The 288,358-nt window shown below is 39.9% G+C and overlaps 1 protein-coding gene across 1 annotated transcript; it reads right to left on the minus strand.

The window, feature by feature from the left end:
* Positions 1–6,033: 6,033 nt before the first annotated feature.
* Positions 6,034–174,114, minus strand: HERC1 (HECT and RLD domain containing E3 ubiquitin protein ligase family member 1; the record flags this gene model as incomplete). The annotated part of the gene is made up of 77 exons (XM_079700457.1): positions 6,034–6,674; positions 9,843–10,148; positions 12,749–12,901; positions 13,395–13,647; positions 14,435–14,511; positions 15,725–15,890; positions 16,175–16,344; positions 17,412–17,581; positions 19,565–19,703; positions 21,336–21,505; positions 23,068–23,170; positions 24,493–24,615; positions 25,302–25,457; positions 26,262–26,443; positions 27,480–27,618; positions 28,490–28,615; positions 28,790–28,855; positions 37,495–37,788; positions 39,231–39,404; positions 40,407–40,508; positions 48,148–48,294; positions 49,892–49,997; positions 50,400–50,599; positions 51,427–51,557; positions 53,304–53,504; positions 54,336–54,463; positions 55,175–55,302; positions 56,087–56,292; positions 57,465–57,678; positions 57,818–58,088; positions 60,959–61,133; positions 61,857–62,057; positions 62,745–62,797; positions 63,562–63,830; positions 64,831–65,051; positions 66,288–66,412; positions 67,435–67,666; positions 70,002–70,118; positions 77,182–77,342; positions 79,465–79,663; positions 81,467–82,242; positions 84,769–85,289; positions 87,326–87,409; positions 87,803–88,042; positions 92,640–92,816; positions 95,556–95,666; positions 96,207–96,313; positions 98,185–98,340; positions 102,296–102,480; positions 102,654–102,891; positions 103,128–103,248; positions 103,891–104,106; positions 106,009–106,277; positions 113,232–113,283; positions 118,632–118,752; positions 119,200–119,512; positions 122,069–122,240; positions 124,047–124,167; positions 124,257–124,371; positions 128,072–128,245; positions 130,729–130,950; positions 133,185–133,376; positions 134,729–134,861; positions 134,987–135,139; positions 138,076–138,297; positions 139,282–139,407; positions 145,111–145,276; positions 145,605–145,739; positions 147,273–147,444; positions 149,223–149,367; positions 150,599–150,726; positions 152,058–152,201; positions 152,783–152,879; positions 155,246–155,557; positions 156,377–156,571; positions 167,116–167,211; positions 173,185–174,114. 77 exons carry the CDS (start codon positions 174,112–174,114, stop codon positions 6,489–6,491), a joined length of 14,577 nt encoding a protein of 4,858 aa, XP_079556583.1. The 3' UTR covers positions 6,034–6,488.
* Positions 174,115–288,358: the final 114,244 nt, after the last annotated feature.

The following is a 288,358-nucleotide window of genomic DNA, read 5'->3' on the forward strand; positions in this document are numbered from 1 at the left end:
GTCTCCGTGCTGCACCAGCGGGAGGAGGGGAGGCACCCCGGGCGCCGGGCGCTAGAGAGCCATCGAACGGGTTTACCTAGAGGCTTTGCTCCGCGCCCACCCCAGCCCGCCAGCCTTTCATCTGGCAGACGCATTCCTAGCAGTGACTGCAGACGCGATTTTAGAAAATTCGCTTGTTGCTGTGATTCTTTCATAAACTGGATTGTTATCCTTATTTTCTACCGTTCTCCCATCATAAAGGGAAACAATCATTGGAAAAACCCCAAGTAAAGACATAAAAACAAAAGCACCAGACCTGGTTAAATCCTTGGTTAACGAAGCCTTTAAAAGGCAATGCAAAGTTAAATTTTTACCTGCTATATTTGCTGAACGTGGGCGCACGCCTGGAGTTCAACTTCAGGGCTTTAGTCACTGGTGCCCCACGTTTAGCCACCAAAGGAAGGGCTCTCAGCCATCCTGCAGCCTCCTGGTTCTAGGTACACGGGGAAAACTTTGGGGAAATGGGGAAAGGAGGGAGAATGCTGGAGTAGTGGGTGATACTCACACCCTGGCTCCTCCCATCACCAGCTGAGATCAAGGCCCTTTAACCACCTGAGGCCAGGTGTTTCTTCTTTGTGAAAGGGGCTCTTGATGCCTACTCACGTTGTTGGGCTGCACGCCACAGGCCTACAAGGCCTGCGCTTGTCCAGCTTTAAGACTGAAGAAAGAGCCCAGAGTCAGCAGCAGAGACATCAATGGTTTAATGGATGGAGGAATCTTACATGTCTGAAGCAAGGTCCTGGAGTGACGCCCCACTGTGTGCAGCTGATGGTGGGCAGGACATGGTGGCAGTCTTCACTTGGCTGGGGGGGGAGGGGAGATTACCAGTTATAGGGGAATTGATGTCAGGTGAGCTCATTAGTTACGAGGGAAACCAATGGAATGGCACATCCCTCCCCACCCCTTTGATAAGAACAGCTTCAGCTGGGGCCTGGGACAAGAACAAAGGAAGATCAGTCATGTGTGTAAGGTGAAACAGGCACTGGTCAGGCAGGGGATGTACAGAGAGCAAGAGAACAGCCACCTTGAGAGGCCTGACCATACACATGGGTTCCTTAATTCGTTGCTCCAATATTGGGGAAACAGCAAGGAAAAAAAGACATTCTCATGGAGCTTATGTTTTAGTGGGGGAAGAGACAGTAAGTAATTGGTGTATAAGAAGATAAGTACTGGGGAAGAGGGAAAATACAGGATAAGAGGATATTTGGGAATTGCTGGAAAGGAAAAAGCAACTTAAAAGGTTGACCAATGTAAGCCCCATTGAGAAGGAGGCATTTGAGAAAGGAAGTGGGGGAGAGAACGGTGCAGCGTCTGGAGGAAAATATTCCAGACAAGAGGGAACAGCCTCCAGCGCAAAGGCCCCAGATTAGGAGCATGGCTGGTGTGTTATGGCTGGAACAGAGTGAGTGAGAAGGAAAGGTAAGCAGGAGAGGTGATGAGAAAAATAAGGGATAAGAGGGGCCTCACCCAGGCCTCAGAGGTTATGAGGATAAAACGAGAGCTGGAGATTGCCCACTCAGGCCACCTCCAGCAGGTCCCAGGGCCCCAGGAAGATGATGGTGAAGGCTCAGAGGGGCTGAAATTTCTCTAGGCAGAGCCTGTGGGCAGGCAAACAGCACCCTACCTCGCCCAAACCCCTCAAGGGACTGCCGAAGGCCTCAGTTGCTGCCCCTGGGCCCCTGGTTAGACCATCCCTTAGCCCAGAAACCGGTAACCACACTGTCCCTGGACTGGCATAATACTTCCTCATCCCTGTGTGGGGAAAGCCAGCCCTGCCAGGCCACCAGCTGCAGTGGAATGCGAGGACCTACTACTAGCCTGTGAGACCTAGGTGTCCTCTGGGTGATTTTCTAGTTTACCCACCCTTGCTCTTAACTCCGGAGAGAGGCTTTGCAGGAAATTAATTTTTCAGCCACTACTGAAAACAATGTTGAAAGAAAGCTCAGGCTTCCAGGGACTTAAATGTTTGTTTAAAACAGAGCCACTTAAACCCCATGGCTTTGCCTTCATCATCTCTGAAAAGCCCCAGTTCCCAGAGGTCTTGTTTGCCCTAAGTTGGTGCTTTAGTCTGGGGAAAAACAGGACCCTGGTTTCTAGCTCTCTTCTAACCAAGGGCAGGTCAGCCCTCTTCACACCTCAGCTTTCTTACCTGTATATTGGGATAGCTAGAGAATCTTGCTTGCAAAGTTCTCTTAAGGGTTATGAGACTGTGTTTGTAAAGCAACCAAAGGTTACTGTATATTCAGCTGGAAAGCGGGTAACCTACATTCCCCTGAGGTTCCTTTTCCCACAGAAGCTCTTTTATAAATGAGGGTCAAGTTCCCCTTGATGCCTAGTAAACCCTCACGTACCAAGACTAGTGATCACAGAACGAAAGCTGTGCTGACAGTTGTGTCCGGTGTTGTTTCGAGGGCTCCAATTAGGCCCTGCCCCCTGCACAGGACCTTTGGGTCCCTGAGCCCAGGCCCATCTGAGGTACTCCTGGAAGGCAGGCACTACTCTCCACCCTGCCTTCTAACAGTCCCTGTTCATTCACATCACCAGGCCCTGAGCAAAGGCACTGGACAGAACACAGTGCCCTGACTTAATCTAAAAACAGCTTTCAAGGTCTTCTCTCAGATTTGCATAGAACGAGGGGCACTGCATGCTTAATTAATCCACCAACTCATTCATCTCACAAACATTTACTGGGTATTGGGCATGGGCTGGGCCAGGCCCTACCTTAAGGGAGTCACTCTAGTCAGAAGACATGCAACTGGCGTTGAGGGGGGTTTTGAGTGCTCTCCCAGCTCTGCCAGCCGTAACTTCTGACAAGTTATGACTTCTCGGAGCCTCCATTTCTCTATTTGTAAAATAGGACCCGTACACTCTCTGTGACACTGCTGAGTTTTTGCCTAATTGTGTACTGCCTGGAAGGCAGAGGGTAGGGAAAGGCATCCTCACATCCACAGGGCTAGAAAAGCCAAGTGCCCAGCAGAACCCACAAGAAGCAACACTTGATGGAGGACACAGCCTTTGAGCCGAGACTGGAGGACTGACCCCAGCTCCCATAAAGTTGGTATCAGCAGCAGGCACAGCTCAGGAAGACAGGAAGCCCAATGCATGTCCAGAGAAGGGCGAGCTGGGGGAGATGGGAGCCTGACCCAGAGCCACTTGGAAATGGCTTTGGGGATTATCTGTGCCCTCACAGCCTCCATTAGAACACACCACAGACTTTGCCCCGCTCCTGAATGCTAACTCTTTTCACTCTCAGTTTTGGCCAAGGCAGCCAAAGTGAAAGCTAGTGGGAGGGTGCAGAACCTCAGCACTGGGGCAGGACAGTGCCCCCTAGTGGGGGGCTGGCCCCAGTCACCACATCATACTGGCTAGTCGGCTGACCCTCAGCGCCAGCAGAGGCTGGGGCCACATGCTCTGAAGTCAGGGGCTCCAGATTGCTCCCTAGGAAGCAGAGCCTGCTGGGGGGTAAATTGTGCTCTGAGGCTTGTCTTAACAGGGACACACTGGCCTGTTTTGGCACAGGCTGAATGTTTGCAGGGGGCTGACTGAGCCCCCTTAACTCCACTACTGGCATGCTGACAGGAAGCCAGGACTCGCACCTCTCGTCTGCAAGTACCTGTGATCCAGGACTTCCCCTCTCCTGACCTCGAATTCTTGGTCTGTAAAGGGAGAGATCATCTGATGCCTTAGTTCTAGGATTCCTCCAGCTCTGGGATTCAATGCCCAAGACTTGCTTTTTGCTAAAAAAACCGAGCTCACTACATATAGGTTTCATCTCGCTGGCAGTGCTGGGCAAAGGCCACGAAGCTGAGAGGCCCAGAAAAAAAGCTGTACCTTGAAAGGGCCTTTAAGGAAATCTAAAGGCTAGGGGGTCAAAGTTTCTTGAGACTTTTTAAAGGTGATAAAAACTGCAAGGATTTGTTAACTGAATGAGTCTAGCAAAGAAAAAAAAAGGCCTAAGCCTCTATGGGGATTGAAAGTGAACTATGCGGGGGGTGGGGGGTGAAAATAGCTGCACTAGGCTCATTTCAGCTCCTCACATCAGGGACTCACACCTCCTCCTCTCTCCCAGAGCTTCAAAAGTTCAGAGAACGAAGAAAAATGACAGGTTTCCAGCAAAGAAATGGCATCTGTTATAAAACCAAGGTGTCTGTGCAGGTCTTCCTCGCAGAGTTAGGCCTCCTGAGAAGCCACCCGTTAGGCCTGACAGGTGGGGCCTGAGCATCAGCCTGCTGCGGGTGCCCTTTCCCCTGAGTCCAGAGGGAACTGGGGCAGCAGAGCCCAGAGCCTCATGAAGGTCAAGGCCTTCTTGTGATTTAAAACAGTCTGAGACTGCAGACGTAGCCTTCAGCTCGGCACACCCTCAGCCCAGCCCACCAAAGAGGGAAGAGCTACTTGTCACGGGGAGCCAGCCCAGAAGGCCCGAAGAGACTCCTTTTGGCACTGTCCAGGATCTCAGCAGCACACAGAGGCCGTTCTTCGCTGAGAGAAGTTCCCTCCTGGCCCTGAGGCCCGGACAGTGCCTTCCCACCCCCCAAGTGAGTGCTTCAAGCACAAAGACCTTCACCACTGCTTCTGACTGAGCTCTCAGATCAAGTATTAAAGGCTCAGAACCCCCTGGGGGTCCCCAGAAGCTGTGGTCTCCTTCTGAGACAAAATGCCAATTGAAGCCTCTTTTTTTTTTTTAAATCACTACCGGGTTTTTTTTAGTTTTATTTTATTTTATTTTATTTATTTATTTTTTGCGGTACGCGGGCCTCTCACTGTTGTGGCCTCTCCCTCTGCGGAGCACAGGCTCCGGACATGCAGCCTCAGCGGCCACGGCTCACGGGCCCAGACGCTCCACGGCATGTGGGATCTTCCCAGACTGGGGCACGAACCCGTGTCCCCTGCACTGGCAGGCGGACTCTCAACCACTGCACCACCAGGGAAGCCCGTAGCCTCTTTTCCATAAAACTGAAATGTCTTCACTCTAAATATTATTAGATATACTCACTGGGAAATATCCATGCACCACATCATCTTAGCCAACAAAACCACATCTTCCTTCCAATTTCTCTTCACAAACACACACCTTTTACCTTCCTGGTGGAAAACAAGTGCCTGTAAGGCTCTCTGTCTGGCACCTCATTTGAGCAGGCTGTCAGCCTTGACCTTGTCCATGAAGTACACTGGAAGTAGCATGTGGCATGAACTTGTAGTGGATGAAAGAGAAGCCACCGAAAGGCTGTGCCCTCTCCCTGTTCCCACTCGCAGAGCCTTCACAGCTGCTCTCCAGATAGCCCTTTCTCCCAGGACCACATGCTCATTCTGACATGCCTGAGCAAATGAACACATTGCCCAGGGCCTTCAAGGTCTGGGTTTAAGCACCAAGGGTGTAACCCCTTCCCCAGTCCCCTGCACAATTCCCCACCATCATTCAAGGACATAAAAGCCACGCATTAGTTCTCAAATTAATCCACACATTCACATGGTCACTCATTCATGTATGCTAAGTGCCCACTTGGCTGCCCTTCCAGGGTAGATGACATGTTATTGTAAACGGCCCCGCTCTTTAATTCCATCACTGGATCCGCTGGCTCCTCAAAGGGCGGTGGGGGTGGGCAGTCAGAACTATATCACTTTAGTTAGTTTCCTCCTTGCCTAGTAGAGCTGCATCCCGTACCAGGTATCCTGGGGCTGTTCAAGAAAGGCTCCTATTAGCATATTACACTTTAAGCCAGCTACGGAGAAGGAGGAAGCATAGTGCTAAAGGATGGACACAGGGACCCTGTAGTGAGGGAACACAGTGAGAGACCAAGGATGACAGAACCAATGAAAACAAGAGCTTTCACCTCAGGGGGCTGCTATACCCATGTGGTCCTCTGCTCTGTCATTTCCAAGCAAAGCCCAGTGTGAAGGAATGTTTCTGATGAGTCAAAAAGCTGTCAGAGTGAAAGTAGTCTGAAAGCTCATTCTCTCTTCATCAAAGCTCCAATAACAAAAGCAGCCCATGCACTGATTCCTGAATTGGCTTTATTTCTCTGCATAAGGAACCCTGCACAGGCAATTCAAATTAAAACAAAATAAATATATGAATATTCATGTAAAACTGTCCTTTCTAATGAACAATTATACACAATGTACAATTTCATGTTCACTGGGTGGGTTTACAAAAATGTACCATTCCCAACTAAAAATGCACCGAAATGGTTCCATGCAAACTTATCAAAAGTGACCACAAATATGGAGGGAAAAACCTGACTTAGAGCACTTTGTCTTTTTTTTGTACAATCACAGAAAAATAAAAACATCTAATTTCTTTGTTACATTTAGAGTAACTAAATGTGGCCACTGTTTATAATGTCGGTTTATGTTCCTAAAACATCTATTAGTTACCATAAAAGTGTATCAGCATTAAGTTGGAAGTGAGCATTATTGAGAAGATGGAGGGGCGACGGCACCCTGGGTGGTCAGTAGTCAGTGTCGGAGCCCTCAGCGTTGTCCACGTTTCGCGAGAGCATGTAGTTGTCCATGTCGATTGAGCGGCAGTTGTTGATGGCGTAGCGCAGGCGCTCAGCCATGACCAGCTGGCTGGAGTAGGGCGGCAGTCTCAGCTGGAAGAAGCAGGTCTGTGAGGTAGGCAGACTGTCGTAAGGCTGTGGAGAGAGAGACCCAGAGCCGTGACTGCAGCACTGGGGTATCATGGGGGGAGCAGGGCTGCTCATCACCACCACCCCCAAAGTCAGGAAAGCACTTCTCCCTGCCTTCAGGTGGGCTCCACGGACATGACTGACTGCACGGCCGCCTGGAGAGCAAGCAGAGACTTGGCAGTGGCAGGAAGAGTGCAGGCTCTGGTGTCCTGTGGCCATCTAGCTTTTGGCGAAGATGCTTCTTTCCTCTCCTCACTCCTCCAAAGCCCTCACGTGTGAAATGAGAATGAGCCCTGACTGGCAAGGGTTACCTGGTAGAACACACTTCGCACAGTGCCTGCCACGGAGTAGGAGTGCAACAGAGTTTGTTCCCTTTCACCAAGAGGCTGCAAACTTGAAGCTGCTGCAGGGATTTCCCCAACAGAGCCAGTGAAATGGAAGGAACAACTGTAAGGGAGTCACCACACTCCTCCTCCCCTCACCATCCTCCTAGTGAGCACTCTGCCATCCTTCACCTGCCATGGCCACCAGCACACCGCTCAGATAAGGAGCACTTACTGAAATCCCAGCCCAGCCCTTTAACCGATGGTGATGCAGTCGTTTAAAATGATAATTATGAAGATTAGCAGCAAAACAGAAAAGTGCTGGAGATAGACTGTGAGGTGGAAAAAGCAGAATACAAAATTCTAAATGCGTCATGCAAAAATGTATATGCTTGAGGAATTACACAAAGGTGAAAGGTGAAAATGGCTACCACTAGGAGGGACAGGATTCCTGTCCCTCCCTGCAAACACAACTATTTTCCAAACTATCTGTAATGATAATGATATACATTGTTTTTATAATTGTTTTAAAAAGTAGTTTTAAAAAAAGAACCTGCCCTCTCTTTCTCGTTGAACTCCTTGAAACCAGCCCTCCTCCTCCTCGGAACTCGACATCAGGTGAGTGCATTTCTAAGAGGTGGGAGATGGAGGGCCCAGAAGCTCAGCTGTGCCAGAGCCAGTGATGAATGCAGAAAAACCTCAACTCACAAAGACATTAAAGGGGAATGTCAACAGGTGGCTCTGATTTGGAAACTAGAGAAATGGTTTAAAAGTCACAAAGGAGAGACCCATAGTGGTCAGTTTTCTGAGGCTAAAACCCCCCAGGCAGGGGATTAATAGTGGATTAACTCCTGGGATGGCAGGGTAGCCCAGGACAGATACAAGGCAAGGCTTTTTTCCAGAGCTGAATAGAAGCAAACCATTTCCTCCTCCCCATCTTTCTCTGAAGCAACAAAACAGATTTACAACTTATAGTTTCTGGCAAGTCACATCGAAAATTTACAGAAAGGCTCTTTTCATAGCCTTTCCTGTGCATGGCCTCTCCAGCAAGCCCAGGAGTGGAGCCCAGGTAGGCAGCCATAGGAGGCAGCAGGGGAGGGATGGCTTTGACTACAGCAACTTTCAAGGGGGTAGTTATAGGAAAAACACCAGAAAGGCAGATACTGAAACCTGATGAAACTGGTAGGATGGGCCCTTGAGTGAGGAGGTCCTACCTTCCTTACTGTTTCCGGAATAAACACCATGGGCCCTGCTCAGGGGACTGCCCAGCTCACGGCGGGTGGAGGAGGAGAAAGAGGGAACACAGACACGTCTAACTTAATGTTGGGTTCGAGGAGTGTACCAACTGTCCAGGAGATGGATATAAGAAGATCTAAGTCTGCCTGGAGGAATAGTCAGGAGGCATAGGAAAGCATTCAGGAGGGCTTTCTGGAGGAGATGACATTGGTATTGGGCTTAAACGGTGAGTAATTGCTTGCCAGGCATAGATGGAAAAAGATGGGAGGAGAACTTACTAAAGCAGCGGGAACAGCCTGCACAAAGGCACAGACATTTAAAAACAGTGTGACCTTGGGAGTTCCCTGGTGGCTTAGTGATTAAGATCCCAGGCTTTCACTGCCATGGCCTGGGTTCAATCCCTGGTTGGGGAACTGAGATCCCGCAAGCCATGTGGTGCGGCCAAAAAAACCCTCCCAAAACAAAAAAACAAAAAAAAACCCAAAATAAAAAACAGTGTGGTCTGTCAGGAGAAAGGCAAGCAGCCCATGATGGCCAGAACATAACAAGCATCAAGAGGTGATATCAGAAGGCGGGGCAGAGGCCAGACTGTGGAGGTGTTGAACACTGCTAAGGTGGCTGGCGTTTATCCTGGAGTCAACACAAGGGGCCGTTGAACGGTGTGAAAGGAAAACAGTGACGTGGATAGAGGGTTGCTTGAGAAAGATGACTCTGGCAGCAGTGTGCATTTAAGCCTCTAAGCCCTTTTATTCCTAAGCCATCTGTCAAAACAGCAGCTGGGCTGGAGCTCTGCAGCAGGGACCTTTCATCAGGCTGCGGGGAAGCTGCACTGCCTGCTCCGTAATGCACACCACGCACGTAGCCACAGAGCACGTTATTGCTGCTCCCTGTGTCTTCACGTTCCTTCTGGAGCATGTGCACCAGTTAATGGTTAGTATCTTCATGAAAACAAATAAACAAGACTGTGTCCCAGTGCAGAAGTCACACAATGAAAAAAGCATAGGAAATATGAGGCAGAGGCAACATGATGACCCTTCTGCCAATCTTAGCTTTCATTCAGGAAGCTACTGGAAGATTCAGTGAAGGTTGTTGGTTGTAGTGTGCTTCCTACATCCATTTAGGACTTTTTTAAAAAAATTAATTTATTTATTTTTAATTTAATTAATTAATTTATTTATGGCTGTGTTGGGTCTTCGTTTCTGTGCAAGGGCTTTCTCTAGCTGTGGCAAGCGGGGGCCACTCTTCATCGCGGTGCACGGGCCTCTCACTATTGCGGCCTCTCTTGTTGTGGAGCACAGGCTCCAGACGCGCAGGCTCAGTAATTGTGGCTCACGGGCCCAGTTGCTCTGTGGCATGTGGGATCTTCCCAGACCAGGGCTCGAACCCCTGTCCCCTGCATCAACCACTGTGCCACCAGGGAAGCCCCATTTAGGGCTTCTTAAAATTGAAGTTCTGTGATGTTTCTAAACAAGTTTTTTGTGCTTGATTTTTTAAAAAAATCTGGAAATTCCAAGCATTAAGCCTGAATTGGCAGGCCTACTTGAAGCCCAACATGCAAGCATCAGGGAAGCAATAAAGGCACACATTACCAAGGAAGAAAAAATATCTTACTTACTCTATCAACCTTCATGATCTGAAATCTCTGAGAAATATCAGCAGTGTTGGCTGGTAGTCGAGATCTTCCAGACACAAACCTCATGAAAAGCACCCGCTCCTCGTTGGAGAACTCCTCCAGCGTGTGCCAGAACCACTGCACCAGCTGATGCTGCTCATCCACCTCCCGGTACCGCACCACTTTCTTCAAGACTTCTACAGAGATCTCGGGCATCCCGCACACCATCTGCTCCAGCTGCTTTGCTGTGAGGAGGGACAGCAGCGGCACGGGGACGATCCAGGACATCCCTTCTCGGACCGCAGCTACCTGCTCCCAGGAGAGGTTGTTCATTCAACGTGTGCGCATAGACTGAGCACCCATGGTGGACCCAATTGGGCCGGGCACCTCGTGCGTGCTCATCTGCTCCCAGGCCTTCTACTTGTCCCTCAGAACTGGCATGACTGCACACGGCCCAACCTCCTTGCCTCTGACCCTATGTTAGAACTTCTCCCTGCCTGTAGGACTCATACACTCCTTCCTGACCCAGTTCAAGTCAATCCAGGAGCCCACCTTCCCTGCCCCACAAAATCCCACCCCACTGGGGCCTTCCCTAATGCCAACCACACTCCTAATCACACACGGCCATGGGCTGTTAAACTGTGCTATGTGGGATATTTCGTCTTCTCATGAGGGTAAGAAGCTCTTGGAGGGTGTGTCTAGAGCTTCTACTGTTTTTGTAATTTATATTTTCTTTTGAAAACAGTTATATCCTTCCTGTAAAAATCATTTGTGCTGATTGTAAAAGACAAAGAAAAGTACAAAGAAGAAAGTAAAACTGCGAAATCCTTTTGTAGGAAGGCTGCAAAAAGGACAGAAAATTTGATCAGGAGATGGGTTCTGTATCCCAGCTCCACCACTTCTTTTACATTAATTTTCTGATCTGAAAAATAAGGTAAATAATTGCTGCTCCCGTGATTATGACAGGTATTTTAAATGAGTCTGTGTGACTGGGCAGTTAGCCCATGTTAGCACAGTGCAGAAAACAGGTCAGTCAGGGAATGCCGAAGGGGTGCTGCCAGAGGCTGCCACACAGTCTGTTTGGCAAAACCCCTCCAAGGCTGTGCAGTATTGTGTACTCTACACACAGACCCATCACTGTTCCAGGTTTGTTTCATAAATAACTTCTCCACTCTTGGCCAATTCAAAACCATCTACCGCAAACAAGACCAAACCAGAGAACCTGAACAGGAGCCACAACTTGAGGAAGGCCCTGGAGTTATGATTGCACAAGGTTGTCATGCCCAGGGCTAAGGAACGGAGTGGCAGTGAGGGCATTCTCTACTGACAGTAAAGGGAATACCCCAGCCAAAGTCTGCCAAAAAACAAGCTGTTTACCTGGTAGGATACAAACCAAAAGCTGTCTGGAAAAAAAAAGGCTGAGGTACAGGGATGGCTGCTTGGGTCGGGGACAACTGGGGAGAGCTATGGGAAGAATACGGGGTTCTAAGAGACAAGGAGGAAGTGAAAGAGGAAGATGGCCTTGTTACCAAGAAAGCAACAAAGCCAGGGCAGAGCACAGCTGATGGAGAGCAGGTCAATCTGACCTTCATAGGAAAGGCCAGCACAAGAGCCTGGACACCACAGTTAAACCTGGTCTGCGATCCTGGCTTTGCCTTGGGCACATCACTTCACTTCTCTGAACTCCATGCATTCATTTGTGAAATGATAGTAATTTCTATCTCTCAGAGTAACTATGTGAAAAACCGCACATGCGGGTACCTGGTACCATATCTGGCATGCAGAAAGTGATCAGGAAACTTTGGGTCAGTTATTCAGTCTGTAAGGAGTAAACATATTCAAGAACTAGAGAAAACCCTAAGCCCTGGCTGTGTGTAAACAACACTGCTGACAGGATCCACCCTTACTAAGCTAAAGGGTATAGTTTTCTGACTAGACTTGGCCCAAAGTCAGAGTCAAAGAAGGAATCAGGAGTGAAGGGTGTAGAATATATACACTTCAAATTACTACACAGCCTCAGAGCCTGCATCCAGCTCCTGAGAAGAACCCAACATATTCTGCAAATAAGGTATTACTGAAGTGGCTATGAAGGATTGTATAACCAAAACCACCACTTTTGGACACAATATTCATTTCTATGGTCACTCACCATACTCCCATCATTTATTAAATGCTTACTACATATCAGCATAGAACAAGACTATATAAGTTACATATATGAAATACATTTTTCATTTTTCATTCAATGTCTCACACACTAATTGAAGAAAAAAGACCCAAACTCTGCAGCCTAATTCTTAGACCACAACACAGAAGTATGTGATATCTTGAGGAATTTCTAGGTAACAAAAAAGATATGTACAGACCTGGAGGAAAGTTTGTCCAGAGAGGAGATGCATTCTCAGCTGGGGCTTGAAGGACTGCAGCAGGAGGGGGAAAGAAGCACTCACGTGGGATTGCAAGGCCAGTGTTTATGGGTTCATTCACATGGACCCTGACTGACCAAGCTGGAGTGGGACGCTGGGTTGGGGGACAGTAAGAAATGAAGACAAACAGGACAGAGGACGAGTGAGAGTGAGAAGGCAGGTTCTGAAGGCCTGGGGGTGGGCTTGGCCTCAATCCTACCAGTGACCAATTCAGGGCTCACCTAAGGCCTTCAGTGAGGAGACAGCAGGCCCTGAGGTTACGCCTGAAAAGTCTCTGAAAAGGGACTGAAATATACTGGGTTGGCCAAAAGGTCTTCCATAACATCTTATGGAAAAACAAGAACGAACTTTTTGGCCAACTCAATAGATACTGATTAATCAACACAGTGAAGTCATATGCCAAAATTCAGTAAAAACCAGACAGCTCCTGTTTGGAGACAAATGCAAACATTCATATGCACCTCCCAAAGTGTTTCATCTCACCTGTCGGTCCATTTCATGAAGTCGATACTCAATGGCCCTCTCCACATACTCCTTCCTATTAGAAAACGTGAGTGGGATACTATTTCCACCAGGGATTATAGGAACCATTTTGCCATCAGCGCTCTGGCCAACAAAAGAATCAAGAGGAATCATCTGAGAGTAGAAGAAAAAAGAATTTTTACTCCATGGTAGAAATGACCACAAAATGTACGTTACACACAAATACAGAAAAACATTAACAATATCAAAAATTTTAAGGATGAAAACAAGACAACTGAGGTAACTGATCAGGCTACTTGATCAGCAAAGAGTGCTGACTCATCTGGTTGTAATTAAAAATGAGGTTGAATCTCTCTGCCTCCGAATCAGGTTTGATGAACTCTGGTCATCCCAGGCCTCCCTCTCCACCTGGGTTCTCTCTGTCCTTCACTCTAGCAGGCAGAGAATGGATTAAAGGGGAAGGAGCAGAAGCTGGGTGCTGGAGCTGACTCTCTTAGGAGTTATTTAAACTGCTGGGTTGAGCTGCTAAGCACAGCAATGGCATATGGCATGGGTCAGCCAGACAGCAAATGGAAGGCCATACCTGAGCTTTACACAGAAAAATTCTAGTCAACACCAACAGAAACATGAACCAGCCAGGATTTACCTCATGGAAACTCTCCTCGGTAATCCCACTGTCTTCAATGTGAAGAATGCTGTTGAGAGTCTGCACGTAGAGCAGATCCACCTCCTCCAGGTCTTCCAGGGTGAGTGGGACGCAGCACAGCTGCTTCCACACCAGAGGGGCTAAGTGGAGGTCCAGAGGCTTCTTTGTGCGAATGGCAACCCCCATTAAAATTCCCAAGAACTTAAACTGCATTAAGTGTTCATCAAGGCAGGCAGAAGGGTTAAAAAGGAACCTGCAGAATTAAAGGAACTATTTCAAACAAGGTTGTCCTCATTTTTATTAGAAATAAGTTATCAAACAGCTATAGCATTAGTCTAGACCTGTGCTGTCCAATATGGCAGTCATTAGCCACATGTGGCTATTTAAATTAATTAAGTAAAATCTAAAATTCAGTTCTTCAGCTCCTATAACCATGTTTCAGGTGCTCAATAGCCACATATGGCCTATTGCTATTTTTCTGGACAGCACAGGGACCATATTTTGAATTATTTTTAGAAGAACCATAAGAGGGTAAGTGAATGATCTATTAGTCCTTAAGCTACCTGCTCAAGGGTGCCCTATTTCCTAAAATCATTTCATTTATCATTTACAAGTCCATGAAGCAGGATCCAAAATTGAAAATTTGACAAGTAAAGGAATAATACATAATTGCAAATATTAACTGCTGTGATTGGATAGCATATCAAAGGTTTTTAATGAATTTTAATTCATTGAGGGAAGGCCACGTAGGCCTTCAGAAACACAAAAGAAGTCTGGTTTCAATATGAAGTCTGCACTTCCTCTAACCCTCTATATTATCATTGAGTTGGTCTCATAATAAATAACAAGTCATGATGTAAGTGTCTGTTTCCTATGTGTGAAAAGAGAACGGTAACAGTTCCTACTCCTTAGAGCTATCATGAGGATTCAATGGGATAATCCATGTAAAACACTTAGTACAGTGCCTGGCATATAGTAAGCACTCAATAAATTTGAGTTATTATTATAGACATTCAATAACACTTGCTGACTGCCCTTACCTGTCCCTATTGTAACCCACTTCTGCGGTAGCATTGGGAGAGGGTATAAGAAGGTCAACAATACCAGTTTCAAGTTCCTGTAGAAGAAAGAAAAACAAGTTCTTAGAAATGATAATCAAATGCATCAAGAAAATGAAACAATTAACATTAAAAATCATACTGAAAAGAGAATATTGAGGAATTTACAATGCTATATGACAACCAGCCATCTCTATAATTATTTTTGTGGTTGTAATTTAAAATGAATTTAGGAGACTCCCCCATGTGCAGAACTAAGATGAAAAAGTCAATCCAGGGCACAAGTTGGGGTATCTGTGAGCAGGGTACAGTGATATTCAAATAAACTTAGTAAATGATAGCCAAGTATTATTTTAGTTACAGGATTTATCAGAAAAATCCTGATACTAGGCAAAGCTGGAAGGGTCAGAGATGACCTGGAAGCAAAGCTGCCACTGTAGATCTTAAAATATGAACTGGTTCGAACTCTTTTTAATTAATTAATTAATTAATTAATTTTTGGCCACAATGGGCTTTCGTTGCTGCACACGGGCTTTCTCTACTTGTGGCAAGCGGGAGCTACTCTCCGTTGCGGTGCACGGGCTTCTCATTGTGTGGCTTCTCTTGCTGCGGAGCATGGGCTCTAGGTGTGCAGGCTTCAGTAGTTGCGGCACGCAGGCCCTAGAGAATACAGGCTTCAGCAGCTGCGGCACGTGGGCTCAGTAGTTGTGGCTCGCGGGCCCTAGAGTGCAGGCTCAGTAGTTGTGGTGCATGGGCTTAGTTGCTCTGTGGCATGTGGGATCTTCCCGGACCAGGGCTCGAACCCATGTCCCCCTGCATTGGCAGGCAGATTCTTAACCACTGCGCCACCAGGGAAGCCCAAGTTCAAACTCTTAAGACTTGTTTTTCTAATTTCTGCCAGTAGCCTGGCAGTTCTACTTTGTTCTAAAGGCACCAAAATAAATGGGAGCACATGGGTGGTCCTGGATTTGTCTGTTACATAAGTGTAAATATGTGTCATTGTTTCCTCTGCCAGTGTTACACAGCACAACAGATGGTGAGTCATTGGTAGATGGCGAAGCACTGGCACTTACTTAGTAAGGTATCTTCACAAAGCATTTCACAAACCTTTGCGATAATTCGCTTATACATCATTAACAGCATAACTTTATGTAAGGATTACAAATGCATCCTTGCTTACATTTATAAAAACATGCCAGAGTAATCACTGGAAACAGTAAAACAGCCAACATCTGAGTGGACAACTCAGCAGGGGACACAGCATGAATATACCTGGCACATCTCTGTGATCGTGTCATCGAACACTCCTCCAGCATCATCAGCCCCTTCTCCAACCAGCTTAACCTTCCAGGCTCGGGATGGCAGACGGAGGTCTGATGCATTCAGTTTAACTACTTGTCTTGCTATTTGAACAAAGATGGGCTTACACTTCCTTCCTCTTTAAAATAAAGGGAAAACATAATGAAATACAATGCTCTCAAATCACCACAAAAGTCACTTGAAGATATTTTCCCAGCAGTGAATGAACAGGCCAGCTTAACAACAGCCAAACACTGTGCTAGGCCCACTGTAACCACACTGGGTACTGATGTAAAAATACTATTACTATCCTACTTTACAAATGAGGAAGCTAAGGCTTCCTCACAGAGATCAGTTAGTAATAAGTCCAACTCAAAAAATGCTAGTTAATGAAACATATACACATATACATAATATGCTAACCTGGTTGATATCCTCTTTACAGTAATTTGAGGTCCATAATTTTTGCCTTGAACCATGGTTTTTCCTATAGAGCGCACCATCGGGAGGGTGTAGACTCTTGGGGCTAACAAAGGTCGGAGCTGTCCCTGCACAATGCCCCATGTTCCAGCATTATAATGAGACGTACTATTCTGTAACAGAAAGTAAGCTTAGCAGAAATGGTACAATCTAAGGCTTAAAAGAAATAACACATCTCACTTTTACAAATGCACTTTAAAAGCATAAATCTGGGTATTAGCCATTATTAGCAACTTTTTCAAAATATTTTTTCTGGTAAAGTATGATTATTATTTTTAAAAACTTAGAAAATACAGAAAAGGACACATACACAAGCACACAAATAAAATCATCCATAATCCTATCATATGGAGATGGCCCCATTAACACTTTCATCTATCTCCTTCCAGTTTCCTTCCTTTTCACATTTTTGAGATCATACTGTTTATACAATTTTCCACTGCTTTTCTCGCCTCACTTTATATCATAAACATTTCTCTCACTAATTACAACAGGTTGCTGACACTCTTGTTTAGTGCTGCACAGTATTCTGTTGCCTGGTTGATTATCTATTTCTAACAATGATTTCTCAAATTTCTCATATACCATGACTGGTTACCCAAAGGATTTTTGACTAACAGTTTTACAAACTAACACACATTTTGGCAGGCATGCCTACACATTAAACAAACAAACAAACATAGTCAGCTTGCTTTCTTCCTAAATTATCAGACTGTTCTACAAAGACAATGAAATCAGCCAAATTTACTTTATCTCCCCCACCTACCCCTCCACAGGGTATGCTCATTTGTAAGGAGAGCAAGAAGTCTCCAAAATTTCTCAGACTCACTTACATAAGCACCTTGACTGTGGTGCTAACACCTTTGTGTGCTTAAGTTTTAAAATCATATTCTGGAGTTCGTAGAAAATACATGCTTAGCCATTAGCCATTCATACTTCCTTGAACTTTGGACAAATCGAAACACAGAAGGAAGACCACTGTGTGTTCAACAGCATGATAACCTGTATCTGGACTGTCCTTAATCCAGCAATAAAATGGGAACAGAATTGCCTTTTCTACATCTCTTGGGTGCTGAGAGTAAAAAGCATTAGCCACGGAAGAACTTTCTGAAGGCTGAGAAAGAGGCCCTGGGACCTGGTAAGCACATCACAGGCACTGCTTTCCAAGCCACCATTTTACCTGATTGTTGGGGCTGAGGTTCAGTAGCCTCCAGGATGAGTACATGAGGTCAGAGAAGTGGTAAAGCAGCCGGAGCCTGGCCCTTGCAGTGTGAATGCTCACCTCCCTCAGCGCCCCATACTGGGGGGGCACTGCATCGGGCAGGCCCAGCTGCAGAGGCACTGACACACCTGCCCAGAACACAAATGCACACTTGTAAAGGAAAATGCATTGTTTTCATCATGTTTAGTGTTTTGAAAAATTTCAAACACACACGGAAGTTGCAAGTATATAATGAACACCCATTCCCACCACTTAAATCTTACAATTAATATTTTGCTATATATGCTTTATCACTTATTTATCAATTCCTCTATTCACCATCCATTCATCTTAATTTTTTGATGCACCTGTGTTGGTTTGTAAAACATCTTTTTAATTTATCATTATGGAAACTTTTTTTTTCCCTTTAATTTAGTTACCCATTTAACTATGGGACTTAAACAGTTCCTGCACAAAAAAACTCCCCAAACAAAAAAACCCAAATTCATTCTTTCATATTCAACAATTGTCATCTTCATAATAACACAAGGTGTGGGCCAGGACCAGGTAGGCAGTTCTGGAAAATGGAAATGGGCAACTCAGCAGAGCCACCTCCCACACTTACTAGGGATCTGACAGAAAGTGACCATGACAGAATGAAAGATATGAGTAGATGATTCAGGAAGGCTTTATACTGCAAGAATAAGAGCTCTGCAGAAGCAAAAACTACAAGGACTGTATCCATGGTTATCATCTTATAGAAACACACAAAAGACTAAGAACAAGATACTCAACTTGAGTTTCCTGCAAATAAAGATTTGTACAGCTCAATTCTCAGAGGTATTTTCCTACTATTAGTTAAAGCTAACATTTACTGAGTACTTTTATGTGCCTGGCACTGTTCTAAGAGCTTCACATGAATTGATTCATTTACTCCTACAGTTCTTTACAATAGGTGCTATTATTACCCTCGTTTTGCAGACAAGGAAACTGAGCCTCAGGGTCACTCAGCTCCTAAGTGGAGGAGCCAGGATTGAACCTGAGCAATGTGGTTCCTGAGTCTGAACCTTCAGCCACCATGCTGTATGGTCTCTGTCCTGAAGTGGAAGGGAAATCCCACTGGAAGCTAAAGAGGCCCCTGAGTACCTGAAATTGTCAGTGGGCTGGCAGCACTGCTCATTCTGGGCTCTGTTAACCAGAAACCATCTCCTGCTTGTTTGGAATCTACTTGGCAGTCCTACCTTGCTCTCTCAGGGTATGTAAGAGAAAACAATCTCGATGGGGAGTTTTTACCAAGGACCTGTGGCTAAAAGTAGAGGGCTTCACAAAAAGGGATGAGAATATGGAGCTCTCAGGCACAAGGTCACTTCAGGAAGTTCTAGTGCCTCAGATACCAGAGGATAGTTTTAGAAAGGACTTGAGGGCCTGGGGAAGAAATAGACCAAATATGAAGAAATGCATAAGGATAAGTATATCATACTTAAGGCAATGGTTACATTTGTGGGGAACAGAAGATGGACCCGATCAGGTAGAGTACACAGTAGGGTGTTAGGTACACAAATATTCATTTTATTTTCTTTATATCTTTTTGTAGACCTATGAGGATTTCATAATAAATTAAAAGCAAAACATACAAAAGGTAGAAACAGCCCATCAGTCCTGCTATATACACTGGAGTAAAATGGCAACAATTTTTTTTGTTTTTCTGCTGTGCCAGTGTATAGACAACATCATGTTTCAAATGGCTGACTAGGGTGAAGAATTTGACAAGTGGTCTCCGGGCTTTTCATCTTTATTCTTTAACAGCATGGCTTAGAAAGCTACAGTTCATCACTACTATATATAAAAAATACTTTATTGCTATTCCAAAATTATAAATTTTGCTTGCCTAAGTGATACATTTTTTTCTTTTGGGGAGCAGAGAGGGACTGCTATGTAATGAAGTCTGCAGGAGAATTGCCTGCTCTCAAAGTATTTGCAGTACTGTAGTACAAAGAATGCTTTGGTTGTGTGGGAGAAGGTTTGATGGTTTCAGAATGGTGCCTGGATGCAGTGTGAAGCTGGCAAGCAAACAGTGCAGCTGGGGACTGCTGAAAGAGAGGCTGCAGGAGCATGGATATTTCATCCCTCACCTGGTGCTCTTGGTGGGACAGGTGGCGCTGTCCACGCAGCACTGTGGCAGCGACCGGCCGAGATCTGCCGAACGTTTTTCCCTTGCAGAACTGTTACCAGGGTTGGTTCTCGAACGTGGTTGGTGTGGCCTAAGCCAAGCTGGAAATAAATTACAAATACACAGAGATTCAATTAGGAAGAGGAAGAGAGGAAGTCACGATGATAAAATTTGTCTTGGATGGTAGCAGATAAATAAGTTACTATCTGTACCAAGCAATGGCATCAAAATAATGAAATTAATTCTGATTTTCTCTATCAGAATGATCCTCAGAGCTTATACTATCTCCTAAAAACTAAGCTGTAACAAGGCCATTCCAAATCTAGCAGACGAGTCTTAATGACTGAAACATCTTTGAACTCCACTTCTGGAGAGGAAATAAATTCTTGCAAGTTAAAAAAAAAAAAAACGGAATGATCTATAGAGCTTTTACTTAGAACACACTCATTTCTTGACTTTTAACATGGACTGCCTGTGTAACAGTAAAGAAACAATTATAAAAACATACACAGAAGCAGATTCTCAACTCTGGATCTCTGTTCTTGGGGTCCGACTAGGACACCCAGTGTTTCAGTGGCTGAGCACCTCAACATCAGCAGGCAGGATCATGGCAAGGCCCTGCCAGGGACCTTCCAAAGGTGTCTCAACATAAACTCTCTTCTCATTAAGATAATGTGCAACCACAGTGTTGAGCAGCTTCCCCATCTGTTAATATAGTGATGAGGACACCACAGAGCTACTGTGAGTAATACTGGACCTTGAACTTGAGGGTCGTTGGCTCTAGGGGCAGCTAGATGTAGAGAGGATTTACAGAGGAAGGAGATGTCGTTCGCATGTGGAGCTGAAAGCCACTGTAGTAGCAGGCCTCTCAGACCTGCCCCACCGAAGTGTGTCCCTTCTCCACATGCAGGATAGGCTGAACACATCAACCTCTTGAGTCTTTTCTCAGCCTCTCAGAGGCTCAGTTTACTACTCTACGTAATGGGAGTGACAAGACTTCCTGAACAAACACAAACATACTTTGTACACTGTCATATTATAAAATATAGAAGTACTGGGCTTCCCTGGTGGCTCAGTGGTTGAGAGTCCGCCTGCCGATGCGGGGGACACGGGTTCGTGCCCCGGTCCGAGAAGATCCCACATGCCGTGGAGCGGCTGGGCCTGTGAGCCATGGCCGCTGAGCCTGCGCGTCCAGAGCCTGTGCTCCGCAACGGGAGGGGCCACAACAGTGAGAGGCCTGCGTACCGCAAAAAAAAAAAAAAAAAAAAAAAAATCTATCTATCTATCTATCTATCTATAGAGAGAGAAGTATTGTTGTTTCATCCTTTCCATTTTCCAGATCAACTGATGCTCCTAGTACCTAACCTCTTTTATTACTGTAGTGAAAATGATGATTAATCGTGATAGTAGCAAATATTGAATACTTATAAAGTGCTGTTTACTATGTGCTAGGCACTTCTCAGTGTGTGCAGACACACATATATATTCAGCTAATCCCCTTAACCACTTTACTGTACTGCCAGATTTTTTTTAAACCAAGATATAACACTTACTAGACCATAATCAAGAGACAGAGATGCACAACTGGACTCCAGATAATCAGCCCCATAGCAAAGTGACGTGCTTGAGGTCTTGTGTAGATATTCCGAGTTTCTAGCTTATCCCTTTGCCAAATGAAGAATGTTGTCAGATTTCTAGAACATGACAGAGCAGCAAGCGAGATAAATATTTACCTGCCCCTCTGAATTGCTCCCCCAGGCATACACATCTCCAGTTGATGCCAAAGCAAGTGTGTGTTCAGCTCCAACTGCCACATCTTCGATGACCACTCCAGCTAGGACAGGGATTTGCTGTGGTCGATTGTGATTGCGAGCACGCCCTTCTGGCAAGCCTATCAAGCGATCTGAAAAAATAGCAAGAGGACATTTATGGATGGCACACCACAGTCCTTTTATATTTCCTGATGAGTCATTTAATGTCTATGGTGGTATGGCAATGACATACATAACTCATTGGGGCAAAAGCTGCTTTGCCAGTAAGGTATACCGGATTCTGAGTGAATTAAGTTTAAAACTGTTTCTTTGCAAAATGTCACAATTTCCTTTCTCTTAAAAATAAATAAAATTTAATTTAAAATTAGTAGCTTATTTCAAACCAAAGGCACCTCTAGTATCCTCATACTTGAGAGGACTGGCACATAATTCACAGAGGCCCTAAAGTTCTTGCATTCTAAGAAAAGACATCATGCAACCTGTCCTATCCTCAGATTTCCAGCCAACTTCTCCCCTTATCTTTGCTGCCAAACTTCTACAAAGTGCAGGCCAGTCCCTGTTGCTTCACATGCTGTAGGCCTGTTTGGCTTGGCCACCTTCTGCAGCCTAACTTGCACTCTCACCACTGCACTGAAACTGTACTCTCAAAAGCCATGAATAGCTCCTAACTGCCTACACTGCAGCAGCCTCTTCTCCAGCTCTAGCCCATGGAGCTCCACTTTACCTTCTGATAATGTGGCCTCAGCTCCTTCTGCCCCTCAGAGACTCTGCACTGTTCTGGCTCCCCAACTACCTCTCTCTCCACTCCTTTCAAAGCCAGCTCTCCCATGCTCACCCGCCCTTTACTCACATTCCCTAGAGTTTTACCCTCTACTTTTTTCATGCCATATTCTCTCCCTGGGTTTCCTAGAGCCTATTAATATGGCTTTAACTACACCATTAGGAATTATGCAAACCTACATCTCCATAAACAATCTCTCTGGAGTTCCAGATCCAAATCCCCAGTAACTTGCTAGACTTCTCCATACATGTAGTCTAGAGTATACGGCCCCAATTCAATATGACTAAAACTAAGCTCCCTATCTCTTTCACCAGAACCAACTCCCTGTCCTCAGCAGCACCCATGTTCTTCCAAGACTAGAAACTTCAATCACAGCTCACTTCTTCCTCCATCTTCCTCACACATTCTTCAGTCACTACAACTTGCAAAGAAGTTCCATTTACAAAGCTGAATATATTGCCACGGAATACCACTGTGGATGCTTAGATTTTGAACTTACTCAAGATTTGAATCCCAAATGCCTGTGAATTCCTAAGACCTGGACCCCCAGTCCCTGCAAGGGCTGGGAAGTGAGGCAGGATCCAGAGGAGCTCTGGTGGTCAAGGCAGTGTTTGTGGTAGCAGGGCAGAGGCAGCAGAGAGGAAGAGAAGGGCTTTGGCAGGAACTCTTCTGGCAAGAAGGAAGGCTCTGGCACAAGGGGCCATCAATGGGGAGGAGAGTTTGTCCTTACAACAAGTATCATGAAAGTGGAGCAGAAAAGTAGCTAGTGAATGAAGGTTGTGTGGCCAATCATCACCCAGAAGGAAAAATGACTCAGTTTAAGCACTTTCTATACAGCTGGAAGGCAAACATTTCTGTAATACATGTGTGCACAAAATAAGCAATATAATTAATGCCTGGAAAATGCCCTACCTTGACCAAAGGTATACACATGACCATCTTTGGTCAATGCAACAGAAAACTGAGTTCCACACGCAACCTTTTTTATTCCAATTCCACAAAGGACATCAACTTTCTGCAAAATAAAAGTGTAAGGCACATAATTTAAAAAGGAAAATAAAAACACTCGAATTTGCCTACTGGCATGTATAAACTCAAGGATTATCTTCCAATAAAAATACTAATAGTCACTTACTTGTTTTCAGCCATATCCACGCTCCTAAATGTTATTTTCTCATACTGCTCTGCAAACTACCTGAATTTGGGCGAGTATTGTAGAGGGTAGGGGATGTTTAACTAAAATCCCCAGGACCCCATGTGAAGTGGAAACATTCCTCTGGGCAACAGAAACCAAAGAGAATCCTATGGCTGTTTAAAGAACACTGTAAGACCATGTAAAGCCATGGGCTGCTCCCAGTTAGATTTTTTCTGCTTTCAGAGGTGACAATAACTGCTTTATATGTTCTCCAGAGAGGATTTCCTTCCTTTTTGTATCCCTAGCTGAATATTCTCCAGTCTAGCTATCAAGATGTCACAGACTATATATGATAGTGAATCTGGAGTTGAATATAAATTGAATACTTGTAAATCATGCTGCTTGTTGAACGTGTTAGAAAAATCCACATAAAAAGGATTGCACAGGAGGTTTTCTGAAGAGCCAAGAAACCTTCTATAATGTGAATAAAGCCTCTAAATCATTTGTTTATGGACTTGGATTTCCTATTACTTTTTAAATGCACATACCTGTATAATTCAGTGGTAATAATAAGCTGAAATGGCAGTTACAAGCAGAGAGTTACAAAAGATTGTTCATGGTTCCCTCCATAAGACACCCTGGAGATATGTTTATACTTATTTCTTCTCTACATGGGAGGTAGTCCTACACTACTCAGCCCATGACAAAGACAGACGCTTGTCCTTGCAGAATTTTTTTTTTTTTTTTTTTTTTTTTTTTTTGTGGTACGCGGGCCTCTCACTGCTGTGGCCTCTCCCGTTGCGGAGCACAGGCTCCGGATGCGCAGGCTCAGCAGCCATGGCTCACGGGCCCAGCCGCTCCGCGGCACATGGGATCCTCCCAGACCGGGGCACGAACCCGTATCCCCTGCATCGGCAGGCGGACTCTCAACCACTGCGCCACCAGGGAGGCCCCTTGCAGAATTTTTATATCCAGTTTAGTAATTAATGCTTATTAATTACTTATTTTAATTAATTTATTTTAAATTACTTATTTAAAATAAGATCTGGAATGCTGGAAATTTAAGAATAAGCAAAAGAAGCTTCTAAATTTCATTATGAATTACCAAAAATGTTAAAGGTAAATTACTTCCAGCTAAAAAGAGGTACTGACATAGAAGAAAACCATGTTGTCTGAATCTCTAGATTAAAGCCAATACTGACCTGAGGTGAAGATTTTGCAGTGGAATTTCCTAAGCCTAGTTTTCCATAGTCTCCATCTCCAAAAGCCCACACCATGGAGCCATCTGCTGACACTGCCAAAGTATGGTTTAAGCCACAAGCCACCTGGAGAAACAACAGGGTGGTAAGGCAAATCACAATACCTAAAACACCCATTTCTGGGACCCTCTGTCTTGACTTCCGTGAAAAACTTGGCTGTGTTTCCAAAAATTTTTATTGGTTTCAGGGCCTTACATATGTTAACCAAAATGTGTCATGAAGAAAAAAATTCCTAATGTACACAAACAAAAAACAACCTTTTTCAAAGTAAAATCCTTCAAATATCTGTGGCTAACTCTGAATCAGAGAGCACAAAAGATAGGAAAAAGTACATATGATTAAAAAATACTCATTCACACCAGAGACAGTCTAAGGAATGATAAAAGATAAAAATATTTTATCTCATCTTCTTGTTAAGAGAGAGTCTCAAAATGTATAGGTCAGGAACAATTATTACTTAAAAGCAGCAGCTACCAATGATGCTGCAGCTCAGCCACCTATTTCCAGGATACTGAAGAGGAGTTACTATATTGCTTAAAGCTTTCATATCAAGTGGTATTATGAAGAGGATTTTAAAATATTCACATCCTGAATTAAGACTTCCATTTGTTTATCAATTAGGCCAAACAAAATGTACATCAGGTTAAGTACGAGTGGTGATTCTAGTTTTCCTAAAAGGACAATGTCTAAGTGCACATAGGGGAAACAAGAAACTATGATCATATAGAACGTATTATTGATTTATTCCATGCCTGTCCAATCTGATACCCCTCCAGTGCAGTCACTCTCTCTGGAAGTTTTTTGTTAGAAGTGTTTCCAAGACCCAGACGACCGTAGTCACCATTCCCAAAGGTAAACAGTTTGCCATCTGATGTTACCACTGCTGAATGTTTGAAGCCACAAGACATCTACGAATAGAACAAACAAGAACAAAAATTTTAACAAGAGGGCATATTAAGAAAGGAATCAGTCCTTTTTGGTTATTAATACAGTAATAATCTTTAAGTAAACTTCACTGTAAACTCAGGATCTTCAAGACCAGTATGTCCTATCCACCCAAGTGGCCCTCCTGCTCCCCCAAGTCTGATCTGCCTCAAAATTCTCAGGAAGACCAAGCTGAACAGCATACTTTGGAAGTGCTGCTACTCTTCAGCTACACAGGGATGACCTAGACTATGAGTTAATGAATAGGGACATTCTTTGTAAACTCTAAGGTGCTATGTAACTTTACAATATTATTTTAGATCACAAATTGATTTTCCAGAAAATGTATATGAACTCAACCTTCGTAACGATAATGATAGGTTGAAAGCAAAGCTTTCCATTTATCACTATATCAAGAACTGTGGGGCAGGAGTTAAACCACGCTTTTTCCAAGGACCTGAAGCACCCTGGCCTGGGTCAACCAGCTGGCTCAGGAAAAAGGAGTCCATTCTAACACCAAAGCCCATTCAAACTCCTGAGATGCTCCAGAATGACTCTGAACCACCAAAAACACTGGATCTTTTATGATGGGGTAATATATTTTTACTACTGTTTTCCATTACCTAAACTTGAGAACTCAACACCTAGTATGTTTACACTCAAAGATAAACTCATCCAGGTGCAACTATGTCCCGCATGCTACAACTAAGACCCGGCGCAGCCAAATAAATAAATAAATAAACATTAAAAAAAAAAAAAAAGATAAACGTATCCATATTCTGTCCAACCTGCACCACTTCTTCTCCCTGTAAGGCCTCAATCTGCCTGGGCCGCCGCTGCCTGTCGCTGTTCCCATGGCCGAGTTTGCCATAATCACCATCTCCCCAGCTAAAGACCTCACCACTTTCAGTCAGGGCCATTGAGTGTCCATCAGAACCACAGGAAGTCACCAGCTGGGTCACCACAAAGCCTGGAACAAAGCAGAAACCCAACAAGAGTCGCTGAATGTTAAAAGTCCCCTCTTTACTTGAAGCTGCTGCAGAGTAGTCTCACAGAATCAAAAAATACCACAACAGTACTTCAGAAATATAAACAATGTCTTTAATTTTAAATCAGATTTGCAACCATAACCTAGAAAACTGGGAGCAGTCACATAAAATGATGATGACAAAGAAGAGGAGAAGGGTGATAGGAGCAGTCATAGTCACTAAAGATTATGTTCTAGCCACTCCTATAAATGCTTTACATGGATCGCTCATTTTCTATTTTCACACAGAGCCTATGAGGCAGATATTATCATCACCACTTTTACAACTGGGGAAACTGAGTCACAAAGAGGTTTAGTAGCTTGTGCAAAGTACCAGAGGCAGGATGTAATAGAACCGAACAGGAACCAAGCCCTCCCATCCCCAGTGTTGTGCACTTCACGCACAGATCTGAAGGAAGAGAACTCAGAGCTACTCAAGAATTTGTTCTGAACTCATGTTACTTGTATGCTTTTACTTAAAAAACTCAATTTACTCTCTTTGTAGGCTTCAGAGTCAGTAAAAGTTAACTTTAGGAACAAGTCAGGGGTCCCTGCAGTGGTTTTTCCAGAGGTTTTCTTTCTCCAAGTCACAGAGAACTCTGATGGGGATGCCCTTTAAAGTCTATAGTACATACGTACATTTCCGTATAAATTGATTTTTAATGTTAATGAAGCACATGCATGATTACTACTGCTATTAATAGTTGCCTAATTACAGTTTTGCAATTTTAAAGAATTTGTTTACAATCTTCAGTGTGTATTAACACAGCAATTCTAGCATGGCTATGATAAGTAACTTGCATAATAATACAGCTCAAAATATGGAAAATTAAGGTTGTACATGCCTAAACGAGAATCTAAATGTAAGTGAAAACCCTATATAACTTTATCTAGCAAAGGTTTGAGATGAGTTCTAACATAATAAGCAAACATTCCTACAGATAGTTTCTGATCAGCTTTTAACCGAGGATAATTTTACCTTGTAAGGCTGAAATAACTGTCAGCACATGAAGGTCATCTGAATTTCCTTGTCCTAATCTGCCATAACTTCCTTCCCCACAGGCCAACACTGTGCCATTGGCCTGTATGACAAAGGTACAATTCTGACCACATATAACCTAGTATAAAAACACATAATTAAATATATTATCTTTTATTATATAGCTTTAACATGCAAACATTTAAAATGATTCCAGGTATACCTAGGATACTTTTATCAGTTCTTTTATCCTTTCATTAAAGGGGAAGGTTGACATAACAATGGGGTTCCTATAAGCCCTTGATTATTATAAAACCTCTTACTTAACCAAGAGATGTATGAGGCTCATCTGATGATTTAAGACACTTTAGAAACATGTTATCTACAGGGCTTTCAGCCAATTGTGCAAAGTTTAAATAATAACACTAACAACAAAATAGATAAAGAAGAAAAAGGAGAGGCTGATGGGAAAATAGTAAAGACTGGCTGGAGGCCAGCAAGAAGCAGAAATTGCAGGGGATATACACATGAAAGAATAGTGTATCCTGGGGCTTACTGAGGTAGAGAAAAATGGAAGAGAAAGCAGTGGCCTCAAGAAGGGTTTAGAAATATAGTACCATGATTGTTAGAAGAGGGGAGGAGTGTCGATGAAATCTGGTTAAAGATCCCAGTAAGTTTATGGCCCCCAAAGAGAGAATTAATAATTACCAATATCTTGACTTCTATAAATATATACTGGGCAGGCATAATGCATCATGATGTTAATTCATGATACGTGAAAACAAGAAAAATTTAGAAACTTATTAACAAAACCTAAGTCTGATAAAAACTCTAAAAAACTTTTCTTTAGAAGCTATATACAAGCTATATATATCATGACTTTCTTTGGCGATTCCTCACAATAGACTATGCAATGGACAAACTTTATCCTACAGTAAGTTACTGGCAGCAAGGGAATCAGAATTGTCAGTTCCCAAGTTTCTTCTACATTTCTTTACCCTGTTAGTTACCTGTTGGGCCTGTGAAAATGAGGGAGCTGCTGCAGGTACCATTACATTTCTTCCAGCTTCTGCCAGCTGTCCATGCCTGCCAGCACCCCACAGGTAGACATCACATTTACCTCCCAGGTGCCAGTCCTAGAAAACCACAATGAAGTCAAAATTTGATTCATTAATTCATTCAAACAAGCATGTACTGGGTACTAAGTGTGTACCAGCCTCTATGGGGGACACCAGGGCACGAACACACAAGCATTTAGAACCAGAAGATTTACTAAGAACCACCATATAGTTATCTTTATCTTTACTGACCTCAGGTCTGGAAGTTGCCCAAGACATAATTTGTTCATCCATGCCATTAATCCATTTACTGTTATCCTGAAAGACAGCAAACATCAGGATCAATTTTGCTTAATCAATATTTATGGGTTTTTTTTAGGAGGCCTTAAAAATAATCAATTATTTTTAAATAGGAAAGGAGAAGCCCAAGATCACATGGTCAGTTACAAGCAGCATGAAGACCAGAATGCAGCCCTCCCTTCTCCCAGGCCATTTTTTGAGAAATCTTTTTGCGAATGATTTATCTGTTCTTAACTAACAACTGAGTCTTAAAGAATGTGGTAATATTATGAGAATTTAAGAGCAGTTTCACAATCATGCCAAACTTGATTTTTAATATTTCTGTTTACTATAAACACTTGCACTGTCAACTATTATGAACACATTGGAGATTCAAAGCTAACCATTTCTGAGCACCCATAGGTACAAGGTCATCTGCAGGAGCCACCACCCCCGTGAACTCGTTGTATAGGTGTGGGCAGGTCATCTTTCTAGGCTGCAGCTTCCTCATCTACAAATGACATATCTGAGGCAAATGGGCTCAGAAGGATACTTCCTAATTAAAATATTCTATAGTTAGATAATTTTCTTCAATTTATATGTCTCTTTTATACTGTATCTATATTTATATATTCAAATGTTTGTTTATATAAATCTTAACTAGGTAAAGGGGTTGTTAGATCAAGTGCTGGCCTGCACTATCTACCCCGGCATTTTATCTCCACCACAGTTTCTGTATCTAGACACTTTCAAATACAGTCAGAAAGAAATGACAACTAAAATGTTCTCTTAAACATTACTGAAGTGCCAAATACTTTAGAATCTATAGTTGGAATAAATCTAAAAAGATGACCAGGAAAAGATGCTAAAATATATTTATAAATATATATATACTGGGGGACCTTCAAGACAGCAGAGGAGTAAGACATGGAGATCACCTTCCTCCCCACAGATACACCAGAAATACATCTACACGTGGAACAGCTCCTACAGAACACCTACTGAACGCTGGCAGAAGACCTCAGACCTCCCAAAAGCCAAGAAACCCCCCGCATACCTGGGTAGGGCAAAAGAAAAAAGAAAACACAGAGACAAAAGAATAGGGATGGGACCTGCAGCTCGGGGAGGGAGCTGTGAAGGAGGAAAAGTTTCCACACGCTAGGAAGCCCCTTCACTAGCGGAGACCAGGGTGGGAGGGTGGGCGAGGGGGAGCTTCGGAGCCGCGGAGGAGAGCGCAGCCACAGGGGTGCGGAGGGCAAAGCGGAGAGATTCCTGCACAGAGGATCGGGCCGACCAGCACTCACCAGCCCGAGAGGCTTCTCTGCTCACCCGCCGGGGCAGGCAGGGGCTGGGAGCTGAGGCTCGGGCTTCGGAGGTCAGATCCCAGGGAGAGGACTGGGGTTGGCTGCGTGAACACAGCTTGAAGGGGGCTAGTGTGCCACAGCTACCCAGGAGGGAGTCCGGGAAAAAGTCTGGAGCTGCTGAAGAGGCAAGAGACCATTGTTTTGGGGTGTGCGAGGAGAGGGGATTCCTTCCCTGTCTGCCCACAGAAGCACCACCTAAACGAGCTCCAGAGACGGGTGTGAGCCGCAGCTATCAGCTCAGACCCCAGAGACGGGCATGAAACACTAACGCTGCTGCTGCAGCCACCAAGAAACCTGTGTGCAAGCACAGGTCACACCTCCCATGCCGGGAACCGGGCAGCCCGCCACTGCCAGGTTCCTGTGATCCAGGGACAACTTCCCTGGGAGAACACATGGCATACCTCAGTTGTTGCAGTATCATGTTGGCCTCTGCTGCCGCAGGCTCGCCCCGCATTCCAATTATAACTACTGTACCCCTCTCTCCCCCCAGCCTGCATGAGGAAGAGCGGGCTAATCAGCTGCTGCTTTAACCCTCTCCTGTCTGGGTGGGAACAGATGCCCTCAGCAACCTACATGCAGAGGCGGGGCCAAAACCAAAACTGAACCCCAGGAGCTGTGCGAACAAAGAAGAGAAAGGGAAATTTCTCCCAGCAGCCTCAGGAGCAGCGGATTAAATCTCCACAATCAACTTGATGTATCCTGCATCTGGGGAGTACCTGAATAGACAAAGAATCATCCCAAAATTTAGGCAGTGCACTTTGGGAACAACTGTAGACTTGGGGTTTGCTGTCTGCGACTGACTGGATTCTGATTTTTATGTTTATCTTAGTACAGTTTTCAGTACTTGTTATCATTGGTGGATTTGCTTATTGGTTTGGTTGCTCTCTTCTTTTTTAAGTTATTATTTTTTTATTTTAATAATTAAAAAAAATTATTATTATTATTTCTTTTTCTCCCTTTGCTTTTGAGCCGTGTGGCTGACAGGGTCTTGGTGCTCCGGCCTGGTGTCAGACCTGAGCCTCTGAGGTGGGAAAGCTGAGTTCAGGACACTGGACCACCAGAGACCTCCCAGCTCCACGTAATATCAATCAGCGAGAGCTCTCCCAGAGATCTCCAGTTCAACGCTAAGACCCAGCTCCACCTAATGGCCAGCAAGTTCCAGTGCTGGACTCCCCATGCCAAACAACTAGAAAGACAGGAACACAACCCCGCCCATTAGCAGAAATGCTGCCTAAAATCATACTATGTTCACAGACACACCAAAACACACCACTGGACGTGGTCCTGTCCAACAGAAAGACAAGATCCAGCCTCATCCTCCAGAACACAGGCACCAGTCCCCTCCACCAGGAAGCCTACACAAGCCACTGAACCAACCTCACCCACTGAGGGCAGACACCAAAAACAACGGGAAATACGAACCTGCAGCCTGCGAAAAGGAGACCCCAAACACAGTAAGTTAAACAAAAAGAGAAGACAGAGAAATATGCAGCAGATGAAGGAGCAAAGTAAAAACCCAACAGACCAAACAAATGCAGAGGAAATAGGCAGTCTACCTGAAAAAGAATTCAGAGTAACGATAGTAAAGATGATCCAGAATCTTGGAAATAGAATGCAGAAAATACAAGAAACATTTAACAAGGAAGCCTAGAAGAACTGAGCAGCAAACAAACAATGATGAACAACACAATAAATGAAATTAAAAATTCTCTAGAAGGAATCAATAGCAGAATAACTGAGGCAGAAGAACGGATAAGTGACCTGGAAGATAAAAGAGTGGAAGTAACTACCGCAGAGCAGAATAAAGAAAAAAGAATGAAAAGAATTGAGGACAGCCTCAGAGACCTCTGGGACAACATTAAGCACACCAACATTTGAATTATAGGGGTCCCAAAAAAAGAAGAGAAAAAGAAAGGGTCTGAGAAAATATTTGAACAGATTATAGTTGAAAACTTCCCCACCATGGGAAAGGAAATAGTCAATCAAATCCAGGAAGTGCAGTGAGTCCCATACAGGATAAATCCAAGGAGAAACATGCCAAGACACATATTACTCAAACAAACAAAAATTAAATTCAAAGAAAAAATATTAAAAGCTGCAAGGGAAAACCAACAATTAACATACAAGGGAATCCCCATAAGGTTAACAGCTGATCTTTCAGCAGAAACTCTGCAAGCCAGAAAGGAGTGGCAGGACCTATTTAAAGTGATGAAGGGAAAAACCTACAACCAAGATTCCTCTACCCAGCAAGGAGCTCATTCAGATTCAACAGAGAAATTAAAAGTTACAGACAAGCAAAAGTTAAGAGAATTCAGCACCACCAAACCAGCTCTACAACAAATGCTAAAGGAACATCTCTAGGCAGGAAACACAAGAGAAGTAAAAGACCTACAATAACAAACCCAAAACATTAAGAAAATGGTAATAGGAACATACATATCAATAATGACCTTAAATGTAAATGGATTAAATGACCCAACCAAAAGACATAGACTGGCTGAATGGATACAAAAACAAGACCATATATATGCTGTCTACAAGAGACCCACTTCAAGCCTAGGGACACATACAGACTGAAAGGGAGGGGATGGAGAAAGATATTCAATGCAAATAGAAATCAAATGAAAGCTGGAGTAGCAATTCTCATTTCAGACAAAACAGACTTTATAAGACTATTACAAGAGACAAAGAAGGACACTACATAATGATCAAGGGATCAATCCAAGAAGAAGATATAACAATTGTAAATATTTATGCACCCAATATAGGAGCAGCTCAATACACAAGGCAAATGCTAACAGCCACAAAAGGGGAAATCGAGTGTAACACAATAATAGTAGGGGACTTTAACATCACATTTCACCAATGGACATATCATCCAAAATGAAAATAAATAAGGAAACACAAGCTTTAAATGACACATTAAACAAGATGGACTTAATTGATATTTATAGGGCATTCCATCCAAAAACAACAGAATACTGTTCTTCTAAAGTGCTCATGGAACATTCTCCAGGGTAGATCATATCTTGGGTCACAAATCAAGCCTTGGTAAATTGAAGAAAAAATGCAATCATATCAAGTGTCTTTTCCAACGACAACACTACAAGACTAGATATCAGTTACAGGAAAAAAACTGTAAAAAAAAATACAAACACATGGAGTCTAAACAATACGCTGCTAAATAACCAAGAGATAACTGAAGCAATCAAAGAGGACATCAAAAAATACCTAGAAACAAATGACAATGAAAACACGACGGCCCAACACCTATTGGATGCCGCAAAAGCAGTTCTAAGAGGAAGTTTACAGCAATACAATCCTACCTCAAGAAACAAGAAAAATCTCAAATAAATAACCTAGGGCTTCCCTGGTGGCGCAGTGGTTGAGAGTCCGCCTGCCGATGCAGGGGACACGGGTTCGTGCCCCAATCCGGGAAGATCCCACATGCCGCGGAGCGGCTGGGCCCGTGAGCCATGGCTGCTGAGCCTGCGCGTCCGGAGCCTGTGCTCCGCAACGGGAGAGGCCACAACAGTGAGAGGCCCGCGTACCGCAAAAAAAAAAAAAATAAATAACCTAACCTATGGAAAGCTGATTCACTTTGTTATGAAGCAGAAACTAACACACCATTGTAAAGCAATTATGCTCCAATAAAGATGTTAAAAACCAACAAAAAAAACCCCAAAACCAAAAAAACCCTAACCTTACACCTAAAGCAATTAGAGAAAGAAGGAAAAAAAACCCGCCAAAGTTAGAAGGAAAGAAATCATAAAGATCAGATCAGAAATAAATGAAAAAGATACGAAGGAAACGATAGCAAAGATCAATAAAACTAAAAGTTGGTTCTTTGAGAAGGTAAACAAAATTGACAAAACATTAGCCAGACTCATCAAGAAAAAAAGGGAGAAGACTCAAATCAATAGAATTAGAAATGAAAAAGGAGAAGTTAACAACTTCTGCAAAACTACAAAGGACCATGAGAGATTACTAAAAGCAACTATATGTTAATAAAATGGACAACCTGGAAGAAATGGACAAATTCTTAGAAAAGCACAACCTTCCAGAGATGAACCAGGAAGAAACAGAAAATATAAACAGACCAATCACAAGCACTGAAATTGAAACTGTGATTAAAAATCTTCCAACAAACAAAAGCCCGGGACCAGATGGCATTACAGGCAAATTCTATCAAACATTTAGAGAAGAGCTAAAACCTATCCTTCTCAAACTCTTCCAAAATACAGCAGAGGGAGGAACACTCCCAAACTCATTCTACAAGGTCACCATCACCCTGATACCAAAAAAAGACAAAGATGCCACACAAAAAAAGAGAACTACAGGCCAATATCACTGATGAACATACGTGCAAAAATCCTCAACAAACTACTAGCAAACAGAATCCAATAGCACATTAAAAGGATCATACACCATGATCAAGTGGGGTGTATACAGGAATGCAAGGATTCTTCAATATATGCAAATCAATCAATGTGATACACCACATTAACAAACTGAAGGATAAATACCATATGATAATCTCAACAGATGCAGAAAAAACTTTCAACAAAATTCAACATCCATTTATGATAAAAACTCTCCAGAAAGTAGGCATAGAGGGAACCTACCTCAACATAATAAAGGTCATATATGACAAAACCACAGCCAATATTGTTCTCAATGGTGAAAAACTGAAACCTTTCCTCTAAGATCAGGAACAAGACAAGGTTGCCCACTCTCACCACTATTATTCAACATAGTTTTGCAAGTTTTAGCCACAGCAATCAGAGAAGAAAAAGAAATAAAAGGAATTCAAATCAGAAAAGAAGAAGTAAAACTGTCACTGTTTGAAGATGACATGATACTATACACAGAGGATCCTAAAGATGTGACCAGAAAATTACTAGACCTAATCAATGAATTTGGTAAAGTAGCAGGATACAAAAGTAATGCAAAGAAATCTCTTGCATTCCTATACACTAATGATGAAAAATCTGAAAGAGAAATTAAGGAAACACTCCCATTTTACCACTGCAACAGAAAGAAAAAAATACCTAGGAATAAACCTACCTAAGGAGAAAAAAGACCTGTATGCAGAAAACTATAAGACACTGATGAAAGAAATAAAAGACGATACAAACAGATGGAGAGATATACCATGTTCTTGGATTGGAAGAATCAACATTGTGAAAATGACTATACTACCCAAAGCAATCTACAGATTTACTGCAATCCCTATCAAACCACCAATGGCATTTCTCACAGAACTAGAACAAAAAATTTCACAATTTGTATGGAAACACGAAAGACCCCAAATAGCCAAAGCAATCTTGAGAAAGAAAAACGGAGCTAAAGGAATCAGGCTCCCTGACTTCAGACTATACTACAAAGCTACAGTAATCAAGACAGTATGGTACTGGCACAGAAACAGAAATATAGATCAATGGAATAGGATAGAAAGCCCAGAGATAAACCCAGGCACATATGGTCACCTTGTCTTTGATAAAGGAGGCAAGAATATACAACAGAGAAAAGACAGCCTCTTCAATAAGTGGTTTGGGAAAACTGGACAGCTACATGTAAATGAATGAAATTAGAACACTCCCTAACACCATACACAAAAATAAACTCCAAATGGATTAAAGACCTAAATGTTAAGGCCAGACACTATAAAAATCTTAAGAGGGAAACATAGGCAGAATACTCCATGACATAAATCATAGCAAGATCCTTTTTGACCCACCTCCTAGAGAAATGGAAATAAAAACAAAAATAAACAAATGGGACCTAATGAAACTTAAAAGCTTTTGCACAACCAAGGAAACCATAAACAAGACCAAAAGACAACCTCAGAATGGGAGAAAATATTTGCAAATGAAGCAACTGACAAAGGATTAATCTCCAAAATTTACAAGCAGCTCTTGCAGCTCAATATCAAAAAAACAGACAACCCAATCCAAAAATGGGCAGAAGACCTAAATAGACATTTCTCCAAAGAAGATATACAGATTGCCAACAAACACATGAAAGAATGCTCAACATCATTAATCATTAGAGAAATGCAAATCAAAACTACAATGAGATATCATCTCACACTGGTCAGAATGGCCATCATCAAAAAATCTAGAAACAATAAATGCTGGAGAGGGCGTGGAGAAAAGGGAACACTCTTGCACTGTTGGTGGGAATGTAAATTGATACAGCCACTATGGGGAACAGTATGGAGGTTCCTTAAAAAACTACAAATAGAACTACCATGACCCAGCAATCCCACTACTGGGCATATAACCTAAGAAAACCATAATTCAAAAAGAGTCATGTACCAAAATGTTCATTGCAGCTCTATTTACAATAGCCAGGACATGGAAGCAACCTAAGTGTCCATCAAGAGATGAATGGATAAAGAAGATGTGGCACATATATACAATGGAATATTACTCAGCCATAAAAAGAAACAAAATTGAGTTATTTGTAATGAGGTGGATAGACCTAGAGTCTGTCATACAGAGTGAAATAAGTCAGAAAGAGAAAAACAAATACCGTATGCTAACACATATGTATGGAATCTAAAAAAAAAAAAAGTTCTGACAAACCTAGGGGCAGGATAGAAATAAAGATGCAAACGTAGAGAATGGACTTGAGGACACAGGGAGGGGGAAGGGTAAGCTGGGATGAAGTAAGAGAGTAGCACTGACATATATACACTACCAAATGTAAAATAGATAGATAGTGGGAAGCAGCTGCATTGCACAGGGAGATCAGCTCGGTGCTTTGTGACCACCTAGAGGGCTGGGACCAGGAGGGTGGGAGGGATATGCAAGAGGGAGTTGATATGGCGATATATGTATACATACAGCTGATTTACTTTGTTATACAGCAGAAACTAACACAACACTGTAAAGCAATTATACTCCAATAAAGATGTTTAAAAAATAAAATAAAATAAAATAAAATGAAGGTAACTTTTACAATGTTATTGTAAACAGAGGAAATACAGATAAGCTCTAACAGGGGAAAAATAATAAAAAAAAATATCACAAGGTACCTATGGACAAGAAAATGAGAAAATATGTGACTATGTCATTGAAAACCAGCACATTTATAAGAGCTCCACAATTCTCATAATGAATCCCTGTCACCAAAGAAGACTTCCATCAGATTGAAAGTGAGTATCTAAAAGCAAAATATTTTAAGTTTATATAAGGGTGTGCTTCTTGCTCTATTCAAGCTAGCAAATACTTATTGAGGGTCTGCTACTTACTAAACATCCATAATACAATCTCAGTTACATATAACAGTAGCTCATACTACACTTACCATTAGGAGTACAAGTTCATCCTCTGGAACAGGCTCTAGATCAGGAACAGTAAAAGATTCTGGAAACTGTGCTCCATTGGTCAGGGCTTCAGCAGCTTTTATGGTGGTTGAGAAACATTCTAACCAGGCCCACTCATTTGGATTCCACGATGCAGGGTCAGGGAGGCAGTTCTGGTGGTGTGGTGGCACTGGAGGATTACACAGCAGCTGATCTAGATGAAGTCCCACAGCAAGGGAAGCCAGACATTGCATATAGGGGCTGTGAACAAGCTGGTCACCACAAACCACATGAGGCTAAGAGAAAATGTAAGGATATTATGCTGAAGAACCTCTGCCAAATAATATAAATTAGCCTCCTGCATTCTGAAAGCCTGTAGTCATATTTTAGCTTTACTTTTTTAAGCTTTTTACTTTGAAATAATTTTAGATACATAGAGAGTTGCAGAGATAGTACAGAGACTCCCTATAAACCCTTCACCCAACATTCTGTAATGTTCACATCTTATATAACCATGGTGCGATAATCAAAGCTAAGAAAGTAACATTGGTTGCAATAATAACTAAACCACAGAACTTTATAGGGTTTCCCACTAATACTCCTTTTCTTTTCTTTTTAAAAAATACTTATTTATTTATTGGCTGTGTCGGGACTTAGTTGCAGCGCGTGGGCTCTAGAGGGCCCAAACTTAGTTGCCCCTCAGCATGTGGGATCTTAGTTCCCCAAACAGGGATCGAACCCACGTCCCCTGCACTGGAAGGCGAATTCTTAACCACTGGACCACCAGGGAAGTCTCTAATGCTCCTCTTTTGCTCCAAGATTCAACCCAGGACACCACACTGCATTTAGCATATTTTCATTACAGTTTTTCTTGAATTAAAAAAAAAAAAGGCAGATAACTGAACCATGGAGACCTGCTCCCTCTCACATTTCCTCCTTTACCAAAAGAACCCTGGTAGCCATCAAAGACAGCCTTCTTCCCTGGCCCTCCCTAGATGTACTAGAGCAACTCTGTGAGAGACTGAGCGATTCAGAAAAGAAAACCTGGGCAAATCTCAGTGAAATTAACTGGGTGTGGTAACAGCTGATTAGATTAATGTAGCATGGCAAAAAAAAAAAAAAAAAAAAAGGAAAAAGGAAAAACCCCAGATGAGCTCTGCCTAGGAGCAGCATACTGTGACTACTGAGGGCTGGAAGACAGGCTATACAGGATCATGGCCTGGGCAACAAGTCCAAATTCCATAATTTCCCATTCTAGTATTTAATGACCTTACTTAATTCAACCTTACCTCTTCTACTAAACTTTCCACAAGGATTCACCTGATAAAGTGGACAGGATGTTCACTCTGACGCCCATATCCATTCCCCCTCCCAACTGTGGGATGGCAAAGCCACACAAAAATAGATATATGGGTCAGAAAAGGGAAGATGATATACTCTGAGGTACAGGGATTTAAAGAAGCTTTAGAATGAATAAATAATCTGACATGAATAATAGAAACACTATACAAATTTGAGCGTTATTTAAAAATTTTACTCCCACTAAAATAAAGTAAAAGCAGGCTTAGGATTACTAAACAACTGTTTTAGACATGAATTATCTTCATTTGATTCTGCCCAAACAGCCCCACTTATTTTACTCAGACCTCATACTCTTAAGGGATAAATTCAAAGCTATAATTCCAATTCCAAAGCACCAGTCATCTGCACATCTGCAAGAACGAGTGTAATCAGTTACCTTTTCATAGGCATACTGCTCCTGAAGCATCACGGGGAGCCGCTCCAGAAATGCTCTCATGCAGGGAGCCATGTTTAATCCCAGAACACCCTGTTGTTTCAGTGCTGTCCTACAGGTTGCTAAAACATGATTGGCAGCAGCCCATTCTGCTGTACAATTCACGACCAAAACATCCTGATGAAAAATAAACCATGCCACATGATATTTGCTTAAATAAAAGAGAGACATTCCATCACCATTCATATATGAGAAATTCCTTCTAGTAATACATTAAACACTTTTGCTTTTTGGATATTTTATGCTATACTTTTTTAATGCCTATGAACTTCAAAACATCCTAAATTTTGTCTAAGGTAAAAACAAGTGAATAACTGTAAAATGTGTGAACTACCTTGGATTAGCTGATTCTTCTTAAAAGAGACTTAATTATTTGCTATCTCATAGGACTTGTAGGACAAGGTATCTAGTATATTTTAAGAGTCTGACATGACCACAAGGATACTAGAGGAAGTAGTACTCTGCTGAGGGACACACATCTACGAGAGAAGCAGCACTGCTCTGTGGCTCTATGGTTTATTCTATGTAGGCTACTACTGCCTATGGTCTGATTCTACATTTTACTTCTAGTAGGACTGTTCATGCAGGTCTTCAGCTCTATTTTAGTATTACCACATATTAACCACATAAATGTAAACCAAAGCAGCACATTGGCACTATTCATTAAGGGTATGAAAAGCAATATTGTAAGAGATAATGTCATATCATAGAATTATTTCACAGTAGAGGGCTAGTATTTTTTAGTAGAACATTAAATTTGAAAGCCAAGATATATTCTATATAGTTGAGTTAAAGGTTTTTGAGGTAGTCCTTCTTTTCAGGGAAAATTCTTTAGATAATTTAGTGCTGTCTCAAAAATCATGGCAGAAAGTAATAAATTCTCTTTATAATTTCCAGTGGAAAGTCATTCAATAATTAAGCATTTTCCCCAAAGTATAGGGTATAGGAGAGTACCAGGTTCTAGTTTTCCTTCTGTCACTAAATAGCTGCATTATCTTGGGCAAGTAATAATCCCTCTGGATATCATTTTTCGCCTCGGTAAAGTGGGATGCTTGGACTACGATTTTTAAGATACCTTACAGGTTAACAACTTACAACTTGATATGACTGTAAAATTACCTTTGATCTATTTGAGCAAGCAGCTACCCCAACATCTGGAATCCATACTGTGGTCTGAATAGCCCCAGAGCCAATCACAACAGTTTGCAAGACAGAGCCATCCTAAAATGAGATGTATTTATCAATACACACTACTTAACTAGTTAGCCATTATTTACATTTTAAATTTATACTTCACGTTCACAAAAACTTATTGTAAAACCTACACTTTAGCTACATTTGGCAATGCCCAACTGCATACCACTATCCAATTTTCTAGAGCCTTTTCTAAATGATTTAAAAAATACATCATTAAGAAAAAATAAGGGCAGGGGCGCCTTCAAGATGGCAGAGGAGTAAGACGTGGAGATCACCTTCCTCCCCACAGATACACCAGAAATACATCCACATGTGGAACAGCTCCTACAGAACACCTACTGAACGCTGGCAGAAGACCTCAGACTTCCCAAAAGGCAAGAAACTCCCCACGTACCTGGGTAGGGCAAAAGAAAAAAGGAAAAACAGAGACAAAAGAATACGGACAGGACCTGCACCTCTGGGAGGGAGCTGTGAAGGAGGAAAGGTTTCCACACACTAGGAAGGCCCTTCACTGGTGGAGATGGGGTGGGTGAGAGGGAAGCTTCAGAGCCGCAGAGAAGAGCGCAGCAACAGGAGTGCAGAGGGCAAAGCGGAGAGATTCCTGCACAGAGGATCGGGGCCGACCAGCACTCACCAGCCTGAAAGGCTCATCTGCTCACCTGCCAGAGCAGGTTGGGGCTGGGAGCTGAGGCTCAGGCTTCGGAGGTCAGACCCCAGGGAGAGGACTGGGGTTGGCTTCATGAACACAGCCTGAAGGGGGCTAGTGTGTCACAGCTACCCAGGAGGGAGTCCAGGGAAAAGTCTGGACCTGTCTAAGAGGCAAGAGACCATTGTTTCCGGTGCGCAAGGAGAGGGGATTCAGAGCACTGCCTAGACGAGCTCCAGAGACGGGCATGAGGCGCAGCTATCAGCGTGGACACCAGGCATGGGCATGAGATGCTAAGGCTGCTGCTGCAGCCACCAAGAAGGCTGTGTGCAAGCACAGATCACTATCTACACCTCCCCTCCCAGGAGCCTGTGCAGCCTGCCACTGCCAGGGTCCCGTGATACAGGGACAACTTCCCCAGGAGAACACACGGAACGCCTCAGGCTGGTGCAACGTCACGCTGGCCTCTGCTACTGGAGGCTTGCCCTGCATCCGTACCCCTCCATCCCCCCGGCCTGAGTGAGCCAGAGCCCCCTAATCAGCCACTCCTTTAACCCCATCCTGTCTGGGCGGGGAACAGACACCTTCAGGCAACCTACATGCAGAGACGGGGCCAAATCCAAAGCTGAACCCTGGGAGCTGTGTGAACAAAGAAGAGAAAGGGAAATCTCTCCCAGCAGCCTCAGGAGCAGTGGATTAAATCTCCACAATCAACTTGATGTACCCTGCATCTGTGGAATACCTGAATAGACAAGAAATCATCCAAAAATTGAGGCAGTATACTTTGGGAGCAACTGTAGACTTGGGATTTGCTTTCTGCATCTAATTTGTTTCTGGCTTTATGTTTATCTTAGTTTAGTATTTAGAACTTATCATCATTGGTAGATTTGTTTACTGATCTCGTTGCTCTCTTCCTTATATATATATAGAATTTTTTTTTCCTTTTTCTTTTTGTGAGTGTGTATCTGTATGCTTCTTAGGGTAATTTTGTCTGTATAGCTTTGCTTTTGCCATTTGTCCTAGGGTTCTGACTGTCCGTTTTTTGTTTTTTTTGGTATACTTTTTAGCAACTGTTATCATTGGTGGATTTGTTTTTTGGTTTGGTAGCTCTCTTCTTTCTGTTTTTTTTATTACTTTTTAATTTTTAATAATTTATTTTTATTTTAATAACTTTATTTTATTTATTTATTTTTTCTTTCTTTCCTTCTTTCTTTCTTTTTTTTTTTCTCCCTTTTCTTCTCAGCCGTGTGGCTGACAGGATCTTGGTGCTCCGGCCTGGTGTCAGGCCTGAGCCTCTCAGGTGGGACAGCCGAGTTCAGGACATTGGACCACCGGAGACCTCCCAGCCCCATGTAATATCAAATGGTGAAACCTCTCCCAGAGATCTCCATCTCAACGCTAAGACCCAGCTCCACTCAACGACCAGCAAGCTCCAGTGCTGGACACCCCATGTCAAACAACTAGCAAGATAGGAACACAAGCCCACCCATTAGAGAGATGCTGCCTAAAATCATACTAACTTCACAGATACCCCAAAACACACCACTGGACATGGTCCTGCCAACCAGAAAGACAAGATCCAGCCCCACCCACCAGGCACCTGTCCCCTCCAACAGGAAGCCTACACAACCCACTGAACCAACCTTACCCACTGGGGGCAGACACCAAAAAACAACAGGAAATACGAACCTGCAGCCTGCGAAAAGGAGATCCCAAACACGGTAAGTTAAGCAAAATGAGAAGACAGCAAATAGCAGATGAAGGAGCAAGGTAAAAACCCAACAGACCAAACAAATGCAGAGAAAATAGGCAGTCTACCTGAAAAAGAATTCAGAGTAATGATAGTAAAGATGATGCAAAATCTTGGAAACAGAATGGAGAAAATACAAGAAACGTTTAAGAAGAACCTAGAAGAACTAAAGAGCAAACAAACAATGATGAACAACACAAAAGAAGAAATTAAAAATTCTCTAGAGGGAATCAATAGCAGAATAACTGAGGCAGAAGAATGGATAAGTGACCTGGAAGATAAAAGAGTGGAAATAACTACTGCAGAGCAGAATATAGAAAAAAGAAAAAAAAGAATTGAGGAGAGCCTCAGAGGCCTCTGGGACAACATTAAACGCACCAACATTCGAATTCTAGGGGTTCCAGAAGAAGAGAAAAAAAAAAGGAACTGCAAAAATATCTGAAGAGATTATAGTTGAAAACTTCCCTAATATGAGGAAAGAAAGAGTCAATCAAGACCAGGAAGTGCAGAGAGTTCCATACAGGAAAAATCCAAGGAGAAACATGCCAAGACACATATTAACCAAACCAACAAATATTAAATTCAAAGAAAAAATATTAAAAGCAGCAAGGGAAAAGCAACAATTAACATACAAGGGAATCCCCATAAAATTAACAGCGATCTTTCAGCAGAAACTCTGCAAGCCAGAAGGGAGTGGCAGGACATATTTAAAGTGAGGCAAGGGAAACAACTACAGCCAAGATTACTCTACCCAGCAAGGATCTCATTCAGATCTGATGGAGAAATCAAAAACTTTACAGACAAGCAAAAGTTAAGAGAATTCAGCACCACCAAACCAGCTCTACAACAAATGCTAAAGGAACATCTCTAGGCAGGAAACACAAGAGAAGTAAAAGACCTACAATAACAAACCCAAAACATTAAGAAAATGGTAATAGGAACATACGTATCAATAATGACCTTAAATGTAAATGGATTAAATGACCCAACCAAAAGACATAGACTGAATGGATACAAAAACAAGACCATATATATGCTGTCTACAAGAGACCCACTTCAAGCCTAGGGACACATACAGACTGAAAGGGAGGGGATGGAGAAAGATATTCAATGCAAATAGAAATCAAATGAAAGCTGGAGTAGCAATTCTCATTTCAGACAAAACAGACTTTATAAGACTATTACAAGAGACAAAGAAGGACACTACATAATGATCAAGGGATCAATCCAAGAAGAAGATATAACAATTGTAAATATTTATGCACCCAACATAGGAGCACCTCAATACATAAGGCAAATGCTAACAGGCATAAAAGGGAAAATCGACAGTAACACAATAACACTAGGGGACTTTAATACCCCACTTTCACCAATGGACAGATCAACCAAAATGGAAATAAATGAGGAAACACAAGCTTTAAATGATACATTAAACAAGATGGACTTAATTGATATTTATAGGACATTCCATCCAAAACCAGCAGTTTACACTTTCTTCTCAATTGCTCATGGACCACTCTCCAGGAGAGATCATATCGTGGGTCACAAATCAAGCCTTGGTTAATTTAAGAAAATTGTAATCGTATCAAGTATCTTTTCCGACCACAATGCTATCAGACTAGATATCAATCACAGGAAAAAAATCTGTAAAAAATATAAACACATGGAATATAAACAATACACTACTAAATAACCAAGAGATCACTCAAGAAATCAAAGAGGAAATCAAAAAATACCTAGAAACATATGACAATGAAAACAGGATGACCCAAAACCTATGGGATGCAGCAAAAGCAGTTCTAAGAGGGAAGTTTATAGCAATACAATTCTACCTCACAAAACAAGAAAAATCTCAAGTAAACAACCTAACCTTACACCTAAAGCAATTAGAGAAAGAAGAACAAAAAAACCCCAAAGTCAGTAGAAGGAAAGGAATCATAAAGATCAGGTCAGAAATAAGTGAAAAAGAAATGTAGGAAACGATAGCAAAGATCAATAAAACTAAAAGCTGGTTCTTTGAGAAGATAAACAAAAATTGACAAAACATTAGCCAGACTCATCAAGAAAAAAAGGGAGAAGACTCAAATCAATAGAATTAGAAACGAAAAAGGAGAAGTAACAACTTCTGCAAAAATACAAAGGATCATGAGAGATTACTACAAGCAACTACATGCCAATAAAATGGGCAACCTGGAAGAAATGGACAAATTCTTGGAAAAGCACAACCTTACGAGACTGAACCGGGAAGAAACAGAAAATATAAACAGACCAATCACAAACACTGAAATTGAAACTGTGATTAAAAATCTTCCAACAAACAAAAGTCCAGGACCAGATGGCTTCAGAGGCGAATTCTACCAAACACTTAGAGAAGAGCTAACACCTATTCTTCTTCTCAAACTCTTCCAAAAAATAGCAGAGGGAAGAACACTCCCAAACTCATTCTACAAGGCCACCATCACCCTGACACCAAAAAAAGACAAAGATACCACAAAAAAAGAAAACTACAGGCCAATATCACTGATGAACATACAAGCAAAAATCCTCAACAAAATACTAGCAAACAGAATCCAATAGCATATTAAAAGGATCATACACCATGATAAAGTAGGGTTCAACCCAGGAATGCAAGGATTCTTCAAAGTACACAAATCAATCAATGTGATAAACCATACTAACAAACTGAAGGATAAAAACCATATGATCATCTCAATAGATGCAGAAAATGTTTTGACAAAATTTAACACCCATCTATGATAAAAGCTCTCCACAAAGTAGGCACAGAGGGAACTTACCTCAACATAATAAAGGCCATATGTGACAAACACACAGCCAACATCATTCTCAATGGTGAAAACTGAAACTATTTCCACTAAGATCAGGAACAAGAAAAGTTGCCCACTCTCACCACTATTATTCAATATAGTTTTGCAAGTTTTAGCCACAGCAATCAGAGAAGAAAAAGAAATAAAAGGAATGCAAATAGGAAAAGAAGTAAAATTGTCACTGTTTGAAAATGACATGATACTATACATAGAGAACCCTAAAGATGCTACCAGAAAACGACTAGAACTAATCAATGAATTTGGTAAAGTAGCAGGATACAAAGGTAATGCAAAGAAATCTCTTGCATTCCTATACACTAATGATGAAAAATCTGAAAGAGGAATTAAGGAAACACTCCCATTTTACCATTGCAACAAAAAGAATAAAATACCTAGGAATAAACCTACCTAAGGAGAAAAACGACCTGTATGCAGAAAACTATAAGACACTGATGAAAGAAATTAAAGATGATACAAACAGATGGAGAGATATACCATGTTCTTGGATTGGAAGAATCAACATTGTGAAAATGACTATACTACCCAAAGCAATCTACAGATTCACTGCAATCCCCATCGAACCACCAATGGCATTTCTCACAGAACTAGAACAAAAAATTTCACAATTTGTATGGAAACACAAAAGACCCCAAATAGCCACAGCAATCTTGAGAAAGAAAAACAGAGCTGGAGGAATTAAGCTCCCTGACTTCAGACTATACCACAAAGCTACAGTAATCAAGACAGTATGGTACTGGCACAAAAACAGAAATATAGATCAATGGAATAGGATAGAAAGCCCAGAGATAAACCCAGGCACATATGGTCACCTTATTTTTCATAAAGGAGGCAAGAATATACAACAGAGAAAAGACAGCCTCTTCAATAAGTGGTTTGGGAAAACTGGACAGCTACATGTAAAAGAATGAAATTGGAACACTCCCGAACACCACACACAAAAATAAACTCAAAATGGATTAAAGACCTAAATGTAAGGCCAGACACTATAAAACTCTTAAGAGGAAAACATAGCAAAACACTCCATGACATAAATCACAGCAAGATCCTTTTTGACCCACCTCCTAGAGAAATGGAAATAAAAACAAAAATAAACAAATGGGACCTAATGAAACTTAAAAGCTTTTGAACAGCAAACAAAACCATGAATAAGACGAAAATACAACTCTCAAAATGGGAGAAAATATTTTCAAATGAAGCAACTGACAAAGGATTAATCTCCAAAATATACAAGCAGCTCTTGCAGCTCAATATCAAAAAAACAAACAACCCAATCCAAAAATGGGCAGAAGACCTAAACAGACATTTCTCCAAAGAAGATATACAGATTGCCAACAAACACATGAAAGAATGCTCAACATCACTAATCATTAGAGAAATGCAAATCAAAACTACAATGAGGTACCACCTCACATGGTCAGAATGGCCATCATCAAAAAATCTAGAAACAATAAATGCTGGAGAGGGTGTGGAGAAAAGGGAACACTCTTGCACTGTTGGTGGGAATGTAAATTGATACAGCCACTATGGAGAACAGTATGGAGGTTCCTTAAAAAACTAAAAATAGAACTACCATCCGACCCAGCAATCTCACTACTGGCATATACCCTGAGAAAACCATAATTCAAAAAGAGTCATGTACCACAATGTTCACTGCAGCACTATTTACAATAGCCAGGATGTGGAAGCAACCTAAGTGTCCATCGACAGATGAATGGATAAAGAAGATGTGGCACATATATACAATGGAATATTACTCATTATTAAAAAGAAATGAAATTGAGTTATTTGTAGTGAGGTGGATGGGCCTAGAGACTGTCATAGAGAATGAAGTAAGTCAGAAAGAGAAAAACAAATACCGTATGCTAACACATACATATGGAATCTAAAAAAAAAAAAAAAAAAAAAAAAAGTCATGAAGAACCTAGGGGCAAGACGGGAATAAAGATGCAGACCTATTAGAGAATGGACTTCAGGACATGGGGAGGGGGAAGGGTACGCTGGGACAAAGTGAGAGAGTGGTAGTGTATATATGGACATATATACACTACCAAATGTAAAATAGCTAGCAGTGGGAAGCAGTTGCATAGCACAGGGAGCTCAGCTCAGTGCTTTGTGACCAGCTAGAAGGGTGGGATAGGGAGGGTGGGAGGGAGATGCAAGAGGGAGGAGATATGGGGATACATGTATATATATAGCTGATTCACTCTGTTATACAGGAGAAACTAACACACCATTGTAAAGCAATTATACTCCAATAAAGATATTAAAAAAGAAAAAAATTAAAGGGCAGAGAAAGGGTTTTCTTCAATATTCAAGATATTATTACACAAAATATTCCTAGGATTGGTTGGGTTAACTTTTATCACATATAAGTTAATTTAAAAACATTTCTTAAGATAAAAATAACATCTATACTCTTACCCTTAAAGACCAAATGTTCATGAGGCCACCTAAACCACCAGACACCAGGGCCAACCCATCAGAACTAAAGGCAACGGTTCGGACAGGGGTGATGTGTCCTCGCAATTGATAAACACACTTGGCTCCGACTGATTTCCTATATCCATCCTGCAATTCATTTTTATTTTTAACAAATATTGAAAAATAAAACAATTTACAGATTCAAGATTTACAATTCATTCTTGGAAATTTTATATTTCAGTATAAAATTGGGGAGGAGGGAAGGACAACTCTCTCATAAGGACTAGCCTGACAGAAAATAATAAGATATCAACCTGGTTCTCCTTTGCTGATACTGTTTCATCTTTTTTGATACACTTCTAAGCTAGTTCTCTACTCTTCAAACTGGAAGAAATGACTACATGTAAGTTCCAATTATCCCTCAGAGATAGGAAAATTCTAACTTCTACTTTTTAATGAGTGTCTTAATTTTTAAATTTCACTTCATGTAATTTTCACTTTTAGCCTCTATCATTTGTGAATTGCACATGCTGGTGCTATACAAACAAGTTCCTCTTTCTGTTGGCTTATGGGTCTGTCTGTCCCATGGTATCTAATCTCATGTTTGCTCTGCAGGTTTTAGGAATGAGATACGTAGGCCTGTCCAAAGGGCTACTCTTTAGCACAGAGAGCAAATCAGATTTACCTCTAGTGCTCCTACCTCTGCTTCTGTGATATTTTCCTCCCATTAGTGAGCTATCTACTCCTCCCTCCTCACCCCTTTCTCCCTGCCTTTAAGCTCCCACTTCCTTTTAGTTATGAGAGAGCATAATACCAGATATACTCATTTACCCAAAAATGACATAATGTATTTGTATAATGAACAAAAGAGAAAGCAACAGAGGTTGCAAACTGGCAACTCAGGGATACAATTCAACTGGCCAACCAGGGTTTTAAAGAATTTCAAGTCAGATGCCAATGTTTAATATTGGGAGATTTTACTTAAAACACTGAATTTTTGATGTCCACCAAAAAAAAATTTGACAATCTGGTAGCAATAGGCTCTAATTTCTGGAGGGTGGCAATCTCCTCTGTGGCAGCTATGCCCTTTCTATGAAGCATGTGCACTCCTGTGTGTGTGTGTGTGTTTGTGTGTGTGTGTGTTTGTGTGTGTTTTACCTTCTCCACAGCTTTGTGAATGAATTTATGTTCCTTATCTAGACGGCTCTGTGAGCATCTACCATAATTTTTTTTTTGGCCATGCCAATCGTCTTGTGGGATCTTAGTTCCTCGACCATGGATTGAACCCAGGGCCACAGCAGTGAAAGCACTGAGTCCTAACCACTAGACTGAAAGGGAATTCCCTGTCTACTGTAAATTTTTAACCTCTGTTTAAGGTAAAGGAATGGTTCTTCATAGGTGGAATTCTGGTATCAGTAAGAGATACTTTGAATAGGAGTGCTCCCGTGGTGTTCCTGCTTCACTGTACCAAATACTTTAACTTAGGACTCACCTATTGGTAGTGTTGATTATATACCATAAACAATCACCACTCCATATTTATTGAACATCTCACCTTAACAGGCAATTATGGTATCTCTGACTTATAAAAAATTAGGCTAATTCAGAGAGCACACAAAGTATGACAATTATTCACATTTCCCTAATGGCTCTTGACATTTGAGATACTGAGTAGGAGTATTACTTGATAACATATACTATCTGTGGTTTCAAATAAAGTCTTGAAAAACACCAGAATATTTACCTGGCAATTTGATTCCTGGTCCCACCATCCTTCTGAACTAGTCACACTGGTCTGTGTGGTATCTTGTGGAATACGCCAAACACATACTAAGCCACTCTGACAGCCACTTAAAAAATTTGATCACATAAAACCAAAACATGTCAATATGCAGAAGTAAAAATATTTTCAAAGAGCAATCAATTAAGACCTGATAGAACTACTACAGTATATTTTAAAAATTTATTAGTAGTAGGTATGCTATAATCTTTCACAAGAAAATCAAGTAGGATCTATATTCTAACAATATCACACACGGTTAAGGAGATGGCATATCTTTGGATTACATATCCCAAGCTTCACATTGGAAAACTTCTTTATTTCTCTAAGGTGATCTTATGGTATTACACATTATAAGAACAGTAACTGGCAGTAAACTGTTTAAGATTATTGAGAAGCCACACTTAATGCAAGTAACAGTCCATACTAATATAAAAATTAAGACACACACACACACAAATTTACAACATACCTGGCCATCAGTAAATGCAACTTGGATCCTTTCCCTGGAAGGCTGCACCAAGCAATGCCATTTACAATAGATGGATGGCAGAGTGAATGTAGACAGCGCCAGCATCCTGCAATAGGCCCCCAGAGTTTCACATTTTCTTCTTTGGCACATGTCATAAGAATATGACCTGTTGGGTCCCACTTCATACTAATAAGAGTATCCTTAAAATGGTAGAGGTAGAAAAAAAATCATAGTAATGCTTCCTTCACAAATACTTTAAACTTAATAAGTTATGACCTATACTTCTATCACTCAATTATTCTGAAATCAACATTTTATGCAAATTAGATACTGGCATATTATTTCCAATCACTAGACCAACTCACCCTTTAATATAGTCTGCACTATATATATTTGTTGCAGTCAAAGCTCAATAAATGTTAGCTGGATGAATGAATTATGAAATTCTGATTCAGAAGGTTATCTTTCATCACCATTTTAAAAGTTATTTTTATGGACTACTGATCATTAAAATATGAAAAAGAAGAGACTTCTTTAAAAAAGCATCTCTTACACCAAAAATAGCTAATACTATGAGAATCTGGGACATGTCTTGTGTTTATATGGTTGTCATCATTGGGTTCTTCTGACTTCGTTTTTTTTACCCTCCTTCACACCTTCCAGCTCCTGGCTTCATGCATTTATGTTACTTGCCTAGATGGCCCCATAAGCATCTGAACTGGCAACCTCTGTTTAAGGTAAAGGAATCATTCTTCATAGATGGAATTTCTAGCATTAGTGGGAGGTACTCTGACAGGGGGTGTTCCAAGGGTATTCCTCTTTCACTGTTTTGGTTTTACCTCTTTCTTAGCTCAATGGCTTTCTTACATAGACTTTTCCATTTACATACATGGTCCAAAGACTTCATATAACAATAGAATATTAAATCATAAGTGACTGATATAAAAAAGTTCTTTGAGAAAACTAGTATCAAGCAATACTACAGTATAAAACAAGAAAAAGCAACCATCAGGTAAAGATGCTTTACCTTATGTGCATCAATTAGAACAATGCCTCCTTTCTCAAGCGGTTCCTTTGTTCCCAATAACAGTTTTCCATCAAAATATCCCACTGCAAATGGTCTGTCTTCACTGAACCAAGCAATGCAAGTTACAGACACTAACATGATAGAAAATAAAAATTTTAAAAAGAAAATAAGAGAGACTTATTTGTCATTGTCTCCCTTAAAAGACAGAGACTTTGCAACAAATATATACCTCTACAACCACTCCAAGTAAGTTTACAAACATCTCTTTAACACATTTAGACAAAATGTAAGCTTACAGCTGGGATTTCATGTAACCCACTTTAAAAGTGTTATTTGTAAGTGACGAGGAGTACCTCATTTTTAATCTTTCATTTTGAAGTGGTTATTGAAAAACAGAGACAACTGAATTCCTTTGCTGATTTTAAGTCATTGTATAAGATTCTTTCCTTTTGGACCAGAATCTACCATGAAACTGAGAAGTGAAATAATCCAACTCTTAGAAAAAAAAATTTCCTGTCCCTTCTTTTGCTTAATATTGCCTATTCAGTGTGTTTCCATATTCTATCAAACATGTTATATTCTAACAATCTATATTCATACTTGTTTCTTTAAGTATATGTAACACTGGAAGGCTACAAAAGAAGTAAAAAACAGTATCTGTGGGAGTAGAATGGGGACATGGGAGCTGAGCAGATGTGAGAAAGACTTTTTACTATTTATTTATTTATTTATTTATTTATTTATTTATTTATTTATTTATTTTTGCTGCACCATGCGGCATGTGGGATCTTAGTTCCCTGACCAGGGATCAAACCCGTGCCCCCTGCAGTGGAAGCGTGGAGCCCTAACCACTGAACCGCCAGGGAATTCCCTACTGTATACCTTTATAAACTTAAAAATTTTTGAACCCTATGATGGTATTATCTAGTTTAAAAAAAACTGGGTAAGAAAATGGCAGCCACCAGGAGGGCTCAGGCCAGTGCGTACTCCCCAGAACTGCTGCTGCCCGTGTCTTTGTCCCCACAATGAGCCACAGCCACCCCCCCGCCTCTGCAGGAGACCCTACGATACTATCAGACCGGGGCTATGGACCTTGAAGAAAGCAAATGAATATTGACTTGTAGTGGTGGAGATGACATGTTTCTGGAGGATCCCCAGTATTCACAGAAGACAGAAACTGAGAGTAATGACATTAGCATTACTCTGTGAATAAAAAGAAGCCACGGGCTGTCAGGGGAGGACAGGGATTGCTAACTGGGCAGTGCACCCTTCATGCTGAGAGAGAAGAGAAGAGAGGGCGAGCTTTCCTCTCAGACATCTGAGAAGCAAGCGTGCTGTCCTCTAGGCCTCGAAACTGCATGGCTGTGGCTGGGATCTTCGAGATATCCTACTCCCCCAAAACATCTAACAAAAACTATCTAGTAAGATGCCTAGCCATCCAAAAGGAAGATAGCAAGAAAATAAGTAAAAGTAGGCTTCCTACTATGACTTCTTAAATCAGAAACTTCCCTCCCCATCTCCTCCTTCCCCCATTTCCTTAATTTTACTCATTTGTTAACAATTTCATCTCCATCAATGATTATTATTTTTTCCTCTTGGACATTCTTAACATTCTAGAGAGACCTAGTGCCCACTAGAAGTGTTCAGACACTTGCACAAAGGATAAATGACTAATTTAGATCTTATTTTGGCAGTGATGTGTGGTAGGGGTTGACAAAAAAATATCTTTCAACTTAGTAACTAACTAAAATGAAATACCAACTGAACAATTTAGAAAACAAAACCAAAAGTAATATTTACTCAGCATGTGCCAAAAAAGTAAATCTATTTGACTGGGGGGAACACTTTCTCAACCAGACAGAATTCCAGTCACTTACCATCCTTTCGATAGCAATGCTCCAATTCTCGACGGTGCATGGTGGATACATCAACAACTTCAATCAGTCTTAGAGATCCATCCATCCGTCCCACCAACAATAATTCTGGAGATTCTCCTGACCAGGCTGAGGATGGACCCTCTTCTGGCCAAGCCAGGGCAGATACCCAGTGAGGCTGAATATCTACTAACCCTTTTCCTCCTAAAGAGGGAGAAAATGTTAACTAGTTGCCACTTAATTCTTAAAAACAATAACAATAACAAAAATACGTACTATTTAATTTAATACACTCAAAGCAGTCCCCAATTTCATAATAGCCTACTAATGAATAAGACTGCAAGGCAAGATCCTTCATTTATATACTACATATGATTATCAAATTCATAGCTTTTCTGTAACTATTAATAGGACAAAAATGATAGCTTTATAGGAGAAAGAATAAAGGAAAATAATCAACATACAAATGTCAAACACTTAAGTCCTTTCCTAATAATTACTGAAAACCAAATTAACATACAAAATTTACCTATAGTTAAGGCTAGCTGTTCCTTCAAATATATGAAATAGAACAGCTATTACCCAAACATGCAAAAGCAAACAAAAATGCTGGTAAGCCCAAGATTACAATAATAATTTTTACTTTCCAGAGAGGTTATTAAAAATCAACAAGAGTTTGTCCCTGTGAAACAGATAAAATTAATAGAAATATTTCAGGTGATTCAAAAGAATACATAGCTAAAAATGCAGTGACTGCTACTTCTCCTCAAATCCTACCCTGAATGCTGAGTGGTACATAGAAAGAATTTTTAGTTTACAACTACCAGGTTAATTGAAACTCCTAGAAGAAAAAGTCAGGAAATGAACACTTTCTCTTTAATTTAAACCATACTAAGCATAGATTTTCACAGTTTATGAACAGATTGTGAGATTCAAGGTGAAGGGAAGCCAATGTTTGGACTTAGAAGGCTAAGAGAAAGGCTTTTTTAAAAAAAAGTAGCTTCAGCAGTTTACTAGTATCTATGTGACTCTTACCATTAACTTGCCAGATATTCACCATCTTTTCCAAAGCCCCAGCTAGATATTTGCCACTGATACTCCAGGAAACAGGTGAGAAACTTGGATCACTAGGTGATCCCAGGCTTTCCTCAGCATCACCTTCCCTAGAATATAACAGATATGTATGGAATTCTAATCCCCATCATCACAAAGTAAACTAAATCCTAAACCTTAAAATAAGGGTTTTATATAGACTATAGTACATAAAGGCAAATCAAAAGCTTTTACATTTCAAAAGCCTGGCTAGCAGTATTTGACAATCACACAATTGCTAGTGTTTGTCATAATGTGAAAAATGTAGAATTACAGAAGAGTAATACTTAGACAATTCATCATTTAATGTAGTACATAATTTGTCAACAAAAGTATTCTGATTCCATATGGGTTATACATATGGTTATTACTCAGAGCACACTGACTCTTGTTTGCCTAATAGCTAGGGAAGTTTTATAGCTAGCTATAAAAATATAGAAGATGCTACACTGCTACAGAAGAAATATCATTACCCTAATTCCTAAATAATCCTTGAAGAATGATGGAAAATTAGCCTACTGTTTTATAGAATTGAACATTTATAATGCTGGCATAGTAGACCTTGATTTAATTTTGAGTAAGTTGACAGATATTGACAGTATTTTTATTTTCTAAATTACTATCTTGTAAATTAAAAAAAAAAACACTGGAGACTGTTCTAAGAGAAAAAACTGTAAAAAATTTTAGTGACAATTTGAGTACACTAACACAACCAAGATGAAGCATGTTTAGGATTGTCTTATTTTTAAATGTTACCCAAGAGAGCTAATGTCAGTACTCACAATCTGTTGAACACACAGGTCTGTTGCAGTGAATACTGCTTCTTGGTGACATTCCACACCCGGATGGTGCCATCATTGCCACTTGTAGCCAAGAGTCCTTTTTTATTACACCAAACACAAGTCATTACCTAGAAAAGATAAAAAGTCCAGCAATATTTGAGCAAGTTTTAATTCAAATGATTCTATAATCTGAAAGAGTTCTATCAAATTAAAAAAAAAATCTACCATGAAATTGTAAAAGAAAAGTATACATGTTATAAAACAACATGCATGGTCTCATTCTTTTCTAACTGGCTTGTAAATATACACCTACTTGAAGTATAGCTTTAAAGTACTATGCCCAAACTCATTTGAGTTATCTTAGACCTGTTCACAATCTTTACTACACATGCTTATTTAATTAAAAAACATTTATTTAATTCAATAAAATAGAAATATTCAGCATGTTTTATAAAACTAATTACACAGACTAAGAAATGATTAAATTGGTAAAATAGAGGTCAGTCTTCATTTCCTAAACTGCCCTTGTCACTGCTCAGGAGCTCAGTGGGTTAGATTAAAACAGGGAGACCAATTGCTTCTTTTCTTGCACGTATAAACCCTCATCTTTTGTGAGGCCATTCCTTTGGTTTTCTTCTCATCCCCCATCTGATTTTCCCATTTGTATAATATTATATCATATAGTATACAACATACACATGTAGAGAAAGGAGAGTTGGTAACTACCAGACAAATAACTGATAATTTAGCTTGTGTGTGTGTTTGTGTGTGTGTGGGTATGTAAGAGAGAGAAAGAAAGAGAGAGACACACATACACACACCCATGATCTGAACTTTAAGCTCTTGGAGAAGAGGAGAAACTATTTTATCTTACATAAGGTGATTGACACACTTGGGGGTCAAAATACATACTCTGTTTTGATGAGCCTCCAATTTGATAAAGGAGCATTTTCTGAGATCTCCTCCCATATCAGCGAGTGTTTGTGGAGTAGTCTGGTTGTCGCGGTCATGTGCAGCAAGAGTGCGCACAAGCTGTTGAGCAGCCCATTGCCTATGCTGTGAGGATAGCCTGGAGGAGAGGCAGCAGGCTGCCAGGGCATTAGCCAGCTCCAGAGGGCCTACAGCAGAAGGATCATAGGAAGGATGGGCATACAATTGGGCAGTTAAACCTGCTTAAACAAAACAATGAAATGATGCCCAGGTGAGAGCTGGTGGTGGTGAACAAACAAAAATGGGTTAAACTATCTTTTAAGAATTAGCACTTTTTCAAGCAATCATTTCACTAAGATATGCATACAAGGTATAAAGCATTTATCTCACATCAAATTCTATATTAAATCTGATTCACTGCAAATGTACATTTATATACACTAATCAATAGTCTTTGCTCTAAGGATACACCGACTGAGAATGCAACAGAAATCATTTTAAGGCCAGGGCAGAGGGAGCATGCCCTGAAGAATTAGAGTTTGGCTTCTGCTGCTCAAAATGATCTTAGGGACTTCCCTAGTGGTGCAGTGGTTAAGAATCCACCTGCCAATGCAGGGGACATGGGTTCAAGCCCTGGTCCGGGAAGATCCCACGTGCCATGGAGCAACTAAGTCCGTGCACCACAACTACTGAGCTTGCGCTCTAGAGCCCGTGAGCCACAACTACTGAGCTCGCGAGCCACAACTACTGAAGGCCGTGCACCTAGAGCCCGTGCTCCGCAACAAGAGAAGCCACCACAATGAGAAGCCTGTGCACCGCAACGAAGAGTAGCCCCCACGTGCAGCAACTAGAGAAAGTCTGCAGAGCAACGAAGACCCAGTCCAGCCAAAAATAAATAAATTAAAAATAAATAAATTTTAAAAAAGTGATCTTAATAGCCAGTCAAGGAAATGCACTGATAGATCCAAAAGCCCATCTCTCTTGGCCAAATGGTCCTGATGAAGAGAAGGGTAAATACTATGTTTAAGTAGTCCCTTCAAATTGTATCATCTTAAGACAAAGAAAAAAATAGCACTACTTTATATAAATTATATTCAGGAAGCCTACCAGGATTATTATCTATGGTGACCCAAACCATAATCTAATAAAATAATCTAATCAAACCATGACTAATTTGGTACATTTTCTAATATTTGTTTCCAGGCACAATGAAAAAGTATCCATGCACTTTTCTTATGATCTAACTTAATAAGTATACATGATGTTATGTAATTCATCACATACAACAATGCAAAAACATATTTTTAAAAATGTATCAAATTGATTAGAAGACTGCATATTTAAATCGTATGAAACTTACCTTTCTTTTCAACTTCTGACTTATCATAATTAGGTCTCAGTTTGGCCCCTTTGTCTGCTAGTAATGCCACAAGGGCCTGAGTTACAACAAAATTTGGGGAGGTTACAAGCTTATTCTCTTCAGCAATTCCTCGGAGAAAGCTAGGTAGAAACTTTCGCTGAATTGGATCATCAACCGTGGTTAGATTTACCCCTGTTGCAGCAGAAATCAAGTTCTGAAGAGGCAATCAGAACAAACAGGTTTAATTTTTACATATAATTTTGGAGCAAAAAGAAGATTTTATCTCAAAAGATTTTTTAAGAATTGGCTGGAAATAAGCAATGCAATAAGAAAAGCACTGAAAACTATCCTACCTGTGTACACAACTGCACCAGGAGTTTTGCAGCACTAGGAGTGTTTGATGCTAGACATCCCACTGCTGTGCTCAGATAGGCCAGGCAAGAAATGGGCTTGTTGGCCTTGCTGTGCCCACCTCGTGAGCGTTCTGAAGTGCTTGCCATGGCGGAAGGGCTGGTGGAGAGGCCAGCTCTCCCTGCTGCAGCCAAGCACATTAATCGAACCAACGTTCGGATATCTGTAAGCCCCAGAGATTCAAGACCAGCAGCCAGGCTACAACTGGAACCACTGCCAGGAAAGGAAAACACTTTAAATGCATAAAGAAAATAAATTTAAGGGACCACATATCATCCATAGCACCAACAACCAAAATAAAAGGCAAGCTGCACTATCATTAGTCATACATGTCCTTAGAGATGTCCAAAAATATTATGTAAGCTGGAAACTGCTTTGAAACTTTTTTATTTTAATAAATATTGACATACTTAAGTATACCTGAATTACCAAAGTATAACTTACAGAAATGTTTACAAACCATGAATTTTCACAAACTGAACAAACCTATGTAACCACCTTCCAGATCAAGAAACAGAACATTACCAATACCCCAGAAGACTGCTTGGGCCCTTCTCAGTCTCTAGGCCCTCAAAAGTAACCACTATTCCAACTTTTTAAGGCCATAAACCAGTTTTGCCTGTTTCTGAACTTCATATAAATAGAATAATAAAGTATGTATTCTCTTCTGTCTGGCTGCTTTTACTCAGCATTATGCTTGTAAGATTCATCCACATTGTTGCATTACAGCAGCAGTTATTATTTTCATTGACACAGAGGCATACTGTGGAGATGTTCGGGTTCAGTTCCAGACCATCACAATAAAATGAATATTGCAATAAAGAAAGTCACACAAATATTTTTGGTTTCCCAGTGCATGTAAAAGTCATGTTTACACTACACTGTAGTCTGTTAAGTGTGCAACAGCATTAAGCCTAAAAGAGCAATGTACAGGGACTTCCCTGGTGGTGCAGTGGTTAAGAATCCACCTGCCAATGCAGGGGACACAGATTTGAGCCCTGGTCCGGGAAGATCCCACAAGCCGTGGAGCAACTAAGCTCCTGCGCCACAACTACAGAGCTTGCGCTCTAGAGCCCGCGAGCCACAACTACTGCGCCCATGTGCCACAACTACTGAAGCTCGCGAGCCTATAGTCCGTGCTCCGCAACGAGAAGCCACCACAAGAAGCTCGCGCACCGCAACAAAGAGTAGCCCCCGCTCGTCACAACTACTGAAAGCCCGCATGCAGCCAACGAAGACCCAACGCAGCCAAAAATATGGCTTTGGGTGCACATATGTAAGCATTTCTGTTGGATACATACCCAGAAGTGTTTTTCTGGGTCACAGAGTATGCTAATATTCACCTTTAGTTGGTACTATCAAAGAGTCTTCCAAAGTAACTGTCCCAATTTATTTTCTCACCAACAGTGTACGAGAGTTCTAAGTGTTCCACACCGTCACGATCACTTTTTCCCCCCAGTCTTCTAAATTTTAACCATTCTGATGGGTGTGTAGTAGTATCTCATGGGGTTTTCATTTTCATTTCTCTGAAGACTAATGTGACTGAACATCTCATTGTTCATGTTTATTGGCCATTTTGAGAGCCTCTTTTGTCATTATGTCCATTTTTCTTTTGGGTTGCCTGTCTTTCTCTTACTGGTTTATAAGAATTCTTTACGTATTTTGTTGGTTACATGCATTGCTAAGATCATCTCCCATTCAGTGTTTTTTTTTCCCTTTAACTTTTTTGCCTTTTTACTTCCTAAATGGCTTGCTAAACAGAAGTTCTTTTTTAATGTAGTCCAATTTATCAATTGTTTTCCTTAAAGTGAATGTCTTTTGTGACTTAAGAAACCTCTGGTTGTTCCAAGATCAAGAATAAAATCTTCCCCTGTTATCTTATAGAAACTTTATTGATTTACATTTCACATTTAGACCTAAGAGCCACTTGGAAATACTTGCTTTATATAGTTTGAGGTTGGGGCCAAGACTCATTTTTTTTCCTTAAGTGAATAAACCATCTGACCTAGCCCAAGTTACGGAAAAGACCATCCTTTCCTCATTGCTCTGTAATGTAAGCACTGTCATAAATCAAATGTTTATCTACATGTGTGAGTCAGTTTCTGAACTTCATTTTCCACAGTCCGAACTGTCTAGTCTTGAGCCAACCCCATATAGTCTCATCTAAATATTTTTTTAAATATCCATTTAAAAAAAATTTTGTTTATTTATTTTTGGCTGTGTTGGGTCTTCGTTGTGGCGCTCAGGCTTTCTCTAGTTGTGGCGAGCAGGGGCTACTCTTCGTTGTGGTGCACGGGCTTCTCATTGAGGTGGCTTCTTGTGTTGCAGAGCACGGGCTCTAGGTGCACGGGCTTCAGTAGCTGTGGCTTGCAGGCTCTAGAGCCCAGGCTCAGTAGTTGTGGCTCATGGGCTCTAGAGCGCAGGCTCAGTAGTTGTGGCACACGGGCTTAGTTGCTCCGCGGCATGTGGGATCTTCCCGGACCAGGGCTTGAACCCGTGTCCCCTGAATTGGCAGGCGGATTCTTAACCACTGTGCCACCAGGGACGTCCTCATCTAAACTTTGAGTTTTTCTTTCAGGGTCCTTCTGTCTTCATGTTTTACTTTTAAATACCCCTACTTAATCATTTCCTAAATGGATGTCTTTTAGGTATTCTTGGCACTCTTTCCTTTTTTAACATTATGCTCCACAGTTTGAGCATAGCAAGAGTCTCCACGATGGAATATACAGGCTGACTTAGCTACACAGTTGGTAAACTCTGCAGAAAAACTCAGTCGACCTTTTATTTTGACCCTACACCAAATGGATCAACAGCCTTGGTTTCCCATTTCAGATAATAAAATAAAATTTTCAGTTTACTCAGTTACTGTAACGGCAATATTTTCTACCTAAAAAGAGCTAAGCATTAACTGAATGACTGACTGACTGAATGAATGAATAATAATGATGACTATGTCTAACTTCTTTCATTCAACAGTAGCTATTCAAGTTTCTAAAACTTCTATCCTCCCAAACAATACCAGACTCCTGTCTAATACATACTAGAAGCTAACTTAACATCTTTTGACACAAAATAACACTTACCTGACTGAGAGAAGAGACAGAGCTCTCATGACCATGGTTCTGGCCAGAAGAACCTGAGCAGCAGCAGTCACTCTCCTTAAAGCCACCACCCGGTCATGAGGGTTTGCTAAGGCAGCTGCCTGTTCACCTAATGTTATTCTCCCAGAGGAACTCTTTTCTACAGAGCCATGGCAACCTGAAAAAAAATAACATTTTGCTTAGTTTATAAGAAGGTAAGAAAAAAAACAGCCGGACTACTGAAAAAATTTTCCATTCTACCTAGGTTCTAGGCTACCAGGAAATAAAGCAAATCAATGTGCTTTGCTCATCTGGAACTTTGTTATACAGAAAATTGCTTGGGAGAAATGAACATTTCTAAGTCAATAATCTATTATAGGAAAAATATGATTCTTAAATTTTTTGGTTTTATTTATTTTTGCTCATGTATCACTTCTACTGATATTAACAAATATAGGAAAGATATAGTTTTTAAAATATGCTTTGAGTACACATAAAGGGCTGAGTCACCAGTACTGTGCCAATTCTTTATTTAATATTCCATACAGCAAAAAGTTACCATACCCTCGCACCGAAATTAAAAAATACTGCAAAATAGTTTTTATTCATTTCCAGGTTTCTCTTAACACAAAGTTTAAAACAAACAAACAAACAAAAACCCCTACATTTTATAAACTTTCTTTTTATCACTTCAACATTTTATAAAAAGAAAATATCAGAAACTTAGTATTATACTATACCTTCAAAACATTAGAATAACTGGCTAAAGATACTTGATGGGATAGGAAATGTTGAACTCTTATTATTATTAACCTTTACCTTATTATTATTATTTACCTTTCTAAGAAGCAAATTAATATAGACTCTATAAAATCCATGCCAATCAGCATTTCAAGTTTACCTATTTGCATCAGAGTCTCTTCCATACTGTTGGTCGCTGTTACCATTGCTACTGATGCTCCCAACGGATCGCTGTCAGGGAACTGGACTGGTTCTGGTACAATGCGGCGGTCGTTTAAACCAAGTGGTCCAGCGAGTAATTCAAACTCTTCTTCACCCGTTAGCTTTTCCTCTTCATCAACATCCAACATGTCCCAGTCTTCTGGAATTTAAATAAAGAAGTGTATGGTATGTGAATATAAACATGAAATAACTCTGCTGGCAATGGTTATTGTGAGATATGTCTAAAATGCAGATGGACTGAAAGCCAACCGCCTACAAAATGAACTACGGCACCATCTCCTGGTGACCCAACCAAACTGCACTCCTGAGTTATAGTGAGACTAAGGGAAAGGGAGGCAGAGCAGTCAAATCCATTTAAACCAAAAGCACATGTTACAGTTGGTAATGGAGGTTTCAACGAATAAAAAATATTGTTATGGGGCCAACAAAAAGTTCTTGACCCTGTCCATAATCATTAGGAAATGAGTTACTTCAAATAAATGAATGCTCCAGATAAACTGATGCTCACTTCAATTTTTTGTCTTTTACTTTCCTCAATTAGGATGGAAATTCAAAATGTACTACACACTTTCCCTACTTTGAAAAAATATGTATGCCACCAGAAATTAACATTCTGTGGCAAAGCTAGTATTAGGACCCAGGTCATTTTCCTTTGACTTTTAAAACTAGGGCTGTTGCTACCAAACTATCTTGAACTTTTGGGGGGAAGTTTAAGTTAACATGTACATAAATACAAACAAACATATGAAGGTAAGTTTTAGTAACAGATGTTAAGCAGAAGGTACATACAAAAATACATGTGAAATAAAGAAGCTCTCACAACTACCTTCATACACACTGTCCTGCTTGCCAATTAGATCTGGAGCTTGTCCCTTGTACCTGCACCAAACACGAAGAACATTGTGTTTTTATATAAAACAGTTAGTGCCCCAAAGTGCAAATTATGTCATTAGGACATTTTAAAAAGTCATTAATAAAGCAACACAAAATAAAAAAGAGTATTTCATGTTATGGGCTAATGTAATAAAAACTACTGGTATGTAAGTGTTTACAAAATCAATGACTATTTTACCAAAATACTGGGGAGGTTTCTAGGTTACCTACGTAAGTCTTTTAATCAAAACCTATTCCAGAACACCTTAAAGACTTTAATAGTTGACAATAAGGGCAAAAACCCTACTCAACAGCAAACAGTTGCTATTCAAGGGTATAAAGAAGTAATATTTTCATGGAAGCTCATTTAATCTGAACAGTCTATATTTTTCATCAAGAAAAAAAACCTTAAGACGTCAAAACTATGGTGAGAAACACCAAAGAAAAAAATTGAACATAAGCCTCCTGAAGGTTAAAGCAAGGGTCCCACTCACAACTTGACAACAAATTAAAGGTTAACACAGTCAAACTCCAGTGAAGGACCTGAGGCCATACCACTGTTCCCAGACTACAGGCTCCCACCTCTGGCAGGAACTTGAATTCTTCCACCTCCCTCATCCTTGTCCCCAATTCAGCAATCATAGGACTTTATAAAGGAAAGGTTAAAGGTTACTCCTCACATTAAAAAAGCTACAATTCCCATGTCTTAATGAGAGATACTTTATATACTTCGATCAGAGGGTATGGTTATCTATCCAATTTCAAGGTACCTTTCAGAACTTGTTGCCTTGGATTTGGTCTTCAGGGCTAAGTACTTTTCCCTGCAGCTGCCACATAGCAGGTAGTATGGATTTCCACTCCCACATTCACCACCGAACCAGCCATCCACATAGGAGCCGTTGCTGCGATAGCCCTGGCGGTTTGCACTGCGCCCACAGCCTGGGTGATTTCTCTTCATGTGCTGATTGAAGCTGACAACACTGCACTCACACAGTTCACATACCACCACTTCTTCCCTGTCTTCAGACTCACAAACATGCTGCACAAAATAATTTCATATCAAATTATTAGTCAAGTTAACATAAAATTAAGAAGAGGTAAACAGATAATTTATTATATTAAATTAACAACTTTGTTTACATATGCTGGAATATTTGCAAGATGTTCATCAAGGCTATATAACAAAGTTCTTTCAAATCAAAATCCAGATCACACGGTCTGAAGGTATTCTTTGCCCCTTCCTCACACTAATAAGTGACAATAAAAGTAACTGACTATCCTACTGAGAAAAAAGTTATTAATAAAAATGACAATTTGCCCCATCTCAAATGATTTAAAATCCCTCCAATGAAAACTACTTTCATCTTGGTTTTATTTATTAAATATAAACATGCATAACATGTTTATCATAACATGCACATCTATTTTCTGAATTTCTAAGAAGTCATTTGGATTCATTTATCTTATTAACATAATATGGTATATGCTCTTTCCTATAGAACTTATACCTGTGAACTTCTGTTTCCCTGCTACAAAAAGTGTAATGCTAAACAATGTAAACATACAAACCCATCATGTACCCTGCCCTTGGATGGAGGCATTTACAAGATCTAGGTGGCACTGGTTCCTAGAATGAGGCATTACAGTGATTAAATAGAACCTATAAAGAAGAAGAGCATGCATTCAGATAGCAAGGTAAGCACAGTAGCCATGTTAAACACCCAGCAGAGCTGACTGGGACCTGATGCCTATTTTGTAATCTATCTTTGACATCAGAAATCAAATTAGCACAGCACGGCTCTATTCATCTAGTCTGGGGAGAGAAGCAATAAAATCGCACAGAGAAAGCAACAAGAGAGACTTTTTCTTACTAGTTTGTAGGCATCAAAGTAACCTCCAGTGTTAAAGCCCCAAACTTTAGGATGAGATGTCAGACTTTTCAGAGTGTTACAACTCTAGGAAATGCTGTTATTAGTAAGCTGTATGAACAGGAGGGCAGGAAAATAAGTCAGAGCAGCCCCCGCTGCAGTCACACACACCCAGGTAGGCCAATCCAGTACCTCTGGGATCCACATTCCCAGAATATCGTTGTCACTGGTCAGGTCTTGTCCAAACATAGCTTCCATCGCTTCATCATCAAGATCAATTTCCAATTCCTCATCTAAATTAAAGTCATACAATGCCCCTGGGTCTTGTTGCAAAGATATTCCTTCTCTCCGACTTTGATTCCTATGGGCCTGCACAGAGCGGTATAACCCCGCTCAGAACAAAACAAGAAAGGCATTTTATTTGCATGTATAAAATAATTCTGAATATTTTGCCAGTTCTTAACTGCCATACAATGCAGGTGAGAGCCTACCTCAGCTGACTTATTGGATTCCAAACCATAAACATAAAACTTTACCTAACATATGTGTTTCCTCTTCCATGAAATGGGGATAAGAGTATTCATACCCTGCAGAGCTGCTGACAGGTTTAAATAAGATAATCTATGTAAAATATTTCATAATGTTTGTTATATAGAAGAACACTCAATAAATATGAGCTGTTATTATCCTTTTAGTTTTTTTTTTTGTCAGTCGCTTTCATTATATATTAAATACACATCCTATATGTTCTAGGACAGTCTCAATTTTTCTGTTTCCATAAATTACTGAATCATTATTTACGTTTTAATAGTTCAAAGATTAAACTCTGTTTTGACAAATGACATATTCTAGATTTTAGTTTGGAAAATATATTCCCTATAATTTATTTATTTATTTTTTATTTTTTTTTTTTTTTTGCGGTATGCGGGCCTCTCACTGTTGTGGCCTCTCCCGTTGTGGAGCACAGGCTCCGGACGCGCAGGCCCAGCGGCCATGGCTCACGGGCCCAGCCGCTCCGCGGCACATGGGATCCTCCCAGACCGGGGCACGAACCCGTATCCCCTGCATCGGCAGGCGGACTCTCAACCACTGCGCCACCAGGGAGGCCCTATTCCCTATAATTTAAATTTCACATGCCCAGAACATAATCTTAAAAATATTTACTAAGGTAATGAAAAAATATATTTTTGCTTATCTGGGCCTTACCTAGTAGTGAAGCCCTAAAATTCACAAAGTACATCAGAAAAGCCAGTGCCTACTTTGGCACAGTGCTCTCTCTAGCTCCTTCTCATCAGTGATGTCTTAAACATGCATCTTCACTTCTTAAATTATAAGTATTTTGAGGGCAGAGAGAGCATTTATGAAATTTCTCAATATTTACAAGTGACCAGTATAGCCTTCTGCACCCAGAGGGAACTTAAAAATAAATCTATGAATGTATGCTGTGACTAAAATTATATAAATCCATAGAAAGTAATATGCAAATAGTTGCTCTTTTAATGTGGAGGTACTGAATACTTAGTATCATTAGTTTACATCTTCTTTAATGTTGCTTTTACATTTACTTTAAAATATAAACAAACTGTATAATACTTTCGCCAAGAGAAGGATGTGAAACATATACTTACCTGCTCTTGCTAGCAATGTTCGAGCAGCTAAATCAAACTTGTGCCTTCTTGTAACTGCTGAGCGACCCCTAGCGGGTGGTCCACTTCCAGAAGCTGCATTCTCTACATGATCCAGATTATCAGGGCTAAAAGAGCAAGTTTGAAAGCAACACACATTTTAAAAAATCATCATGAACAGAAAGCACAGGTGCAAGCTTGCTTGTAGTACTTTTTCCTCCAAATATTATCAAGAACAAAATATGTTTTGAAACATATCTTTTGTGTCTGGCTTATAAATATGTCATATTGCCCTGAGCAATAATTTTATCTAGTTTTGAAATATACCAACAATGAAATTACGCTTAATGCAAGTTTAAATTCAAATGAGGTCAATGGCCTTAACTAAATCCTAAATGATTAAATACTTAAAAATTGAAACGATTGGGAATCCTTGCCTTGGAAAAACAGGTATTTCAAAATAAGTTATGAAAATATTCACTGAGCTTGTCAGAAAAAGTCTGCATATTAATATAAGACACAAGCCCCCCATAGAACTTCATGAGCTAAAATGAAACGAAGATTTAAAGTCATAAGAAGTGCTGAAGGGGGAGGATTTTAGAAAGAATTACAGAATATTTTATTACATTTCTTTTTAGGCTAAGCATTATCAGAGAATTCATTTCACAACTTTAAAAAGGGGTGTATTGTACTGGATATTAAAAACTAAAGAAGAAATGAAAATATAAACCCATATTAAGAGACAGAAAAGATTTAAAAGTCCATTTCTATTCAATGCATTACTTTAAGTCAATTTATATTAAAATGAACATTCTAGTTTATATCTCTTATATAAAATCAAATTATTTTATCAACATGTTTACTTTATTTCAGAATAAATTTATTTTAATTTTTAGTTTCTTCTTTTCAGCAATTTTATATTAAAATTATTTCCTTATTTCATAAAAACATCATTCAAGTCAAAACCTGTCATGTCATTGTTAAGGGTGCTTCACAGAAACATAAGCTTGTAACTGAAATGTCCACCTTTTCATCTCTCTCTAGTTATCAACCTTATATACCATTAGAAGCATCTATGAAGGGACATAATGGGGTTCTTGGGGTACCATTTATAACACATGGAACAGAAATATGGAAATTGGAATTTCACCTTTCACTAAAGCCTTCCTCCATTTCAGCAGCATCAGCTGATGGTATGTCTCCTGGTGACTGCAAATAGCAGGGATCATTTGACTTCCCACCACTGCCTACAACTGCGGCTCCGTGCCTTGAGTCGGCTGTGCTGCCTGACTGGGGCTCCTCCTCATCCTCATGCCCAGGGTGCTCTATCATCCACATGGCAAGGACAGTGATGTTCTGGGCATCAGCCTCTCCTCGAGCACCTGAACAGAGGGAAAAAAAGGTCTAATACTGACTTTGGGCAAAATAATTAGTTATTCATGCTATCAGTTTAAGACTGTCTGTTATGTTGCCACTGTAATTGAATCTTGTGTTAAAAATCTTACAAACCTTTATGGCCTCTTAAAAAACAAACTGCCGTTAATAAAGATGGTGCTTCTCATAACTGCATATAATGATACATAAAAAGTTATAGTAAGAAAAAGAAATAAAAGGAATACAAATTGGAAAAGAAGTAAAACTGTCACCGTTTGCAGATGACACGATACTATACATAGAAAATCCTAAAGATGCCACCAGAAAACTACTAGAACTAATCAATGAATCTGGTAAGGTTGCAAGATACTAAATTAATGCACAGAAATCTCTTGCATTCCTATACACTAACAATGAAAGATCAGAAAGAGAAATTAAGGAAACAATCCCATTTACCATCACAGCAAAAAGAATAAAATACCTAGGAATAAACCTACCTAAGGAGGCAAAAGACCTGTACTCAGAAAACTATAAAACACTGATGAAAGAAATCAAAGATGACACAAACAGATGGAGAGATATACCATGCTCCTGGACTGGAAGAATCAATATTGTGAAAATGACTATTCTACCCAAAGCAATCTACAGGTTCAATGCAATCCCTATCAAATTATCAATGGCATTTTTCACAGAGCTAGAACAAAAAATTTCACAATTTGTATGGAAACACAAAAGACCCCGAATAGCCAAAGCAATCTTGAGAAAGAAAACGGAGCTGGAGGAATCAGGCTCCCCAACTACAAAGCTACAGTAATCAAGACAGCAAGGTACTGGCACAAAAACAGAAATATAGATCAATGGTACAGGATAGAAAGCCTAGAGATAAACCCATGCACCTGTGGTCACCTAATCTATGATAAAGGAGGCAAGAATAAACAATGGAGAAAAGACAGCCTCTTCAGTAAATGGTGCTGGGAAAACTGGACAACTACCTGTAAAAGAATGAAATTAGAACACTCCCTAACACCACACATAAAAATAAATTCAAAATGGATTAAAGACCTAAATGTAGGACCGGACACGATAAAACTCTTAGAGGAAAACATAGGAAAAACACTCTTTGACATAAATCGTATCAAGATCTTTTATGGCCCACCTCCCAGAGTAATGAAAATGAAAACAAAAATAAGCAAATGGGACCTAATGAACCTTAAAAGCTTTTGCACAGCAAAGGAAACCATAAACAAGACGAAAAGACAACCCACACATTGGGAGAAAATATTTGCAAATAAAACAACGGACAAAGGATTCATCTCCAAAGTATACAAACAGCTCATGCAGCTCAGTATCAAAAAAACAAACAACCCAATCAAAAAGTGGGCGGAAGACCTAAGTAGACATTTCACCAAAGAAGACATACAGATGGCCAAGAGGCACATGAAAAGATGCTCAACATCACTAATCATTAGAGAAATGCAAATCAAAACTACAGTGAGGTATCACCTCACACTGGTCAGAATGGCCATCATCAAAAAGTCGACAAACAATAAATGCTGGAGAGGGTGTGGAGAAAAGGGAACCCTCCTGCACTGTTGGTGGGAATGTAAATTGATACAGCCACTATGGAGAACAGTATGGAAGTTCCTTAAAAAACTAAAAATAGAATTACCATATGATCCAGCAATCTCACTACTGGGCATATACCCTGAGAAAACCATAATTCAAAAAGACACATGTATCCCAATGTTCACTGCAGCACTATTTACAATAGCCAGGACATGGAAGCAACCTAAATGTCCATTGACAGAGGAATGGATAAGAAGATGTGGTACATATATATAAAGGAATATTACTCAGCCATAAAAAGAAATGAAACTGGGTCATTTGTAGAGATGTGGATGGACCTAGAGTCTGTCATACAGACTGAAGTAAGTCAGAAAGAGAAAAACAAATATCAAATATTAATGCATATATGTGGAATCTAGAAAAATGGTACAGATGAACCTGTTTGCAGGGCAGGAACAGAAACACAGACGTAGAGAACGGACATGTGGACACAGGGGGGAAGAGGAGGGTGAGATGAATTGGGAGATTAGGTTTGACATAAATACACTACCATGTGTAAAATAGCTAGCTAGTGGGAACCTGCTGTACAGCACAGGGAGCTCAGCTCGGTGCTCCGTGATGACCTAGATGGGTGGGATGGGGAGAGGTGGGAGGTCCAGCAGGGAGGGGATATATGTATACATATGGCTGATTCACTTCACTGTGCAGCAGAAACTCACACAACATTGTAAAGCAATTATACTCCAATTAAAAAAACATTTAAAAAAATTATACTACCTGTGGCTTCCATGGCTTTCGCAATCTGCCGGAGAGAGAACCCCATTTCCAACAAGGGTACTGCAATTGCTGGAGGAGGAGGAGAAGTTGAAAGTCTACTGCTTGGGTCTGACAAGGCTGAGACAAAAGAAAGAGAAGTCCTAAATATCACTATACACCATGAGTAAAAAGTATTCTTATAGTAACCATAATTCCCAATTTTCTTAATAGTGTCCAAATATAATGAAATGTTACTCTACTAAGAATTCTCTAATAACTAAATGTGATTAAATTTGATATAGCTTTTTAAGGTTTTTCTTAAAGATAAAGTAGCTATTATGAAACAAACCTGCTGAAAAAAATGTTTAATGTTTTCTTTTTTAAAAATAGTTTCCTACTTACAAAAAATTTCAAGCTTTACAAAAATTTGTAAGAATAGTACAAAGAATTCTTTTACCCCTGAACCACTGGAGGGTAAGTAGCAGACATAATGCTCCATCTTCCCTGAATATACTATTACTCTTACAAATAACAACATTCTCCTGTATAACCACAACGCAACTATCAAAGTCAGGAAATTAACAATTATCATCTAATCCAGATTCCATTCTAGTTTCAAGCAAAGTCCTGATAATGTTCTTTACAGCAAAGGATCTAATCCAGGATCATCTTTACATTTAGTTTTCATGTCTCTTCAGTCTCCTTCACTTTGATACTTTGAAGATTCCAGGCCAGTTATAGGGTAGAAAGTCCCTCAATCTGATGTCTGCTGTTTCCTCATGATTAGACTCAGGTTGTGCATTTTGGCAGGAGTAGCACAAAACTGACGTTGCCCTCTTCTTACAGCATTCTATTAGATGGTTCATGATTTCATGTTGTCCCATTATGATGGGTCTGACAAGGTTAACTTGATGATGTTAACTTTGATCACTTGAGTTAAGCTGGTATCTGCCAGGTTTCTCCACTGTAAAGGTACTTTTTTTTTCTTTGTAATTAATAAGTATTTGTGGGAAAACACTATGAGAATAGGTAAATATCTCATTCTTCATCAGTTTCACTCTGCATCCATTTATGCTTACTGGCTGAATTAATTATCATTACGATGGTTGACAAAATGATGGTTTTTTTTAAGTCCATCATTGCTTTCAGATTCATCAGTTGGTATTCCACTCTAAAGCAAAGCTTCTCCTTTCTCCATCAGTCTAGGGTTATGGATTGTCATTGCATTCATGAGTTATTGTCTGTTATTGTAATTATTATTTATTTTTATGCCCCACATCTCCCAGATTTGGCCAGTGGATGCCCCTTCACTCTGATTTCTATACCCTTCAAGCCTGTGCCCATCATTCTCTGAGTACTTTGTCAATTTATGGTACAAGCTATTCTAGGTTCATCTCATACTGAGACCTGAAATCAGCCATTTCTCTCTCAGAAGATCAAGGTTCCTTCTAGTAGAGAATGGTATTTCAAAGATAGGATCTTGGCACTAGGTGTGTGTCATGCTACTGAAGCATCACTGTCCCAAGGCCCTCTCAGTGGACAGCTGCCAGTGGAGGCCCTCTTCACCCTATATGGTTCTGACACCTAGTGCCAGGCCATATGGACACTTCTTTGCCCCACTTGGACTCCAAAACCTTATACCAGGCCACTCCCCACACACGAGGTGTTTTTTTTCACCCCAATCTGGCTCTGACAACCCACGCTGGACTACCATGCCACACACCTCCCGTACCCTGCTGCCATGAATGCCTCCCTAGCTTGGCCCCACTTAATGGCTTTCAAATTGAATTAGTAAGGAAGAAGGGAAGGAGGGAAAGAGGGAAGGATGGAGGGAGGGAGGGAAGACTATAACTCTCATTTTTGCTTAAAAAAATGTCATTACTGCTACAGTGGTGATAGCCCTGATATATGTGATGGACTTCTCCTTGCCATGGTAGAGTAATAGAGACTAGATTTACCCTCACCTTAAACAACTAAAAAAACAGACAAAAATGATCAAACAACAGTCTACAGATATTGGACAATAGGTAGTGTAGGACGGTGATCCCTGAGAGAAGGGAATCAAATGAGGCAAGGTGTACAACTGCCTTAGCTTACTGCCTGGAAAGAATTTCCCAAACTGCAGGTGAGGGAGGGTAAATTCAAGCCAAACTCAGTGGTCTGAATGGCGGAGACAGAGTAGAGAGTTCAAAAGTGGCTAGAATTCACAGGGCAGAATCCAGAAAGGGGAGATCTGTATGGAAAGAGGACAGCTACACAGATAGAGAACTCCAGAAATGTGCAGAGGGTCCTCTTCCCCTCAAGTCCTCAGCTGATGCTAATACAGCAACTATCCAAAGCTAGGGAAAGAATCACCAAGAAGCAGCAGGCAGAACAATCCTTAGAACTCACAAAGGGTTGGGAAGTTTGTGTTACAACAAGCCAGAATGAAAAAACTTTGTAATGCATAAGGTATTAGATAGAATACTAAACAAACTAAAGGCTGTTCTGGTCCCACCTAACAAATCTTAAAAGGAAGCCTTGAAAGAATCAAATTGTTTTCAAGTTACTTAACTGAATTCTAGAACAAAGTTTACGTATAATACAATTAACGAAATACAAAATATCCAGCACCCAACTAGGTAAAATTCACAATGTCTGGTATCCAATAAAAAATTACCAAACATGCAAAGAAACAAGAAAACACAATTCAAAATGAGGAGAAAAATTAATTAATAGAAACAGATCTAGAAATAATTGATAAATTAAGTACCACAGACATTAAAACAGATACTATAAATACACTTGATTCTGGTTATTTGTGGATTCCCTATCTGCCAATTAATCTACTCCTTTAAGTTAATTTGTAACTCCAAAATCAATACTCATGGCACTTTCACAGTCATTCACACACACAGGGTGACCAAAAAATTCAGTCTTCTGATGCACTTGTTCCCAGCTGAGGTCAAACAAGGTGATGCTCTGTATTCTTGTTTCAGCTCTCAGACTATAACAAGTGTCCTTTCATGCTATTTAGTGTTACTTCTTTTGCATTTTTTGTGCTTTTTGTTGGTGATTTCATTGTTTAAAATGGCCCCCGAGTATAGTGCTGAAATGCTGTCTAGTGTTCCTAAGTGCAAGAAGGCTAAAATGTGCCTTATGGAGAAAATATAAGTGCTAAGCTTCACACAGGCATGAGTTAATAGTGTTGCTGGCCGTGAGTTCAATGCTAATGAATCAACAATACATATTAAATATGGTGTCTTTAAATTGAAACACACATAAGGTTATATATTCATCAGTTGACAAAGAAGTGACCAGAAGCTCACAGAAACCTAGCCCTGTATTTTCCCTAGGGAACAATGGTTCAGTTTTCACTAATTCTGTGTTCACAGAATATAACTGTTTTAATAATGAGAACTGTTACTCCATGTATTCTGTAAGGTAGAGGAAAAGACTGAGTATGTTATAAAAGCCATGGGAGATTAAAAAAAAAAAGACATATACAGAACTTCTAGAAAACTACAATATCTGAAGGGAAACATACACTGGATGGGATTAAGAGCAAATTAGACACTGCAGAAGAAAATATTAGGGACCAGAAGGCACAACAATAAAAATGATCACAAATCAAACACAGACAGGAAAAAGAATTTAAAACAAAAACAAAAAAAGAGCAGAGCATCGGTGATCATGATCTGTGGGATAACTGCAAGTGGCTTAATATACATGTAACTGGAGACACTGAAATGGAGGAGTAGTGGAACAGAAAAAAATCTGAAAAAAATAATGAATGAAAAATTTCCAAATTTAATGACAACTTTAAACCCACAGATCCAAAAACCTCAATAAACCCCAAGCACAAGAAACATGAAAAAAACTATACCAGGGCAGATCACAATCAAATTGCTTAAGCCCACTGATAAAAAGAAAAATCTTAAAAGCAGCCAGAGAAAAAGGCATACTACATCAACATTAGAAAGACAGAAGACTTATCACTGGAAACAATGCAAATCAGAAGACAGTAGGGCAACACCTTAAAGTACTGAAGAAAAAGAAAAAACAACTGTCAATATAGAATTCTATTCCCAGTGAAAATATTTTTTCAAAAAATTAAGGTGAAATAGACTCTTTTGGATATATAAGAGCCAAAAGAGTTTATCACTAGCAGATCACTACAAGAAATGTTAAAGGAAGTCTTTAAAGCAGAAGGAAATGATACCAGATGCAAATATGGATATACATAAAAGAATAAAGAATCTCAAAACTAGAAAATATGTGAGTAAATAAAAAATACATACTTCAGTTTTTTTTTTTTTTTTTTTTTTGCGGTACGCGGGCCTCTCACTGTTGTGGCCTCTCCCGCTGCGGAGCACAGGCTCCGGACGCGCAGGCCCAGCGGCCATGGCTCACGGGCCCAGCCGCTCCGCGGCATATGGGATCCTCCCAGACCGGGGCACGAACCCGTATCCCCTGCATCGGCAGGCGGACTCCCAACCACTGCGCCACCAGGGAGGCCCATACTTCAGTTTTTTAAAATATCTTTAAAAGATAATTGGCTGTATACAGCAAAACTAATAATGTATTATGGGGCTTTGTAAGATTCATAGAAGTTAAATTTATAATAACAAAAGTACAAAGGCTGCAAAAGGGGAAATGAAAGCATACTATTGTTAGATTCTTTTATTATACATGAAGTGGTATAACATTACTTGAAAGTAGACTGTGATAATTAAGAATGTATACTATAAACCTGAAAGTAATCTCTAAAAACACAATAGCAAGTATAGCTAATAAGCCAACAAAGGAGATAAAATGGAATTTTAAAAATACTCATTTAATTCAAAGGAGATAGAAAAAGAGGAAAAAGGAAACAAAGAACTGATGAGATGGAAAAAAAAAAGATGGTAGATTTAAACCCAGCTATAACAATAATCACAGTAAAGGTAAATGGTCTAAACATCCCAATTAAAAGGCAGAGAACATAAGGCTGAATTTTAAAAGCTGGACCCAACTATAGGCTACCTTTAAGAAATCTACTTTAAATACAAAGACCCAAATAAGTTAAGGGTAAAATGATGGGAGAAGATATACGATTATAAAACAAATTAAAAAATCAGAAGTGGCTACATTTAAACCAGATAAAGCAGATTTAAGGGCAAACAGAATTAACACGGATAAAGAGGGTCACTTCATAACAATAAAGAGGTCAATTCATTAAGAAGATATAAGAATCCTAAATGTTTATGGACCTAAAAACAGAGCTTTAGAAGTACATGAAACAAAAACTAATAAATGAAAGGGGAAATAGACAAATCCACAATTAGAGATTTCAACACCACTCCCACAGTAATTGATAGAATAGGTAAATGAAAAATAAGTAAGGATAAAGAAGACTTGGACAACACTATCAATCAACTTGACCTAACCAACAATTTCTAGAACATACCACTCAACAGTAGCATATCACATTTTTTCCAAGTGTAAATGGAATAGTTATAAAAACAGACCATAGGGCTTCCCTGGTGGCGCAGTGGTTGAGAGTCCGCCTGCCGATGCAGGGGACACGGGTTCGTGCCCCGGCCTGGGAGGATCCCAGATGCCGCGGAGCGGCTGGGCCCGTGAGCCATGGCTGCTGAGCCTGCGTGTCTGGAGCCTGTGCTCTGCAATGGGAGAGGCCACAACAGTGAGAGGCCCGCGTACCACAAAAACAAAAAACAAACAAACAAAAAAAACAGACCATATTCCGCACCATAAAACAAGTTTCAGAAATAGAGTCACAGATGTAGAAAACAAACTTATGGTTACCAGGGGGGAAAAGGGATAAAGTGAGAGATTGGGATTGACATATAAACACTACTTATGTAAAACAGATAACTAATAAGAACCTACTGTATAGCACAGGGAACTCTACTCAATACTCTTGAATGACCTATATGGGAAAAGAATTTAACAAAGAGTGGATATATGAATATGTATAACTGATTCGCTTTGCTGTACATCTGAAACTAACACAACACTGTAAATCAATTATAGTCCAATAAATGCTTTTTTAAAATGAATAAACTTAAAATAGTGAATTGAACATAAGCATTTAGTCCTACTAATACCTGAAAACCCATTAAAATGGCAGTAAAGGAAATATTTTAAATGCAGAAATCCATAAGGACAGAGAGAACAGGAAAACTGCAATAAAATTTTAGAAGTTAGAAAGCCAATGGGCAAACATAAATTGCCTCAGTGGTCCTGAGAAAACTGAATCCTACAATACCAATGAGGAAAGTCAAAACAACAGAACTTATTCCTCAGAATCTCAAAATGTTCAGAAATGGGTGGCAGCAGATACTTCTGGAAACGAAAGTGAGGCAAAAAAATAGGACTGATTGAGAGTCTAAGAAGCAATTAGAAAATGGTACAACCACTATGGGAAACTATAGGCAGTTTCTAATAAAGTTAAATATCTACCACCAAAAAATAAATAAATAAAAATAAAATAAAATAATTCAAATTATACAAGATATGTTCTTTGATGACAATGAAATTAAACTAGAAATCAACAATAGAAAGATACCTGGAAAATCCCCTACTATTAGGAAGTGAAATAACATACTTCCAAATAACCCATATGTCAAAGAAGATATCAGGGGCTTCCCTCGTGGCGCAGTGGTTGAGAGTCCGCCTGCCAATGCAGGGGACACGGGTTCGTGCCCTGGTCTGGGAAGATCCCACACGCCGTGGAGCGGCTGGGCCCGTGAGCCATGGCCGCTGAGCCTGAGCATCCGGAGCCTGTGCTCCGCAACGGGAGAGCCCACAACAGTGAGAGGCCCGTGTACCGCAAAAAAAAAAAAAAAAAAGATATCAATGGTAAACTAAAAAGTACTTTAAACTGAATGAAAATGAAAACATAGCATTTCAAAATGTTTGGATTGCAGCAACATCAGTGCTTAGAGGGAAATTAACAGCATTAAAAATGCTTATATTAGAAAAGAAAGAAGGTCTAATATGACTGATGTATACAGTACATTATTTCTCTCTTAAATAGCCATAATTCAATCTACAGCTTCAAAAGAGAGAAGACAGCTCAGTTTGATGGGGCAGATTCCCCTTAATTAAAATCACTGTTTTACCTTCAGTGAAGACAAAACACAGTGCCCACGTAATAAAGTCTCACACATATGGAATGTCAAGGTCTGGGTGTCATAGTGCATGATAGCACACGCACCTGTGCGGTTAGCTGGCCTTGCTGACTGGGAATCAGGAGAAGTTAAGCTTTGCCTCCTTCCTACTTCATCAGAAGGAGAGGTTGGTAATGATGATATTGGAGGAGTCTGTGCACGACGTGTGGGAAGTACAGTGGTAGTTGGGTAACTAGAGAACATTTGCCTTTAAGAAAACAACAATGGTTAGCACAGAAATCCAATTAGAAAATAATGTATACATCACAATCTTCTTACAGAAGAATATGAGACCTGGAAAACTATACAAGTTAGCTATAGTTTAATTGGGGAGAGGGAAGAGAGACTCCACAGTGTTAAAAATCGTTACCTCATAGGATGCTTTTACTATAAAAGTAATGCCTTTTCGTGAGTTCAGCAAAATGAAAGCAACATAGCAGGTGGGGGGAATACAGCAATTAACAAAATAGATTTTAAAAAAATCCCTGCCTTCATGCAGCTTTCCTTCTACTATAATACCAAGGTGACAGGGGTATTTTGGTAGGCATATAGTAGTTAGAGAATAAAGAAGACTTTTAAAGATAGATAACTTATAGTTACTTCAGATACATACATTCGCTATAGCCATGAAATTATTCACATGGATTTAAAGTGAGAGTCTATAGGTAAGTTACGGAAAGAAAAGATAAGTGCCCAGTCACCCAACACAAATGAAAAACAGCATATGAATGATATGTCAGCTGTGTAGAGGGGTAAAGGTACAGGAGAAGCAGCCCCTCTCATGCTGATAAGGCAGACACTGGCTAAAAAATAAGTCCAGGAAGATCCTCACTGAGTGACTCCTCTTTAGATTTGTCCAACAGAACTAATAACTTTTTAAGCATCAAAAGAGCACTGTCAACCCAGTCAAGCAACTGTGATATGGTGGTATCCACACAGGGGTCAGTTGTTCCCTGATTTTTCTTGTATTAAATGATGTTGAGCCAGGCAGAGACAACTGCAGCTCTACTACAGTCCCAGCCAATAACAGGGAAATGCAGACTAAGAGAAAAGAAGGAGTCACAGGCCTGGTGAATGTCTCTGGGAGCAAGGGAGCATTATTTTACCACTGAATTCCATGCCTATGGAGTTTGAAAGGCAACAAAGAGTCACAGTGCTACTGATTCTCTGTGGATGCCTTGAATTCTGTAATTGCCAGAAGGATTAAAAACCATATTAGAATATCCTATCACTCTTCTCTTCCTCCTTTCTTGAACAGAAGCACTTCCTGGAACTGTGTTACTTAAGTGAGAGAGCTAAGAGGCAGATGTGTGGGGGCCGGCCACTGGTAGCTACTAGGATTAGCACTCCTTCTGTCTAAGACCAGAGCAATAATTCTTAATGCGTGAGCTGAAGCTCACTGTATCAGAATCACTGGAGAAACTTAATTCAAATGCAAACTAAGTGCCACACCAGACCTACTGAATGCGACTTGCTGGGGAATATAGCCCCAGAGATTTAAAAAGCTTCCCAGGTGGCTCTTGTGCACACCAAAATTTTAGACTCATTACAATAATAGCCACTCTCTCTCCTATCCTCTAAGATGTGTTTACACACTGGAAACAATAATGACCTATTAATTAAGGGAAGGGGGAAAAGAAATAAGAAAAAGGGAGACTATTCTGCTTACCTTCATTTCACTTAAGCCCTCATTAAGAGAGCTCACAAAACTCTCTCCCTAAAGATTTTCACTCAAACGTTTTTATTTTATGTATACATCTGGCAAACTGAAGCAAAAAGAAACTTAAGCATTCTTTGGAATTTATGAGTCTACTAAAATAGGGCTGGCTGAAGAAGATCATAAGACATGCTCTTTCGTTTGAAAAGTAGACTTGTTTGACCTTATAGAAAGAATAAAAGTATAGTCAAAGAATTATGCTTAAAAGGAAAACACCAAGAAGAAAAAATCATTTTCCTGGAGGTAAGCTCTTTCTTGAGGCTCTAATATTCAAAATACAAGTATTTACCTTTGGAGGAAAAAAAATATTCAAAAGTCTAGCCAAAAAAAAAGATCATTATAAGAAGATAGAGTACTACAGTACCTGATTGTCAGTGGTACTGCTGATTAGATCTGGGACCACCACTAACTGGCTGTGAGACTTTGGGCAAGTTATTAAACTTCTGAGGGACACTTCCAACTTCAGTAAAATGAGTTTGACTATATGATCTCTCGGGTTCCCTCTAGCTCTAGAATGCCTTGACTTAGTTGGACACATTCTTCACAAGAGAACAATTGTGTGTTTAGAACCATAGGCATCAATATGGCAGACATTAAAGGTCAACTTCCCTACCTGAGAAGACTAAGTGGCATCACTCCTGGGGACTCAGATGCAGGCACCGTTTCTGTGTCAGTGACTGGAGTAGTGGCAGTTGTGGTGTCCTCCAGTGAGCTGCTCATAAAGGATGTTGTACTTGAGGCTGATGGGCTAGTGGTAACTGGCGTCTGTGCCTGTTGGGCTTGGTCACTTTCCTCAGCTTGTTGATCAATCTCTATAAACCAAGATTAAGGTTAAGAAAGTAGTAAGGATTTGTTTTTTCAAAAGTGATGAGGGAATGGGAAACTTTTAATTTGGAAAGCTTCTAAATATATTTCATAAGTATCAATTTCTGCAAAAGATTTACAGAAAAAAATGTTCTTATATATATACATCCTGTAGTCACTATTGTACTCGTTATAGACTCTACAGACAATAATGTAACAAGCCCTTGTAATTACTCATTTCTTAGAGAAGGTGCTCTTAAAAACAAAAAAGTTTCACTTTTGTTTGTTAAGATTTAACCAGAGGTTCTCTAAAGATCATTAAAGCTGTGTTTCCTTAGCACTTTGATTTTGATGCCTATCTTTAGTCTTTAAACAAGCAAAGATGAAGATATGTAAATACAAGAATAATAAAAACCTAAACAGAAACTCCATGTTCTAAAAATGACAGTGCTTCACAAAATAAACTACTCCCAAGAGTTTAAAAAAAAAAAGTTAAAATGTCTTAAGGGCTTATAAATATTTGTAATTTTTCTTATCTGGTAAGGGAGCCTACAAATAAACATAATCAAGATAGCAGTTGTTACAAACAGAGAGCTAATTCTATTTGGCTTGCTAAATGATGAAGTACTTTTCATAATCATGATCTTAACACTCCTATTTATACGCACCACACACCTCTCTCTTCCTACTTACTACCTAAGCTAAAAAAGGAAGAAGGGGAGTAAGGGAAAAGGTAAAAGAAGAGGAAGAGGAAGGGAAGGAAGAAAAAGAGAATGGAAGCACCATGAAGGCAGGTGACTTTGTTTGTTCACCGTTGACTCCCCAAAATCTAGAATAGTACCTGGCACACTGTAAGCACTCAGTAAATGTTTACTGAATGAACCTCATTTTTATCTCAGAATTCATATTATCCCTAAAGGTGAGGATAAAAGATAAAACAAGGTTTTTTTACACACAATATATAGTCTATGAAAGTAGTACTTTTAAAAGTCCTTTAAAATGTCTCTGAGAAGTTATCAGAATAATATATATATTGAATCAGATCAGTAAATACTTGAGTACCTTCTGTGGCATGAGTTAAATTTCAGTTTTACAAAATGTAATAATTATTAAGTTCTAATACTTGCATAGGTTTAAAATAGAAAATTATAGGTACAGGCACACCTCAGAGATATTGCGGGTTTGGTTCCAGATCACTGCAATAAAGCAAATATTGCAATACAGTGACTTTTTGGTTTCCCAGTATACCTAAAAGTTATGTTTACACTATACTGTAGTCTGTTAAGTATGCAACAGCATTATGTCTAAAAAAAAAAAAAAAGTACATATCTTAATTAAAAAATACTTTATTGCTAAAGAATGCTAACCATCATCTAAGCCTTCAGCAAGTCACAGTAGCAACATCAAAGATCACTGATCACAGATCACCATAAGAAACATAATAATGATGAAAAAGTTTGAAATATTGTGAGAATTACCAAAATGTGACAGAGACACAAAGCAAGCAAATGCTGTTGGAAAAATGGCACTGAAAGACATGCCTAACCCAGGGTTGCCACAAACCTTCAATTTGTAAAAAATGCAGTATCTGCAAAGCGCAATAAAATGAGGTATGCCTGTAGACAGATGATTATTAATATAAAGAAACAGAAAGGAACTGTTTTCCTTGCAAAGGAAAACAGAAAAATGTGAAAATTGCTTTGGCCAAAAAAAAAAAAAACTTATAAGTCTTTAATAGAATGTATCACTTCTGACAATTATGAATAATTTCAACAGCACAAAGCAACAATTTTAAAAATCAGATAACTTACCTTGTTTAATTTTGCCCCCAAACTGGTCTTCCAAAAGTCCATGGACCACTAACTTATAGATCATGGCTTGAGCTCGTTCCAGATCTGCTAATCCCAGTGCTCTCTTTATGGGTGACCGCATGACTGCTCGTTTCACCATGTGGCGCATCAAGAACTGAAGGGCTGCACGCATCTCCACGTCTTCATGAACAACTGGAGAGCTTGCACAGTCTGAGTTGTGGCCATTTTCAGCCAGAACTTTTGGTATCAGCAACAGTTCAGCATATTTACTACAGCCAAGAAGAGCACTAAGTGATTTCATAGCACCGAGGTAGAGATAGGACAGCTGGACTGCTCTGATTTCTGACTGGGCTATGTCATGGTTTTTGGATATGTGTTCGTGATTTTTTCTTTTTCCTTCTGTTATTTGATGTTGGGATTCCACACCTGGCACTGTTGAATCTAAAGAAAATGAAGCTATTTCGTTTTCTGATTTGGAGCTTGTGGTACCCTGACTTTTAACATCATCAGATGTTAAGCCTGTTCGTGTATCTAAAGCAGATTCACTCTCAATTTTCTGCTCAACATCCCCTTTCTCCTCAGACTCATGTCGGTGTTTCTTTTCATGTCGCTTGGCGCTCTGTTTGCCCATGTCTTCGTGAATGCCAGTCAGATATGTGAGGTCCAGCAACACAGAAGCCGTCAGGCCTCGAAATCGTGCCACGTCAAAAGGAAGCGGTTCACAGGGTTCCAGGTTATACAATGGAGTATCACTAGGCGACCAAAAAGTTGGGAAGCTTTAATAAAGATCAGAATGACACAGGAAGAAGCAAGTGAGGGATAGACAAGAGGAAGGTACAGAAAATAATGTAGACAAAATAAGATGTATCATGTAAACAGTACAGATAATAATTTGCACAAACTAGAGAACTCATTACAAATAGAAAAATGAATCTATTATGAGAAAATGGGGGGATGTGATGTTAAACGCAAAAGCAATGAGATGTTCATGTGCTTTCAAATAAGAATATTCATTACTATATAATATAAGCCAGGAACTGGCAAAATTTCTGTAAAGAGCCAAACAGTAAATATTTTAGGACTTGGAGGCCACGTGGTCTCTGTTGCAACCTTTCAACCCTGCCATCATAGTGTGAGCACAGCCACTGATATACCTGAATGAATGTGTGTGGCTATGTAACTTTATTTACAAAAAGAGGAGCTGGGCCAGGTGTAGGATGCCGATCCCTGATGTAAGCTATTTGGAAAGTTTGCATAATAAATCTAGCTTATTATATGGGTAATGGTCATTTATAACGTGTTCCAGATAAGACTTTGTTTCATTCAAAAAAATTACTTTGCAGTCTTCAATAAATGCTTCTAATTTAGTTTAAGCAAAAATATGATCACGTATTTCCTGATATTCATCAAGAATTTCCATAAGTTTAAACATGTTATAATTAAACAAATTGGAACAGAAAGCTTTAGCAAGTATACAAAGTTTGGTGGCATATATTTGTTCTATTAAACGAAATCTTGGTTCTAGCTTAAACTTTCAAATCTTGTTTTCCCTTTGTGTCATTTTTCTTGTTGGTTTTAATTTAATTTAATTACTTTGCTATGTCATATGCATCTTAGTAAGGCATCATAAATCCTTTCTGAAACAAGGCAAAGAATAAAAGAAAAGGCAGATACTTTCACAAGTAAAATTTTCATTGCTTTCTTAGCTTGAAGTCCATTAACTCCTGAAATTGTGTGTAAAATTCATATATGGTTATTTTTCAGCTGAGAGGGTCCATTGCTATCATTAGATTCTAAAACAGTACCAGCTCCAAAAAATACTGAAGAACCGTTTTGTTTTTTTGTTTTGTTTTTTTTTTTTTTTGCAGTATGGGGGCCTCTCACTGTTGTGGCCTCTCCCGTTGTGGGGCACAGGCTCCGGACGTGCAGGCTCAGCGGCCATGGCTCACGGGCCCAGCTGCTCCGCGGCATGTGGGATCCTCCCGGACCGGGGCACAAACCCGCGTCCCCTGCATCGGCAGGCGGACTCTCAACCACTGCGCCACCAGGGAAGCCCGAACCACTGTTTTTGATACTGTCCCATGTCATATTAACAGTGGAATCACTTTAAGCAGTATAATGAACAGTTACAAAGTATCATCAATAAATCCATGTTTTCAAATGATACAATTCTGTACAGTCATTAGATGAGTCCCCTTATCAACTGAGATACTTGACATACTTCCTTTTAAACATATGAAGTTTCTATTTCACACAAATCCTATCTGATTGCAAACACATCTAAATGCTTTTAAGCACAGAGTTTGTGCCAAATAAATGTAATTTTCATACCCATCCAACATGTTGCACACTAAGGGTATAGAAATATATGCTTTAAAAAAAAAAAGGCAAGAATACTTAAAAATCACAGATAATCCAAAACCTAATTTTAGTCACTCAAATGTTCCCATCCTACATTCAAAGCCCTCCTACATAACATGTAACTGACAGACCTGCTGACTGGCTTTTTTCTGTCCCAATGCGTAATGGAAATGATTAAAAAGGAGGAAGCCAAATGAAAAATAGAAGGATCCCAGTTACACCTAAACTAGTGAGCTTACCATTTCTTCACAAAACAAAATAAAAACTATATATTTTACAAGCCACTAGTATTCCAAGGAACACAAGTTTGGGAAATATTCCTTTATGAAATCACAGTACTCATACCCAGATGTATGAAAAAAAATTATTTTAAAAAGTTAATTGGGGCCTCCCTGGTGGCGCAGTGGTTGAGAGTCCGCCTGCCGATGCAGGGGATACGGGTTCGTGCCCCGGTCTGGGAGGATCCCATATGCCGCGGAGCGGCTGGGCCCGTGAGCCATGGCTGCTGAGCCTGTGCGTCCGGAGCCTGTGCTCCGCAACGGGAGAGGCCACAACAGTGAGAGGCCCGCGTACCACAAAAAAAAAAAAAAAAAAAAAAAAAAAAAAAAGTTAATTGGGGGCTCCCCTGGTGGCGCAGTGGTTGAGAGTCCGCCTGCCGATGCAGGGGACACGGGTTCGTGCCCCGGTCCGGGAAGATCCCACGTGCCGCGGAGTGGCTGGGCCCGTGAGCCATGGCTGCTGGGCCTGCGCGTCCAGAGCCTGGGCTCCGCAGCGGGAGAGGCCACAGCAGTGAGAGGCCCGCGCATAGCAAAAAAAAAAAAAAAAAAAAAAAAGTTAATTGGCAGCTCACCTAAAATACATAATTACTCACTGTCCATAGGCAATGGCCCATTTCACCAATAAATACTCATTTGCTAAAAGTGTAACTCAACAAATCATACCTGATGGTAATTTCTGCTTCATCCCATTGGACTTTGGCAGACGTGCTGCCCTCCTTGACCACTCCCAGCAGTGTGGCATGGCGCCCAGTTTGCTTGTGAACACACCGACCTCCAACTCTAAGACCAGCATCAACTCCTCCTATCACTGCCAGCACGGGCCACACCTCTATGCAAAGGGTCCTCAGCTGCGGCTCTGACAGGTCAGCAAGGCCATGTCTATTGTGTTTACCTTTCTCTTCCTCTTTGCTCTCCTTCTCCTCTCTCATTTCATTTTCCTCTCGGCTTTGAACCGAGCGGCTTTTCTTTAGCTTCTGACCTGAATCTTTAATACATATCTTAATTTTGTGCAGCCTTTCCATCATTTTTTTGTTAATGCAGTAAGTCCAACGGTCTGTTCGATGAAGGATACGAATAAGCTGAATAGTGGCCTCTGCCAGCACTGCTGCTACTGGACTACAAATGGGGTCTCCTGGAAGTAAGTCTCGTGGTGTGCCACGCATCTGCATATCACAAATTTTCACCTATAAAAGAAAAGAGGGTAGCAAATGTGTGATTATTAATAGTTCTCCTAAACTATTTATTCTGTAAATTATAAAACTATAAATTCTAGCACATGAATCCTATGTGGAACTAGTATTTGGTCTCCTGATACGTGTGTATTATACTACTGGCCCCCAATAAGGAGTGAACAAATTTTACAGTTCTACTCAGGTTAGTACCAGTATGGTCCTGTGAAATAAGCTACCCTGTCATTTAAACTGCGTGCAGTCTGTGAGCAGGAGTGCTGTTGTGGCCACCCAAAAGATAGATATAGACCAAGGTGTATGTGACTGACTCCATTTAGCACCAACCCCCCACCCCCCGGAAAAGCCTTGAGGATCTATCCACTCTAGTCCTCAAGACACCAGAATAATAACGAGTCCTGGGACCATCTTATATTGTTCCAGGGGCACAAAGATAAATCACAAGGCTAGAAAATTGGTATATTCCCAATCTGGACACACATTTCAAATAAGACATAGAGGCTGAAAGAAGAGCAAGACTTGGGTTCGAATCTTAACTGTATGTAATTTTTGGAAATCATTTAATCTCACTAACCTCAGCTTTTTCAACTGAAAAAAAAATTGGCACTAATAACAGTATCTATCTCTTACTATATTAAAGATTAAATTAGACTATGCACATAAAGTGCTTATCAGTACAGTGCCAGACACACAGTAAATGTTCAAAAAATGTTAACTATTATTAGTATTGTTTTTTTTAATCAGATTCTGAAGTCAGAAAAGGCTTCTGGGGGCTTCCCTGGTGGCGCAGTGGTTGAGAGTCCGCCTGCCGATGCAGGGGACACGGGTTCGTGCCCTGGTCCGGGAAGATCCCACATGCCACGGAGCATCTGGGCCCATGAGCCACGGCCGCTGAGCCTGTGCGTCCGGAGCCTGTGCCCCACAACGGGAGAGGCCACAACAGTGAGAGGCCCGCGTACCGCAAAAAAAAAAAAAAAGAAAAGAAAAAAGAAAAGGCTCCTGGGTAGAATAAAGTGATTGATACAAAGCCTATGGTTAAATTAATTCCTTCAAGGTTCACAAATGTTAGGGAGCAATAGGCCATCATTCTAACCAGAACATACCAGAACCTATTCTGGGCTGCAAGAATATCATCAGGGAAAGGGATAAAAACAGGTACTGGTTTGCCTCTTTATTTCATTTCCAGTTCAGTTTTGTTGACTACCTGGTTCAAGAAGCAGTTCCCCTCTCTCATGAATGGTTAGCTTGAAATTATACCTCCTTGAAAATTTAAAAAATATATTAAAAGCCCAGAATAAATGGTAACTTTCATGGTTAGAATTTACCAAATCTAGCACTTCCATTATAGACACATTATATATGAGATGGCTTGAAAACTTTCTACTAAAAAATAACTAGAAATTCCGGAGACCAGACCTAGGCTACTTTTACTTGACGTTATATCCTCAAGTAAAAGGATGGGGTAGAAAACAAATCAACCCACAGGGAGACCACAAAGAAGTTTCTCTCTAACTGGGTTTTACATGAGGAGAAAAACAAGTTTTTAGTGAGAGGGTTATCTCTTTAATACTGTCCTCCTGAAGGTTGAAGGTTCAAATTTACACCATCTACAAGGACTGAGAACCCTCTCAGCTGAATGAATGAAAGGCAGCTTCCCCATCCTAACTGAAACCTCCATTATTCACCTAACGGTATCTGATTACACTGAAGATTATTTTTAGATTTCTCATATGCACAACTGCCAATAAACCAGATTATCCCTAAACTATTTCCTATAATTCCTAAATTGCACATATGTTTGAAAGTTGACTCACTATATTCAAATTACCAGAATATCAAATAGTGCCTTAATAAAGAGCAAAGGCAACTTCTAAAAGTAATCTAACCTTCATCTGGAAGAGTAAATTATCTGAGCAAGTACTTTTAATGGTAGGAATAGCTTATTGTTTCTGTGAACTCTGATGTTAACAAATATTAATAAAAAATAACAAATATACTTTATGCTTAATTATAATGGTTTGAGGTTTCATTACCTTTTCCCCTGGGTTGCTACTATAGAACATTACGCATGGGTACAACTCTGCTGCATCCACATCTTCAAAAGCTAATTTGGGTTCCTATAGTGTGGCAGAGGTGATAGGAAAAAAAGGAAACAAATTTTTTTTAATTGATAATATCCAATACACATTAAGATTCAAAGCTCTTATGAGACAGAGTAAGTTACTAGAGCCAAATCTCAATTAACCTTGCTAACCTTGCTAAGGAAATTCCACATATAATAAATAACCTTAATTTGTTCCTCTGTTTCAACAATCTTCCTGGGATTTTACTATCTTTCTTTTTTTTTTTTTTTTTTTGGTGCTGATAAATATTATAAGAACCGAAAGGTATTACAGAAAAAGCAGAGAAGAGCAAATAATCCATAAACTGAATAGCTAGTACCTGAATAACTGAGTTGACGATAAATAAAAACAGGAAAACATGCAATACTTCTGAATGAGTTTCAGTACCTCTCCATTTTTCCCAAAGGAAATGGTCCTGGCTTCCATGTCTAACACACAGGTAATGAAATCTCCTTGAGTGAAGCTGGACAATGTCAGAGTCTGTTCTCCGTTGTGATAGAGGTTACCACTGTAGGCCCGATAGAGCCACATATCCGAGGTAGTACGGTGGTTAAAGTCATGTACTGGCCAGCGAGAAACTCCAACACAGGTGCCTTCATTACCTCTGTTTTCCTTCACAATGTAAAACTAAAATGAAAGTGGTAATGTTCACTAATATTCAAAAAACTTGTTTATATACTATTAACTGTATAAAGCCATACTGCGGAATATGTTTGTAAATAATATTTATGCATTTATGAGAATATAAATAAACATATTTTCAGCTTAAGTGAAAATAACATAAAAATGAAATAATTTCATGATTTTGTAAAGATTTTAAGACAAATTTAATCTTTACCTTGTAGAACATTTAGAATAACCTTTGAGTATTTATTTAAAATAAACAATTTTAACTTACATCTTAATTATGAAGCTGAGGAAGTACATCCAGTCCAGAAAATTATTAATGGAAAGCTTCAATTCTTTATACAAATTTTCTAACTACTCTCTTGTGTATATTTCTGTGCAGAAAAGAGTTAATAGAGCAGGCCTGAGACTGCTGTCTTTAAAAAGGCATGCTTGTAACACTGGCCCTTGGCTAGTACCTGGGAATTCGACTTTTATACAGTTTCCTACACTGTTAGAAAACTTTCCCTAAATGATTCAGGTGGCTAACCAGGACAAGAGTGTTTGAACAAACAATGTGGTTTACACTGAACACGAACTTTCCTTCTGGGAGCTGGAGTTTTGGTACATGCCAGGCAGAGGGTACCTTCGTGATCAGTCTCCAGTAAAAATCTTGGCAACTAAGTCTCTAAGGGGGTTCCCTAAAACATCACACACACGTTGCTGCATTTTGTTGCTGGGACAAGAGTGCAGTCCATGTGACCCTTCATGGGAGAGAGAGAACATAAGGAAGCCTCCATGTGGATTCCTCCAGACGTCACCTGTGTCTTTTCTCCTTATTATCCAGTTATGTATCCTTACTACCTTGTTATAATAAACCCCAGTCATCATGAGTACAATGATAATACTGAGTCCTATGAGTCCTTCTATCAAATCTTTGAACATAGGGGTCATCTTCAGGACCTCTGACACAATGGTGGCAACATGAGCTTCACCAGAACAACTCTAAGTCATTAAAATATAATTATATATTTGGGAAAAAGAGAGAGAGAACTGGGGAAAGACAAAACTCTAGTGGCTATGGGGTTACACGTGTTATGAAGCAGCAGATGAGTGGCTATCTGTTGTGAGTGGTAAAAGTTACCTATGAAATTAAAAAATAATAGATCCAACCCCAGGAGGGTTGGCTCACTGGGTCTCCTGGCTGCTTTTGGCCCTGTAAGCTAAAGTGAGGGGAAAAGAGCAGCCAGAAGAAAATTTGTGTTGTTCTCTCCTCTAGGTGGGAAGAGAAAGAGAGCCCAAGCATTCCCACACATGGGCTTTGGACGGGCCAAAGAATAAAAATTAGCTTGGGGCTTCCCTGGTGGTGCAGTGGTTGAGAGTCTGCCTGCCAATGCAGGAGACACGGGTTTGTGCCCCGGTCCGGGAAGATTCCACATGCCGCGGAGCGGCTGGGCCCGTGAGCCATGGCCACTGAGCCTGTGCGTCCGGAGCCTGTGCTCCGCAACAGGAGAGTCCACGGCGGTGGGAGGCCCGCGTACCGCCAAAAAAAAAAAAAAAATTAGCTTGCAGCTGCTCTCTTGTCCAGGTGGGAGGGGGAAAAGTTCAAAAATTCCTGAAGGTGAGTTTGGGGTAGACCAAAAATATTAGAAGTATATGTTGCTCTTTCCTCCAAGTGAGAGGAGATAAGGTTATTTAAATCAGTTCCCAGGGCTGGAGTAAAACTTTAATAGATGAAAGAAAGGAAAAAAGGGAGAAATGGAGAAAGAGAGAGAGAGAAAAGAAGAAAAGAAAAGAAAAGACTCCAGCGATTTTCTTTAGCCTAGATGCTGTCACTGCTGTACCAGTGCCCTGGCCCAACCAATTAACCCTAAAAATGCAAATTTACTGCTAGGGGTCTGAGTAAACTTGAGATCTGAGGGAAAAGGGAAAAGTAAATTTTATAAAACAGCTTCGCTTTGTGGCTACTGCATCTGGATGTATGATAAAAAATGATGTAAAATGTTATATGCTTGTAATTTCATAAACACTAAGAGATCATCCTGATAAGTAAAAGCTGCAAAGGAAAAATGTCAGTGGGACACAACTTCCTTGCTTTTTGCCCAGGTGAGTAGATTGGAACTTAAATTCTTTGAGTACTGGAAACAAAACAAGCCTCCATAACTGATGATTTTTTGTTATGATTTTTGCCTATTAGAACTGCTAGAAAAAAGGGAGACAAAATAAAAAGAGTGGCAATCTCCACGTAGAAATATACTTTGAGAGTTTTAAAAAGCAGTTGTTAGTTGCCAGTTAGTTCTTATAAAATCAGATATCTGACCCTTAGAGGCTGATGATTTTCTAGCCTGAAATGCATATTTTTGAGTGGGTAAATTTGTACTCTAAGATTGAGAAGGCAAAAAGAGCTTAGGAAAGCCTTGCTTGTCACTTAGACTTGAAATGCAGCTGTCTGATCCTATAGCATTTAGGCTTTATTGCTGCCCCCAAAAGTTGCCAATTTTATAGAATCCTCAATTCAGAGCTTCCAACTGCCTGGACCTGCCTCTAAGTTAAAATCTCATACTGTCTGCTATGGGCTATTTCAACCCAATATGAGCTGTGTTCAACTAAAAGCAGGCACCAGCCTAATGAACAAAAATCAGACGTGGGGGCTGGTGAAGATTTAGTTGGTGCAGCCATAAACTGAAAACTACATGGATTCTAGCTGGACTGTCCAGGTCTCTTATATATGCCCCTGGGAAAGGGCCTGTTCTTTTGATAGCCATCTAATTTGAGCTGCTGATTGGCTTTTTATTTCTGACATAGAAACTGATTACATTCCTAACTTTGATTCTTACCGAAAGCTGAAAGTTGAAGGAGGGCATACCCAGGGTGCATGACCTCTATGGCCACTCTTATAACAGACTGGACTCTTGACCTCTTCTTGGGGAGGTCTCACTGCTGTTGACTTATTATGTTCAGCTTTTTGGACTAGTCGTAGTGTGCAACAACAGACTGATAGCTTGATTCAATATCTGATACACACGCCTAGTAAGACAGTTTATTAAATGAAGCTCTCCCCAGAAAAAGACTGATCTTTCCTAGGCTGCTCACTGGATAAATGATTAGGATAAAAGGCGTAGAAGGTTTTGTAAACCTATTCTGGAAAACATTTTTTTAATTGGGATTTTGTCCTGACCAATTGCTAACCTTTCTGGTTAAGTTGTATCAATATAAAAACACTTTTGTTAAAAAAAAAAAAAAGTTTTTGTGTGGAAATTCTTTTGTCCCTTTTGCACCTAACCCTTCTGGACAAAAGGTCTAGATGGAGATTTAAAAATGACTGAAAAAATCTGAAGTTATAATAACTAAATAGAAAACACTGATTTTAGAATAACGGTGGGGGCGGGGAGGGGAAAAAAAAAAACAACCACCACTTTGTTATAAAGCAGAAACTAACACAGCATTGTAAAGCAATTATACTCCAATAAAGCTGTTAAAAAAAAAAAAAAAAAAACAACCCAGGCCCTGGGGAAGTGTGGAAGAAGAGGGAGGGCATAAATGATCATTGTTTTTTCGGAACTTAACAAACTGTCCTTCAGAGGCAGTCCCTCTGAAACCAAGTACTCAATTAAATTACTTAGACTGCAATGGGAACAGAAGGTGGGAGGCCCCCTGATGGGAGATCACATTGGGGTCCTGTTAACTTGTTCTGCCTGACTACTGTATATCCTGATTCATTTCCAGGGATACCACGTATGCCTCTGGAATTGTACTTTTTGTGTATGCAACCTATTCTGAGCCCTGGACTGGCCAGAGTTGTGCTGTGCTAAATTTAAGGACAAAGTCACTTGACTTTTTAAGACAGACCTATACAATTAATGAGGTTTGTTTTAACTGGCTAAGTCTAAGACCCCTGAAGTCAGTACTGGAGGTCAGTCTCACCCTGCTGTCTGGGGACCTACCAGATAATAATATTAATTTTATTGTAAAAACACTGTGGCCAAGAGCCAGCCAAGGAGGTGGACTGTGCAAAAAAAGAACACAGCAGAGATTGCTATCCTTAGAAATGTCTGCTTGCAATGTTGGTCCTTCGCTGGCACCTGGGGACTTGTCTGGTAAATAGTTCCCTACACTGATAAAAAATCTCCCTGACTGATATTGGTGGCTTATTGTGCTTAGACTGTATGACAATATGGTTTATGCTAAAACCCTGCTTTCTTTCTGGGAATCTAAAAAAGAACAGGCAGAGAGTATGTGACCAGCACTCAATAAAAATGTTGGGCACTCAGTCTCTAATACGCTCTCCCAGGAAGAAACATCACATATATGTTACTGCATTTTCATTGCTGGGTGTGCACTGTGTGACCCCTCATGGAAGGGATGATTATGATTTTTCAACCTTACACTTAAAATTTTTTTTGAGGTAATTTTACAATTACAGGAGAGTTACAAAAATAATACAGGGTTTCTATATATCCTTCACTGAGTTTCCATGTATGTTAAAATCTTACATAGTAATAGAACATTTACATAAGATGATTTTTTTAATAGTCTTTCCATACATTTTTTATAATAACCTAGGAGGAAAGTACTAAAAAATAAAATGCTTTTAAAAACTACTTGGAATTCTACGTACCTTCCACTGATAGCACCCAGAAGTTACTCCAGTTGATGCCAATCCATATCCTTTTCCTCCACTACCATGAGTTAAAATCTGTCCATTCTCCACTATGCAACACTGAGCTTTCTCTGGGTCAAAGGATACTTCTTGTATAGGGAGATTCTCATCTTCTTCCTCCAACTCTCCCTGCTTCTACCAGAAAGGAAACTGGGTCAGTATTTTGAACTAACTCAGATTCAGTTCCTGAGATCTCCTTGGGTTGATTCCACAAATATTTATTATCTACTATGTACCAGTTACTGTACAGACAATGGAACACAATCATACATACAGCATGGTCCCTGCCCATGAAGAGCTTACAGCTCAGTCAGGGGACAGAGAGACAAATAAATAACACCAGTATTGTAGTGAGAGAATAAAAGAAGTTACGTGACAGGTATAGCAGAAACATATAAGTGTAGGTTTCTAACCAGGCTTGGGAAGGATAAGGTAAGCATTCAAAAGAGGATGACTTCTGAGCTGAATCCTGAATGATGAGAAGGCATTAAGCAGCTGATCAAAGTAGAGAAAGAAATTTAAGACAGTATGTACAGCATGTGCCAAGTCATGGAGGTGAAACAGAGTTCACTGATTTAAAGAATTGCAAGCAGTATGGAATATCTGGAGGATGAGACTGAAAGAGAACAAGGAACTAGAAAGAGAAGGAGGAACAAAATCATGGAAGGTCTTCAATGCCATTCTAAGTTTAATCTTTACTCTAGACAATAGGGAGTGCCTACACAGAATGATTTATATAGAGGAACTACTATCAGATCTATGTTTTATAAACATTGTTTTACCAGGAGTATACAGGATGAAAGCAGAGAGAACAATCAGGAGTTTACTGCAAGAGCTCAGGTAAGAAATACTGAGGACTCAAATTCATTCATTTGCTCAATGGGTATTTAATAAGCATCTACTATGTACCAGGCACTATACCAGGTCCTATATACTCGGCAGTATACTAGACAGATAATGTCTTTGCTCTCATAGAACTTATATTTTACAAGGTGGAGATAGAAAATAAACAAGGAAATAGCAGGTAATAAGTGCTATGCTGAAATCAAAAAAGGTGATGTGATAAAGACTGTGTGGCAACTGACTCTAGATTGAGGATCAGGAAAGGACAATGAAGAAGTGATAATTAAGTTGAGACATGAATAATAAGTTGACTTCTGAGAAACATATCTGCGGGAAGTATTCTAGGCAGAGAGAATAGCTGGCACAAAGCCCAAAGGAAGGAACAAGCTTAGTGTGTTCAAGAAACAGGAAGAAGGCAAGTTGTTCACAGTGTAGTCAGCAAAGAGGAGATAACAAGGAGTTCTAGAATTTATCCCAAGAATGATTAAAAACCACTGGTGGGTTTTTTAAGCAGAGGACGAACATGCTCTGATTTACAATGTTAAAACATCACACTGGCTCCTGTGTAGAGAATGGACTGTAGGGAGTTAACAGGGGAAGCAGAAAGACCAGTTAGGAGAATATTGCATAATCTAGGCCAGAGATGGTAGTGGCTTGGAGTAGGGTGATGGCAGAGGAATGACGAGCTGGAAAATTCAAGTTAAGTCTTAACAGAGAAGTCAACAGGACTTGGAGATTGTATGGACAGAGAAAATGTGTGTGTGTGTGATAGAAAGAGAAGAATCAAGGATGACTCCTTGGTTTTTTGGCTGAGTCACTTACTAGGTAAGATGGGAAAGCCTGGGGAAGGAACAAGATGTAACAGAACTAAGGATGCTACTAAGTGTGAGAGGCCTATTACACTATTATTCAAGTCGTAAGGCAAGTAGAAGATGGGTATATGTCTGGAATTCAGGAAGAATGTCAAAAAAGGAATTAAAAATCAATGGCATACGGATCTGAATAAGGTTTTGCTGGCTACAGGAAATGGAACGGAGGTGAAAGTTGAAGAAAAAAAGGGGTCTTGGGACCAAGCCTTGGGATACTCCAGCAGTCAGTTAAATAGAAGAGGAAGTATAAATAAAAGAGGATGAGAAGAAGAGGCCATTGTACTGGGACAGAAGGAAAACTAGAAAAAGTGTGGAATCATGAAAACTAATAGAAAGATTAAGGTAGCTAGATGGATGGATTCAAGAACTATTTAGGAGGTAAAAATCAGTGAGTTCTAGGGACCACATGGGCGGGGACATTAGGAGAATTCCCAGGAATTCAGGTTTGAAAAGCTAGTTGAATGTTAGTGCCACCAATAAAAATGGGATAGGAAGAAAAGGAGAAAGGTTTGAAGGAGAGACACCTGGGCTATCATTCAAGTTTGGAAGGCAGTGCATGTAGTGAAAATGGTCGTGGGTATGACTGAGACTGCTGGAAAAGCTAAAGACAGAACTCTGAGGAACACTGGAATTTGGGATGGAGGCAAGGAGAAAGTCACACCAAAGAAGAGATGCCTCCAGAGGGAATCAAGGATTGGCAGAGGGGATCTAGGAGAAAGTAGTGTTTTGAAAACAACAGAAGGCTAGAATTTCCAGAGGTCAAGTAAGCTGTGGATAAAAAGCTGTACACTGTATTACCAATAACATCTACCTCTGTCATTTAATTTCAGTGCTTTGATGGAAGATAAACAACTGGGCTGAAGAGATAATGAGAAGTAAGGAAGTGACTTAAACATACACAAGATTACTCTTCCCAGAAGCTTAGCAATGAAGGATGAGAGAATATAGGGAAGGCTTCATAGATAAAAAAGAAATTTAGAAGGGTGGGAATAAGAGATGTTTATAAACTGAGGGGAAAGAACCAGTGGAGAAGGAGACACAGTACAAAGAAGAGACTGAATAACTGATAGAACAAAGTCTCTCAAAGGAGAAAGGATCCAGAGACAGGTGACAAGATATTCACATGTCTGTCTAAAAATACCTTTTTGGAAGAATCAAGTACCTGTAATTTTATTTCTTCTTCTTTTTCCTTTATCTGAATAGCATGTTTGGCCTGAGCAATGGGTGTCTCCCACATACAATCCGACAGGAGGGAAAACAGACGTTCAACAACCTATTTATTGAAGGAAAAAGAATTATAAAATTTGTAAAGGATCATTTTAACTATTTTTAGAAAAGATAAATCATGTAACTATAATATTAAGTCACATGTGAGATTTAATTATACCAATGTCTGACAGCTACTTTGCGTGGATGCAAGTTAAACATCATTTTTTAGAAAGACCATTAACCCACTACAAAGTGGGTTCGACTGTCCTCATGTTGCCCCACTATATGGACCTCTGATGAGGCCATGCAGCCTCACATCTTTCTCTCTCTAGATGCCCAAACCTAGGAAGAAATTCCACAAATTTTCCTTTCTTTCTGACCTTGAAAGTATTCACTATACCACTACTCTTCACATCCCATAACTCACTTAATTTCTCTTTCTCCTTGCTTAGAGATGGAAAAATTAAAAAAGCAATCTCAGAAGTAGAAGTCGTGCTATTGAATAAATGACACATTTACAACTGAAGAGACCATGAGTTTAGATTTTCGGTGCATCATGTTGCACATGTAAAGGACACCCTCTAATAACTTTAAAAACAGAAACCTGGGCCATTTGATCATCTTCTACACCAGATTCACAAGCTGGTAGCACAGCCTCAAGGACATGAAGTGCAAGGAGCCTCGTTCTTAAGTTACCAACTAGAGGAATTCCTGGAGGGGGAAAAAGACATTTTCTTATTATAAATGTGACTTAAATTCAAAGTTTCAATAAACCTATTGAAAAAAATCTCTGAGGCTGCTAAGTATTTAGGATGGAACAGACTTCACTTCAGCATATTATCACAAGAATTCTGGATTCATCCCATATCCATTAATGTATATGAATATCCATGTTTGTGTTTCAGTTTTTATGTATGTAAGGGAACAGCACTATAATAACTACCTGTGCCAAGTACTGTGCTATGCATTTCATACACATTAATAACTCTCTTGATCCTCACAAATCCTACATTATATCCCTATTTTACTGATGAGGAAACTGAGGCTCAGAGAAGTTAAGTAACTTGACCAAAGCCACAAAGCTCAGTAGAGACAGAAGTAGAATTGTAAATGACAGGTCTGTTAATCTCTAAAGCTCAGGCTTATCATTGCCTTTAATTGTTTCTGACTCCATCTACGCCCTGACGGCCTCACAGGATTAATGAGGAGTAAGCAGTTTGTACTTTTCTAAAGTAAGCAAAGATAGAGACAGGATACTGATGCTCCTTTTTCTATCCATTACTACAACACAACCAGTAGAAATAAATGAATATCTGATTTTTCTTCATGCTCTAAGAACTTAATCAATATTACAGAAGGCTTACCTTATTAAAGGAGAAAAAAAGCTACTGTAAGTTATACTAGTTGAAAACTATTGGGAAAATGAGTATAAACTTACTATATATAAAGCTAAGATGCGTATTTACAGAAGAACCCTGGTTTGACCAACCGATCTGAAAATAGTAGTTACCTGTAAATGGCAGATCTTTTAAGAAAATAAGAGAAAGGTAAGGGCTCTTTTGAATAAACTGCTGTTTTATTTGCAGCACAGATGATCAGTTTTGGAAATTCTTTAAATACTTTTAACAGCAAATGAATTTCTTGCCAGAATTTGCTACCACAAAATGACTGAGATAATTTGCTGTAAGAACATTAACATTTAGTATGACTCCATTTTACTGTATTTTTGCAGTTAACAACTGCAGCTGTTATGTTAATAATAAGTTGTCTGTATTCTTTTTTTGTTTATGCCAATCTTAAAGATACAGGATCTGAATTTTTAAAAAATTGAATACACATTAAAAAAAGTAAAAAGAAACACCAATAAACTATATTGAGAGTGTACACATATAAAACAGCATGTACCATAGAAGACTATATTATGTTTCAGCACATTTAAGAAAGACCAGGGATGATGAGAAAGTTCTGGAAATGGAGAGTAGTGATGGTTGAGCAACATTGTGAATGTACTTACTGTCACTGAATTGTACACTTAAGTGGTTAAAATGGTAAATTTTATTTTATGTATATTTATCACAATAAAAAAAAACAGATTAGGAAAGGACTGATAATAATCTATACAAGCAGACCAGACTTTTAGGCTAAGAACCAGGAATTAAGCTTATTATATAGAACTCTCATAGATAGCATACAATCAGAAGTTACAAATCAAGGCAACAGAAATCATATCATGATAAGAAAGAACAGACAAACTCCAATCTGCATTTTGATAATCCAAGAAGTAAACTCAAAATCTGTGTTAAATTATCATATTAAACAGGATGTTCTCTGCTTATTTTTATTACTGTAATCTGAACTAGAGCCAACTTCTCTGCATTAAATCCATGATCTTCTCCAGTACTACCTTCTATTATTAATTCCTCTCAATTTTTACTCCTGAGATTACTTTTCTTGCAATCAAATAAGTACTCATAAAACAAGAAAGAAAAGCCTTAAAATCAAGGTCAAGTATCCAATGTTGTTATCTGAATAAAACACACATGATGTACAAAATACTGTAAAATAAGACAAAGGTCACATACCTGAAGAACATTTCTGAGATGCTATGTTTAAAAGCACCTCTGTCCACTTTGGGGAAGCCATTTTTGACTGAATTGCTTTTGAAGATACAACTCTGCGAAGAAAAACTAGAAAATCCCCCAGATGCAGTTCGGCTGCACGTTGTTTCCTAAGAGTAACTAAAGAGTGAATAGACAAGTTTACATTACAACCAAAAGCCAACAGGAAACAGTCTTATATCAAATGACATTTAGAATGCAGTAAGCACACACCTAATTCAAAACCTAGGTTGTCAGTTAGATGCTGAATTTTTAAAACTTAAAAAACAGGAGAAAGGTCAGAACATAGAGTCAAACATAACATCTTTTACAGCTGTGTACAATAACAATGAGCTTGATAGAATAAAGTATGTGTACTTGGTTTTGTGCATTTTTCTTTTTTTACTGCTATTCTAAAAAGTAACAGTTCTCTATCCAAGTCTAGAGTTCTACTAGATAGAATTTGAGGGAGATGGTCTGTAAACCCCCTAAAATTGTATGAAAAACTGTCTGGGGAATTCCATGGCACTCCAGTGGTTACGACTCAGCACTTTCACTGCTGAGGGCCTGGGTTCAATCCCTTGTTGGGGAACTAAGATCCCACGAGCCACGCTGCACAGCCAAAAATAAAGTAAAATAAAATAAATGCCTCAAACTGAAAAATATTCTTTAAAAACAAAACAAAACTGTGTCTGTGTGTGCATTTGACTAGTAAGAAAGTTGACAACTTTGATCACATTTTCAAAAAGTCCATCATCTGTCCACCACCTCCCCTACCCTCTGCCCCAGTCAAATTAAGAATTACATCTCAGGACTTCCCTGGTGGTCCAGTGGTTAAGAATCCGCCTTCCAAAGCAGGGGACATGGGTTCCGCCTTCCAAAGCAGGGGACATGGGTTCGATCGCTGGTCGGGGAACTAAGATCTCACACACCACAGGGCAACTAAGCCCACGTGCAGCAAACTACAGGGTCCATGCGCTCTGGAGCCCGCACGCCACAACTAGAGAGAGGCCCGCGCACCGCAACAAAAGATCCTGCGTGCTGTAACTAAGACCCGACGCAGCCAAAAATAGATAAATAAATATTAAAAAAAAAAAAAAGAAGGGCTTCCCTGGTGGCGCAGTGGTTGAGAGTCCGCCTGCTGATGCAGGGGACACAGATTCGTGCCCCGGTCCAGGAAGATCCCACATGCTGTGGAGCGGCTGGGCCCGTAAGCCATGGCCGCTGAGCCTGAGCGTCCGGAGCCTGTGCTCCGCAACGGGAGAGGCCACAACAGTGAGAGGCCCACGTACCAAAAAAAAAAAAAAAAAAGAAAAGAATTAATCTCTAAAAAAGACTTTGTGGTTTCATATTCTACAAAGAAACAAATTTGTAGGCCTGGGTCTGGTATGCCTGACCTTAAACTCTATGTAAAAGATCTTTCCACAAACTTGCTCTAAACAATCATCCCAATTTTCCCACCAGTATCAACACTCTTATCACCTCTCTAATAGTTTCTCTCTAATAGCTTGCCTCCCCCCTGTACATTTTGAAGCCAAAGAACTTTCTGCTCTTCCTCTAACATGCCATGTTCTCATATCGTCCAACAACTTTCATACCTCCCTAGCCTGGCTAAGACCCACTCAAAGCCAAGGTGAAGAAGTTTGCCAGTGGGGTAGATTCCCAGAATGTCAATCCCTAAGGGGCTTTAAAACATGGAAAATCGTAACAATTTGGACAGGCACTCCTTTTAGGGAGATCCTGGCACATCAAATTAAGAAATACACAGACAAATCACTTGTGATAGAGGGGAGACCACCCCCTGCCAAATGGCATGTCTGAAGAGCCATTAATCTATCTTCATAGACATCTTTTTAACTGGAGGGCTTTTTTTTTGCTGAGATGGGTGTGCAGGTCTATGACAAAACTAACCTGCTAGGGATAATTAGAGAAAAAGCTAAGAGCGCCTTCTCTACATTTCCTCTTCACAGTACTCTACCTCTTCTTTAGTCTTTAGTCTTTGCTAATATACAAACATTTATTACATTAGTTTGAAGAATATAAAATTATTAGCCTGCCCTAGGTAGCTATGTCTCACTCCAACCTTGTTCCTACACATTCCTTCAAAATCCAGTTCAAAGCTACCTCTTCCATGAAACTTTCTCTCTTGGTAGAGATCCCTAGGAAAATCTCTTTTAGGAGGCCTCCATCCTACCCCACTCTCACTCCCAGCAAGTATTTCTGTAACAAGACACTAAATTAATTATATTAATTAAAGCCTGGAGACCTTAAATATAAAGCTCGTTAAGACAACTTGATGATACAGTTTATGTTTCAGTATCAGTACTACGTTTGAAATGAAGAGTACACCTTACTTTCAGTTAAGTATTTTAGAGAGTATGTGGCGTTATTAATACCTGGTCCACCTGCCTCTGAATGCCTGGCCACCGCTGACTAGACTCAGTCTCACTCCCAGCCATCCCCATAAATAGAATGGGTGCAACCTGAGGGGAATGGATGTGGACTCAGTCTGCTGTTACACCTGCTGAGATTCATCACAGTTTCTTTTTTTACTGGATATGGAAGGATCCAGTTTTCTTGGGGAGCTATAGGCTGAGAAGTAACTCTACTGTGTCTTCCCTGCCGTCCATATGTGCAGTACTCAACAGAGTGGTAAGAAACTATTACCTGAACAACCCTGTATCCCCAAACTGGATCTCAGGAAAAAGGGAGGTGGCATTAAAAGCCTGTTTTTATTTTATCATACCTTGTGAGTCTGCCCATGCTCTTTGTATAAGCAACATACTTGCTATATAAAGAAGAAGTAACTTGCCAGAGGTTCAGCCTCTGAAACCAAAAGCTAGCCCTAAATTAGACTCATACATCCTCCTAGATTCTGACCTAAGAGATTTAGCTATTTCTTCTGAGCTTATTGTATTACACTGTAATTATCTGTTTAAACATCTACCTTCCTTATTTCCCTAGAAGGTCCTTGAGGGCAGAGATAATGTTTTGTCATTTTTGTACCCCCAGCATATTCCTTTATCCACCCACCTATCTATACAGTATTAATATTATTTAACTACTACTTTATTTATTTAAATATTATTTATTATAATATTCCAATATTAACATTAACATTCATTGAGCTCTTACTATGTGCTAGACACTGCTCTAAGTCCTTTACAAGTATTATATTATTTAACTCTCACAACAGTCTTGGAAGGTTGTGTCTATTACTCTTACTTTTATCTATCCATTTATCTATCTATCTATCTAGTCCAGGAAGGATTTAATGGCTCCCAGAGCTTATTATGGTAATAAGACATTGAATAAATGACCAGTTTTAGACCTTTATTCCCTTAATCTATAACAGACATGTATACTTCAGGGTTCACGTTCTACTGAAATACAATGTTCACTATTTTTTTTTTTTTTTTTTTTTTTTTTTTTTTTTGGCTGCGCCATGCAGCTTGCAGGATCTTAATTTCCCAACCAGGGCTTGAACCCGCACCCTCAGCAGCAAAAGCACAGAGTCCTACCCACTGGACCACGAGGGAATTCCCACCAATGTTCACTATAGTTTTTAAAAGCTGTAAGGAGATGACCATATTACAGCAAGCAAAAATTATTATGGCTAAGTATAATGAAGAATTTTTTAGTGACTAGAGAGCAGAACAGCCTAGCAAGAAGTTCAGCTTCCCTAATTCTAACCCAATTCCCAAATAATAAAACCCTTGGTCCTGGCGGAACACTTAAAACAAGAATGCAACCCAAGAGATGGGCTGTCAGGATCAAATGCTACAAGAACATAATCTGGGGAAATAAGTCACCTAGAACCTCTAAGTTCTAGAGCCACAACAGCCAAGGAGAGGCTGAACTTAGACACTGAGTGGTACAGTTGCTACAACAGGGTTAACCAACTCTAAAGAGAGGAAGTTCAGTCAGAGGTACCTCTAAACCATACATATTTGGAGAAAAAAGGGGTTTCTAAATGAACAAATAAAAATCCTCTCATGCCTCACAATAGAAAGAACTCTACATTCTAATGATATTCACACAATGTGGATTCAATAAATGCTTGTAAATAATGACAGAGAAAAAAGATTTACGATACCTCTGAAGTCTCTCTTCTCAGTTTCTCCACTGGAGTCAATTTTCTTCTCTTCTTCATCCTCTTCTCCTTCTCCAAAAGAGGCCATAAGTAGTACACCGGCCTGGGACAACAAATTCTTCAACTGACTGCAGAGTAGATCCAACAAAGATTGAACTACCTTGGGGCTCAGTTTATCAGCATAGGTCCTGAAATAACATATACATGAAATAACATGAAATAACAGGAAAAAAATAAATGGTAATTACATAGAAGGGCAAATGTGCTTAAACACATAAAGGAGATTATGGTGAAATGGAAATCACTAAAATGTGAAAGACCAGGCCCCAAACAGTTCTACCAAGACATCTACAATGCTCACCCTGTAGTGATGGCTAGAATCTGGAGCAATCTTGTACTAGCCACTTTTAAAGCTGTGCTTAGCTGGGAAACACCCGTTTTTGGCAACAACTGAAGAGGTTGTCCTAGCATGGTGTCTGTGCCACATAACTGAGACAATACATTTAGCAGACCAGTGGAAATCGCCAAAGAAACATCTACTGGTTGATAGTGGACACTCAGGGCAAAAACTGTAACCAAAAGGAGACGCTGCTGGGCTTCTAAAAAGAAGAAAGAAAGAAAGGCAGTTGAGAATCTTCTTTAAAGTTAACAAAGCATTTACTAAAATAAATCATATTCCAAAATATAAATAGTAGTATGGAACACTATTACACTTTCAAGTATTTATTCTTTACCTATAAGCTGACCTAATGTTAAACACAGAACATCAGCTACCTAGCATAACCTCAGGCCAAAATGTTACTTGCACCTTATATTTGCATGTGCAGTTACTCACCAATGTGATGCTTGTTTGCTTGCAGGGCTCTCTCCAGAGTAGCAGACAACTGTTGATAAATCTTATGCACAGCCATCTGGATTTCAATCTGAATATTTCTCTTAGCTGCTCTGATCCCATCCTAAATTACACACAAAGATTTACCTTTTCTATTAACAACAACACTTCCTACCCAAATGAAAGTAAAAGCATTTTATTCCTAGCCTATGCTAGAGCCCTATGGTGGTTTTTAATTATTTAGTATATTTCAGTATATAAAAGTTTTATAATGAAATTATTTTTCAATGCTTGAAAATTCTTGATTCTATATAATCTCTCTCCTTTCCCACAAAGCATTTTTCCTCTCTAAACATGGAAGACATAAAGACAACACTTCAAAAAAACAGTTCAAGCAATCAGAGAAACTTGGTAAAATGATCAAGTCTAAAATGTGAATTCTTGAAACCCATCCTCCCAAACACCAATCCTTATCCCAACTTAGATCTACCTCTATGCAATTTGGCTAAGGGTTAATAAAACTGAGCCAGCAAAGAATCTAAAAGTACAATAGTACCAATGGCTTACCTAATGGCTTATCTAACCTCAGCTATAATCAGGAAACTAAACCAATGAGGTATCTTTAAGTCACTTAGGTCTTTATATTTTTAAACCTCAATTCTAAACACCAAAAAGTTTAGCATTATTAAACTGGTGTTGTAAAAATACAGTTAAAATCTGAATATACTAAAAGATGTCAACCTCCCATGACAGTTCTGTCATCTACCTGATAGTGATGCAATCGGCCACTCTCTCCTTTGGCTCCTGCGTGTCCAACAGTGCCTAAACCGAAACACCCTGCTAGAAACTGCAGCCTCACAGATGTGAGCAGAGTGGATGACTGGAAACCTGAGCTTGATCTGCTTCCTGTCAGAGAGATGTTGCCTTTTTCTTCCATTCCAGACAATAGTACAAGGATCTGATGAAGTGCCTCTAAACGAAGCTTGAGAAAAAATAAAATAAACATATTTTAGAATTCTTCACTGAACTGAGACACAAATAACTCTGTACGTCACAGACAATATATTACTTAGCACACAGAAAATTCTGATATTTCTTAGGAATCTATTCTATTAAGATAAACATTTATTTTACTATTACGACTTTAAAAATTAAAATATCTCTAAGGTCTCTATAAGCATACTTCAGTATAAAAGAGGCTACATAGTACAATAGGAAAAGCAGTAAATTTGGATGTAGGAGATCTAGTTTCAAGGCCAGAGTATTCCAACGACTGTGTAGCCTTGGGAAACTCAATTTCCTGAGTCTCAGTTTCTTCATGTATAAAATGAGGTTAATAGTACTTTAATCTACTCACAGAGCTATTGTGATGCTCATGAGGAGATAAACGTGATTTCAAAAGCATCAAGTAGTATGGATACTGCTTCCTTTACTTATAACATTATATAGAATGAATACTCTTTAGTTCAAGAATTAGAAGTATTTCCAAAAGGTTTCTCTGTGGTTCTCTTGAACTTCTGGCTCTATCTTCCCTAGGAGGACAAATATCCACCACAGCAGTCCACTGGCCTACCCTCCTTTTTTTTAAAAAAAAAATAAACTTTTTATTTCGAAATAATTTTATATCTATAGAAGAATTGTAAAGATGGTACAGATAGTTCCTGTATACCTTTCCCCAAGCTTCTCCTAATGTTAGTATCTTACAAAACTATGGTACATTTATGAAAACAAATTAACATTGGTAAACCACAGAATTTATCTGGATTTCACCAGAGTTCCCATAATGTCCCTTTTATGTTCCAGGATCCAAATCAGGATATCACGTTGCATTTAGTTGTCTTGTCTCCTTTAGTCTGTGAACAGTTTGTCTTTGTTTTTCATGACCTTGACATCTATGAAGGGCTGTTTGTGTATTTTATAGAATGTCCCTCAATTTGGGTTTGCCTGATGCTTTCTCATGTTTGGCCTACATGTATGGATTTGGGGACGAATACTATAAAGTCCCCCTCTCATCACATTCTTATCAGGGTACATGATATCACCAGAACTTATTACTGGTGATATTAATCTTGATCACTTGGTTAAGGTGATGTCTGCCAGGTATCTGTAATGTGAAATTACTGTATTTTTTTCCCCCTTTTCATACTCTGTTGGCTCTAAGTCACTAATTCCAGCTTACTCTCAAGAGGAGGAAAATTAAGCTCCACCTCCTGGAGGGAAGAGTATCAAAGAATTTGAGGACATGTTAAAACCACAATCATTAATAAATATTTTGAGGGAGATATTTGGAGGCAATGCTCACTAATTTTAGCATTTATCATTATTAGCATGGTGTTCTAATCTAGCCCTTTTTAAACGGAGACAAATGGGTCAAAAATGGGGACTCTAAGAGCAGATCTGTATAGTCACCAACCAATCTCACTCTAGTTTCTAGGAGACAAGGAAAGACTTAGTGATTAGAGTATCTTGTGCACTATTGTTCACTTCAAACAAACTACCAGGCTGCTTTGGTTAAGATAGCAACATCAAAAAGCTCAAGTGGGGCCTCCCTGGTGGCGCAGTGGTTGAGAGTCCGCCTGCCGATGCAGGGGATACGGGTTCGTGCCCCGGTCTGGGAGGATCCCATATGCCGCGGAGCGGCTGGGCCCGTGAGCCATGGCTGCTGAGCCTGCGCGTCCGGAGCCTGTGCTCCGCAACGGGAGAGGCCACAGCAGTGAGAGGCCCGCATACCACAAAAAAAAAAAAAAAAAAAAAAAAGCTCAAGTGAAGGAAAGGGGGAGGCAAGGAATAGAAGAAAAGGAAAAGTTTTTCCTACAATTGTACATTCAGTGGTTCAGTTTAAGTTTCCATAGTCCCTCACAAGGAGTAAATATCAAAGACTTACTTCTGCCCTTAACTGTTGCTGTTCCATTGCAATGATGGAGGCTTGGGGACTTGTAGACATACTTTCCTCTGGCTCTTTAAAACCTGGGGCATTCCCCACATCTCCACTCACAAAGCTTACAACATTTTCAATCAAAGTGTGAACTCCCAAAGACTTGGTAAGATCAAAATCAGACTCAAAGGAGTTAGAGGAGTTGCACAACCAGTCTCTGTTATGTTTCAGGCGCGCCCAAGAGTCGCTCAGGGTTTCCAATTGACTATGCATAGGACCTACATACAAACAGAACAAAAACGCATCAGTGATAACCAAGTAGAGCATACATTCTGAAACTAGATGAGGGCTGAGTGTTGCTATCATACCGACTGGTGAGAAATGGATACTAGTGTTTGAATACATGCATGCATTAAGTGAATCTGAGCAAAATGCTTTGGTAAAAAAACAACAAACAAACAAAAACTACAGCAATGTAAGAAAACAAAGGGAAAGCCCTGTTTAATGTACCAGTGTCTCTGTAAGCGCTTTAGCAACACGTTGCCACAAGAAAAAGAAAGGCAGAAGCTGCTCTCAAAATGCTTAGCTTAAAATGCTCTGCAGTATTAAACCAGACCATCATTTATGACCAAAATGGAACTCGGCACTTAGGACACTGCTGGTAAGACCTACTAGTAATAGGACTTCATCTGATTTAACATTATCATTGCAAAGAGTGAGTTAAGACTGTGCAAAATGTGTACATATCTGCAATGAAATATTACCAAAAAATGAATATAGAAGGGCAAGTAAACTTACACAAAAAGGAGACATAAATATCACCCTTGGTTTCATTAATATAAGGAACATTTTCACTGTGTAATATGCACATTTATTTCAGGTTGTGAAACTCCTATATAAAGGAAGCAAAGTTTCACAGACATGAATATATAAGATTTACTATAAAATGATATCTACATAAAATTACCAAGTGGTGTTAACAATAGTGGCTAAATATAATACCATTAGTTTTGCCAGTGGGCATTTTCTAGGCTAAAATCTTTACATTAGACAGCAAAAATGTTAATATGTTTGATCACAACAACTGTCCAAGGCATGTGCCAATAGTGGCTTTAAATAAATATATAAATGTCTAATTCTTACACGTTTTGTCTTTTTTGATTTAATTGATCTCAGGTACATGAGTTTGATTGATTAATCATACTCCTTGGCTCATGATATACTCTCATCACTGGTCCATGCATGGCTTGCTTTTGTGTTTATATTTACTTATAATAAATGTGAACACAAGAACTAGAAAACTGGCAGAATACTATCTATCTGTTCTTCCCCCCAACCCATCTCTCCCCTGTGTCCTCCAACCTAAGGATTTCATTATCACTCCTTTGCTTTTATTGTTGTTAAATACTGTTTTATCTTATATGTATTCCCAAGACAAATAATGTTTAGTGTTAGTTGTTTGTGACTTTATAAAAAAGTATCATTTTATGTAGTCTTTTTGGACATTACTTTGCATTCAGTATAATACTGCTAATACTCATTCACATTATTCCATGTAACCATGGTTCATTTGTTTGAGTGCTGTATAATATCTCATTCTGTGAATATACCAAATTTTTCTATTAGGAATGAATCTTAAGGTACCTAATAAAATATGCATTACAAAAATTATATTTGTTACATACTAGATGGAAAAGATTTGGGAAGAGGACTACTTAAACACTAATGCCCACAGAGAAAATGAATGAATACAATATTGACTGTATAACTTATTTTTGAATTATTACACTGATGTCAGGAAAACCCCAGGACTTCAAAATGAGACACAGAAATCCACAATAGGCAGTTAATTTTATAAAGTAGCTATGAAATAATTTATATGCATTCTACTAAAATAATTTAGAATGGCAAAGAATATATGGTTTATCTGCCTTCTATATTTTAGCAAGAATTCTTAAGATTAAAAAAATGTTGGATTTTCAGTTCTACTGAACATAAAAAATAACCAATCTGAAAATTTCCCCAAACTGTACAGCTGAATATTTTCCCATGTAAAACAGAAAAGGTAAAAATCCAAAGAAAAATGTCATGGATGCATAATGTATTAAATTAAAATGATATTTAAAGAATAAAGGAGGGGCTAATGTGGAAAAAAAGAAATAATCATTTTCCACTTCCTTAAGCATCTCAAATTCAGACTCTGGATTTAACCTTGACTTACAAATGATATTTTTTGTCTCAGCATTGAGCTTGTTGGTTCAATAATAAAATTTCAGAATAAAAAGTTCTTCCATCTTCCAATACTTATAAATTACTTTTCAAAATGAAAATACAATGTGCAGAGAGTTAATGCTAGAACCACAGAAGTAAAAGTGACCTTAAAGATTATCTAGTCCAATTTCCTCACTTGAGGAAACAGAGGCTCAAAGAAAATGATCTTTTCTAAATTAATAACACTAATTCCTTAAGTTTATGGGAGGTGGTCTTACATATTCCTGTTGTTAATCAACTCACAAATCACTGATCCATAGGAATTTCAACTGCCTGCCTACGCAAAGGCTCAATATGTGAAGAAACTGCAAGTAGTGAATTGCCTTAATATACTCCAAAATATTCTATGGAATAGGTGGCCAATCCCCAAATTAAATCCTCTCTGCAATTTAAAGCAGGGGTCAGCAAACTTTATCTATAAAGAGCCAGATAGTAAATAATTTCAGGTTTTATGGGTCATTCACTATTCATTTAACTACTCAACTCTGTTATTGTAGTGTGAAAGCAGCCATAGGTAATACATGAGTGTGGCTGGGTTCCAACAAAACTCTACTTTCAAACAAAGGTGGCAATCCAGATTTGGCCCTCTAGTCAGTTTGTTGACCCCTAATTTTAAACATGTAACTTAGTAAGTATATAAGCCAAACAAAACTTTGTATGAATAAAATATAAGGAAGAATAAGACACTATCTGAAAGCAATAGGATAAATTAAATAATTATAACCAAAATGTTTAGGTTGATATCAAAAATACTTTGAAACACAAAATCTCACAATATGGAAATGAGAGATGAAAAACCTCTAATTCTTAAAAAATATATATAACAACCTAATAACTGATTTGTTCTGTGTTGTTTTATCTGAATATAGGAAATATTGTGTCTGAAAAGCATATCAAAAGCCTCTACAGAGTAATTGTGACTGAGCCCAATTCTTACTTAATATTAATTCAGAGTCTCCTACTATAAAAAGAAAATATAAAGTCCAACAAGAAATTTGAGATTGTTTACTTGTCCTTACAACTTTGGTTCTTAAATGGAATTTTCAAAATGAACATGGCAGAGCTGCAATACATACTTTATAAACCATAAAATATGTAGGCAAGCTAAAAGGGGAAAAAAATTAAACATGCCATCATGTACTTGCTTGAAGCTCTTCTTTTTTCTGGGGCTCAACTGGCCAAAAAGGAGTAAATACACTACCACAACAAGAATCAGAAGACAAAAGGAGAAATTTGATACAGGAGACAACATTCACATTTGTTCTTCTTTATATAATCTAATTCGAAATGCACAGATAAAACAGCATTTCACCCATACAAGTTATACCATGAAACAGACATGTTGATAAATGTTTCCAATATTATTTAGCAATAAAACCCTAACACTATATTTAAAGACCTGGGTCAGGGTAGTGAAATCAAACCATGATGCTCCTTCTTAAAATTTTGCTTTGGTATTCCCACCATTTTTCACTATATCAGTTTCAGCTTAAATACAAAAACTAAAGTACCTGCAAAAACATATTGTCTTTCAGTGAAGAACGAGCTCAGTTCTGCACAACTACAGCAAATCTTTTAAGTATTTATCAAAGTACCCAAATACCAACATGTTTAACAGGTTTTGTCAAGAATTTTGACAGGCTATTATGAGAATTAAATAAGTTAATATGTTTGAAGTGATTAGACCAATACCTGGCATATAGTAAGCAGTTTTTAAGTGTTTAATGAATATAAATTTCATATTACTTCTGAGGTGCTAAGCAGAAATATGTACCACCTGTCATCTCTTTTTAAAGTAACTGATGACATTTTTGGATTTAGAATTTAGCTCTGATGCCTCTAAAGAGCGGAAAAAGTTGGCTGAGCTCAATTTATTTGCTCACTTTGCTCTACTCTTTCCTACCATATTCACTTTCTTGGACCAAGAGCTTGGACCAACTGTGACACATTAACTGGAGTGAGGGGAAAAGAAGCAATCATCGTTCAACAGCATGAATTCCAGTATCCCCAATGTCAAATACTGAAATTATAGGCACTAGGCCCTCTCAAGGAGGAGTCTTTGGAGGCATATTAAGAGCAGCTGAAATGTGTATACAACCATTAATTGTCATTGATACATCCATTTAGTTTCAGTAAATGAGATGTAATTAAACATTGTTATCTCTAATTTCGCTTACTAAATTTTTAATAACTCAGGACCACTAGACTAATAAATGAAATAGGAAAGTGAGAGGAAAAAAGTTCACATTTCCTCTTCAAAATATTGGAAAGGGGTAAATAAGCACATAGAAGAATTCTCACTTGGCTGGACATCTGCTTGTCCTTCATAGCTCAAGTCAGAATCAGAACACCTGAATGGCTCCAAAAAGTTCTCAGACTTGGTAGGTTCATCTGACCAACTGAAGATAGGCATGTTATGGCTTATGACATCTGGTCCATATTGACAATAAATAAGGAAACAATAGGGTGGTTTATTTTAATCATCATTTAAGAGCAAAACAAAACAAAAAATTCCACTGTGGTCAGAGGGTAGTCTCTAAATATACATGATTTTTAAAAATTTCTTTCAAAATATAATGTCCCAAATGTATTTTCAATGTTAATTTCTTTTAAAGAAAGAAATCCATTATAATTAAATACATGATATTAAGTATACATTTTCATTGTTTAATCCACAAACACTAGGATTCATGAGATTGAAAACTATTTTTGCTGCTCTTCCTAGAACAGTACTCCTACTTTCTAGTCACTTATTCCTAGGAACAAAGCTATCAGCAAAATTTTTGCCTGAGAACATTAAGATGCAATGATTACTAGAATAAATTGGTACCACATTAGGCGATATCATGATAATTTGCATAACTAGTTTGCCTCCCTATTATAACTTCCTAAATGGGTAATTTAAACAAAACAAACTTTTCCCATGAGGTCCTGTTTGTTTGCCTTTCTGTTTCCAACAAAATAAAGTTAGATTCCAAGAAGTTAATAGGTCTTGGTACTACTCTGAGCTTTTGAAGAAGTTGTTTTACCCATAAACAAATCTGGATTAATGGCTTAATTCAGTTGTATCTACTTAGCTCTAAAACTACAGGAAATCAACACCTACTTATAGGGCAATTGTTTAAAATTGTGAACAGGTAGCAACTCTAGAGTAGTTATTTTAAAGTGTCATATTAATTCCTCCTAAGTAATTTACACTTGATTTCTAGGTTATTCTTAATGCAAAGCTAAAAATACCACTTTTTGTTTCATTCCAAAGATTACTTTGTCACATGCTGACACAGTTATCATAGACTGAATCTCAAATTTATATTTCCACAAGCATGATAAAGATCTTAGAGAAAAGAGTAATTTTAGTCAACAGACTATCACTTATAAACATAATTAGTACAGTAGGAAACTCTTAAAATGACAGGCTGGATCCCTTATGCTACTCAATAAGTTTGGAGCCATCTTTTCATTAATATAACATAGAAATTATAGCAACTATCTTTGCCTGAGCTAACCAACATTAGGAAGGGAAAAGTGTTCCAAAAATTTAATTCCTAACTCAAGTGGTTAAGGAAAAGGATACTCTGGCTAATTATGGCACATGAATTGCCAATTTTCAAAGAATTAGAAAATGATAAAATACATATTGCATGTTATACTAAACATCATTTAATTTCTTTGATATCACAAATACCCTATAATTTTTTTGGAACCTTGATACGTTATAATACTAAAAGACTTTTCAATAAAGAAAGCACCAGCTCTAGTCCAAAAATCATTCTTAGTATTCTAAATACCAACATTTCTTCTAAGTTATAAATACCAACATTTCTTCTAAGTTATAAACACAAAAATGAAAAAATTGTGGGTGCATTTCTTCCTCTCATTCCTCAATCTTCCCTTACTTCTCACTTTTTTTCCTGTAGAGAACCTAACAAACTGCCAAGGAAGTTATCAAAAGAAGAGTTCAATTCTGAAATATAAAAGACAATATAATGGGAAAAAACGGTTTTCCTACAGGCTTGTAGAAAACTTCCACTAGTGGCAACTTTTAACATTTCAAGTTTTCACAACCACAGAAAAAATGGGTTAATAAAAGTGCCAATTTGGGGGCTCCCCTGGTGGCGCAGTGATTGAGAGTCCGCCTGCCGATGCAGGGGACACGGGTTCGTGCCCCGGTCCGGGAGGATCCCACATGCCGCGGAGCGGCTGGGCCCGTGAGTCATGGCCGCTGAGCCTGCGTGTCCGGAGCCTGTGCTCCGCGGCGGGGGAGGCCACAACAGTGAGAGGCTCGCGTACCGCAAAAAAAAAAAAAAAAGTGCCAATTAATAGAGAATAATACTTGGAGAGTTTTTAGTTACCTTGGATTTGTATTATCTAAAGCTGCTGTTCTTTCCATCTACTTGTACATATAAACAAGAGTTAACTATATTATACATTAAGATACAGCTTTTAGCAAATGAGCTTAACTCTTGATGAACTCTAAAATTGCTCCTCATGGGAAAATTTTATTTTTAGAAATCATCTGTTCATCTCTTATATGCTTTATATCTTGAAAGGCAAAGAGGAAAAAAACTAGAAACTTTCAGTTTGAAAGTGTGTATGTGTGTATGAAAGGTGAATGGGGTAAAGAGTTCTCCCTGTAACACCATTTAAACTATAGCAACTATACCATTGAGCTAAAGCATGGCAAATTATGTCCATAACCCCCCACAATGTAAAGCACTGCTTCCAGAGTTCCATGGGACTTTTAAAAGGTCAAAACATGACAAATAAGAAAGAGAACTGATTATTAACTCCTAGACATTCCCAGATCTTTTTTTAAGGGTGTATATTTTCAAGAAAATGATCTTCCTTTTAACTTTTCTGATAAAATGTTTCTAACTTTTTTGCAATAATGTTTCAATGACAATCAGATCTAAATATATCAGATATAAAAAGAGCTACTTAACCAGATATTTAATACTTACCTCTCTTTCTATGAGATGATGCCAAGTCCAAATCAACATTTCGTCTTCCACTCTGTTAAGTTAAAAATAAATAATAAAATTCAATTGTGAAAATTATTTAAGATTAAGATTTAATAGAGTACTAAAATAAAAAGTAATCTGTATAATTATAGCAATGTGCTACTTATTCACCAGTCAAGTCAGGCTAAGAACAAAAAGTCTCTAAAAACCCACTGAAAACAGTTCAGGCACATGACTCTGAGACATTAAAACACAAAGTCAATATGCACATTAATTAACAGTGTAAAGTAGCAGAACTTTTTCTTTGTTGTCACCTTTTCCTTCTTTGAAATCTTTGTCTTTTATCTTCCTAACACAGTATGATCTCTTATTAATACCCTCTAGATGCCTAAAGCCCCTGTAGCAAAGTCCCATTTTGCAAAATCACTACTTGTTCTATCCTCACTTTCCATTCTTTTCAAAACTATTAGCCTTGGCTAGGTGTAGAGAAGAAGAGAATCTGATGAATCCACACTAACAGAAGAATAACACAGTCCTAAGCTTTCTGGTAGTATTTTAAAAGACTTCAAAATGTTTTTTAAAACCTCTTAAAGAAATCTCAATTGGTTAAACTTCAAAATGTTTTTTAAAACCTCTTAAAATAAAGAAATCTCAAATGGTTAAACTGCAGTCAGCTTAATAAAACAGTGAAGGCTTTCGGGAAGAAAGGAAGTGTGTGTGTGTGTGTGTATGTGTGTGTGTGTTGGGGAGGCACTGGTGACAACTATCTACTCTATGTACAGATGACCATATACAAACCCATGACTTAGATTCATGCACAGGTTTGACATTATGATCTCAGCAATTTCAATTGCACTTTATCACACAATAAAAAAAGTTGGTGGCAAAGAAGAAAGGCTGCAGAAGTGACAAAACAGACCCATTTAGGAAATGTCATTTAGAAATTTTTTTCCTGGTAATACATATAGGCATATGTACCCACATTGTGGATAAATACATTTTGTTTTACATATATACACACACACACCAGAAATAAGTATGTTCCCAGGCCATTTGATGCTGGAGAAAACACCAAACAGTTGTCACAACAGTTCCTGAAGACAACGCCATCTCATGCAATATAACATTTTTATTACACAGTACCTTTGCCATGAGGGCTCATGGAAGAAATTTATCTCAGGTCTCAGAACCAGAAATATCTGAGTTTTTCTTGAAAACCTGGTTTGTTTTTATCTTTTACACACTGTGAATCATGCGACTCATGTTTTTCCTATTTGCTGGCCGATCTCTGGCAGAACATCACAGGATATGTGTAGAGGTGTACAAATCTTACTCAGGGCTTTATTTTCCTCTCTCAGTTTCTTTTAGCCCTAATTCGTTCTCTTATACTTTTATAAACAGTATTTATTTTTGTATGCTAAATCAAATCCTTTGTGAAAGAGGGCGGTAGGGAAATGAGGGAGGTAGATTAGGAGAGCGTAGTAAGAAATGCTGATAAGTATGACATGTGTCAATCAAACAGTTAAACTTGGGTTTAACTGTGTAACTGTTGACTTAGGTTTCTCTGGTCACTAACACAGAGTAGATAATATATCACATAATACTCTTTACGAAAGAAGGTTAAAACTCCGATTTAGCATCAAGCTGGTTAACTTCAGTTATTTTAAGAAAGCATTTCATTCACTGACAATTCAGGATAAACAAGTACTACTAGATATCAAAGACATCAATGATAATCCTAAATAACCTCAGACAGAAGGGTAACATATTTCAGCTGGAAAATCCCACACTGCCCCCACTGCTTGCTCCTCTTCGTCTATAGGAGGCTCAGCCTGAAGGCTCAGCCCAAGTCTCCTCACCCACAATAGAATCTGCTCTCTCTAGTTCTTGACTTTTCCACCTTTTATGACACTATCTTTCTAAATATTCCATAAGAAAAGATGATTAAGAGTCCATCTTTCCCAAAAATGTGTTTCTTAATCTTTTTAAAATTCTGTAGAACCTAGACAGTGGCAATTATATCTAGGTTCAACCCACCTCCATTTATCTGTCTTCCCATTATGTTTTGAAAACATAACTTTCAACATGTTTTAAATTGTATTACTAAGCTTGTTGTTCACAACAACCCAGCTGAGGCAAGTATAACAGGTAGTGGTATTCCCCATTTCAAAGATAAAAATGCTGGAGCTCAGAAAGGTTAAGTGTCTTGCCCCAGGTCAAAATCAATAGAGTCTATTGTGACTAAGTCAGATTTCATTGTTTGCTTCCAAAAAGTATGCCACTTTAACTACATTTATCCTCATCTTTTATCTTTCATTTCAGTTGAAATGAATTAGCAATCATTTACAATATGCAAAGCACAATGTAGGAGACATGAGGGACATTAAAAAAACTCTAGACCTTCTAAGAGGTCTACTGGAAAGAAATACTAATAATACATAAGTAAGTCCAACATGAGACAAACCATTAGTGGTTTATTATAGATACTAACAAACTGCCATGTAAATAACAGACAGAGTCACTGTGAGTAATCTTAGGAAAGTTTTCTGGAAGAGATGACATTTTAACCAGGCCTTAAGAGAGAGGCAGGACTTCGTCAACAAAACCCAGGAGAAGGACATTTAAGGCAAACGATGCTTGAGCAGAGGCTCAAAAGGTATGTTTGGAGTCTGGCAGATGGACTACTATGCTACGACAAAAATGCAGATTACCGCAGGGGAAAACTGGCTTCAAAAGCAGGCAAGCAACATTTTCCAGAATCTTTGATTTCTGGGTAGGCAGTGCAGAGTCACTGAGTTTTTTTTTTTTTAATAAGAAGGTAGCATGACCAGCAGGTGTTCTGTTGTTGTTCTTGTTGTGTTTGTGTCTGTTTTTTTTTTTTAATTTATTTATTTGCTTTTATTTTTGGCTGTGTTGGGTCTTTGTTGCTGCGCGCAGGCTTTCACTAGTTGCAGCGAGCAGGGACTACTCTTCATTGCGGTGTGCAGGCTTCTCATTGTGGTGGCTTCTCTTGTTGCAGAGCATGGGCTCTAGGCTCACCAGCTTCAGTAGTTATGGCACACGGGCTCAGTAGTTGTGGCTCACAGGCTTAGTTGCTCCGTGGCATGTGGGATCTTCCCGGACCAGGGCTCAAACCCGTGTCCCCTGCATTGGCAGGCGGATTCTTAACCAGTGCACCACCAAGGAAGTCCGTTGTGTACGTTTTTAAGAGCTCTACCTCTGGGAGCAGTATCAAAGGAGAGGAACCGGAAAAAGTAGGGAGATCAATTTGAAAACTACCAGTTCAGGCAAAAGTAACAAGGGCCTAAACTGAAGAGTGGAAAGAACAAATAGGCACAGAAATTTTACCAAAATAGATTAGACAGACATTCATTCATTAAAAAAATATTTAATGACTGCCTACTGTGTGCCAGGCACTATAGGTATTTGGGATACAGCAGTGAATAAGACAGCAAAAACTTCTATCCTCAGGGAGCTTATATTCTAGCATAGGCTAAGAGAAACTGATAAATATAGCAAATAAATAATGTTAGGTGCCAGCGGGTGAGGGGGAAAGAGCCAAGCAAAGCAGACAGAGAGTGAATATCTGGAAAGGAGAGCAAACTGGAATTTCAAATAGAGTGGTCAGGGTAGGTGTCACTGAAAAAGTAACATCAGAACGAAGATGTGAAGCAAGGGGATTTGCCTACAGACAACAGTATTCCAGTCAGAAGAAACAGCTATGTAAAGGCCCTGTGGAGAAGTTGTGTGGTATGTTCATGGAAAAGCCAAGAGGTCAGTGTGGCAGAAGGAGAGTCATCAAGAAGGAGAGTAGCAGCAGAGGAGATCAGAGAGGAGTGAGGCCAGGATATGTAGAGTCTTATGGGCCCCTGCAGGGACCTAGGCTTCTACTCTGAGAAATAGTAAAGTCATTGGAGGTTTTGAGGAGAGAAGTGACATGATCTGTTATAAAACTGTCACAGGGCTAGGAGACTAGATAATGAGACTGATGAACTTGGAAAAATAAATGGACAGAGAGGAATCTCAGTAGACGGCAAGACTGGGAACGTGAACTGGGAGCACAGAGATAATAACGGGAATGAAGAATAAATGGAGGAAGAACAAACAAAAACATACAATGAGACTTGCTTGAAGACACTGTTCAACTTTCCTCAGAGGAGGAATCTTTCATGCTTAGAAGTTTCTTTTAAACAATAGCTTCATGTTTATGTAGCACTCTATACTTCTCAAAAATATTTTCACATCCAGTTTCTCAATTCATAAGAGAAGAATTTCAGAGCTAAAAATGAATCTTATCAATCATTCCGTCCAAAAAACCCAGAGTTTCCATTTGAGTTGTCATGTGACATGACCAAGGTCTCAAAGCTATTCATCAGTAGGATCAGGTTCTGAAGCCAAGTCTAACACATTACCACCTACACAACAGGCACTACTATCCTCATATCATACAATAGGACACTAAGGCCCAGGGAAGTCAAGTAGCACATACAGATTCACATATAAGGCAGAGGATCAGCCAAAATGAAAATCGAGCTATCAACTCTAAGTCCAAAACTATTCAAATAGAAGCTATCTATTAGACAGTTTTCATTCTGTAATTTATTTTACCCGTCACACTATAGCACATATTACTTTCTACTTCTTATATAAATCAGCATCGCACTTCTTTGATTTTTACCTTAAATACCTGCAGTTCAGGTCCTGAGGCTTTTTTGACAGGGAACTGAGAGCTACTGAAAGATTTTAAGTAGAGGAGATATAAACAGATTTGTATTTCAGGTATATTATTCTAGTGAAATGTTGAAGATGGGCATAAGACAAGAGATGGGGCAACCAGTTTGGAGGTTTTTGTACCAGGCCAGGCAAAAGAGAAGGAAAGTCTGAGACAGAGCAGTGGCAAGAGGGATGGGCAGGACATAGTACAAAGATATTAAGAGTAAAATTTTCAAGGTTTGACTAATTGGACTGTGGGGAGTGAGGAGGTTGCAGGGACCAGGAATTAAGAAAAAGTAGAGTCAAGGATGAACCCAGGTTTCCAGCCTGGGTAGTTAATAGTAACACTTACCAAGATAGGGAATGTGAGAGAAGAGGTTTAGGAGAAAAATGAGTTTATTTTTGGATAGGTTAAGATTGTGGTCACCTGAGATGTTCAGGTAGAACGTCCATCAAGGAGTCAAATACGTGAATTTGGAGTTTAGGAACAAGTCAGAACTAAAGAGAGATATCTGAGTCACTAACATATAGATGATAAATACCTATGCAATATAGTTATCTCATTTCTCTGAAAAGTTCCTTTAAAAAAGTTTTTGTATATCTAAAACAAACGTATATTACTTACTCTAACCAAAGTCTTAGGTAGCTATACAAAATTCCTTCTTTACTAAATCTAGGTATACCTACCAGTGCGTAACCCTCTTCATCTGATTCAGGCTGAGACAAATCAGATTCACTCCTCGATTTGATCAGTCTATAATTTGGACTTGCGTGGATTAGCCGGCTCTCTGCAGTAAGACTTTCACTCCTGTCTCACATGCACAAAGAAAAGTTTTTCGATTTGGGACTGTTAGTGAACATAAAATTGAATGGAACTAGCAGCATAGAGATAAAACACACACACAATTAGGAGTAATTATGTCTGTCAATGGAAAACCCTGGCTCTCAGTCAGGTCTAAGCACAAAGTCCTTCTCAATTACATCAGAATAACTTCCAGGCCACTAAATTACAGAATTATGCCGATAAACCACTGTTGTTTATATGTGTGAAAAACTGTGCCTCCTCATTTAATCATAAATTTATACTCCAGGCTGAATTAGTATCCCTCTTTACATTAAATTCATCCTTGTCAATCTGTATTTCCTCCTCCATGTCTGTGTTAATTTCAGAATACAATAAGCGAGAATAAACCATTTCAATGCATAAAGAAACAAAGAGAGGAGAGAAATGTTTTAAGTTTCTAGTCAGTCCCACCTGGTCATAAGTCCACCCCCTTCAGAGGCACTTGTGGAAGGCTGCTGCAACTGTCCTTCTTCCCTTCGCTTCTGAAGCTCATCAATCACAGGACTTACTCCTAATATTAACAGGGCACATCGATGGATCACGGAGTTGCAGGCAGCAGTGTATACATCCTGACCCTCAGGAAGGTCTGTGCTGACCCTTCGCTCTTGCTGAGACTGAGGAGGTGGATCATCAGCTCGAGCCCCAGACCCTGCCCCACTGTTCATTCTATCTCGATCTCGGCTACGAGCTACTTCACGGGCTGAGAGGAAACACTGAAAGATTTCTGTAACATGTAACACAAAAACAAGGTCTTAACACATGGGGAGAGAAGAGCAAAGAAAATAACAATAAAAACAGTCAAAAAGTTTGGACCAAAAACTTATTGAAAGAGGGAAAATCATTTTTTAGACATTAAATACTAAGTAACTAAGTTAAATTTTATCAAAAATACATGTATAATATTAAACTTTTTATAAAAATTACAATAGGAAATACTTATGCCTTTACAGAATTTAGATTTGGTTGATTCTATTTCTACTCTTATGAGTTTGATCAGTGGTTTGCAAAGTGTGGTTCCAGAAGAGCAGCATCAACATCATCTGGCACTCCTTAGAAATGAAAAATACTGGGCCCATCCCAGACTTTCTAATCAGAAGCTCTAGGCATGGAGCCAGCAATGTACGTTTTAACAAGCCCTCCAGCTGATTTTGAAGGCCATTAAAGTTTGAGAATCACTGGGTTAGATAAAAATAACTCCCTATTTCTGAAATGTTCACAACCTTGGTTTGAAATTGTCAGGTTACAAAAGAAACAGACAGAAGTTAAGTTGCATTAGTTACAATGAAGAGCCCCCTTTCCCCTTCCGAAGTCCATATAATTCCTAATACCTACACTCTGTTGTATTTTAAACATATTACATAAGCACAACCATTAAAGGTCTTTGCTGAAACAGAATCTGGTTATAATAATATGGCCAAGACTGCCCCCAGAGTCAAATAGTATCACCAGGAATGTCCATCTTATGCCAGCTCTTCCCAATTCACAAGTGTAAAAAGTGGGTTTAACAAGGTTCTGATGCAGTGATAGGTATTTCACAATAGGAAAAGAATATTTTACTCAAATTTGAGTGAAGATGGTATTTTTAATGGGGAACCCAGGCAAAAAAGTTAGTAAAATACTAGATTTGTCTGTTAATATGGAAGTACAAACTTTAAAAATGCATATGTATATTTCAAAGTATTATTATGAGAATATATTCATTATGCTGTTGAAAGTCCCTTATTTCTAAGAAAATCAAAGCAACGAACTAAGAGTCTAGAGCTGGAAATCAGTTAAAGTAATTAAGAGAATGGTTACTGGAATTTGGGGCAGACCTGGTTCTAATTCCAGCTGCTACGAACAGTGGCCCTAGGCACATAATTTTGCCTCCTTAAACCTCAGTTTGTCCATCTTTAGAACAGGGTAATACTAGAAATCATCTAAGATGGAGAGGATTATGAGTTAATCTATGTGAAGCATTTGACCCAGTGCCCAGCATATAACTGATGCTCAAAAATGGCAGCTAGTATAAAAATTATTACTCCCTGGGTAACTATTATGCTTTCTTTTAATATAATTGAGGGTTATCTTTTGTTACTGTGCTTTCCCCTTTGGTGTTTGCTTTTAGGAATTTCTAAACTAAGTCTTAAGTTGATCTGTAAATGTTCCCTCAGCCTAGGTTTTAAAATATAATTATTCTCTGGGAATTCCCTGGCAGTCCCGTGGTTAGGACTCAGCGCTCTCACTGCTGGGGCCCAGGTTCAATCCCTGGTTGGGGAGCTAAGATCCTGCAAGCCATGCAGCACAGCAAAAAAAAAAAAAAAAAAAAAAAAAAAAAAAGATATATATATATATATATATATACACACACACACGTTTTATATATATATATATATATATATATATTTAAATATATATATATAAAACTATTCTCCACCTCCTCATCTCCAATCCCCTCTTCTCCATTTGGACCTTATATTTCTCCTCTTGTTTTAATGGGTTTTGGCCTTGTTTTGAGTCACCTCAAAATCATTTTTAGAAGTATGCACAACACAGATAAATTGATAATAAAGTAAGTGTCAAATTGATTGAAATATATATACAATCTCAATACCAAATGCATAGATGGCCAAAATGTTTTAGGCTACAAAAGTAAATATACACTTTAACTTGAAACAGCCAGATCACTCAAAAGATAACAAATGTTTCAAAGCTTCCATATTTCTCTTTAAACATCTAAATGATTACATTTTAAAACTAACTGTAGCCTTGTAATAAAAAAGTATAAAAATGTCATTCACCAGCCAATAATATTCTCATGTATATTCTTGCTCTCTACTGAAAACAGCAGTGCAGTCAGTGGGGGAATTTATAATTTAAAAAGTTCTACATATGGAAAATAATTGGGCTCTCCTAATAGGCTTAGAAAGGGGCTGTCTTCCTCACCACCCAGAGGCCAGCCAGGCGAATGGACAACTTGGTACCCTCCAGAGAACATGCTTTGAATGTCCCTATCCAATGACTCATGGGCATCACTTCATGAATGAGACTCAGTGGAACAGGTACTGTTTCCAAAAGCCTGCTTCCAGAGCTTTTAAGCCCAAAACATGCAATCCAACAGCTTTAGAATGGAACCAGCAGTTTTAAGTACTGAAATGTAGCTAATCAGATCATCAGGAGAATATCACATCTCTTTAGAAAAACTGTAAGGAAATGTTTTTGCCTCTCCCTTCTACAGTCAGTTTCCCTACCAAAAAGAATGCCACAGTGTGTATCTGTAAAGCAGGACGGATATACTCACTGCCCGCTGTCATCACTTCGTGTTCCCGTTCTTCCTCCTCATCCCCCGGCTCTGGATGTCCCTCTTCCCTATCTCGCTCAGCCTGTTCTTCCATTTCAGCTTCTTCATCAATGGTCCGGGTAAATGAATGCTCCTGAGGATCAACATCTGCAGAGTCTTGGTTTTCCGAGATCTTAAAGAAATGATCAGAGCTACCGCTGAATATATATTTTTTTAATTTTGAAAAATATCATTAAAACCTTGACTTTTTTATCATGGAAAATAAGGCTAATAGCAGTAATAACACATGAATGTTACCACAAAAACAAAAGATATACTGGATAAATCTGAAAAGATTAGAAAGAATGTAAGTACACAAAATACACAGAAACATCTAACTATGCTCTCTTCCTCAATATTTTGATTAAAATGTCATGCTGCAAATTGACTCATATATATTGCTGTTCTGCTGTAAACTGCTAACTTAAAATGAGTTGAGTATGACACCAAGCATAAAAGGTAAAGAACATGAAATGTGATTCCATTCAGTCTCCCTCAAGCTGTGTATGTTATTGTTACTCTGTATAAATGTTTAATAATGCTAATTTAAAACAAAACAGTATTTTTTAACCTTTTTTTTTGGTGAAAAACTTTAAGTTCTACTCTCTTAGCAAATTTCAATTCTACAAACAGTATTGTTTTTAATTATTTTCTTTACTTTGTTTGTCCCTGAGGAAACCAAAAATTAGAAATCTGGTAAGGACAATGTTAATTTTATTTCCCATGGTGGTTATGCTACCTAGCAGTCATCTAAAGAAAAGAGTCCTTACAACAGGGGTGAAGAGAGTCACAAACACCTCACATATTTCAGTATAAAGCACAAGTGAAATTTTTTAATGATATCCTCAGATGTACAATAAAAGTTATTTTGTGATTCATGATTGGATGGGGATACTGAGCAGTCAGTCAGACTCACAAAATACATAAGTCATGTATCTCCACAATATGTAAGTTTCAAATTTGAGACTCAACAAAATGGCTAATTAGTATATTTCATGGGCTTTCAAGGTCACTAACAAATAGTTGGATCCACAAATATTAAATCAGTGCATGCCAAAAGAATACTATAATACAAATGTAGAGATAAAGTTTGGTTTTTAAAATCTAAGATCTAACTAATGGAGTGCAAAGCATCTAACATATGATGTTTCAAAGTAAGCACTTTTGAAGGTGAGGTATCAGGCTATACTCATAATTATAGGATCGTGCTATCAGGATTACCAAGCACTTTCGAAATCATCTCATTTTTGTTGCAAGAATTACTTCTGGAACATCCTTAATAAAAGTTTTCAATCTTTACCTCCAGCGGTGGGCAACTCCAATCATTAGAAGGCTCTTTTCCTTACATTCAGCTAACAATGATTCTCCATTCAGTTGTTACCCTTTGGTCCTACCTGTGCCCTCTGGAACAACAGGGAACACATTTATTTCCTCTCCTACATGGAAGCCCTTTAAATATCGTTAAGGCACCTATCATGCGACTCCCCTTTGCTTTCATTCTCTAAGCTGAACATTTTTGACACTTTCCAGTTCTTGTATAAGATGATTTTCAGACCTTTAACCAATCTAAGTTTGCTAATATCCCTCATAAGTTATGGCACCCCAAATCAAATAGGATAATTCAAACGTGATCTGATAAGCGTGAAACAAAGGAATAACATTTCATATGATTTGGATAATTCAATTTGTTGTTATTACCTATATGGCCTAAAAATATATAAACTTCCTTAGCAGCCATATCACACTTGATAAATGGGTGGTTAAATAAACCCCCAATCCTCTACTCATCCAATTTTTTTCACTAGAAAAAGAACTATTCAATATTTATTGAACATCTGCAATAACTAAGCCACATTTTTTTCTCCTCACATACACCAATATGGAGCTATCTCTCACAGCTTGCAGAAAAACATAGAAATTAACTGATTTCCAACTTTACCCATCTGTCTCTTGATGATGACCTGGTCTGAATAAGTTCAAGGTTCTTGCAAGCAAGTAAACGACTTCGAACTTTGTACACACAACGGTACACTTCTGATAAGCTTTTACCAGGTTGATATCTAAATAAAGAACCAAAATAGAAAAGTTACTTAATTTCTGACATCATGAGAGCAAATGATTTGTCTGAGGATAGTTTTAAGTTACTTGCCGGCTTTCTCCACATGCTTGACTGAGTAAATTTGTGTGTTTCAGAAGAGCTGCAAGAACAAATCTAGACACAGTGTCCAAGAGTGACTCATTACTTAAAGTTGCACTGTCCCAATCTGAAAATAAAAATGATACACTGACATTTCACAGAAAACAGTTCAGAGGTAATTTTAATAGCTTTAGTAATCTAACACCTGAATTTTATCATTTTCCTAAGCAGTTATTTAACAAATGCACCTACTAGATCCCGCATACTGTGCTAGGAATACAGCAGTGAACAAAACTAAGTCCCAGATCTCACAGAGCTTACATTCTAGCTGTGGTGGGGGAGGGGTATGAGGAGACAATAAATAAAAACATTAATATGACAGATAAATGCTATGGAGAAAAATAAAGCAGGGTGAGGAGAACAGGGAATACTGTACTGTGTGGGTTTACTATTTTTTATAGACTGGTTTGGGAAGGTCTCCGATAAGGCTACAATCGAGCAGAGAGATCTAGATGAGGTAGGGGAAGAAGCCACACAAACAGTGTCTTTTCAAAAATACTATGTAGAGGCCCTGCCTGAGTTCAAGGAGGCCAGAGCAGCTAGAGCAAAATGTGCATGCACGAGAGTGGTAGGAGACATTAGAAAGCTGTCTGGGGTCCAGATCACATAGGGCCTTGCAGGCCATTGCAAGTCCTCTAGGTTTTACACTGAGGGAAATGGGAAGGACCATTAGAAACTGTGAACAGAGGTATGGGATGATGTGATCTGTGTTTTAAAAGGCTCACTCTAACTGCTGAGTGCAGAATTTACTAAGGAACAGCAACAGCAGAAGTAATTATTACAGTAATTCAGGTAAGAAATGATGGTGCTCAGACCGAAGTAGTAGCAGTGGGGTTAGTAAGAAGTGGTCAGACTCCATATGTATTCTGAAAGTAGAGTTGAAGAAATCTGTTGATGGATCAGATGAACATGAGAGCAGACAAGGATGACTATAATGTATTTAGAATGTAGTTGGCTTTTACTGAGAGAAGAAGATCACAAGGACAGCCCTTTGGGAGGATAGGTATCTGTAATCAGGAGTCTGGTTCTGAATACTATGTATTAGACACCCTAGTAGAGATATTGAGTGAACTAGTCAATATGTATATATGTGGTATTTGAAGCCATCAGATACTGTGAATACATGTATATTTAGGTGGGTAAGAAATGAAACAATATTTGGACAGAGATGAGTATGTGCAATTGAAAACCCAAATCACAGCATTAGATGATGAAAACTAGTCAGCTGCTTTCTTTAATTCCATGTTAACACACCAGTTCTATACTTTAAAAATGAAATACATTCAGTAGATTCCAAATGGGGATGGGAGGTTTACTGTCTACTCCCAGAATGTCTGCTAGACTCTGTTAATTTGACAGATTTACCATGCTACTTAAAAACAAAACCAAACAAACAAAAAACATCCTTGGAAAATATTAAGCCCCAAGTTAACTTTATCTGTTCTTAATTCCTTTTTAAAACTCCTATCTGAAGACAAAAATTTTACAGCTTGGTTTTCCAGTCATTTCTGGATGCTTAGGTAAAAAATTAAGTTCAGACTTACCTATTTTACAGGTGAAAAAGTGAATATAAGCATGTAAGATTTTAAGAAAATCAACAGAGAATCTTAAAATGATAGTCTGTATTACACACAAAATTTTCCACACTAGGTTCTTGAGAGATCATCTGTTCCAAGGGATTGCTTGCTATTCTGAAAACTGCTATGACTTAAAATCAAACGACTCCATTTCAAGAAGGCTAATATTCAATTTAAAAGCAAACTGAAGTAACATCCTTTGCAGTATGTCAAATTTATCAGGGATTATCCTCCTGTGCAATGTTCATAATAATAGGTTCTTTTAAAACACCTTCGCTAAAGTTATAGTCATTCATACCAAGCACTACAAAATGTTTCCACTACTCAGGTATAAAGTCTAGGCTATAGTGTACAAGCAATTGAACAAATGGAGCCATAAGAGTTTTTATTCACTTTATGTTTATACCCAGTTTTTTAAAGTGCTCACTGAAAAGTAACAAGTGATAATGTGTTATAAAAGAAAACCTGGGCTTCCCTGGTGCCACAGTGGTTAAGAATCCACCTGACAATACAGGGGACACAGGTTCGTGCCCTGGTCCAGGAAGATCCCACATGCCACGGAGCAACTAGGCCCGTGCGCCACAACTACTGAGCCTGCACTCTAGAGCCCGCGAGCCACAACTACTGAGCCCACGTGCCACAACTGCTGAAGCCCGCGTGCCTACAGCCCGTGCTCCGCAACCAGAGAAGCCACCGCAATGAGAAGCCCACGCAATGAAGAGTAGCCCCCGCTCACTGCAACTAGAGAAAGCCCACACGCAGCAACAAAGACCCAATGCAGCCAAAAATAAATAAAAATAAATTTATAAAAAAAAAACCTAACCACACATTCCAAGAAAATGATGCAAATAAGAGGACAGCAGAAAATACAACTTAGAAAAAGTAAGCTTTTTTTCTCCTCCACTATCATACTTTTCTACCACTGGTGAAAGTCAACACAATAGAATGAATAAATGAATGACAAATTGGATGAGATTAAACTTTCAAAGGTATCATCTCACTGGTGTTTTAAAGATCTGAATGATATGTATCTCATTTTTACTATATGAAGTAAAGGTGAAAATGTATTTACTTTTACCATTTTTATCACAGAAGGAAGAAAATCCAAAGACACGGGGGAGCAGGGACTAAAGAAAGAGCAATGTGGAGAAAGACAACTAGGGGTATGTGATTCTGAACAATCCAAGTCATTGTTAAAAGTGGATGGGAGGTAAAAAGAAACCAGGTATAACCTTTGAAAACTTGTACACAAAATTAATTTTATTAATCAAGTAATATTAGAAACTGAGATACCACTACACATTTGCATAGCACTTTACTGCTGTACTTAATAATATACCTCATTTCAAACTGGCATCTTCACTAGCACTCTAAAATGGGCAAGTGTTTTACACAGGAGGAAAATGACCAAGGCCCAGAGCTCAAACTTCCACATACACATCATTTCAGTTCTTCAGCAGGGCTCACAAAGGGAAGAGATTCATTAAACAGACTCTTACACTAGATCCATTTATGTTGCATGAAATCCTTCAGTAAAATGCTGCCTCTGGATTTATTTTTCACACAAATCCCAATTTTCCCACAGTGGATTTTCTTCAAGTGGGATATATGTATATAAAAGAATACACAGGGTTTCATACCAAGCACTTCAAAATGTTCCACAAACAGGAATAAGAAACTGTTTTTAAAATGTTAATTGTAGGGACTTCCCTTGTGGTGCAGTGGTTGAGAATCCACCTGACAATGAAGGCGACACGGGTTTGAACCCTGGTCCGGGAAGATCCCACATGCCATGGAGCAACTGGGCCCGTGTAACACCACTGCTGAGCCTGTGCTCTGGAGCCTGCGAGCCACAGCTATTGAGCCGGCATGCCACAACTACTGAAGCTCACGCTCCGTGACAAGAGAAGCCACCGTGGTGAGAGGCCCACGCACCACAAGGAGTGGCCCCCGCTCGCCGCACTAGAGAAAGCCCGCATGCAGCAGCGAAGACACAACACAGCCAAAAATAAAAATAAATAAAACAAATAAATTTATTTTAAAAAAATGGTAATTGTAAAATCCCTTTTTCTATAAAAAAGTAATAGGGTAATCCCTGTGATTTTCTATTTACATATGTTATACTATACTTATATTAGTTGGTATTATGAGCTATCTACATATTTAGCCCCTTTATCCTCTTCATCTTACCTTTACTAATAGCATAATCTTGCATGCTGATCCAAAGGCTTCGAGCCGGCTCTTTTGAACAACCCAATGCCAAGTCTACATAGACAGCAATTTCAGGCCGCAATTTGTAATCAAAAGGCTTCTGTTCTTCATTTCCCGAAAGAGCTACTTCTAATAGGCAACTCATACATTTATCTAAAAAAAAAATTACACAAGTTATCGATTTCAAGCTTTGTAAATTTTGGTGCTACAAATAAAAGCTTACCATATTTACTTAATGCATATGAAATGATACATTTCAAACCATTTTAAGTAGATGCTACAAAGGTAAAGTCCTTTAATGCTTCTCAATTGGGCATAGTATCACCCCTTTCTTTATGTGACTAAATGTAACATTCCAGGGAGGAGTTCTGGCATTTTGGTAGGCAGGGCCCTACATGTGCAGCACAGTCTTGTGTAACAAAGAACTTTCTTGCTCAAAATGGATTGATATCCTTGTTGAGAAACATATCCTTGTTGAGAAAAACAAGAGACTAGCCAAGATTTTTCTTTTCTTTTTGTAGACTTAAGGGAAAATAATCACTTCAGTATGATTTAAGGGAGATCAAAGATATTGATACTTGAACAATTTCTCAACTGATACTTACATTTGTTCAGGTGGTTCCTAACTTTCCAATGGGACATTTGGCATTAAGAATTCATTTTCCATTTAAAAAACAAAACACTTCTCTAAATGACAGGTTCCTGGGCTAATACCCAAAGTCAATTTAACCCACAATATAACTAAATTATCATTTATTTACAATTTTACAGACAAGAGCCTCTTCCTAATATATGTAAGTATTTTTTTAGAAGCTACTGCTTATCTTTGTTTTTTATTATTATCATTTATTTTTGGCTGTGTTGGGTCTTCGTTGCTGCGCACGGGCTTTCTCTAGTTGCGGTGAGCAGGAGCTACTCTTTGTTGCGGTGCACAGGCTTCTTGTTGTGGTGGCTTGTTGCAGAGCATGGGCTCTAGGCACATGGGCTTCAGTAGTTGTAGCGTGCAGGCTCAGTAGTTGTGGCTCACGGGCTCTAGAGCACAGGCTCAGTAGTTGTAGCACACGGGCTTAGTTGCTCCGTGGCATGTGGGATCTTCCTGGACCAGGGCTCAAACCCTTGTCCCCTGCATTGGCAGGCAGATTCTTAACCACTGTGGGAAGTCCAATATATGCAAGTATTTAAACATAAAATGTAACATTTTAATAGTTTCATAATTTTATAATTTAAAAAGTGAAAAATAACATTAAAACTGAAATTGATTATATTCATACCAAAGGCCAGTTGAGTAAAGTACACATAACAGAAATAGGAAGGTAGAGATAAAGATACTTTTGTCCTCAGGAGGACATATGGGACTATCACAGAGCTAAACACTGATAGCACTGGAACTACCTTTATGATGTTGAATACCCCTTGAAAAAAACCATGATTTTACTTTTTTTGATACAAACGTTCCTAAGTACCAGTCTAGCATTCATCAGCCATGGCTGGAATCACTTTCTGGTTCATAAATGAAACAATGAATATACACTCCTATTTGGAAAAGGAAGAAAATCTTCAACATCTCTCACTCCCACCCTCCAACCCTCCAACCCCAAAGCAGAAATCTCCACGATTTTTGTCATGGTTTCTACTTTTTGTTTCTCCTCTTGAGATTCTCTTAGATTGAGATTTCTCTTAGATTTTGCTTCTTGGACACTCTCTGAGTCTCTTTCTCTTATCAGAGAAATAATAAATTTAAAATCTAGGGACTTCCCTGGTGGTCCAGTGGGTAAGACTCTGTGCTCCCAATGCAGGGGGCCCGGGTTTGATCCCTGGTCAGGGAACTAGATCCCATATGCCGCAACTAAGAAGTCTGCATGCCACAATGAAGATCCCACGTGCTGCAACTAAGACCTGGCACAGCCAAAATAAATAAATATTTCTTAAAAGTAAATAAATAAAATCTAATAAGACCATATGGGCTATCTAACCTAACTCATTATTTTAAGGATTGAAATTAGAGGTTGAGAGAGATTAAAGGACCAATCCTAGATAAAACAACTACATCATCTATTCAGGAACTGGAGAAATCCTCATGTTCAGTCTGAGAGCTAGCCTACCATCAAAGTAGACAAATGGAAGATGAGGCAGGAAAGGAAACCCCAAAGGTATCATAAATGGGGAGGAAAAAAATAAGGAATCACACAAGGTAACATCAGCTTGAAAGGAGGACAAGCTGGGAGGAGAAGGGATTGGCCCTCACAACTGAGACGTGTTTATGACCTGAGCCCTGGTAAGTCATGGTCAGTAACCTTCTATGAAGCAGTTTCATAACCTCCAAGCCCCAGAACACAAGTAATTAAGCATTTTCCCATTTTTATGAGTTAGATGACTTGCTCAAAATGAGTGATAAATAAAAACAGAGTAGAACCAGACCTACATTTCCCTAGTTCAGGGGCTCTTTTCACTATATGATGCTGCAGGACTTAACTGTTTTTCTGATGGCTCCAAGTTACAGTCTTGGATCCCCTACCCTGCAAATGTTGCATTTGTTTTCTATCAGTTCTCTATTCAGCAAACCCAGAATAAGAGAAATCTCCAAAGGAGGTACAAACAGAAGCACGTATTCTAAATGCTGCAGAGAAGCACATTACCTAACTGAGGGGTATCCATTTCTACACCGTCACTAAAAAGTGGTGTTTTCATCCAATATGCAGTGTCCTGTTCCTCTGGAGACACAGGCGAACCCTGAAGCATGCCACCAAGACACTGCCCAATAAGAAGAGCAATTGTTCTTTCCAGATCAACAAGCCACACCCAGGACTGGGCTGGCTGAGGTAATGGCACACCAGCAGGATCAATCAGTTCTGGCCCTCCTGAAAACAAAATCATTAGTAATTTATCTGGTGTTGAAGATTCTCAAGCTTTTTCATCTATATTGCACTGCAACAAGACACTGAAGCAAAATAATTTTATAATGAAAACATAGATTATAACACTTTCTGTATATATTCTCTTTAGTAGGCTAATTTAAAATACATTCAGGTAAGTTTGCCATCAAATAAAAATCTGCTTTGTAAAGTTACTGATTTTGAGATAAACAGTGAAACAGTACATGGCAGAATTATCCCCCATTGATTCTATTCCTACTTTTCACTATCCAGATCAAATTTCAACCTTAAGAGTGAGTAACTGAGGTAGCTCATCCCTCCAAAATCAAAACAAGAGTTGATCTAGTAAAATGACACTTAGTATTGTTCAATGCTTTTAAGGCCTGAATTCAGATCTGTCCTATACTAAGATCCAGACCCATGGTTTCTTATTGTACATTTGTTTTTAAAAGTTCTTCACTTAAAAAAAAAAAAAAAAACTACAGCTAGCCATAAAGATAAGAAGAGATATCAATGAAATCATAAAAGAAAAACACAAGAAATCAACAAATTCAAAAACTGGGTATTTGAAAACACTAATAAAATGGACAAACCTCTAATAAAATTAATCCAGAAAATAAAGATGGCATAAATTTTAAAATTAAAAATACAAAAAGAGGATATAACCACAGATACACTAGAGATTTTTAAAAACTATGTGTGAATATTATGAACTTTGTGTCAATAAATTTGAAAACCAACAAAATGACATTTTCTGAAAAAATATCAATTTCTGAAATGGATTTGAGAAGAAACAAAAAGCTACAAGAGAACAATAACCACTAAAAAAGAAAATTAATAGCTAAAAACCTATCTATAAAAAAACACTAGAGCCAGATAGTTTTTGTAAACTCTTATAAACCTTCAAGAAGAGATAACTCCTAAATTACACAAATTATTTCAGAGAAAAGGGAAAAAAAGGAAGATTCCAAACTGATGTTATGAGGTTAGTATAATTGTGGTCGTAAAAATGACACAAGGATAGCATGAAAACGGAAAATCATGGGAAAAAATCAGTTATGAACACAGATGCAAAAATCCAAAATAAAATGACACCTTCCTCACCTAATACAAATAGAGTAAGTCTTAGCAAATTCTGAGATGCTTTAGAAAAACAAGAGTAAACCTGGAATGGCTCCATATAAAGCCTAATCAATATCCTGATACAGCTGTAACCTTAACACTTGACTTCATCTAAATCCAGTTGTCACAGAACAATGGGATATAAGACGGGCCCTCAAAGTATTCTGTCCAATCCCAATCTCTCCAGTAGAAGGAACCAAGGCTTCAAGAAGTTATAAGTGACTTGCCCAAGATCATACAGCCAAGTTCAAACAGAGCCAATACTAAAATCTAAATCTTTTTATGCCTTAGACCAGGATTCTTTCCATAAAACATATGACCTCATTTAAACCTGAAAGGTTTTTAAGATTTCAGTAATGAAACTCCTTTGATAGCCTTAGGACAGACAGACTTCAATGGAAAAATACATTGATGTTTTCTAGACATGATATTTTAAGCTATATTCAATGGAATAAAATCATCAACATTTTATAAATTAAGAGTGAATTCACATATTATGTCTAAAATCAAAATGCTATTTCCTATAAAGTACCTAAAAAGAAAAACACAGAGAGATAGGTTTCCAATTTCCATCTTTTACATTCAATCAGTTATCTACATATCCAACCAAAATACAAAATATTTTACTGTTGAATAGAGATTTAAAATTAAAAAGTTTGCATTTAAGAAATAAAACAAATCAGTTCATTGATTGTAAAATGTGTCATTATGCTGTTGACTGATTTATGAAACAATGCCTCCTATCATCCACTGTAAGATGTATCCAAATTAAGCCATGTCAAAATTTGAAGAAAAGCATGTCTTGGAATCAATGAAATATACTATTCAAGCCTGATGATCAGATAAAGGAATCAATGAAATATACTATTCAAGCCTGATGATCAGATAAAGACTCTATTCGTGACACTTATATATAAGCAACTTTCTTAAATTTTCCCATCTCAGTTGCCCACTTCACACTATAAGCTCTTAGACAGTGACAACTTTATCTTTTGAGTACATTAAACAACCAAGTGTCAGATATGATTTACCTGATGCATGCAAGAGAAACAACTTTTCTCAAGCGCATTATTTGCTCCTTTATTATCTTTACTTACCATGAAGAGGCCACTGTAACTCTTGGTCTTCTAAAAGAGTGGCCGCTGGCAGGAGTCTATTAAGGCAATCAAGAGGTGGCAACAAGTCGAGGAGGTAACTCAATAAAGGCCGAGCTACCGACACTGGGAGTAACAGTAGGGAGTTAACAATCTGGCAGAGCATACTGCCTGCAGCTGAGACGTATATCACATCTATGAAGGGTAAGAAATTTAACAGGCATCAATTGTTTCAAACAAACTTAAAAAAAAAACCTAATAAATACTATTTTTGCCTAGAACTCTTTGTTGAATTATTATGTAACTCTCTGGTAGCTAGGGTTGAGTTAGTATTTACTCACTTTCAGAAAGTGTCGCCAACAGACACTTTATGGGAAAGCACAAATATCTTGTGCCAACAAATTCAAAGGATTATAGCTGCTTCCCTTAAAATGCATTATGAATTTCTCATTCACAAATTTGTTCTCATTTTCAGATTTACTCAAGAAATATTTATTGAACACATACAACATATCAGGCACTATTATAGGTGAAAGGTGTACAGCTGTGAACAAAGAACTAAAAATTCCTGCCCTCATGGTGCTTACATTCTACTGTAGGAAGTCTTTTACGTTTTTTAAACCAAATTTATTTTTTTTAAATTAAAACCACCTCAAAACATCTGGCTTTTTAAAATTATCTGTATTGGTTTTTAATCAATTCTGTGTCAATATTTTATTGTATTTGGGGGCAAGAAGACCATTCAGAGATGAGCTCAATTTGAACAAATTAAGTTTTAGACGCCTGTGGAACAACAAAATGCAAGTGTCTAGTAAGCAATGGTTTTAGTTTCGCAGTTTATTTATTTCTTTGTTCAGAGAGGAAACTTCAGAAATAAGTTGCTTTTGGACAGACTTACCAAATTTTACCTATCTTTGGGATAATCAAGAAAAGGCACCTAGTAGGTAACTAGAGAAAGGCTCTTGTGTAAAAAAGGAGTTCTCAGCTAGATGCATATATGGGAGTCAACATACACATGGCGGTTAAAGACAACAGGACCAGATAAGATCATTCTCAGAGAAAAGAGGGTTGCGGGCAAAATTCAGAAGATCCTAAACATTAAAGGGCATGCCCAAAAAAGAGGAGCTTACAGGAACAGACTGAAAAAGAGTGGTCAAAGAGATATGTGTAAATACAGGATTGTGACTACACAGAAGACCAGAGAAAAGAAAGCGTTTCAAGACAGAGATGGTAAATGCTAAAGAAAGGTAAAGAAATAGATGAAAATCTCACTTTATGCCATTTAATATTAATCTTTTTGAGTATATATCATCTAATTCCTTTAAATTAGACCTCTGTCACACCAATTAGCGTCTTTTAAGATTAATCAGATCAATCACTGTTGCCATCACCCCAAAACCAAGATCAAAGGGATCTTCGATAACAAAGGAGATTCAACGTCATTCCTATTCCACTCAGAGGTTTCTGGCCCTCTTAAAGCTTTGGAAAGGCCAAGAACTCTTGCTTTACAACCACTGATTAAATATGAAACCCAGTACCAAACACACCTCTTAATTTTTCTCCAACGCTGCCATTCCAAGGGCTTTCTTTGAGCAAATTTGCAGAACGTGAATAAATATCTGTGGCATGAGGCAACAAGAGCTGAAGATGTTTATGAAGCAATGCCACACTGCTTGAGTTCTGAGGAAAAAAGTTCCTAAATTACTACTTTGGAAGATTCAAGGTAGAAAAATATCATGGCTTACCCAAATATCTGAGTTTCAAGGTCCCTGAGAAAAGACCATAAAAGGCAAAGAATCACATACCTCACTAATGTTATTGATATGGCAAAATGCCAGCAGCTGTTTCTGCAGTGAACATAGCAGTTCATGAAGATGAGCAGGCTGACTGTTCTCTGAAGACGATGTTCCAAGTAGAAATTTATCACTATTCTTTTCTAGCTCCCCAAATGCTTGATCCTAAAATGATACATAAATTAAGATTATATTTGAAGTGTTTGAAAGTGAAATTAATGTCCTACCATAAATGATTCTGATTTAAGAAGCCACTGTCTCCTTTCTCCCATTATTAATCTTTAAATCTTTGCTATGTTGTCATTAGCTATAAGGTGGTAAGATTTATCAAGCAATTTCAATTTGTTTTTCCGTTAAGAAAAGTTTCACCACAAAAACTTTGACAATGCAGAAAACAAGATAAACGAAAACAATACCCAAAGACAACACATTTCAACATTTTAATGCTATTGCTTTCCTGACCTCCTATGTAAAGGTTTTGTTTTCACATATTTGAATTTCGAAGAACACAATTCTTAGAAATTAAATTTATTTCTGATTATAAAAGAAGTAAGTGGCCTAAAGAAACATGACAACTAAATACAATGTATGATCCTGGATTTGGGGGAGGGGGAGGGTGCCATAAAGGACATTACTGGGATAACTGTAGAAATTTGAGTATGGACTATGTATTATACAATAGTTCTGTGTCAAGGTTAAATTTCCTGAATTCAATAATTGTTCTGTTGTTATGTAAGAGAATGTCCTTATTGTTAAAAAATATAAGTGCTTAGGAACAGCCAGCATGACATCTGCAGTTTACTCTCAAATGATGGATGGAAGAAAGGAAACAAGGAAAGGCAAATTTGGCTGAAGCGTACAGGAGAGTTCTTTGAAAGTTTCTTATAATTCTTGTGGGAGTTTTAAGTTATTTCAAGTTAAAAATATTTTTTTTAAACAGAAATAGTGTAACAAATTTAGAAAATACCAAAACTGTATTTTAAAAAACTTTAGATCACCATTTAGTCAACCACCGTATCTAATATTTTTTGTGTATTTCTTTCCTGATTTTTTTGTGACTTTTCGTTTTTTTCATAATACTGCATATTCTATTTTTAGTCTTCTCTTTTCTAACAGATCCACAAATATTTTACATGTTTTCATAAGCCATGTGTACATAAAATTTGAGACATAATATTCCACTGAGTATATATATCATAATGTACTTAAACCATTCCCCAACTTTTAGATATTTCAGTTGTTTCCAACTTTTCTTTCTTATAATAATGATGTGATGAACATCTTTATGCATAAAGTATGGTCTTTGTTTATAAATATGCAAGAGAGAGTCACAGAACATTTTAAGGCCCTTCCCATATAAGCACCTTTATAAGCAGCCAAATTAGCACTGCTAGAGACTGAATGAATGAATGTTTGTGTCCCTTCAAAATTCTTGTGTTGAACCTAATCCCCAATGTGGTGGTATTTGGAGGTGGGGCCTCTGGGAGGTGATTAAGTCATGAGGGCAGAACCCTCGTGAATGGGATTAGTGACCTTACAAAAGAGACCCCAGGGAGTTCCCTTGTGTGAGGACACAGCAAGAAGATGGCTGTCTATGAATCAAGAAGCAGGCACCACCAAATCTGCTGCCTCCTTGATCTTGGACTTTCCATCTCCATAACTGTGAGAAATAAATTTGTGTTGTAGATAAGCTGGCCCACTCTGTGGTATTCTATTACAGCAACCCAAACAGACTAAGACCAGCACCATTATTTTAAAATCTTAGAACATGACAAATTTGGTTAAATTACATCAGAAAGAAACAAAAATTTATGATTTTCAGCCTAAAAGCAGTTAGTATTTTATTTCCATTTCCATATAATATACACATCTACCCAGCCCTACTGGCATAAAAAAGGCACTACTTTAATACAATTTTGGGAAAAAATTTCAGTTAATACCAAATGGATACACTGTAACATTGTTCCCATTCCATTTGCAGCCAAACATCAGCTCAAATTTACATCCTTAAATCTGAAAGAAAATAATTCTATAGGAACAACTGTCACTCTGACTTAGTCAACAACCTTTTAAGTTGGGCAGAACAGAACACTAAGACTTGTACAGAAGAAAAAGAATATACAGACCTGACCCTGAAGAGTAGGAGACAATATGAAATGATACACAAACTATTCAAAGTTAAGTCACATAGTACACTTTGACTCTAAAAACTGATGAGAGGTATGCAGTTATAATTACATGGTTAGAAAAGGTTATTTGAGCAAGGCTTCCAAGAACGGTCAAGTGTTAAAGAAGTCATAGATTGGTAGACAAGAAGAGAGAGGAGGAAATAGGTGTGCCACGCATGAGTTCAGATGAGTGTGGTGTGTAAGCCAAATGATGAAGGGTCTGAAAAAGTTCTGATTCAATAAAATGAGGTTATTTAATACAACAAGGTTATTCTAGCAGTAGGATGCTGAGAGGAGACCAGCAACAGTGACAACAGCTATAACACTGCTATTACCATTAGGTCGTGATGGCATGGATTAGAACCCATAAAAATGGAAAGAAAAAAAGTGACGGATCTAAGAAACACCAGGGAGTAAGAACTAAGAGCATCCTAATACAGAGAAAGCTATACTGTCCATTGTCTTCTCTCCTACTGACCAGCCTATTTTTAATAATTTAATAAAATAATAATTTTAATTAATTGACCAGCCTATTTTTAAACAATTTAAACCACATTGTTTAATTATAAGATTATATCTGGTAAGGTTAATCCTTTCCTCGTTCTTCTTCTCTTGCAAAATGTTGTTGAATATTTTTACCTGTTTATTCTTATACATTAATATCAGAAAAAAAATTGGTAAAATTCCAAAACAAATCTCTTTGGAACTCTCAACTACAGGTCATTTGGCACCCACAATATTTCAGAAGATCTGACATATTTCCCCCCTTTCGGGGAGTGGAGTTTAGTTTTACTTATTTCATAAGCGTTTAAATGTCAAAATACCTTGACCTGAAGTGATCCCTACCCCCTCCAAAAACAAAACAAAACAAAACAAAACCAACCCAAGTTTTATTTATTTATTCTTTTTAACGACAAAAAAAGAGCAACTTACTGTATAAAATCCTAAATTTCTTAAGAGAGTCTTCATCAAAATTTCAGCCAGATGGGTGTCTGGATGGCAGCTCTGAGTGCCATAAGGTTGATCCGACAGGTTTCCATAGCCAGTACATACAGAAGAGAGGTCAGCAGCATCGGAGGGTGAGCTATAGCCAAGTAAGGAGGCTACATGGGTATGATCCTGCAAACTTGTTAGAATAATATCCAGTTGCATTCTCTAAAGAAAAATATTTCCATCGATGAAATAGGAACACATAATAATTAGCTTAAAATGCACTAGAAAAGTAAAAAAAGGATCCCGGGGCAGGGGGAAATATATACTAATGATGCTAACTAATCCACTTAATATCCTAATGAACAATAATCTTTTAGGAAGTCTGTAATTTTTTAAAAAGCTATCCCACTAATACCTTTTGAGAAATTGCAACTTATAGTGTTTTATTACATCCTTTACTACCTGAAACTCTTAAGCTAAAATGGCACACTCTACATAAAGATTTTAGCACTGTAAGTAAGAGGAGTAGACAATGTCAACAGATAAATTACACTATACATTCTTCTACAGAATTACCAATGAAACTATTTATTCTAATGTTTAAAATAAATCACTTGAAATCTAAACTAATACAAAATACTCATTGGAAAGCATCTGTGGCTATTATACTGCCAGTATACCACTTTTTCCCTCAAATCTATAACTCGACAATTGATTGTTCTACTTGGTTGAGCAAAATGTACTTATTTTAACGTACATAAGATAATAAAAATGGAAAGAAGAAGCATACTCATATCATCAAGTACTTTTTCACAACAGTCATCTTCTTTTACTTTTTATGTAAGCAATTTCAAAGTTCTGGGCATGGAACCAACAGCAGCACATGCCCTTGATTTCAACTCAGAATACTACAAATAAACTAAAAGATCTCTGGTTTGACAGTGTGAGCAACACTGGAAAAATCAGACATAATTTTAATAATTAGCCCCAAATCATTTAATAAGTTATCACTTGCTTCAACTTTCATTAGAAATCTGGGAACTCTTCCAGCAAAAAACATTAAATACTAGGATTTACCAGACTCATCAAGTTAAGTATTATTCCCTGAACACATGGCAATCGATTAGCTTTATTTCCCTCTCAGCCTTTTTTTTTGTGTGTGTGTAATATAGTACTGGTTTACTTAGATACCATGCAAAGGCTCACCTGTCCTTTAGATAAGCTTTCCCATCTATCAGGTCCTTGGGGTAAAAGAGAATGAAGTAATTCCATACGTTCTCGTAATGGAGGTAACAGCATGGTTGCTCCCACTGACAGAGTTTCAATTACCACCTAATATAAAAAAGAAAAGCAGATTTATTTGGCCTGGTTCTTATCTTTTTAATAGAAAAACATAAAAAATAAATCCACTGACTATTAAGAGCAAAGAACTCTAAAGAAGGTGGATCATGGAAGTCTAAAGAAGGAGGCATGTGAATAAAAGAAAGCATGCCAAGTCCTTCTTTAGATGTCTTTAAGAAGACTTAGAAGGACTTCCCTGGTGATTCAGTTGTAAAGAATCTGCCTTACAATGCAGGGGACATGGTTTGATCCCTGGTCGGGGAACTAAGATCCCACATGCCACAGGGCAACTAAGCCCACGTGCCACAACTACTGAGCTCACGTGCCTCAACTAGAGAGCCTGTGTGCTGCAAACTACAGAGCCTACACACTCTGGAACCCGCATGCCACAACTACAGAGCCCATGTGCCCTGAAGCCTGCACACTACAACTAGAGAGAAGCCTGCACACCACAACTAGAGAGAAGCCTATGTGCTGCAACGAGGAGCCCATGAGCCGTAGTGAAAGATCCTGCATACCTCAACGAAGATTCTGCGTGCCACAACTAAGACCCGACACAGACAAAAATAAATAAATAAATAAATAAATAAACAAATAATAAATCCTTTAAAAAAGAATTCATGCATAAAAAAAATTTTTTTAAAAGAAGACTTAGAATATATATCTTGGGGATTTCCCTGGTGGTCCAGTGGTTAAGACTTTGCCTTCCAATGCAGGGGGTGCGGGTTTTGATCCCTGGTCAGGGAGCTAAGATCCCACATGCCTCACGGCCAAAAAACCAAAACATAAAACAGAAGCAATACTGTAACAAATTCAATAAAGACTTAAAAAAAAAAAGAATATATATTTTGGATTTGCCACTAAGTAACTAGTCATTATGCAATAAATATTTAGTGCTGAGTCTAGTGCTGAGCCTGGTAAAGCTCTTTACAAAGTGCTGGGGATGTAGAAATGAACAAGACAGATAAAAGCCCTGCTTTCATAAGCATACAGTCTAGTAGGAAAAAGAGATTCTGAGTAAGTAATTTTAAGTGTGAAAGGAGTCACATGGACAAAGTAAAAAGAAATGCAAACTTGATTGAGCTCCCATACATAAAGGAAATTAACATGGTCTATGGGTTCATCATGGAGGGTCTCCCTGAGGATTGGGCATTTAGGTTAAAAATTGAAAAATGAGCAGGCCTTGGTCAAACAAAGGTCCAGGTATCAGGAACAGCATAAAAAATAGCTGTATTGGGGCTTCCCTGGTGGCGCAGTGGTTGAGAGTCCACCTGCCGATGCAGGGGACACGGGTTCATGCCCCGGTCCGGGTAGATCCCACATGCCGCGGAGTGGCTGGGCCTGTGAGCCATGGCCGCTGAGCCTGCGCGTCCGGAGCCTGTGCTCCGCAATGGGAGAGGCCACAATAGTGAGAGGCCCGTGTACCGCAAAAAAAAAAAAAAGAAAAAAAAAATAGCTGTATTATCTTAGGCCCCATAACTTCTCTGGGTCATAGCTTCTTTACCACTAAAATAAGGATGCTGAATTAGAAAAAAAGAAACACTCAATGATTAAGAAAAGAGCTCTTATAAATTAAAAATATGACATAAAAAGTAAAAACCTCAATAGGAGGGTTAGAATATAAAAATTAAACTTCTCATAAAGTAGAGGGGAGAAAAGATGGAAAACAGGAAAGAAAACATAAGAAAATTAAGAGGACTGGGGACTTTCGTGATGGCGCAGTGCTTAAGAATCCACCTGCCAATACAGGGGACATGGGTTCAATCCCTGGTCCAGGAAGATCCCACATGCCGCGGAGCAACTAAGCCCATGCGCCACAACTACTGAAGCCTGCACTCTAGAGCCTGCAAACCACAGCTACTGAAGCCTGCATGCCTAGAGCCCAGTGCTTCACAACAAGAAAACCCACCGTAATGTGAAGCCCGCACACCACAACAAAGAGCAGCCCCTGCTGGCTGCAACTAGAGAAAGCCCACGCGCAGCAACGAAGACCCAATGCAGCCAAAAATAAATTTAAAAAATTAGACATTAAAAAAAATCAGACACAGAGGACTGGTCCAGGAGATCTATTATCCCAATAATGAGTTCCAGAGACAGAGAGAAAACACAGAAAACAAAAAAGAGAAAATAACAATACACTTCAAGCTAATTTCTTAACACTGAAGGCTATGAGTTTCCAAATTAAGAGTCTACCCAAATATACACGAAAATGGACAAAATCAGACCCACATCAGTTCATATCATTTTAAAATATGAAAACAGAGAGGACAAGTAGAACTTGCTACAGAATCCAGAGAGAAAAAGATTTCCATAAAAGGATCAAAAATTTTAATAGTGTTGATTTTCTGAGTAACAACCTGAAAGCTAGAAGATGACTTCACAATTCTTATGAGAAAATACAATTTAGAATACTATGCCTCAACTATTCATGAAGATATTCAATTCTCAAATTATTTAAGTGTGAGTATATTCTCAAAGAGTATATTTTCTACCTACCCTCTCTCAGCAGTTACTGCTGTATGCAGAAATCCAGCAGACACCACCTTAACCAAGTGATCAAGGTCAAAATCTCCAGTAATAAGACACATCAATATCATGAACCACATGATATGATGTACTGAGGGTACATCATTTCTGTGGTATTCTTGCCAAAAGCACATAACCTCAGTCCAATCATGAAAAATAACATCGAGATATTCAATAAAATAACTGACGATTATTCATAAAGTGTCCAATTAAACGTAATATGGGATCCTGAATAGGATCCTGCAAAAGAACAAGGACATTAGCAAAAAACTGATAAAATTTCTAATAAGGTGTTTAGTTTAATTAATAGTATTAAACCAATCTTGATTTCTTGGTTTTGATAATTGTACTGTAATTATACAAGACATTAGCATTAGGGGAAGCCGCTTGAGACATACGTGAAAACTCTATTACTTATGCAACTTTTCCTTAAGTCTACAACTGCTTCAAAATAAAGTGTCAAAAAAGGAAGAAACACAAAAAAACAGCAGCAGCACTGATTGCTGCAAACAGATAAATTACCAGAAGTTTCAGGGATAAAGAAAGAGGAACAGAAACAGCTCTGTACACATCCTGAGAGAATCCACCTCCAAAGGATTCTCCTAAGGAGTAGCTACAAAGAAGACTCAAGGAATGAATAAACAATTATAAAAATAGTTTTTTTTAAAATTTACTTTCGTTATTTTATTCCAATACTTTTCAACCTTTTAAAAATATTGTACTACCAGGGCTTCCCTGGTGGCGCAGTGGTTGAGAGTCCGCCTGCCGATGCAGGGAACACGGGTTCGTGCCCCGGTCCGGGAAGATCCCACATGCTGTGGAGCGGCTGGGCCCGTGAGCCATGGCCACTGAGCCTGTGCTCCGCAACGGCAGAGGCCACAACAGTAAGAGGCCCGCGTACCGCAAAAAAAAAAATATATTGTACTACCTCATTCCTGGTAAAATTTAATCCTCAAAGTTCACCACCAGGTTAATATTCCTTCTACCTACATCCCAGGGATATGTCCCTCTAGTTGGAAAATCACTGTGTCTTTTTTTTTTAATTGACATATAATTCACATCATAAAATTTACCTTTTGAAAGTATAAAATTCAGTGGGTTTTAGTATATCACAGAGTTGTGCAACCATCACCACTGTCTAATTTTAGGACATTTTCATCACCCCAAAAAGAAACCTGTGCCCATTAGCAGTCATTTCCCATCTCTCTCTCCCCCAAAACCCCTGACAGCCAATTAATCTACTTTGTGTCTCTATGGATTTACCTACTCTGCACATTTCATATATATGGAATCATACAGTATGTGACCTTTTGTGTCTGGCTTCTTTCACTTAGCATAATGTTTACAAGGGGTTCACTCATGTTGTAGCTTGTACAGCAGTACTTCATTCCCTCTTATGGCTGAATAATATTACATTGTATGGACATACCACATTTTGTTCATCCCTTCACCAGTTGACAGACATTTGTTTGTTTCCACTTTTTGGCTACAATGAATAATACTGTTATGAACATTCATGTATAAGTTTTTGTGTGGACATATGTTTTATATTCTCTTGGATATAGACCTAGGTGTGGAATTGCTGCAGTATGTTGTAACTCTATGTTTAACTATTTACAGAACTACCTGTTTTCCAAAGTGGCTGTACCATTTTACATTCCCATTAGCAATGCATGAGGGGTTCCAATTTCTCTACATCTTCACCAATGCTTGCTATTACCAGTCTTTTTGATTATAGCCATTTAGTAGGCATGAAGCAGTATCTCACTGTGATTTTAATTTGCATTTCCTTTATGCCCAATGATGAACATTTTTTCATGTGCCTAGTGGCCTTATGTCTATCTTCTTTGGAGATATGTCTACTCAGATTCTTGACTCATTTTCTGATTGGGTTATTTGTCTTTTTTATTATTGAATTGTAAGGATCCTTTATATATTCCGTAAACTAGAATCTTATGAGACATATGATTTACAAATATTTCTCCCATTCTGTGAGTTGTATTTTCATTTTCTTGATAATGTCCTTTGAAGCAAAAATATTTTTAATTTTTTTTTTTAAACAAAGACTACTAGCAGCATTGGGAAGTGCTCTTTCAAAGCTGCTAAGTAGGCACAAACTTCTTGTTTCGGATCAAGTGTTGTGTCTTCAACTTAAGTGTACTCTTCTTTGGTCTTGTTGGTTGTTTCCAGGTTTGTTCCTTGCATGATCTGAACTTGAGCAGCAGTTTCAAGTGCAAATACAGTCTGTTCTGTTACTCTTCATACCTAACAGCTCAGCACTCCCTCTCCAGCACCACCATAAAAATGTTTTTAGTTTTGATGAAGTCTAATTTATCTCTTTTTTCTTTGGTTGCTTGTGCTTTGGGTATCATATCTAAGAAACCACTGCTTAATCCAAGGTCATAAAAATGACAGATGAGCAAAAACTTAATATATACAAATAACAAAAGATTATTCAGCCTTAAAAAGGAAGGAAATTCTGACATATGCTACTTACCATGGATAAACGTTGACAACATTATGCTAAGTGAAATAAGCCAGTGACAAAAAGACAGTGTATGATTCCACTTTTACGACATACTTAGAGTATCAAAATCATAGAGAAAGAAAGAATGGTTGTTGCTAGGGACTGAAGGGTGGGGAGAATAGGGAGTTATTATTTAATGGGTACAGAATTTCAATTTTGTATGATGAAAAGTTATGGAGATAAATAGTGGTAATGGTTGTACAATAGTATAAATGTATTTAATACCACTGAACTACACACTTAAAAATGGTTAAGATGGCAAATTTTATGTTATGCGAATTTTACCACAATAAAAATAAAATAAAAAATAAAATTGGGTCTTTGTGCTCAGAAATTTATCTTCTGGTAGAAAAGACAGACATAGCTGTTAAGTAGACAATTACAAAATGATGTGATGTGATGAGAATATACATGAGAGAAACCAAACCTGGCAGGAGAGCAGGGAATGAAAGGTTTCTCAGAGGCGACATCTGACCTTTGTCTTAAAGGACAAGTTCACCAAAAAATTTACTCCCACCAAGAAAACAGGAATATCGGAAAGAACATCCAATTGAAGTTTTCTAATACATAGCTGAATTTGTGAGCTACAACCTCAGCAAAGATGTGGCTGAGCTACAGATTTACAAGTCCTATACTCTTACCTCTTGGATTTCATCTGGGACAGTTGAGTCCATCAGTCTGAAGAGTAAATTTCGAAGCGGACCTCCCTGTCTCCCAAGAATGCTGGTAGCTACCCCTCCCGCAAGCGCAAGAGCAAGGTGATTTGAAAGCAGCTTCAGGCACAGCTTGAGGAAATTGTGGTGTTCCCTGAAACCAAATAAACTGCTATGAACTTCTGGAATATAAAAAAGCACATGCTATCTAGTTTGGATAACATTCTTTCTCCTTAAAATTTTTCTCAAATTATGACTAAAAGTAATTTTAAAAACATGATTCATGACATTATGGATAAATTTTTCTAAAGGTTATTATCAGTAAGTACCTAAGTTTAGCTCTTTTTTTAGATTATAAAGAAGTTTCATATAATTGAGGGATAAAATGAGTAAGAAAGAATAACTCAAAATTCAAAATGAGTAATTAATAGATGTGTGTGCACATGTGCGCACACACACAAATACACATATATATAACATACCTTGATGAAGGGAAAGGGAGCGGGGGAATCTCACTGTTTATTTTATCACAGTATCTCTCAAGAAATGAACGAAGGTGTGAGAAGGTACTCTCTTCAAGATCTACACAATAAGGTCGGTGCCAGGCAACAACTTGTCTAGAAGGAAGCATAAGAAAATCATGAAAAAGCCTTAACATGAAATTTTCACACATGATCAAAAGCAAAAATTAAACCATTATTAAAGTTGAAAGATGTTAACAAGATATACAGAAGACCTTTCTGATTATAAAGGTGATAAAACCCTTCATTTTAGCAACTGAGGAAAACCAAGAATTTGCTATCTCTAGAATTCTTCAAGAAGAAAATACATAGCCACTACTTATTTTGCAAGGTCTGCTATTCATTCGCCTGAAATCAGAGGGCTGAGCCACATGATCTACTATAGACCCTTCTGGTTCTTAGGGCCTATAAGATGTATAGTTCATATTAAGAAAAATAGCCTGACTCTGTAAAGTGATATACTGAAATCTACTAAAAGAAAACCTCTTGAAAACTCTTGTGAAAATTTTCAAAACCTTGGGAACCAATTTTCTACATATAAGGTGAGAAGTTGCAGATTTAATACTAACAGCAAATTATTTATATTCAATTTATTATATTTTTGGTTTTGTTTTGGAGGGTAATTACCTATAAATGTTTTAAATTGGTTAGAATGATATAATAAACCCCATCTGAATCAAAGGTCTAGGCTACAAATATAATACATTCTAAGTTATTAATTAGCCCATATACATCTGAAAATAGCTGAAATAGCCTCAAAATTTCTTAAAATTCAATCTTCAAGTATTGGCTAAAAATTACCTACCTGATTATCTAAAAAAGATATGGTTATCACATTAGGAAAAAGCTAAATTTCTGCAAAAAGTAACTTCCTTTATTTAAAAGTATGGCCACTGCTTCTTTTCAAAAAAACAACCAGATAAAGGGCATGGAAGCTAATTAACTGTTAAAAAGAAATAAAGCCTAGTTCTGATTTTGATTATTTTAATTTAACTTCCTCTTGATATGTGGCCACAATATTTAAGATCAGTATCTGGAGACAGAGAAGGAATTCAAAATGTTTAAAAGACACTTAAATTAAGACAGTATCTTAATATACAGTATAACTTCTTGCTTATGAAACATATCTAACCTCAACATTCAAATTGAAAGAAATCTAGATGGCATGTCTATGACAGTAAAAAAATCAATACTAGAAATAGTCAGAAGGGTATTTTATGAACGAAGTACAATTATTTCTGCTTTTATTAGTGTTTCTGATGTTAATAAAACACAAGAAATTTTTTTAAATAAATTTATTTATTTTATTTATTTATTTTTGGTTGCTTTGGGTCTTCGTTGCTGCACGCAGGCTTTCTCTAGTTGCAGCGCGCGGGCTTCTCATTGCAGTGGCTTCTTTTGTTGCGGAGCACGGGCTCTAGGCACGCGGGCTTCAGTAGTTGTGGCACGTGGGCTCTAGAGCTCAGGCTCAGTAGTTGTGGCGCACGGGCTTAGTTGCTCCGCGGCATGTGGGATCTTCCCGGACCAGGGCTTGAACCCGTGTCCCCTGCATTGGCAGGCGGATTCTTAACCACTGCGCCACCAGGGAAGCCCTAAAACACAAGAAATTTTAAATGTGAGCACATTTACCTGTCCCTAGGAAGAGCAGTCCATGCCAGACTATGTGATGTTCCAGCGGAGATCTGTTGAATAGCTATGCCATCTAAGCCACTCACTTTCTTTGGTTTAGTAATAGGACCTGTGGAATTTCCTTGCCCACACTGCCCCATTGAGTTATTGCCCCAGGCATAAACTTCATTATCTAAAAACAAAACATAAAGAACAAAAGAAAAGCTAAATTTCAATGTAAAATATTTATGGAAGGTAATATTTAATACTAATTCTTTGGTTTTTTTGTAGGTGATACCTGTTTCATTTATTTAAAACCTACAATATGCGTTTCAAACATGCCATGTTTTCAGATCCATTAATTTAAAACAGAATTATCAAATTGTCACAATGTGCTAGGCCTTTAGTTAGAGTCAGAGATATGAAGTGGAACAGGGCATGGTCCATATTCTCCAGGAGCTCACAGCTTAGTGTGGAGACAGCCAAGTGCACTAATAATCAGAGTACAGTATGTCCCAGGCTGTTCCAATCAGGCTGGATCCAGGAAAGCTTTCTGTAGGTCATGAGCCCTGAACTGAATTAGTTTTCTTACTCATTCATTTATTCATCCATCCATCTGCTCATCCATCCATCCAATCATTCATTCACTTATTTTTAATTGCAATAAAATACACATAACATAAAACTCACATTTTAATCATTTTTAAGTGCACAATTCAGAGACATTAAATCCATTCACAGTGCTGTGCAAGCATCACTACTATCCATCTCCAGAAACCTCTCATCATCCCAAACAGAAACCCTGTGCCCATTAAGCAGTATCTCCCCATCCCCACTTCCTCCCAGTGCCTGGTAACCTCTACTCTGCTCTGTCTCTATGAACTTGCCTACTCTAGATACCTCATATAAGTGGAATCACATGATATTTGTTCTTTCATTTCACTCAGCGCAATGTCTTCAAGATTCACACACGTTGTAGCCTAGATCAGTATTTCATTCCTTTATAAGGCTGAATAATATTCCACTCTATGGATGTACCCCCATTTTATTTATCCATTCGTCCTTTGGTGGAAACTTGAGTTGTTTCCACCCTCTGGTGAATAACACTGCTATGAACATTGGTGTACAATTATCTGTTTGAGCTTCTGTTTTTGGTTCCAAGAGTGGAATTGCCAGATCATATGGTAATTCTATTTGAACTGAACTTGGAAGGCTGAGACTGACTGAGCAGGAGGAAGCAAACACACTCTGTGGATGAATGACAAGGGAGGTGATGCTTCTGTGAGGTGACCCACCCATCGCATAATCTCTCACTCCCCCTCCTCTCAAGGACCGTGCTGTGTGTCCTACCATGACGACAACCACCAAATTTGATTCCTGGTTTCCCCAGAAGAGCAACACTATGGTATCCTTTATGATATGCACTCCTTTCCCATCTCCTTCCCCAGTTCCACCCAGCCCAGAACACCCTAGGTCTTTCCACGGGTTGCTAAGTACTCCTCTGCCTACCTCACTGTGTTGTTTTCAAAGAACCTGAAAAGGAATAGATGCATGTATATGTATAACTGAATCACTTTGCTGTATACCTGAAACTAAAACAACATTGCAAATCAACCACAGTCCAATATAAATTAAAAATTAAAAAAATCATAGCCAACTTGGTATGTTAAAAATGGGGAGAAAAAAAGGATGGTATAAACTTGAAAGTGCCTTTAAAACCTAATACTTGGGGGCTTCCCTGGTGGCGCAGTGGTTGAGAGTCCACCTGCCGATGCAGGGGACATGGGTTTGTGCCCTGGTCTGGGAAGATTCCACATGCCGCGGAGCGGCTGGGCCCGTGAGCCATGGCCGCTGAGCTTGCGTGTCCAGAGCCTGTGCTCCGCAATGGGAGAGGCCACAACAGTGAGAGGCCCGCGTACCGCAAAAAAACCCAAAACCTAATACTATTTCTTTAAAAACAAATGATCTTACCATGAGAAAGAGCCAAACAATGACTGTCTCCAATAGAAATATCAACTACTCTTGTGGCAGCCAGTTCTTCAATAAGCTTGGGTCTCAGTGCAGTAGCTTCTGAAGAACCACAACCTAGACAAGCACCACAGCCCCAAGCATAGACCTGAAACAAAGAGAAATACACTACACATAATATCCTGAGATGGTAGGTTAACAACTTACGTTTAGAAATAAATATAATCTATTAAATAAGAGTGTGGTTTGATACTAAATAACAACTTTTTGTTGTTATAGAAACTTTCAGTTCAAAGTTGAAATCTTTGAATCTATCTTATATAATCATTCAAAGTTGAACCTATCTTATATAATCATTCAAAGCAGAAGTTATTACCCCTCTCATAAAAAAGAAGCACGTGATTTTCAAGGAAGGTTTGTGATTTGCCAGTGGCTATACATCAAATAAGTGAGCATCTTTTGGCTTCAATTCATGGATTCCTACCACAAAACTCACAGTGAGAAAGATGTAAAAGAGAAGTTTTAAATTTTAAGACAGCAACCAGCATTGTAACAAATGACTAACGTAATTAAATACAAAATGACAAATAGTTTTGCGTTAGATCTTTTACAGCAAAGCATTCCAGTCTTTCAAAGATAATTAAATAACATGGTAATTTCAGCTTTGCTACTCATTTGCCATGTGAATGTCAGAAACATTTTTATACCACTGCCTGGCACATAATAGATTCCTACATGTGAAACAATGAGTGATCAGCTCACTTTTTCACTGTCATCACTGATGGATGTAAGGAGCAAAATTATTGTCAGTCTATCACCATACCTGCACCCTCTCCATCACCAACAAACAAACAGAGGGAAGTCAAAATATGCATGTAGAAAATCACAAGTTTATAAAGGGATTATACAATTCTAAGTATCCTAAGCCTGAGTAGCCCTCTTTCAGAAACACCTAACCACCTAACCCTCTCAGATTATTTTCATCTGGAAATGTTCTCCTTGCCCTCTCTTTCGATCACCTTCTTGCCTTCTTAGTTCATATCACTGGTTCCAGCAAGATCTATTCTCACTTTCCCCCACTATTCATGATTTTTAGGAAAAGGTTTAAGCGGTGTTTAGTGCTAAAAGCTTTTTTAAAACCATCTTAATACAAAGAACATGGGGTTAACGGTAAGTTTATCTGGCTCACACAAGCCAGGTCAGAAAACCTGGCTCCTTCTCAGATACTCAACCTCTTCAAACAGGAGAAAATATTTCATTTCAGTAGATTAACTTTAAAATGTATTTTTTAACTTCAAAATTTAAATACAATTATCACTTTTTAGTCATCTGGTCCTCTGAAATACGCTAAACCTTTTATGCTCATCCCTTAGTCCTACCTGCCCTGTTGATGTCAAAGCAAGTGAAGACTGACTTCCAGCACAAACTTTGCGAATGAACATTCCTTGTAAAGCTTCAATAACTTTAGGTTTATACACTCTGTTGGTATCACCATGGCCAAGTTTGCCTATAAAAACAAACACATTCAAGTTACACAATTTACCTGTTTCAAAGAAACGCTATTCTTTTTCTTAGTATTAATGTTGATAAATATCACTAATCTTTCCATCACTAACCTGACAGATTGTCCACATTTTAGAAAGCTCTAAGTTTCTAATAGCAGAGGATGTTAACAAATGAATGGCTTTATTACAAGAAAGAAACCAATAAACAATTGTTTTCTGAATTTTTATTTCAAGCAATTAAAACCACTTTAAGAGACATATGGAAAGTTAATTTGCTGTCTTTCTCCCCTTTAATGGTCATACTTCTAACTTCAAATTTGCTGATATAATAAACAGGTCCTTATACAAGAAAGTGTGTACATATAATGATTTTAAATTTTTTTAAAAGACTCAATAATTCACCAAATAGAGAACTTGGCAAATCACCAAAGAAGAAAAACAAATGGCCAACAACCTCACTAAGGACGAAATACAGATTAAATACCATTTTCACTAGTGAAACTATTTTTTTAATTATCTTAATTTTAATAGCCAGTGTTGTTGAGGGATATGGGGAAATGAGCATTCTCGCATCACTGGAGGAGTGACTAAAGTAGAAAAAGATTTAGTCATTCAATGTATTGTTTTTAATACTGAAAAAAATTGGAAACCATCTAGATATTCAACAATAATAAATAGTTTTGTAAGTTTTGCTACAATCATATGAAAGAATACTTTGTGCCACTGAAAAGAAAAATGTAGAGCCATGTTTTTTGACATAGAAAGATATTCATAAGATACTGTTAGATAAAAACAAACAAGTTATAAGACAGTAACTATGGTATATATAGGTCTGCTTTAGTTTTTTAAAACATCTATGTAGGGCTTCCCTGGTGGCGCAGTGGTTGAGAGTCCGCCTGCCGATGCAGGGAACACGGGTTCGTGCCCCGGTCTGGGAAGATCCCACATGCCGCGGAGCGGCTGGGCCCGTGAGCCATGGCCGCTGAGCCTGCGCGTCCAGAGCCTGTGCTCCACAACGGGAGAGGCCACAACAGTGAGAGGCCCGCGTACCACAAAACAAAAACAAAAACAAAAACAAAACAAAACATTTATGTAGAAATATATGTACATATTTATATAAATGCATATATATTTATCTCCCAAAATTTTAACAATGCTTAGAGCAAATTTTTTCTTAAATTTTTTTAAGAAACATTTATTTAAATTTAAAAAATTTCTGCTCACCTATATACATTTGAGTTTTTCTACAATAGCTTTGTATAACTGAAAAATAAACTTTTTTAAAAGTCAAGGAAAAAAGGCCAAAGCTATCAATAAATAATTTTTTACATACCATTGTCTCCTCCTCCAAAAGACCATACAGTTCTCCCATCTTTAGATAAAGCAATAGTATGTGAACTGCCACAAGAAACCTCTCCTACATTGCTAATGTCTTTTACTAATGTTGGAATGTTACGGCTATTACTGTCACCGTGACCTTGGATAAAACACACAAAACAACAAAGAAATAATGTTAGCTCTTTTTCTTTAGGCCATTACTTCACAGGTAGAATAAACATTACAAGTTATTAACAGAATTGAGGAATTTTTTAAGTGCAATTAAATATGAAAAACAGAATCATTTCTAATATCTTCTCATCTAATCTTCTAGGCTGCTCCCAACATGAGATACCCAGTCCCTTCACTGAATCAGTAGAACATTCTATTATGCTCCTCTCACAGCACTTATCTAATGCTGTCTAGTATCGTTAACGCTGACTTGTTTTCACTACCTCCTAGATAACACACTTCAGGATCACTTTAGGATGATATCTTTCTTATCCCTGACATCCTATAGTGCCTGCTCAAAGTAGTAAATACTTGCTAGATTTAATTACATCTTAAATTTCAGCACCAGAATCCAGGTACTCTCTATATAAAATTATCTTCCTCTGAGCTTAAAACTAACAAAAATAAATGACAGTCTTTGGCCTATTAAATTTAGTCTCACCACTTCTCAGTAACCATCATCATTTCTATTTTTCTGTGATACTAACTTCAATTTTTAAAAAATCTTACCTAATCTTCCAAAGTCTCCTTCACCCCATGTGTATAATTCACCATCCTCTGTGACAGCAGCACTATGTCTGTATCCAGCTGACACACAAACAACTACCTGTATTGCACACAAAATGAATTTGATGAACACAAGATACTAAAACATAGAGTTCACATTTGATCCTATACACAGAGACTTCAGAGATACTGATATTCACAACTCATCCAGAAGTGCCATATACAGTTGTGGAGGTTTTGCCCAGGACAAGGCTGCCCGCATAAAGGATCAAGAAAGTGCTGAAATACAGCCTAAGCTCTGTTGGCCAGGCCACAAACTCTGACTTCTACCCAGAGAGGACAACTTTTCTTAATTCACACAAAGAGACTGTAAAGGTTAGCAGCACTCTCTCACCCACTCCTCCCTGCCCCAAATACATCAATCTAATCACCCGCAACAATCCTATATCACCAATCAACTCTTTACTCAAAGAGTTGGATGGGGCTGAACACTCATGGAACAATGAAAAATTTTTAAATATAACATTAACACAAAACCTCCAGTCCTGGCTAATCAAGAAAAATTCATTACATAATAGGGTTAACTCTCAAAAACACACTGACTATTACCAATGAAGAAAGATCTAAGATATAAGCTTATATCAATTAAACTCCTAATAGTATCTCTTTACCCTCAAATAGCTACACAGTTTATGGGCAGAATCAGGGAAATAAGGGTATATGGCAGCATAATTTGGGGATCACTTATACCTTTTAACACTGATCAAAATCACTAACTGCTGAAAAAAAGATAAACAGAAAAAATATCCATACTAATAACTCCACATTTTTTAAACTCCAAAAATTAGAACTCACTTTAGAAAATTCAAACTTTAGATTCAATTAAAAATACTGAGCAGGGCTTCCCTGGTGGCACAGTGGTTGAGAGTCTGCCTGCCGATGCAGGGGACGCAGGTTCGTGCCCCGGTCTGGGAAGATCCCACATGCCGCGGAGTGGCTAGGCCCGTGAGCCATGGCCGCTGAGCCTGTGTGTCCGGAGCCTGTGCTCCGCAACGGGAGAGGCCACAACAGTGAGAGGCCCACGTACAGAAAAAAAAAAAAAAAAATACTGAGCACCTACTACATTTTAAATAATATGCTAAGAACCTCTGAAATTTTTATCTGTAATTTATTAATTTACTTTTTGGGAATTTTTCCTTCATGATATTCATACTAAGTTATTTTTAACTGGCAATGTTTCCATTATAAAATGGAACATTAAAAGAATATAAATAAGGAATTCCCTGGAGGTTCAGTGGTTAGGACTCATCGCTTTCATAGCGGTGGCCCGAGTTCACCAGGCCACCGCTATGGTCGTGCAAGCTGTGCGGTGCGGCCAAAAAAAAAAAAAAAATATATATATATATATATATGTGTGTGTGTGTGTAAAGAAAATTTAAAACAATGGGAATTAAGAAAAAAGGTGCTAGAAAAATTTAAAAAGTACAACTTTAAAGAGTATTTATCTGAAGTTCCTTAGAGTCCCATATTCAACATCTTATCAAGGACCCCCTGATGTTAAGTGGAATGTTCCAAGGCTCACTGCTTTGAGGCTGATGTCTAAGTTAAACACTGAAAGTTATAATAAAGTAAAATTCATTTGAGAGCCAAGTTTGTCAGACAAACTCCCATGAAAAAAGTGTCCCACTTTTAATTTTGGTATAAAATAAAATTTTAACTTTAAAGACTTTTATATAAGAAAACATTCATAGAAAGAAAGGAATCTTAAAATGGAGGAACCCACAAAATTGCATATAATTTTAAGTTAGGAAAATGGCTTCATTTCTTTAAGAAAAGGTAAAATAGAAATAAAAAGAGGATATCTAGGTTCAGTTTCTAATGGTACCATTTATTTGTGTGTGACCTTGGCCAAGTTACTTAACCACTTTAAATGTCTTATTTCAGTTTTTGTTAAAATGCCACCTACTCCAAGAGAACCCTCTGAACTCATTATCTAATATCACACCCAGCCAAAGTTAGTATCTATTACATTACTCAATTTTTTTACTATTATTTGAAATTATTTTATGTGTTTGCTTACTTATCATCTCTAGCCCACAGATTAAAGCTCCATGAGAGTAAGAATCTTGTCTGTTTTGTTCACTGCCATACGTGTAATGCCTAAAACACTGCCTGGCATTTGGAAGGTACTAAATAAATATTTGTTAAATGGATGATTCTCAGTTTCCTATCTGTGAAATGAAAATAATAACTACTTTAACAAGGCTGTTATAAGAATTAAAATTAAATAATGTACGTGAAAGTGTGTTGTAAACCATCAAGCAGATATACAAAAGATAAGCCAAAGGGCTGGGAGGGTGGGCTACTTCAGAAAGAATACATCAAAATCTGAAAGATATTGTCAATTATAGCAATCATAGTACCAGTGCATCTAATTATTTTTAAATTCAAAAAGAAGGCACATACCTTTCCCTGCAGAGGGCCCTGAATAAGCTTGGGATATTTCTGTGTTGAACTATTTCCATGTCCCAGTTTCCCATAATCACCATCTCCCCAGCTGAAGACTTCTCCTTCTGTAGTGAAAGCTAAAGTATGACCATCAGATCCTTTAGAAGATGAGACCTTTTTAATGGACCTGTGAGGCTCAAATGTTAACTTTTTTAAAGTAGACTGATTATTAGAATCTCCAAGGCCCAGTCTCCCATAGCTGCCTTTACCACAAGCTCTGACAGAGCCATCCATAGAAATGACAAAAGTGCAGTATTGTCCAGCTTCAATCTATAAGCAAACAAACAGAATCATAGATATAAAATGCTTCTGTGAAAATCAAAGTATAATATTTAAGTTGATTTTACCAAAGAGGCTCAAAGGATATCTTTTAAAGCAGAATATGAATATCCATAGAGATTAAGAAGTAAACAGAAAATTAAGAAAACTATTCATGGCCTATTCATGTTGACTTTACTGTTGAACTCAAATTAATGTATATTTTATCTTTTCAGGTTATCTATCCAGTCATGGTTCAATGAAACAACAAAGAAAAAATGTTTAGCCTACTCTTATATAATTGGTGAAGGGCAGGAGGGAAAATTTTCCTGTAATTCCTTAGGGTCCATTATAACAAGAACCATGTAATATATATTCTAAATTCATTTGAGAAAAACATATGTTTTAATGAAAATAATAAAACAGAAAGTTACATTTTGCCTAAAAGTTAGCTACAAATGTAAAAAAAGTGATCATAATAAGAAAATGAAATGCCAATATGGCAAAGGGAAAATTCTAATTTTTACTTAGTCTTATTTACCATTTGTGTTGAATATAAGGGTAAGTCTGCTGCCATTCATAATTCTTTTTAAAACTCCAGATGCAAATTTAACTTTTTAAAACTTGGAAACACTATTAGGGAAATGAGGGACTTAAAATATTTTTTCCATGAAAATGAAAAAACTGATGCAGTATAGTATAGAAACAATATAGATAAGAAACAAGCAAGAACATTCATTCATTAAAACAAAAAACAAAAAAACCCACTCTTAACATTATTTAAAGCAAACCCTGTAATGTACCAATTTGTAAGGTATGCAGAGAACTCACAGTCTGTGCATCAGAGAAACTAGGAGCCAGTTTGGGTTGTAATATTTTCTCCTGTGTGCCTTCTACCAACTGATGGCTGCTATTGCTCCCCCAAACATAAACCTCACAGGTTTCTGAAACAATAGGAGCATCACCAGTCTGAATGCTATCTGGGCTAGCACATGTTCTTGAGTAATCAGAAGCCATTCTGCAAACCTATTAAAATAAGAAACATGCAATAAATAGTCAAGACATTCTTAGTGCAGATATTTTTATAAATATTCTCTGAAATTATTGTTGACTTTCCTTCTTCGAAAACTATCTCAACTGCTCAAATAACCTAAGAGCAACACATCCAATCTTAAACACAGATGGTTAGACTATTTACTCCTGCAGAATAAATCACTAAAAGATACCAACAAAGGTGGCAAAAATGGGGAGGGGGAGACACACAATCAAGCCTTTATTAACTAAATATTTTATTAACGCATATAATAGCATTATAGAAGAACAAAGTAGAAAAAAACCTACCTTTGATAATCCCATCACCTTAATACAATATATGCTATCTTTTTTTATATATGTTCTTCCAGAGTTTTGCATATACACGCTCTTTAACATAGTTATCACAGTGGATATATAAGTGACGATACAAAAGGGCCATGAAGAATTTTCTCTATGTCTACTTAATCTTCGTAATTGAACCAATAATATTCCATCTAATGTAAAAATCACAATTTACTTAAGCATTTTCCTTTAAGAGGACACTGAGATTCTTTCTACTTATTTGTTATATGAGCCATTTTTAAGAATACAGTTGTGGCTACTTCATTGTTTTGTTTTGTTTTTTTTGAAGGAAAATAATCAATGCTATTTGGCTGCACTGAAGTGTGTTCCCGGCTGGCTTCGTGGGGGGGTTTCCATTGATTCGCCCTGGGCACTGGCTCACTCCCTGCCGCCTAGGCGGCCTCCTCCTCCTCCTCCTCCCGTTGCTACATTTTTAATTACTTCACTTGGTAGAGAACCTCGGACATGGGACTACTATATGCAAAAAATGACAACAATCTTCTGATTCCTGAAACATACTATACCAAATTGCTTTCAAAACTGGCGTTACAATATTATTTCATCACCAGCAATGTATAAAATGAGGGCAGTCTTAAAAACGATGAAGGTCCAGAGCAATTCAACGCTCACACACATATCTATACGTATCTGTATATGTATACGGATATAGTTATAGCTATATAAAAAATCATGGCTTATTTACCATTTGTGTTGAATATGATGGTAAAGTCTATTGTCATTCATAATGCTTTATAAAAATCCAGGCTTCTCCTCTCCTCCTCCCCTCTCCTCAAAACACTGCCAAAAGCACAGGACCCAGGGTTGTCATCACAGTTGCCCTAACCAATGAATAGGTCTATGTGAGAGTTCCAGTCTCACTGTACCCATACCAATAAGTATTATGCTTTAAATTTTTTTTGAAAAGTAAAGTGGGAAAAAAGAGGATGTATTCTTTTAACTTCACACTTTCTTATTATCAACAGAACTGAAGTTTTTCCATCCATTTGCTTATAACTAACTTCTGCCCATTTATTTATTAGGGTTTAATGGATTTTTTACTGACTTTGTATGAATCCCATACAATAAAGATATTATCTCTGACTACAGGTGTTGTCAATTTGTTGTCTGCCTTTTAGGGGTTTTTTTGGTTTTGGTTTTGTTTTTCTCTGAATCAAGTAAAACAATAAAAGAAGAATCTTCAAAAGTATAAATATATTATATTGCCAGACCACGAAATGGGAAGGGATAGAGTAATCTCAGTCAGAATCTTTGAATAGTACCCAAAACAACAGAATATGTGTGTCAAACGAATAATTTTCAGTGAACATGAAGAGAGTTTTGAGGACATACAAAATATGCATAAGTAAAGGCTGCCAGTTCCTAATAAGAGATCTGAAATTCTGCTGCTGACAAAAGGAGGATGATGGGCCCAAGTAGGTTAGAATTTTTTATCTAAAGATCTATTACAGTAGTCCCCCTTTATTCGTGGTTTCACTTTCTGTGGTTTCAGTTACTGGCAGTCAACCGTCATCTGAAAATATTAAATGGAAAATTCCAGAAATAAACAATTCATAAGTTTTAAACTGCATACTGTTCTGAGTATCATCCCTTTGTCCAGCATAGCCACACTATATAAGCTAGCCACCCGTTAGTCACTTAGTAGCCATCTGGTTATCAGCTGATCTGCCACAGTATCTCAGTGTTTCTGTTCAAGTAACCCTTATTTTACTTAAAAATGGCCCCTAAGTGCAAGAGTTGTGATGCTGGCAATCTGGATATTCTCTTACTGTACCTAATTTATAAATTAAGCTTTATCATAGGTATATATGTATAGGAAATAACATGGTATATATAGGGTTTGGTACTATTCATGGTTTCAGGCATCCACTGGGGGTCTTGGAATGTATTCCCCATATTTAAGAAGGGACTACTGTTCTATAATAAGGCTTAAAAAAAATCATAGCCCTCCTTCCCTGACCCCCACAAAAAAGAGAGAAGAGATGAGAAGAGGAGGGGAAGGGAAGGGGAAGGGGAGAGGAGGGGAGGAGAGGAGAGGGGGAAGCAAAGGGGAGGGGGAGGGGGAAGCAAAGGGGAGAGGGAGGAGGGGGGTAAAAAAAATCTGTTCACAAGACTTAGAAATGTGTTTTTTAAAAACAACTGGAGGAGGGCCTTCCCTGATGGCGCAGTGGTTAAGAATCCGCCTGCCAATGCAGGGGACACGGGTTCAAGCCCTGGTCCAGGAAGATCCCACATGCTGCGGAGCAACTAAGCCCACAGGCCACAACTACTGAGCCTGCGCTCTAGAGCCCGCATGCCATAACTACTGAAGCCCGCACACCTATAGCCTGTGCTCCAGCAACAAGAGAAGCCATCGTAATGAGAAGCATGTGCACCACAACGAAGAGTAGCCCACGCTTGCCGCAACTAAAGAAAGCCCATGCGCAGCAACAGAGACCCAATGCAGCCAAAAAACCCAACCAAACAAACAAGAAAAACAAACAACAACAAAAAAAACAACTGAGGGGGGCACATAGAATTCTGGAAAAGATGACAATAGCATCAGCAATGTAGTTTTCTAAACATGGAATCATTACACAAAACAAATAGAAGGCTAAACTCCAAATTTGTGCTTAATATTCACAATAAAACTAGGCAAACATAGCTCCAGTAACTCCAAAATATAAGCAGGTGCAGACAAACCACTACCAAACACAGAATCTGCATGGGAATAATATCTGTGCAGGAGGAAGCCAAAGAGTGTCTGAAAGACCTCAGAATAAGAAAAACCCAAAACAACCAATCAGGTACTCACCAGAAAGAACAGTGAGCCAATCTAAGAACAGCAGCTGCAACTGGGAAGAGTTTGCCCTCTCTGATAGCAGGTAAGTACAAAGGTTCCATGATGAGAAGTTTGAAAAAAGCTAGAGCAGTCTAGCTCTTGTGAATTCTTGAAACTGAAAAGCCAGTACTCCCTTCCAGGACAGAGCCCTCATACTGAGCAGAAACTACTGGGAGCGGAATAAAAGTTGAGCAGAATGAGGACAACAGAAAGGAAAGAGAAAAAGTTAAGATAAAAGGTGGGGAGGGGAATATGCTTGAAACCACCTTATTTTTTCCTAACGTTACACAAAAACAATAGAGAAAGGGAGTCTATGGATTTAGAAAAGCCATCCTGAATGCCATCCCATTCTAAAAATTCAGGAAAATGAATTTTTCATAAAAATAAGCAACAGAAAAGTATGAACGTCAAATTCCATATGAAGTTGTTATAAGGGGAAAAAAGGAAAAGAGGCAGAATAACATCTGTACAATAAAAGCATGACAGACGGGAAATGCCCACAAAACAGATCAAACTGTAACCTATTTCAAAGCAAGGTAAAGGGATTAAGAAAATGAAACAAGATTAGAAAGAAAAACACAAAACTGAAACAGAAGCATTCAAAAATGAGGTGACAGACTCAAAAAAAGAATTAGAAATAAGAGAAAAAATCATTTCAGAAATGAGGGGTAAACTATAAAAAATCCAAGAGTAAATAAAAAAAGAAGATAATACCTTATGAGCAACAAAAGATAAAAAGGAAAAAGCTGTTTAGAAATAAAAAAAGAAATGAAAATGATATAAAAAGTATTCAAAAAAAGGTGACAATTACTAAGTTAATTGTTAATTGTTAAAAATACAACATACATCCGAGACTGAACCAGGAAGAAATAGAAAATATAAAGAGACCAATCACAAGCACTGAAATTGAGACTGTGATTAAAAATATTCCAACAAATAAAAGCCCAGGACCAGATGGCTTCACAGGTGAATTCTATCAAACATTTACAAAAGAGCTAACACTTATCCTTCCCAAACTCTTCCAAAATACAGCAGAGGGAGGAACACTCCCAAACTCATTCTATGGGGCCACCATCACCCTGACACCAAAACCAGACAAAGATGTCACAAAGAAAGAAAACTACAGGCCAACATCACTGATGAACATAGATGCAAAAATCCTCAAAAAAATACTAGCAAACAGAATCCAACAGCACAATAAAGGATCATACACCATGATCAAGTGGGGTTTATCCCAGGAATGCAAGGATTCTTCAATATATGCAAATCAATCAAAGTGATACACCATATTAACAAACTGAAGAAAAACCATATGATCATCTCAATAGATGCAGAAAAAGCTTTCGACAAAATTCAACACCAATTTATGATAAAAACCCTCCAAAAAGTAGGCATAAAGGGAATTTACCTCAACATAATAAAGGCCATATATGACAAACCCACAGCCAACATCGTGCTCAATGGTGAAAAACTGAAACCATTTCCACTAAAATCAGGAACAAGACAAGGTTGTCCACTCTCACCACTATTATTCAACACAGTTTTGGAAGTTTTAGCCACAGCAATCAGAGAAGAAAAAGAAATAAAAGGAATCCAAATCCGAAACGAAGTAAAGCTGTCACTGTTGGCAGATGACATGATACTATACATAGAGAATCCTAAAGATGCTACCTGAAAAATATTAGAGATAATCAATGAATTTGGTAAAGTAGCAGGATACGAAAGTAATACACAGAAATCTCTTACATTCCTATACACTAATGATGAAAAATCTGAAAGTGAAATTAAGGAAACACTCCCATTTACCACTGCAACAAAAAGAATAAAATACCTAGGAATAAACCTACCTAAGGAGACAAAAGACCTGTATGCAGACAAAAGACCTATAAGACACTGATGAAAGAAATTAAAGATGATACAAACAGATGGAGAGATATACCATGTTCTTGGATTGGAAGAATCAACATTGTGAAAATGACTATACTACCCAAAGCAATCTACAGATTCAATGCAATGCCTATCAAACTACCAATGACATTTTTCACAGAACTAGAACAAAAAATTGCACAATTTGTATGGAAACACAAAAGACCCCAAAGAGCCAAAGCAATCTTGAGAACGAAAAATGGAGCTGGAGGAATCAGGCTCCTGGACTTCAGACTATACTACAAAGCTACAGTAAACAAGACAGTATGGTACTGCCATAAAAACAGAAATATAGATCAATGGAACAGGATAGAAAGCCCAGAGATAAATCCATGCACATATGGTCACCTTATCTTTGATAAAGGAGGCAAGAATATACAATGGAGAAAAGACAGCCTCTTCAGTAAGTGGTGCTGGGAAAACTGGACAGCTACATATAAAAGAATGAAATTAGAAAATAAAAATAAACTCAAAATGGATTAAGGACCTAAATGTAAGGTCAGACACTACAAAACTCCTAGAGGAAAACATAGGCAGAACACTCTATGACATAAATCACAGGAAGATCTTTTTTGACCCACCTCCTAGAGAAATGGAAATAAAAGCAAAACTAAACAAATGGGACCTAATGAAACTTAATAGCTTTTGCACAGCAAAGGAAACCATAAACAAGATGAAAAGACAACCCTCAGAAGGGGAGAAAATATTTGCAAATGAAGCAACTGACAAAGGATTAATCTCCAAAATTTACAAGCAGTTCATGAAGCTCAATATCAAAAAAACAAACAACCCAATCCAAAAATGGGCAGAAGACCTAAAAAGACATTTCTCCAACGAAGATATACAGACTGCCAACAAACACATGAAAGGATGCTCAACATCACTAATCATTAGAGAAATGCAAATCAAAACTACAATAAGGTATCACCTCGCACCACTCAGAATGGCCATCATGAAAAAGTCTACAAACAATAAATGCTGGAGAGGGTGTGGAGAAAAGGAAACCCTCTTGCACTGTTGGTGGGAATGTAAATTGATACAGCCACTATGGAGAACAGTATGGAGGTTCCTTAAAAAACTAAAAATAGAACTACCATATGACTCAGCAATACCACTACTGGGCATATACCATGAGTAAACCATAATTCAAAAAGAGTCATGTACCACGATGTTCATTGCAGCACTATTTACAATAGCCAGGACATGGAAGCAACCTAAGTGTCCATCGACAGATGAATGAATAAAGAAGATGTGGCACATATATACAATGGAATATTACTCAGCCATAAAAAGAAACGAAATTGAGTTATCTGTAGTGGGGTGGATGGACCTAGAGAGTCTGTCATACAGAGTGAAGTGAGTCAGAAAGAGAAAAACAAATCCGATATGCTTACATATATGGAATCTAAAAAAAAAAATGCTTCTGAAGAACCTAGGGGGAGGACAGGAATAAAGACGCAGACGTAGAGAATGGACTTGAGGACACAGGGAGGGGGAAGGGTAAGCTGGGACGAAGTGCGAGAGTAGCATGGACTTACATATACTACCAAATGTAAAATAGATAGCTAATGGGAAGCAGCCACATAGCACAGGGAGATCAGTTCAGTGCTTTGTGACCACCTAGAGAGGTGGGATAGCGAGGGTGGGAGGGAGATGCAAGAGTGAGGAGATATGGGGATATGTGTATACGTATAGCTGATTCACTTTGTTATAAAGCAGAAACTAACACACCATTGTAAAGCAATTATACTCCAATAAAGATGTTAAAAAAAATCCAACATAAAAACAATAGTAGTCCTAGATGAGAACCAAATAAAAAGAGTAAAAATGATACTAAAAACAATAATTTAGGGCTTCCCTGGTGGCGCAGTGGTTGAGAGTCTGCCTGCCGATGCAGGGCACATGGGTTCGTGCCCCGGTCCGAGAAGATCCCACATGCTGCGGAGCAGCTGGGCCCGTGAGCCATGGGCGCTGAGCCTGCGCGTGCGGAGCCTGTGCTCCACAACAGGAGAGGCCACAACAGTGAGAGGCCTGTGTACCGCAAACAACAACAACAACAACAACAATTTAGGGAAACTTCCCTGAAATAAAAAAGATTTGAAACTACATACTGAAATCCTCACATCTCTGAGAACATCGACCCAGAATAGATAACATCAAGATGTATTCTAGTAAAATTACTGCCAGAAGAAAATGAATCAATATACTTAAGAAGTAGAAAAAAAAAATGTGAGCCAAAGATTTTATCTTCTCAAAACTGACTTTCAAGTATAAAGTGCACAGCAATTAAAATATAAGAACTAAGAGAATCTTTTTCGTGAGTATTTATTGAGGATTCTACTAGAGAATAAGCTTCAGACAACCAAAAAGAATAGAGAGCCACTGACAGAAACTGGCAGTGAGCATTAAGTATGTAGTTACTTGTACAACTCACACTAAATGAGGGTTAAAAGGCAGAGAGTATATATGTTCTGAGTATGTAGATATAATACAACTATAAAAAATGGGGAAAGCATATGTAAAAAGTTAATATTTTTAGTAATCATACAGTGGTAGTGTTTGTCTTATTTTAAGATTTCTGTTTTTGTGTGTGTGTACTGTGTGATTAAAATAAATAATTACGGATACTCTAATTCTATATCCCTGTATCCTTCAGAATCAGCATTCTTAGTTGGAAGAAAGGATATATAAATGTAATATAGAAAAGCAGAAATTCTATAGTCCTGATTTTGAAAGTGTCAGTATCAACTCATGAGGTATATTAGCTTTAAATACGCATGCGTGTGTGCACACACACACATTTCCTAGCTCTGGCTACTGTAAGAGCCTAGAAAAATTATACCGACTTAGTAGTGATGAGCACCCTGATTGTGGTCCTGAAATAGTATTTTCCACTTAAAAAAAACAGGGTTTATGGAGAAAGAGCTAGCTGGTTGCAGATCCAGATCAAGAAATGTATAGTCCAGAAACAATCTGACAGGTCAGATAGCAAGGAAGCTATCAAAGATTATTAGGCCTATGTCAAAAGAACTTGGGAACAACCCTGAAAGAGACTACTTCCCTGAAAGACTGTTGGCCAAAGATAAAACAATATGAGCTTCACTACAGATAATAATTCAACGAAGTAAAATTTGAATCGGTTTAAATCTACAAGTTCATAACAATACTTTTCAAGTGAAACCAATTGGTCAAGTTTAGAGCATGACAGAGATTAGTTCATTAAACTGAAAACGAGTAAATAAAAATTGGTGTTAAAAATTTTTTTGAGAATCAAGCATTTATTCTGCTTTTCCTGTCTGAACTGTGGCAGGGTAACCGAACTGTCAATAAGGGAATCATCTCTTTATGAAAACAATCCAATTAATAAATGAAAGAGGAATGATATAATTAGAATATCACCATTTTGCAACCAAGCACCAATGAATTAATAGATCTGATCATTAAGAATCAAGGGCTGCTAATACTACAAAAAGACAGACAACCAGATGGAAGATCACAACACCATGTTTAGCCTTACCAAAGGGATCAAACCTGAAACTGATCAAGTCTCTAGATTCACCTGTTAGTATGCAGAAAATACACAGGAACTGCATTATGAGTAATCAATCAGCAAAATCCAGATGGTAGGAAATTATACAGCCTAAAAAGTCCAAGTTCCTGAGCAAATACACTAAAGGAAAAGAAAAACAATGGAGGGGGAACCTATAGATTAAGAGATTTAAAAGATATATATAGGACTTCCCTGGTGGCGCAGTGGTTAAGAATCTGCCAGTCAATGCAGGGGACATGGGTTCAAGGCCTGGTCCGGGCAGATCCCACAGGCCACAGAGCAACTAAGCCCGTGCGCCGCAACTACTGAGCCTGCGCTCTAGAGCCCGCGAGCCACAACTACTGAGCCCATGTGCCACAACTACTGAAGCCCGTGCACCTAGAGCCCGTGCTCCACAACAAGAGAAGCCACCACAACGAGAGCTCGCGCACCACAATGAAGAGTAGCCCCTGCTCGTCGCAACTAGAGAAAGCCTGTGCGCCACAACGAAGACCCAACGCAGCCAAGAAAAAAATGTTTTAATTAAAAATATATATATACTAAAAAGATATATATAGATGTATAGATTGCTTTAATAGGGAAGACTGATCTATAGTGTCTAGGGATGCACACAACTATAAAGAAATGCAACAAAGTGACTACTCTTGAAGTCAGGATAGTGGTTATTTACGGAAGGAGGAAAGGGATAATGACCAGGACATGAAAGGGTTTCTCGGGTTGCTAGTAAAGTTTTATTTCTTTCCTGGGCACAGATTAAAAGGACATTTGTTTTATAATAATTCATTAAGGCACACATTTGTATGTCTTTCTGTATCTGTTTTAATAATAAATTTTTAAATTAAAAAATGCACATGGGGGAGGAGGAAGGGTAAGTGGGGACGAAGTCAGAGAGTGGCATGGACATATACACACTACCAAATGTAAAGTAGATAGCTAGTGGGAAGCAGCCACATAGCACAGGGAGATCAGCTCGGTGCTTTGTGACCACCTAGAGGGCTGGGATAGGGAGGGTTGGTGGGAGGGAGACGCAAGAGGGAGGGGATATGGGAATATATGTACATGTATAGCTGATTCACTTTGTTTTACAGCAGAAACTAACACAACAATGTAAAGCAATTATACTCCAATAAAGATGTTAAAAAAAAATAATGCACATGATACAAAGTCCAAAATGAATAAAAGGGTATGCATTGAAAACTATGTCTCCTTCCCACACCTGATGCAAGACACCCCAGCTCCACTTTCTAGAGGCAACCAATCACAGATGCCACTTTCTTTTGCATCCTTTCCATAGACTGGATTTTTTTTTTTTTTTTTGCGGTACACGGGCCTCTCACTGCTGCAGCCTCTCCCGTTGCGGAGCACAGGCTCCAGACGCGCAGGCTCCGGACACGCAGGCTCAGCGGCCATGGCTCACGGGCCCAGCCGCTCTGCGGCATGTGGCATCCTCCCGGACCGGGGCACGAACCCGCGTCCCCTGCATTGGCAGGCGGACTCTCAACCACTGCGCCACCAGGGAAGCCCTGAATGGATTATTTTTAAGGGATAAATACATGCTATAGCATTTTAAGACAAAGTAATTTTTATTGATTGATTGATTTTTAAATTTTTATTGGAATATAGTTGATTTACAATGTTGTGTTACTTTCAGGTGTACAGCAAAGTGAATCTGTTATACATATACATATATCCACTCATTGTGAGATTCTTTTCCCATATAGGCCATTACAGAGTACTGAGTAGAGTTCCTTGTGCTATACAGTACGTCCTTATTAGTGATCTATTTCATATCTAGTAGTATGTATATGTCAATCACAATCTTCCAGTTTATCCCTTGACAAAGTAATTTTTCACATAAAAGCCATGATTATTACGTACCTCTTCAAAAAGACATAAAGCTGCCTCATAGAGTGAGCACAAGCCATCGGATGTTCTGGGTGGTTCCCTCCACTGACTCCGATCAGCAGATGAACCCTATAATTAAGACATTGTGCGATACAGTTAGGGAAGGAGAGAGACATGTATTAAAATCGTTTAAACAGTCCACAAAAACATCTGAGGAACTGTTTACATAATTATGTGCATTAAGATCAAATCCTAACATTAGGTCATGAAACCAATTTTATGTGTAAGTGTTATAAAAGACATGGCTATAGAGTGAAGCAGTAAATTAAGTACCCATCCCTCACTTATTACCTTATTAGTGATTTGTTCTAAGTGTCACAAGGTTTGACCTAAAAACACTCAAGGAGGCAGAATTTTGCCAACTACACACTCTTTGGGTGGCCAATATCCAATAAATGGGGTCCCAGCAAATATTCTACTCCCCTGGGGCTGCCTTGTCCACTTACTCCAAGAATACAGTAGAATGCAGCCAGCTTAAGTGATGATCCTGACCAGACCAGCAGTAAGTCTGTTCCTCCCTTCTTAGTTTCAGCACAACAAAGGTCCCACAAGTGAGTTCATGTAGCTACCTGACTATATTAGCAACAAAATATCTTTTTCCTAGCACAACTGAGGAATCATAGCTCCTCTCTGTGACTAACTGCCTACTCTCCACAATAGGGCCCAATGGCTATGACCAGAAATCATTCTTTCATTGAAAACTGATAAATCAGAGAGTGAACTTGACCTCCACTGTTCCCTCAAATTCCCATATCCTTAAATCTTTACATCACAAATGTCAAGTTCTTTCTCTGATTTATCCATCCTCTAATTGTAAAATTTTCATCTGTGGCTTTATTTCAAAGACTATTATATTGTAAAAATATTTAGATTCTAGATGATCACCAGGCAAACATACCACAGAAAAGTATATCCTCTACTGTTGAACAGAGGTTGGCCTAGATGCTCTGTAAGATCCCATCCAACTCTAAGATTATATGATTAAATCAATTCAGACTATTTTAATTAACGTGATTCCTAAGTAATGAACAAAATGAATATGTTGGCTATTTAATTTATTGCTGGGTCATCAGGTGCTAAGCTATTGCTACCAAATCAATTTTTCTTTTTTATTGCTTAGGTGGTGCTTCTCGAATTTTAATGTGGACATAAGTTATCTGGAACTTTTGTTAAAATGCAGATTCCAATTCAGTAAATATAGGTGGGGACCTGAGGTTCTGTATTTCTAACAAGTTCCCAGGTGATGCCAATGCTGCTGTCTGAGGCTCACACTTCAAGTAGTAAGGCTTTCGAGAGCCACTTGCAGGTCTTGGAGTCATATCAGAAGCTGAGTGTTCAAAATTATCTAGTTCCTAGACACACAAGGTGTGGCTATACCAGCAAATACTTTGAGGCACAGCCTCTCCAAATTCCATAATTAGCTGCGTAGCACTTCTGGGAAAAACACAATTGTAATCTGTGGCTCCGTTATTTAAAGGCCACCTCTACTGATCACCAAACCAAAAGCAGATAAGAAACAACAGCAGCTTGCCATACCTTTCTAGGAGCTGGCACCAGGCCGGTAATAATTCCTTTTTTATGCCTTTCTACAGTATGAAGGAAAATGCTGAAAATAGCATTAGGTTTGCAGTGAGAGACCTGAGTTTAAATCCATGTTCCATCACTTACTGGCAATGTGACTTAAGGGTAAGTTTGCTTATCCTTAGACAGGAATAATTCCTCTATTATTTAGGGCTGTTGGGAAGAATAACTGCAATTATGCATAAAACATGCTTAGCATAGTTCTTAATACATAGTAAGAACTCAAAACTGGCATCAGTAATTATTATTTTGTATGATGTACATGGAGAAAGTAGAGAAAACACAGGGAGCCTTTAATAAACTCCTGCTAAATTTAAAAATACCAAACCAATTTTTAAAAAAATCCTTCAAACACTGTCTGCAGTGACTGTCACTGACTTCTGTTCTCCCCAAAAAGTCAATAGTTAAGGGTGAGACTAATCCAGCCCCAGTAAATTAGGATTAAAGATATCTTAAAAACCCATTCTGTATAGAATTCTTAATGTGTTTTGCAAACATACTGCACAATAGAAAAAGAGGGCTATACCTAGGCATTTTTAAAGAAATTACATTTTGAAAATGTGTAACTTCATACACTGCTAACATACCACAGGAAGTTCAAAGGTCCAAAGATAAATGGGAAATTAAAATAACATAAATGTGTGGTTTCACAGGTCTTCATTGAGTTACCTTTCTCTTATTTACCTACCATCAAAAATAATGTAATACCTTTTCATTTTTTTCACACCTGTCTTTTTAAGAAAATCAGACAAGAACATTAAGACTTGATGGAGTACATTTCCTTACATTCTTGCTATCTGATTTTACTCTGCTTAAAACTGCTTCAGTGACCCCCACTGCCTACAGAATCAAGCTCAAAACCCCATAGCATGGGACACCTGGCCCTGCCCAGCTTGGCAGCCTCAGCTCATCCCATTCCAGCCCCAACACCCAGGAGCCTGCTCTCTCACACCTCAGTCACTTTGAGAATACTAATCCTCTCACCTGAAAACTTCTTCAGCCCCCTCACTCACACACCTCATGTCTGCAAGCAAACTATTCTTACTTTTCAACTAAGCTCAGGCATCCTTCATTTTCTGCCCCTTCCCTTCTAGCCCTCCTCCTGTATCTCATCACCACCTCCCTGTGCAGACCTCTACTACAGCCCAGCATCATTAATATGAAATGTCTGTGCATCTCTCTCTCCTTACACTGTGAGCTGGCTAATGGCATGGACGCTACAAAGCTTATTCATCATTTTAACCCATAGCCTAACAGTATCTGGCACACAGTAAACACCTAGTGGCATCAAAGGCCAAAGGTGTTTTTATTGGTGTTTATTTTTTCAAAACTCAGGGATGTACAGTGACATTATTTCCCTACTCTTTATTTAAATGTAAGTTAATGAGTATCTTGCATGCTTGCACTCAAACAGAATTACTATGTGCATGGGTAGAGGAGGTTAAGAATCACACATGTAAATACAATTTAAGGATTGAACTCATTTTTGTTGGGCCTTCTACCGGGTACTCAATTGATGGTTATGCGTCTCTCCCTCTAACTTCTAGCTTGGGGATACGTTTTGTCCCAGCTGTTCATGAGTAGAGAATCTTAAGACAGGGAAGATAAGGTCAGGACGGGATTCTTCCCCAGAATATATCCAGAATTCTGAGGAAAGCTATCTGGGGTACCCTCATGCCAAGAGAAAGTTACAATGTAGGGTACAGCCTAGGAGGGTAAGGAGGGAGGCAGAGGCCCCTTCTGCCTAGGTGTATTTGACATTTTGTCCAGAAATGAAAGAGGCCAAGTGGAGAGAAAATTGGAAATCCAGCAATAAAATAAGTTTATTATATTTTATATCTACTTTAAGGTAGGCCTTCATGGGAAAAAAATAAGTCAATTTAACATAAACAGGGTAAAAGCTGCATATAGCTGTCAGAAAAAATGTGGGCTTTGCAGACAGACTATGGGTTGTAAGAATTAGCACAGTGCCTGGCCCATCAGTGCTTAAACAGGAGTATACATAATACTTTCAGTTCTTTTGCCAAATAGATGTGTAAATTTAGGATAATTGCCACAGTTTTCTTCATCCTTAAGATAAGGATAAATAATATCTACCTTACAGATTAACATGATAATTGAATAAGACACTGCTTATAAAAAGCACCTGGTAGGTAGAAGGCACTCAACCAAAGTTAGAGCTCTTCCTCCCTTATTCCAGGTACTGGGAAGCAGTAAGTAGAATCCAAAAAATGAATGGGATGGTTTACTATAGGTTAATTAAGTGAATATTAAAACACATTATATAGGTAGTAAATATATTTACTGTAAAGATTTCTTAAGGTTATAGAGCCAATTTAAACTTACAGCCAAATATGCATACAAACCAATTTCCAACATGCTAAAAGACAATGGGCTAAACAGATACTGAGAAAAGCAATTTAGTTTCTTGGGGCACCCTCTTCCCACTAAGGAGCAATATTGCAGGATAAGGCCTTTGAGGGTAAGGTGAGGAAGAGGCTTCTGACTCAGGGTATTTACCATTTTGGTTAAAGAGGAAACATACCATGGGCAAGCATACGATCATATAAGTAGACTGCACAATAATTAACATCTTTTCTTTGTAACAAAGGCAATGCAAAATAAACAGACTGTAAAATGAAGAATTAAGTAACTCCTCACAGAAATATTAACATGTGACCATGAATAGATACCTTATTTTAGGTCACCAAATGGCATCGCATATTTGAAAATGGTATAAATTTAGAGGATGTTACCAGAAAGTATTAAGAATTGGAAAATAAAATGAGAAAAACAGATATGCAAGTGAATAAGTTTAAATATTGAATAAGAAACCACAAGAGGCCTAATTGCCTTTCATAGCTGTTACTTCAAACCTTTCTTACTTAGATCATTGCATCTCTGGCTCTAGATTTCTACTTCAGGTAAAGATCATAGGGCCCTTGTCAACATTGCAGATTCTGAACAAAGCACCACATGCTTTTCTAGTTTAAATTTTATTTAACATTAAGGAATTCAAATTTTCATAGATCTCATGATCTAAAATCTCCAAGTACTTGCTTACGATAAAATTATTTGTAATAAAATGACCCAATATTTACCATTCAGTTCACAAGTACAAAATGTAAGCCAGGTGAAAATTTAAATGCCCTGGTTTGAAAATAAATTCAACATAATTGCTTTTTTATGAAACATTCCTGTCAATCCAACAGCTTTCCACTTTTTTGGGGGGGTGGGAGTCGTGAAACATACATACATAATTTACAAGTGGCATTTTTAATTATTTAAACTTAATGAATTTGTTAATTGATATTTGGTAATAAAGGATACCAAAAATGCTGATCAATGTAACTCAACTGAAATTAAATCAATTTATGTTTCAATCTTTATATTCCAAATTTGTATTCTTTTTTTAAATTTAATTTTATTTATTTTTTTAAACAGTAGGTTCTTATAAGTTATCCATTTTATACATATGTCAATCCCAATCTCCCAGTTCATTGCACCACCACCACCCCCCCTTGGTGTCCATACGTTTGTTCTCTACATCTGTGTCTCTAATTTCTGCCCTGAAAACCGGTTCATCTGTTATTTCAAACTTTTATTCTTAGTTTTCACAAAAGCATTAAATTTCAATCTCAGAAATTCTTGAAATTGATCATACTGCACTATATTTTACTGTTTATTCTTTAATATGGTATCTAAAGTTAGTTCCTTTATGATAGTCAAGCAATTAAGTTCCTTCATGAACAAGACATTCATTACAGATCTAGTATATCAGTTCATTACTCCCCTCCATTCAGGTCTCTGCTCAAATGTCCCAATTCAGAGACTCCCCTGACCACATTAACTAAAATACCACACCTTTCCCCTCCCCAGTCTCTGCTTGAACCCATCATTTTGTATTCCCTTTCCCTCCCTTATTTTAATTCTTAGAACTTAACACTACCTAAAATTTATATTTATTGTCTGATTCCCCTACTAGGCTGTTAGCTCCAAGAAACTCTGTTTTTCTCTACTGTATCCTTAGGGCCTAGAATAATACTTAGTACATAGTAAATGTTTAATAAAAATTGAGAAGGACGAAATTAGAGATTTTTTTCAAAAGATCTCCACACTTACTAGCCAAGGCCCCTCATTTTACGTATGAGTTTACTAAAACACAGAGAAGTAAGTTGACTTTCCCAAGTTCACACAGGAAGCCATAAAACTTAAACCTACAATCCTAACTCCTGATCCAGTGGTCTTAACACTATACAACTAGCCTGTCCTTGAATTACATATTCACATCAACACATATAAAAGTTTCTTTACTCAAAGTATATAAAATATTTAACTAACCTAACAATCACCAGTAGAATTCTCAAATCATTCGCTATTGCCATCAATTCATTAAAAGCTGGTTGACATTTCCCAAAATTGTTAGATAAGAATTTTAAAGTTGAGATTTATCATACGTACCAAAGAACGTCTCATCTGCATTAATATAGTCATAAAGCAGTCAAAGCTGATCATCCCTTCCTGGCTTGATAGTAGTTTGCTTTTCTCCATGGAATTTACAACTGCTGAAGCCCCTAAGGCCATTTCTATCCATTCAAGGAGATACCGCAAAGAACCTCGCTGAGCAGCTAAACCAAGCAGCAACTCAGAAGCTAATCTACGACCTAAAGTGTCTGCTCCAGAATTGGGAATAGTTACTCCTTTAAGAAATGTTGTTACTTGTGATAAGCAATCCAAGCCCATAGGTGGAATCTTGCTTTCATTTGCTAAAGATAATGGTGGCAAAGAGCTCACAACTTCAATTGCAGTATGAATAACGTCATTGCAAAGACTGAGACCAGGTCCCGACACAGGCATCATCCAACTTTGTCTCAGAAGTGCAAATAATAAACTTAGACCAGTTCGAACACCCATTTCTATAAGTGCATCAGTGCTTGACCGGGGACGTTCACTAACAGAATGGACATCTGCCGAACCAGAGCTGCTCTCCGGAGAATGCTGCTGCTGTTTCACTTTGCCTTTATCATGGTATTTATTAGAAAGTGCATAGAAGACACGCTGGAGTACAAGCAATCGTTTTCGAAGTGCCCCAGCAAATGGGGAATCTGAACATACCATCTTCGCTAGTGCTAGCTGACTGCTAAGAAGGGCATCCAAATAGTGGTCCTGTTCATCACTTGAAAGAGACTCACGTTCAAAGTCTGGCAACTGTGGTCCTTTGAGGCACAAAACTTGTTGGGGCAAAGGTACTACTTCCTTATTGCTGACCAGTTTAGAATATAGAACAGCAACCCCCTCTCTGGTAGCAATAGATTCACTGTCCTCTGTAATCCAGGAGCTGTTGAGGTGTTCAAGCCATTTCAGTTTCACTGGTGGAACCATAGTTGCCATTTTGATTTACTCTTCAGCCATTAGTTCTATAAAGGGAGAAGAAAAAGGAGTCAAGTTTCTGAACTTCCATCATATATTATAATTAGTGATTTCAAACTGGTGAAACACAAAGTCTGGACTTCAGTTAACAGTAACATATCAATGTTAGTATTTCAGCTTCAATAAATGTACCATGGTTATTTAAGACATTAATATTAGGGAGCAACGGGTGTAGGGCATACGGGAACTCTGTACTATCTCTGCAACTTTTATATAAGTCTAAAATTATCCCAAAATAAAAAGTTTATTTTAAAAATTAGTGATTTATGTAACTTTTCTCTTCAGGTTCTGGTCCCACTGTCAGTATTAACAGTGGGTTCTACATGATGATGGACCCCAAATTTGTATCTCCAGGCTTCTCCTCTGAATTCCAAACTCATATATGTAATTGTCCACTTGACCTCTCTATATATAGACACCTCATAGGCATCTCAAACTTATACTCAAAATTGAATTCCTAATCCAACATTTCCACCACACCCACCCAAACCTGTTCCTCCTGCAGAACTCCTCACTTCAATAAATGGCAACTGTATCCTTCTATTTCCTTTGGCTAAAAACCTTGAGAGTCATCATTGACTCCTCCCTCTCTTACACTCCAAATTCAATTAGTCAACTCTACTCTCAAAATATAGCCAGAATCCAAACAGTTCTCACACCCCTCCATTGCTGAAACCCTGGTCTAAGCCATCATCTCTTGGATCACTGAAGAAGCTTTCTTACTGGTCTCCCTGACTGTATTGAGGAGCTGCAGTGACTCCAAAAGGGCAGGAATGTTTTTGTATATTTTGTTTACTGCTGTATTCGGGCACACAGTAAATGCTCAGTAAGTATTTGCTGACAAAAAGTACTTAAAAACTAAGTTTGCTGGGATAAAATATTCACAAGACATATATCGTGCAAAGGACTATCATCCAAGATACATTAAGAACTCCTACAACTCAATAATAAGACAACCTAATTTTTTAAATGGTCAGAAAAGTTGTGAACAAAACTTCATCAAAGATATGTGACTGGCCAATAAGCACAAGAAAAGTGCTCAACATCATTATTCATCAGAAAAATGCCAATTAAAAACACAAAGAGGGCTTCCCTGGTGGCGCAGTGGTTGAGAGTCCGCCTGCCGGTGCAGGGGACACGGGTTCGTGCCCCAGTCTGGGAAGATCCCACATGCCGCAGAGCGGCTGGGCCGGTGAGCCATGGCCGCTGGGCCTGCGCGTCCGGAGCTTATGCTTCGCAACGGGAGAGGCCACAACAGTGAGAGGCCCGCGTACCGCACACAAAAAAAAAAAAAAACACAAAGAGATACTAATACACACCCAGGATTACAATTAGTAAGGCTGACAATACCAAATGTTAAGCAAGGATGCAGCACAACCAGAACTCTAACAAACCATTTGTAGAAATGTAAAATTGAACAGCCACCTTAGAAAGACATCAGGTAGCTTCTTTTTTTTTTTTTTTTTTTTTTTTTTTTTTGCGGTACGCGGGCCTCTCACTGTTGTGGCCTCTCCCGTTGCGGAGCACAGGCTCCGGACGCACAGGCTCAGCGGCCATGGCTCACGGGCCCAGCCGCTCCGCGGCATATGGGATCCTCCCGGACCGGGGCACGAACCCGTATCCCCTGCATCGGCAGGCGGACTCTCAACCACTGCGCCACCAGGGAGGCCCAGGTAGCTTCTTATAAAACTAAATATAGGGCCTCCCTGGTGGCGCAGTGGTTGAGAGTCCGCCTGCCGATGCAGGGGATACGGGTTCGTGCCCCGGTCCGGGAGGATCCCATATGCCGCGGAGCGGCTGGGCCCGTGAGCCATGGCCGCTGAGCCTGTGCGTCCGGAGCCTGTGCTCCGCAACGGGAGAGGCCACAACAGTGAGAGGCCCGCGTACCGCAAAAAAAATAAAAAATAAAAAAAATAAAACTAAATATATACCTACTCAATGACTCAACAATTCCTCTCCTACAGATTCGCCCAGAAGAAAACATATCTCCACAGAAAGACTTAACGCCAAACAGTAGTTGCCCCTAGAAGGTGAGGGCATGAATAGACTGGGAAGGGCATGAAGGAACTTCCTGAGGTGATGGTAATGCTGGATTACCAAGCCTTATACATTTGTCAAAACTCAGTGAATATACATTTAAGATTTTTACATGTCACTGCATGTAAATTTTACCTAAATAAATACTGAATTCCAGTTGATACATATATTGAAGTATATTTAGGGGGAAGTATACTGATATGTGTAATTTACATTGAAATAAATCAAATAATAAGATGCACTGATGTGTGTGTGTATAAAGATATATATATGCATATACATACACACATACATATGGACAGATATGTGATAAAACAAGTATAATAAAATATTAATGGCAGAATCTCAGTGGTGAAGTATATATGCCTGTTCATTTTTAAATCTCTCAACTTTGCTGTATGTTTGAAAATTTTCACCATAAAATATTGCTGGGGAGTTGGGACTAACTCCTGCTTTTCAAGCAAGTTCCCAGAATGGTAGTCATAACAGTTGGTGGTAGAGAAAGATCCTCACATAATGAAGGGCATTTTATTTTCATGATATAGGTAGCTCTTAAAAAAATAGCTCCAGGGCTTCCCTGGTGGCGCAGTGGTTGAGAGTCTGCCTGCCGATGCAGGGGACACGGGTTCGTGCCCCGGTCCGGGAGGATCCCACATGCCGCGGAGCGGCTGGGCCCGTGAGTCATGGCCGCTGAGCCTGCACGTCCGGAGCCTGTGCTCCGCAACGGGAGAGGCCACAACAGTGAGAGACCCGCGTACCGCAAAAAAAAAAAAAAAAAAGCTCCAGTGATAGAGACCGCAGGCAGGCTAATTAAAAGGAGTTTCCTACTTCCAAACATGCCCTGTTAAATTCTAAATATAAAATCTAATGGTATTTCTTCCCTTTTCAAGCTTATGATTACTATGGTTAATTTAACTTCAATAGATACTTGGAAAGTATGTACTTGGGACAGGGAAAATAAAACCATAAGCCTCCTCCCACTTCATTCGGCTAAGTATTTACTAAACATTGTGCAGAGGATATAAAAGTACCTTATTTACCTCCATCCCTGCAAGCCAGAGGTAATTCTGCTCTTTTTATTTCTGCTAGTTTGATTGCTATAAAGGAATATGTTGTTATTCTAATTTGAATCTCCCTGATTACTAACACCTGAACAGCACATGGATATTGGTCATTTGGACGCACTCTTCTGGGAAATGCTTATTCATGTCCTTCTAGTCACATATTTTTCTACTGGGTTATTTTTCTTGTCAATTTGTAAAGTTTTTGTATTTTATCATTGTCCTCAGCACTGCAAATATTTCTTCTAAATCTATCTTTTGCATACATACACATCCTTTCTTTATGGCTCCTGCTTTCCATTCTTGGTTAAAAGAGCACCCCAACATCCCCATGCCCTTACACATGAACTCTAGATTATACAGGTATTCACCTAGATTTTCTTGAAGTATTTTTGATTATTTTACACGAGTCTTTAAATGAATTTTATATTCATCTGAACTTTTAATTAAGTTCTGCATGGTGTAAAATTAGATTCCAATTTTATTGTTTCCAGGTGGATGGCTAATTATGCCACCACCATTTATTAAGTCATCCAAGACTTCCAAGACAGCTGAGGACAATGGCAGCTGCATAATTATCTCCCCAAATTACTTCCCAAACAATAAGGAAAAATAAATTCTACATAAAACCACACCCACAGAATAATTTGAAGATATAGAATGACAAAACTGCAAATTAACTGTAAAAAAAGCAATATCATCAATCCCAGTGCACACACTCTCAGCTCCAAGAGCCACAAGGTTTTGTGCAAGCAGAAGCAGACTAAGAAAATCTGTAGAAAAGAGAGAAGAGGAAGGATAGTGAAGGAGCCTAAAGGTGATTTGGAATGACTACCAGAAAGATTAAATCCACACTAAATCTGAAAATACTGAACAAACGTCCAGGCAGATCAGAGCACAGACTACAAGGAAGAGATTTCAAAGTACATTTAATTTAAAGAGTCAGGCATGATTTAAAGAAGCAGGTACAATTTAAAAAGACAGGTATGATTTATATGAGCATTCCTTGAAATGCAGAGAGGAGAAAAAAGATAAAAAAGGGGGCTTCCCTGGTGGCGCAGTGGTTGAGAGTCCGCCTGCCGATGCAGGGGACGCGGGTTCGTGCCCCGGTCCGGGAAGATCCCACATGCCGCGGAGCGGCTGGGCCCGTGAGCCATGGCCGCTGAGCCTGCGCGTCCAGAGCCTGTGCCCCACAATGGGAGAGGCCGCAACAGTGAGAGGCCCGCGTACCGCAAAAAAAAAAGATAAAAAAGAAGAGAGAAGCATTCTTTGGCAACTGGGTGGTAAAGGGTAAAAGAAAAAAAAGGAGGGGGGGAATGTTTAGGGTTCTGCAAGACAAAAGAGAACCATAAAATTGGAGATATAACAAAGCTTCTCTCAAGCAAAAGAAACAAAGCACGAAAAAAAAATCCTTTGAAGTACTTGGACTTTGCTATATAGACAGAAGCGGGTGCCATTAAATTAGGAATATTATTAAAAAAAAACCCCAATACCATAAAAATGAACAAGAAAAAAGTCCACAGAGAACTACTGCAGAAAATCAGTAAAGTTCACATACATCAACTGATGGAAATCTTCCTGATAACAAGAAAGCATAAGTAAATAAAAGTTAACAATCCGGGCTTCCCTGGTGGCGCAGTGGCTGGGAGTCTGCCTGCCGATGCAGGGGACATGGGTTCGTGCCCCGGTCCGGGAGGATCCCACATGCCGCGGAGCGGCTGGGCCCATGAGCCATGGCCGTTGAGCCTGCACGTCCGGAGCCTGAGGCTCCGCAACGGGAGAGGCCACAGCAGTGAGAGGCCCGCAAACGCCCCCCCCAAAAAAGTTAACAATCCAAGCAAAATTAAACACACAAACATTTGAGGATAGTAAAAAAACCTTGAATCAGAAATTCAAAAACTAAAAGCAGAAAAAGACCACATAAATAATTAAATAAAGTTTTTAAAGTTTCTGAAAAGGGAAGGGACAGGGAAGGAAGAAAGGGAAAAAAAAGGAAAAGAGTTGACTGAACTCAAGAAAGAAATGGAAGAAAAAGACAAAATTCTCAGAAATGAAGAATGAATTATAAACTGTCCAAGGAAGGGTAGACTCAAATAAAAAGTTAGCAAAGGGCAATTAAAGGCTGGAGCAGGGAAACAACTATGAGAATTAAAATCACACACACACACACACACACACACACACACACACACGAATCAGTGAAAGTAGTGGAAAGAGAAGACAAGCAAAGAAGGGCAAGTATTTGTACTACTGGATTACCTGAAAAAGTAGAACAAAAAAGCAACAAAGAGCTGATTTTAAAGCTACCAGCCAAGAAAACTTGCCAGAAATAGAAAAAAAAAATTTTTGAATCAATACAATAAGGGTTCACAAGGTACCTGGGAAATTAAGCAAGAACAACCAACTCTAAGACATTGGCCTTGTAAATTCAAGGATTTAGATAAAACCCTCAAGACCTCCAGGCAAAAAGATCAAATAACTTAAAAAGGTAAAAGAATTAGACTGGCATTGACATTTTAAAACCAATCAAATAAACAGCATAGCAACAGCTTTTATAAAGCAAAAACTACAGGGGGTGCAAGGAAACATAGACAGAAACACACAAATAATGGGAGACTTTAATATACCATTCCCAGTACAAGACAGATCAAGTGGACAAAAATATGTAAGGAAACAGAAGACCTAAACAACAGAATAATTTACTCTTTTTCCATTACCAGGATCTATTTCTGATTCTCTATTTTGGTCCACTTGTCCATTCTTATGCCAATAGTGACTTGATTACAGTGGTTTTATAAATATTCTGATGGCTGGTAAGGCAAGTCCCTAACCTTAAGATTATTTCATTCAATTACATGCTACCTCTCCCAAGGTAGCATGTTCTAATTTGAACTTCATTAAATATATATTTTAATGTTCAGAAAATAGATATTTTTATGATAATTTGTCCACCTAAGAACATAGTATGCCTTTCTATTTTGATCCGATCTTATTTTAGATTTTCTTCATCTAAGTCCTATGCCTTTCTTGATAAACTGTTTCTTGAGTATTTTTGATTTTGTGGCTACTATGAATGGAATTTCCCAATTTCCTTTCCTGGATAATTATTGCTATCCAGCCATCTGGGTACATTCGTACACTTTTCCAAGTTATGCAAGGATAGAGATGAATCAAAGAAACATAAACCATATAACAAAGGGTCAGAAAATGAAGAAAGCAAAGAAGTATTAAAGATAAAACAGAAAAAAAGGTCAACAATAAGACTAAGCATATCTACTCATCACTATCAGCAAAACTCATCTATTAAAACCAAAGACAAGGCTTTCCTGGTGGCACAGTGGTTGGGAATCCACCTGCCAATGCAGGGGACACAGGTTCGAGTCTTGGTCCAGGAAGATCCCACGTGCCGCGGAGCAACTAAGCCTGTGTGCCGCAACTACCGAGTCTGCACTCTAGAGCCCACGAGCCACAACTACTGAAACCCGCGCACCTAGAGCCTGTGCTCCACAACAAAAGAAGCCACTGAGCTGAGAAGCCCGCACACCACAACAAGGAGTAGCCCCCACTCGCTGCAACTAGAGAAAGCCCGCACGCAGCAATGAAGACCCAACACAGCCAAAAATAAATAAATAAATAATTTTAAAAAGCCTGCTACAAAGCTACAATAATCAAAACAGTGTGGTACTGGCATATAGAACAATGGAATAGAATAGAGAGCCCAGAAATAAACCCTCACATATATGGTCAAATGATTTTTGACAAGAGCTCCAAGACATTCAGTGGGAAAAGGACAGTCTGTTCAACAAATGGTGCTCAGAAAACTGAATATCCACATGCAAAAGAATGAAACTGAACCCTTTCCTCACACCATATATAAAAATTAACTCAAAATGGATCAAAGACCTAATGTAAGACTGAAAACTCTTAGAAGAAAACATAGGGCAAAGCTTCAGGACATTGGATTTAGCACTGATTTCTTAGATATGACACCAGAGGCACAGGCAACAACAACAAAAAAATAGACAAAGTTGACTTCATGAAAATTTTTAAATTTTGTGCATCAAAAGACAGTAGTAATGGAGTAAAAAGGCAACCCACAGAATGGAAGAAAATATCTGCAAATCATGTATCTGATAAGGGATTAACAGCCAAGATATAGAGAACTTCTTAAAAGCAAAAACAAACAAAAAAAAAACCCAACCCAATTCAAAATGGGCAAAGGACTTGAATAGACATTCCTCCAAAGAAGATATACAAACGGACAATAAGCAAATGAAAAAAAGGTCAACATCACTAATCATTAGAGAAAGGCAAATCAAAACTACAATGAGATACCACCTCACATCCATTAGGATAGCTTACCAAAAAAAAAAAACCAGAAAAAAAATGTTGGCAAAGATGTGGAGAAACTGGCACCCTTGTGCACTGTTGGCAGGAGTGTAAAATGGTACAGGGGCTGTGGAAAACAGTATGACATTCCTCAAAAAATTACAAACAAAATTACCATATGATTCAGCAATTCCACTTCTGGGTTTATACCCAAAAGAATTGAAAGCAGGGTCTTAAGAGATACTTGTAAACACATGTTCATAGCATCATTATTCACAAAAGCTAAAAGACAGAAGCAACCCAAGTATCCATCAACAGGTGAATGGATAAATAAAACACGGTATTAACCATACAATGGGATATTATTCAGCCTTAAAAAGGAAGGAAATTCTGACACATACTACAACATGAATGAACCTGGAGGATGTTATGCTAAGTGAAATAATCCAGTCACAAAATGACAAATACTACACGATTCCACTCATATGATGTACTTAAGAGTATACAGTCAAAATCATAGAGACAGAAAATAGAATGGTGTTTGCCAGGGGCTTGGAGGAAGGGGGATAAGTAGTTATTGCTTAATGGGAATAGTTTCAGTTTTTATAAGATAAAAATAGTTATGGAGATGGACAACAATGGTAGCTGTACATCATGAATGTATTTAATACCACTGAACTGTACACTTAAAAATGGTTAAGATGGTAAATATGATGTTATATTTATCTTACCAAATACACAATTTTTTTTTGAAAAAAGTAAAAGGCACGTTGCATGGGGGGTGGGTGGGGGGAAGGATGCTATGAAACCAAGGCCCAGACCAACAGCTCAGAAAAGTAAAAAGTCTGCTTCACCGTTATTAAGAGAACAAAGAAATTGGTCATCCTTGGTCTGGGAGTAGACCTTCAGAGTAAAGCTATGCAAGTAATACAAAGAAGCAGGAGGTTCCAGGAGGAATTGGCCATCCATAGTTTAGGAAACCAGAATGTATCAAGGATAACTAGTAATGCAGTACTACAGTCAATAAAGTGTGTGTTGGGTTGAACAAAACTCATCAAAGAAAAACATTAAGAATGCCCACCTTTTCCCACAACACCAGCTAATTCATGCTACTTCGTGGTTCGTTTGTTTCTCCTATTGTAGGCAAGATTTACCCTTTTTTATCTTGGAATTTTCACATATCCTAGCATGCATACTTTTGCACTTGTGTATCATCCCCTAAAAAGCTCTCAAATCTACCCAGATATCTCCATTTTCACTGCCACAACCCTCGTCTAAGTTACAATCATCTCTCATCTGGACCACCAAAATAATCTCTTAATCCTCCTTTGCCTCCCTAGCCAGAGCAGGGCTTTCAAAAACAAACCTGATTGTGTCCCTCCCCTGCTTTAAAATCCTTTGGAATATGTCATCTGAGATTTGCTTCAAAATAATACAAGAGGCAAGGAAAGTGGATCGGAGCATGTGGTATGATAGGAGACAGATATTTGATCTTTGTCCAGTTCAGGCGCATAGCTCCTAAAACCCTTGGAATCACTGGAGTGATAAGTACCTTTTGCATGCTTACTAGATGACTGGTGACTGGGGGCCCCTAGATAGTTTCAGGATCGGGGCAGGTCCTCAGAAATCGAAGCCATCATTAGAGTTGGAACTTTCAGTCCCCAACCCCAACCTCCCAGGAGGGGAGAGGGGGTGGAGATTGAGTTAAATCACCAATGGGCCAATGCTTTAATCAATGATGCTGAATTAATGAAACCTCCATAAAAACCCTTGAATGACAGAGTTTGGAGAGCTTCCAATATGCTCAAGGAAGGCATGGAAGCTCTTCACACCACCCTCCAGCCACCTCCACCCCCTGCCCCCTACAAATACCTTGCCCTAATCACCTCTTCCATTTGGTTGCTCCTAAGTTGTATCCTTTATAAGTCAGTAAACGCAAGTAAAGTGTTTTCTTGAGTTTTGTGAGCCATTCTAGCAAATTATCAAACCTGACGAGGTATTGGGAACACCCAATTTATAGCGAGTTGATCATAAGTATAGCTAGCAACCTGGGACTTGCGACAGGCATCTGAAGTGGGGACAGATTTGTGGGACTGAGCCCTTAATCTATGGGGTCTGTGCTAATTCCAGATAGTTAGTATCAGAACTGAGTTAAATTGGAGGACATACAGTGTCTAGGGAGTTAGAGGATTGGTTAGGGTGAGGAAAAAATCCACACATCTGGTGCCAGAAGTGTTAATGAGTGAAAACAGTCAGAGGGTCGAAATGAAATAAAGTGGCCACGAACTGATAACTGTTGAAATGCATATTGGGAAATATTCTCTCCATTTATGTATATGTTTAATATTTTTCTATAATAAAAAGTTAATAAAGTCTTCTTTTTTATTTTTTTTTTAATTTTTTGGCCACACCATGTGGCATGTGGGAATTTAGTTCCCCGACTAGGGACTGAACTCACACCCCCTAGAGTGGACGTGTGGAGTCTTAACCACTGGACCACCAGGGAAGTCCCAATAAAGTCTATTTTTAAAGTTAAAATTTTTTCAGAAGCAATCTGAATTGACCTCTCACCCTTGCTCTCCCTTCTCTAGCCACACCAGAGCTGTTCAATTCCTGGAAGGCATCATGCTTCTTTCTATTGCAGGACCTTCGCATATGCAGTTCCCTCTACTTAGAGCCTGCTTTCTCCATCCCACCCTCTTTCACCCAGTTAACGGCTAGTCACAAAAATCTCAATTTAAACAGCCCAGTATCAGGGACACATTAGGTACTCAATAATTGCTAATTGAATTAAATGTCACTTCCAAGGGAAGCTATCCCTGAATGTACCCATATGAGATCAGGTCCCTCTTTTAAAATGCTCACACAACACCCAGTACATACTTTACCTTCACAGCATTCTGCACAGTTTGCAATTATGTACTATTTATGTGATAATTTGCTTAGTGTCCTCTCATATTAGTCTATAAGGTCCATGAGGGCAAAGACAGTATTGATTTTGCTTATATTCCTAATGTTTAGCACATAAAGGTAAAGCACATAAAGGGACCTCAAGAAATATTTGCTGAATTGAGCTAAGCAATCTGGGTCTGTGATTCATTATTTACAAAGAATCTAATTTAAACCCAGATATTATCTTACTCTGAACTGATATAATGGAAGCACTGTAAAAGAACTGATTCCAAGTGTGGTGGTACCACAGGGGACAGACACCATGGATTCTGTCTTCCGTCCATTTCTGTCTCCTCCTCTCACCGTACACACATTTCTGGAGTAGTTCCAGCTACTCCCAAGGCTTTCACCTACCTCTCATATACTAATGATTCAGTCCAAATGTCTCCCTCCTAAACTCCAGACCTGAACATCCAGTGCTAAAATGATATAACCATTCAGATCTTAAATCTTAAATTGAAAGGAATTTTAAAGGAAGGAATCTTAAACTCAGTATGTTTAAAACTGAATTTGTCAGGAACTCCCTGGTGGTCCACTGTTTAGGACTCCACACTTTCACTGCTGAGGGCCTGGGCTCGATCCCTGGTCCAGGAACTAAGATTCCACAAACCACGTGGCGCAGCCTAAATAAATAAAACTGAACTTGCTGTTCCCCACCACCCCTCTGCCACACGCGCAGCTAAAAATAAATTTATGAAGCTCTAAATTTATGAATTTAGAGATTCACGTAAGAAAGACATCAATAAAGATACTTATCAAGAGCATTTCTGGAAGTGCAGGAGGGACAGACCATTTGCAAAGTTCTGCAACTGAAAATGAAGTGCACACACTGTGATCCAGCTCTCCCCACCCCTGCCCCAAGTACTTCCTTTCTCCAGGGCTTCATTACGCTGACACTGATTTTGGCACTCTAACTCATTAAAGCACACAAATTATCAATGTTTAGCTGCACAAAAGTAAACAGCTGATTAAAAAGGAAAAAGCTTTTTTTGTTATTATCCCTATTTAGAAAGTAAGTACACTTAGAAAACGAAAGGACTTGCTGAGTTTGCTGACAAATTGTTTTGCTACATCAATAATCAGAACTAGTCAAATAAACCAGGAAGCAGACATGCTTATTAAGCAAGTAAAGAACTATAGACAAAATTGAATCAGACTAATGCGTTTTTACTTGTATTCAAGAACAACCAATTCACAATCCTGATGAACCAGCTAAACACTGGCGCAAAAGAAAAAAAAAAAAAACTGCTGCCGTCTTGTTTTGTTTTGTTTTAATTTACAGTGATGATTTATACCACTAAAAGCCAATTGTTAATCACAACTAACTGCTGAACAATCATCGACAGGAAGACACCGGAACTCACCAAAAAAGACACCCCACATTCGAAGACAAAGGAGAAGCCGCAATGGATGGTAGGAGAGGCGCAACCACGAAAAAATCAAGTCCCATAACAGCTGGGTGGGTGACTCACAAACGGAGAACAATTATACCACAGAAGTCCACCCACTGGAATGAAGGTTCTGAGCCCCACTTCGGGCTTCCCAACATGAGGGACCAGCAACAGGAGGAGGAATCCCCAGGGAATCAGACTTTGAAGGCCAGCAGGATTTGACTGCAGGACTTCAACAGGACTGGGGGAACCAGAGACTGCACTCTTGGAGGGCACACACAAAGTACTGTGCACACCAGGACCCAGGAGGAAGCAGCAGTAACCCCATAGGAGAGTGAACCAGACCTACCTGCTAGTGTTGGAGGGTCTCCTGCAGAGGCAGGGGGGCGGCTGTGGCTCACTGCAGGCACAATGAGACTGGCAGCAGAAGTTCTGAGAAGTAATCATTGACATGAGCCCTCCCAGAGACCGCCATTAGCCCCACCAAAGAGCCCGCAGACTCCAGTGCTGGGTTGCCTCAGGCCAAACAACTAACAGGGAGGGAACTCACCCCACCCCTCAGCAGACAAGCGGATTAAAGTTTTACTGATCTCTGCCCACCAGAGCAACACCCAGCTCTACCCAACACCACTCCCTCCCATCAGGAACCTTGCACAAGCCTCTTACATAGCCTCATCCACCAGAAGGCAGACAGCAGAAGCAAGAAGAACTACAATCTTGCAGGCTGCAGAATGAAAACCACAATCACAGAAAGATAGACAAAATGAAAAGGCTATGTCCCAGATGAAGGAACAAGATAAAACCCCAGAAAAACAACTAAATGAAGTAGAGATAGGCAACCATCCAGAAAAAGAATTCAGAATAACGATAGTGAAGACGATCCAGGACCTCAGAAAAAGAATGAAGGCAAAAATGGAGAAGATGCAAGAAATGTTTATCGAAGACCTAGAAGAATTAAAGAACAAACAAACAGAGGTGAACAATACAATCACTGAAATGAAAAATACACTAGAAGGAATCAGTAGCAGAATAACTGAGGCAGAAGAATGGATAAGTGACCTGGAGGATAGAATGGTGGAAATCACTACCGTGGAACAGAATAAAAAGAAAAGAATGAAAAGAAATGAAGGCAGCCTAAGAGACCTCTGGGACACCATTAAACACACCAACATTTGCATTATAGGGTTCCTAGAAGGAGAAAAGACAGAGAAAGGACCCAAGAAAATATCTGAAGAGATTATAGTCGAAAACTTCCCTAACATGGGAAAGGAGATAGCCACCCAAGTCCAGGAAGCACAGAGAGTCCCATGCAGGATAAACCCAAGGAGAAACACACCAAGACACACAGTAATCAAATTGACAAAAATTAAAGATGAAGACAAATTATTAAAAGCAACAAGAGAAAAACGACAACATACAAGGGAACTCCCACAAGGTTAACAGCTGATTTCTCAGTAGAAACTCTGCAAGCCATAACGAGTGGCACAATATATTTAAACTGATGAAAGGGAAAAACCTACAACCAAGAATACTCTACCCAGCGAGGATCTCATTCGGATATGACGGAGAAATCAAAGACTTTACAAACAAGCAAAAGCTAAGAGAATTCAGCACCACCAAACCAGCTCTACAACAAATGCTAAAGGAACTTCTCTAAGTGGGAAACACAAGAGAAGAAAAGGACCTACAAAAACAAACCCATAACAATTAAGAAAATGGCAATAAGAACATACATATCAGTAATTACCCTAAATGTGAATGGATTAAACACTCCAACCAAAAGACACAGACTGGCTGAATGGATACAAAAACAAGAACCATATATATACTGTCTACAAGAGACCCACTTCAGACCTAGGGACACATACAGACTGAAAGTGAGGGGATGGAAAAAGACATTCCATGCAAATGGAAATCAGAAGAAAGCTGGAGTAGCAATACTCATATAAGATAAAATAGACTTTAAAATAAAGAATGTTACAAGAGACAAGAAAGGACACTACATAATGATCACGGGATCAATCCAAGAAGAAGACGTAACAATTATAAACATATATGCACCCAACACAGGAGCACCTCAATATATAAGGCAACTGCTAACAGCTATAAAAGATGAAATCGACATTAACACAATAAGAGTGGGGGACTTTAACACCTCACTTACACCAATGGACAGACCATCCAAACAGAAAATTAATAAGGAAACAGAAGCTTTAAATGACACAATAGACCAGATAGATTTAATTGATATTTGTAGGACATTCCATTCAAAAACAACAGATTACACTTCTGAAGTGCACATGGAACATTCTCCAGGATAGATCACATCTTGGGTCACAAATCAAGCCTCAGTAAATAAAAGAAAATTGAAATCGTATCAAGCAGCTTTTCCGACCACAACGTTATGAGATTAGAAATAAATTACAGGAAAAAAACATATAAAACACAAACACATGGAGGCTAAACAATATGCTATTAAATAACCAAGAGGTCACTGAAGAAATCAAAGAGGAAATCAAAAAATACCTAGAAAAAATGACAACAAAAACATGACAATTGGGCTTCCCTGGTGGCGCAGTGGTTGAGAGTCCGCCTGCCGTTGCAGGGGACATGGGTTCGTGCCCCGGTCTGGGAAGATCCCACATGCCGCGGAGCAGCTGGGCCCGTGAGCCATGGCTGCTGAGCCTGCGCGTCCGGAGCCTGTGCTCCGCAACAGGAGAGGCCACAACAGTGAGAGGCCCGCGTACTGCAAAAACAAACAAACAAACAAACAAAAAACATGACAATTCAAAACCTATGGGATGCAGCAAAGGTAGTTCTAAGAGGGAAGTTTATAGCAATACAATCCTACCTCAATAAACAGGAAAAACCTCAAATAAACAATCTAACGTTACACCTAAAGGAGCTAGAGAAAGAAGAACAAACAAAACCCAAAGTTAGTAGAAGGAAAGAGATCATAAAGATCAGAGCAGAAATAAATGAAACAGAAACAAAGAAAACAACAGCAAAGATCAATAAAACTAAAATCTGGTTCTTTGAGAAGATAAACAAAAGTGACAAACTTTTAGCCAGACTCATCAAGAAAAAAGGAGGAAGAGGACTCAAATCAATATAATCAGAAATGAAAAAGGAGAATTTACAATGGACACCACAGAAATACAAAGCATCATAAGAGACTCTACAAGCAACTATATGCCAATAAAATGGACAACCTGGGGCTTCCCTGGTGGCGCAGTGGTTGAGAGTCCGCCTGCTGATACAGGGGACACAGGTTCATGCCCCGGTCCGGGAAGATCCCATATGCTGCAGAGCGGCTGGGCCCATGAGCCATGGCCACTGAGCCTGTGTGTCCGGAGCACAGGAGCGGCCACAACAGTGAGAGGCCCGCGTACCGCAAAAAAAAAAAAAAAAAAAAAAGGACAACCTGGAAGAATGGACAAATTCTTAGACAGGTATAAACTTCCAAGACTGAACCAGGAAGAAACAGAAAATATGAACAGACCAATCACAAATAATGAAATTGAAACTGTGATTAAAAATCTTCCAACAAACAAAAGTCCAGGGCCAGATGGCTTCACAGGTGAATTCTATCAAACATTTACAGAAGAGCTAACACCCATCCTTCTCAAACTCTTCCAAAAAATTGCGGAGGAAGGAACACTCCCAAATTCATTCTACAAGCCCACCATCACAAAATTGGGTTATTCGTAGAGTCACAGATGGACCTAGAGACTGTCATACAGAGTGAAGTAAGTCAGAAAGAGAAAAACAAATATTGTATATTAACACACATATGTGGAATCCAGAAAAATGGTACAGATGAACTGGTTTGCAAGGCAGAAATAGAGACACAGATGTAGAGAACAAACGTAGGTACATCAAGGGGGGAAAGCGGGGGTAGCGGGTGTGGGATGAATTGGGAGAGTGGGATTGACATATATACACTAATATGTATAAAATAGATAACTAATAAAAAATTTTTTTAAATAAAACAATACTTTGTTCAAAAGAAAAAAAGGCCAATTGTTCTTTTTTCCACTCATGGTCCAATGAACAAATCCAAATTTAATTATATACACAAACTACTAAAGTCACCAATGAAAAGTGGGGTTCGAAAAACTACCAAAGGACTGAAAAGAAACCAAATAGCACTACCTATCTTTCTAAAACATAAATAAGTGAGGGAAGCTGACGGTTTTGAGCACAGAGGTAGACTTAATGGTGCCTTCAAGTGAATTTATCAAATTCTGAAGCTTTCTAGCATTCTCTAGGTGAACAGAACAATAGCCTCTAACATTCATTGAGCATGTTCTATGTGGCAGGCACTGTGCTAAACCCTTTCGATGTATTATCTTATATAATCTCAGAACAACTCTAAGAAATAGGTACTCTTATTATTCCCATTTGCAAGGAAAGGACATGGAGGCACAGTGAGGCTAAGTAGTTACCCAAGGTCACACTGCAGTAATTGATAGAGTAAGGATTCAAACCAGAGCAGTCTGACATCCAACCTCAACTACTAATCGTGCTGCTTATCACTATCATGATGGTTTCACATGTTCTGTATCACTAAATTTCTAAAAATAAAAATCTCAGAAGGTTTCAATGAATCAATTGCCAATTCAGTTATTTCTTTATTGCTAAGATAAAATCTGTTTCTCCTAGCCACTCTCTCCAGATCCTTAAATGATCCCAAACAGGTTACAACAACAACAGAATACTTTTCATAGTCCTCATCGTAAATGTGCAGGACAGAAATGCAAAGGCCTGAAGAGCAAAATAATTTTTTTTTTAAGAAGATGTTGGGGGTAGGAATTTATTAATTTATTTATTTTTGCTGTGTTGGGTCTTCGTTTCTGTGCGAGGGCTTTCTCTAGTTGTGGCAAGCGGGGGCCACTCTTCATCGCAGTGAGTGGGCCTCTCACTATCGCGGCCTCTCTTGTTGCGGAGCACAGGCTCCAGACGTGCAGGCTCAGTAGTTGTGGCTCACGGGCCTAGTTGCTCTGCAGCATGTGGGATCCTCCCAGACCAGGGCTCGAACCCGTGTCCCCTGCATTAGCAGGCAGATTCTCAACCACTGCGCCACCAGGGAAGCCCAAGAGCAAAATAATTTTGATAGAGAACAAAGTCATAGAATTTCCATTATCTGACTTTTAGGCTTATTATAAGGCTACAGTAATCAAGACATCTACTAGCATAAAGATAAACAGAACAGAACTGAAAGTCCAGAAATAGGCCCACAGATACATGGGCAATTGATTTTTAACTAAGGTGCCAAGACAGTTTAATGGGGAAAGGATAATCTTCAACAAAGGGTGCTGGAACAACTAGATATGCACATGGAAAAAAATGAACCTCAACCCTAATTTCATATACAAAAATCAACTCAAATTGGCTCATAGACCTAAATGTAAGAGCTAAAACTACAAAAACCTCTAGAAGAAAACATAGGAAAAAATCTTAGCAACCCTGGATTAAGCAAAGACTTCTTAAATAGGACTCAAAAAATTGACACATTAGACTTCATCAAAATTAAAAACTTCTGCTGATCAAAAAGCACTGCTAAGAAAATGAAAAGGCAAGCCTCAAATTTAAACTATTTGCAAAATACATATCCAACAAAAGGACTAGTATCAAAAACATGTAAGAAGAACCCTTTCAACTCAGTAGCAAGAAAACACAATTGTTTTAAATGGACAAAATATTTGAACAGACATTTCACCAAAGATATATAAATGGCCAAACAAGCATATAAAAAGATGCCCAGGGCTTCCCTGGTGGCGCAGTGGTTGAGAGTCCGCCTGCCGATGCAGGGGACACGGGTTCGTGCCCCGGTCCGGGAAGATCCCACATGCCGTGGAGCGGCTAGGCCCGTGAGCCATGGCCACTGAGCCTGCACGTCCAGAGCCTGTGCTCCGCCAACGGGAGAGGCCACAACAGTGAGAGGCCCGCGTACCGCAAAAAAAAAAAAAAAAAAGATGCCCAACAACATTAGTCATTAGAGAAATGCAAATTAAAACTACAAATGAGGGCTTCCCTGGTGGCGCAGTGGTTGAGAGTCCGCCTGCCGATGCAGGGGACACAGGTTCGTGCCCCGGTCCGGGAGGATCCCACATGCCGTGGAGCAGCTGGGCCCGTGAGCCATGGCCGCTGAGCCTGCACGTCCGGAGCCTGTGCTCCGCAACGGGAGAGGCCACAGCAGTGAGAGGCCCGCGTACCGCAAAAAAAAAAAAAAAAAAAAAAAAAAAAAAAACTACAAATGAAATACTATTACAAACCCACTAAAATAGCTAAATTCAAAGAAACAGATAATACAAAGTATTTGTGAGGATGTGGAGCAACTAAAACTCTCATAAACTGGTAGTGGGAATGTAAAGTGGAAAATGGCAGTTTATTATAAAACTAAACATATACTGTATTTATTATATATGCAGCAATTCCACTCCTTAGGTATTTGTCCAGAAAAAGGAAAACACATGACCACATAAAAGCCTGTACATGAATGTTCATAGCAGCTTTATTCATAATAGCTTAAAACTGGAATCTCAAATGTCCATCAAATGATGAATGGACTGACAAATTATAGTATATTAATACAATGGCATACCACTCAGTAATAAAAAGGAATGAACTACTGGTACAAGCAACAATGCAAATGAATCTCAAAAGAATTACACTAAATTAAAGAAACCAGACACAAAAAAAGTATATAACTATGCTTCCATATCTATACAACTGTAGAGGAAGCAACACTATAATGATAGAAAGCAGATCAGTGGTTGCCAGTGGCTAGGGAATAGGGAGAGTGGATTAACTGCTGCAAAGAGGTATAGCAGAACTTTCTGGGGATGACGAAAATGGACTATATCATGATTGTGGTGGTAGCTTCATGATCACACATTGGTCAAAATTTGTCAAAATTGTTCATTTGAAATGGTAAATTTTGTTGTATGTTAATTATACTTCATTAAAGCTGAACAAAAACAAAAAACCCAATAACTTGAAGAACTCTTGCCTCCTCTTGTCCACTTAATGCTCAAAGGTTCTGGGACCTCCTCTTCTTCTTTTCAATATTTTCCTTTCTTTTTACATCAACTGTATATCTTCAGTGCTAAAGCTGAACCCATCACTACATAGATACCTTCCAAATCCACATCTCTGGACAGCACCCCTGCAGAACGCTGGTCTTGTTTCCAAAAGCCTCATGGATATCACCATGTCAGTGCTGCCTCTCAATTCACCATGTCCAAAATTAACTTCAATCTCTTCCAGCTTCCCTACCTCCTAATGTTCTCCGACCCTCCCCTCCTACATTCTTACAAAACCAGCTCCTTCTGATACATCACTCAAGTACCCTGAATCAAAACCACAGAACGGTCTTTGACTCAGGCCTTTCCTTTACACCCCAGCCTCTTTTAACATTTTTCCACTGGCTCCACCCTGTTTCAACCATTATAACCTACCCTGGGAAACTGCAACGGGCTCCCAGTCTCCCCATTCTCCTGCATTGTACCTACTTCTGATAGATTAATTTTCTAAAGCTCAGTTCTAACCAATTATTTCATTACCCATTCATAAAGAAGTCAATGGCTCTCCACTTCCTATGAAACAGAAAACAAGACATTGTTGTGGGTTTAAATCCATTCAGAGGGAGCCAAGTTTGCCTTCCGATTTCATCTTCCACAATCCCCCTAAATACATCTTAATTTTAACAAACCAAACACTCTGACCTCGGTGCCTTTGTTCATGCTAGTCCCTATAACTGATGGCCTTCATCTATCTAATCTTTACCTGTCAAAATCCGTATTTCTCCTTTAAAGGCCAATCTCAAAGGTCACTTCCTCCATGAAGCCTTTCAGGTTTTAATCACTCTACACTCACCAATACAGATTTGATCACTTCCTCCTCTAAACTCTGATGACACTTTTGTTTACACATATTGTAACATCTGTCATACTCTGCCTGATTTATTATTTGTGTACTTGTCTTCATCACCACTACCCCATGTACTCTAGAACCAGGCAAGCTTTTCAAGGCTGGTGCTCTGTACTGCTCCCTCTTTTGCCCCTTTAAGTCACTGGCATCCTACCTTTTTTGCTGCAGGGGCTCAGGAACTCTCTGCAGTAGATGAATTAATTCTGGTCTAAGAAGTTGACAAGAGAAATTTAAAAAATTATATTGTCCATGGGGTCTATAAGGATAAATCAGATAACAGATTGCATTCTGCCTTTTTTGTTACAAGTTGGAACTCTGCCTGAAGAGAGATTCTTCTTAAAACGACCCTCAAAATCCGCTAAACCACATCTTCCTACAAGCGCATTTTCAGTATAATATTCCTCTGCTTATAAATTTACAATCATTTAAAACGGGTCCTGGGCTAGGCATTCTCTATTTGACCCCAGTCTCCCAAACAAACTTAATCTCTACCTTTCTATGCTCTGTTTTGTGCCCTTTAAGGCTGACCTTGAGGACTATACTGTCCATACTCCCCTAGTTTCCATTTGGGTCATGCCAATGAGAGGCACTAGCAGGAAATTAGAGGATGAAAAGAAAAAGAAATCAGGGTCCTTATTCCCCTGGCTCTTTCCCCACCTGGAACCCTTTCCCCTATGGCCACAGGTCCTTGGCTTCCACCGCTCCCACTCTCACCAGGCTTCAGTAATCCTCTTCTTGTCCCCTCTGGCTTAAAAGTACCAATGGCTTCCAGACACTGCTAGGCCTTGGGAACTTCACAACCCCTTCTTGCTTTCCTTAACCCTACCCAAATCTCTGTAACTAGTTCACTTATTTCCTGCCAGGACCCTCAGTAATACAGATCCCTAGGCTTAGAATTCCTCACTCTGCTTCCCAAGGCTCACAACCACCTGTTCCCTCTAACCCATCAAATCTTAACCACTCCATGCTCCTCAGCAGCCCTCTGCTTTGGTCAGGCAGGCATCCCTACCAATCCTTAGCATCACTCAGTTGGGATGTGTTCACTCCTACTCTGCACCTTTACTCATGTTGCTGCCCCCCCAGAATGCCCACCCCTTCCTCTCTACCTAACAAACCCTATACTTCCTTCAGTACAAATTCAGATCCTATATCCTCCCCGCCCACCCCCCACTCCATTAAACCTGTTCTAATAACCTTAACCCACAATTACCTTTCTTATCTTGGAACTTCCATTTCTCTTACACAGAAGTACTTTGAAAACTATGAAACTAAATGTTAGGTATTGCATTGTATAGTCTCTAATTGTACACCACATATCGCCTAAAGGGAAGTAATTTGAACTATTCTAAGTTCCTTCTTTTATATTCTGTTAAGAATATACACTAACATTAGAAATACAGTCACTGTTGTTGACAAAGAGTGATAAATAAAAACACATCAATACAATGTTCTAGTACAAAAAGTTTATGATAACTAACTATGAGCAAATTTACTACACTTTTAATCATTGTTTTCAGTGTAATAGTTATAACAATGGCTGCTATCAACCTTGGGGTTTTTAGAACATAAACGCACTTTTTAATGAAAGGACCCTTGGGAACAAAAGAATAAAACAAATTATCAATTTGTCAAGTTCACCAACCTGTTATGCAAATAGATGCAATTATTCCAGAAATGCAAACAGTAATGTCAGCACATGCAGGATACCTTAATTTGTAGCTGACCAGTGGCCATGAACCAGACAATAGACTTCAACAAAAGTAGATTTTTCTAGAGGCATGAAGAGGCCAGTGGTCCTCATCATATATTGTTTGTAGAGAAAATCTCCTCCCCCTTCTTTAGAACCACCTATTTACTAGCCTCTAAAGCCTAAGTCATGGCAATCATAAATTTTTGGTAAAACTATCCTCACTGAACTGCCAATGATACATCCAATTTACACTTCAAGAACTCATTCTTGTGAGGCTCCCTAAAATAAAGAATGGAGAAATAGCAAAAATGTAGGAAGCAGGTACTATGGCTATCTCCTCACACAATCTCAGAGTATCAGTATGTGAATATGATTTTGAGGAGAAAAAAATAAAACGTAAGCAACTATTAGAAAGATCTAATGGTGTCAAACGAAACGGGGCAGGCAGGGAGAGATGTAACAGTACCAAATACTAACTGGCTTCAAAGTAACCTTTTTATCTTTTCATTAAAAAAACAAAACAAAAAGCCCAAAACACAAACAAAACTAAAAAACAAAGGGCTGTACCCCTAGCACATTCACTAATGAACTATAGGTTCAGCTCTATTTGCACATTAAAAAAATTTTTTCTTCTGTAACTATATGTTAATTTTAACAAAGATATTCTAATTTATTACTACTAGAAACTTGACAAGAATGTGCAAAATGTATCCATAGTAGGAAAGTCTATCACACACAAAGCACAGTGTGCCTAAAGGACTCAGAACCCAGATGAGGAGAAGGATGTGTAAGCAATTGCAATACAGTATGATAACACTGCATAACAAAGTTACCCAGCAGGAGCTATGGATAATACTAAGTGAATGAAGAGAAGAAAAGAATGCCCAGGACACAAGAAATACCCCAAAAGTTAATATTTGAGGACCTAAAATAAAAGAGCTATAATGTACTGGGTTTGTGAGGAGATGAATTTTAAGGATATTCAGAAGGTATGCTCAGTGAGACTAGCCTCAATCAACATTTTCACATTGCAATTTTAATCAAGAATAAGGTACTGCTTCAACTAAGAAATATCTTATTCATCGCAGCCTTTTTTAGAATAGCAAAAAGGAAAAAACAAAAAGGGGAAACAATCTGAAATTCACCAATAAGAAACTGGTTAAATAAATAATACACATACACTGAGATTCAAGGCAATCATTAAAATGAACAAGGAAGATCTATAACTATCTGGAATGTGTTGAACTGAAATGATAACCATGATTTATTAAGTTAATAATACATTAAGATATAGACCAAATAATTCTACTCCTGGTTATATATCCAAAGGAACTGAAAGCAGGGACTCGAACAGATACTTGTACATCGATGTTCATAGCATCATTATTCACAATAGCCCAAAGGCAGAAACAACTCGTGTCTATCAAGAGATGAATAGGTAAACAAAATGTGGTGCATACATACAATTGAATATTACTCGGCCATAAAAAGGAATGAAATTTTGATATATGTTCCAACTTGGATGGACCTTGAAAGTATTAAATTTAGCAAAATAAGCGAGACAAGGCAGGACAAATATTGTACGATTCCCCTTACATGGGGAACCAAAAATAGGCAAATTCATAGAGAAAGCAGACTAGAGATTACCAGGAGCTGGGGGAAGAGGGGAAGAGGGAATTATTGTTTAATGGGTACAGAGTTTTTGTTGGGGATGCTGGAAAAGCTTTGGATATAGACAGTAATGATGGTTATACGACACTGTGAATGCATTCAAATGTCACTGAATTGTACACTTTACAAATGATTTAGATGTTAAATATGCTATCTATATTTTACCACAATAAAAAAAAGATGTAGAAAAGTCTGCAGTATGCTAACATTTGAATAAAAAGGAAAAAGAGAGAATATATATGAATGCATGATTAGAGAGGTTTAGAATCTTGGAAAGGATACCCAAGAAACTGTTAACTCTGGGAAAAACTAGAAAAGTGGAGAGAACGGAATGAAAGGGAGATATACATTTTGCTGTAACCCCCTTTTATACCATGTGGGTTTCTATCCATGTGCATATATTGCTTAAGAATATTTTTTTATTAAAGAAAGGAAAATAATTATCCCGGCAAGGATAGCCTTCCCATGGATGCTAAAACCATTGCGAAAAGGTTGTGGGAGAGAGGATTTTCACACAATCTCAAAATACCACACTCCCTAGATTAATTACTAGTTACAAAGGGGGAAAAATGTGCATTTATAAAGTGACCTGGTAACAGCCACCACTTTAAATCAGTAATCAAACTTAGCATTACCTATAATGGAAAAAAATGGCATTAGGTGCCTCATGAGGTGATGCAAAAAGCACACACCACCTAAACAGTGTTCATCCAATTCATGTTTAACTTGAATATATAATCTTAAAGAAACAATCAGCAAATTCAGATTGTAGTACATTATGTAAGACAAACAGCCTAGATTCTTCAATAAAATAAGTATCATTGAAAAAGAGGGGAGGTAGGCAGGGGATTGTTCTAGATTAAGAGACTAAAGTGACTTAAAAACCAAAAGCAATATGTGAATATGACTGGATTGTGGATCAGAAAAAAAAAAGTTAGAGAAGATATGTGGGAGACAAAAAGAACAATTTAAATACAGACACCACATACTAGATAATGAATTCAAGTTATCTTCCTTAGCTCAGATACAGGTGTTGTGGTTACAATGGAGAATGTCATTTATAGGAGATGCACACCTGAAATTTTTTTTTTGAGGGGGTGAGGGAGTATCTTGGTGACTACAACTTACTCTCACTTAAAACAAAACGTGTATGCGTGTGTGTTTAGAGGAAAGAAAAAAAAGCAACTGCAGCAAGATGTTACAATCTGTGAAACTAAGTGAAAAGCACATGGGTGCTTATTGTACTGTTCTTCAACTTTTCTATAGATTTGAGACATTTTCAAAATAAAAGTTTGGAGAAGTGTGCAGAAACAGCTGAATCAGGCACAGCTGAGCTCCAGTGATAAAAATGAGGAAAGAAAAAAAGATTATCTTGGGAATAAAGACACAGACCTACTTGAGAATGGACTTGAGGATATGGGGAAGGGGAAGGGTAAGCTGTGACAAAGGGAAAGAGAGGCATGGACATATATACACTACCAAACGTAAGGTAGATAGATAGTGGGAAGCAGCCGCAGAGCACAGGGAGATCAGCTCGGTGCTTTGTGACCGCCTGGAGGGGCGGGATGGGGAGGGTGGGAGGGAGGGAGATGCATGAGGGAGGGGATGTGGGAACAGATGTATATGTATGACTGATTCACTTTGTTATAAAGCAGAAACTAATAAAAAAAAAAAAAAAAGATTATCTTTTACAATAAAAATATACAGAGGAGTTAAATAATAAGTATGGTTTTTCTATTATTAACCATGTCCTTCCTGTTGGAGCATACGTAATAGGTTCATTTATTCCTAGGAGTATCTGTGTTAATCAAATATCACTTTTAATTTCCTTGCAACATAATTAAGTAATTATAGTGATATCATCTCTATAAACTCAGAGTTAGAATTATGAATCTTACTCAAAAAGGACCAGGGCAGGGGATGGATTATTGCTCCCTAAGTTGCCTACCCTTCTTAGAAGGAAGATAAAACCCAGACAGCAAGATGACAAGTTTACTTAAGTTTGTGCTCTGTACAAACTACACAGAAGGAAGCTAATGGGCCGGGAATAGCTGAGTTCAACAAAAATGAGAAGGCAGACCTCTTCATCTCTTAAATCTTCAACCCACATTCTTCATTGTTTCAAAACAGTTATGAATTCCTATATCAGAAAATATAGGAAAATATCTAAGCTAATCTCTATTGTAACATGACTGGAGGTAAATTAAAGCAGAAAAAACCTAAATGGCAAAACTGATTTGGAAATGAGCTTAACTATCTTTGACTATGTTCTTTGAGAATTCACCTTTAAACAAAACAGTGAAGTCACACTATGAAGACCTGACAAAGGAGGAAATGGAAAGCTTTTCTTATTCCTTCATCTTGAATCCTACCTCCCTCTGAATATCTCTTAACAGAAAATAGCAGAATTTGAAAATAATTTCATCTCTGTGAAACTAATCAAGCTATACATTTACTATATGTACACTTCTATGAAGATATATGATACTTTGATTAAAAGGTTTTTAAACATTTTTTCAAATAAAATACATAGATGCAAGACTAACAAAACATGTACAGGGTCTATATGCTAAAAATTGCAAACCACAGATGAAAGAAATCAAAGGAGCTCTAAATAAGGATATGCCATGTTCCTAGATTGGAGGACTAAATATAAAATTGTCATTTCTCCCCCAAAATGATCTACAGGTTTAATACAATAACTATCAAAATCACAGCAAGATTTTTTGCAGCTACAGATGAACTTACTTTAAACTTTATATGGAAAAGCAAACAAACTAGCATAGCTAAAATCATAAGCCTTACCATCAATTTAAAACCAACAAGGAAATATTGAGAGACATAAATAAAATATAATCCAATCCTCAAAAAGAAAAACATTTTGAAAATAAGATCACGCCAAAAATCTGCTTGGGCAAAGAGAATGATTAACAAAGCAAATTACTAGATGTAGTCAAGAAAAGAGAAAGCAAGATTAGCTAAAGAATCAACTTCAAGTACAAAAAGCCCTTCCACAACCCAACACAACAGGCTCCTTTCCCCTCCCACCACTGCAACAGTATTGATAATCAGAGATGGTTACATACAGAAGCATGCACGCACGCACATAAACTCACTAAAAAAGCCCAAATAAGATTGTTCAAAAGAACCATACTTTATTCTTTTTTTTTTTTTAATTTATTTTTGGCTGTGTGGCTGCGCGTGGGCTTCTCTAGTTGCAGCAAGCGGAGGCTATTCTTCCTTGCGGTGCACAGGCTTCTCATCGCAGTGGCTTCTCTTGTTGTGGAGCACGGGCTCTAGGCGCGCGGGCTTCAGTGGCTGTGGCACACGGGCTCAGTAGTTGTGGCTCGCAGGCTCTAGAGCACAGGCTCAGTAGTTGTGGCGCATGGGCTTAGTTGCTCCGTGGCATATGGGATCCTCCCGGACCAGGGCTCCAACCCGTGTCCCCTGCACTGGCAGGCGGATTCTTAACCACTGTGCCACCAGGTAAGTCCCATACTTTATTCTTTTTAATGTTTACTTAAAGAGATCTGAGTTACTTGTCTTTTAATCCAGTATAGTTTGAAAAGAGTTTTTTACCCTATCAAACTACAAAACAATCAATAATCCCAAATTCTACAGAAAAAAACAATAAAATAAAGCTTTACACTACAGTAGTCCCCCCTTATCCACAGGGAAAATGTTCCAAGACCCCCCAGTGGATACCTGAAACTGAGGACAGTACCAAATACAAATATATTATGTTTTTCCTATACATACATACCTATTATAAAGTTTAATGTATAAATTAGGCATAGTAAAAGATTAACAATAATAATAAAATAGATCAATGTAACAATATACTGTAATGAAACAGTATACATAACAATATACTGCAAAGAAGTTATGTGAATATAGTCCTTCGCTCTCTCAAAATATCTTACAGTACAAGTTTAATGCCTTTCCCATCTTAACTAAGCACTTCTTCACTATGGCCATAACTTTTGCAGTCTGAAGTGCATCAGCAAAACTAGTACAAACTCCTATTTCCTTCTTCACAATTTCACGGATAGAAGATTCATTCTTATCATAGAGTTTAGGAACCTCAGCACAGATTTTTGTCTTTCCTTATGAAGTTGAGAACTTTAACTTTTTCACTTAAAGGAAGCACTTAACTGCTTCTCTGGCATATCCAAATTGCCATCATCACTACTCTTGCACTTTGGGGCCATTACTGAGTAAAACAAGGGTTACTTGAACACAAGCACAGTACAAAGGGATGATTCACATCCCAGACGGGATGGAGCAGGACCACAGGAAATTTAATCAGGTTATTCAGAATGGCGAGCAATTTAAAAATTATGAATTGTTTATTGCTGAAATTTTCCATTTAATATTTTCGGACCATGGTTGACAGTGGGTAGATTTGGATGGACCTAGAGACTGTCATACAGAGTGAAGCAAGTCAGAAAGAGAAAAATAAATATCGTATTTTAATGCATATATGTGGAATCTAGAAAAATGGTACAGATGAACCTGTTTGAAAGGCAGAAATAGAGACACAGACGTACAGAACAAACATACGGACACCAAGGGGGAAAGGGGAGTGGGATGAATTGGGAGATTGGGATTGACATATAGACACTAATATGTATAAAATAGATAACTAATGAGAACCTGCTGTATAGCACAGGCAACTCTACTTAGTGCTCTGTGGTGACCTAAATGGGAAGGAAATCCAAAAAAGAGGGGATATAGGTATACATATGGCTGATTCACTTTGCTGTACGGTATAAACTAACACAACATTGTAAAACAACTATACCCCATTCTTTAAAAAAAAGCGAAACCATGGATAAGAGATGACTGCTGTGCTCACTGCCTCCTTAAATTAACCTAACCCAAAACAGGTTTTTTAATCTATTCACCCTAACTGTTACTAACAGATCAGCTATTAAAGTGTGTGTACTGGGGAGGGGACTATACATCTCAGTTGGCCCAGGATGTTACCATTTGATGCCTGCTGTCGCCACATGTACCTTTTTACTATGGTAGAGGCAAAAGACCAAATGCCTATGAATATTCTAAGAATACAGTATTTTAGGTTATAAAACAATACATATATAATTTTGAAACAATTCTCTGAATATATATAAAAGATCTAGAAAAAATGTGGAGAACTACACATGAGAATTAATGGCAGTTACTCTGTGTGGTGAGATAGTTTTCACTTTTTTCTTTATATTTCCCTATACCATCTAAAAATTACTTTTTACAACAGCATATATTACTTTTTACACTTAGGAGGGAGTCATTTCCATTTGTTAAAATGCAGCTTTTCTTTCTGACCCAAGTCCTCATCTCATTTCAAAAGCATGCACTAGTCTTCTTTAATATATGTTATTCATTAAGAACTGAGGCAATGTGAAACAGTATAGGAAATTATAGCCTTTAGGATGCAGAATATCTAAATTCAAGAACCAGCTTTGTTGTGGAAAATACAGAACCTACCTACCTTCCAGGATTGTTTAGAGGATCAAACAAGAATCTACATGAAAGTGTTTTAATGAAATATACTCATGTGAGCTATGAGTACTACTACAAGCACATGAACAAACTATGTAACCTCAGATCTCATATATAAAATGAGGGGGTCTTATAAAGTAAGCTCCAATTCCCTTCTACATCTGAAATTCTGGTATTAACAGTGTCCTCTTAATTCAGCCTTCTACTCACAACTAATTTATGTCTTCAAGAGGTATACCTTTTTTACTGATAACACTTCCCAGGTCTCCATGTTTTCTATCTTCACTGGGATATAGTCAGCTCTCCACATTCTGCTCGTAGGCCCTGACTGCCTGAAAGTTAAAGAAAATATGTATGGTCCTTCCAAACAGACTTTATATCCCCTCTTAATCTAATTTATATTTCATGATCTCCATCTGCCACATCTTGCAGTGCTGAGTAGTACCTATGCACAGGACTCTGGAGCCAGGTGCCTAGGTCCAGGTTCTGGCTCTGCTGTATCACCAACACTGCAGTGTAACCCTGAACTATTTACTTAATCTCTCTGTGCCTCAATTTCCTTATCTTCAAAATTGGGATAACAACAGTGCACCTACTGGATAAGTTTGTTGTGAAGATTAAACAAATTACAAATTATATATAAAGGACTGAAAACAGTGCCTAGCATATAGTTAATGTTATATGTGACTGAAGTCTTTTTCTAACATTGCTTCTCTAAAAGTATAATGCTTACAGGCTAAGATAAAACAAACAACCAACATTTGCCTCTTACTTTTTTTCTCATTGAAAAAAATGTCTTCTTATTATTTGCTTATCAAAAATTTCTCCACATCATTGTAGTGAAGTCATACACACTCATCATCATTGGACATTTTTCTTTATTCTCTGTTCAAACCCTCTAATCCAACATTTCCCAAAATGTGTTTCACTAGAAAATTTGTTCCACTAGTTCTTCAAGATGTTATAGGGGAAGAGGGAGAAGGTTCAGTGATCAAATAAATTTGGAAAATGCTGAGTTAATGTTAAACAGGTTCCTTTACTGTAGGTCTTTTACATGCTAGTATGTACTATATTACGTTCCAAGAGAGGAAGAAGTGTACATTGTTTACCAAGTTTATTTGACCCCAAAACGCTTTTGTCAAGGTGCTACATTGGGAAATGCTGCTGCTCTAGTTCTTTAACAACTTTTAATACAAAATACGCTATGTTACATAAGCTTAATATTTCTTAAATCTGATTCACACACAAAGCCTGTTCTCAAATTCACGCTGAGAAATCTGACTCAAAAAACTAATAACTGCTGCCTTGTACAAATTACTTTTTGAAATTTCTGAATATGAATACTGACCGTAAAAGGACAAACACCAATGACCAGCTACATATGCTAGCTGACAAGCTGTTATCTCATGATGAGATGTTCAGCTATTTATTGGCCAAATGTCCTTTAAACAAACTCTAGTTATTCAATATTTCCAAGTTTTTTCTGAATTTTCAATAATAAAAACTTGTGCTCTTCCCTTTTTAAAGGAATTCACTACAGAACACTGTCAAATCGTCCCAGAACCAGTTCTGATATAAATACAAGGCCCTAAATATACAATTTACACTGTTGAAGAACAATCCTAAAAAACACCATCTAATACATGAACAATAGGATTTCACCATTTTGCAATCCCTGATGAATTAGGAAATCAAAGCAATGATCATCAATAGCTGCAAACATCACAAAGAGAGATGACAAGACCTTACATACCTCCTGATGGAAACACAAATTCCTCCTATGAAGTACTCTTAACAAAAGAAAAAAAAAAATCTGACGAATCTATCAACTTACTACAGGAAATTCAGGAGACAGAACATGTTAAATGACATTACAGTACAGATGCAATCAGCAAAATGAGACTATGGGAAACTTCTCAAAAACCTGGTTTCTTTTAGCAAAAAATTTTAAGAAGAAAAAAGAAGAAAGATGGAAGGAGAGTCTAAAGATTAAAAATGATTTAATATACAAGACAAACAATTGTAAAGTATGGACCTTATTTGGATCCCACTTCAAGCAAACTGTGTGTGTATAAAACAACCAGAAAAATATGAAACCTGATTACATATTTGATATTAAGAACTTGCTATAAATTTTTTTTGGTAAGATAATGGTATTATGCTTATTTTATAAAAAAGAGAGAGTGACTATCTTTTAAAGATCCATACTGAAACACCTGAAATTTACAAATTAAATATGTCTGGGATATGGTTCAAAAAAGTCCAGAGTTGGGAGTAGGGTAGGGGTGGATAGAAATATAGAGAAAATAATACTGTCTATAATAATTCTGGAGGCTCAATGATGGGTACATAGGAGCTGTTTAAACTATTCTTTCTACTTTTATATTAATATATGTTTAAAATACTTTGTAATAAAAAGATTTTTAAAAAAAACACTGTCTGGGAATTGAATTACCTACCTCGGACTACAAATAGCCTCTACATATTCCCATAATAGATTAATGCACAGTCAAGCATAAGTGAATTTAAATTTACTATGAACAAATCATGTTTATAAAGTACTAAAAGAAATCATTTGACAAGAATTTCACTAACACTCTACATGCTAAACTCTCCTATGTAATTAACTCTTATTTACAAGTCTGTTAACAATATCTAGCCAATTTATGGCTTTCCATGAAAAAAATATAGTTTAATTATGATTTTTTAAAATTTCTATTTAAGCTGCAGACAATATTGCAGAGTCATCGCTATCTTTCTACTCCCGTGGGCTTATGGTACTTCTGGAGTTTATCGTCAGCAGACATATTGCCTAAGTGCTCCAGCTCACTGAGCTCCAAACAGGACTAGTTTTATCTTGTGTACAAGAACTCTTTCCTGCCTTCCTACTCTGAAATAAAGAGCCAAACCAACAGAAGGCAGACCAAGAGGGAGAGGGTGGTTATAAGGAGGCAGTTACAAGAGAGCACCATGGAAAAGGGAGAATATCACTGAGAACTGAAAGCTACAACTTAAAAATACAAAACATTCAGCAATTCTTTAGATTTTTGCAAAACAATGTCACATTTTGTCAATCATGAATTACTTTAAAGTGAAATGATTCTGTGAATTTGCATCTGACTTTATTCCCTTATACAGCATATCTTTAAAGAGTTTTGAAAAATTCCTCTTCAGATCTCAGACTAATTTAAATTAACCAAAGCAATTCAGAATAGTTTCAAAATGAACAGAGGAAACAGGTGACATACTAAACTTTTATCAGCATTTCCCTACTGCCACACATTACATGAGTCTTTTCAGAAGCTACCAAACTCTCTTTTTGACTTTAAAAAAGCAAAGTGCCCCACCCCATGCTAATCTACAATGCAATCAAAACAGCATCAATATTACTACAGCCTAACTGTAAAAGGTCTTAGTGAAAAATATTGGTTTAAAAAATACCAAAACAGTATTGTAATTATATTTTTAATTTATATTTTCATCTTAAATTTTATATTTTTAATCTAAATTATATTTCTCAAAAACTCCTAGGCTTTAAGAATAACAAACACTAAAAACATGCCAATTACAACAGGCCATCTTTGCCCTTTCATCATGCCAAGTATCTTCTGCCTCCAGATTAAGCAACTTTCCAATCACTAATTTAAGAGATCAAGCCCATAACACCATACAATGCAGAAGTCCACCACTTACACTCTGGCAGTTTTGCAAAGGAATAGCAACTTCCTTTATGAATAGAACCTTCATAAAAGAGAGTCTAGCAACTAGAGGTTATTCAAGGGCTTGTTTATTAGGCAGCTACCTCTCTCCTCTGTGGAAGCTTATCAAATGGCAGAATATCTACCCTGCCTATGCCACAGAGGTGTTATGAAGATAAATTGGGAAAATGTTTACCAAACTACTTTGAAAATGAAAGGCTATATACAAATATAAGGCATTATTATTTCATTACTTGTTTGCACTCTAGACAGTTTGCAGACTAAACTTGCTACTTAATATCATTGTTTCAAGGTATACCAAGAAAAACTTATCTCAGGGTATAAAGATTCACTAATATTCACCTTTCTATAGCAAAGTTCAATCCTTATTCCAATTGTGTTTCTCTTCTAACATCTATAACCCTTCTTTGGCAGAAGAAAACTAGGAACATTCTTTAAGAAGTCAAAGTAACATGCGACACCTAAAAGTCTGTCTCACTGCCAACATGAGTTTCTGAACACCTATGTAGAATGGTCCTGCCCAAACGACATTATTTGGATGGGATTTTAGATCAGACAAAACCATCACACTGAGGCTGGCCGTTTCCATGCTCTGCCTCCCACAGTTTCCACCAACACCTGCCTTTGTTTCTGAATTCTAATCCAGGCTCCACCACTTACTAGCTATGCGATCCTGGGCAAGTTACTTAACCTTTCTGTGCTTCAATTTCCTATCTACAAAATAAACGTGGCTTAAATAATAAACAGTTCAACCAGATTTAATATTATTTATACAATACAGTTCTTAGAATAGTGCCTGGTGCACAATAAATGCTCGGTAAGTGTTACCGAGTATTACTACTTTATTTGTGCATCTGGCCACTCCACCACACCACCTTCACTAAATTACATAAATCTCACCATCATTTGTCATCATTCCTTCTTTTCAAAAGAATGAGCAATTTTAAGAAGTCAAACTATGACCGTATTACTGATAAAATTTCAATGTATCAATACATCACTGGATGTATAGTTGTATAAGAAAGTTCAATGATACTTTATATAAAAGATACTGGCCCCCACATGCTTTTAAATTATATTAACACCTAGATAATATAATATTCCTAGGTTATCCTAGATTTCTAGTACTATCAGTTAGCAAAGCTGTTTATTTGAATGGTATCACATAAAACTTCCCATGAACAGTTTTGTATAGTGACTAACAGGAAAGGTCTTCTAAAATGGCAAAATTTAAAAGGGCTTCTATAAATGCTACTATATTAAGTTTAAAAAAAAAAAAGCTTGGATAATAATGTATCCCCCCCCCCCAAAAAAAATCAAGATCAACAGAGACTTTAAATCAAGAGTTTAGAGTGAGGAAAAATAGCTTGCCAGAGCAAGAGGAAATATTATTATTACATTAACATCAATAACATTATAATTAGAGGACAACCAAAGTATGTTAAACACTGCAACAAACACAAGAGCTACACTCCACGCTTATTTTTTAAATATTACTTAGCACATATTTGAACAATATATGCTCCTGATAATGTTATAAATTCTAAATCTTAACACTCCACCTATGAGTGTCTAATGCAAAAAATTCACAGCATTGCTTAACTGATTTAATAGTTCTTCCTTGGCTTAAAATCTTAAAAAGGTAGAATCACTTAATCTAATTTAGAGATAATTTCACTCCACAGACAACTACCTAGAGCTGCATCTCTGGCTTACTATGTGTCAGGGACTTTTCTAGGCACTGGAATGAACAGGTTATAAAGTACCTGTTCTCACAGAGTTTACATTCCAGTGAGGAAGACAAGTAATAAACAAGTAGACAAATAAATCATTAAATTTCAGAAAGCATACTATAAAAAAATTAAGCAAGAGAGACAAGGAGAAATTAGGGGCAAGGTGTTCACTAGTTTGTATAGTGTGCTCATTGGAGATCTCTAAAGAGGCAGACTCTCTGAACCCCTTTTTAAGCAGACACTTGAATGACGTGAGGGAGCAAGCAGTACAAAGACCTGAGGGAAGAACAGAGCAAGAACAAGTATTAAGCCCTGGGAATGCACCTGGCATGATCAAAGAACATAGTGAAGTTCAGTGTAGCAGAAGTGGAGTGAACAGAGAAGAGACAGGGACTATATCATGGAGGACTTTACAGGCCATGGCCAGGAATCTGGCTGTTATTTTAATTATAAAAGGAAGTCATTATAAAGTATTAAATAGAGGAGTGGCTTATCTGATGAACAGTTAAAAAGATCATTCTAGCTGTGAAACGCAGAATAGACTGTAGGAGGTCAAGTGAGAAAACAGGGAAAACAGTTAAGAGACTCTTGTAATTATCTAACCAGGACATGATGGTGGTTTAGACCAGAGTAATAAGGTAGAGATGATGATATCTGATCAAATTAGAAATATATTCAAAAGACAGAACCAAGAGGATTTGCTGTTGGGCTGATTATAGGGTACAAAAAAAAGAAAAGAATCACATGTGACACCTAGGCTTTTGGCCTGAGTGACTAGGTAAATGGTCCTGCCATTTACTAAGGGCACATTGGGAAGAAATGGTGAGGACAGGAATCACAACTTCTGTGTTGTACAAATTTAGTTTGAGAAGCTTTTTAGACAGCCAAATGAGATGTGGAATAAGCAGACGAACTATAACACTGTACCTCAGGAAAGGGGTCAGGGCTGAAGATATAAATGTGGAAGTCAATCAACATTTAGATAGTTCTTAAAGCCACAGAAATGGATAAATGTAGATGGGAAAAACTTTTTTGTTTAATCTTCACATGAGCCCTATGAGGTAGCAACTATCATCATTCCCATTTTATAGATCAGAAAATAGGCTAAGAGATAAAAACATCCAACATCAGTCTACTAGTAAGTGGTAATAAGTTAGAAAAACAAACAAACAAACAAAATATCTAATTAACTATAATGACTATGACCTTTCTCAACTGGGTTCATCATCTGAACCATAGAACTTGAAATGAATATTGGAGTGAATCTTTTCTCAATTCTCCCAAGGACAGTAGATAACTAGTGCCATTCTAGGTGCACTGGGGAGAAGTTTATTCTTCACATACAATTAATGCTCAAATGTCCTAGAACATTAGGGTTTAGTTCTCTCATGGAACCCCAGATGAGAAAAAAACTATACTATACTATTATTCTATTGTTATTATTATTATTATTCTACTACTACTACTACTAGTGGTAGGACTCACTTAAAATGAGAGGAAAAAAGATTGGTGAACAACATAAGTTACCATCTTGTGGAAACCTTTTCATGGCTTTGCTCTGTAACCAGTAAAATAAAGTGTTATTTGAGGGTTTTATACCACCAAAGGTGATTGTAAGAATACACCAGACCTCTGCTGATTCTACTCACGATCAGCACTCATCATCTGTTTTCCTGAGAACATCAATTCATCAGAAAACCACTAGAATGTAAGCTCCTCCAGTGCAAGAATATTTGTTTTTTCATTAATGTGTTCCAAGCACCTGGAACAATGTCCTTTTTGGTGAAAGAACCTAAATTTCCAGCCTCCCTGAGCAGAACTTGTTATCTTGTAAGATGGGGAGGTTTTTCATGTTGTCTTAGTTTCGTGGCACCACTAAAATCTGATAGGATTATCCTAATCCAGAACTTTAAACTCTTGATTTCTTCTTCCTTAAGATTGGCCTTCTTTCTTACGGAAATAAAACAGATTCCAGATAAAGCCATTACTGTTCAAATAACTACCATACCATATTGCCAATATGTACTGTATGTCCTGTTCAAAATAAATAGCATACAATGTGAACCAATAATTACTATCTCATACATACTCTAGAGGAAAAAATATTCTCCTTACAATTTCAGTTATCCTTTGTTAAACTCCACAAGTATTTCAGAGCACAGGTATTATGAATCAATGCAGCAACTCCATTAAATGCACAAAGTTTCAAATGAGCAATCCTGGCTAGATCGGAAATTGCCTTCTAGTCAATTTCCCCTGCACAAAATAACCTACATGTTATCAGTACAGTATTAGTGGACAATATATTTCATTTTCAAGCTATAAGAACCTGCCAACGGGACTTCCCTGGTGGCGCAGTGGTTAAGAATCCGCCTGCCAATGCAGAGGACACAGGTTCGGGCCCTGGTCCAGGAAGATCCCACATGCCACGAAGCAACTAAGCCAGTGAGCCACAACTACTAAGCCTGCGCTCTAGAGCCCTAGAACCACAACTACTGAAGCCCGCACGCCTAGAGCCCGTGCTCCACAGTGAAGAGCAGTCCCCGCTCGCTGCAACAAGAGAAAGCCCGCATGCAGCAATAAAGACCCAACGCAACCAAAAAAAAAAAAAAAAAGAACCTGCCAATGGCAGGCATTAAGTGCCCTTCCACAATGGGTTCCGGTCACTGAAATGACTGCAGGGCATTTTTTAAAATCACTCATCTCTGGCAAAAAATATATATATATTAAAAAGCACAACAACACATTCTGTTGGTAAGGCTGTGGTGAAAACAGGTGCTCTCATACATTACTGGTGGGAACGCAAATTAGTACAACACTCCTGGAGGAAAATTTGGCAATACCTAACAAAACTACATATGCACAGAACTTTTGACCCAGCAATCCCACTTACAGGAATCTACCCTGAAGATACATCTCTTACACTACAAAAGTATATATTCACAGGTCACTTACTGCAAAATTGTTTATAACTGCAAAATAGAGGAAACAACCTAAGTGCTCACATATAGAAGAATGACTGAATAACTTAGGATACATCTACACAGTAGAGTACTATACAGCTGTAAAAAAAGAATGGAGAATATCTGGGAATTCCCTGGTGATCCAGTGGTTAGGACTCAGAGCTCTAACTACTGGAACCCTGGATTAGATCCCCGGACAGGGAACTAAAATCCCATAAGCCACATGGCGCTGCCAAAAAATAAATAAATCAAAAATTTAAAAATTAAAAAAAAAAGCATGGAGAATATGAAAAGACTATCTCTTCAAAAGAATGAACTGTTGGGGTGATTTCCAGGACATACTATTAAGCTGAAAAAAAGGTGCAAAAAAGTATCTATAACATGCCACTTTTCATATAAGAAAGAAGGGAATAGGAAAAAGAGTTTGGCAGTTCCTCAAAAAGTTATCCTATGACCCAGTGATTCCACTCCTAGGTATATACCCGAGGGAATTGGAAACATACGTCCACATAAAAACTTGCATCTGAATGTTCATAATAGCCAAAAAAGAAAAAAGAAAAGAAAAGAAAAGAAAAACCAAATGTCCACCAACTGATGCATGGATGAAGAAAGTGTGGTATATTCATACAATGGAATATTATTCAGCCATAAAAAGACTGAAGTACTGACACATGCCATAACATAGATGAACCTAGAAAAGATTATGTTAAGTGAAAGAAGCCAGGCACAAAAGTCCACATATCACATGATTCCATTTACATGAAATGTCCAGAATAGACAAATTCATACAAACAGAAAGTATGGTTACTACCGGCTGGAGAAGGGGGAATAGGAAGTGACTACTAATGAATACAGGATTTCATTTCCAGATAATGAAAATGTTCTAAAATTAGGTAGTGGTGATGGTTGCACAACCTTATGAATAGACTAAAAAACAATGATTTGTACACTTCAAAAAGGTGAGCTTTGTGTTTTGTGAATTGTACCTCAATTTAAAAAACTGTATGCAAGAAAAAAAGGAATACAAAAAAAACCACAATCTGTTCATCTGTGTAAAAGAGATAATGGAAGGATAAACCAGAAACTAAAGAAGCTGGTTACCTAAGGGCATGGAAAACAGGTGGGGAAAAGGGGGAGGGGAGGGAATGGGAATAGGGTAGTAGGAATAAGGAGCGACAATTATCTGAGTATGTTTTTTTAATGTAATGTTTAGTAGCAGTAATGTTTCATATACCAAAATAAATAAAATCATCCAGAACTGGAGGAACCCAAAATAGGATACAAAGAATGAGAACTAACTGCATTACAGATGAATAACATAACCACACTAAAGGAAGTGAGGAACAAAAGAATTAACCTAAGTAACTTTGAAAAACAGTATGTTGACTAGATACTGTAAGGCTAAAGACAAGGAAAAAAACATGTATACAAATACTGCACTCATTGGTAAATATGTTTCTCATAAGAGTTAGCAATCGGTCACTACTTGATGTACATTCTAAAATTGGACAAATAAATTAGTATACAGTATTACAGATAACGAGAGGCAGGTTTCTCACTGTCAGAAAAAAAGTTACAAATAAGAAATGGCTGGTAAAGCAGAAACTAACACAACATTGTAAAGCAACTATACGCCAATAAAAATTAATTAAATAAATAAATAAAAAGAAAAGGTTGGAATGAACCTTGTGGTGTTGGACTGGAATACAAGATATTAACATGAACTCAAATATGGTTTTTAAAATATAGAGAAAGACAAATACAGAAATAAGTGTGTGTGCGTGTGTGTGTGTGTGTGTGCTAGCATGTGTGAGCAGGTTAGTATATACATATATTTCCTAGCTCTGTCCTCTGAGGGCCTAGGAGCAATGACACCTCAGTGAGCATACCTAGCATTCAGATCTTGATTTAAATTCTGTTCTCCAATAAAAGGAACCAGATCTCCTTAGAGAAGTAGTTGATTTCAGGACAGGTACAAGGAAAAATACAAGATCAGCATGGAATATAGCCTGTGGTGCCAGAATATAAGGAAGTGCTCAAAAAAGGGTGGAGGACAACCCGAAAGAGCTCCTAATGGCCAAAACTGGAAGAATCTGAGCAATAAGATAATGATACTATTGAAGTAGAATCTGTAGAATAAAATAAATATCCATGAAGTCATATTTATAAACATAAATAATTTAACAAATAAATGAGGAAGGGACGTCTCTTTCTTACAGAAGAATTCCAATAATAAATGTAAAAGGAACGAGGGAAATAACAAAATCACCAGTAGGCAAATACCACAGTAATAACTGTTGCAGACAAGATCCACCAATGGTTGCTAAAATCAGTGGGAGAAAGTTTGAGAAGCAGTGTATCTGCATAGTCTCAAAGTATCTCCCTTAGGATATGTATCAATTACAAAAAGAAAAATAGTAACTTTATAGTGGAGAATACAGCAGAGTTCACCTTAATAAAGCAATCAAGGTTAAAATATCATTAGCAATAAGACATATCAGCACCATGTACCCTCTAGTATGATGCACTGAGGACACATCCCTTTTGTAGTTTTCTTGCAAACATACAGAACCTCAATCTAATCACGAGAAAAACATGAGACAAACACAAAATGAGAAATATTATACAAAATAACTGACTAATACTCATCAAAAGTGTCAAGGTCATGAAAGACAAGGAAAAACAGAGGAACTGTCACAGACTGTAAACAAGACTAGGAAGATCTAACAACTAAATGCAATGTAGGATCCTGGATTAGATCCTGGAAGAGGAAAAAAAAAATACATTGGGGAAAAACTGGTGACATTCATGTAAAGTCTGTAGTTTAGTTAATAATATTTCACCAATGCGAATTTCCTGCGTTTGATCATTGTTATGTAAGTCTTCAACAGTAGAGGATGCTATGTGAAGGGTATATAGGAACTCTCTGTACTATCTTTGCAACGTTTCTGTAAGTCTAACATTATTTCAAAATAAAGTTAAAAATAAATAAAATCCATCAATCGATCATCTTATGCGAATGTCTTACTCCCTTGCTCAGGGATCTCATCTGGAATTTAATATTCCCATTAATTTAGAGGGTCTAGTAAGTGACAGCAGAACAATCTAAAATCATAAAAACCAGATCGGGCATCTAAAAAGTAAATTACCCACGTTTTGTTTTTTATACCTTCTGCCTTTTTTAGTCAAAAAAAAATTGCTGCTGTTGCGACTTTACTGGCTTTGCAAACTTCTTTTAAAACGACCCATTTTTTTTTTGTTTTCAATATCGTGATAATCTGTAGTATGTGCCCAAAATAACATTTCATTTGTCTGTTAAGGCAAAGTTTTATTTACATAAAAAACTGTCAATAGATTATAGTAAGTTTGTTACTTATTATCACATAGTCGTCCAACCATAAAATTCAAGGTTTTTTCTCAAGTCAATTTGCTTTTATCCTAATACAAACTTCTCTCCACACCCTAAACTACAAAGTCATCATTGTTATTTTAAGTTCTGAAAATCTGAATTTTAAAAAATCAGCTGTTCAATGTATGCAGTCTTTTTTTTAAATTTCAAATATTGAGTAATTTCGTCTTTTTTGGGAAAAAATGTTGGGACATTAGAATTCTACTGTATTTATTATTTGCATCCTCTACGAACTAACCCAGCCTAATCAACAAGTCTTCTGAAATTCCTTTTATCAAATAGGATTTTCAGATGTTTATATTAATAAACAGATTAAGCGACATGTTTACATTTGCTTTCTCCTCCACGCACCACCACGATGCCTGCATTGGGAGTGGAATACATGACAAGCAAATGAATGGGTAAGTGTCATGAGCAAACAGCATGACTAGAAATATAAGAAGCAAAGTGATAAGAACCTTAGGGAAAGCAAAATTCATAAAAGTTTAGAATTACAAGAGGCCTTAATAGGCCATTCCAATGACAACCCCAGATAGATGACAATCTACCCTATTTTTAAAAGCCTCCAGATTTTCAACCTCCCTAGATGTCTCATTCTGCCATATAAAAAACTGTCATGTGATTTGGGGGAAGTATTGCAAGACTATTCTTTGCCCTACCTAATGCTTTCTTTCTTCAAATAATATAACAATACATTTTAACTCACTTCCAAGATTTACGAATGCGTACAGGTGCTTAATACACACGTGTGTACATATATATGCACACAGGTACCAAGGACACTCAATTTTGCTTGTATAAACACACACTATAAAAATCTACATAATCAAAGGCACATGTCCACCCCATCCCAATCACAAAAGCACTATGAAACAAACAATGCCACATAATGGTTCGGGTCTAAAAATAACCAATGGGAGCCAATTTTATAAAGCCTTGAAGTAAAAAGGTTTCTTCCCACCATAATAATCAAAGTTTATTTGCTTTCCACAAATACTACTCCTTTACAGCACCCACCACAGGCAGAACTGTAAAAACACATATGTCCTAAATCCAAGTAAACAATAATTTTTAATGTTTTCTTTTTTTTAAAAGCATTTAGCTAATAATCATTTTGGAAGAGGGCCCAATGAAAGAGATAGTGATGACAGAGTACAGCCAGTGCTAATGAACAAGTAACCAGTTTTAATCAAGCAGGTCAAAGAAGTGACTCAAATAAAACAAATCATTTTTCCAACATGTATAGAATGGGGAAGTCCCAGTCAAGGATGACCCAAAAACTATTTGAAAAAATTAAGTGTCTGTTAGGAAATACACCAAAATGTTAACCGTGAAATGCTACCTCTGGAAATGGAATTACGAGGATGGGTCAGTGTGTTCAGATTTGGTATTCCTATTATTCTGAGTATCCATATTTTCTACTGCATTATAGAAACCATTGTTAAATTAAAGCAAAATTCTGTCCCTGTGTTTCACAGCTCTCTAGGATGCACAGCATGTCTTTTACATAACCTCCTGGGAGAGATCGTACCAGCTCCGGTCCTCCTGGGTCTCCCATGAACCTGCCACCCATCACAGGAAAGGTTTCACTATGTTCCCTGAGACAGCTCCAGTCATGATCCTCCTCATCTCACCCCAGAGACTTAACAATGCATCTCGTCTCCCCTCCCAGTAGCAAAAGCTTTATAAATTGTTATTTTATAGAGGCAGAAGATTTGAAGAAAGGTTTACCGGATCATGAGCTGCCCCCACCCAAAAAGCACAGCAAAAGGGAAAGACACGTCGTCCCAACCTCCACCCCTCAAAAGGTGGAGGGTGACGGGGGGCACCCGGGTCGCGGCTCTCCTCGGATCCCGAAATAGAGTCGGGCCGCCACCCCACCCCCCGGTCCGAGCCCCGGCCGGGGGCGGGACTCTCGTTAGCCGATAAAGGAGTGGGGGAGGTCAGAGACGCGACCCCCGAGGCCCGTGGACTGATACAGCAAGCCGCCAGAGGGGCGGGTTCCTCCGCCCTCTCGGGCCAGCCGCTCAGCTTCTAACGCGGCTCTGTAGCCGCCCGGGCAGCGAGAGGCCTCAGGGGCCGGGGAGCCGCACCGCGCCGGGAGGGCTTCCTCAGGCCTCTGCCTGCCTCCCACCCGGGACCCCGGTGGCCCCCTTCGGCGGCGGCCCCCGAACGGCTCAGGCCGGCCTTGCCGGGCCAGCGGGGCGCACGCACAGGCGGCCTGGAGGACAGAAGAGAAGGCGTTACCATACGCAGCTCCAGAGCTGGCGGGGGTGGGGCGCGGCTCCGGCGACCCGAGCCAGGCTCGGCAGCGGCTGCGGTGGCCGCGTCCTTTATTTTTGCTGCAGCAGCGGCGACTTGTCACAGTGAAAGACGTAGGAGGCGGCGGCACCAGCAGCAGCGGCAGCGGCGGCGGCAGGCGAGTCTCGCGGGACTTGGGCGGAACTCTCGCGCAGCCTGGAGCCCTCGCGCCGCTCCCCAGGCCTAGCGCGGGAGGCAAGAGTAGGTGGGGGAGGAGTACTCGGTGGAGGAGTGTTCGGGCCAGGCTGCAGGAGAACGGGAAAAGAGACTGGGATTTAATCATGGATGGGGGTGGGAAGCCTAGATTCTAGGAACACCCAGTTACCGCGCAGCCCTCACCTTTCAGCGCAGAGGCCAGGCAGCTCGGTGCGTCCGCGAGGATCGGACTCCGCATGAGGCACAATTGTGGGGCGTTTCATAAACGGCGGTGAGCAGTACGGGGGCCAGCCAGCGCGCCCCCTTTTCCTCGTGGTGGGCGTGGAAGACCCTACTGCCCTGCGTCCTGTTGCTGCCGGCTGGAGCGACGCGTGGAAAAACTGGCTGCCGAGGCTAGGCGGCCACACCCCTTTATCTCGGACTCGCGCCACAGCGCTCTGCGCTCTTTATCTCCCACACGAGCCAGACCTTCTGGCCGGTCAAGTTCAATCCCATGAAAGCGGTTCACTTGAGTTACTTCTAGCTTTTTATTCATGAATTTGTGCTGCAGGACTGCCAAAACCCTGCAGATGCTGGGGCCTGCGACTCCTTCTTTCTGCTGAGGAACACAGAGGTAAATTATGACTTTGATCTTGACCTTGACCTCTACCTCTACAGTGAAGTCTCATGAGTGGAGGAACCCTGACTGGCCTAGTCATCACTGTGTCTCCAGCACCTAACACTGGCCCAGGTGCTCATTAAATTGTCGAATGAATACACCTGTCCCCGTCTTCCTTCTGTACCTGTTCTTACTCCAAGACTCCACATTTATAGCCACCATCCTGGTATCCTTTGTTGAAAATTTTCTGACGAGCAGCAGTTATGTGTAACTGACTGAGGTCATGGAGCCGATCGCTGCCCTCCAGAAGTTCACAATCTAACTGGGGACATAAGAGGAATATGCAGCATACAGGCCATGTACGTGTCACTAATGTAAAAAATTGTGATATAGGCAGAAGAGGGAGTGCTTGCCCCATGGATACATGGGGAGATAAGTTGGATATATGCGAGGCAGTTTAGCCTAAGAGTTTTTTGACTCACTGTCAAATAATTTGTTTCACTGTCACATAGGTGAGAATTCTGGAATCCCACTTACTAGGTGTGTGACTCTGGACAAGTTGCTTGACCTCTCCGAACCTCAGGTCCTTATCTGTCAACTCATAATGTTCTTATTATCACAGGGGTCCTGTGAAGAGTAAAATATATGTAAAGCTCCTGGCACATATTAATTACTCATTAAATGCTAGGCCGTATTATGTGTGTAACTTTTAAGTTTCTACATGTAAAATGTGTGTCTATTTCTGGTAAACTCGATGTGAGGGGGTGGGTATATGTGATGTCATTGTTGCCAGTGCTTTATCATCTGGTTATTGTGTGTGAAGCTGAGACAAGTTAACAAGCTCCCTTGCCATCCTCATTTTAACTTGTTGATGATGTAGGCATATGTGTCACTCAAAGCATCCCATGACATTCCATTTTTCTTGGATTTGTAAAACTTTACTAGGACTCTGCTTATTTTAGAGGCCAATTGAGACATTCCCTCCTTTGCCCTCTCCTTAGCTTCCACCCTCAGGGCGGTGTGGAAAGGAGAAATGAATACAGTTGAGTCCTATTGCATACAATTATCAAATACAAATAATGTCAGCAAGTAAGCCCTGAATACTTCACATCCTCACCTTCACCACTTCACCCCTTCCCTGACCGCTCTTTAATACTTAAATCACCATCTGCTGGAGTTCATTATCAACATCTTTCTCCAAACTCTACCAGTTCATTTTAGTCAGATTTCCCCTGGGGAAAAATGTTGGAGATGGGGAAGGGCAGCGTGGGGGGGAATAAGGGGAACTCAAGGCCAAGGCCTCATCACTGAAGGCTCTGGCCCTGAGAGTCCTCTGAGCTACACTCTCTGGCCACACCAGTCAGCTACATCTTTGCTCACACATACACATCATCCCCATCTCATACCACATATTCCACAATCCTACACCTCAGCCAGGAGGTCCCAGGCAGAGGAAGTGGAAAATCAACAGAAAAGTACATTTTTTTAATCTTTCATCTGCATATAGGGAATATGTGGCTCCTAAATAAAAAGTGGGGCTAAGTCACAGGTGAAAGGAACCAACAGAGGAGGGAAGTGTTGGAGGCAGAACAGGGAGAAAGTTAAAAGAATTCAGGGGGTAAGTTTGTTTTGTCTTTGGCACTTGGCTCAGGAAACAAACAGCTTCAATATTCAGAAAAGGGCTCCAAAGCAGGAATCCACAGTCAGGAGTCCTGGTGTCTCCTGAAATTGCAGCTTATTTGCCCTGAGGTTACACAGCCTTTCTAACACCTGTAAATAGGGCTAATAATGGGTATCTTGCCTGCCTCGGAGTATCATGGGAGTCAAATAACATAGGAAAGTACTTGCAAGCCTAAAACTCTCTATAAATGTGACACATTATTTTCATTCATCCATTCATTTAACAGATCTTTGTTGAATGCCTATCATAAACCAGGCACTTGTGTAAGATACTAAGTTGAGCAAGCTTTAATACCTGTCTTCAGGAGCTTATGGTGTAATGGGAGGAGGAAGGGAAGAAAATAGGTAAGTATAATACTATGTGAGGAGACTGCAAGTGATAAGTGTATGGGGGAAGGATTGAGTGAGAGGAAGGAGAGCTGAAACACTTCTTGGAGAAGGAGGTTTAGAAAGATAGCACACATGAGGATCCAGTCCATCTCCTAAAGTGATCCGTAAATCAACTCCAAAATAACTTCAACAAATTGCTCTGTTGTGGGTTGTGAGTTCTGCTTTGTTCTCATAAAACGCACATCTCCTAAACCGTTAGAAAAGAGTCTTTGATGTGAAGTCATTGTATATACCCATTAGCTTTGAAGAAAGATGGAATTAATGGAGGGAAAGATCAGTAGTATCTTAATTAGAAACATTTTGTTCTTACAGGTTCTGTTTAAACACCAGAAAAAGAGAATGCATTCCCCCTCACATACTTGGTCTCCAGGAGTTCCCTTCAGCTAGTCCTTCCGATCAGGTAATACTGCCTATCAGAGGCCAAGAAGCTTTTCCAAAATGTGAAAACAATACCTTATTTTTATGTGTTTCTTTATACTCCACTTTTTTACGAAAAGACTTTGAGATAGATATTAGCACTTTATTCTTAATCATGTTCCCCACAAAGAAACTCCAAGAGAGTGTATATATTATTCAATTATTTCTCACATTTATTGGTGCCTACTCTGTGTAAGACATCATGCTGGAACTGTAGGCTGTACAAAGTAGGTCCGTGCCCTCTCGGGTCCTGAAAACTGAAGGTGGAGATAAATGTCCATGAAAGACAGCTAAATAACCAACAATGTGGATTCCATTGCCCTGTGTTTTTTTGTTGGTTGAATGAGCAAAATTGTAAAGTTAGGCAGCCAGCTTCTGAAACGTGTTTACCCTACTGCTCCGCCAGAGAAGGAGGATACAAAGGAAGGGCAAGATGTTTATTGTAACTTGATATTTATAGATGTATGATAGGTATTTTAGTAGGTCCTCTGGAATATATCATCCTTTAAACAGAGCGTAACTATTGCAGTTTTCTCTGAGTATGGGTAAAATTTGAAACTGACCAAACCCAAGGACCAATTAAAATTATTCCGGAAGACAAAGACTTGCACAAAACAAACAAAACCAGCCATCAATAAAAAGCAGTATGATATGAGCTAAAAGACGGTGCAGAAAATAAATATTCTCAGAACTCAGAAAAGAGAAAAGATTTCTAGACAGAGAGAACTTCACCCAGGTGGTAGAATTTGAGAAGGGAGCTGACAGCTAAATAGAAAAAGTTACATATTCTGATAATAATTTAGTCTCAAAACACCAACCTCCAGGCCACAAAAGTTGCCTAGAATTTTTAAGGGTATCTACATATGAGAACACACTCGGTACCTCTTTTCTTCCTAACAAATAATTGATCTGCCAAAGAGGTTTGAAAGGAAGCAGGGATACTAAAAATAGGACCACAAGATTGACAGGTAGTTCTTTTGGAAATGCAGTCAGTTCTTGCTGAATGCAAACCTTATAGAGTTCCCACTTGAAATCCATATTCTAAATGAAATATCACACATACCAGGACAACCCACTATCTCACCAGTATTCATTTCCCTCGTAGCTCCTTAAGGCTGCAATGCAATTACCATTTTTAGGTAAATTAGCTTATTTTTACAACAGTTTGTGAGTGTTGTTTCATCAAAACACAACTGCCTGAGGCACACACAGATGAACATTTTCTCACTCAGCAGCAAGGAATGGAACATTGATGCTGAGGAAAGAAAACGAAACTGTAGGGGAAAAAGTGTGCCTCCGGTGAGGAGGAGGGAAGAAGAAGATATGTAGTGCTATCCGTGCCAGGTACTGTGGTAGCACAGTGGGAACAAGATGAACAAGGCAAATCTTTGTTCTGGAAAGAAACTAGTAGAGGAGGTGTACATACAAATAATTGTAACACAAGTTAGAAAGTTCTAAGTTACATAAAAGAACTTTTTTTTTTAAAGGAATGTTAGAATTTATTTAATTGGCTCTGGGCCTAAAGAACGTAGACACATTATAATTCTCTTGAGACAGATTCGAAAAATATGGAACGCTTCCCAAGTGTGCATGTCATCCTTCCACAGGGGCCATGCTAATCTTCTCTGTATCGAAAAGAACTTTTTTCCCCTTTTTAAAGGACCGGGGAACTTAGAAGAGGGATAGTTGAATTGCAACATGTTGGACCAGGGAAAGTTCATGAGAAATGGGGCCTTGAAGACTGAGTGGTTAGTTTTGGACATGTGGGAATGGGGAACATTCTAGGCACAAAGAACAACATAGGCAAAAGTGTGCTCAGAATAAGCAGGCAGTCCAGTTTAGCTGTGGCCATGGGGCATTTCTGTTATCCAGAACTCCTGGTTGCAAGTGACAGAAACTTCCCACCTGAACTTGCCTGGCAAAGTAAAGGAGAAGAATTAGCTTCAGGAATCCAAAAAATTGTTGAACAGTCAACGTAAAGTGGTGGGGGCAGTAAACAGAGGCTTCAGGAACTTGTAGAACCAGGAACTTCAGCACCACCAGAATTCTCTTGCTTCGTCTTTGCTTCCCTTGTTGCACTGGCTTCAGTTTCTTTCAAGACTGGCTTTCCTTATATATTAGGAAATAGAGCACCCCCAAGTTTTACATCTTACTATTTCCACCATTAGAAAGGGACTACCACTCTTAATTCAAGCTTGAAATGAAGGGGGAAAAAAGTGCTAATTGGCCAGGCTGGGATCAGTGTTCATCCCTAGAACAATCCCAGGGGCCCAAGAGGAAGGGCAGGGCACACCATAAATGTACACCATTGTATTCTCTGATGGTTTGAGAAGAAGTGGGAGATGGGTCTGGAAAAGCAGTTGAGTCTTGGAAGGCTGTGCTCTGGGAGTTGGAAGGACTGACGTTGGCATTTGTACAAGGGGCAGATCAGGTGATCAGGAAGGGGAGGAAATGTTTTGGTCCAAAATTATGGTGAACATTCACTGGATTATCAGGTTAAAACAGGGTTGAAACTTTTGTCATTGTTCAAAGTGATTAGTGTTTTGTCATTTCAGTCAAGATGTAAAACATAGCGGGTCTCTTACATTGACATTGCACATTGCACAGCAAGACCTGGAATCCTTCTTCAGCCTTCTAGCTGGGTGACTTTAAGTGGGTATCTTAACCCACTGAGCCTGAATTTCTTCACTGAAAAATAATAGTATAATGACAGCTAACATCTATTGAGTCTAGATGTTCTAAGCACATTTCAAACACTATTTCATTTAATCCTCAAATCAACCCTACAGGGCTCTATAAATCTGCGATAGTAATCCCCACTCACAGGATTATTGTAAAGATTAAAGAAACTAGGTAAGATGCAGAGCCCATTTGCCTGGCGCACAGCCAGCACTCAATACATCGTTATTTTTAATTATCTGTTTCCCAGAAAAGGAAACTCCCCTCATTTCCTGATTGCCTTGGGCACCAAAAGCTGATACTTTGAGAAAACAAAAACAAATGGAAGGGAAGAACTCTACGACCCCTTGTCGCTGACATACAGTGGCTTGACTTAATAGGGGCTAAAATAGGCCAGGAAGAGAAATACTACAAAATACTAGAAAGTAGGGTATTGAGAAGTGTGGTTGCGGAATGCCAACTGAATGAGATTGGGCTAAGTTTCCCTTTCTTTCTTTTTAAAAGGATAAAACTACCCCCCAAAATTTCATCTGTATAGCTGATCTAAAGAGCCATTTGAAGTTGCTCTTCTCTTTGACCTGAATGCTATCAAACGACTGGGATTATTCAACCAAGGGAAGGAAATAACATTCACTGAGAAAAACCAATGTGCTTGGGCCCTCTGCTGAGCTCTAAATTTAGATACATTAATATCTTTTACTTCCACTGCCATCCAGTAAGGTGAATATTTTCTCTGCATTATACAGATAAGAAAACTGAGGCTGAGAGTTTCAAAGTGACCTGGTACAGGTCACCAGCTAGTAAGTAGCAAGGCTGGAATTCAAACACAGTTCTGTCTGACTTCAAAGTCAAGAATACAAAATAGGGGCTTCCCTGGTGGCACAGTGGTTGAGAGTCTGCCTGCTGATGCAGGGGACACAGGTTTGTGCCCCGGTCCGGGAAGATCCCACATGCCATGGAGAGGCTGGGCCCGTGAGCCATGGCCACTGAGCCTGTGCGTCCGGAGCCTGTGCTCCACAACGGGAGAGGCCACAACAGTGAGAGGCCTGCGTACAGCAAAAAAAAAAAAAAAAAAATACAAAATAGTAAGTCCCACTTCCTTACTAGGGAGAGATACTCGAGGCATGGGTACTACCGAAACCTGAGAAAACTGGTGAAATAATAGTCACTTCTCAACTTCTCTTTCCTCTATCTACCCTTTCTCCCATGGCCATCCCTCTCATTTACCTTTGACAACACCTGGGCTCCAGACTGCAGGCTGCAAGCTCTTCCCAAAGACTCTCTTCTCAAAATGTATTGTGTCTGTCTTCTCCTACTCTTTACCATATCGATATTGTGTCCTCAAGTGTGCTCATCCCTCTAGTTAACACATTTGCATTTTAAATTGGACTTCCTGGGAGTATCACACCAATATCAAGATATAAATCGAATGACAGAAATTTCAGAACCATGAAGAGGGGGATGGGTCAGACCAGAGACAAGTAGGCCTCTGAGAGCTCCCCAGGTTGTACCACATAGCTCTTTATCCCACCCCACACCCCAGCTGTGAGTTCCCTGAAAGCTGAGCCTGGGGCTGTCATGTGCAGTGCCTGGAAATCAGTAAATACATAATGAATGAATAAATGAAAGATCCCTGAAACATGACTGCCCCTTACTTCAGACCAACCCATCGAATGTGCCAGCTGTTCCAGGTGACAGGATCTTTATCCTCCCTTGGCAGAACATTCCTTCCCATACCCTCCCTTGGTGAGCTCTGCCAACCTTCAAACAAGGTCACAGTGGACCGTGTCTTAGTGGATGATGATGGACCTCACCATTATGAAGTCTGGAATAAAGCTTTCAAGAGCACGGAGAGAATGAAGAACAGGTTTGCCTGTGTGTGGCAGTGAATGTGAGTTACTGCAGACAGTCGAAGCAATCACCAAAAATCCAACAAAACCATCATTTTTTTGAGAAATATTCAACAAAGAGTAGTCAAGATGCTTTTGAGTATCTACAGATATGTGGATGGACTCCTGGTTACAAACCAAAGTAGTAGAAATAAAAAGGTACTTTATTGGTTCATATAACTGAAAATTTCATGGATATACCAATCTTCAGAAATGGCTAGATTCAGGTAGTCAAACAAGATCATCTTGGACTCTATGTCTCACATTCTGTCTCTAGACCCTGCATTCTTCTGGGATGGCTTCATTCCCAAAGTAGCTCTCTGCACATAGAAAGAATCATGGCACCTAGCAGCTCCAGACTTATATGTTGTCCTTAGAACTGTTTAAAACAAAACAAACAAACAAAAACTGCAAAATAAAACACCAAATTCAAAAACAAACAAATGAAACCCAAAAATGCATAGCACAAACTAAGGTGAACATTCATGTCACCACCATCAGATCAAGAAATAGAATCTTGCCATCTACTCCAGAAGCCCCATCCATGGGCCCCTTCCCAATCACAACCCTCCCCAGATCCTGATTTTTATAATAATCACCCTAATGTACATCCCTAACCTGGACTTTAGTCTTGCCCATTCTCCAAGTTAATACATTCCCAATCTCTTTCAACCCATCTCTCTCCCTCTATCCCTTTACTGTACCCAATCTGTTGAAGAATGCTTTTGACTTGTACAACTGCCCAGTCTAGATTTTACTGATTGCATATTCTTGGTGCAGTTCAACATGTGTCTCTGTCCCTTAAATTTCCTGCAAATATGTAGCTGCATCCAGGGACTGGATTAGACTCAAGTTTGGTCCCTTTGGCAAGACCACAGGAAGCACACAATGCCTTTTTAAGATCTTAACATCTACTGATTCCTAATGTCCATATCTACTAATTCACTGAGGGCTGCTAAATGATGATGTTCTAATCCAAGAATTACCAAACTATGGCCTATAGGCCAAATCTGTCAAACTTCCCATGTTTTTATAAATAAAGTTTTATTGTCAGGAAGTGACAGGCCTGGAAAGCCAAATTCCATCTCTTTGTATGCAGCAAGCTTCCAGTCCCCTCTGAGGTCCTGGAATCTCCCTGGGACCAGATTAGGGTACAGGTTGCCAAAAGTCACAGAATATACAGACGTTCATCCTTCTCCTTGAGATATCAAGGACTGGGACTCCCTTCACTCTCTCTGCTTCCAGCTATCCCACACTAGAATAATTAGCCTCTCTCCCTTCTTCTAGAATCCCCTCCAAGGAACTCAAACTTTTGGAAACCGAACCTAGGACAGGGACTTCCCTGGTGGTGCAGTGGATAAGACTCTGTGCTCCCAATGCAGAGGGCCCGGGTTCAATCCCTGGTCAGGGAACTAGATCCCACATGCATGCTGCAACTAAGAGTTCACATGCCACAACTAAGGAGCCTGCAAGCCACAACTAAGGAGCCCACCTGCTGCAACTAAGACCCAGCACAACCAAATAAGTAAATAAATAAATATTTAAAACAAAACAAAACAAAAAATAGATGTCTTCAAACCTAGGACAGCAGGCTGCCTTAGGTAACTTCTTGCAGCCCCATAGCTCAAACTTCCTCTGAGGCAGGAAACCCAAAGCCTGACTACCTGCTTAGCAGAGGGGGGAAAGTCCCAAGAATAAACAAACAAATGGCTGTTATTCTTTCTAATTCTTCCACAGCAGCCAAAGCAAAATACAACAACTCAATAAATTTTCCTGCCATAAATTCTTTGCTACTATATACAAAAGAAAGAGTTATCTGGTTATTCCATATCTTTATGAATCCCCTTTTCTTGCAAATAATGGAAAAATCATTCAAATTTGCTGAAGGAAAATGGGGACTCTATTAAAAGGACCCAAGGGCAGGAGTAACATGGCCCCGCTCATGAGGAATGAGAGCCACGACCGAGACAGCTGCTCTGAGCACCTGTCAGACCTCACAGTATCCCCACCCTGCCTCTTGTTTTGCATTTGCTCCGTTCTCCTTTCTTTGCAAACCACCTCTTCTTGTTTCTTGTCCCCATGGCAGAAAGCAGCATCCTGTGGCTCCCAATTCTATCTCTTCTCAGTTCAAGAGGCCAGCAGATATTCATTTGTATCTCTCAAAGGCCAAAATTTCTAGATGAACAAATCCACTGGCTTCACCTCTGGAGTTTGAAGACATTCCTTCCACTTATCTCCTATTGGCCAAAACTTATTCACATGACCACACCTAGCTGTAAGGGAGGCTGGGTTATGTGGTCTCTAACTGAGTGGTCATAGGCTCTGTGGGATCTATTACTAAAAGGAAGAAGGGGAAAATAGCTACTAGAGATAGTTAGCTACCTCTGCCATATAGCCCATATCAAATGCTTAGTTGTTTAAGTCAAAGATGGGTGTGGCACCTCCTGGAGATAAGGCCAAAGAAAATGATAGCTCTAGCTCATGCAGGGAGCTATAACCTGTAAAGAAAGAGAAACTGATGCCAACAGGAAACAGACCTGATACCTTCTTTTTGTAGGACAGATGCACAAAAATGGGATTCTCACATCAATTTTTTAAACAGCTTTATTGAGATATAATTGACATATAACATTGTGTAAGTTGAAGGTGTACAATGTATTGATTTGTTACACTCATATACTACAATATTATTCAGCCATAAGAAAGAAGGAAATCCTGCCATTTGCAACACATGGATGGACCTTGAGGATGTTATACTAAGTGAAATTAATCAGACAAAGACAAATACTGTGTGATCTCATATGTGGAACTGTGGACAAAGAATATCACCTGCTGTTTCAGTAAACAAAGGATGTTGCAACCATAAAGCCATCAGCCACTGCATTCGCCCCTGTTGGTACACTCTGAGGGGAATTCAGGATGGAGAAAAACAGGATACTGGCTCTAGATAGTTAAGGTGCATATCAAAAGAATAATTTCAATAAGTCCAGACTCTTTCATCATCCCATACAAAGAAAAACACTAAGATCTTTAACTTGAGATGTCAGTTTTTGTTACTAGCAGTAATCTTTTAATGTTCAACTACATGTTTTATTTTTGGGGTTTCTTTGACTTTTTTGTTTTTTCAGTGAAAACTCCTATATATCCTGGCTTCTCCCTTACCTCTTTAGAACAGTTCCTCAGAGCTATCTGAGAGGCTGTTTCCTGGGCTATAGTCCTCAGTAAAGCCCCAAATAAAACATGATTCTCAACTATTAGGATGTGCTTTTTTTTCACATTAGATTTTAGATTAGAAAGAATCTAAAAAAGCCTAACTTACAGAAACAGAGCATAGAATGTTGTCTACTAGGGGATGGGGGTGGGAGGGTGAGAGGAAAGGGGTGATGTCTGTCAAAGGGTACAAACTTCCAGTTAGAAGATGAATAAATTCTGGGGATGCAGAATTGCCAAAGCAATCCTGAGGAAAAAGAACAAAGCAGACGCATAACACTTCCAGCCTTCAGGAAATACTGCAAAGCTACAGTAATTAAAACAGCATGGTATTTTAATGGATCAATGGAACAGAATAGAGAGCCCAGAAATGAACCCACACACCTACTGTCAATTAATCTTCAACGAAGGAGGCAAGAATGTAAAATGGAGAAAAGACAGTCTCTTCAGCAAGTGGTGTTGCGAAAGCTGTACGGCCATATGTAAATTAATGAAGTTAGAACACACCCTCACACCATACACAAAAATAAACTCAAAATGGCTTAAAGACTTAAATATAAGACATGATACCATAAAACTCCTAGAAGAGAACATAGGCAAAATATTCTCTGACATAATTGTACCAGTGTTTTCTTATGTCAGTCTCCCAAGGCAATAGAAATTTTAAAAAAATAAATGGGACCTAATCAAACTTAAGCTTTTGTATAGCAAAGGAAACCATAAACAAAACTAAAAGATTAGAAGAAGATATTTGCAAATGATGTGACCAACAAGGGCTTAATTTCCAAAATATACAAACAGCTCATATACTTGATAACAACAACAACAACAAAAATCAAAAAATGGGCAAAGACCTAAATAGACATTTCTCCAAAGAAGACATACAGATGGCCAACAGGCAGATGAAAACATGCTCAACATCGCTAATTATTAGAGAAATGTAAATCAAAACTACAATAAAGTACCACCTCACATTGGTCAGAATGGCCATCATTAAAAAGCCTGCAAATAACAAGTGCAGGAGAGAATGTGGAGAAAAAGGAACCTTCCTACACTGTTGGTGGGAATGTAAATTGATGGAGCCACTATGGAGAAGAGTATGAAGGTTCCTTAGAAGAGTAAAACTAGAGTTACCATATGATCCAGCAATCCCACTCCTGGGCATATATCCAGACAAAACTATAATTCAAAAAGATACATGCACCCCTATATTCATAGCTGCACTATTCACAATAGCCAAGATACCGAAACAACCTAAATGTCCATTGACAGATGAATGGAAAAAGAAGATGGAATAGTACTCAACCTTAAAAAAGAATGAAATAATGCCATTTGCAGCAACATGGATGGACTTAGAGATTATCATACTAAGTGAAGTAAGTCAGAAAGAGAAAGACAAATACCATATGATATCACTTCTATATGGAATCTAAAACATGACACAAATGAACTTATTTATGAAACAGAAACAGACTTACAGACAGAAAACAAACTTACAGTTACCAAAGGGGAAATTGTGTAGGGGAGTGATGAATTAGGAGTTTGGGATTAGCAGATACAAACTGCTTTTTATAAAATAGATAAACAACAAGGTCCTACTGTATAGCAGAGGGAACTATATTCAATATCCTGTGATAAACCATAATGAAAAAGAATATTGGGGCTTCTCTGGTGGCGCAGTAGTTAAGAATCCACCTGCTAATGCAGGGGACATGGGTTCGAGCCCTGGTCTGGGGAGATCCCACGTGCCACGGAGCAACTAAGCCCATGCGCCACAACTACTGAGCCTGCGCTCTAGAGCCTGCGAGCCACAACTACTGAGCCCAAGTGCCACAACTACTGAAGCCCATGCGCCTAGAGCCCGTGCTCCGCAACAAGAAAAGCCACCGCAATGAGAAGCCCCCACACCGCAACTAAGAGTAGCCCCTGCTCGCTGCAACTACAGAAAAGCCCAAGCACAGCAACAAAGACCCAGTACAGCCAAAAAAAAAAAAAAAAAAGAATATATATATATGTATATATATATACATGTATACATAATATACATATATAACTGAATCACTTTGCTGCACACTAGAAACTAACACATTGTAAATCAACTATATTTCAATTTTTAAAAACGTTCCCCCCACAAAAGAAATGGTAATTATGTGATGCAATGAAGGTGTTCTCAGATCAATTTTAATCCATATTGCTAGATTATTCTCCCAAAATGTCATAATAATTCCCATTTCTATCAGCTGATTATGAGGGTGCCTCTTTCCCCAATCTAACAAGCACTGCATGTGATCAGTGTTTTCAAGTTTTACCAATCAAATGGATGAAAGATGGTGTCTCACTGTTCTAATACACATCTCCCTAACTAGAAGTGAGTTTGCATTTCATCTCAGTTTGAAGCAGGGTAAGTATAATTCCTGTCTGTTGCTTTGGCCATGACCTCAATGCACAGTGGTTTGTGGAGTCCTTTTAACCCACCTCAGTTTGCAAGGCCTGAGACTGAGCACAATTCTACCTCTCAGGCTCAGCAGCTGCACTGCTCCCTGTACATTTGTGCAGCCCTCCTGGAAAACGATTTGCCAAAATGAGGTGTTCTCACCTTTAACCCAGCAACCCCTCTTCTGGGAATCTGTCTTATAGAAATAATCTAACCTATAGAGAAAACTGTTTGCACAAAAAAATGTTCATTTCAGCATTATTTATAATGAGGAATTTTAATAGCAATCTAAATAGCCAACAGTATTTGACAAGGGTTAGGCAAACCATAGTATGCTGACATCCTAAATCTATTAAAATGATCATTATGAAGACTATGAAATGATGTACAAATTACTCATGATATAAAATATGGATAGAGGATGGCTCCTGATTTTGCATGCCCAACACCTCATGTTTGTTAAAGGAACTGCCCCTCCCCCTGGTTGTATAGCAATCACACTGTTTCTTCCAATCCCTTCCTGTAGGAGTGGGCAAGTGACACCAGCCCAGACAATCATGATACCCCTTTCCCCTACCCACAATGGTTTGTCCAGGGGAAATGCATGTGGCCCATGGAAGGCCAATCAGAGTCTCAGCATGACATTTGGTACATGGATACTTTGTCTTCCTCTCCGATCAAGAGCTGTTAAGGACCACAGAAGCATCACCATGCTGTTGGCCATTCTTCCCACAACATAAAGAGAGCTCCCTGGATACTGAAGCCACACAGAAGAAAGCAGAGCCAGGGCATGGAGATACACAGGACCCTAACAACATCACTTGAACACATGAATCTAGCTATTCCAATAGCCAGTACCCTTCCCAGTTACTGAACCAACAAATTTCCTTTTTCTTTTAACCTAAGCTACTTTGAGTTGGGTTTTGGTTACTTCCAACCAAGAATCTTGACTAACAAAATGGATATATGAAAAAAAGACTGGAAGGAAATGCACAAAAGAATTATTGTGTTAGGGTGAAGGAATTACGGGAGTTTTCCTCTACACTGTCTATACTGTTTGTAATGTTACATTATTTTTACAATTCAAAAAAATTATTTAAGAAAAAAAAAGCAGTCTACTTCTTGGGGCCCACTGCAGCTGAAAATGGTCATATTTCATGGTCCACATGTATGTAGATTAGGAGATCAGAGAAGTTTTTACAAACTTGCCCAAGGTCACACAGCTGAGGAGCTGAGATGCAAACTCAGATCTGCCTCCTCCAAAGCCAATGCTAAAAATCAAACCTCTTCCTTATTCAAAGGGAAAATGTCATGGGCATAAGTGGAAAGAAAATATATAATTATTCCACTGTATTTGGTAACACTCTTGTAATAGCTGACACTTTAGAAAATTAATTTTTATTATATAGTATTCATTTCAGTTTTATCATATATATTATATTCATTTCTTATTGTTGCTATAACAAATTACCACAAATTTGGTGGCTTGAAACAACATACATTTTTTTTTCACATCTTTATTGGAGTATAAATGCTTTACAAGGTTGTGTTAGTTTCTGTTGAACAACAAAGTGAATCAGCTATATGTATACATATATCCCCATATGCCCTCCCTCTTGAGCCTCCCTCCCACCCGCCATATCCCATCCCTCTAGGACATCACAAAGCATCGAGCTGGTCTCCTTGTGCTATGCAGTAGCTTCCCACTAGCAATCGATTTTACATTTGGTAGTGTATATGTGTCAATGTTACTCTCTCACTTCAGCCCAGCTTTCCCTTCCCGCCCTGTGCCCTCAAGTCCGTTCTCCACATCTGTGTCTTTACTCCTGTCCTGCCACTAGATTCATCAGTACTGCTTTTTTATATTTATTTTTTATTATTGTTTATGTAATTCCATATATATGAGTTAGCATATGGTATTTTTCTCTTTCTGACTTACTTCACTCTGTATGACAGACTTCAAGTCCATCCACCTCACTACAAATAACTCAATGTTGTTCCTTTTAATGGCTGAGTAATATCCTATTGTATATATGTGCCACATCTTCTTTATCCATTCATCTGTCGATGGACACTTAGGTTGCTTCCATGTCCTGGCTATTGTAAATAGTGCTGCAATGAACACTGTGGAACATGTATCTTTTTGAATTATGGTTTTCTCAGGGTATATGCCCAGTAGTGGGATTGCTGGGTCATATGGTAGTTCATTTTTAGATTTTTAAGGAACCTCGGTACTGTTCTCCATAGTGGCTGTATCAATTTACATTCCCACCAAAAGTGCAGGAGGTTTCCCTTTTCTCCACACCATCTCTAGCATTTATTGTTTCTAGATTTTTTTAACAGCTTTATTGGAGTATAAATGCTTTACAATGGTATGTTAATTTCTGCTTTATAACAAAGTGGATCAGCTATACATACACATATATCTCCATATCTCCTCCCTCTTGCATCTCCCTCCCACCCTCCCTAGCCCATCACTTTATGTGGTCACAAAGCACTGAGCTAATCTCCCTGTGCTATGTGGCTGCTTCCCACCAGCTATCTGTTTTACATTTGGTTGTGTATGTATGTTCATGCCACTCTCTCACTCCGTCCCAGCTTACCGTTCCCCCTCCTCGTGTCCTCAAGTCCATTCTCTACATCTACATCTTTATTCCTGTCCTTCCCCTAGGTTCTTCATAACCTTTTTGGGGTTTTTTTTGAGATTCCATATATATGTGTTAGCATATGGGATTTGTTTTTCTCTTTCTGACTTGCTTCACTCTGTATGACAGACTCTAGGTCCATCCACCTCACTACAAATAACTCAATTTTGTTCCCCTTAATAGCTAAGTAATATTCTATTGTATATATGTGCTACATCTTCTGTATCCATTCATCTGTCAGTGGACACTTAGGTTGCTTCCATTTCCTCGATATTGTAAATAGAGCTGCAATGAACATTGTGGTACATGACTCTTATTGAATTATGGTTTTCTCACAGTATATGCCCAGTAGTGGGATTGCTGGGTCATATGGAAGTTCTATTTTTTGTTTTTTAAGGAAACTCTATACTGTTCTCCATAGTGACTGTATCATTTTACATTCCCACCAACAGTGCAAGAGGGTTCCCTTTTCTCCACACCCTCTCCAGCATTTGTTGTTTGTAGATTTTTTTGATGATGGCCATTCTGACTGGTGTGAGGTGATACCTCATTGTAGTTTTGATTTGCATTTCTCTAATGATTAGTGATGTTGAGCATTCTTTCATATGTTTGTTGGCAATCTGTATATCTTCGTTGGAGAAATATTTACTTAGGTCTTCTGCCCATTTTTGGATTGGGTTATTTGTTTTTTTGATATTGAGCTGCATGTGCTGCTTGTAAATTTTGGCGATTAATCCTTTGTCAGTTGCTTCATTTGCAAATATTTTCTCCCATTTTGAGGGTTATCTTTTCGTCTTGTTTATGTTTTCCTTTGCTGTGCAAAAACTTTTAAGTTTCATTAAGTCCCATTTGTTTATTTTTGGTTTTATTTCCATTTCTCCAGGGGGTGGGTCAAAAAGGATCTTGCTGTGATTTATGTCATGGAGTGTTCTGCCTATGTTTTCCTCTAAGAGTTTTATAGTGTCTGGCCTTACATTTAGGTCTTTATTCCATTTTGACTTTATTTTTGTATATGGTGTTAGGGTATGTTCTAATTTCATTCTTTTACATGTATCTATGCATGTTTCCCAGTACCACTTATCGAAGAGGCTGTCTTTTCTCCATTGTATATTCTTGCCTCCTTTATCAAAGATAAGGTGAACATATGTGCATGGGTTTATCTCTGGGCCTTCTATCCTGTTCCATTGATCTATATTTCTGTTTTTGTGCCAGTACCGTACTGTCTTGATTACTGTAGCTTTGTGGTATAGTCTGAAGTCATGGAGTCTGATTCCTCCAGCTCCGTTTTTCTTTCTCAAGATTACTTTGGCTATTCAGTGTCTTTTGTGTTTCCATACAGATTGTAAAATTTCTTGCTCTAGTCTGTGAAAAATGCCATTGGTAAATTGATAGGGATTCCATTGAATCTGCAGATTGCTTTGGGTAGTACAGCCATTTTCACAATATTGATTCTTCCAATCCAGGAGCATGGTATATCTCTCCATCTGTTTATGTTATCTTTGATTTCTTTCATTAGTGTTTTCTAGTTTTCTGAGTAGAGGTCTTTTGCCTCCTTAGGTAGGTTTGTTCCTAGGTATTTTATTCTTTTTGTTGCGATGGTAAATGGGATTGTTTACTTAATTTCTCTTTCTGAACTTTCGTTGTTAGTGTATAGGAAAGCAAGAGATTTCTGTGCATTAATTTTGTATCCTACAAACTTACCAAATTCATTGATTAGTTCTAGTAGTTTCCTGGTGGCATCTCTAGGATTTTCTCTGTATAGTACCGTGTCATCGGCAAACAGTGACAGTGTTACTTCTTCTTTTCCAGTTTGTATTCCTTTTATTTCTTTTTCTTCTCTGAGTGCTATGGCTAGGACTGCCAATACTATGTTGAATAATAGTGGCAAGAGTGGACATCCTTGTCTTGTTCCTGATCGTAGAGGAAATGCTTTCAGTTTTTCACCATTGAGAATGATGTTTGCTGTTGGTTTGTCATATATGGCCTTTATTATGTTGAGGTAGGTTCTCTCTAGGCCCACTTTCTGGAGACTTTTTATCATAAATGGGTGTTGAATTTTGTCAAAAGCTTATTCTGCATCTATTGAGATGATCATATGGTTTTTCTTCTTCAATTTGTTAATATGGTGTAACACATTGATTGATTTGCATATATTGAAGAATTCTTGCATTTTTAGGATAAACCCCACTTGATCATGTTGTATGATCCTTTTATCGTGTTGTTGGATTCTGTTTGCTAGAGTTTTGTTGAGGATTTTTGCATCTATATTCATCAGTGATATTGGTCTGTAATTTTCTTTTTTTGTAGTATCTTTGTCTGGTTCTGGTATCAGGGTGATTGTGGCCTCATAGAACAAATTTGAAAGTGTTCCTCCTTCTGCAATTTTTTGGAAGAGTTTGAGAAGGATAGGTGTTAACTCTTCTCTAAATGTTTGATAGAATTCGCCTGTGAAGCCATCTGGTCCTAGACGTTTGTTTGTTGGAAGATTTTTAATTACAGTTTCAATTTCATTACCTGTGATTGGTCTGTTTATATTTTCTAATTCTTCCTGGTTCAATCTTGTACTTTTCCAAGAATTTGTCCATTTCTTCCAGGTTGTCCATTTATTGGCATACAGTTGCTTGTAGTAGTCTCCTATGATCTATTGTATTTCTGTGGTGTCCATTGTAACTTCTTGTTTTTCATTTCTAATTTTATTGATTTGAGTCCTCTCCCTTTTTTTCTTGATGAGTCTGGCTAAAGGATTATCAATTTTGTTTATCTTCTTAAAGAACCAACGTTTAGTTTTATTGATCTTTGCTATTGTTTTCTTCATTTTTATTTCATTTATCTCTGCCCTCATCTTTATGATTTCTTTCCTTCTACTAACTTTGGGTTTTCTTTTGTTCTTCTTTTTCTAGTTGCTTTAGGTGTAAGTTTGGATTGCTTATTTGAGATTTTTCTTGTTTCTTGAGGTGAGCTTGAATTGCTATGAACTTCCTTCTTAGAACTGCCTTTGTTGCATCCCATAGGTTTTGGATCATTGTGTTTTTGTTGTCATTTGTTTCTAGTAAATTTTTAATTTCTTCTTTGAGTTCTTTAGTAATCTCTTGGTTATTTAGCAGTGCACTGTTTAGCCTCCAAGTGTTTGGATTTTTTACAGTTTTTTTTCCTGTAATTGATATCTAGTCTCATAGCATTGTGGTTGGAAAAGATGCTTGATACAATTTCAATTTTCTTAAATTTACCAAGGCTTGATTTGTGACCCGAGATGTGATCTATTCTGGAGAATGTTCTGTGTGCACTTGAGAAGAAAGTGTATTCTTCCACTTTTGGGTGGAATGTCCTAAGAATATCAATTAAGTCTATCTGGTCTATCGTGTCACTTAAAGCTTGTGTTTTCTTATTTATTTTCTGTCTGGATGATCTGCCTATTGGTGTAAGTGGGGTGTTAAAGTCCCCCACTATTATTGTGTTACTGTTGATTTCTCCTTTTATGGCTGTTAGCATTTGCCTCATGTATTGAGGTGCTCCTGTGTTGGGTGCATAAATATTTACAGTTATTATATCTTCTTCTTGGATTGATCCCTTGATCATTATGTAGTGTCCTTCCTTATCTCTTGTAATAGTCTTTATTTTAAAGTCTATTTTATCTGATATGAGTATTGCTACTCCAGCTTTCCTTTGATTTCCATTTGCATGGAATATCTTTTTCCATCCCCTCACTTTCAGTCTGTATGTGTCCCTAGGCCTGAAGTGGGTTTCTTGTAGACAGTGTATATAAGGGTCTTGTTTTTGTATCCATTCAGCCAATCTGTGTCTTTTGGTTGGAGCATTTAATCCATTTACATTCAAGGTGATTATCGATATGTATGTTCTTATTGCCATTTTCTTAATTGATTTGGGTTTGTTTTTGTGGGTCTTTTTCTTCTCTTGTGTTTCCTGCTTAGAGAAGTTCCTCTAGCATTTGTTGTAAAGCTGGTTTGGTGGTGCTGAATTCTCTTAGCTTTTGCTTGTCTGTAAACCTTTTGATTTCTCCTTCAAATCTGAATGAGATCCTTGCTGGGTAGAGTAATCTTGGTTGTAGGTTTTTCTCTTTCGTCACTTTAAATATGTCCTGTCACTCCCTTCTGGCTTGCAGAGTTTCTTATGAAAGATCAGCTGTTAACCTTATGGGGATTCTCTTGTATGTTATTTGTTGTTTTTCCCTTGCTGCTTTTAATATTTTTTCTTTCTATTTAATTTTTGATAGTCTGATTAATATGTGTATCAGTGTGTTTCTCTTTGGGTTTACCATGTATGGGACTCTCTGCGCTTCCTGGACTTGACTATTTCCTTTCCCAAGTTAGGGAAATGTTTGACTATAATCTCTTCAAATATTTTCCCAGACCCTTTCTTTTTCTCTTCTTCATCTGGGACCCCTATAATTCGAATGTTGGTGCATTTAATGTTGTCCCAGAAGTCTCTGAGACTGTCCTCAATTCTTTTCATTCTTTTTTCTTTTCTTTTTTTTTTTTTGTTTTTTTTTGCGGTACGTGGGCCTCTCACTGTTGTGGCCTCTCCCGTTGCAGAGCACAGGCTCCAGACGTGCAGGCTCAGCGGCCATGGCTCACGGGCCCAGCCACTCCACAGCATGTGGGATCCTCCCGGACCGGGGCACGAACCCGTGTCCCCTGCATCGGCAGGCGGACTCTCAACCACTGCGCCACCAGGGAAGCCCCCATTCTTTTTTTCTTTATTCTGCTCCCTGGCAGTTATTTCCACCATTTTATTTTTCAGCTCACTTATCCGTTCTTCTGCCTCAGTTATTCTGCTATTGATTCCTTCTAGAGTATTTTTAATTTCAGTTATTGTGTGTTCTTCACTGTTTGTTTGCTCTTTCATTCTTCTAGATCCTTGTTAAATGTTTCTTGTATTTTCTCCATTCTGTTTCCAAGATTTTGGATCATCTTTACTATCATTACTCTGAATTCTTTTTCAGGTCCGTTGCCTATTTCATCTTCATTTATTTGGTCTTGTAGGTTTTTACCTTGCTCCTTCATCTGTAACATCTTTTTTTTTTTTTTTTTTTTTGATGGGTGGGGCTGTATTCCTGTCTTACTGGTTGTTTGGCCTGAGGTGTCCAGCACTGGAGTTTTCAGGCAGTTAGGTAGAGCCATGTCTTGGTGCTGAGATGAGGACTGCCGGGAGGCCTCACTCCGATTAATATTCCCTGGAGTCTGAGGTTCTCTGTTAGTCCAGCGGTTTGGACTTGGCACTCCCACCCCAGGAGCTCGGGCCCGACCTCCGGCCTGGGAACCTGCCGGATCCCACAAGCCACATGGTGTGACAAAAAAAAAAAAAAAAAAAAGCAGTATTGGTCGCTGGGGCTTCCTCCCATCCCTTTAGGTGTCTGTGGCCCCCCACCAGTGAATGGTAGGTACCCTAGTTCTGCATAGACACGAATTCCACACCCTCCTTGTCTGCCACCTTGAAACAACACACTTATTGACAGAGAAAGACAAATCCTGTATGTTATCACTTATATGTGGAATCTAAAAAATAAAAGACTAGTGAATAGAACAAAAAAGTTACAGACTCACAGACATAGAAAACAAACTAGTGGTTACCAGTGGGGAGAGCAAAGAGGGTAAGAGCAAGATTGAGGTAGGGGATTAAAAGTTACAAACTACTATATATAAAATAAATAAGCTACAAGGATGTATTATACAGCACAGGGAATATAGCCAATATTTTATAATAACTATAAATGGAGTATGATCTTTAAAAATTGTGAATCACTATATTGTACCCCTAAAACTTATATAACATTATAAATCAACTATACCTCAATAAAAAAAATAAACAAAAAACCCCCACACTTATTATTTCATAATTCTGGAGGTCAGAAGTCTGAAATGGGCCTCTCTGGGCTAAAATCAAGGTGTTGGCAGGGCTGTGCTCCTTCTGGAAGCTCTGGGAAACAATCTGTTCCTTTGCCTTTTCCAGTTTCCAGAGGTCACATGAATTTCTTAGCTCATGGCACCTTCCTCCCTCTTCAAAGCCAGCAGTGTAGCATGTTCTAATATTTCTCTGACCCTGATATTCCTGCCTCCCTTTTTTATGGACCTCTGTGGTTACATTGGGCCCATCTGGATAATTCAGGATACCCTCCCCATTTCAAAATCCTTCATTTTACATTCACATTTGCAAAGTCCCTTTTGCCATGTAAGATAACATATGCCCAGGTCCCAGGGGTTAGGACGTGGAGATCTTTGAAGGGGTCATTATTCTGCCCACCACAAATTTATGTAACTACAAAATTAAAAACTTGGACCATGTACCGAAAAAATTACCCACAATTCCTTCATTATCCTGACACAATCCCTAATAATATATTTCTGTTACTCTTTCCAATCTATTATTCTATCTGGTCTTTCACATAGTCATAATTATACCATGTTGTGTTTGACTTTTTCACTTGATATATATCACAAGCCTTTTCCTGGGCTGCTGTGTGGTCTTTGTGATACCCATTAACAATGGCTGCATAACATTCTACCAAATAGACATGTTGCTGTTTACTTAACCAACACCCTATTGTTAGACCCTTAGTTTGACATTTAGAATGTTTCCGTCTTTTCACTCTTATACACAATGAGGCAGTGAACAAACATATGCATACAGCTCTTTCTAAATTTGTGAATTATTTCTTTTGGATAGATTCTCAGAGACGGAATTACCAAGCTTAAGGAAATACACACTTTGACGCCAACAGCCAAATTGAAACCAAGTCCCTGTAAAACTGAGTTCCTCTCCTGAGTTTATGCTTAATATGTCTATCCAAAACTTTATTTCCTTTCTTGTGCTGAACCTGTTCCTCTCAAGATTGAGGAGTATCAGAGAAAAGGGGGAACTGAAACTGAGTAGGACCCTGCACAGCCCTCCTGGGTACAAAAGCCCCTCCGTGTCCCCTGTTTTTTGTTTGTAGGGAAAAAAAGAAAAAGAGAAGGCTTTAATCTCCTAGGCCTTCCCCAAATTCCAAAGAGCAGGTTCAAGCAGCTAATAGGACAGTAGAGTCACAGACCTCCTAGTTCCTCTTGAAAGGATATAGATAACAATCTGATACATATCCCTTAGTTCTTCTACAGAAACTAAGACCTCCACCCAGGTGGAGGATAGTGACTACAACCTGATCAGAAGCACATAGACCCCAGACTGGTTGGAACCAGAAGGTTGAGATTCCTAAGATATCACTGTGTCACCTCATCCCCAACCAATCAGAAAAAAGTCACACTCTGCAGCCCTCACCCCAAATTTTGCATTTAAAAACTCTTACCCCAGGGGACTTCCCTGGTGGTCCAGTGGTTAAGACTTCACCTTCCAATGCAGGGGGTGCGTGTCCAACCTCTGATCAGGAAGCTAAGATACCACATGCCTTGCAGCCAATAAACCAAAACATAAAACAGAAGCAGTATTGTAGCAAATTCAATAAAATTTTTTAAAATGGTCCACATCAAAAAAATCAAAACAAACAAAAAACTCTTCCCCCAAAATCATCGAGGAGTTTGGGTCTTTTGAGCATGAGCTGCCTGTTCTCCTTGCTTGGTGCCTTGCAATAAACCTTTCTGTGTTCCAAACTCCAACATTTTGGATTGTTTGGCCTCACTGTGCATCAGGCACATGAACCTGGATTTGACAACAAAATTACATTCCCAAAGGTTACAGTGATTTCACTGCCACCAGCAGTGAAGGCGAATGCTTGTTCCACTGCATCCCATCAATTGCTATTGCTCCAGGGGCTTGAATTCCAAGCCACTGACAAATGTCATTTGACTCGATCTTTATATCCTTTTGCTGTCTGGGGAAATTTGCTCCAAGTCACCACGTTTGAGATAAACCTGAAGTGCCATGATTTATCAGGTATGTTTTCATCAGTTATAACCAAATCATCCTGTCAACTAATTCACCCCTTTTGTCTGAAGACACATGGAGTTAGAAACCAGCTTCTCAGTAACAAATTTTTTTTAAAGTTTTGATAGGAGAGACAGCACCAATCCCCAACACAACAGCTGTGGAGCACATCTGGAACACGTCAACATCTCTTCCTTGTCTCTTATAGCTGTGCCTGGCTGAATCCACCTGGGAGAGCCTCAGGCTGCCTACCCTCCTGAACCCTGCAGGACAAAGGGGCCTGACCTCCCAGACCCTGCCAAGCATGCAGTCTCAGGCGGCTGCGACAATGCAGAGAGGGAAAGCCAAGTTGGTACCTGGGCTTGTGGCTGCCTCTGGTCCCAAGTTAAAGCTTTTTCTGAAAATGATATTAACATGGCAATGATACTAACAACAGTAATCAGTATCTCCTCAGTAATTGCTGAAGTCCAGGCAGTGTGCTGAGTACCGTGTATGGATCATCTCATTTCTCCTTACAAGAACCCTAAAAGGTATCTGCTATTACAGCCATTTTATTTTATTTGGCCAAGCCGCGCAGCTTGCAGTATCTTAGTTCCCTGACCAGGGATTGAACATGCTCCCTCGGCAGTGAAAGCTCGGAATCCTAACCACTGGACCGCGAGGGAATTCCCTACAACCTCAGTTGAGGCTCAGAGAAGTTAAGGAACTTGTCCCAGGCCACACAGCTAAAAAGTGACAAAGCCAGGGTGTGAAGCCAGATTTTATCAGACTCCAGAGGAAGATTCTTAGCCACCCTATTAGGTGGTGTTACGTCCTAAAAATATCCACAATACATTGTCTTAGTGTGTTACTCATCAAAACCCAGTGTCTTAGGGAAAAGCCACCTGGTGCCTTTCTGTAATCAAAGAAAAGAAGCAGAGAGAGCTCCTGAACAATAGCAGGGCCTTGGGAGACAATCACAGAGACAATGAGGAGGCATTTGTACCTTGCTCACACATTAATTTGCTGTCTGACTTTTCTCAACTGGAAAATAACAAGAAGAAATGGATGTGTACTTGGGTTCAGGGTCCTGGTTTGTCTCCCAGAGCAGAGGACCAGTGCCTGAAATTCCGGACTCTGTCATGTCTTGGCATTCCTCCATCATTTCCCTAGCTCAAGGTCTGGGCTGGGGGCACTGTGCCAGACAGAAGCTCAGAGGGAAGGCCTTGGCTGATGATTCTGAGTCCAGGTCTCTGAGCCCAGGCACAGATAATCCAGCACAATTCTGGGATGGGCAGAGGCAGATGTTAACCTCTTCCGCCTCCAGAACCCTCAGGCCAGGCTTCAGATTCTGAAGTCAATCTCAAACAGCTGTTTGAAGTTGTGACTTCCACTCTCTGACCCTTTCTAATCCCATCCTCCCTCCTTGCAGCTGCTGTCTCTATTAATTCTTCTGCAGCACCTGCTCTGTTCTTCAGACGTAGAGTGCTCTTGTTGTTGGCAGTATTAGTAGCAGTGGCAGCAGTAGCAGTAACGGCAGTGGTAGTAGTAGTAATAGAAGTGATGGTGGATAGAATAAGAATAACTACTGCTACTATTTATTGAGCCCTTGCTATGTTCCAGGCATTCTGCTGAGCTCCCACATTATTTTATTTCATCTTCACAATCACCTTGGGCAAGGTGGGTATTAATACTCCCATTTTATGGGTAAGGAAATGAGCCTCTGAGATATTGTGAAATGTAGCAGAGCTGGACTTTGAATCCAGGTCTGTTTGTCTCCAAGGTCCATGCTCTTAACTGCCTCGTTCACTCCCTCCTTATGGGACATGGTTTTTCTCCTGACTACCAGGCTGTGTGCTAGTTGTCTTTGGACTTAGTCCTAAAGCCTCAGTATTAGTTTCCTACTTTGATAACTAATTACCACAACTTGATGGCTTAAAACAGCAATTTATTAAAGTTCTAGAGGTCAGGAGCCTGAAACGGGTCTTATGGAGCTAAAAACGGGTCTTATGGGTGTCAGCAGGGCTGCATTCTTTCCAGAGGCTTTGGGGAGAATCCATTTCCTTGCCTTTCCAGCTTCTAGAGGCCCCTAGAAGCTGCATTCTTTGGCTCACGGCACCCTCCTCCATATTCAAAGCACATCACTCTAATCTCTGCTTTTGCTGTCACATCTCCTTTTTCTCTGACCCTTGATTACTTTGTGCTCACCTGGATAATCCAGGATTATTTTCCCATTTCAGGATCCTTAACTTTATATCTATAAGGTGCCTCTTGCCATGTAAGGTAACAAATTCACAGGTTTAGAGATTAGGACATGAACGTCTTTAGGGCACCATTATTCTGTCTACCATACCCACCAAGAGCCAACTTCCTCAACTCAAACCCAGGCAAGATGAGAATAGCCCACTGAGTGGGTGGCACATGCCTAACCTCCCCTCAGATGCTCCCTTGCCAGGGTCAGGGAACTTGGCTGTGGGCTTGGTCTGCAAAAGGATGTATCCAGAACAGAGGTCAGAATAAAGAAGCTAGTCGGTCACCCTCAGAATAATACAGAGCTGGGCAGAGTTAGAGGCAATAGAGAAGGCATTCAGCCCATTTTGCCATTGCAGGCTTCTGCTCCACAACACTTACGACGGACTCTTGCTAGAATACCTCCTGGAACAGAAACCTCACACCTTTACAAGACAGCCAGTTCCACTGCTGGCAGCTCTAGTTATTAAAACTTCTTCCTTAACTTAAGCCTTCCTCCCCAGAAAGGTCCCCATTGGTCCTAGCTCTACTGAGGCTGAGCAAGCCCTCTCCCTCTTCTAGAGGTGAGGACTTCAAGTGCAATGAAGACTGAAGGTGCTTCTGCTAAATCAAAGGCACCAGTTGCACCTGTGGCATCTCTACAATATCATTGGCTACTCTGGGTGCCGTCAGAGTCCCATGTGCCCACGGATAATACCAGTCTGGTGCCTGCCACATAATAAAGGGCTCTAAAGGCAGTGCCTTCTCTTGAAAGAGAAGAGCAGAAGCAGCTTTGAAAGCCCAGCCAGCAGCCCTAGGCTCCTCTCTTTAAAGTAGCTGCCAGAATTGAGAGACTGGAAACAAGTGATAACAATCATATAGGGGGTGGGAGGCTCATCCTCCAGCTTTAGCCCAAACTGAAAGTACAATTTGGGTCTGATTTTTGCTTCCTGCTCAGATTCATAGGCTCCGCTGCTGCCTCTGCCTCTCCCCTAGGTCTCTCCTCGTCTTCTATCTGTGGAAGCCACTGAGGGCTTCAGTGCCTGTCCTGGCCCTGTGCTGTTTGCCCTCCATACCATTCCTTCTTTTTCCCCTGCTCTGGTCTGTATTATAGGAGGTGACCCCTGGAGGCTGCTTTTCCCAGGCTCCTGGATCAGCTGGCTTCTGGCATATTCAGCCAATGGGAGGCACTGGAGGGAGATGGAAAAAATCAGGCTACTTCTCCCCAACACGCACACAAACACCTCTGACTGCATCTCTGCTTTCTCTCTATGGTTCCAGCTTCTGTGTCCCTGTTTCCTGTGCCCTGGCAAGCTCCTCCCACTGACCTTCTGACCTAGAGGTAGAAATGGCTTCTGCTGTTGCTAATTTCTGAGTTGTATCACATTCCCCAGTAGTTTCTTGGTTCTTCCTTTACTTTTGTAGCCAGTTCTCCTTTTTAATAACTCTCTGTTTTAACTACTCAAAAGTATTTGTTTCCAGACCAGACATAACCAATTAAAGTCCTGTTACCCTTTCAGCTGTCATGTTTCAAGCATCCTGTGCTGTCATGTTTCAAGCATCCTATACTGTTCTAGAAGTCCTAAACTCTCTCCCTCAGACTAAGTATTGATATTCCCATCTAAGAGCCTTGAAAACTGATTTAGAAAATTCCTTTTTGTTTCCTAAAATCTCTGAAAAGGAAGATATAGGTCCGTGAGGCCCACAGTGGGCAAGGGTGGGATCCAGTGCCACTCAATTCAACAAATTTTTCCTCGGTTCCCAACATTCATTCATTCATTCACCAAATAGTCATTAAGCACCCATTATTTTCCAGGAACTGTTGTAGGACCTGGGGATGTTGCAGTGAACAAGACAAAGTCTTTGCCCTTGTGGAATCTGCATTCTAGTGGTGGGGAAACGATGAACAAATAAGCAAATAAATTTATAGTATGTCAGATGGTGTGAAGAGCTACAGAGAAAATACAAACCTGGGTAAAGTAGTGGGGGGTGCCTAGGAGGACATTGTCCTTTTATATAGGGGAATAGGAGGGTCCCTGCGGTGGGGTAACATTTGAGCAGAGATCTGGCTGCATTGAGGGGGTGAGGCTGGTGGATATCTGACAGGGGAGTATCGCAGGTAGAGGAAAGAGCAAATACAAAAGTAGATCCCAAGATGGAGTGGCCATAACATGTTCAAATAACAGCAAGGAGACAAGGATGGCTGGAGTGGAGTGAACATGGGAGAGAGCGACAGGAAGTGAAGAAAGAGAGAAAGGAGTGGAGAGAAAGAATCACCTGGAGCATTGGGAGTTAAGGTAAGAACTTTGCTTTTATGCTGGTGGGTTTTGAACAAATGAGTGCCCTGATCTGACTTACATTTTTTGAAAAACCACTCTGGCTGCAGCATTGTGACTAGACTAGGGGTGGGCAAGAACTGAAGCAAGGTGACTATTTAGTTAACCAAGAGTCTAGAACAATAACCAAGGGAGAGTTGATGATGGCTTGGCCCAGGGTGGAAGTGGTGGACATGGTCATATAAAGTTAGATTCTGTATATATCTTACAGGTAGAGTCAATAGGACTTGCTGATATACAATGTAAAAGAAGGGATCACAGATGACTATTTTCTGACATAGGAAACAGAGAATGCAGTTGTCATTTGTTAAGATAGGGAAGAAAGTGGGAGGAAGGAGTTTGGGAGGGAAGATTAGAAGTCTGGTTTTGGACATGAGATGCCTGTCAGCCAACCAGGTGCATGTGTCAAGTAGGCGACTGTATATGAGTGAGTCTGGAATTGATGGGAAAGGCCTGAGTTGAAGATGTGAAGTTGAGAGTTGTCAGAGAACAGATGGTATTTTATGTCATCAGACTGGATGGGATCACCTAGCAAGTCAATGCAAACAAGAGGAGGAGTGATCTGAGGACTGAGCCCTATGCAATCCCTCGTTTAGAGGTCAGGGAAGTGTGGAAGAGCCAGGAGAGGGGGCTGAGAAGGCTGTGTGTGTGTGTGTGTGTGAGAGAGAGAGAGAGAGAGAGACAGACAGACAGAGAGAGACAGAGAGAGAGAAAGAATGAGAGAGAGAGAATAACCATGACCTTGCGGGCAACTGCAGTCTGTGCCCATGCCTGTCTGAAGACCCTATAACTGTGGGTTTGTGTGGCAGAGGGAAGCCAAATGGACTTGGAATCTGCAGGCAGAATTCCAGGCTTGCAGCATGAGTTCAGTGAACTCCACAAGAAGCAAGAACTCCTCCAAGAAGGCCCCATAACTTGAGTTCAAGAACGTCCTCTTAGACCTGAGTCTAGTAGACTCCCCTGGACATCCTCACGGTCAGAGTCAGTACATCTCCTAAGAAGTCCCCGGCCTGAATTTGTGAGTCCCTGAGGAGCCTTTGCAGCCCGAATTTAGTGCATTTTTCCAAAAGTCTCACAGCCTCAGTTCAGTTACTTCACTAGGATGTCCTCAGAGCCTGGGTTCTGAGCATTTCTCAAGGGTTCCTGCAGCCTGAGTTCAAAGCATTCCAGAAGAAGTCCCTTGCAGCCTGGATCCCTCTGTATCCTACTCCCAGGATGTGGTCACACATCAGTGGAAGAGGGCTTGGGACTGACCTCTGAGGAAAGCCAGCATTTAAGGGAAGGGCAGAGTGAGGGAGGTAGAGGAGTGGTCAGAGTTGGGAGAACCACAAGGGTGGGGTGCCATAGGAGTCACAGTGAAAGCCAGCACAAACACAAGAGAGGAAGCCATTGGATTTGGTCACAGAGACCACTTAGTGACACCGATGGGGGAAGGGGTAGTATCGGAGTGACAGGGCTGCCTCTCTGAGGAAGCAGAGAGAGAATTGTGGGTCCTTTCACAAAGTTTGGCTAGGACAGTGGCCTATTTGTCCTCAAAAGAAAGCAATGACAGGGCACCAAGGAGAGCACAAGCAACCAAAGTAGAGTAGGGAGGACAAGCGAGGAGCCACAAGGGGTCGTTTCTGTAGTTTCCCCTGTCTTGTTTAGATACAGACAAGCCCACCTTACAGCTGCTCTGGGCTGCTTACCTTCGAGGAACCTCTGCCTCAGTAGAAGGCGACACGACAAGCTGGGAAACCCTCAGCTTTTAGAGTTGGCAGCTTTAGGTTTGAAGCTCTACCTGGCCACTTCCTCACTGAGCAACTGGGTAAACATGTTAACCTTGCTCAGCCTCAGTTTTCTCACCTATAAAATGATGTCCTTGCAGGGATTAAATGAAACAACACTGTGAATGTAATTAATGCACTGAACTGTACATTTAAAAATGGTTAAATTCGGGAATACCCTGGTGGTCCAGTGGTAAAGAATCCGCCTTCCAATGCAGGGGACGCGGGTTCGATCCCTGGTCAGGGAACTTAGATCCCACATGCTGTGGGGCAACTAAGCCCGTGTGCCACAACTACTGAGCCCATGCACCCTGGAGCCTGCGTGCCACAACTAGAGAAGAGAAAACCCGCACGCCACAACTAGAGAGAAGCGCATGCCACAACCAAGAGCCCATACTGCAATGAAAGATCCCACATGCCTCAACGAAGATACCGCATGTCGCAACTAAGATTTGATGCAGCAAAAAAATAAAAAATAAAAACGGTTAAATTGGCAAATTGTGTGTTATATACGTTTTACCACAATCTTTAAAGATTAATAATGGAATATACCAAAAACCATGAAATCGTACTTTATTTATTATTTATTTATTTAACAGCTTTATTGGAGTATAATTGTTTTACATTGTTGTGTTAGATGCTGCTGTATAACAAAGTGAATCAGCTATACGTATACATATATCCTCATATCCCCTCCCTCTTGCGGCTCCCTCCTACCCTCCCTATCCCACCCCTCTAGGTTGTCACAAATCACAAGCTGATCTCCCTGTGCTATGCGGCTGCTTCCCACTAGCTATCTATTTTACATTTGGTAGTGTATATATGTCAATGCCACTCTCTCACTTCGTCTCAGCTTACCCTTACCCTGCCCCATGTCCTCAAGTCCATTCTTTACATCGGCATCTTTATTCCTGTCCTGCCCCTAGGTTCTTCATAAACTTTTTGGTTTTATTTAGATTCCATATATATGTGTTAGCATATGGTATTCGTTTTTCTCTTTCTGACTTACTTCACTCTGTATGACAGACTCTAGGTCCATCCATCTCACTACAAATAACTCAGTTTTGTTTCTTTTTATGGCTGAGTAATATTCCATTGTATATATGTGCCACATCTTCTTTATCCATTCATCTGTCTATGGACACTTAAGTTCCTTCCATGTCCCAGCTATTGTAAAGAGTGCTTCAATGAACATTGTGGTACATGACTCTTTTTGAATTATGGTTTTCTCACAGTATATGCCCAGTAGTGGGATTGCTGAGTCATATGGAAGTTCTATTTTTAGTTTTTTAAGGAAACTCCATACTGTTCTCCATAGTGGTTGTATCAATTTACATTCCCACCAACAGTCCAAGAGGGTTCCCTTTTCTCCACATCCTCTCCAGCATTTGTTGTTTGTAGATTTTTTGATGCTGGTCATTCTGACTGGTGTGAGGTGATACCTCATTGTAGTTTTGATTTGCATTTCTCTAATGATTAGTGATGTTGAGCATCCTTTCATGTGTTTGTTGGCAATCTGTATAGCTTCGTTGGAGAAATGTCTATTTAGGTCTTCTGCCCATTTTTGCATTGGGTTGTTTGTTTTTTTGATATTGAGCTGCATAAGCTGCTTGTACATTTGTGAGATTAATCCTTTGTCAGTTGCTTTGTTGGCAAATATTTTCTCCCATTTTGAGGGTTGTCTTTTCGTCTTGTTTGTGGTTTCCTTTGCTGGGCAAAAGCTTTTAAGTTTCATTAGGTCCCATTTGTTTATTTTGTTTTTATTTCTATTTCTCTAGGGAGTGGGTCAAAAAGGATCTTGCTGTGATTTATGTCATAGAGTGTTCTGCCTATGTTTTCCTCTAAGATTTTATAGTGTCTGGCCTTACATTTAGGTCTTTAATCCATTTTGACTTTATGTTTGTATATGGTATTAGGGAGTGTTCTAATTTCATTCTTTTATATGTCCAGTTTTCCCAGCACCACTTATTGAAAAGGTTGTCTTTTCTCCATTGTATATTCTTGCCTCCTTTATCAAAGACCATATGTGCACATATGTGACCATATGTGCATGGATTTATCTCTGGGTTTTCTATCCTGTTCCATTGATCTATATTTCTGTTTTTGTGCCAGTACCATACTGTCTTGATTACTGTAGCTTTGTAGTATAGTCTGAAGTCATGGAGTGTGATTCCTCCAGCTTGTTTTTCTTTCTCAAGATTGCTTTGGCTATTCGGAGTCTTTTGTGGTCCCATACAAATTGTGCAATTTTTTGTTCTAGTTCTGTGAAAAATGCCATTGGTCGTTTATTAGGGATTGCATTGAATCTGTAGATTGCTTTGAGTAGTATAGTCATTTTCACAATGTTGATTCTTCCAATCCAAGAACATGGTATATCTCTCCATCTGTTTGTATCATCTTTAATTTCTTTCTTCAGTATCTTATAGTTTTCTGCATACAGGTTTTTGTCTCCTTAGGTAGGTTTATTCCTAGGTATTTTATTCTTTTTGTTGCAGTGGTAAATGGAAGTGTTTCCTTAATTTCTCTTTCAGATTTTTCATCATTAGTATATAGGAATGCAAGAGATTTCCGTGCATTAATTTTGTATCCTGCTACTTTACCAAATTCATTGATTAGTTCTAGTAGTTTTCTGGTAGCATCTTTAGGATTCTCTATGTATAGTATCATGTCATCTGCAAACAGTGACAGTTTTACTTCCTCTTTTCCGATTTGGATTCCTTTTATTTCTTTTTTGTCTCTGATTGCTGTGGCTAAAACTTCTAAAACTATGTTGAATAATAGTGGTGAGAGTGGGCAACCTTGTCTTGTTCCTGATCTTAGTGGAAACGGTTTCAGTTTTTCACCATTGAGAACGATGTTGGCTATGGGTTTGTCATATATGGCCTTTATTATGTTGAGGAAAGTTCCCTCTATGCCTACTTTCTGCAGGGTTTTTATCATAAATGGGTGTTGAATTTTGTCGAAAGCTTTCTCTGCATCTATTGAGATGATCATATGGTTTTTATCCTTCAATTTGTTAATATGGGGTAACACATTGATTGATTTGCGTATATTGAAGAATCCTTGCATTCCTGGAATAAACCCCACTTGATCATGGTGTATGATCCTTTTAATGTGCTATTGGATTCTGTTTGCTAGCATTCTGTTGAGGATTTTTGCATCTATGTTCATCAGTGATATTGGACTGTAATTTTCTTTTTCTGTAACATCTTTGTCTGGTTTTGGTATCAAGGTGATAGTGGCCTCACAGCAGAGTTTGGGAGTGTTCCTCCCTCTGCTATATTTTGGAAGAGTTTGAGAAGGATAGGTGTTAGCTCTTCTCTAAATGTTTGATAGATTTTGCCTGTGAAGCCATCTGGTCCTGGGCTTTTGTTTGTTGGAAGATTTTTAATCACAGTCTCAATTTCAGTGCTTGTGATTGGTCTGCATATATTTTCTATTTCTTCCTGGTTCAGTCTCAGAAAGTTGTGCTTTTCTAAGAAATTGTCCATTTCTTCCAGGTTGTCCATTTTATTGGCGTAGAGTTGCTTGTAGTAATCTCTCGTGATCCTTTGTATTTCTGCAGTGTCAGTTGTTACATCTCCTTTTTAATTTCTATTTCTGTTGATTTGAGTCTTCTTCTTTTTTTTCTTGATGAGTCTGGCTAAAGGTTTATCAATTTTGTTTATCTTCTCAAAGAACCACCTTTTAGTTTTATTGATCTTTGCTATCATTTCCTTCATTTCTTTTTCATTTATTTCTGATCTGATGTTTATGATTTCTTTCCTTCTGCTAACTTTGGGGGTTTTTTGTTCTTCTTTCTCTAATTGCTTTAGGTGTAAGGTTAGGTTGTTTATTTGAGATTTTTCTCGTTTCTTGAGGTAGGATTGTATTGCTATAAACTTACCTCTTAGAACTGCTTTTGCTGCATCCCATAGGTTTTGGGTCATCGTGGTTTCATTGTCATTTGTTTCTAGGTACTTTTTGATTTCCTCTTTGATTACTTCAGTGATCTCTTGGTTATTTAGTAGCATATTGTTTAGCCTCCATGTGTTTGTATTTTTTACAGTTTTTTTCCTGTAATTGATATCTAGTCTCATATTGTGGTCAGAAAATATACTTGATACGGTTTCAATTTTCTTAAATTTACTAATGCTTGATTTGTGACCCAAGATATGATCTATCCTGGAGAATGTTCCATGAGCACTTGAGAAAAAAGTGTATTCTATTTTTTTTGGATGGAATGTCCTATAAATATCAATTAAGTCCATCTTGTTTAATATATTATTTAAAGCTGTGTTTCCTTATTTATTTTCATTTTGATCTGTCCATTGGTGAAAATGGGGTGTTAAAGTCCCCTACTATTATTGTGTTACTGTCGATTTCTCCTTTTATGGCTGTTAGCATATGCCTTATGTATTGAGGTGCCCCTATGTTGGGTGCATAAATATTTACAATTGTTATATCTTCTTCTTGGATTGATCCCTTGATCATTATGTAGTGTCCTTCTTTATCTCTTGTAATAGCCTTTATTTTAAAATCTATTTTGTCTGATATGAGAATTCTTACTCCAGCTTTCTTTTGATTTCCATTTGCATGGAATATCTTTTTCCATCCCCTCACTTTCAGTCTGTATGTGTCCCTAGGCCTGAAGTGGGTCCCTTCTAGACAGCATATATACGGGTCTTGTTTTTATATCCATTCAGCTAGTCTATGTCTTTTGGTTGGAGCATTTAATCCATTTACATTTAAGGTAATTATTGATATGTATGTTCCTATTACCATTTTCTTAATTGTTTTGGGTTTGTTATTGTAGGTCTTTTCCTTCTCTTGTGTTTCCTGACTAGAGAAGTTCTTTTAGCATTTGTTGTAAAGCTGGTTTGGTGGTGCTAAATTCTCTTAGCTTTTGCTCGTCTGTAAACCTTTTGATTTCTCCTTCAAATCTGAATGAGATCCTTCCTGGGTAGAGTAATCTTGGTTGTAGGTTTTCCCCTTTCCTCACTTTAAATATGTCCTGCCACTCCTTTCTGGCTTGCAGAGTTTCTGCTGAAAGATCAGCTGTTAACCTTATGGGGATTCCCTTGTATGTTATTTGTTGCTTTTCCCTTGCTGCTTTTAATATTTTTTCTTTGTATTTAATTTTTGATAGTTTGATTAATATGTGTCTTGGCATGTTTCTCCTTGGATTTATCTTGTATGGGACTCTCTGAGCTTCCTGGACTTGAAAGACTATTTCCTTTCCCATGTTAGGGAAGTTTTCAACTATAATCTCTTCAAATTTTTTCTCAGACCCTTTCTTTTTCTCTTCTTCTTCTGGGACCCCTAGAATTTGAATGTTGGTGCGTTTAATGTTGTCCCAGAGGTCGCTGAGACTGTCCTCAATTCTTTCCATTCTTTTTTCTTTATTCTGCTCTGCAGTAGTTATTTCCACTATTTTATCTTCCAGGTCACTTATCCCTTCTTCTGCCTCAGTTATTCTGCTATTGATTCCTTCCAGAGAATTTTTAATTTCATTTATTGTGTTGTTCATAATCGTTTGCTGTTTAATTCTTCTAGGTCCTTGTTAAACGTTTCTTGTATTTTCTCCATTCCATTTCCACGATTTTGGATCCTCTTTACTACCATTACTCTGAATTCTTTTTCAGGTAGACTGCCCATTTCCTCTGCATTTGTTTGGTCTGGTGAGTTTTTACCTTACTCCTTCATCTGCTGTGTGTTTCTCTGTCTTCTCATTTTGCTTAACTTACTATGTTTGGGGTCTCCTTTTCGCAGGCTGCAAGTTCGTAGTTCCCGTAGTTTTCGGTGTCTGCCCCCAGTGGGTAAGGTTGGTTCAGTGGATTGTCTAGGCTTCCTGGTGGAGGGGACTGGTGCCTGTGTTCTGGTGGATGAGGCTGGACCTTGTCTTTCTGGTGGGCAGAACCACCTCTGGTGGTGTGTTTTGGGGTGTCTGTGAACTTAATATGATTTTAGGCAGCTTCTCTGCTAATGGGTGGGGTTGTGTTCCTGTCTTGCTAGTTGTTTGGCATGAGGTGTCCAGCACTGGAGCTTGCTGGTCGTTGAATGAGCTGGGTCTTAGCACTGAGACGGAGATCTTTGGGAGAGCTCTTGCTGATTGATATTACGTGGGGCCAGGAGGTCTCTGGTGGTCCAGTGTCCTGAACGTGGCTCTCCCACCTCAGAAGCTCAGGCCCGACACCTGGCCGGAGCACCAAGACCCTGTCAGCCACACAGCAAGTGCCCAGGGAGCTGGCTTAGACTGCAGTGCACTCTTGGGATGCTGACAAGGATGCAGTCACATACCTACTTGCCACTCAGAGATCCTTTCCTTGCTGTCTTCCTTTGGCTAGTAAACAGACCTGTATGGCAATTTCAAAGGTGGATGATGAGACTTTGCAGCTGGGGCAATCGTAGTTCCGACTGGTGGGAAAATGGTCCTCTGCCAAGGGTTGTCGCTGGGGCAGGAGCTTATTTATTTATTTTTATTTATTTATTAATTTATTTATTATTGGCTGTGTTGGGTCTTTGTTGCTGCATGCAGGCTTTCTCTATTTGTGGCGACCAGGGGCTACTTTTCATTGCGGTGCACAGGCTTCTCATTGTGGTGGCTTCTCTTGTTGCGGAGCACGGGCTCTAGGCGTGCAGGCTTCAGTAGTTGTGGCATGCAGGCTCAGTAGTTGTGGCGCACAGGCTTAGCAGCTCTGTGGCATGTGGGATCTGGACCAGGGCTCAAACCCATGTCCCATGCATTGGCAGGTGGATTCTTAACCACTGCGCCACCAGGGAAGTCCCTGTACACTTTAAATGGCTGTATTGTGTGGTATGTGAATTACATCTCAATAAGGCTATTTAAAAAATTAATGGCATATTGAGTTATTACCTGTGAAATGTGGTTTAGAAATTGTGCCAACTTGGTGCTAAAGTGGATTTTTACTTGCTGGTATATATGAACCTCTGTGCACACAGTTTATCATTTAACTTTCACGCTAAGCGTTGTAATGAAAGAGGCTGATACCTCTGGGCTGCTTTAGGAAGAGCTTTAAAGAACACCTCTTTGGGACCCTTGGATCCTGGGTCTGGTCCTAGTTTTAGAGTTTGTCAAACTCCATCTGCAAAGCTCACTTGTGGGAACCAAGCTCTGGAGAATCCAGGCCCTGGCTCCAGACTCTTGAGAGACTGATTAATAAACAGGAAGGCCAATTGATTCATTTACCAATGGGGACCCACCAAGAATTCTGGGGCAGGGTCCTCCCTCGCTGGGGGCCTGGCGAGCAGAGAGGAAAATCACCGGAGGCTCAGTGTTCTCCAGCTCCCTCCTCCTGACAATAACACCCGCCTCCTTCCTTGGCCTGGTTCATTTTATTACAGAGTGAGAGTCAATGGCTCAGCACAGACAGTAAATTAGGAACATTAAAATAATGAATTGGAAACCCTTGATAGTTTTTCTTTTCTCTAATTTGACCTCTGATAAGGCCAAAGTTATGTTTATTTTTGTGAAACATGTATATGCGCATCATTTAAAGAGTTCCATTGTTCTACAAAGTGTGTCAGGAAATACAGCAGTCCCCACCTTTCCTGTTTTTCACTTGCCAGAGGTACCACTTTCAACTCTTAGTGGATGCCATTTCTTCTTTGTATCTTCCTCTTCCTGATAGTTTACAGTTTAGAAAACAGATGGAGAAGTCCTAGGTGGAGGACCCAGTTTTGATGCTTGCTCTAACCCAAATGAAAATACTTCAACCTAACCACCTCAGCACAGCTAACTGGTTCATATTGCTCTACAGACTGCATAGCACTTTCCTCGACATTATACTGCCTCTTTCTTTAAAAAAAAATTAAAAAGTCCTTTTTTAAAATTGTGGTAAAGTATATATAACATAAAATTTATCATCTTAGCCACTTCCGAGTGTACAGTTCAGTGGCATTAAGGACATTCATGTTGTTGTACAACCATCACTGCCATCCTTCTCCAAAACTTTTTCCTCATCCTGTACTGAAATTCTGTACCCATTAAACAATAATTCCCAATTCCCCTCCCCCCAGCCCCTTGTAACCACTATTCTACTTTTTTTCTTTATGAATTTGACTCTTCTATGTACCTCATATAAGTGGAATCATACAATATTTGTCCTTTTGTGTCTGGCTTATTTCACTTAGCATACTGTTTTCAAGGCTCATCAATGTTATAGCATGTACCAGAATTCCATTCATTTTTTAGGCTGAATAATATTCCATTGTATGTATGTACAAAATTTGCTTAACCATTCATCTGTCGATGGACATTTGGGTTGTTTCCACCTTTGGGCTATTGTGAATAATGATGCTATGAACATGGGTGTACCAATGTCTGTTCAAGTCCCTGCTTTCAGTTCTTTGGGGTATATACCTAGAAGTGGAATTGCTGGATCATATGGTAATTCTCTGTTTAATTTTCTGAAGAGCCTACCTCTTTGTTCTGATAACAATTCTATGAAAAGAGCAGGTACTAAGACAACTGTCCCTATAAACAAGACAGGACACTTGGTGACTTGCCCAGGTCTCAAAGCTTGTTGGAGGGTAGAACTGGGATTTGAACCTGGGTCCTCTTGCTCTAAGTCTAGGCTTCTCTCCACCATACTGTCTCCCATATGGTATTGGCCTTCCTCAGCCTAAAACACCCAACCAAGAGTCTCATATAAATGTTTGTTTTCCTCCAGAACATGTAGAAGACCCTTCATTTATGCAGGCTGACACTCTCTTTTTGCAATCATCATTAGCATTTGCCGTTGGCATATGAACGGTCTATTACCGTTCTCAAATTAGAGCTCACCTCACTTCCATCTACACCAACTTTATGATGGGATGTGGGCTTCTCATCAGCACATTAGGAAAAAGAGTGTGTCTTTGCAAAGATTCATGTCTATGCTATATTAACCCTCAAGTCCCAGGGGGCCCTCTTTTGATCCAAACTTTGGGCCCCCTCTACTCCGGACCAACTGCTGCAACAGAACTCATGGAATTGAAATAACAATTTTCAAGCAGCTGCCATATGCCAGGAACTGCCCTGAGGGCTTTGCACATACTATCTCATGTCCTCTACTTATAATATCCTGAGAGATGGGAAACATTTCCCTTTTCCAGATAAGGAAACAAAGGCCAGAGGACATCAAGCTATTTGCCTGAGAGAATGCCCAGGATTTGATGGGTGCCAACACCAGTGCCTCTGTTTCCCCACCCACCAACCTCCTTCCCAAGGATGTAGTTTTATACCCTATCTTGCCATTATATAAAACATCTTAATCTAAAGTTCATGAGATTAGTGGAAACAGAGGGTTTTTTAAATTAATGACTCTTTTTTCTCTTTTCCTGCTTCAAGTTCAAACTTGATTTCTAACTGGTAGAATTTTCTCCTTCTCATTCCCTTAGGCCCTCTTCTACAGGACCAGCCACCCCTGTCTGAATCCTGGTTATTTGTGCCCATTTTTATTCAGGGTAGGAGTGGGGTGCTATTGAACCCCTGCTATTGAACATGTCCTGGCATGTAATAGGCGACCAAGAACTTTAGGATTCTGGGCTAAGATCAAGTGTCCCTTTTTAGCTAGTTCTCACTGATCTGTGTTGAAAGAATGAATAGATGCATGGAAAATAATGCTGACACTGGACAATATCCTTCTGTGTCTCCTCTACCAAACCATAATTCTCCTCATTGTTCTCTACTTCAAAATAGTGGGGGGCAGGGAATGGGGACTCTTGACAGGGAAGGAGCTAAGGAATAAGAGGAGGCCAATAAGATATAATTAGAAGTTCAAGGTCTAAGTTGAAATCCTCATTCAGTCACTTACTCTGTGGCCTTGGGCAAATCACTTAACCTCTCTGAGTTGCATTTTCCTCATTTGTGGAAAAAGAATAGAAATCCCTGCCTCGGGCTTCCCTGGTGGCGCAGTGGTTGGGAGTCCGCCTGCCGATGCAGATGACGCAGGTTCGTGCCCCGGTCTGGGAGGATCCCACATGCCGCGGAGCGGCTGGACCCGTGAGCCATGGCCACTGAGCCTGCGCATCCGGAGCCTGTGCTCCACAACGGGAGAGGCCACAGCAGTGAGAGGCCCGCGTACAGCAAAAAAAAAAAACAAAAAAAAAAAACAAAAGAAATCCCTGCCTCATGGGGTGATCGTGAGGATTAAATGAACCCATGGGTGTGAAAGAGAGAGCACCAGCCAGCATGCAGGAGACACTAGATGAACATTTGAAAAACAAATGGATGAAAGACCTGGGGGAAAGTATACACCATAGAATCTGTTTAAAGGAGTGCAGTTTTTTAAAGTTTCATGCAATGCCTTTTATCTTTTGGGTCTATAAGTGACATTAAACAATAAATGAGGTACATCAGTGAAAAATTATGACTCACAGGGAAATGGCAAACCTTTAAAACCTAACAGCCAATTATTGGATCTAGCATCAAAGACACACCAAAGGACTTTAAAAAAATCCCCATCATTTAGGATATGCCAGAGTTGCTGTGTGTGGTATAGAGCCCTTGATTGCTAATCAGATTCTGAACAATCAGAGTGGAAAAATGTTCTTTTCCATAGCATCAAATGAGATTCTTATATCTGGATTAGGGCCAATCAAGACATGACACTCTGTGATTTTGGTGATCTTGGGCCTTAAAGATTGTAGGCAAATCCCCCAAATCTTCAGTCTCTTAGTTCCTGCACCAAGGGGCTAGAGTCTGTGCAGACCCCTCCCGCCTGTCCTCTAAGGCCTTGGAGCTCCTCCTTTCTGCTGGTGCCTCCCCTCCCCTCCTGGAAGGGGGCTCCCGTTCTCCCACACCGCACCCCTTGGGCCAGGGCCTGAGGTCTGCCAGGGCCTTCATCTTCCCAGCCTGAGGTGCTGTCCAGATGCTGAGAGTTGGGAGCCTCTGCTGCCTCCCAAAAATACCATGGGAGCTGTCCAGCCTGTGAGCTGGACAGCATCTCAGAGCTCAGGCAACACCTGAAGAGCACAGGAGATTCTGAGCCAAGCTAGGGTAGCCAGGAGGGCACCCTTGGAGGCCACACCCATGTACAAAGGAGGAAATTGAGGCTCAGAGGGGACAAGGGTTGGCTCAGGGACATGTGGCCCAGCGGCAGAGACAGAAGCAGGCCTTCTGCCTCTGAGTCCAGCGCTCCCTCCACGTAGCCGCACTGTGGGCTCTCACCCCACCCCCACTCTCCCGTATTATAGGTTCACAGACCAGTGTCTGTTGTACACGCACCTACCGTTAGCAATGAGGCTCACTGATACGGCCCTTTATAAGGTGTGTTTATCATTACCTCATTTAATTTGTACTGCCACACTGTAATTCGTTATAGTGTTGCCATCATCATCACCCCCATTTTCCAGATACAGAAACCGAGGCACAGAGACATGCCAAGCGGAATGGAGTTGGTAGCGAGAGGAGTGGGTCAGGAAAGGCTGCCCAGGAGAGGAGACAGCTGAGCTGAAATGGGAGAAGGCTTTTGCTAGGAGGGTGAGGCAAGGGGAAGGACCCCGTAGGTAGAGGGACCAGCAGGCACAAAGGCCTAGCTTTTTTCACGGCGGGGTGCTGGGGAGGCAGACAGAGACAGAAACAGAGACTAACACGGCAGGATCATGAGGGTGATGTCGCAGCTGTGGGCAAGGCGGGGGCCAGGGACTGCCTTACAGCCATCCCCAAAGTCTCCCTCTGAGGGAAGATACCCAGTAGTCCTGGGGCAGCAGATGGTGTGGACCTCAGCGCAACGTTCTTGGTAGCAGAGCTTGCCTGGGAGTCTCCCCTGAGGACGTTCCTGAGGCGTTGTGGCTCATGGCTCCAACTCTGATGTGAGTTTCCCTAAGTAAGAATGCCATCTGTACTTCGGGGTCTCCCTCCTCTCCACCCCAGGGCCTAATCAGGGCTGTAGCCCCATGTCAGCTATGATAAAGGCTCGAGGGCCTGGCTGCTCAAACACAAGCCCTCAGGCCCCGGCCTTGGGGCACACACACCTGTCTTCTTGTGTGTATGGCTGGGGGGAGGTGGAGGAAGCATTGTTGATGCAGGGAGAGAGGTCTTGTTGCTGTGCTGAACTTGCCTCTGGGTGGGGTAAGACAAGGGAATGGAGGGAGTTGATGTCCATTGAACATTTACTGGGCAACTGATTCCATCCCAAACACTTATTTTATTTTTTTATTGTTTTTTTTATTTTGGGGGGCACTGCGTTGGGTCTCCGTTGCTGCGTGCGGGCTTTCTCTAGTTGCGGCGAGCGGGGGCTACTCTTCGTTGCGGTGCACGGGCTTCTCACTGCAGTGGCTTCTCTTGTTGCGGAGCACGGGCTCTAGGAGCGCAGGCTTCAGTAGTTGTGACATGCATGCTCAGTTGTTGTGGCTCGCGGGCTCTAGAGCGCAGGCTCAGTAGTTGTGGCACATGGGCTTAGTTGCTTCGCGGCATGTGGGATCTTCCTGGACCAGGGCTTGAACCTGTGTCCCCTGCATTGGCAGGTGGATTCTTAACTACTGCGCCACCAGGGAAGTCCCCCAAACACTTTAAATATGCTGCTTTATTTAAATCTCTCAGCAACTTTCTTTTTGCTGTTGAGGAATCCGAGGCTCCGAGAGGTAAGGCGTTTGCTCTGAGGCCATGCTTCCCACAAGCCACTCCCTGTGGGGATACCAAGGCAGACCTGGAAATCAGGGGACTCCTCTGAAGGGGGACTTGGACTCGAGGACCCCCATCAGCCTTGCTGACCTTCTTTAGACCTGCACTGCAGTCTCAACTCTCCCACCAGGCCTGCCTTCCTTCCCTCAGGGGTCAGATCCGCCTTGAGGTCTGATGGCTCCCCCAGCCTCCCTAGCTGCTCCCCATTTTGCACACAGGCATTTGCTTAATAAACCTCTACACGTATAAATAAGCCTCAAAGGAGCTGGGCTGACGTAGCCCCACAGCCCCACAGCTGGTGAGCTGGTGAGTGGCTGGATGGATTTAGGTCAACTCATACTCATTCCTCTGCCACCTGCTATGACACACTTACAAGTGTCCGGGATGAATCTGGAGCCAGCTGCCTGGTGTTCTTTAAATATGTATGTGACAGGGCTCCTTAGCCCTGCTCCCTTTGCAGCTCACTTCCTTCCAGAGTGGATGCCTCTGCGATTACAGGGAACTCTGAGAGCCTGCCTGCTGCTTCTCAGTTTTCCCAGGGACTCCAGTGGGGAAGAAAGCCTGTGTGGGTTTATTTCCTCCTCAGAATGAATCTTCCAGCCTGTTTTACACCTGCCTCTCGGTTTCAGTTTTTATTTTGCCCAAGGTCTAAACATTTCCCTCTACAATGACAATGTTCAAAGGCTCTTGAGCTTTCCACAGTCATTGTAACCTGCAAGTAAATGAAATATAAAGTAATTCTACAGTTGGAGTAATCACTACGTACGAAAAAGAGCAAGTCTCCTGAGAAGCTGTATAAACAGATTCTTTCTATAAATTGAGTTAAGTCTTATATTCAAGGGGTGGAGGGGCTCCTTATCCACAGGGATCCTGAACCTGTGGCTTACTCTCCCTTTTTACCCAGTCCCAGTCTATTTGGAGTGGGTGCCAGGAAAATATTTTTAGTGTGAAAGAAATGATTATCCTTAATGGAGTTGTTTTATAACTTCAGATTTTCTCCTGACTGGTTTCTGGAAAGTAGACTATATTATTAGCCATCAGAGTAATAAAGAGATAGTAGGTCATTCTTCCTGCTTCCAGAAATCTGGTAAAAGACCATTGAGCCCGTCCCTCAAATCTAATCAATTCTAGATAGCCCTGGCTGCTGTCTCAAGGCTCCAGGTCGAGGAGAGAAACATGATCATTTTTAAAGATGTCTGTGTGAGGAGGTGGGAGGACATCTGGACTAGAAATACACTGTACTTGGACATCCTGAGCCCAAACTTTATGGGCTTATGCTCTTATCTACTGAAAATATCACAAACACTTTTTTGCAGGGCTGCCCATTCTAACATTAGCCAGATGACATCAGCCTTTGATCACCCAGGCAAATTATTATAGATGCCAAGGAATCCAGCTGGGGCCCAGAAGAAACAGAGGTCATGGGAGAGTTGGCCCTTATGAGAATGCTGACAAACCAGAAAGGACAGTGCACAAGGCCCACATAACGAATGCCCAGAATCATATCCCAGGGTTCCCAATCACGTACTCCCTAGGACCAGCCATGCTTCCCCAGTCCCTGTCTTTCTTTTCTATCTCAGTCCTATCTGTTCTTTAAAGCCCACCTCCTCCATGAAGCCTTCGGTGACTAACCCATTCCATGCAGATCTCTAGGCTCACCTCTAGAATCTCAAAGTACTTAGAGCATTTTCTATGCAACATAGTACTTATTCTATTAAGCCCTGCCTGTTATAGCTACATTCGTGTAACATTTGCCTCTACAACTCAATTGCAAGTTCTTAGAAATAGCTAGAACTTTTGTGTTCTCCTCAGTTCCAGGCACACAGTAAATAAACACTTGTTGGCTTGGGTATGCAATAAGCACTCAGTAAATGACTGTTGATTTGGCGTACAACAGGTGCTCCATAAATGCTATTGGTTTGGTTTACAGAAGATGCCAATAAATGCACTACTAGTTTGGTATACAATAGGAGTTTAATAGTGGTTGGCTTGCTCTAATAGGATTTTGTGGGTCTCCTCTTTGTTGAGGACTAGTTAAGCTGACTGGGGCACCAGCCAGGCAGTGGGAAGCTGGGTTGAGTTTTGAAATTCAGCTACGAAAAGAGAACTCCTCAAGGTAGGCCAAAGCGAGGAAGAAGCCAAGCCAGGTGAGACTTAGAGTCAAGGACTGAAGAGCCCAGATAAAAAGGTCAGGTCCCAAGAGGCACCTTCCAATTATTCCCAACAACACCTCCTCAAGGAAGCCTTCCATGACCTCACCATCCAAAACAGCCATCCCCTGCCCTATCCATCTCTGGTGCACTATCCTATTTTATTTACTTCTTGGCATTCACACTAGTTGGCATTATCAATGTCACTAGCATCTCCCTCCACACCTGGTACCCATCCCACCTCCCCACTAGAAAGTAAACCCTAGAGAGATTTCCTTGTTTATCGAAAGGAAACAATGTTGCCTTGTTCACCAACATAACCCCATGGCTAGAAGAATGCCAACACATAGTAGGTGCTTAATAAATATATTCTGAATGAATGACTAAATGAACTGAGAGAAGCCAAAAGAAAGGAAGTCAGTAGGAAGTGGATTCAGACAGATCTGGGTGGGAACTCTCAAAGGAAGATCTGGCCTTTGGCTATAATTGCCCATGAATCTGTGTTGGTACTTGCCACCTTCCTGTGGGGCACCGTAGGATCCAGAAATGGTAGTGGCCGCTTATCTTGAAAGAACAGAGAGGATAAACATAGAGAAAGTCAGCCTTTTCCTCTAACATTTGTTCTATCCTCTAACAATAAGATTATAAAACGGCTCCCTTGTCTTATTCTTGAAGAGCCCCTTAGGATTTTCTCTAGTGGATAATATGAATACACCTCACAAAGCACATCATTCTTGTTTTCTTATATAAGTAGTAAGTAATACATCTGGGTTATTACTCAGCATATATTCACTCCCCTCCCATTTCTACTGTGGTGGCAATATACTTTCCTGCTCCACCGATGTTGGGCTTGGCCACATGACTTGCTTTAGCCAATATGTTGTTGAAATTATGTAAACAGAGGCTTTTTATATGTTTATATGGTTTGGCTTGTGTCTTAGGCTCTGGTGATCTGGAAGGAGACACAAGTCCTGGATAACTGCTGTCCCTTGAGCCAGAGTCCCAAAGTAAGGACAGGTGGAGCAGCCCTGAGCCCAACCTGCAGTGAGAAGCAGGCCCAGGTGACCTGCAGCCTGAGACAGAGCAGCCCTGCAAGCCCAACCTCCATCAGTCAACTTGCAGTTGACCCGCAGACCTGTGAGCCTGAGAATGAATCCTTGTGATATAAGCCACTGAGTTTGGGGGCTGGTCTGTTATGCAGCATTATTGTGGCAATAGCTGATAAATAGATAACACATGCCCACTCTAGAAAAAGACTTAGAAAATATACATAAGGGAAAAACATAAGACGTCCATGATCTCATCACTCAGAAGAAACACTAATAGCATTGCGGTATATGGCTCTTAGCTATTTTTCTGTATTTCACAGTAATGGGGGCCTATTGTACACATCTTTTTGTAACCTGCTTTTTCATACCGATATGTCATGAGCATCTTTATAAGGCCATAAGTGCTGCAGTGTTGCCCCATCACTCCTTCCAAACAACCCTCTAAGGCAAGCTCAGAGAGGCAACCTGATTTGCCCAAAGTCACACCTCTGGGAATCAGCAGAGCCCTGTGTGACTCCAAGTTCAGTGCTCTTTCCACCAGGCAGGTTCTCTCTTGGGGCCTCATTAGCATTTCTGGCACCTGGCAGGGTCGGCTCCTTCCCCAGCAAGAACAAAAGGAAACCTCTATCTTATCTGGAAGGAGAACATGAGTGTTCGGTTCCCCTGATTCACATGATCCCAAGGGCTGCCACAGAGCCCTGCTGCCAACCTCCCATTGCACTAATCCGGGGGGGTTGTCATTTCCGCTTTGGGGTAAAGGGAGACCAGGGCAGGTGGTCGGGAAGTATTTTCTGATGGAGCCCTCAGCAGGCCATCAGGTTTCCAATTTCTTCTGGGGGAGAAACAAAGCTCTCGGATGTTCTTGTCAGCAGGAATGGAGCAAAGGGTAGCTCAATTCCTGTAGAAGAGCCAGCCTGGAAGCTGCTGGCACAAACCTAGGAAACTCAGGGAGACAGGCTGCATTCCAGACTCTGGGCAGCATCAGCAAGAAAACTCCATAGAGGGTGGAGAAAAGAACGCAGAATGACAAGGTCAGAAGCCACAGTCACTCAACTAAGGAAGAGCCAGGACTTGGAGATGGAAGGCCTACCTCCTACTACTTGTATGGCCTCAGTTTTCTCATCTGTCAAATGGCCCTGGAACTTTATGCCTACTGACCCCTTTCTCCTGCCCCCAACGAAGCAGGGCTGTGGGTGAAGTAACAAATGGGAAAGGGCTGTGGAACTGCAGATGGGAGTTAGTGCTCAGAATCCTAAGGGGCAGTGTCCTCCAGCCAAGCAGAGGTGACAGGGCACGCGGGTCTTCACTCTGCAAAGGGTGGCAGGGAGAGAAGGAGCCTGGATTTTTGGAGCTTCAGATAGAGAAAGGTAGACCTACAGAGTCCCTGAAAGTTTGCAGAAAGTAGGCCCCAGTCACAGCTTCTCCTGACTATTTGTATTTTCCTTCTTCAGTTGATTTTCTGGCCCCAGCTGGCCAAAGAGAAAGAAAGAAGGAAAGGAAACGAAAAGAAAAAAGAATAAAAACAGTTCTCACTGGGTGGACTGGGGCCACTGCAGGGGGGTGGGGGTGGGAGGGGGTGTCTGAGGTCACCAGATGTCGCTACTCCGGACCCAACCCCCAGGGATCAGAAGCCTTGGTGCAAACCCAACCATGGTGGGGAATCCTCGGGCCCAGTGGCTCTGAGGGCAATGACAGTAAGCCCTAGGTAGGTGGGGGGCACAGATAGGTTTGTTTAGTGAAGGGCTTCCTTCCTGCCCCTTCCTTTCATCAAGTCCAGCCTCTTTATAGGATGAGGAAGAGATGGGGGGTCCAGAGACAGAGGCAGGGCAGGGAAAAGAGCACCAGCTTTGGAGCCAAAGAGAACTGGATCGAAATTCCAGCTGTGTGACTCTGTGCAATTTATGGAACCTCTCCAGGCCTCAGTTTCCTCACCAGTAAAAGAAAGAAAATACTTTTTTAAAAAATATGTAAAATATCTCACACCATATCTGGCATGTACTAGGTAACAAGTAGTACCAGGCTTGCCCAGAGAATCAGTGGCAGAGTCAGGACTAGAGCCCAGGTCTCTGAACCCACTCCACGCCTTGGCCTTGCTTCTCTGATCTTCTCGGCAGGAGCCGGGAGCAGCTGGTGCCCTCGGCCCTGGCGGTGAGGACAGCAGCAGCTTGAGTCCACAGGGGAACTGCCAGGCACACTCTCCCACCCTCGGGAGTCAGGTCACCAAGGCTGTCTCTCTCTGAGGCCTGAAGACAGTGGCTTCACTCTTCCTCTGGGCCAGTAGGCGCTCTCTACAGACAGGGGAGGGCTCCCGGGGGCAGCACTCCCACTAGGCCCCAGGAAAGCTGTGGGCAATATGCCAACAGAAGCCTGGCCTAGTGGCTGCGCCTCACAGCACCCGCCCCAGGGATCCGGCTCTCCACAGCTCTGCCCTCAGAATCAGCAGGGAAGAGGGGCCCTTTTCAGAGCGCTCCGCAGCACACCTGGGGACCCCAAGCCTCAGCAAAGCTTGAGAGGACACTGGGGGGCCCACGTTACAGCTGGGGTGACCCACTGCCCAGCTGGGAAGCTTCCTTCGACCTCTGCCTCCTGTATTTAGTTCTTTCATCTCTAAATGCCAGCCACTGAAAGGCATTTATTTCCTTCCTTCATTGGCCCAACCTCTTGAGGATGGAGATCACCGTAATCCCCCAGCTCCTGGCACAGAGCTGGGATGCATGGAGTTCAGAAAATGGGTATTGAGTTGAGGGGAGAGATACTGAGTTGGATTCTTTGGAGGTTCTCAAAGGCGCCCAAATGTGTAAGGACCGAAATGAGTTAGGAGAGTTTGCGAGATATTTGAGCTGTTCAATCTGTACTTTGATCCACCTGCCAATATAAGATTTCAGTACTTCAAAGAAAAAGCAACATTGATACAATTATTCAAAGGAAAATGTATTGTTCAACAGGATTTTGTTTCTCATTATAAATATAATACATGTTCAATGGAAAATATATTAGTGTATAAAAAGGAAATGAAGTTCTACATATATATAGTATGTATATAATGTGTGTAGACAACTTTTATTTAGGCATAATATGTATACAATGCCACTGTTAATATTTCAGCATGTAGACTTGCAGTCATTTGCTAAGTAGAGAGTTTGGTGGGGTTTTTTTTCCCAAATCTATACATTTAGACACATTCCCCAATCTGAAGCCAGTTCTCTGTCAGCCCCCGGAGGCTCTTAGTGATGTGCCTCCTGAGGCACAAACAGGAGGGAGGTTTCTGCAGTTAGGAAACCAGCCTCCTTTGGGATGTGAACCTCAGACTCATAGCGGCTCCATGGGTTTGTGGCTGGGGGCCGAGAAAGATGGGGGACATCCAGGAACATATAGGTAAGGGAGCGACATGTGGGGAAGGTGACCTCCCAGAAAGGGGGGAAGGTGACCTCCCAGAAAGGGGGAAAGGGACTTCCTAGTTATTTATTTAACACCAACCATGCACCAACCTCACCCCCAGCCATGGCCACCCCTCTCATCTCACCTTGTGCAGATGCGGCTGGTTGGTCCCAGCACTCTTTCTAACTGACGCTCTCAACGCAGCGCTCTGATCAGACACTGCCAGCTATTGAAGTTGCCACCTGAGTTGCTAGACTTTTTCAATGTATTGCCTCTTTCAGTGCTCACAACAGCCCATTATTAAAGTGCTGTTCCAGGGACTTCCCTGGTGGCGCAGTGATTAAGAATCTGCCTGCCAATTCAGGGGACACGGGTTCGAGCCCTGGTCCGGGAAGATCCCATATGCCGCGGAGCAACTAAGCCCGTGCGCCACAACTACTGACCCTGTGCTCTAGAGCCCATGCGCCACAACTACTGAAGCCCGCGTGCCTAGAGCCCATGCTCTGCAACAAGAGAAGCCACTGCAATGAGAAGCCTGCTTGCTGCAACTAGAGAAAGCCCGTGCGCAGCAACGAAGACCCAACGCAGCCATAAATAAATAATTTTATTTTAAAAATAAATAAATTTATTTTAAAAATAAATAAATAAAGTGGTGTTCCCATTTTACCATGAGGAAATCAAGGCTCCGAGTGATTAAGTCACTTCCCCCGAAGCACTCAGTGGTAAAAGTGCAGAGCCAAGATTCAAATGCAGAATCCAAGCTGGAATCCCCCCCATGTCTCCTTGAGCCTGGAGACCTCCAGAGGGACAATTTCCATTGCAGCATCCCCTGGGGTCTCCATGGTGCTTTGGCAAGACCCCCTTCTTTCCATTCCTATATCCCTCAATTAACACCAGGCCTGACCCTGGGGAGTCAGGCACCTTTAAGTCATGCTCCTCACAGCGAGGCTGCCAAGGAGTCTCCCCAACGCCCACCCCCACTGTCCACCCTTCCCCTACCCTGAACGATCAGGGAGCTGTGCAGGGACCACAGACAAGCTGGGGATGGGAGGGGCAGACCTAGCCCCAGAGCTGCCATATCTTTATCTTGCACTCTTGCCTGGCCTGGGGCCAGTTAGGCAGAGAGGGTAGGGAAGGAGGCTCTTGGGAACTTTCCAGTGATACCTAGAGGGAAATGCCTCACCTTTAGGGGGAATTTCCCAAAGAAAGAGTTCAACTAAACCCAACCTTCTTTGGCCCAGGCCATCCCAGGCCATGACCAGCTATGTGTGAGACAAAGAGTGATCAGACTTAGACCCAGATCTTGGAGCCCACTGGGAAAGAGGATATTGCTAACCTGTATTAGTCCTTTACACTCTGGTATAAATGAGTCCCCCCTATTCATTTTCCCAGAAGCTAAAGGGAGAGCTTAAGCCTTAAGGTCTTAGGGTGAGTTGGTACCAATTTGGGAGACTCAAACAGAATGTAGGTTTAAATCCGGGTTCTTCAACTTGCTAAGCTGAATAAATTGGGGATAATAACCCATCTCTCAGAGTCTCAGTTTCTTCATCCCAAAACTGGGGGTGGGGGAGGGTTAATAAGTCCAAGGTTGTTGAGACCATGGGTAGAGACACCTGAGTGGAGATGCCTGGCATGCAGTAGATGCTCAGTCATTGTGTTTACCTGCCTGCTTGCCTTGCTCATAGGGCCTCAGGCAGGGGAAGGCTGCCCATAACATAGCTGCTCCAGGGCAAAGCCAGTGCACTGAGAGCCTCAGGCAAAGTTCTGAGTGTCCTGGCTAATACTAAAGGCAGGGCCTGGAGCTGGGCTCCAAGTGGGTTATCTGGGACTGGCCTTGACCACACTTGCTGCAGAGTGACCTGTGGGTGGACATGCTCTGAACACCTGGGGCTGACTTGAACACTGACATCATCAGCAGAATTATCTTCACCCAGTGTGGTTTGAACTTGAGGTTGGTGAACCTGAGGTGGGGTTGGGAAAGAGTTCTTCACCTGGCTATGCACCAGGGATGGACAGTCAGACTATACTCTGGGCCCTGCCCAGTAGCTCTGGGAACACCCCCTACTCAGGGGAGGCAGAGAGATCTCAACTGGTACTGGGAAAAAATACGAGAGGTTCATATTATACAAATGCAAACTTGTCAGGCACCAAGGCCAAGTGGGCAGGGCTACCCCTCCACCTTACAGATCAACACATCTGATTACTCAAACCTCAAGCTATTCATACGGGGGAAAAAATGCACCATAACCAAACTAAAAGGCAAATGAGATATTAGGGAAAGGTATTTGCAGTACATGTAACAGATGAGGAAGTAATATCCTTTTTAATGAGAAAGTTTTTTCAAACCAATTAGAAGGTAAATATCCAAGTAGATAAGAGACAAAGTTTGAATAGGCAATTCACACAAGAAGTTACAAATTACCAATAAACATATGCATATACACTCAATCTCCCTAACAATCAAAACAGTTAAAACTAAGGTGAGATACTCTTTTTAAAATTCTCATATTGGCTAAGATGAAAAAGTTTTTAAATGCCCAGGGTGGACGTGGATGTGCAGAAATGACATGTAAACACTCCTGGATGGGAATATAAATTGGAATAAACTTTAGAAGAGCAGTTGGGCAGTTTATTGCAAAATTCTTTCTACACTTGGACTCAGAAATTTTATTCAAGAATTTATCCTGGGAAGCAATTGAAAAAGAAATCCAAGATGTCTAAGAATTTCCACAATGGTGCCACTTATCATTGTAAAATCTTGGACGTTTTAATTTTAATTTAACACTAAATGTTGAATAGAGTATGATAAATAACATTATGGTACTTCCAAACAATGAAGTGTTTTACAGGCATTAAAAGTTACGTGAGCGGGCTTCCCTGGTGGTGCAGTGGTTGAGAGTCCGCCTGCCGATGCAGGGGATGCGGGTTCGTGCCCCGGTCCTGGAGGATCCCACGTGCCGCGAAGCGGCTGGGCCCGTGAGCCATGGCCGCTGAGCCTGCGCGTCTGGAGCCTGTGCTCCGCAACGGGAGAGGCCACAACAGTGAGAGGCCCGTGTACCGAAAAAAAAAAAAAAAAAAAAAAAGTTATGTGAGCAAAGAGTATTTGTTGACATGGAAAAACATGTATATTATTGAATTAAGAAAAAGATAGGGCTTCCCTGGTGGCGCAGTGGTTGAGAGTCCGCCTGCCAATGCAGGGGACACGGGTTTGAGCCCTGGTCCGGGAGGATCCCACATGCCGCAGAGCAACTGGGCCCGTGAGCCACGCCTACTGAGCCTGCGTGTCTGGAGTCTGTGCTCCGCAACAAGACAGGCCGCGACAGTGAGAGGCCCACGCACCGCGATGAAGAGTGGCCCCCGCTTGCCACAACTAGAGAAAGCCCTCGCACAGAAACGAAGACCCAACACAGCCATAAATAAATAAATAAATAAATAAATAAAGCAAAACTGTCAAAAAAAAAAAAAAAAGAAAAAGATAATAAAACATTATGACAGTATGAGCTCATTTTGTATTTTTTGAAAATTCTAAAATATTCCTAGATCTGAGTAGAGTTTTTATGAGGACTTGGGGGGATTTTGTTTGTTTTTCTGTTTTCCAAAATTTTTTAAATTTAGTATTCTGGCTTTTAAAATGAGAAAAATCCTCCAAATAAAAAATAATTAGGGACTTCCCTGCTGGCACAGTGGTTAAGAATCCACCTGCCAATGCAGGGGACACGGGTTCGAGCCCTGGTCCTGGAAGATCCCACGTCCCGCGGAGCAACTAAGCCCATGTGCCACAACTACGGAGCCTGCGCTCTAGAGCCTGCGAGCCACAACTACTGAGCCTGCATGCTGCAACTACTGAAGTCCGCGTGGCCTAGAGCCCGTGCTCTGCAACAAGAGAAGCCACTGCAATGAGAAGCCCGTGCACCGCAACGAAGAGTAGCCCCCGCTTGCTGCAGCTAGAGAAAGCCCGTGTGCAGCAATGAAGTCCCAACGCAGCCAAAAAAATTAAAAGAACAATTTTAAGAAAAAGTCCTCTTCCCAGCCTCTCATACTCATACCCTTCAGGATGAATTAGCACGTGTTACTCAACAGTGGTCAGAGTCCTGGGCTGGAAACTGGGGTCAGCCAAGACTAGTCAAGGCCCTCCTCATCCCAGAGGGTCTTCAGAGCCCAGGCTCTTGGGGACAAAGCAAAAGCTTGGCGAGCTGGAGAAGACAAGCCTTCGGGAAGAGCACCCGCCCCACTGTACACTCTGAATAAGAACCAGCCCCGTAACCAGAACCTGCTGGCAGGTGAGGGGCTAGTTTCTGACTCATCTCAAGTCTCTCTAAGCCCAGGAATTCTTTAACTGGATGTGTGGGTGGAAATTAGGGTTTGAATTTGAATGAGGTTTTTTAAAAATTACATCTTTATTATCACGAACCTCTGTCTGAGATCTAGCATTTCCTTTGATTATGAGCTCAGGCAATAAACCTCAGCAATATTAGCAGTATCCGTGACTTGGTCATTAATACAGATCATAGATATTTTCTTAGCACATCACAATTCCTTGAAAGTATCTCAAAATATGATTTATACTGGGCTTCCCTGGTGGCGCAGTGGTTGAGAGTCCGCCTGCCGATGCAGGGGACACGGGTTTGTGCCCCGGTCTGGGAAGATCCCACATGCTCCGCGGCTGGGCCCGTGAGCCATGGCTGCTGAGCCTGCGTGTCTGGAGCCTGTGCTCCACAACAGGAGAGGCCACATCAGTGAGAGGCCTGCGTACCGCAAAAAAACAAACAAACAAACAAACAAAATATATATATATATGATTTATACTCATCATCATTTCAAAATTCTGGCAGTTATTATGCTAGACTTTGTTATTGAAAATGTGAATAAGGAAACACATTGATTATATTACACACTCATTAAAAAATATTTTTATAACCAAATCTTGGTATAATTGATTTCCTTTATAATCCTCTGTTTTACCTATTTAAAAACATCATTCTGAGAAGGGACCATAATCTTCACTAGACTCCCAAAGGGGCCATGCCACAAAAAACATGAAGAACCCCTGCTATAAGCCCAGGGCTTTGAGACAGAGGGAAGGGAGACTTTTTTAGTTAGACTGATTCTTCCTGCTCCCCCCACTGTCTCACAAGGGCAGCCAGGCTTCTAATAGTTCCAAAAGAACACTGTGATCTGCTACTGATTCTCCTTGAACCCCTAATAAAATACTTTCCCAAATAGCCCAGACTGAAGGTGAGTATCTCTACTTCCCAGATGACTGCATTCTCAACAGCAAGTAAAGTCAGCAATAAGGATGTAATTCAAGAGGCTACAAATGCAGGTCAGGTTCCAGGTTTCAGAGTCAGAGTTTTTTGTTTTTGTTTTTTTTAAACATATAATAAACCTTTACCACTACACCTATTGTGCTGGATACAGTTTCAAAAGCACACTTTACACATGTTTTCATTTAAGCCTCATCCCGGTGAGGAGCAGTCCCATTTTACAGATGAAAAAAGCGAGGTCCAAAGAAGTAAACTGACCTGCCCAATCCTCATTTAGTAAGTAACAGAGCTGGGATTTGAACCTAAACTTCCTGACTCCACATTCAGCACCTCTCTAGTTGCTTTGCTCTCTCCCTCCTCCACCCATGCCTTGGGACACACGACTATAGCAAATGTAAGCTCTGGCTTTCTCTTGGCCTTTCCAATGTTGAAGTCCTGCCTCCACTTTAAATTCAAAGAACATTCTACAGTTGGTCTTCATCTGTGTCAGAAATTCCATCTATAGAGTGTTATGCCTGCTGTTTTTCCCAGCCAGCCTCTCTTCTCTCTGCTTTCCTTTGGGGAACTGCTTCTTCCCCATTCCACGCGTCCAGGAGAAACTGTCTATCTCAGTGCCCCACGGCCAAGGATGGGCGTCTGACCCAAGCTTGGCCAGGCAGATGCTCTCTCCTGGGAATCTTATGCAGAGGGACCAACTAATGGGAAGCCAATGACCATTTCAGTGGCAGCACCCCAAACCACTGAGCTTCAGACTCATCCCTGGGCTCTCTGGTTCCTATCCTTCTTGAGGCTGATTTCATCATTTTCTTTTCTTTTTTTTTTTGATTAATTAATTTATTTTTTGGCTGCATTGGGTCTTCGTTGCTGCGCGCGGGCTTTCTCTAGTTGCAGCGAGCGGGGGCTACTCTTCATTGCGGTGCACGGGCTTCTCGTTGTGGTGGCTTCTCTTGTTGTGGAGCACGGGCTCTAGGCACGTGGGCTTCTGTAGTTGTGGCTTGCAGGCTCTAGAACACAAGCTCAGTAGTTGTGGCGCAAGGGCTTAGTTGCTCCGCGGCATGTGGGATCTTCCCAGACCAGGGCTCAAACCCGTGTCCCCTGCATGGGCAGGCAGATTCTTAACCACTGCACCACTAGGGAAGTCTCTGATTTCATCATTTTCTTTTACTTTAGTTAATTACCCAATAAACTCCCAATGCATTTTCCCCTTTAAGTTATCCCCAGTCAGCTTTTGTTGCTTTCAGCCAGAGAACAATCTGGTTTACCATCCAAACAGATTGGGGAACAGGGAAGAGGGAAGGAAGAACGGAAGCCTGCTTTTAGTGCAGCCCTACTATGTGCAGGCACTGGGCTCTGATACATTCTTTCATTTTACTCTGATGACAGCCTTTGGAGGTGGGTGTTATCAGGCCCATTCTAACAGAGGGAGAAACTGAGGCTCAGAGGAAGTCACTTGCCCAGAGTCACATATTGAGTTGGTGAGAGAACCAGGGTCAGACACAAGTCTGTCTCATCACAAAGTCCATGCTGAGGCATCTTCCTGTGGCATGCTGTTCATTCTTTCAATTGACAAAGGAGAAACATTGAAGTGTAAGCTATCTTTCTCTCTCAAAGTCTGGAAAGCACACTCTGTGAGGCAGAAGGGGCCTGGGAAGCCCTTCCTGTGCCTTTTGTTCCCTCCAAGCCCCCCGCCCACCTGCTCTAGGCACTTCCCAGTACAGGCCCTTCTTCCCTCCCCAACCCCACCCGGAAGCTTGCTCTTGGGAAAGGGCCTTCCTGAATTCATTCCCACCTTAGCCCCTGTGACTGAGAAAACAAAGTTTTTCTGTACAGGGAAGTATCAAAGAGAAGAATTTCTAAGTCTGGATAGTGGGTGTCCATAAGCAGGCCAGGGGCTGGTTAGAGTACAGAGGTACCCCTGAAATCACCCTGCACAGACTTCCTCACAGCACTCAGCCCTGAGGGGTCAAGACAATGGTCTTGACCATGGAGTGAATCCTGAGGTGTGAGGCCTGACCCTGTGAGGCCTATACTCTGGCCAAGGCGAGGAGAAGGCAGGGCAGGGTGGGATGATGGGACAGCCAGGGATCTAGAGATCTGGGGATTTTGCTCCAGCTTTGCTCCCCTTGGATAAGTTACTCCCCTCTGGGGCTACTACATACCCTTCTGGGGTCCCTGGGAATGAGAAAAGAGCAGTAGTGACCAGAGCCGCCAGGCCTCCAGAAGGCAACCTGGCATTCAGGGAATTTCCCACCAGGACCAGGAGGGCTGGTAGGGCAATCACAATAACTCCTCCCCTCTACTGAACCCTATGGTGTGCCAGCCTTGCTCAGCACTTCCCACTTCCCAGCATGTTCTGTGGGTCCCCAGAGGCAGATGCACCTCCGGTTTCAGAGTCATCAGGACCAGGATTGTGGGAGAAAATTTCAGGGTGGAACTCCCCAGCACTCAGAGCGGCCCCAGAGCCTGAGGGTGGGGAGAATAGGGGCTGTTGTCAGAGAGAGATGGGGGTTGGGTTTTGTTTCCCTCCATTTGTTATTAAAGAAAACATCACAGAATAATCTGACTTTGAACAAACAAATGCAGTGTCCCAGCTGTAGGCCAGACCGTCCAAATGGGAAATCAAAAATAAACCCTTGAGGGTCTTCCCTGGTGGCGCAGTGGTTGAGAGTCCTCCTGCCGATACAGGGGACACGGGTTCGTGCCCTGGTCCGGGAAGATCCCACATGCCGTGGAGTGGCTGGGCCTGTGAGCCATGTCTGCTGAGCCTGCGCGTCCGGAGCCTGTGCTCCGCAACGAGAGAGGCCACAGCAGTGAGAGGCCTGCGTACCGCAATAAATAAATAAATAAATAAATAAATAAACCCTTGAGGTTCTCATTCTAACGATGGAGAAACTGAGGCCGGCAGAGGTGACAGGACTGACTCGACTTGCTGGACCAGGGCTTAACCACAGGTGTCTCCGCACGCCATGCACTGTAGTTTCCACGCCAGGAAGGAAGGGGCTGTTATCCCAGATTTAGGCGACGGGGCCCATCCTTTCTCCTCCTCACAGCCGTGTGCCACCTCCTTTATGACAAGTCACCCCAGCATTGACACCAAATGTATCTATTGCCTCTGGGTGTTAAGATGGCCAGTTTTCTCTATTTTCAAAAGACTCTTTACTTTTAGGATCAAAACAAAAACCTTCATTTACAAGAAAGTACTCACTTCTGCTGTGAAGCACCCACAGGGCCTTGTTTGTAACTCGTGGTCGATTGCATGTGGTTTGGATAATGGTTTACATACTTGGATCCCTCTTGCTCACTAGAGAATCAGAAATGAGTCTTGTTTGGCATTGCGTTTTCCCAGTGCTTCCTCACAGCAGGTGCAATAAACAGTAGTAAGTGTTTGTTGAATTAAAATGGAAACTGGGAATGAAGGGTTACTGTGCTGCTGCTTTGCTCTTGATGTGATAGGGAGCAGTGCCAAGGTCCCCAGTGCATTGCTCAGAACTTTGGTCCCACAAAATGCTACAGGAGAAAAGTATTTTAGAGGCAAATAAAATTGCTCAGCTCCCAGCTGACCGACCAAAGGAAAGTGACTGGATGCACTAATTCACACTAGGATGTTAATGACGTGTTCAGGACTGCTTGCTAAGAGCTTAAAGTGACAGAACTGGTTGAGAGAGCAATGTAGTCATGTCTAGGAAGTTGAAGATGTTCACATCCTTGGGCCTACAAATTCCACGTCTGAGAATACACACTAGAGACATATTCATACATGGGCACAGGGAGACATGGCCCAGAACGTACAGTGTGGCAGTGTTTGTAATAATAAAAAACATCCATCAACAGGAGAAGGGCCGAATTGTGGTTAAGTTCAGGTAATGGAACACTATATAGCAATTAATATCAATGAACTAGAGCCACATGTATCCAAATGAATTAACCCCAAATATAAGATTGAATTACAAAAAAAAATTGCAAAAGGAAATGTACAATATGACAGTGACCGAAAAGTTTAGAAATCTGCAAAACAATATTATATAACCTTTATGGATACATAAATATATCGGCAAAAACATATAACTATGTATGGGTTGATATACACTATATTCATGACAGTGGTTCCTAGGGGGAAGGTGGGAAGGTGAGGAGGGGGTTGTGGTAGGGTCCACAGGAGGCCTTACTGTATCTGTAATTATTCATTCATTCATTCATTCATTCATTTTTTGGCCGTGCCACATGGCTTGTGGGATCTTAGTTCCCCAACCAGGGATTGAACCTGGGCCCTTGGCAGTGAAAGCGTGGAATCCGAATCACTGGACTGCCAGGGAATTCCCTGTAATTTTTTTTTTAATGGAGGAGGAAAGCATTTGGAGCAAATATGATAATATTAAGATGTGATTGAATCGGGTGGTGAGTACATAACTCTGTTCTATTTCCCTTTCTTATGTGAGTGTTAAGCATATTTTTTTTTTTTTTTTTTTTTTTTTTTTTTTTGCGGTACGCGGGCCTCTCACCGCTGTGGACTCTCCCGCTGCGGAGCACAAGCTCCGGACGCGCAGGCCCAGCGGCCATGGCTCACGGGCCCAGCCGCTCCGCGGCATGTGGGATCTTCCCGGACCGGGGCACGAACCCGCGTCCCCTGCATCAGCAGGCAGACTCTCAACCACTGCGCCACCAGGGAAGCCCCAAGCATATTTAATAATAAAAAAATTAATTTAACTTATAAAAAGGAAGAAACTGAGTCCTCATTGAGAGATGCAGAATTAACCCACCATGAACTGTGCCGCACAGCTTGCAGGATCTTAGTTCCCCGACCAGAGACTGAACCCGTGCCCTCGGCAGTGAAAGTGCCGAGTCCTGACCCCTAGAGCGCCAGGGAATTCTGTGCCCCATTTTAACTTAACTTCTTAAGACAGATAACAAGTCCTCTTATTGTCTCAGATCTTTTGAATTAAATCTTCTCTTACTTGCTGCCCAAAGCAAGGCCTAAAGGATACAGACATCTAAACTCACTGAGCCTCAGTATGATCATTTGTAAGGTGGAAATAATAATGAAGCCTACTTTGTAGGTTTGTTGGGGATTAAATGAAATAACATAATGCAAAATGTGTAGCACACAGTAGGGATAAATAAACATTTGCTATTATTCCTCTGATCCTACCCAGGCCACAAACTAGGATATATCATCCTAATCTCTTTGAGGTCTTAGCTCATTATCTTTTTAAAACTGTGGTAAAATATACATAAAATTTACCATTTTAACCATTTTTGAGTGTATAGATCAGTGGCATTAAGTACATTCATATTGTTGTGCAACCATCACCAAGACTTTTCCTAACTGAAATGGAAAATGGAAACGAAGGGCTACTGGGCTGCTGTTTTGTGCCCCGTGGTCGGGGGAGGGGGGTGGAATGGTCAAGCAGTGCCAAGGTCCCCTGTCTGAAACTCTGTACCCATTAAACAGTACTCCCATTCCCCCTGGTAACCACTATTTCACTTTGTCTCTATGAATTTGACTATTCTAGGAACCTCAAAGAGGTGGACTCATATATTTGTCTTTTGGTGTCTGGCTTATTTCACTTAGCATAACATCTTCAAGGTTCATTCATGCATCAGAATTCCATTCCATTTTTAGGCTGAATCATATTCCATTGTATGTGTATATCACATTTTGTTTATTCATTCATTCGTTGATGGTCATTTGGGCTGCTCCACATTTTGTCTACTGTGAATAAGGCTGTGTAGTCATTAGTTTTATAACCGACATGTGCATAGCACTTTCCAATTTACAAAGCATATTTACTTACATGAGATAATTTGATGAAGGCAAAGTAGATTTCCTTATCACATTTTATTGAGGGTCAGACAGGTCACATGACTGGCTCAAGGTCAGCTAGTAGAACTTGAATTTAATTCTCATATAAAAATAGAGGCTGGGGACTTCCCTGGTGGCGTAATGGTTAAGAATCCCCCTGCCAATGCAGGCGACACGGGTTTGAGCCCTGGTCCAGGAAGATCCCACATGCCGTGGAGCAACTAAGCCCGTGCACCACAACTACTGAGCCTGCACTCTAGAGCCCGCAAGTCACAACTACAGAAGCCCACGTGCCTAGAGCCCGTGCTCCGCAACAAGAAGCCACCGCGATGAGAAGCCCGCGCACCACAACGAAGAGTAGCCCCCGCTCGCCGCAACTAGAGAAAGGCTGCACGCAGCAATGAAGACCCAACACAGCCAAAAATAAATAAATTAAATAAATAAATTTATATATATATAAAAAAGTAGAGATTGTACTCAACATCTAAGATTCTACGATTCTATCAGCAGCCTTGACCTCTCCAAAGGAAGTGCTTTGCGGTAAATTTCAGGCCTCGCGACATTGAAGTTCCTTGTGGCTATGGCCTGTGTCTTCCTGTATCTCGTGTCTGACAGGCAGAGGATGGTGGCAAACTCGCAATACCTGCAGAAGTATTACGTGTGAACACTGGATGAGAGTCTGTTGTCAACCACTTGGGCTCATGAGGATGTGCCTATGAGCCACCAGCTAGAGAGCTGCCAATCACATCCAGATTCCCTCCCTTGCCAGAGTCATCCTCTGGCATGGGCTCCTGGACTCTTCTCTAAGATCTGAATTTATGGCTCTTCTGGCAGTGTACCCATTGCTTGCAGGGAGTAGGGGAAAGAAGGAAGCTTCTGCTTCCTCTTGGGAAGGCATTGGACATCCTGCCCATCCTCTAGACCCAATTCAAGTCCCCTTCCTTTCTTCAGCCTTCCCTGCCCCTGCTAGACTTTCTCTACCTCTCCCCCATCCCCCCAGTAGGCCTTGGACCAGGTGCTCCTAATGACCCTTACTCTCCACAGAAATCTCCCTTTCTGTAACAGCTTTATGAAATGCAATTTACATACCCCACAATTCATTCATTTAACGTGCACAATTCAATGGGTTTTTTTAAAATTTATTTATTTATTTATTATTTATTTTTTGGCTGCATTGGGTCTTCATCGCTGCACGCGGCTTGCTATAGTTGCGGTGAGCGGGGGCCACTCCCCACTGCAGTGCGCAGGCTTCTCACTGCGGTGGCCTCTCTCGTTGCAGGGCTTGGGCTCCAGGCGCGCGGGCCTCAGCAGCTGTGGCCCGCGGGCTGTGGAGCACAGGCTCAGTAGTTGTGGCGCACAGGCTCAGCCGCTCTGCGGCCTATGGGATCTTCCCGGACCAGGGCTCGAACCCGTGTGCCCTGCATCGGCAGGCAGACTCCCAACCACTGCACCACCAGGGAAGCCCTCAATGGGTTTTAGTATATTTAGTGATATATGTAAGCATCACCACAGTCAATTTTACAACACTTTTGCCACCACAAGGAGAAACACTGCGCACTTTAGCTATCACTCCCCCATCCCCCAACTCCCCACAGACCCTAAGCAATCACTTTTCTGTCTCTATAGATTTATATATTCTGGACATTTCATGTAAATGGAATCATACAGTATGTGGTCTTTTGTGTCTGGCTTTTTGTTTGTTTGTTTGTTTGTTTTTGCAGTACGCGGGCCTCTCACTGTTGTGGCCTCTCCCGTTGCGGAGCACAGGCTCCCGATGTGCAGGCTCAGTGGCCATGGCTCACAGGCCCAGCCGCTCCACGGCATGTGGGATCCTCCCAGACCGGGGCACGAACCCACGTCCCCTGCATCGGCAGGCGGACTCCCAACCACTGCGCCACCAGGGAAGCCCAGGACCACCTTTTGTGTTGCTTTTCTTCCGCCCCCAACCTGGTGCCCAGGACAGTGCTAAGCACTCAAACCCGCATTGTTTCTCCTCTGGGACTTTGGGGGAATAGCTATAGAGATTTGCTTTTGTTGTCCTCTGTGGGCCATGACAGCTAATGGCCAGGGGGACAGTTCAAATCCACACAGGATTTGCCAGGAATAGGGTCTTCAATGTCCAAGATGCTAGTCACCTCCTGCCCCATGACCTTTAATGGCTCACTGTTGACTGCAGGACTGACCTCCAATTCTTGGCCTGCCTTTAAAACTTTCCGGGAGGGAGTCCTCAGGCAGTCCTAGCTTTGTATCAGGGCTAACACCACCTTTCAGTCACAGGAGCTTTTCCCCTTTGCTCAAGGAGCCTTTGCTCAGACTGCTCCTCCGCCTAAAATGCCCTTCCCTCTCTCTCCCTGTGGCTTATTGGAGACCTATCAGACGGGGAGGAAGCTTGGCCCAGCAGAAAGTGTGAAGGCCTAGGTTTGATTCCTGACTCGGTCGTTTAGTGGCTGAAACCTCAGACAAGTTTTTAAGTTTTCAAGTTTTCTCTGCATCTCAGCATCCTCATCTGTTAAGTGGAGCTACCAGTAGCTACTGCACAGAAGTTGCACAAAGCATTGGAGCTGACATATGCAAAGTGCTCAAACTGGTAGGTATTCAGCGGTTTCAATTCTTCCCCTGTCAAATGTGAGCTTCTCTGAGCAAACATCTAAGCTGCCCTTATTTCCTGACACCACAGATGAGGTTTGTCTGCTTTACATAAATGCACTCTTACACCACGTTACCCTCACTTTTCAGGAGCCTCCCCCATCTCCAGCTCCCAGAACACGTTTCTAAGCCTCTGTCTGATGTGTGACACAGTCGGTCCTGTGGGCTCCCAGAGGCAGGGGGGGAACCTTAATTCCCTTATGACTCTCAGTGCCACTCCTAAGATTAAGTGGACAGAGAAGGCAGGAGGTCCAAGATTGCCTGTGATTTTTTCTGGGCCCCAACCCCATGCTGAGAAAAACAAGTCTTTATTCAATGGTATGGCAGCCCCTATCCCACCTACCCCAGCCACTGTGGTTTCCCAAAGGATGCATTCCCCCTTTGCTCTCTCTTTTTGACCCCTGCTCCACTGCCTTCCTTTGGAGGACTTCCTCCCCTTCCGGCCAGGCCTTGCTGACCCTCTGTGAGCACCTCCTCTGAGGGCCAGGCCCTGGGCAGGGGGCCTGGGAAAGCTGCCCCCAGCTGTTTTCCATGACTCTGGGGCCAGTCTGTGCATTCTGCTTTGAGGTTGGTTTGAGCACAGTGTTGAGGGGATAAGGCCTCCGGGCAGATGCAGTGTCAAGTCATGTTCTAGGGTCAGCTCCTGTCATCCAGAAATGAATCTGAATCTGGGGCAGGTCTCCGCAGGCCTTGCTCTGACCCTTCCCCGGTCCACACGAGGCCCCAGGAGATAGAGCCCTCCCCCAACACACATACACGACTGATGCCAACAGCAGAGACCTTCTAAGCCTGCTTAAAGCTCTGGAATGTTATGTTGTATTTATAGACATCATCTGAATTTGTTATCATGTTTGTTTTAGATTTTCACTTCGAAAGTTCGTTAAGCCATTGCTGTTTTCCTTCTCTTCCTCTCTCTCTCCCTTTTCCTCCCTCCCCCACTCCTGCTTCCTCCCTCTCTTTCTCTCTCTCCTCCCCCACTTCCATAGTGCATCCCCACACTTACTCCTACCCTCCTCCACCATCCCCACCACACACACAAGTCTGGAGCTAGCAAGGACCTTAAAAACCTAGCCATTTTATAGACAGGAAGACTAAGGTGGAGAGAAGAGAGACCTGCTCAGGGTTGCCTAGGTATAGTGGCCAAGCCAAAGCAGAGCTCAGGTGTCCTTGTGGTCCAGGCAGCTGTGAGTGGTAGAGAAACAATACCTCATCTCCTCGCCAGCTGAGTGACCTTGGGCGGGTCACTTAACCTCTCTGAGCCTAGAGTCTTCATCTCTGAAATGATAATACCCACTTCGGTGGGTTTGTTTTTTGTTTTTTTTGAGGAGTCGTGGTATGAGCACTTCCTTCGAAAGCTATAAAGATGGTGAGGAGTGGTGGCCAGTTGGAACTCTGGCCTTTTCCTCTCCTTTGAAATTTCCTCTGCAAGTTATATTGGGAATACATGTTGCAAATATTTTTTACCTCTTATGTCTTTTAACTTTTTTATGACCTTGTTTATTATATAGAAGTTTGTAATTTGAATGTAGTTAAATATGTCCATCTTTTCCTCTGAGGTTTTGTGATTTGGGGTCTTGCCTAAGTTATAAGCGAGAAACATTTCATAAATGACAGATTCCCCAGACAAATCACAGAAAAGGAAATATGAATAGACCTTAAAATAGGAAGAAATCCCACAAATTTTCTCAGAATAAAAGAAATGCTGAGATGCCATTTTTTACATTATCAGGTTAGCAAAAATCCTAAAGCTTGATAACACATTGCATTAGGGAAGCTGATGAGGAACAGGTACTCTTATACTTTCCTGGGAGAAGTCTAACTTGGTACAATCCTTATCGAGGGCAATTTTGCAGTATTTGTGAACGTTTTAAATGTGCATACCATTTGATCTCACGATTCTACTTCTAGAATTTTATCCTCAGATATTACACATGTATGAAATGACATATGCACAAGATTATTCATTATAGCCTTGTTTGCAACAGCAAAGGAACAACCTAAATATCCATCATTAGGGAACTGATAAAAATATGTTTCATTCATACAGTAGACCACAATACACCTGTAACAAAGAATATGAAAGCTTTTTATGAACTGATATGGGAAAACATCACTATACTGTTATGTGAGAAAAGCAAGATGCAGGACAGCATATATAATAAGCAACACTCTCACTCCAAGAGGCAACCAAACCTCCATGTGACGAGAGCATATCCCACAGGTTACTGTGGCTGGGCACCTGGGCACGTGCCACCTCACCCCAAGGGTACCTGAAAATGTACAGCCAGTGGTTGGCATCATCATACGGCAGGAGGTTAAGGACCCAACTCCCCAAATGGAGATTATGAGGCTCCCCAAAGCCAAGAGGCTGAGCAACATCTGGAAAGAATCCAACACAGCCGTCAGAAGCATCATGTTATTTTAGCTTCCGTTAAGTCAAATGAGCAAAATCACTTGAAAGTTGAGTGAGACTGGCAATAATGACCCAAAGTTTTTCAACAGACTTGTGCAAACAAGAACTAAGCATGTCGTGCATCCTTCATTAACACTAAAGAAAGACAAAATAAGTAACGCTCACAAACCCGCTGACCCAGACTACGAAACAGTCATGAAAACACAATTTGAGATCGGCGATCAAAAATCAAGTGAATTCTTACAATAAGGTTCATGGTTGAAATACTCATATTCCAATCAAATCAACAGCTATTGCTTGTTAATACTGTTACTATGTGATTACTATGTTTTGCTAGACAGCAAAATAATAGATGGTTTAGTTTGTTACTGTAATTAAAATCTATTCATTCTGCTTCTTTTGTTGAATGTATATATGGCATCTGTATACATTATCTGTAGGTGATCAAATAAAATATGGCTCAGATCAGTCACTTTATTGCTTTAAATGGCAACTAGTCTTATTGAAAGAAGACCACAATATATCTTTTTTTCTTACAAAATTTATAATTACACATATAATTCTGAAATTGAATATGACAAAAGAAAAATCATTTAGTAAAAAGATATGCAACCTTTGTGTAAAAAGGGGAAAGAATGTATATCCTTATTTCTTATAATCTGTGTGTGCTCTCACATATAATCTTATATATATAGATGATTACATACATAACATTATATACAAATGTATACTCTCTAGATGGATTCACAAGTAACTAGTAATAGTGAATACTTGCTGGGGCGTAGAGGATTTTTCTCTGTACATCTTTTTATACTTTACAATTTTTGAACCATGAGAATTCAAATTTACCAATTCAGAAAATCAAAAAAACACAATTTTAAAGTAATGGCAGATTCCAGAAACCCAATCCAGAATATCAAACCATACTCTCAGGGATTGGGCCTGTATTTTTAGAGTTCCCTAGGAACCTCTTAGGGGAACCCTGGTCTGTTACAGAAGATCCCCAAGAACCGACTGAGCTTTAGATCCAGGAGTCAAGGTCCCATGGCCTACACTGCGCCACCTGGTGGTCTTAGTCAGACATGATTCCAAGCATCCCTCGGAAAAATTTGTGGGGATGCTCAGCAGATAGCAGAGGAGGATGCTGGGTAACAGGGCCCTGTGCCCACAGGCTGGGTGGGGGTGGCTCCAGTGGGCACACAGTCTGCCTCCAGGGCTGCTTGTCTGGGTCCTGACTGGAACGAGGCACAGCTTCCAGAGCTCCACAGTCTCCGGTTCCCAGGGAGCCACCCAGAGGCAGCCTGCAGGAGCACAGAGCACACGGACTTTAAAGTTAGACCTGGGTTCAAACGCTGGCTCCACCATCTACTAGCCTTGTTATCTCTCTCTCTCTCTCTCTCTTTTTTTTTTAGTCACGTAGTGTGGTATGCAGGATCTCAGTTTCCTGAACAGGGATGGAACCCATGCCCCCTGCAGTGGAAGCACAGAGTCATAACCACTGGACCGCCAGGGAGTTCCACTAGCCTTGTTATCTCATATGGCTTAACCTCTCAGGTCCTCAGTGTTCTCATCTACCAAATGGGTACAGGTAGAAGTCAGATAAAGTCTGCACACAAATCTAGAACAATGCCTGTGCATAGCAGGAACTTGATAAATGTTAATTCTCTTCCCTTCAGTGGCTTTTTTAAAAAATAAATTTATTTATTTATTATTTATTTTTGGCTGTGTTGGGTCTTCGTTGCTGCATGCGGGCTTTCTCTAGTTGCAGAGAGCGGGGTTACCCTTCGTTGAGGTGCGTAGTCTTATTGAGGTGGCTTCTCTTGTTGCGGACCACAGGCTCCAGGCGCACAGGCTTCAGTTGTTGTGGCCTGCGGGCTCAGTAGTTGTGGCTCGTGGGCTCTAGAGCGCAGGCTCAGTAGTTGTGGTGCACGGGCTTAGTTGCTCCGCAGCATGTGGGATCTTCCCAGACCAGGGCTCGAACCTGTGTCCCCTACATTGGCAGGCGGATTCTTAACCACTGTGCCACCAGGGAAGTCCCCCTTTAGTTACTTCTTGATAACTTTACTCCCCTGCCCAAAAGAGAGTAGCCTGGCTCCTGGGAACTTTCTGTGGCCACAGGGCTGGGAGGGCGCAGCACTGGAATGACTGAGAAATCTGTGTGCTTCTAGTATTTCTAAACATTCTCCCTCCCTCCTTTGACATTCTTGCTTCTTCTTTAGCTACTAAGGAATAAATTGCAGGCCAGGCTGAGGTAGGGAGGGAGCTCAGGAAGTGCCTACTGTTTCCACAGGAAGGGTCAGATGCAGGTCCAGTCACCCCCGGGGGTATGTTGGCCTGGGTGCTCCATCAAGCACTTCCTCTAGCCAGGGAGCAAGGCCCAGCCCCTGCCCTCAGGGAGTGCACAGGCCAGGAGGAGAGCTAAATAGAGCAAAAGCCACAGTGAATGTGCAGGGGGTTGAGAGGACTCAGGCAGGCACTGATGAAGTTACTAAGTTGGCCACTTGCTCTTTTGGGTTATGACACTTTCCAGAAGCTCCTGATAAAAGGCAACTGAAGAGCCCATTAACCCCTCACCCTGTAATTCAGATACGCATCTTAGCTTCCCTGCTCAACTTCTCTAAGATGGCGAACCCAGCGGAGAGGAGACACTAGACTGAAAATGTCCTGTTTAAGGCTGTGGGCAGCAATGTCCAGAGAACAGGGCAAAGCAGTCTGGAGGGGTGACTCCTGGGTTCAAAGCTTTCTGGCAGTGGAAAAATCACTAGCCTGGCCAGAGGAAGAGCCTCACAAGGGAAACGGGGAAATACTGAGGTCACCTGTGTCACGGTTCTGCCCAGGCTGTGCTCTATACATGGCAGCAGAGGGCCTCCAAGGAGTCAGATGCCAGGAGAACAGAATCCTGACCTCAGGAATCACCTGATTCACAGGCGAGGAAACGGAGGACCAGTAAGGGGAGGGGGTTGGCCTCATCCCACGGGAGTTAATGACCTGGAGCTTGAGCCGTCTTCTTCCCCACTGTGTGGTGGAAAGCCCTCGGACTTTGGAGCCAGATAGAACTTGATTTGAACCTAAACTCTCCCTTTAGATTATGGCTAGCTATGTGGTCTTAGAAAAGTCATTTGCCTCTCTGAGCCTCAGTTTTCCTCATCTGTAAAATGGAGACAATAGCTCTTTTTCAGGATTGTTGTGAAAACCGAAGATAATATATGCAAATCACCTGGCACATAGCAGGCATATGACAATCAGGACCACTACTGTCATTACTTCTCCCACCCAAACTGCCCCCGGCATGGACAGGTAGGAAGAGGGCCGTCTGCGGCAGAAGATTTCTCTGTGCTTGGTGATGGTTATATGAGGGCGTTAAGTTCCCGTTGGTGGGGCCAGATGCATGGAAAGTAGAATATGCCCCATGGAGGGGCAGAGAAGTTTTCTAACTAACCCTGGCTTGCAGAGGGTGCAGGCCCCGGGGGCCACCCATAGCTCACAGCATGGAGAGAGGCCCAGGAAACGTGTCCTCTTATTAATAAGAGGTGTGGCCCCTCATTCACATTAAGGCACCTGCCAGCCACATGCTTTGCAGTCACCAGAGCAGGCACCTTGGACAGATATACTACAAAGAGTCTCTCTCTTTCTCTCCCTTTTGCTCCAGTTTCCTCATTTATGTATTTGTTCTTATTCTTTTACTGTATGACATCAACAACACTTTCTGAGTGTGATGTACTGTGCTCTATCCTATTAGCTTAAATTCATAGTTCATTCAATTTTATCCTCACAACAGCGCTTCATGGAACATGACGTTATCCCCGTTTTACAAGAGGCAAAACTGAGGCTCAGGGTTTCCCTGGTGGCGCAGTGGTTGAGAGTCCACCTGCCGATGCAGGGGACACGAGTACGTGCCCCGGTCCGGGAAGATCCCACATGCCGCGGAGCGGCTGGGCCCGTGAGCCATGGCCACTGAGCCTGCACGTCCGGAGCCTGTGCTCTGCAATGGAAGAGGCCATAACAGTGAGAGGCCTGTGTACCGCAAAAACAAAAACAAAACTGAAGCTCAATTTCTTGCTGGAAGTCACTTGGCCAAGAAGGTGGCCAGAACAGGGATTCAAACCCAGAGAGCCTTGCCTGACTTCAAATCCAGTATTTCCGCACCTGAGACTAGTACCTCCTGCCTGGGCTTGAAGTTCTTTCCAGGGAAGAGGGGTAGATATGAGTAGGGCCTGCAGATTTTGGAGGCTGCAGCAGGCCTGGCTCCTGGGCAAGTGTGGGTGCATGTTGGGAGTGGAAGCCCCATTCAAACCGCAGAGAGTTCGCTCATGAGGCAACCCTGAATTCATGGAGGGCATCCCGGCAGCAGAACTAGGTGAAGAGCACCACCCAGCAGCAAACGGGAAGAGAATGAGGGAGACATTTGGTCCCTCCCAATATCTGTTTTCCTTCTCTTGGCAATGGCCTCAGTTCCCCCAACCAGTTTTGAAGGAAGCTGTCTCTGCCCCAAGCTCTGAGGCCCTGGCTCTCAGGCCTAAACAAATCCCCTAATCCCTGCCAGTCCCCATTATTGGTCCATGGATGAACACATGGACCAGCAAGACATTTGGAGAGATTCCTTGGGATCTTCAGAAAGAAGCTGCCCCACTTTTCTGAGCAAGCTTCCATGGGTAACCTTTCTACCTGGTGTTTCCACCTCAGGTCCCTGTTTTTAAAAACTCAACTGTAGGGATTTAATGCAATCCCTTATCAAATTACCCATCACATTTTTCAGAGAAATAGAGCAAATAATGCTAAAATTTATATGGAGCCATAAAAGACCCGGAATTGCCAAAGCAATCCTAAGGAAAAAGAACAAAGCAGGAGGCATAACCCTCCTAGACTTCAGACAATACAACAAAGCTATAGTAATCAAACGAGCATGGTATTGGCACAAAAACAAACATATGGATCAATGGAACAGAACAGAGAGCCCAGAAATAAACCCACACACCTACCATCAATTAACCTTCGACAAAGGAGGCAAGAATATACAATGAGAAAAATTCTCTTCAGCAAGTGATGTTGGGAAAGCTGGACAGCTGCATGTAAATCAGTGAAGTTGGAACACACCCTCATACCATACACAAAAATAAACTCAAAATGCCTTAAAGACTTAAAAATAAGATGTGACACCATAAAACTCCTAGAAGAGAACATAGGTAAAACATTCTCTGACATACAAAGTTTTTCTTAGGTCAATCTCCCAAGGCAATAGAAATAAAAGCAAAAATAAACAAATGGAACCTAATCAAATTTACAAGCTTTTGCATAGCAAAGGAAACCATAAACGAAACGAAAAGACAACCTATGGGCTGGGAGAAAATATTTGCAAATGATGCCACTGACAAGGGCTTAATTTTCAAAAAATGCAAACAGCTCATACAACTCAACAACCAAAAAACAAACAACCCAATTGAAAAATGGGCAGAAGACCCAAATAGACATTTCTTCAAAGAAAGGCATACAGATGGCCAAGAGACACATGAAAAGATGCTCAACATCACTAATTATTAGGGAAATGCAAATCAAAACTACAATGAGGTACCACCTCACACTGTTCAGAATAGCCATCATTAAAAAGTCTACAAATAACAAATGCTGGAGAGGGTGTGGAGAAAAGGGAACTCTCTTGCACTGTTGGTGGGAATGTAAATTGGTGAAGCCACTATGGGAAACAGTATGAAGTATCCTCAGAAAACTAAAAATAGAACTACCATATGATCCAGCAATCCCACTCCTGGGCATATATCTGGAGGAAACCATAATTCGAAAAGATGCATGCACCCCAATGTTCACTGTAGCACTATTTACAATAGCCAAGACATAGAAGCAACTTCAATGTCCATCGACAGAGGAATGGATAACGAATGTGGTGCATGTATACAATGGTATATTACT

The sequence above is a fragment of the Hyperoodon ampullatus genome, assembly GCF_949752795.1.
Source record: "Hyperoodon ampullatus genome assembly, chromosome: 3".
NCBI classification, from domain to species: domain Eukaryota; kingdom Metazoa; phylum Chordata; class Mammalia; order Artiodactyla; family Ziphiidae; genus Hyperoodon; species Hyperoodon ampullatus.